Below are 216,763 nucleotides of genomic sequence, written 5' to 3' on the forward strand. Positions count from 1 at the left end.
GCCCCAGCAAGCTGCCCAGCCTCAAAGTCCTCTGGAGCAAACACCGTGCAGGAGATCCAACTTGTTTTCCTGGGTCAGGGATGCTACTGACAGAGCTTAAAGCAGCAACAAGCAAATTTGGTGCTTTTGCCGTCACAATCTTTCTGCTGCAAAAGTGGGGGGGAGGGGGGCGAGAACAGACATATGAAGCCGACAGGGACAGCAAAGCCCCGTGGGGGTTCACTGCCGTCGCTCAGCCAAACGCCAAAGCCACTCTCATCCGCGGAGGCACGGAGGCTCCCATTTCACAGATAAGAAATGGAGGCTGGGAGAGTGTGCTTTGTCCCCAACCAAGGCTGCACAAGCATCTGTGCCAAAAATTGGAGTCGAATCTGTGTTTTGCCGGATCCCATTCTGTCCTCTAGATCGGCCTCCTCGCGTTCCCTCTCTGAGGGCCTTGGGGAAGTGCCTCCCCAACCCCTCTGATTTATTTTCACAGTAATGTTGGGGCTTGAGAGATGCAGCCATAGCCCCAGGCCACCCAGTGAACTTGGGTGTTGAGTAGCTCCCCATCCAAAGCCATTGTGCTCGCCCGGCTCTTCCTGCAATCCCTAATGCTCCGTGGCCGTTCTGCCCCACTGCTGTCCCGGTCCTGGATTCCTGCTCCTCTTGTCCACGTTCTTGCCCCCGTAACATGCTGCATGCACTGCTCTCACATCTTTATGCAGCATCTATACACACACACACCTGCTCTGCCCTGGTCTTCTGCTGTGCCTGTTTCCAGTCCCTGAACAAATGCGCTAAGCCCCCATTTCGGCTGAGGACGGAGAGCCTTGCACATTAGTTCCTGCTTTCCCTTCCATTTCTCTCCTTCACTCTCATTTTTATTACTCCGCCGGGTCCCTCTACACGTCCCCCATCTGTCATTCTGTACAAAACTCTCTTCTCGTGGAAAACATTCCGACTGGGAGCTACCGGAAAAAATATTTTAAAACAATTGCAGGAGTGGGGGGAATTTAATGTTCAACAAAATGGCATAAATTCTGGGTTTGCGGCACTTTCTGCTCGCTCTTGCCCAAGAAGCTGGAATGGCAATCTAGGTAAAAGCAACAGACCCAGCACTCCATGCAGCCCTCCTGCCTTGGACTCTGTTATTCCTGACCTACAGCTGTGGTTTCCCCGGTCAGGATCAGGCCAAGAAGCCCATCTGGCTGAGCCTTTTGGATCATGCCCATGACCTCATCTATTGGTGTGGTCTCCGTTTGAGATCCCTTTTGCACCCTCTTGGCTGATACTCTCCAGCTCTCATCGTGACACCCCTAGGATTTTGAGTGACGAAGACCAAGACGTGCCTCCCAGCACGATGAAAACAATTTGGACAGATGCACACTGCATTCCAAGGCAGGAGGGGGCCGGAGAAGAAATAATATACAGTGGTACCTCGGGTTAAGTACTTAATTTGTTCCGGAGGTCCATTCTTAACCTGAAACTGTTCTTAACCTGAAGCACCACTTTAGCTAATGGGGCCTCCTGCTGCTGCCGCTCCGCTGGAGAACGATTTCTGGTCTCATCCTGAAGCAAAGTTCTTAACCCGAGGTGCTATTTCTGGGTTAGCAGAGTCTGTAACTGAAGCATATGTAACCTGAAGCGTATGTAACCTGAGGTACCACTGTATATCCAAATCACCAGCTCCAGGTTACATAAGAGGAGCCTACTGGATCAAGCCAATGGCCCATATAATCCAGCATATTGCTCTCACAGTGGCCATTTTGAGAGCCTGCCGTGTCCTGATGTAGCATCATTTTGGGGCAGGGTAGCCAGCATGATTTCCTCCAGGTGTTCCTGAACTACAGCCCTCAACATCCTTGGCCAGGGTAGCTGGGGCCGATTGGAGATAGGGTTGTCTGGAGAGCACCATGTTAGCTATCCCTGGTCTGGGGCATTGTGGGAAATTTAAATGGCAGCACTCCTTCTGGGGGGTGACGGGGGGGAGGGCGCACCATGTTAACAATCCAAAGTGACTCGCAGTGGAGCATTGTGAGAAGTCGAAAGGGAGGCACCCAGCAGTCCAGTGCTCATTGGGACAAACATTGGTTTACTGGGATCCCAGTGGCTGCCTGAGGATGCCCCATGCTGACATTCAGGGCCGGCCCACACATGAGGCAAAGGGAGGTGACTGCCTCAGGTGGCAGGATCTACAGGGGAAGCAGATCAGCCTCCAAGGAATGCAGCACCCTGTGGTGGCATCAAAGGCTGTGGCAAGGCTGTATCTGCCTCTACAGCAGAGTCTTGGTGAACAGGAGGCCCTGCTGGTCTCTTTCCACCCTTATTCCTCACTTCTCCTTCCCTGGCTTGGGAAGGGCGCACCATTTTGTAGCTTGCCTCGGGTGTCAAATGCCATGAGCCGGCCCTGCTGCTGCCAAGGCTGTCACTCGTGCCTCCACACATAGGCCAAGGATGAAGGCAGGTAATATGGTAAGGAGCACAGCAGTTCAGAAGCGGAGGAAGCTTCTCTGCCCAGGAAAGAGAAGTCTTGGGCTGCCGAGTGTGTGTGTGTGTGATGCTCAGACCGCTTTCATCACTCTTAAGAGTTTCTGTTTGCCTGCCTCGGTGTGCCCTTTCGCCTGCCTTTTCCCCGTTCCGGGTCACAGCGGTGAACTCTCTTAAGCTGGAGGCAGGCAAAGCTGTCTGGGAATCACATCGCTCCTAATGAGTCTCGCTGTGCTCATTAGCGGGCGAGTGTCTTCCCATCATCACAGTCCTGGGCTTCGCTGGGCAACTAATACGACCAGATGCCCGGCTCCACCACCGCAGAACGGCGAGTCCAATGCTGAGCAGCCGAGAAATGAAGGCTCTTGAAAAGTGGAGGAGGAGGGAGAAGAATTTGCCTTCTAGAAAAAGAAAAAAGAAAGTGCCCACCCACCTCTTTTCAGGCCCCGGCCCTGCCTGGGATTGCAGTGTTCTTCTCCCTGGCCTGAATTTACCTGCAGCGCTTTCTATCTTGCTGGATCACAGCCATCCTTCTACTTAACCTAACTCTGCCCCTCTCCAGAGATTGTTCTACAGAACAATGGACCCTTTTTTCTATCTGTCTCGTGCTTCCAGGTCATCTTTGTAGCTTTGTCTATTCTGGATCCTTGCTGCAGCTCAACCACTTTGATAGGTGTTTCTAGACAGTAGCTGTTTGAAGGCCCTTGCCGTTGTTCTCACATCCAAGCTCTCAGAGCATTAAGAAGCACATACATACCCTCCAGCATTCGTCAGATGAAAATAAGGACATGTCTCACTTCTCCCAACTGACCCTCCTTAGCCCCCCAATTTCGGTCCCCCCTCCCCACCCCACAGAGCATTTCCTGTCAGAAGAAGGACAAGTGCCACCACACCTATGGGACACAGCACACATGCCCTCCACTGTCCTGAATAAAACAAAACATGAATCCAGATTTTATCTTATTTTATTCTGTGGTAGATTTACAAGAAGAAAAACACACTCCCTTAAGGAGTCTCAAAGCGGCTAACAATCTCCTTTCCCTTCCTCCCCCATAACAAACACTCTGTGAGGTGAGTGGGGCTGAGAGACTTCAAAGAAGTGTGACTAGTCCACGGTCACCCAGCAGCTGCATGTGGAGGAGCAGGGAATCGAACCCTGTTCACCAGATTACGAGTCCACCGCTCTTAACCACTACACCACACTGGCTCTTTTGGAAAAGGAGAAAGATTAGATGCGGACGCACAAAGCATTTTTATTTTTAAATCAAGACTCCTTGCATCCTGCTCTGCCCCCCCCCTTTTTCCAACCCAGCCCTGCCCTCTGCCTTCCCCTCAGAGCCAGCACATCAGGCAGCAGCCTGTCCTCTTCCTCGCCTGCTCTCCAGCAGCCACTATGAGCTGCCCAAGGGAGGAGGCCGGCAGTGGCGGCCACAGAGAGGCCATGGAATTCTCCCTCACAGCCCCCACTGCCACAGCCACCATTGCTTGAGACAAGCGCTGGCTCTTCCTCCGCCCTGAGCTTGGCACTGGTGGGGGAAACAGGCACATTCCTGCATCAAATCAGAAACCGGGATGGCTTTCGTAATTCTGGGTCTATCCCTTGAAAATAGGGACAATTGGAGGTTAGGGAAGCGCCCCCTAATGGTTCCAGCCAGTGGCTTATTTAGTCCAGCATCCTGTTCTCACATTGGCCAGCCAGATGGTGACAATGATGATTCCTTAGAGCATTTGTACCCTGCTCTTCTGCCAAAAAGGGGACATGGGTGGTGCTGTGGGTTAAACCACAGAGCCTAGGGCTTGCCGATCAGAAGGTTGGCGGTTCAAATCCCCGCGATGGGGTGAGGTCCCATTGCTCGGTCCCTGCTCCTGCCAACCTAGCAGTTTGAAAACACGTCAAAGTGCAAGTAGATAAATAGGTACCACTTCGGTGGGAAGGTAAACGGCGTTTCCGTGCGCTGCTCTGGTTTGCCAGAAGCGGCTTAGTCATGCTGGCCACATGACCCAGAAGCTGTACGCCGGCTCCCTCGGCCAATAAAGCGAGATGAGTGCCGCAACCCTAGAGTCGTCCGCGACTGGACCCCTGGTCAGGGGTCCCTTTACCTTCTGCCAAAAGGCTGCCGGAGCAGCTCAAAGGCAATCAAAACAAGGCAGTCTCTACCAGCAGGATTACGGTCTGGAAAAACAACAGCACAGCACACAATGGGACAAGGAGGAAAGAAGCCAGGGTCCCAAAAGCAGGACCTGTGCACAACTGTTAAGAATCATAGAACTGTAGTGTTGGGACCATGGGGGTCATCTAGTCCAACCCCCTGCAATGCAGGAATCTTTGGCCCAACGTGGGGCTCAAACCCACGACCCTGAGATTAAGAGTCTCACACTCTTCCAACAGAGCTATATCCCTACTTGTGATTCTGTTCCACCGGTACTCAAAGACACTGTGCTCCTGCCAGTGGAGGTAGAACATGGATACCATCCCATTTTTAGCGCAAAGTTTAAGTAGCCCCTGCTTCTCAGTTTTGGTAAAAAACAAACAAACCTGCCCGCGCTCTTTTACCTGGCTTCTGTGGCACGAAATAAAAAGACCTACCTGTCCCTTGGCCCTTTTTATTAGCCTTCCACCTGCAATCGTTTGAGAAGGCCTCACAGCCCTCGTGCAGCTCTTCTGCAGCCTCTTCCGAATCAGGCCGCTGGGCCCATCTGTCCCCGAATCCCAAATGTCACGGCGACCGGCAGAACAAAGATGGATGGCGCCTGATCGTTGGGGCAGCAAACTCATCTCGGAATCAAATTGTTCCTAACGAGCCTCATTCTGCTCATTAGCAAGGTGAATGTCTTCCTGGCCTCTTGGTCGAGAGGGTTTCCTTGGGTGCCTAATCCAATCAGCCCCCAGCCACTGTCGGGGCAGGAGCAAAGCGACCGGTTAAGATGCCGCGCGGATAAGAAGACAGGGACATTTTACCACCTGAGGCAAAGGACAAGACGCACCCCCCCCTCCCCATGTAGAGAACCTGACTAGACTGAATAGTGGCTACGCTGACATACCCTCCAATATCCCTCAGATAAAAATAGGGACATTCTATTCTACAGCAGCATCACTAGGAAAAGAGGGCTTTTTTCTTTTGCACATTAAGATTTTTATTAAAGTTTTTCATGTTACAGACAACCCCCCAACCCACCTACGAAGCCCAGTTAGCTCCAGCTCTCACCCTTGATCCCCATAACCTCCTTGACCCTCCACACCTCTCAAACTCCTGCACCCTACAAGCTACACCCTTCCCCACCCAGAGTCTTCCTGCTGCCACCTTCTCTTCAGGCCTGTCCTGGCTCACTTTCTCCTTGTTTTCATTTGACATGGCTGGCAGGATGGATGGCTGGAGGCCCGCTGGGCCAGAGAGTTACAGCCTTCTATGGTGGGGACATGGATGGTGATGGTGGCGACCCCATTGCCTTGCTCCCACTTCCTCCTTCGCCTCTTTCTGCTGCTGCTGTTAAAGGTAAAGGTAAAGGTAAAGGACCCCTAGACAGTTAAGTCCAGTCAAAGGCGACTATGGGGCTGCGGGGCTCATCTTGCTTTCAGGCCGAGGGAGCCGGCATTTGTCCACAGACAGCTTTCCAGGTCATGTGGCCAGCATGACTAAACCGCATCTGGTGCAATGGGACTCCATGACGGAAACCAGAGCACACAGAAAGGCCGTTTACCTTACCGCTGCAGCAGTACCTACTTATCTACTCACACCGGTGTGCTTTCGAATGGCTACGTTGGCAGGAGCTGGGACAGAGCAATGGGAGCTCAACCCGTCGCACAGATTCGAACCGCCAACCTTCCAGTCGGCAAGCCCTAGAGGCTCAGTGGTTTAGACCACAGCACCACCCGTGTCCCTCCTTGACCCTGCACAACCCTGGACCACTGCACCATTGGGTATAGCAACATGCTGCTTTTTAGTGTTGTAGTCCAGGGAGAGTCCTGAGATTAGAACCAGGTGCTGCCCAGGGAGAATGGGCAGGACATGATGGGATTATGCCACGGAGGGACAGAGGGCTCCCCGGCCTCTTTAGGGTACAGACAACAAGAGGCCATAGCTGTGAACCAAGAGAGCTGCAAGGAACGAGATTCTTGGAAAAGCAAAAGCAGGCGGCGAGTGGGACATTTCTGCCGCTTCCTCTTCAGGAACATGTCTCTCGAGCAAACCTAGAATTAGGATGGTAATTGGTTTTCTGTGTTTTCATTGATTTGCACGCAGAGCTCCATCAGAGCGTAGGCTGCCTGGCCCAGCGACGCACAGACAAAAGGCAGGTCCCTGCCCCGAGGAATTGGCAGCCTAAATTTAGACAGTGGGGCAGGAGAGGCAAGGATAAGGAGAGGGCAAAGGCAGCCTTCCTTGCGTTTCCGCTTCTGCATCAGCTGGCGATGAGGGATGAGGCTTCATGGAAAAGTTGGGGCTGAACTTTGATAAAAGGAGAGTGACAGGGATGTCGATGGCACAGGGGGCTCGAGCCCCAGGTCTTGTGTGCAAGGCCTCCGATAAGCCCCTTCCTCCCCTGATGAAAAATAAATAAATCATAGAATCTTAGAACTGGAAGGTACCCAAGGGGCATCTAGTCCAACCCCCTGCAAAGTCCCTGATTAAAGCAGTAGTGGGGAATGGTCAGCCTCTGTGCCAGATGCGGCCTGCCAGACTTCCCCATGTGTCCCATGAGACTGTTTTCCCCACGCCCCAAACACCTGCCCCACACTGGACATCCTGTGCAATGCCTGGTGTGGAGCATATAGACATGCAGCCAGAATCTGCCCTTCAGAAAACAGGATAGAACTCTGTATCCCATCAACTGATGCAGGGAAGTTCAATCCTGCTTGGCAGCTTGACTGGGATAGCTCAGCCAGGAGAACACAAGCCTCCTAATCTCAGGGTCGAGGGTTCGAGCCCCACGTTGGGCAAAAGATTCCTGCGTTGCAAGGGGGGTTGGACTAGAGGACCTTTAGGGTCCCTCCCATCTCTACAATTTTATGATTCTCAGGTGAACCAGAAAAAAATAAAGTAGCAATACTTAGTTCCCTGGAGGCGGGGTGGGGGGGAGAGAAGAGAGAAAGAAGAGCAACTGAGGGCTGTATCACCCCGTGGAGAGGTCTGGGGTAGGTTGGGCCTTGCGAAAACAGGGTACAGTATCTGAACAAAGTGCAAGGTGATGAGAGAGAACAAGAGCTCCAGGAGAGCTTTGTTAGTAGGAAGGGAGCAAAACACGGGAGAGGAATCTGCTGTGGGTTATCTGGCATTATAAATTTGCAGCCTGCCCTGGGTATGAGCCGTTGAGTCTACTTTCTACCAGACCCTCTTTGGGTTCAGTATTTGGGAGGGAGTGTAGGGAGAAGGGGGGCGGCGTTCCTCTTGTGTTTTCAGCCACGTGTAATTATTCTTCAGGATCACGTCTCTCTCTCTCTGGCGACGATGATGATGATGTAGCCACATCCTCTTAAAATGCACTGCAGTTTTGCAATCTAATCTTGAATACATCCAAGAGAAAATTGAGCCTTGCTGTCAATCACTCCTTTCCCCGCTGCTGGAAGCTGAGCGCACTCCACTCCACCCCCCACCCCATCCCTCTTTCCTGAAAGCTGAAATGGTGCCTTTTGGTGGAGAGGGAGAAGGGAAGGACCGGGGTAGGCTGAATTGCAAAAACAAGATGTTGATATGGCAGAGAGGAAAGCTTCACCCGTTGGATGACAACCTGTCCTACAGCTGTCCAAAGCACAGGAAGCCCGACTGAAAAGTGGGAGGACATTTAGCAATGCTAACTGTGGGGCACAGCTCTCTCTCCTGCTTGCATCTGCAACTGAAGTTCCCTTTCTGCAACAAGCTGGCTTAGAAGGCTGCCTGGCAGTGCCGCCTCTGCCCCTTTTACAGAAACTCTGTTCTCTTTTCGCAGTCATGGGCACCAACTTTCATGGCGGCCATCAAATGGCAACAGCTCATAAGACTGTGCTGCATGCATTACACCCCACATTAACTTTTACCGCTCTCTCTCTGCAAACAGCTCCCTACTGGGCACTGGGGGCAGAGAAGGAGGGCACCCACCGTGCTAATCTTATGCCCTCCCCTCTTCAAATCAACTTGTCATTTTCGAGGATGGAACTTGGGAGTTGTAGTCAGAAGGAAGTCCCAGTGTATTCCGTAGGGCTCGCTCCCCGAAAAGTGGGGTTAGGATTGCAGCTGCTGGCACAAAACCCTCTTGCATCTCATGTCCTGGGATTAAGCGAGAAATGAAACTACTGCATGAGATAGTTGGGCAGTGATGACCGACAGCAAATGACTGAGGCATCTTTTAAGCTACACTGAGCGTGTTGGCAATCTTTGTCCCTTCTAGTAAAAAAATTGTCTTTAATGGCAAAGCAGGGTCAGCTAAGAGCTATGAAGTATCTTGGGGAAGTTGCAGCAAGCTTGTTTTCTCGTTGCTCCAGAGGGATTGATCCATTGGATTTAAATTACAAGAAAGGAGACTATGACCAAACATTAGGAAGAACTTTCTGATGTTAAGAGCTGTTTGACAGTGATATGGACTACTTTGGAAGGTGGCAAGCTCTCCTTCCTTGGAGGTTTTTAAACACAGGTTGCATAGCCACATGCCAGGGATTCTTTAGTTGTGATTCATGCATTGCAGAGGGTTGGACCAGATGACCCTGCAATTCTATAATACTTTGAACCGACATAAAAGTTGCATGGAGCCTTCGGCTCGAGGGATTTGTGCTATAAGGTGTGATTGCAAGTTCCAATTGCACCAACCTATTTTCCAAGACCTCACACAAGTTGGAGAGAGGGTTATGGCAGGAGAAAGAATATGCTGAGCACCATCTTACATCCATGGAGACCAGTGTTTGCCAACATTGGTTCTCCAGCTGTTTTCAGACTACAGTTCCCAACATCCCTGACCGCTGGTCTTGCTAGCTAGAGATGATGGGAGTTGTAGTCCAAAAACAGCTCAAGGCCCAAGGTTGGGAAACACTGATGTAGACAAAAACAGGAGCCTCCTCATTGCACAGCTTAACTCTGCTTTCCTCAATCTAGTGCAAGCTTCCTCAAACTCGGCCCTCCGGGTGTTTTTGGCCTACAACTCCCATCACCCCTAGCTAGCAGGACCAGTGGCCAGGGATGATGGGAACTGTAGTCTCAAAAATCTGGAGGGCTGAGTTTGAGGAAGCCTGGTCTAGTGCCTTCCAGACATTTTGGACTACAAATCCCATCATGCTTAGCCAGCATACATGCAGTTCAAAGTAGATGAAGGGCACTAGATTGGGGAGAGCTTGCTGAATGCACTTCCGAGTTTCTATTAAGTGACCAGCCCTAACAATTGCATTTCTACTATACTTCTCAGTAGATTGCATTACAGTTGGGATCAACACTCTTGGGAAGAGGTTTGCAATGTACTGTTTGCTCTGCCGTTAACCCAGGACTAGGTGGGGTCTGTTGCTTCAAACTGGATGGGGGACCATGTGTTGAGATTCCTGCATTGTAGGGGGTTAGACTAGATGACCCTGGGGTCCCTTCCAACTCTGTGAACACCATTTTTAGTCAATACAGCAACGGGGATTATACAAGGAGCTAGTTGAATTGGAGCATTAAAAATGTCAAGCCATTTCCTGCTCTGCCACCTTTGATAAGGCACATTGAGGTGGTTTGTGTGTGTGCAGATGTACGTAGCTGGGCCAACAGCGGCCTCTATGCCTAGTACAAGTTTTGAAGGTTGGACTTTTTATTATTGTTTTTATATGTGCCAGAAGCCGCCCAGGGTGGCTGGGGAAACCCAGCCAGGAGGGCGGGGTATAAATAATAAAATTAATTATTACAAAGACCAGCACAGTACCATGCGCCAGAACCGAAACAGACCAAAAGCTAGTTTGCCCCAGCAGGAAAACAGCCGCGGTTGTACAACCGCAGAAACCCGGCTGCAGGTCGGTTTCTTAACGCTGCAGCCACTGCACCATCCTGCTCGCCCTTTGCCCAGGGTGAACGTGTTGACTGCCGATTTTGCGTGATGTACAGCCTCCGCCTCTGACCTATATGCAGGCACAGGGGATGGTGGTGTTTTTACAAGGACTTAATTTCCAAGAGAGGCCTTTTATGGCTCCGGTTCTGGAAGAAGTGGTGAGAAGCTATGCCCGTCCGTGGCTTGGCTTGGTTTATATCCCCCATGGGTCCCATGGAGAACACTGGTGATAAAAGGGGGAGGGGGAACCCCGGCGCCGCACGCTCCAAACAGCCACCGTTGCAAGATTTTGTTATTTTTTATTTTGATGAAAGGAAGTGCCGGATAGGGGGACATTTAAACTGCGTGCTGCAGAGACAAGCATGATATACACTCACTCCTCTTTACAACCCCCCCCCCCCGCGTGTTAGCATGCAAATAATAGCGAGGAACAACTGAAACTCCAAGGCACATCTTGCCGCTTCCTGGTCTTGGAACTAGCACAGAGCTCGAGCAAGAAGGCTCTGCGCGTTTTGGTGCAGGACTGCAGCGGAGGCCAAGGAAGGCATGGAAAGGAAGAACCCCAAGGAACCCTGAGCAGGGGTTACGTTTCAAAGCAAGGAGCAGAACTCCCCTCCCTCCCCCAAAGTGGGAGAACTCCTCAACAATCGCTACAGGAACAAAGTGACTACTAATTATTTCGCCTTGCTCTTTGCAGTGTCAGGCAGAAATCCAGAGTCTGAGGCGGAAAGAGATAAAGAAACAGCAATGGCAGGTGCCCCCAAGACTCCAGGATGAGAGCTCTTGGAAGGAAGAAATGAGGGGAGCCCCTCTTTGCTGCCTGGGGATTTTAGAAAGTGGTTAAACTTAGCTTAATGTTATATTACATATATAATTTATACCATGCCCTTCCTCCCCAAGGGGCCCAGGACGTTCCTGTCCTGGGTGGGATCTTAAAAAAATTTCAGCCACACTCTTGTGCCGGTTTTCCCTCTCGGCAAGCCAAACAGTCTGTGGGGAACTAGGGGGCAAGTTCCGGCATGAAGGGGCCAGGTTTAGTTGTTTTTAAATTCTGCAGGGCACATCCTTCTGCAGTGGCTCTGAGTCTAACTCTTGCCAATTGACCGGAAGCAAAACCGCTTTCCGAAGGCGGCATGCGTCCCTCTGAACCGGAAGGGGCTAACACTTGCGAGGACAAGCAAGAGGTCGAAAAGCAGTCCGCTGGCAGAAAAGAACATCTCAACCTCAAGAAGGGGAGAACTGCAGACAAAGAGCAAGTAACCCAGAAAGGGGAGGGGGGGTTCATACACACTTCAGCATCACCATCGCCCCTTACATTTTTGGTCTCGATAGCTCCAACCTCCCTCCTTCCAAAAACAACAACTCAATGACTGCCCCAAACATATACACAAAAACAACCGTTGTACATTGTTAGCATCCCCACCATCCCATAGTTTCTGAAGAAGCTGGATCTTGAAAGTGACAAAAGAAAGGAGGGAGATCCATTTCACCCTAGGAGAAAAGAAAAGAGCTGAGGATGTTGTGAAAACTTATTACCGCGGGCTGAGCCACAGCATTGGCACAGTTCCACCCCACTTCGAGTGGCACCTCCCCTCTCCAATGGAACACAGCAACCAACTGCAGGCAAATAGGGCATTCTCCCTTTGGGGGCCACATGGGGCTCACACACACTTTCCTTTGTGGCATGCTTAGAAAGCACACAGGCCCAAGCGGTTTCCCTCTCGCCTTGCTCCTTCCCGAGGGAAAACCCGCTCTTTAGTGATGAATCAGAACAAACAGCAATCCAAGGGAAATCTGAACTCCCAATTGCTCTGACTGAGCACTAAAGAGCGGTTTTCCCCCAGGGGAAAAGAAGCAGGACTAAAAGAAGTGTGGGCTATACCCAGGGCTTCTTTTGTGATGGTGTTTCTTTTATGACCCGTACAAATTAGCGGCTTCTCTTTCTTGCTGTCCACAGTAGCCATTTTATGCTGGGACCTACAACATTTCTATCAAGGTAAAAATACTGGCACCTTTTTTTTCTTTTAACCCCCTCCCCATAAAAAATAAATTAGCTCTGGTCCTGTCACTCACACAAGGCTTGAGAATGAAAACAGTCAATGACAGCCATGTGTTGCTCTAGACCCCTCCCCCATCCCTACGGTGACTCCCATAATTTTGAGCAGTCCTTCATTACATCTCCGGTTCTCCTATTATTCTGGATCTGTTTCTTCAGCTGCATCCAGTCAGCTGCTTAAATATTTAAACCAGAGCTGGAGGGTAAGGAAAGGTACCCCAAGGAAGTGATATTTTAAGTAGCAACGTGGTAAGTGAGTGCACGTCTTTTAAGCTAAAGTCGCTGTTACGGATTGGGCTGCTTGCAGCATCCATCTTAGTACAGCTGCATATGAGGTGAAGGTTTCTGTATATTTTAACGGTTCTACAGAAATAAGGGGGGGGGATTTCTGGCAAGTGCCGCTAATCACGCAGGGATGAAGCAGTCCTCGTGTGAGACGAGCTGAGGTGAGCACCTCAGGAGGCAGATTTGGGGCAGTGGAAAGAACAGGGCACGATACACTAGATCTGTCTGCCCAAGCTATACTCAGGAGGACAGGCCTGAGCTCTTTTAACTACCTGAGACGAACAACAAGGTGTCTTCCCACTGCCAAGTACAGAACTAACTGGACTGGAAACTGAACTTTACTTCAGTGCTGACAATGGGATGGTTTCCTCTTATCACACCTCAGGGCAGGAGGGTGGCTTAGTGGGTCGAGGGTGGGGGTGTTGTGTGGCACACAAAGCTCCGACCCCTTGCTGCTGCCCCACCTCCCAGCAGCTGCTGCCCCATGTGGTTGCCTCACCCTAATGGTAGGGCTGGCCAACTGGTCTTTAAATTGGAGATTAGGGTATAAATGCAATTCCCAAACCAATACGCGAAGCGAATGTCTCCACATTTTTGACGCAGTTGACTTCAACGCTCCCCAAAGGCACACATGAAGAGTTAAGCCTACACAAAAATATGTATATCCAGAGGAATAATATTGAAAATGCATATGAATTTCATGTGGGCTTCTTTTTTTTTAAAAAAAGTGTTCTAGCAGAAATGGAAAAGGGGGAAATTCAAGACGGGTGGGGGGGCGGAGACGACGAGAAACCAAACTGGGTTGATTCAGCCATTCCTACGTCACCCTTGCCTGAAACCTGTGCCTGCCTGATCGCCAGCAGAAATTGTCGCAGTGAAAAAATTAAATATGAAAGAAAATTGGGCTACCTATAAAACTGTATTAAAGGAAGAAAACGGAGAATTGGAATTAAAGGATTACACAGAAATTAAAGCTCATATTAGTGATTGGTTCCAATATATTCAAATTAAGTATAGATTAGCGAAAGACAAAAAGTTAGGATTTTAAAAAGAAATATCAAAATTCGATAAATACTTAATACAAGAAAAATCAAAAAATATATCTAAATTGTATAATCTGATTTTAGAGTGGGAAACAAAGGATGAATTGGTTAAAGCATCAATGATTAAATGGGTGCAAGATATTGGGGAAAATATTATGTTTGAACAATGGGAAAAATTGTGGAAAGAAGATATGAAATTCACTATGTGTTATATACTGAAAGAAAATTACCTTAAAATGCAACATAGATGGTATTTAACACCTGAAAGAATAGCAAAAATGAATAAAAATTGTAGCGATGTCTGCTGGCGATGCAACACGGGAAAAGGTACTATGATACATATATGGTGGAATTGTTTAAACATCAAACAATTTTGGGAAATAATATATAATGAAATGAAAAAAATGTTTAGATACTCATTTAGGAAAACACCAGAAGGTTTTCTATTGGGAATAGTACCAGGAAGCCTAAAGGAAGAAGATAAGACCTTATATTTATACGCAACAGTAGCAGCCAAGGCTATTGATTGCGAAAAACTGGAGAAGTGGCATAATACCGACAAAAACAGAGTGGCTTGCCAAATTATTGGAGTATTACAATATATCCAAAACAATGGAAGAAATTGGAAGAATTTCAATAGAAAAGATAGATAGGGACTGGAAGGTGTTTAAAAGATACTTGCAAAATCATATCGAAAAATCAGAACTCCTATTAGAATAAACAAGTTCCGTTTCAAATACTGAAATATCAAATAAGATGGATAACAATGTGTAATAGAAAAAGAAGTATGAAATTAGGCTAAAGATGTGTGAAAGAAAGTAATAGAAGTGGAAAGAAATTGTAATTGAGTAGATTGGAAGTCAAACACAAAGGTGGGGTGAGGGGTGGTGGATGGTGATGGGAAAGGAACTATTTGTGGGATTGAGTGTAAGTATGTTTGAACACTTGTAAGGATTGTATGAAATGTATGTTTGTATGCTTGTATATGTGTATTAATGATGAACTATTTTAACAATAAAAACTTATAAAAAATAAAAAAAGAAACCTGTGCCTGCATTACCCTCCTGTGTCCACACGGGGGAGCACCTGCACAGCTGTTACTTACGGATGCCACGACAGATTGCCCTTGATAAATGACCAAGAGGCCGACTGCTGCAAATATTCTCAGGAGAACCCCAGATTTTGCGCTGCTTTCTAGATCCCCTATGGAATTCCGAACTGAGGAGTCATCAAAAACAGGCAAACACCTGCCCCTCCAGGACTTTGGATTAAAGGAAGGGAATGAACAGGAAAGGGGATGGCGCCAGACATCCTTTGCACTTCTGCTGACCTGTATCTTCTTTATTACATCACCAGGGGATGCGTATCTCCAACGGAGGAAGGCACAGACTCCAGGCTGCCTTTGTAGATTGGGGTACGCTGGCCGGAGTCTTCCCTGGAAAGACAAAGGTGGACAGTAGCATTCGGGTTTCATTTTCTCCATCACTTGATAAGAGTGCAAAACGTTTTCTTTCTTTCTTTTAAAAAAGAAATTAAGCTGCCATAGAGTGACACAAAAGTCCAGTGGAGGAGGTTCATTTTTCAGGCTCATTCTACACGTACAGGTTCGTCCATATGTGTATATTAATGGAACCAATTAATCGCAAGAGGCCCCAAGGAAGGAAGAATTAAACCACCACCGTTTGGGCTGCAGCTGGATTATCTGCACAGCCAGGAAGAGAGGAAGATGCTTGAGCTGTCCTTTCTCAACCCGAGGGCCACATTTCCTTCCTCCTTGGGGGGGCCGCACACCAGAGATGGGTGGGGCCAGAGGCAAAAGTAGGTGGAGCTACAAAAGTAAAAGCTACCTTTGCACAGCGTGTAAAGGTTTCATACACACAAACCCCTCTCTGTGCTCCATATAGAGGCAAGCAAGAGGCGTTATCAGAAATCAAGGACACATTCCACCCATGCACAAATACTTGGGGTGCAAGTATTTGAGGGAGCCTGGAGAGAAGGATCTGGCTAAGGAGATGGAAAACCCCAGGTACCAGAGAGAGAGAGATGGCTGGTTGGCTGCGACATTTGACCCTCTCAGCCTCATCTGTTCCCTGCTCCTGCTTTAACAGTGAAGTAACACCCCACCCAGGGACACGGGTGGCGCTGTGTGCCGATCAGAAGGTCGGTGGTTCGAATCCCCACGATGGGGTGAGCTCCCGTTGCTTGGTCCCTACTTCTGCCAACCTAGCAGTTCGAAAGCACGTCAAAGTACAAGTAGATAAATAGGTACCGCTCCGGCGGGAAGGTAAACAGCATTTCCGTGCACTGCTCTGGTTCGCCAGAAGCGGCTTAGTCATGCTGGCCACATGACCTGGAAGCTGTATGCCGGCTCCCTCGGCCAGTAAAGCGAGATGAGTGCCGCAACCCCAGAGTCGGTCACGACTGGACCTAATGGTCAGGGGTCCCTTTAACACCCACCCCCCCATTGCAGCAGGGTTACAGCAGACCATTAAGCTCCCCCAGGAATACAACCCCGCAAAGTACTCACAGGCCGGCTTTCTTCTTGGCAGCTGCCCGATGCCGGGGGATCAGGAAGGCGAAGACCAAGATCACCAGCAGTAGCAGCACTGCAGGCAATGCCACAGCCAGGGCCAGCATTGGGGTGCTAAGGGACAGCACGGACTCTGCAGGGAACAAGGCGGACACGACAAAGGCAAGCCAGGTCAGCACCTTCAGCGGAGGGTGCAAGAAGAGGCCTGCTGGATCAGGCCAGTGATTATTGGTAGTGAATCAGGTGCTCGTGGCAAAGTGGCAAGCAGGACTCGGGGCACAAGGGCTGCCCTCCTCTCCTGCTGTTGTCAGAGGCTGGCATTCAGAAGCACTGCTGCCTCTGACCAGCAGCCCTTTAGAAAAGGGGGACAGGGAAGCTTTGATCGTCTGGATGGGGGTGGACTCCAATTCCCATCAGCCCTAGCCAGCAAGGTCAACAGTCAGGGATGAGGGGATTTGTAGTAGTAGTAAGCATCATCACCAAGGTTGCTGTTTTTTTAGCAGGAACTCAGGGGAACTGAGTTCCTGTACCTTTTAAAAATTAAACAATGATTTTTTTTGTCTGGAGGTTGGAATGCCTACACCCAATGCCTGAGCAAAAAAAATCCATCATCACATAAAGTTGTGGCCCTTTCTAATCCTGATCATTGACTGCTTGAGTTTATTAATCACATGTTACATTTAGCCACTGCCTGGGGCAGGGTGTGTGGCACTGTGACTGGGCCCCCAACAACCAAACAAATTTCTTAGTTTTTTTCTGGGGGGAAACTCACCACCACCACCAACAACAATAATGTCCACCTGGACATTATTCTGCCCATGCCTTTGAACCTGCTTTTGCAGGTTGGTGACATGTGTGGACTCCTCTTAGAAACCACACTTTCTGTGTCTCTGTGTTGGGGAAACTAGCTACAGCTGCAAACATGGAGGCTCGGTTTATTTCTGTGGCTTAGCAGCTACCAGTGCTCCTGTCAGCAGACATGCCTTTGCCCATTCCTTGTGCATATTGTCTGGGATAAAGCCCCCTTGGACTGAGCGGGGTTTTCCTTCCCTACAGACGCATTCAGGACTGGGCTATGGTTGTATCAGTTCGTGATGCTACTGGATTAGTAAAGGGAGAATTCCTGCATTTCAGGGATTTCCATGCCCTTCCCGTTCTGCAATTCTATGATTCTTTGAGAAAGAGGACTTGGGGGGGGGGGTAAAGACTGGAGACGGTCCCTGACGAGGGAGGTGCCAGCTGCCTTCAGGAAGGAGGCACAGCCTAGGGTGGTAGGGTGCCTGGGTTTCACCCTCCGAAACGTGGGCTCAGGGAGGGCTCAGTGGGTGAAGGCGAAGGATTGTTCTTACCGAGGGTGAATCCGCGCTCGCTCCCCTCCACATACAGATGGATCGACTTGCTCTTGGTCAACTGGGGCAAAGTGGGGTGTTGCGCCCGGCAAGTGTAGGTCCCGGCTTGCTCCCGGTTCACCTTGGAAAGCGTCAAGTCGCTGGAGACCAGAACCCAGTCATCTCCCTGCAAGGGGGGGGGGGGGAGAAACCCTGTTAAAATTATGAGCACTTTTTAAAAGATCCAAGCCTCCAGCCATTTGCAAACTCAGCACTGAACTAGGCACAGCAAGAGAAGCGGATGCTAAACAGTGAAAACCTAAATCCTAGTCGAGTGCAATAGGTTTATAAAGTTATTCCATTTAAACAAAACAACAAAAAACAGAAAGATTAACTTGCCTATCAGTTATTGCAGTATCTTTACATTTGTTGACACACACCCTTTAACAACACTGGGAACACCTGAGTCAAATACTGCCTGCACTCGTCCCCCGCCCCCTCTTCCGCAATTAAATTTCCAGAAATTAGTGTGTCTTTTTTACTTTGAGGGTGTGTGTAATAGTTATAGGGGCTGGGGTATCCCTAAGGAGCCAGGCGCCCTAGTAGATGAGGGGCAGAGAATGACGACGTAGAAGTTTGGGTTGCAGCCAATGCTAGTCCTACTCAGAGTAGACCCACTGAAAACAATGGACGTGGTCCAGCCTGAGTAGGATTTAACTGAGACAGCCCTTTTGTCTTTCTAAGAAGGAGTTTATCCCTCCCCTCCAGCTCCCCTCAGCACAAAATGTCTGCTTACTGGACTCACCCCCCCCAAAAAAAAGTGAGGGGGAAATGTTGACCGTGCACATTTGGGGATCCATCTTCGAATCCCCAAATATGTACAACCCATACTTTTCTCCTCACCTTGTGATTTTTGGGGGGTGAGTCCTGTTAACGGAGAGCAGGACAGCCTGTTATGACGATGAGGTAAACACAGGCTTCCTGGATCTGTGTTTTACCTCACAACGCTAACATGGGCACAGGGCCAAGGGGGAGCTGAGATGACTACGAAGGAGCAAAATTCACAGGTGGAAAGCCACTGTGTTTGGACAAGAAGCCGGTTTCACCTTGAAATGCTCTCCCCTGCGTTCGCACAATGGCTTTAATAGCACTCTCCATCGTCATTGAACTATGTGCAAATAAGGCGAGGGCAGAAAAAGACAATGGACTTGGGTTTTTGACAAACATTGCCTCAGCAGCAGCAAATGACGGCAGGGGTGTGTGTGTGTGCAGATTCCAGGAAATGCCCTGTCTGTGAAGAAAAGGGGCAAACATTTGGCTCATGTGCTGGAGGGGTCCCTTCCTTCCCTGTGGGGCAAAGATCTCATTGGACTGCCTTGGAATGAAAGAGCAGGTAGGTTCTTCCAAGCACAGAAGGGTCAGGATATTGCAAGCCCACTTTTAGATTCCTTTCTCCAGGGTTGCTAAGTAGCCACACTGTTTACCTAGGACAAAACCCAACAGGGCTCATCAACCTGAACAAACTTTTATTATATATATATATGTATGTATTATATGTATGTATATTTTAAAACTATATTTTCCAATAGAAGGGGCAGGTGTGCCATTTCAGCTACCTCCCTCTTCAGGGCTAGTTCTAGTATAGCTCTGAGTCCTATTCAAGCATTTTAAGAGAACATGCGAGGGCTTAAACCCAGGAGGGGGACATGTGTCCTTGCACATGCTTCATGCATCCGTTTCTCCCTGTTCTTTCTGGACATGTCTGGCTGCATCCTTCCCACACCGTACTCTTAAAACACATGGATCCCTCCCAGAGAATCCTGGGAACCATAGTTCACTCAAGGTGCTGGGAACTGTAGCTCTGGGAAGGGAGGCAAACTACGCCTTCTCAGGATTCCTTGGGGGAAGCTACGTGCTTTAAAGGCCTGGGTGCGAAAGCAGCTTCTGACAGGCGCTTATGAGGCGCTTTCCAACTCAACAAAGGAAGGCTGAGGCATATGCGTGCAGCTGGCACTTGCCCCCCCCCCCAATAGAAATAGTAATTGCCAGCCTTTAAACTTTTTTAAAAAACGAAGTTTACAGCATTTACAAAACCTGAGATATGAGGCAAAATCTTCAGGCACTTTTCTCCCCTGGTTTTGGGTAAGAAACTAGCTTGCTCCCAACGTTTGGCCTCTGCTGGAAAAATCCCCCGTGAACGCCCATGGGTTGCGGGTGGAGTTGGTGCACCCACATGTGCCCAGGCACTCCCCTCCCCTACATTAAGCCCCCACCCTGCCCCAACCACATATTCTTGGCTAGGCCTCCTCTTGGATCCCAATAGGAGCAGCCAAGGGTTGAAGGGGCCACAGAGTTGTAGAGCCGAGGGTCATCTAGCCCGCCCACCCCAATGCAGGAATCTCAACGCACAGTCGCCCATCCAATCTGAAACCATACCGGAGCCTGCTTAGCTTAGCAAAGGTGCTGGCAGCTTCGCCACCGTGCCGCTCTCCACCTGGCAACCAGCCCTGTGCTATTTTTCTTACGCGTTGCAACACGTCTTTTACAACGCATAAGTAACTGGTCTGCGGGCCAGTGGGGCTTGGAAGAGATAAGATTCCCTGGCCCTGCTCTAAAGATCTAAAGGTCTTCTCACCTCTCGGGTCCATTCGTAGAGCGGGGGCTTTGAAGCACCTGCAGAGCACCGAAGGTGCAGGTCGCTGCCTTCAAGTATCGTGACAGAATCTCCAACTGTCCCACACCAGGTGTTTGTGCGAGCAAGGAGGATGCTGTGCAGATCTGGAGCAGGAGAGAGGTAATAATAATAATAGTAATAGTAATCATCACCATCTTCTTCTTCATCATCATCATCATCATTATAATGCCATCCCTGGGTTTTTGTCACCTAGATCCTATTGCTGCTGTGTAAACAAGTAACCTGCATTGATTGATTGGTTTAAACCGTTAAACATTTTTTAAAAGTTAATATATGTTGTGGTCTTTGAATGAAGGGTGGAACACAGATTTAACAAAATGAATAAACATTCAACAAAATAAATAACAAATATCAGGGCTAATATTGACACATTATTGATATTTTATCGTTGTTGTTGTTGATATTCCATAATCACAATTTCAAAGCATTTGCTATAAATATCTGCAGCCTGACCAGGTTCAAGCAACTTTTATATGAAGGCATAAACTTAGGAATTCCAAGCCTGGTTAACCATTTAAATCTTTTGTTTTTCCCTAGCAAAATAATATGAGCAGAAGGAGAGGCTTAAGCAAATGTGACTTTCTTTCATCGTCATCATCTCCCCTCTCTCTCCTTCCTTTCTTGATGTTTTTAGTTACTCCCTCACCCCTTCTTTACTGAGTTTTAGGTGCAAGTGATGTAAAATGAGAGTTTGTGCTGATTGAGCTTTGCTGATAGAATCTACGTAGAAAAACTCTGTATATGCCAATGTGGCATTAAACAAACAAACAAGCAAACACTACCAGGGCAGCAGCATACAACAAAATAAAAAGAGTACAAAGTAATCATGAAAGTGAGTAGCTAAATCAAAATGCTTTAAAACAGTTGCGTAAGATAGGTTTTAGGTCCACTTTAACTTCCTATGCCTCCTGCCCAGTTCAATCCTATGAATTTCCCTTTAACGAGGGTGCTGCTAATGAAGCCTTGCAGAACTACGTTTCCCAGGATTCCCTGGGAAGAAGGTGATGTTTGTTTGTTGTTGTTGTTTTAAAAAAGTCTGCTGCAGGGATACGCTCCAGAGAGATATTTCAGATTGTGAGAAACAACTTTTAAAAGCCTTCCCCATTCCATTAAGAGCTGCGACGGCCCATGCAGAAAATGCCTGAAGGTTTGATCTTCAGTATGTGCTGTCATTTGATGACAGGTCATGCGTGCCCGGAAATACAGAACGTGGGTAATGAGCCGCTGCCTTTACTGTTCCGTTGGGACCAAAGTTTGTAGAATTTGCAAACCCGCACACATATGCACCAGTCCGTGGTTAAATCAAGCAGGCACAGAGCACCAGCACAGACTCTCGCTGTGGCACAAGGGTATCGCAGTAAGCCAAAGTTCGGGAACCTGTGGCACTCCAGATGTTGTTGGGCTCATCTCCTCTCATCATCACTGACCACGCCGGATGGGGCTGATTTTATTCAAAGAGGATTTCCGTACCACTTAATCATCAAAAGCTCTTCAGTGGTTTGCATAAAAACACGAGGATTGCCAATAAAAACCAGATATTTAAAAACAAGCTGGCTTAATTCTTTTCTGTATTTAAGATCAGCAGTTTTAAAAATATGCACGGTGGAAAGAAAATCAGCGTATTAAAATACACGCCAAATCTACATGTCTGGATGCGCTCGATTCAGCAAAATGTTGGCAGGCGCCAAAAGCAGCCCAATGACGTCACCTGCCCAATATCAATGGCAGGGAGTCCCAAAGGGCAGGTGACGCCACACTGAGGGATCAGCTCCTTGCAAGTGCAGAACATCATGTGGTACTTGTAAATGTGTCAGTTCCACAGATCGAAGTAGTTGAGTGGGCATTACATCAGCGGCAAGTGATCTGATGGGGGATTGGAGTTCAACAATACTGGTCCAACTTGCACCAGCTACCAATTACTGTATTTTTTGCTCTATAAGACTCACTTTTTCCCTTCTAAAAAGTAAAGGGAAATGTGTGTGCATCTTATGGAGCGAATGCAGGCTGCGCAGCTATCCCAGAAGCCAGAACAGCAAGAGGGATTGCTGCTTTCACTGTGCAGCGATCCCTCTTGCTGTTCTGGCTTCTGAGATTCAGAATATATTTTTTCTTGTTTTCCTCCTCCAAAAACTAGGTGCATCTTGTGGTCTGGTGCATCTTATAGAGCGAAAAATACGGTAGTTTCCAGGCAAAATCAAAGTGCTGGTTCTGACCTATAAAGCCTTAAATGGCTCAGGACAGCAATACCCCAAGGACCACCGCTCTCCATATGAACCTACCTGGACCCCGAGATCATCCTCTGAGGCTCTTCTTCGTGTGCCTCCTCCTCGAGAAGTCCAGAGGGTGGCACCAAAAGAACGGGCCTTTTCTGCAGTAGCTCCCCATTTGTGGAATGCTCTCCCCACAGAGGCTGAGACGGGCGCCTTCATAATACCCTTTTAGGCGCCAGGCAAAAGCGTTCCTCTTCAACCAGGCCGTGGGCTGATTGACATCTAATGCCCCTTTAAAATGTGTTGTGTTGTTTTCATTGCCATTTTTAGGATGTATTTTGTGTTTTTTTATATTGTGGTTTTATGTTTTGAACTGCCCTGAGATCCACGGGTATAGGGCAATATACAAATTTAATAACTCATAATAAAAAAATAACAACAACATCTGTGATGTAAGCGATGAAGAAGAAGAAGAAGAAGAAGAAGAAGAAGAAGAAGAAGAAGAAGAAGAAATTTATGAAATATTTTATGGGCTCAGGATGCCGTCAAAAGAGGGCTGAGCCTTTCCTGTGTCCTAAGGAGAGAAGTATGGACGCAGGTGGTGCTGTGGGTTAAACTACAGAGCCTAGGACTTGCTGATCAGAAGGTCAGAAGGTCGGCGGTTCGAATCCCCGTGACGGAGTGAGCTCCCGTTGCTCAGTCCCTGCTCCTGCTAACCTAGCAGTTTAAAAGCACATCAAAGTGCAAGTAGATAAATAGGTACCACTCTGGCGGGAAGGTAAACAGCGTTTCCGTGTGCTGCTCTGGTTCGCCAGAAGCGGCTTAGTCATGCTGGCCACATGACCCGGAAGCTGTCTGCGGACAAATGCCAGCTCCCTCGGCCAATAAAGCAAGATGAGCGCCGCAACCCCAGAGTCAGTCACGACTGGACCTAACGGTCAGGGGTCCCTTTAAGGAGAGAAGTGCGGGTGGCGTTCATATTCTAAATGTGTGTTGACAAGTCGTATGTGCTCAGGATAAGTTAGAAAGCACTCTGTTGGTGCTCAGGAGTGCTCTTCTTTATTACTCTTCCTTAAAGTAAGGCCATGGCCGCAGCTGGGCTGTGTGTGGCTAAGGGAGCGAGGGCAGGGCTGGCACCAACAGTCCCTGCAGGAGGTTACACTCCTGCCAGTTACCTACAAATTGCCAAAGGCCAGTTGCAAAGGCAGCCCCGCTAATCCTCCCCACCTGCTATTTCTCCATCACCCACTAGGAGCCACAGGAAGGAAGGAACTTTCCCACGTACATTCCATCTGCAGGTCCAGCTCATTGGAGACAGAGGCATTGTTGGTGCCGTTGGAGCCGGCGCAGCGGTAAGGTCCAGCGTGCCAAGATTTCAGTCCACTGATGGCAAGTTGGAGGCGGTCGTCGTCGTAGCTGACGCTGACGTCGTAAAACCAGCAGCGCATCTCGCTGGCTTCGTCGAGGGAGATCCAGGAGTGGAGCCACTGCAACAGGGAGAGGAATGCCTCGCATTAGTCAACGCCCTTTGCAAGATGGCGCTACCCGAAATGCCAACTGGCGGTGGCACAGGTCCCCTTCTGAGCACCACGCCACTCAAGCCACACCGACATGGGCTTCAATGCACTCTGGGGCCATTCAGTGAACGTTAAGGCATTTTGGTTGGAGACCTGACCATTGTTAAGCGTTGCGTTTGGAGTCTAGGGTGGCACACGGCAATCGGAGCAGCTGCACCGCGGTTGAGCGAGGAAGCAAAGGGAGCCAAAAATAAGGTTCCTTTAGTTGGCCTTTAGTTGTCAGGAGCTTGTCCTACACTCGAGCAGGACCCTGGCAGAGACACATGCCCAACTGGCATGTTCTCTCCCTCCTGGTCGATCGTTCGGGAGCTTCAAAAGCTTTCTTCAGCCTGAACATCACAGCGACCGATGCCAACAGACATCGGCACACTTAGGGATCCGCAGAGTCTTTGCAGCTTCCGTAACAGACCTCAGCAACTCAGCATTTTGGCTAATCTACTTTATTTACATATAAACACACGGAGCACTGCAACATGGCTCCCTCTCTCTCTAGCATCAGACAGCAAAGAGAAAAAACAAAGGACTATAGTCCCACTTCACGGAACACAGTAACACAAACATCCTGTCTCCATCACTTCCCACTCTGTGGAGTCAAAACATACACCGTCATGTGATAGACAATAATCCCATGACTGCAATCACGGAGCAGGAATTCTAACAGTGTTCCTGCCATGTATGTTGAATCTGTGGCCTTCTAGATCATGTTAGACTCCAGCTCCCACCAGCCCCAGCCAGCATTGCCAACAGGCAGACAGGAAATAAGAGAGTTGTCATCCCACAGCATCTAGAGGACCAAAGGCTCCCAATCCCTGCTCTAACTGCTGCCATCTTGACTCCCAGCAGCTGCAGGGGCATGGTTCTACTTCCTGGAAACAGTGTCCCCTAGTGGCCACTTGGTGGCCTTTATTATTGTTTCCCCCAGACACTCCCTAATACTGAGCTGTGGCCTCCCAATTTCTCCCATCTCCTCCCAATCCTGCTTAGAGCAGCCTCCCATTCTCTCTCCAGTCAACAAAACACCTGTCATAAAATACCTCCTCCAGAACTCTTAATTCAAGTCTACATGTGAGCAGCTTGGGTTTAGCAAAGCCTTTCTTTAAAGACCTTTCCTCCTCATGAGCAGCATGTTCACACAACAAACCTGTTTCACTATAGGGGCTGCGAACCAAGAGACTTGACTGGGCTGGGTAGGGGAGAACCCGGTGCTATACCAGCTGCACTGGCTCCTGGTGGCGTACAGGATCAGGTTTAAGGTGCTGGTTTTAACCTTTAAAGCCTATACGGCCTAGGACCCTCATACCTACGGGACCGCCTCTCCTGGTATGTCCCACAGAGAAAATTACGGTCTTCAAATAAAAACATCTTGAAGGTCCCAGGCCACAGAGAGGTTAGGCTGGCCTCAACCAGAGCCAGGGCTTTTTCGGCTGTGGCTCCAATCTGGTGGAACGCTCTGTCACAAGAGACTAGGGCCCTGCGGGACTTGACATCTTTCCGCAGGGCCTGCAAGACAGAGCTGTTCCACCAGGCCTTTGGCCAGGGCACAGCCTGACTCCCTCCCTCAGCAATCTTCGCGGAGCTCTGGCCCAATGGTTGCCAGTGGCTTGATTTGAATTAATTTTATAATGAATGATTTTAGAGTGTTGTTTGTGTTGTACTTTTGTACTGTTTTATTGTTGTTAGCCGCCCTGAGCCCGGCTTCGGCTGGGGAGGGATATAAATAAAATTTTTTATTATTATTATTATTATTATTATTATTATTATTATTATTATTATTCAAAGAGGAGTATGGATTCTGGGACAAGTGATTACCAGCCACATTGCAAATGTACAATTCCTCAAGTTCTGTGAGGGATGTTGCTACAACGAAACTGGGTCCAGACCAATTCTGAAATATACTTGTCCATACTATCACATGGTTCTTATCCTACCAAATCCTTACTAGTAAGGCTGCACACACCACACAGTCAAACCACACCCCCTCAAAAAACAACCCCACCAAAATCCTGGGAACTGTAGTTTGCTAAGGGTGCAGGGAATTGCAGCACCACAAGGGGTAAACTATCATTCTTGGGAATATTTGCAGGGATGGGAAATGTGCTTCAAATGTATAGTGTGTGCTCAGCCTAAGTTACCAATCTCTGTCCTTAGTTTGTTCTTCCTGAGTCAGAGATGGGCAGCTATCAGAGGCTACATTACATTTGGGGCAATCCTTTGGGGTTGGGGGCAGAGTAGACATTGGCAGACGGTAGGGCTGGAGCCTAAGGTGGGCTGGAGCCCAATGTAGGTGACATCAGAGCAGAAGATAAGCGGGGCCATCCCTTTGTCTCGCTTCCTTTCTGTCACCCTTTTCTCTCTCTCTCTCTCTCTGCCATTCCCCACCCCCAATTTACATGCTACTCACCACATGAAGTTAGGCTGAGAGTTACCTGAAACTTGCCCACCTGAGGCCTAGCAAAAGGGTCCTGCCCACATAATAAACACCAAACTGTAGAATTGGAAGGGACCTCGAAGGTCTAATCCATCCCCCTGCATTGCAGGAATATTTTGCCCTGCATGGGGCTCAAACCCACAACTCAAAGATGAAGAGTCCCCTGCTCTACCGACTGAGCTATCTAGGATGTTGCCTTTTATACTGGTGTTGCCGCAGTTGTGCCCCAAAGAATCCTGGGAATTTTAGCATGGTGAAGTAGTACTGAGAATTATCTGGTCAGGATCATTATCCCTGCATTGCAGGGGGTTGGACTAGATGACCCATGGGACCCCTTCCAACTCTACGCTTCTAGGATAGCTAATACAACCCCACTCCCAGATTCCCTGAGAAAAAGGCCTGGCTGTTACGAAGTCCAAAAGTGGGGGTGTTGCAGAATGGAGTTCTGCTGATCAGGAGCCTGTCTGGTACATTCCAGTATTATAATTTCTTTTTCTCTATCTCTATCTCCAGCCACAAGTGAGTCAGCATTCGGCAGCCGCAGCACAGAGCATGCTCAGCCTCCCTTGCGCTGCCCTGGGATTTCCCCATCTCCTGCCCTAGGCTTTTTCAAAACAACAACGTTCTACGTCTGCAAACCTTTCAGCCACTCGTCCTACTTGCATCGCTCCTCCACTGTGCGTGGATGGGGCCCATTTTGGATGAAGAAAAGCAACAGCACGCACACCTGAACTTAGGAAATAACTTTGGATGCCCCTCTGGGTGCTGCCCGTTGTACTACAGTGTACCTCTGGTTGTGAATGGGATCCGTTCCGGAGGCCCGTTCACAACATGAATAGAACGCAACCCGCAGTGGCACGTCTGCGCATGCGCAGGTTGCGATTTGCCGCTTCTGCAAATGACGTCATTTTGCATGTCTGCGCATGCGTGAGCAGCAAAACCCGGAAGTAACCCTTTCCGGGACGCAACCTGAAAAAACGTACCATGAAGCAAACGTAACATGAGGCATGACTCTATTTGCAACCAAATGTTCCGTAAGCACAGCACAGCGCCCCCTATTGAGCAAGCTGCCCATCTCCCTCCTCGCTGCTTTGTCTTGCAATTACATTTGGAAGTTTATCCGCACCTTGCTGTATTTCTGGAAAGTGAATCCGCTCATCTCCTCTCCTTCACTGCCCAGGCACTCCAGAGTCACGTTCCCGCCCTCAAGGACAGGACCCTCCTGGTCGCTGCGAAGGACGATGGAGACCTCTGGAATTATAAAAGAGGGGATGGAGTGAGATAGAGGCCGCCATCCACTCTGAACCAACGGGTCCCCCAAGCTTGTTGGCTAGATCAACTCCGGTACCCACTTCTTATTTCTCATCTCCTACTTTTTTATTTTTCAAAAAAAGTATACAGCCCTACCCCATAGGTCTCAGGGTGGTTCACAACACAAAATTACAAAACAAAACAAAATACGTGTCAAAAATAAGAACAGAAACAAACCAACAGTCCTCTGTTCCACAGCACATTTAAAAGGGCATCAGATGTAAGTCAGCCACAGGCCGGGTTGAAGAGGAACATTTTTGCCTGGTGCCTAAATGTGTATAATGATGGCACCAGGCAAACCACCCCGGGGGAGAGCATTTCATAAACATGGAGCCACTGCACAAAAGGCCCCTTCTTGTGTTGACACTCTCCGGACCGTTCGTGGAGAAGGCACACAAAGAAGGGATTATGTTATGTACAGTGGTGCCTCGCAAGACGAAATTAATTTGTTCTGCAAGGCTCTTCGTATAGCGGTTTTTTCGTCTTGCGAAGCAAGCCCATTGACAGCTTAGCGGATTAGCGCTATTAGCGGTTTAGCGGCTTTTAGCAATCAGCTGTTAAGCGGCTTATCAGTGGATCAGCTGATAAGCGGCTTAGCGGCTTAGGAAAAGGGGGGGGAGGGAAAAAACCCCCGAAGGAACTCGCAAGACTTTTTCGTCTTGCGAAGCAAGCCCATAGGGAAATTTGTTTTGCGAAGCGCCTCCAAAACGGAAAACCCTTTCGTCTAGCGGGTTTGCCGTCTTGCGAGGCGTTCGTCTTGCGGGGCACCACTGTAATCCTTGTACATTTTGGGATGGCGAATCTAAGCCTAGGCTTCCCCCAAAGAATCCTGGGAACTGTAGTTGATTGTGGATCTGTGAGGGTCTCCTAAAGACTTTCAGTCCCTGCAACAAACTACAGTTCCCAAGTTCCTTTGAGGTGGGGTTGGGGGAACATAAGAGTGATTTAAATGTCTGGTGTGGACTTCCTTCTGTATCATCCTTCCTGCTCTCTTAAGGTAGGAAGGAGAGGCAGTTCCTTCTGTCCCACCTAGGGTCGAAGTGCATCTGGATACAAGGGGTGAGAGGGAGATTATGGAACTCCTTGCCCCATGAAGTTTGGTTGGCTCCTTTCTTGGTTTCCTTGTTTGTTGCAAAAGGCCATTTTTCATTCTATTTTTGTTCTACACTGAAAACCTTTTTGTGTCCTTCATTTTGGTTGGGGAGGGATTATGGGTTTGTTCTGTTCGTTATTATGTGTTTTCGTTTTGTATTTCTGTGCTTTGAACCACCCTGAGATCTTTGGCTGAAGGGTGGAGTACAAATTTAAAATCATCATCATCATCATCATCATGAAACTAACATTTAAATGTATTGAGCAGCCTCAATTGCTGATTTTCTGCTTGTTTTTCTGCTTAGGTTTTTAACTGTCTACACTTTGCCCCTAAGAAACTTCACGCTTGAGAGAGAAAGACATATACTGAAACTGAAACCATTAAATGTCTTAAGCAGCCTTGATTGGTGCTTTCACTTAGGAAGGAAAATGTTTATTTATATATATGCAAACATTTCTACATCTTTGTGTCCCTTTCGCCAAACCATATCTGTATTATTTATTTATTGCATTTCTTTCCCACCCACTTTCTCAAGGGAGCTCACAGTGGCATACATGTTTCTCCCCGTTCTCCTCTAATGTCCACAACAACCCTGTGAGGTAGGTTAGCCTGAGAGGCAGTGAGTGACTGACCCAAGGACGCCCAGTGAGCTTCATGGCCAGGTGGGCATATGAACACCTGGTCTCCCCCAGATCCTAGTTTGACACTCTAACCACTACACCACACTGCCTCCTAGTCTTACTGATTGCAGAGGCTCAACCTCAAAACTTGTCCCATAGGCCCTTGACACAACCCCGGGGGCAAAACAAGCATGCACAGAGCACCTTCTATTAAAAGATGTGGTCACAGCTTGTGGCTAAGAAGGCATTTTGAAAGCAAAAGATTGCAGGTAATCTCAAAAGTCGGGCAGAGAGAGAAGAAGACCCCTGTAGAAACTGTGGACAGTTGTTGCTGCTAGTCATCATGAATAATACTGAGACAGACAGACAGATGGCCTGACTCTGCAAACACTTCCTAGATCCGTTCTCCAAGAACCCAAAGCCAGCCCACACATGTCTACGAACACCCAGGCAAGCCTGAGCCCAAAAATCTCTTTCAGTAATATTTAGAATTTGCATCCAGTTGTCATCTTTACAACAATCCTGAAAGGAAGGTGACCCCCAAATTTCTAGAGGGGGTGGCTACAGTGGGTGGGACAGACTGGCTTGTCAAATGCAGTCAAAAGAGTTTATGGGTATGGGTATGTAAATAATAAAATAATAATACTTATTATTAAGATTCAAGTGGACCTTTCTGAGTCGTAACACAATCTGCATACACACCATACCTCTAAAACACACTCAAAGGACATTTCCCCTGCCCGCCACCACAACAGAATCCTGGGAATGGTAGTTTGCCCCTTACAGAACTACAATTCCCAGCACCCTTAACAAACGACGTTTCCCAGGGCTCTTCAGGGGGAATGGTGCTTTGAATGTGCTTTAAAGGTATGCTGTGTGTGTTAAGTCTCCTGGCCACTACACCGGAGATTTTCAAACTGTGTGTTGTGACGCATTAGTGTGTCGGCTGCAGTGTGTAGGTGACCATACAGCTGGCTCAACAAAACACTTCTTGTTCATCTTCTTGCCATCCTTTCATTAATTACAAACTCTGTTTTCGATGCCGATTCTGGGGTGGACTGGCTCTTCCCTTGCCTCACAAGATCTCCCAGCCCAACTGGTCTTACCACACAGAAGCAGAACTAAAGCTTCGTGAGAGTGGGAAAGAAGATTGCCAGCTCTTTCTCACAAGGCCTTCGGCAACAATGTGAAATGCAGAAATCGAGCCAGAAAAGCTTCCAGGCGCTTGCTATTTCCATGCTGGATTTGGTTACCCACCGGCAAATTCAGGTTGTACAACTTAAAATGAGATTAGTGCTCTTTTGCAACAAGTCCAGTTTCCCAAAACTGCAGTGTGGAATAACACTTGCAGAGTGAATGCTCAATTAACAGGAAGCAATCAAAAGGTTTTGCCTGCAAAATGTCAAGCTGCTACATATGGGTCCATCTCACTCAGTGCTGCCCACTCAGACTGGCAGCAGCTCTCTGGGGTCTGAGGCAGACATGTACATCCCATCAACTGCTCTCTGATCCTTTTAAATGGAGATTCCGGGGATTAACACCCCCCCACCTTCTGCATGCCAAGCACCCGCCCTACCACTGTGGCCTCTCAAAGCAAAGGGGCAGCAGGAGCACGGGGCAGTTTTAAAAGGTGGGCCAGCGAAGTGAATTCCGCACCGGCTCCTTGTTTTCCATTCAGTGTTGTGCCATTCGACTCACCTGCCTGGCTGGTGCGCAGGGTCACGGCCAGGCCAGCCGCCACCAGCCAGAAGAGCTTCTGTTGAAACTGCGCCATCATCGCCCCGCTGCCTGCTTGCCTTCTGTTTTGGGTAATGAGAAAGTTCCCTCCTCCGTTTCCTGGTTCGCCCTTAAAGAAAACAGAAGCGAGAAAGCCACCGCGTTTAGCAGCCTCGCACCCGCGCGTGGGAAACCGGCCGCGCTTAACAGAAGAAGGAAGTGGGGCGCTCTGGCTGCACCCCCGAAACAAACCGTCTCCCCAACCTCTGCTTCCCCTGCGCACCAACCTTTCTCTTCCTCTCTCTCTCTGTCTCTCTCCCCCCACGAGACCGAGAGGCGTCTCTGTACTTGTTTGCCCGCGCCAAAGGGGTGGGGAAAGAAGTTAATAACAAACTAAACCGGAGCGGCCAGTTGAGGAACTGAAGACGCAGCTCCGTCGACGCGCACGCAGAGAGATCCGTCGGGGTGTAAAGAAGTTCAAGCACGAAAGGCACAAAGAAAGTGCGACGGGAAAGGGGGCGGGGGGGGGGGGCAAGGGGCGGGGATGAGGTAGAGAAGGCAGCCGGGAAGTGAAAGGTAGCGGGGTAGGGCGCCCTGCGTCTCTCTCTGCCCCAGGACCGACTCACCCGCCGGCGCAACAGCGCTGGAGCTGGTCTGCTGGCGCGTCCCTAACCGAAGGCGCAATTCTAAATTCTAAGTTCTTGCAGACGCGGGGGAAGATAGTCGCGCCACCAGAGCGCAAAGGCGGCTGCGGTGGGTGAAAGTTCCCTCTCCTACTCTTGCGGCCAACCGCAACTTTCGCAGCCGGCCGACAGGAGAAGGAGCTGAATCTTAGGGGTGGGCATGATTGGTCTGAGAATTTGGGGAGCCCCACACGCGCGCAAACACACCAGGAGAGTCCGATGGTGCCACCCGTAACCGGATCAGGCGGCTGTTCTCCGCATGGGAAATTACGGAGTGGGGGTACGACTTGTTGTAACTGCAGGCTGTTAATTTTTTGGCCATCTATAATAATTCCCCTGGTGGGCTGGGCCTGTTGGAGATTGGGCGGGAGGACACGTTTCGGAACCGAACCCTCGTAACAAATTGCTTTGTTTGCCCGTTTAACTTTCGCAGACGCAGCGTTCGCATAGCAGAGCAAGCAGACAGGCCCGGAATGCCCTCCTCCAGGAAAGGACAGGGGGTCTGATTATGACAGCCCCTCTCAAGAAAACTGGGCAAAGAGCAGTGAGATTAACAGAGCAGAATAAATTTGCGTGGTGGGGGGCAAAATCTGTGATCGTATCTCAAGGCTTGAGATGCTGAGATCTTGGCAGGAGTCAGACCCCTGAAGCGATGTGAAGATCGGGTTTCTCCACCTGGGGAATTTCCACTTGGACCTTTGGCCTCGCTTGCCGCAGGGAAGCTGCTGAAGTTTTTGCGCAACCTGACTCTTCATGCACGCACATCACACAAAGGTTTTCCCCTCAAGTTGTTTCTTTGCTTTGGGGAACAAAGTCCGCAGCTGTGCAGAAATGAAAGTAAAACTGGCCCCAGCCTCGCACAACAAAAACTTTCAGAGTCGACATTTCCTTCCCAACCTTTACAGCAGCCGGACCACAAGGACTCTTAAGAATGACCTTGGTGCGATTTTTTTCCTCATACTGAACACTGGACGAGCCAAAACAGTCTTCAGGGGAAGGAACGCTTTTTCTTTTTCAAAAAAAGAATTCGGTACTGTACTCGGGAGCAGATGCCGTGTGTTTCACATGTTCATTTTACAGAAATGCGTTCCCCTCCATCATAAGCGCAACAAGGGAGTCGTGTTCTAGAAAGTAATGTAAGCCCATTGCGACCGAAAAGTCACAAATGGGCTGTGCTTCTGTATTAAACGGAGAGCTCCCCTGATTCTCAGCAGTGGTATTGCTGGTACAGTCTGGTCCCTAACGTCTCTATAGTTAAAGCCCTCTATAGGGGTGGGGAACATTTTGCAGCCCAAGGGCCATATTCTCTTCTGGGGAACCTTCTCAGGGCCACATGGCCACCGTGGGCAGGTCCAGAGACAAAAGAGCAGGTGCACATTTTTCCTTCGTACAGTAGACTTAATTTCTACACAAGCTCGCACACCTTTCTCCTTCAAGAGGCACTACCACAGTTCAAGGACACATTCCAGACAGACAAATAGACCCAAGGGGTGAAGCAGGCCAGAGAGGGGAGGGGTCTGGCGGGGAGAAGGGATGTGAGTCATGTGACCTGCAAAGAGTCCTGAGCAAGTCCGGACCAAGATATTTTGGCACCTGATGTGAACCACAAAATGTTTCCCCTCCTCCCCACAAGGGAAGGAGTGAAGATCTACGTCGGGAACAAGGGGGTAATGAAGATCTGCATTGAGACCTGCTGCCCCCGTGGATCCTGCCACCCGAGGCAGTTGCTTCACCTTGCCTCATAAGTGGGCCAGCCCTGGTCCCGAGGGCCAAACAGAGAGGCCTGGACCCTAGGCATGACGTTTTTCACCCCTGATCTAGACCTGCGTCACTGAATGGTTCAATTCAGACTCTTCAGTGCCCAAAGGGTTGTCCCATTGCGAGTCCTAGAGGAAAAGCAGCTTTCTGTGGTGGACAGAGGCATTATGGAAACAGGCAAAGCTGTGCTAGCTTAGGAACGTTAAGAAATGCAATTTATGTTTCAAAGATACAGGATTGCCCTGGTCCTGGACAGCCATGCTGGCTAGAACTGATGGGAGTTGGAGTCCTAACGGCACCCGAATGTCCACAGCTTCCCCCCACTCCTCGTTCAAGGACTGTTTTGTTCCCAGATGAGGTGATGGCTGCTGGCTGGAATGGGGATGGGTCTGTCTGTGGTTCTTACCAACAACAGTTACTTGGAGTTCCCATGTTCAGAGGCTGTGTACCACTTAATTAGCTTGCCCGGGTGCAAAAGGAGACAGGAGTTTGGCACCTTGAGTAGCTGCATAGTAGAGGAAACTTCAGGTTTAAGCATGCCCTTCCTTCTGAAATCCCCTCTTCATCAGAACTATTCAGGGCACAAGAACTCTCTCCCCTTTTGCACCCAGCTGCTCTAGGTGGGATGCAAACTTTGTCCAAACCAGGAATCCAAGTCACTTCACTCTGTGCCCCAATAGGTAAACCCTCACAGTTCCCCCCTGCATAGCACATTGTGGGTAAAATGGTTCTGGCATGTGTACATAGATACACAAATGAACCCCCACCTGTGTAAACCACCCATCCCTTCTTGGGAGGAGAAGGCTTGTACATAGGGAGCTGCATTATACCGAGTTACACCAGTATGGTATAATTCAGTGTTGTCTTGCTGATCAGAAGGTCAGCGGTTCGAATCCCCGCGATGGGGTGAGCTCCCGTTGCTCGGTCCCTGCTCCTGCCAACCTAGCAGTTCGAAAGCACGTCAAAGTGCAAGTAGATAAATAGGTACGGCTCCGGCGGGAAGGTAAACGGCGTTTCTGTGCGCTGCTCTGGTTTGCCAGAAGCGGCTTAGTCATGCTGGCCACATGACCTGGAAGCTGTACGCCAGCTCCCTTAGCCAATAAAGCAAGATGAGCGCCGCGACCCCAGAGTTGGTCACGACTGGACCTAATGGTCAGGGTTCCCTTTACCCTTTACCTTACACCAGTGGGGAGAACCTGCGGCCCTCTGGATATTGTTGGACTACAATTCCCCTTGGGTAGCATGGCCAACGGTCAGGGGGTGATGGGAGTTGTAGTCAGGCAACCTCAGGAGGGTTGTAGGTTCCTCATTCCTGATCTACACTGACTGGCTGGGATTTCAGGCAAGGATCTTTCCCAGTTCTACCTGGAGCTGTCAGAGATTGAACTGTGGAACCTGCCAGTGACAGATCTACAGCCCTTCTCCTAGTAGCTGCCAGAGTGACCAGATACAAAAGCGGACAAGGCTCCTGTAGCCGTAGCAGTTGTGCAGAAGGTTTGCCACCTGCCCACCCTGCTAACTAGTCACTCCCCTCTGTGGCTCTTGAAGGAGATTCATTTACCTGCAGCATGCCAGGCCAGGTGCAGACCAGGAAAGGGTCTCTGAGGCAGGAGGGAGATGGGTCTAGAGAGCAGAGAGTGTGGCAAAAGCAAGGAACCCAACAACCAAAAGGAACCAGTCTTGGCTGGAGCAGCCAGATCCGAAGAGAGATGGTGCTCCTGCGCCTGCAATAACTGCGTTGAATAGGGTGTCACTTGTCATGCAGAAGGGGCAAGTTGTTCATGTTAGAAGAGGGAATTTGAGCAGGTGTAGCTTGTCATGCAAGACAAGCTGGCGCTCTGTCATCTTTTGCATCTGGTACCCTACACTGAATACTAATAAGAGAAGACTGTTGCCATCAGGCCCTGGCTGTGGGCTTTCTGGAGTTCCCTGGTTGGCTACCGTGGGAAGGAGATTGCTGTGTTATATAGGGATAGTCAGTGTGGTACCCTCCAGATGTTGTCACCCTCCAGCACCCATCAGTCAACATGGCCAGTGGTCAGGGATGAGAATTAAAGTCCAGCAACATGTGGAGGGCATCAAATCAGCTACTCCTGCTGTATTAGATGTAATAGTGGGGGCCATTCACACCAAAAGATGAAAGCGCTATGGTACCACTTTACAAGGTCATGGTGTCCACCAAAGAATTTTGGGAGCTGTAGTCTGTTAAAGGTGTTGAGGGTTGTTAGGCCCCTGTTCCCCTCACAGATATATCATTCTCAGAGTTGTTTACAACTAATCCCTTTTCACAGAGAACTCTGGGAATTGTTGCTCTCTGAGGGGAATAGGGGTCTCCCTAACAGCTCTCTCCGCACCTTTAGCCAACCTGGAATTCTTCCAGACCCTCCAAGTGTCCTTATTTTCTAAGACTTACAGAAGCCGTCCCGGTTTCTGATTTCATTCCAGAAGGTCCTGCTTTCCCCTAGGATGTCCCTATTTTCATTGGAGAAATGTTGGAGCTTATGTTCTTCCCCCTACAATTCTTTGCTGGAAGCCATGACTATTTAAAGTGGTAGCATAGGGCTTTCAGTGTATGGAGTGAACATGGCCTTGGTCTTATCTAGAAGGGCTCATTTTCATGAGCAGCAAAATACAAGCAGGCTGGCATTTGAAAACCAAGCAGCCAGCTGGAAACCTTGTGCTCCTTTCACACAGGAGGCTACTGTAGATTCTCTGCTACTCATGCAAGCAAAGGAGACTATGCTGGCCAACATCGTAATTCAAGTAACAGAGAAGAGAACACCATGCAGTTGGCTAAACTTAAATAATTGCTGGCACACGTACGTAGACAAAGTTCCATGTTTTTTCAGTGCAGTCCTGTGCATGTCTACTCAGAAGTCAGCCTCACTGGGTTCAGTGAGACTTACTCCCAGGTAATGTGTGTATGGGGGTTGCACCCTTCAGGGTTAACTCAGGTAATTCACTCCTGAACTGGGTAAATATATGGCTGCTCACTCATTGGACATGAGACCAAACCTTTGCTTTTTACTTCACTCTTACAGTGTGGATATAAGTGGACTTAAAGTGAGTTAAGGTCTGTAGGTCACACAGTTAATGGTACATATATGACCCTAGTTTTAAGATGGATTGGATGCCAACCATTTTGGGCTAAGAGCAGTGTGAGAAATTTTGGGGTGTGGAGATACATGTATCTCCCCATACCTTCCAAGATTTCTCTAATGAAAATTGGGACATCCTATTTAACAACAACAACAACAACATTTATACCCCACCCATCTGCCCCAACCACTCTGGGTGGTTTCCAACATATATAAAAAACATAATAAAACATTAAACATTCAGAAACTTCCCTTTACAGGGCTGCCTTCATATGTCTTCTAAAAGGTGTATAGTTACTTATCTCCTTGGCTCGGGGTGTGTGTGTCGCATGACTCCATACCCTCCAACATTTCTCTGATGAAAATAGCATACCTGTCAACTTACAGATTTGAAAATAAGGGAACAGCAGCCCCGAAAATAAGTGATCAGCAGCCAAAATACGGGATCAACAATTACTTTGATAAAACACATATTTTGTTGCATGCAAATGGCTTTAGATACCTATTAGGTCCATAAATTACCATATAGCATATATTCAACACAAAAAAACAGCAACAATTTGTTGTTGACAAAGGACAGCTGGACATAGAAAGGGCCCCATTACCTTCAGTAGCTTATTTAAGGGACATCATCAATAAGGGACAGCAGCGGGACATGGCGCTGGGATAAGGGACTGTCCTGCCAAATAAGGGACGCTTGACAGCTATGGAAAATAGAGATGCCCTAAGGGAAAGCAGGACATTCTGAGATAAAATCAGAAAATGGGACGGCTTCTGTAAATCCAGGACTGTCCCTGTCCTAAGGGAAAGCAGGACATTCTGGGATAAAATCAGAAAATGAGACGACTTCTGTAACTCCAGGACTGTCCCTGGAAAATATGGACACTTGGGGGGGGGGTCTGTATGGCCCTCTCCCTGAGAGCATGAGAGTTTTGTTGCTGAGATTACCAGCCTACCACCACTGAAACTTCCTTCCATTTATTTCAAGTATTATAAAGTACAAGGTAACTTGCTTGTTGCTATAACCTTGAGAATAACCACGTGGGAACTGCATTTGTCCTAGCCAGGCTAGATAAGGCACAAATGTATTAAATTCTCCTTCGAAATAACAGTAAGAACTTTATACCATTATCTGTGCAAAGTCAACTAAGCCAAGAAAACTGTGGGAAGCTTTCCAGGACAGAGAGACAGAGACAGAGGAGGAAGAGATAACATGAGGCACTTACTCCAGCTGGACCCTTTGCCTAGAAAGCCTACCATTTATTTGTTTAGTTATTTGTTTAAGCTATTTTTATTCCCGCCCTGTGAAAACAAGAAAAGCTAATCAGAGCGGCCGACAAATCCGAAGGTTCCTGTGTCATCTGTCGGCGCAGCAACGGTGAATTAAATAAAATCACAAGCATTAGCAGGGATCAACCAACATGGACTAGCGGAAGCAGCCCTGTTAATGTATTGGGCCACTGGTTGGTGACGAGGGACTGTTTTGTATTTATATATCATTTCAATTATTTATAGCCCATTTCCCATTTCGAGCTAACATTCCCAAAGCGGCTCATGCTAAAAACACAGAACAATCACTGTAAGGCAACCTAATAAATAACATTATCATCATAAAAAAAAGAGCACAAGACAATCACCATAACAATAGATTTAGAAGCTTAAAAGAGAAATCATAAAAACGACAGAAGCAGCATAACAATGAGACACCCCAGATAAAACAGTGATTACAGGAATGCGATATGAATATCCCATCAGGTCCCTGCTCTGAAAATCCGTGTTCTGCCAATATGCCCAAATGGAAGCACCCTAACTTAGCAACTAAACCTTAAGAAAGTGGGTGTAAGGGTGGGTCTACTTGGGGAGGCCATTCTAGCAAATGGGGTGGGAGGTATTGCGGGGGCGGGGCGGAGACTCTTTTCTGAGGTATCTGTTCTGGGATGCTCACTCTTGGAGTCATTTTTCAAAACTGGGCTTGCAATATGACTTTTTGTTTATCTTGTTTATGAAAATATCACCCTCTCGTAAGACATCAGGGAGGTGTACTGCAAAGAGAAAACTTAAAAAGCAATACCAAAAGATCGTTAAAACGAAATAAAACTTTTGAACAACTGCATAGACCTGTGGGCATATTTTTTTTTTAAAAAAAGGCTTCAAGAGACACCTGAAAGTGAAAAGCAAGGATGCCTGCTGAATCTCTGCTAGAAAAGTATGGGAATGGACAAACTTAAATGTCCGACTTCTGGCTGAGGCAAGCTGGGCCTCTGCAAGATGGGGGTAGCCTTATTGCTATTGTTGTTTACATTTGTTGTTTTTGCAAAAAAGAAAATATCAAAGCAACTTAACAAGATAAAATATGATATTGTTGCTATGATGATGATTGCTAATACTTTTATGCCTTCTCACACACTCTTCACCAGGAGATCCTAGGGCAGGTTACAACAATTTGACAACAACAGTACAGTGATTAGAAAACAGAGCATTAAAAGGTTTAAAACATCCAACAATCAAGATACTAGGGTGGATCCAAATCTATATAGCTCAGATGTCAACAGCCAGGGCAAATATTTGCATATTTAGCATTCAACAAAAACTACAATGGTACCTCGGGTTACAGACGCTTCAGGTTACAGACCTGGCTAACCCAGAAATAGTACCTCAGGTTAAAAACTTTGCTTCAGGATGAGAACAGAAATTGTGCCGTGGTGGTGCAGTGGCAGCGGGAAGCCCCATTAGCTAAAGTGGTACTTCAGGTTAAGAACAGTTTCAGGTTAAGAACGGACCTCCAGAACGAATTAAGTTCTTAACCCGACGTACCACTGTACCTAACTAAGGTGGCAGATTCACCTTTGTGGGGAGGGAATTCTGCAGCTGAGGGGCTACCACAAAGAAAGCCCTCGCCTGGGCCTGCCACCCCCTGAACTTCTGAGGGCGGCAAAACTGCCCAGGGACCCTCACCCCTCACAATCTTAACACCCAAGAGTGTCTGTAGAGAAAGAGGCTGTTTTTCAGGTATTTGGTGCTGATGTCGGTTTTTTAAGGGCTTCAGACATGAATATGGGACCTTTATAGTAAAACAACAGTGGTCACAGCCCTGTGTGAGGTGTTTTCCTCTGCTCTGAGCTATTAGAGTCAACACGGCAAGAGGTGAGCCGCAACATGGTTTTGTGTCATGAGAATTCTTGTGTTTGTGCACACTATAAGGAAATAACCACTCAGGATATCCCCTGGCTACCCACAAACAGCAAGAAGGAAACTGACCGCTTAAGAGGGAAAGGAGAAGCTGGGTCCATCCATCACCACCTTCACATGGAGGGACTGGTTTGTTGCACCCCAAGTGGGCTGGGCAGCTGCTGGCTCCGTCCTTTCCTTAGAAAACTATGAGTCCCAATGACATCACAGAGCAGGGTGGGCGGGGCAAAGGCTGGGTGGGTTTGATGCTGAAGCGTTGGCTCAGGAAGTCTTTGGTGGCACGGGGACCCTCATACCCTCCAACATTCCTGCAATGAAAATAGGGACATCCTATTCCATAATAATGATAATCATAATAATTTTATTATTTATGGCCATCTGACTAGTTTGCCCCAGCCACTTTGGGTGATTTCCAACATATATAAAAACATTAAACATTTGCGGCTGCCTTCAGATGTCTTCTAAAAGTAGTGTAGTTACTTATTGCCTTGGCTCGGGAGTCACATAGCTCCATACCCGCCAACATTTCTCCGATGAAAATAGGGACGCCGTAAATAGGGACATTCTGGGATCAAATCGGAAACCGGGACGGCATGTAAATAAAACTCAAATACAGGTCCATTGGAGATGTCGCACGCTGCTCATGGAGTAATGTTTTAACGATAAAACCAGGTGTCCCGGAAGCTAATTACCTGGGCCTTTGTCCCAGAATTGGCACCCGATCCCCTGGTGATGTGCCAATTCACTTTCCCGGGCCTTGCACCTCGACATTTTTAGTTATTATAAAGCTTCGAGAGCCCCACTGTAAACACACAACTGGGAGGGTCTTGGCCCTTGTTGTGGAATAATAAGCAACAATTGGATGAGTGGCAGAGAGATTGCCAATGTTTGGTTTTTTTAAAAAGCTGCCCCTCTTCCTATGCCGTTAACCACAGCTTGTCGTGCATCAGTTAAGGGAGGAAAGGCAGTTCCTTATCTTTTCATGCCAGTTAAAGGCACAAGAGCAGAAGAAGCAAAGCAACAAATTAAAGCGCAACGGGAAGCGCAAAATGGCACCTTTAATTACTCGGCAGGAACCAGGAGCACAATTAGATCTGCCACCACATTTCAAAGCAAATCTGGAGAGTCCCATTGAAGCAAAACATCTGTGAGGATTTTGAGAGAAGTTAAAAGAATGCCATTAAGACAAACAACATTTTTTCAGGCGGCTGGCAGGGGAGGCTTCTACATCATTCTAGCTGGGAGAGCCTGGGACACATTTTTTATTATAATTTTTTTTTTAATGCACTGGTAATTATATAATAAGCAATTAACTTGCTTGTCTTGGTCGGAACATATGCCTTTGAAATATTTTGATAAATATTAGGCTATACGAGTAGAATTCAATGTTGCTCTCTTACAAATTCTCTGTCTCCAGATGCAATTCATCTTGCCAGATGGCAAGATCCTCCCTCTCATCCCCCCACACTCTGTTCAGGGAGTTTTTCCAAAAAAAAAAAAAACCACAACCCCACCCCCAGCCAACCTCAGGGGCGCAGGGAAGAAGAAGGGGAAAGATCCATCGTGCAAGAGAAGTCTTTGCACTGGGTTTCTTAGGTGAATCCGGCCCAAAAATATTTAGTGTTTGGAATTAGGTTTCAGTTCCCTACCCAGCTTCCATTTTCCTTGGAAGCACATGTCCATCAAGTGGGTAGGTTAAGAAGTTGCCTTGGGCTGAGTCAGACTGTTAAGTTGTGGGTGAACATATCAGACGACACAGTGATTCTTCAAATAGCTCTTGTTTATTCACAGGCCAGAACAGAACTGAACTGAAGGGTTCAGCCAGCCTGCTTATATAGAGCTCCACTACAACGCAACAGAAACAACTTTCTGTATCTATCCAATCACTGAACGTCACTTTCAATTCCTTATTTGCATATGTGGAACTGAGTGAAAACTATCTACAATATCCCCCTGCTGGCCCAGGGTGAGAACTTCAGTATATAACACAGACCATTGGTCCAGCTATCTCAGTACCGCCTACACTGACTGGCAGTGGCTGTTTGGGTTTCAGATGGGGTCATAGAATCATAGAATGGTATGGTTCTAGGCACAGTGCATCAACACATACGGGAGTCCAGCACGGAACCCACATGCAAAATGAAAATTGCCTGTACAATAATCTTATAAATTATGTGGCACTGTGGTCTAAACTACTGAGCCTCTTGGGCTTGCCGATCGGAAGGTTGGCGGTTCGAATCCCCGCAATGGAGTTAGCTCCCTTGCTCTGTCCCAGCTCCTGCCAACCTAGCAGTTCGAAAGCACGCCAGTGCAAGTAGATAAATAGGTACTGCAGCGGCAGGAAGGTAAACAGTGTTTCCATGCGCTCTGGTTTCTGTCATGGTGTTCTGTTGTGCCAGAAGCAGTTTAGTCATGCTGGCCACATGACCCGGAAAGCTGTCTGTGGACAAACGCTGGCTCCCTCGGCCTGAAAACGAGATGAGCTCCGCAACCCCATATTTGCCTTTGACTGGACATAACCGTTCAGGGGTCCTTTACCTTTTAACAATAATATACAACATTATTATACAGTAATAATGATAGGGGATCCATGTGTTGCCTTTTGGTTAGATCTGCTATTTTCTGTGCACGAAGCTGGGCAAAGGATTTTGAGTGCTCCAATACCTTAATTTGGATTGACCTGAGTTGTGCTTTCCACAAAGTTCGATGGCACGTAACAGAACCTGCACACCAATCTCTAGAAACAGAAGCACTTGTTTTCAGCCTTCCTAAATGCCTACCTTTGGAACATACAGAAGATCCCCACCGTCAGGGATGGAGGAAGGGCGGTGCGGTGAGGGTGGACCACTCCAGGTGTCTTCGCTAAGAGGGGGTGACATTTGGCATGCTGCCCGCCCTCGACTCCCAAGCCTACCCCGAGCTGTTGGGGGAAGTGGGGAGCTGCGCTGCTTTGCCGGTTGCATTCCCCCTTCCCCCTTCGTTTTGACAGCTTGGGGGAGGCTTGGGAGTTGTGGGTGGGCGGTGTGCCAAATGTCCGCCATTGGCGGCTCGTTCCACCCCTGGCTGCAGGGCACGCACGCCACTCCATGCACCCAAGTGGCTATCCCGCAGGGGCGCATCGGAAGATGGCTGACAATAACATCTCTCCGACCCACACAAGGTAATTAGGAGGCTGTGATGAGAGTAAATAGCCTCCCTGCCCCCCCAAGGGTGTGGGGGGGACTGCCCTTGCCTGCTGTGCCCTATACCACCCCCCGAATTTGTGGGGATGGGGGCACTAGGCAGAAAGCCCTCCTGTGGATCTTGGCGCTCCTGGATGCTGTCTCTGATCCATGCCCCTAGCTGCAGCAACTTCAAAAGAAACAATTAGGAGGAAGCAAATGCACATATTTCAAGGAAGAAGGGGGAGTAAAGACTGCTAACTGAAGAGATCTCTGATAAACAAGACGGGTCGGAGGAACAAGAATAAATCATGAGAAGACACACCGAGGCTCGGTATGGCAAAGGGACTGGATGGGGGAGGGGGAAAACCTTTCCTTTCTTTTATCTATGTGATTAACCAAGAATCCCCCCCCCCCACGTCACAAGTTAGTAATGCCGTGTAAATGACTTAAGCTGTGGATTTATGACTGTGTGGAGATAATTTTCTAACCAAAGCATGTTTCAAGAAGATCGTGGAAAGTATAAAAGCTTTGGAATGACGCAGTAAAAAATACCGTCGCCATGTTGGCAAGTTCTGTCGGAAGACTTAAGTCTGGGAGGAGGAACAGAGCTGTTTTTATATTGTGGGAGAGACTCCTCAGAGGGACTTAAGAGCGACAGTTTTGTGAGATTAATGATGGAAAGAGTGATGTTATTTATGAAAGCGATGATATATGGAAACCATCGTGATATGAGGACTGGACGAACGAAAAATTCACACAGGATTATAATTGGTGTTTATCTGCTTAAGGAGATTATCAGAAGAGATCATAAAGGAAAAAAAGAAAAAAATATACGAATAAGATGAGATGTGGAAACAGCAAGATAAGACTGGATAGAATTATGAACATTATTTGGACTGATTTGTGGATATTAACGCAGTAGCAAGAAGATGATCGGAATCCCCCTTCGGAACTTGAAATATGGGTCCCCTCAACAAAAATTTAAAATTCGGCTTTGTAATTCGGAATTTATGTGATGTGATTTGATTGGTCGGTTAATAAAAATTATTTTTTAAAAAAGTGGCTATCCCGCACCTGGGGGGGCACCATCTGTGCCTCCCGCCCCCCTCGGGAGTGCGTCCGCCCTGGGTAGCATGGGCATAAGCTCTGCCCCACTTTCTTGTTCTTTCTGTACATCTTCTCTGGAGTGGCCCCAGGAGCCAATCCCCAGTGGCTAACTCACCTCCTTTCACTCTGATTGGCTCTGATCAGATGATGAGAATACCACTTCTTCAGTGGCTAAAAATGCTCCCCTTTCATGATGATTGGGTGACTCTAGGGTGCTGGAGGCAGGGACCATGCTGCAGATGCTGGACCACTGTAGCTCTTGAGTGTGAGTCTGGGCTCATCACAGTCTTTTAGCCTAACCTACCGTGCAATATTGTTCTGAAAATGAAGCACATTAAAAACCCCAACCAGTTTAGTGTATGTTTGTAACAGTTCCATCATCCCATTGTTTTGGAAGAAGCTGGATCTTGTACGTCAGAATAAACCCATTTGCGGTGAAAGGTGAACGATAGTGCGTTTGACGCAACACTAGCCGTACGCAGAATATGGCTCTGCCATTAACATCAGTCCGTTGATTATAATGGATCTACTCTGAGTAGCGCTGAGTTGGATGCTACACGCTGTCAGCAGTGTGATATCTTAGCTGGTCCCTAACAGCCTCTTGGGCAACATCAGCAGGAAAAGGCTGGAGATGCAATTCAAATTGTTTGAAGATTAAACTTCCCTGAGTCCTTCGGAATCCCCTCCCACGCCTTCTGCCTGCTTCATAGCAGAAATGTGAGTGGCCCATAGAAAACAATGAAAAGAAATCCAGGATCTGAGCACAAGCTGTGTTCGAGCTTCCGAGTATTCTTTGCCTCTTCCAAAACAAAACAAAAGTAGAATAAACCGAAACACTTCAAAAAGACAGAATACAGAAATGTGAGCTTATGCTGGCAGGTAAGATTTAAAGAAAGTTCTTAAGCAATTATCATCATCATCATCATCATCATTATCATCATCATCATCATCATTATTATTATTATCTGCTGTTCACCATAAGGTCCTAGGGCAGGTTACAGCAATATAAAATGCAGCATTAAAAGAGGTGTTTTTTGTGTGTTTTTTAAATGACAGTCAGAACTAGAACAGATCCTAAAAATGTATAATCTTAAGTGTCAAAGGCCAGGAGAAAGGCCTGTATCTTCAGGATACATCAAAAGCTGTACAATGAAGGTGCTGATAGACTTATTAGTCACTTGCTATTCTAGTCCATTTTCCCCACGATGCTGGTTAAAAAAGAAACTTGAGGCCAATAGCCCCACATGATGTGCCCTTTGTCTCTGCAGTGATTTGAATTTGGGGTCTAGCACTGATTCTGCCTTAGGTGCTGCTTACATTGGCCAATGCAGAAACCCAATTCTTACACACTGTAGTTTCACAAGCATGTATTTTTAAAGCAACAAAACAAAGAGTCTTCTGGCACCTTAAAGACTGGGCTATTAGTAATAAAGTTGTTGTTGTTGTTGTATCTGTGGCGCAATGAATCAGTGTGTCTGGCTGCCAACCAGAAGGTTGGTACTGTAGTTTGAGCCTGCTCAGGGATGGCTGTGGGCAGGATTCCCTCACTGCAGGAGGTTGAACTAGATGACCCTCTGGGTCCCTTCCAATTCTATGATTTTCTGAGTGTGTAATAATAGTGGGGTCAAATGGCCATGCCGAGTGAACTGCAGCAGTTCTATTAAACCTTAAATATTTGCAAAATAAACACAGTGACCATTCACAACAGCAGTGCTTGGTTGTTCTTGATTTGCCGTGTTAATTAATCTCTAATGGGGTACAAAGCCATCGCCTCTATTCAAGCCCAAACAGATAGAATAAAACTCTGTGCTACATTCTAATTCGGCTATTTTGCACTGGAATGTTTCCCTTTAAAATTCCTCCGGCAGACAAGGGCAATGTTCTAGTCTGCTGCGGAATGTCCTCTTGGGAAACTGAAATGCTCCCCCACTGATCTCTAAATGTAGACATTCCTTGTATCATTTTTTGTGCCTGCCTATCCTCTTTTGCACAGAGAGACCAACATGTTTTGTCATGAGCGTTGCTGGCAGGTGACAGAGGAAGATGAGCAGCTGGACGAGTCCTTGGTGTCATGGCTTTAGTTGCTGGGTCTTGTAATCATGCTACCCAATATGGGGGGGGGGGGGCGGGCAAGGCTGGCTCCAGTTAGTTGAATCTTCCGTGATTGTGTTTCTGTTGTTGCTGATAAGTAGCTGTTTTTGATTAGGACAAAATCTGTAGACAAGGACAGATCTCCTAATCCCTCTCCAGTCTCCACCACAAGGCCTATAAGAGAGAATTATTGTTGGGGTTGGGCAATGATGTCCACTGGAGTGCGTTTAACTGGGATGTGGACTTAAGAACAAATGATGTTTTGTCACACCCCTACAAGGCCCCATCTGCACTTTACGTTTCAAGTACAGTGGTACCTCGGGTTAAATACTTAATTCGTTCTGGAGGTCCGTTCTTAACCTGAAACTGTTCTTAACCTGAGATACCATGTTAGCTAATGGGGCCTCCCGCTGCTGCCGCACTGCCACCGCACGATTTCTGTTCTTATCCTGAAGCAAAGTTCTTAACCTGAGCTATTATTTCTGGGTTAGCGGAGTCTGTAACCTGAAGCATCTATAACCTGAAGCGTATGTAACCCGAGGTACCACTGTAGTTTCATACCACTTTAAACTGTCACAGCTCCCCCCCACCCAAGAATCCTGGGAACCATAGTGTGTTTTTTAAGGGGGCTGAGAGTTAGGCTACTCCCCACCCCTCACAGACTACCATTCCCAGATTTCCCTGAAAAGAGGCACTGAATAATAGAGCTGGAAGTGACCACAAGCCCAGCACCCTGCAATGCAGAAATCTTTCACGCAATGTGGAACTCGAACCCAGGACCCTGAGATTAAGAGTCTCGTGTTCTACTGAGCTATCCCTCAAGGGGATTGTCAAACCACTCTGGAATTTATAAGGGGGATGGCAATACACCGGTCTCCTAACAACGCCCTTAACAAACTACAGTTCCCGAGATTAATTGGGGAACAGCTATGATTATTTATAGTAACATAATACTGCTTCGTCGGTATAGTGCATATGGGATCACAAAGCCCGTTCCTGGTCCTTTTCATGTTATGTTATAAAATAATACCCTTTTCTGATTATAGGGCAGCTGAGAATTGCTAGGAGGCCCTTTATCCCCGCGCAGAGCTATAGTACCCAGTTTCCTAGGAAGACGAATTGATTGTTAAACCGCTCCGATAGCTAGTAAATTAGCACATGCGAAGTGTATGCAAATTCCAGCCCCGGGCCTGTGTCCCTCCTCCCTCCCAGGCCTTGAAGGACCTAGGACAAGGTAAAGAAGGAGCTGCTTGGATCTTAACCTTACACCGAAAAGCGAAAAGCGCGCTGGAGAAAACTCCCCGGGCAGACCTGGGTCAGCGCGAACCAAAGCGCCTGCTCGGGGCCGGCACTGTCAGCTCTGAACTCGGCTTGTTAAGAGATCAAGGGCTTCGGCCGGCTCGCAGGCAAAGTGCCCGGGGAAGCGCGCAGGAGCTCCTTGGAGAGGCCGGGCGGGACAAGCGCAGACAAGACAGGATGAAAGCGCAGCAGCGGAGGGGGCTGGAGACGCGGTGCTGGTGTGAGCGCGCAAGGCGCGCGTCGGGGAGCCTTTTGCACGCGCCGCTGGCTGTTCCTTTGGCACGGAGGTGCAAAGCTCTCCTGGCTGGGCTGGGGCAAGTCGTAACTCTGGGCCCGCGCGCGTCACTGGGTAGCCAATTTTAAGGCGTCCCTTTTCCTGTTCCTGGCGGAAAGGAGCGCTTCTAAAGAATGCTTTGCTTCTGTGTCGCATGTTTCAATCCTTCAAAGCGCTTCACAGCTCTTGTATAAATCATTCACCTCGGCTTTTTCTTCATCTTTCATTAAAAAAACACAGAAACTCAAACGGATCCCTGGAAGACGGATGGGCTGGTGTCAATGGCAGATGGGTGCAAGTGAGAAACGAGAGTTCAAATGGAGGAGATGACGGAGCAAGGGTGTGTGTGTGTGTGTGTGTGTGTGTGTGTGTGGTGCCCGTCATTCCGCACCCCATATGCAATTCAAAATAAAAGCAATTCAAAACTGTAAAATGACTTTTTGTTTTTTGAAATGATGCAAAACTTAAAGGTATGTTGAAATTAATATAACTTCTTTCCGGATGTCTACTTTGATGCTTAAAAAATAATCAAACGTCAAGTTCTTTTTTTATATAACCCCCCCCCCCCGCAACTTATTTTTGTGTACATGCCTTTGCTTTCTGGGTGCCCTAAGCACGTGCTTCAACTACCTACTGAGTAGTCCTGCTGGTGCTGATGTAGTGAAGGCCACCGATGACTTGGAAGGTGCAAAAGGCAAATTCAAGATGCAGCATGCCTTCCTCCTCTAAAAAGGAATTATTTTCAGGCCCGAGTTTATCTGTGACGAGGAGGAAGAGCCAAATTTCACGGGGACTGTACTGCAAAAATTTTGCTCATTGCAAAAATGCTGCTATCGCTAAGAAGCAACCAGCTATATCACGGCCTCCTGCCCTCTCCCCGCCATCTGTTGTAATAAATGTCAGACATATCAATTAGGCACCCACAGCGTACATTTAAAGGACTCTTATACCGCTTTAAGAGTCATGGAGAGTGTTATGTACTGAGTTGAATAGGATCCAAACTGCAGCAGTCTGATTGGTCCTAGAACAATAGGATCCAAAAGGCAGCAGTCTGATTGGTCCTAGAACAATAGGATTCAGAATGCAACAGTCTGATTGGTCCTAGAACAATGCAGCAGTATGATTGGTTGGCAGGAACTACCCAATCATGCTCCAGATAGAAGTGACTCCACAACCTGATTGGCTTACAGTAGAATTCCGGAATTAGCCAATCATGTGCAGCCCATTGTGTAAATAATGTATATAAAGCAGATACTTTGAGGGGACTTTCATTCATTCCTCCTCACCACTATGAGCTGAATAAAGAGCATGAAATCACTTCGCGACTCTGAGTATATTTCAGAGAGAATCCTGGGCATTGTAGTTTAAGGATACTTGGAACTGTAGGTCTGTAAGCTCATCACCAGGCTTCCTCAACCTCGGCCCTCCAGATGTTTTGAGACTACAATTCCCATCACCCCTCATCACTGGTCCTGCTAGCTAGGGATCATGGGAGTTGTAGGCCAAAAACATCTGGAGGGCTGAGTTTGAGGAAGCCTGCTCAACACCCTTCACAAACTGCATCTCCCAGGATTCTTTTGGGGGAAGTCAGGATTGTTAAAGTGGTAGAAGAATGCTTTAAATGTATGGTGTAAATGTGGATTTATACCTAGCCAGACGGGTGGGGTATAAACAATAAATGTTGTATTTGCGCTAACCAAGGCAGCAGGGGAGAGAGCGCAACTCCATGGAAAATAGGGATGGAAAGTTGCTAAAAATAAGAGAAAAGACGAAATTCTCTTTCGATTGTATATGTTAAAAATGTTAAAACTTAATAAAACGTAATGGGGGAAAAATTGAAAGTATCGCTCGACGTGTCAGAGCATGTGGGTGCTGCCCTCCCAGATCAGGGAACAAGCTCTAGCTCAGGCTCTGTGACCCTAAATGATGTTGGAACTGCTGGTACCATCACCGCAGATCAGCATTGGCCATGCCAGCTGGTGGGAGAGGCTCCCTGTGCCTGATCTAGCTCCTCCCGGTCCATCACTGGATCACCTTCCCCACCATCTAGCAGCCGGCTGGAACTCTGCGCAGTCCTGCAAAACCTTCCCTCCGCCCAGAGGACTCGCTCCAGTGAGACGTTGCATGAGCCCTGACCGCAGCAGCCCAAGCGGAAAGCTCCCATAGGTGGATTGCATTCCGTTCCTCCGCTGGGGGCGGGCGGGGGGATAAAATAAAAATAAATCTGACTTCATTCAGTAGCAATCAGCAGCCCCACGTGACCCTCCAGGAAGATGACATCACCCTCATTCTAACCGCTCTCTCTCCCCACTTCCCTGTTATTTTAAAGGGGCAGCGGGAAATTGCGTCTGTTTACTTTAGGAGGTATTTTGCTGCTATTTCACGGGCTGGATTCAGTCACATAACGGCAAACTCCAGGCGAAGAACTACAGTGGATTTAGTGCTCCTGAGAAGCGAAGTCGCTTCCCTCCAACAGATCAGACTTTTTTTTGCGATAAGGGGTGCTATGAGAAAAATGCACTGGAAAACGATGTCCTATTATAATATATAGTCTCCCTGAATGAATGTTTCAATAAACGTCGTCGGGACAGCGGGTGGCATCCCACTACGCTTGCCTCAGAGTAGATCCATAATAATTAAGGTCCCATTTAAGGCACAACCCCCGCCCCAGGCCACGCACCTGCCTATTGCAAGCCCCAACGCGCTTACCACTGGTGCGCGCTGCCTCCCTTGAAGCGTAAAAGCAGCGCCATGCAGCCGCGCTTCCCCCCGCCCAAGGCTGGATTTCTCATGCAGCTGGCTTAATACACGAGCTCCCTCTCGTGGCTGCTGTCTGCCTGTTTTCTAACCCACCATGAGTCCCTTACTATCTCGATTTTTGCCCGCAAAACCCAGGCAGGAGAGCGTCTCACTGAGCACCCCCATTGCAAACCTCTAGCAAAAGAGACCAAAACCCTGTTCCCAGAGAGGGGCTCCTTTTCCTGTGCTTTTGACAAATATAACCGGCTGGGAGAGCAATAAACAGGTGATGGAGGCGATCTGTGGCTTTCTGTTGATCTCCAACTCCCATTTCCCTCTGCCAATATGGACACCACAACCACCAGTGGCAATTACTTTGTATAATAGAGGTGGCTTCACAGCAACTCTGGGGAGCTGAGAATGACAGGCCCCCGCCTCCCACCCCCTTTCCTTTCTACATTGCTTTCCTCCCTCTCATGCAGACGTTGCAACTACAACTCCCATCGCCCCTGGCTGTTGTCAATGCTAGTTGGGGCTGATGGAAGTTGTAGGTCTAATAACATCTGGAAGGCTGCAGGTTTCTCATCCTTCGAATTGTTGCTAGATGCAGCCTCGAGGACTCCCGAGTTTCATACCGTTAAAAAAGCTGGGCGCCACCCGCACTCTCTGCCGAGTGGTTCCCAGGTGGTTCCAGGGGTCTGTGCTCCTTCGGAGAACTGAAGATGCAGCGGAGGCTGTCGTAGTTTTAAGAAATATGATTTATTCACGTATTTTCACTTTCAGTCTGCATGGAGGGAGTCTAGAACTTACAGCATGGTCGTCTCAAGGGGAGCTTGCAATGCAGGGATCTTTTGCCCAATGTGGTCAACACCTCTGTGCCATTCCGTTGTCAGCTGGGCGGAGAAAACGCAGGATGGTTGGGATCAGGGATGGGGAAAACCTGTGGCCCCTCCAGATGTTAAGGGGTGTTAACGGAAAAATCCGAGGGCTCCCTTGGACAAAAAACAAAGACACCAACCAGGATAACTTGGAGCAAAACAGCAGCCTGTAGACTTGGCCTTTATTGATCTGTTGCAACAGGGTGCTCCTCTCACCTGCAGGAGAGAGGAGGGACCCAGAAAAATGGTGTGCAAGACCTTATAAAGAAATGGTGTGCAAGGCCTTATAAAGAAATTGCCACCCTGTAGATGAAGACCACCCCAAGAAACATCATACATACATCACAGAAGGGGTGTAACCTAAGACCACCCCTCAGATACATCACACCTACATCACAAAAAAGGAGGTCTAAAACAGAAAATTTGAATGTTGTTTTTCTCCTGTCCTTGTTTATATCCTGTCTGGCAGGTTACTTGATTGGATTGCCTGGGGAGCCTGGCCATTCTTTTGTAGTGATAAATACTTAGTTCCTGGGCCATGTCACAGGCTCACACCCTATTCAAACACAGACATACCCTATTTATGAAGGAAAAGACAATGGGGAGGCTTTTCCAGTTTGATCTTGCAGAGAAAACATTTGCTCAGTTTAGGAATCAAAATGGTTCCAGGTTGGCCTTCCTGTGCTGATCTATGTATGTGCTTGGTTGGTACACTTATGAACATTACCATATATCTAAGACCATAAAATTCCTATCACAGGGGAGGAAAGCAACGTTGAAAGGAAAGTATCCTTACAAATGAGGGTAGGCAGGCATCTCTATTACGCAAAGTGATTGCAGTAGTGATGAATAGAGCGAACAACCTTGGAGGTGGGGAAGGAAGGAGATGGTCCTTAGGGCCTGTGACCTCACTGGTATTCTTCGCAGTTGCAAAACATTAAACTTGGCAGGGGGTTGGACTCGATGGCCCTTGTGGTCTCTTCCAACTCGTATGATTCTATGATTCTAGTCCTGGCTGTCGCACGCTCCAGTTGTTGTGGGACTACAGCTCCCATCAGCCCCATCAGGCGGTTGGCCAAAGCTCACGGATGATGGGATTGTAGATAAAACCTGATGGGGCGGTTTGCAAAAAAGCAAAACCAATAAAATCACCACGCACAAACAAATGCAACCATAATTTAAAAACCGTACAGGTTTAAAACCACAATAAAATTAGACCAAAACAAATGAAAACTCGTGCAATTTTTCTAAGCATCCGGGCACGCTTTATTAAATAAGAATATTTTCGGCAGGCGCCGAAAAGTGTGCAGTAGAGGAGCCTGCCTGCTGTCAATGGGTCCAGGTGTATGGAGCCTTACCGCACATCTGGAGGCCTGGGTAAGGCTGCGCCAAGACAAGTAGGAAAGTTCACTTAGTCCTATGTAAGTAATCCTACATTGCGCATGGGCCATTGACTTTAATGGGGCTTTGCACCCGAGTGAGCACGTTCAGGGATGCGCTGCAAAATCCACATTTATTTATTTCTCCCTGTTTCCCCTTCCCCGCATCGAATGGGTTAATTCCTAAGCGCATGCGCAAGGCCTCCCCACGGAGCGACAGCTGCCTTTCTTGCGCAAGCGCGGCCACACGACTCGGAAAGCCGCCCAAGGCCGCGACCTGCCAGATGGGCATGCGCGGCGCGCTGGCCGCCGAGCCCCTTCTTCGTCACCCGCCCATGCGCAGAGCAGAATCGCAAATAGCTTCGCCTTCGCCGTCGAGGCCCTAACGGCGCACGCGCAAGGGGAGACGAGCGCTGAGCGGGCAGGCCCCGCCTGCTTTCCCTGTCTGCGCTTGCGCAGCGAGGGTCCTGTGGCTAGAGGGGACCGGGCTGCCCCTCCCCAAATCCGGAGGAACCGGTGAGTGTTGGGTGTGTGCGTGTGTGCGCGCGCCCGGTGCATTATGGGAAAGGGGCAGATTTTTTATTTGTTTGCCTGCCCTCCCCCCATGGTCCTTAATACCCCCCACCCCTCCAGTCGCAGTGCAGCATGGGATTGTGGGCTCCTCTTGTGGTCCATGGAGCCCCAGAGCATTATAGGGACTGAACTCAGCTCTGTTCCATACCTGGGGCGAGGGGCTGACCTCTGCTCTCCCAGAGCATTATGGGAGTAGTCCATACAGTGTCAGCCCCAGTGCATTGTGGGATGAAGTCTCCCCTTGAGCCCCCCACTCTTTCCCTCATCCTCCTATGCTCTCTGGGGTCTCTCTCCCTCCCCCACCCCCTGCAAATCCCCCAGGCCCCCCAGTGCCTCCATCCATGCCCTGCCAGGCATTTATAACTAGTTCTGCTCCTCTTCCAGGTTTGGGCTGCTGGCATTAAGGGGTGATGTCTGAAGTACCCAAGCATGTGGAAGCTGGGAGCTCAGAGGACATTGGCTTTGAGGAGGAGAAGGAGGAGGAGGGGACTTCGACCGGTGAGCAAAGTGTAGTGAGCCATGAGGGAGAAGGCCCGTTTGCTTTGAGGGGGTGGAAGGGTAGGGCATGGGGGTGCTTGAGTTTCCCTCCCTCCTGCCAGTAGGCCTGTGTGGTCAGGTAGAGGGAGCCTTGGTTTGTATGTAGGAGCCAGACCCACTGCGCTAGGGGGACTGGGAGCATAATAAAATTCTTCCAGGTGCCCTTTTCCTGTCAACTTGCAGATCTGCTGGCCCACCTAAGCAGAGTAACAATTGATTTACATCCAAGGGAAGCCCTGAGAGTAGTAAGTCTCCGTTCGCATGAGAGGGCTGGATGTTAGCATCCTGTAGAGCTAGGCTGCATAGGGTTTGGTGTTACCGTTAACTTTTCCACTGGCTGCAGTTGTTTCAGCAGGGCACTAGGGGGTGGTATCCTACAAGGAAGGGTGCAGGCAGCTGCAGAACTTTTACAAGAACATTTGTCCCACTCTCTAACCATGGCACTGCTGAGTACTAAGCATTGGTTTGTTTTCATAGTAGGCATGATCCACACCCCACCTGTTGTTAGTGGGCTATTCTTGGATTGGCTCCCGAGAGCTGAGTAGCACAGCTGTTTAAATAAACCCATTGAAGCTACTAGTATTTTGTTAGTAGTCTACTGGAGTGGTTTGTGTCTCTATTCTGGCTGTAGAGCAGAGGAGGTGCCTTCTTTTGCAGGCAGCATGGAAAGTGCAGAATAGTAGCTTCTTAGCAGACTGCGGGGCGTGGGGGGGGCTGTGGGGGGAAAGAAAAGCCTTCTACCAAGTGGGTTCGTGGAGAAGGGGCAGAGTATAAGGCTGTCAGAGGTAATATCAATCCCACTTGCAAGAAACCTTGGAAGGGGAGAGAGCTCTTGTGCTTGGATCCTTCTCCCTGGTTTCCCATAGCCATGTGGTAGGCCATTGTGAGAACAGGATATTGGGCTAGATGGGATCTCTGTATATTATATTCTCTCAGTCTATAGACCTCTTGGCCTTGAAATCCCAGTTCCCAATTGAAAGGTGACATTTGTGGAGCAGGAGTAGGCACTGAGGAGGAGATACTTGTCTTTATGGTGATCTCTTCTGCATGGCTGGCATGTGTTCATGGCAGTGCTCAGTTTGTGGCCAGCCTCTATAGCATACAGATGTATGATCTGCTTGGTTCATTGTGAGCTCTCTTTGACCAAAATCATCATTTTGATTCATTATTTAGGCATATTATATTACCATGGAGCTTAGGGTGGGCTAAAAAAAGAAATAAATATATGCAATAATCCAACAACAAACTTGCAAAAGAAGGTGTAAGTGAATGAAGCTTCACAGATGATGAGGGTTTTGAATTTGGGTCTCTCTCTCTCTTCCCCCCTTCTCCCAGTCTAAACACAGCAGTTGAGCCACACTGTCTGCTCATCCACCCTATGTCAGGGACCCAGTTCAGACACCTAGAACTTGTAAAAAGGCAGTTGCAGAATATACATTTTTCTCCTGGAAACTTGTGCAAGCCTGAGCATCATTCAGGAGCGGAAAACGCTTGTGAGACCTTTTGATGGGCTTTCATTTATGATGGCTAGCCTTTCAGTGGAATGAGGGTTCAGGCAAGGTTGTGTGTCTTTCTTAGTTCTGCACAAGCACATGGAAAGTGTGACAATGGGAACTAGATACAGATTTTAGTATTCTCAGTTTTGGCTTTATTCTTTCCATTTTTAAAAAGAAGAAGAGGAACAAATATCTAGTCCCTTAGGTTGAGAACATGGCCTTGGAAGTGTCTTTTGTCCTGGGGAGCCCTGCCTTAAAATCTCAGCTCACAAAATGGTCTCAGCCTCAGTTTGCCACCTGCAAAATAGACATGGGTGTAGCCAGAGTTGATTCAAGGGGTGTTGAGTATCTTGACTACTTACTTATTTTGGTCAATATCCTACTTCATTGTAAAGGTGGGTAATGTGTTACACAAAGGAGCTGCATTTTTAATAATATATTTTGAAGGTACAACATTTCAAATGAGACCTTTGGTGGATAAAGGTGCATTATATCTATATAAATAGGTGCATGAAACATATTTGAGGTTTCAAAAGAGTAGTTAATCATGAGGGATGTGGAGCTATGTGTGTGGAAAGGGGAGGGAAGGTGGAGATAGAAAACCATTAATGCATTGGGATATTTGGGATGAGTCCTTACTTTTGAATGCATCTGTATTCAAGCCTCCTCCTCTGATGAACTAGCCTAGAGCTGTCTGAGGTTCTGCCAGTTATGGACTGTGATTCTTCTAGGTGTCTCCACCATGCACGAGGAAGAGGATGAATCTGAAGCTACATCTGTATCTTCCGGAGACAGCAGCCCCCCTACCCCATCAGCCCAAAGCCTTCCAGGTACAAGGACATGAAAACGTCATATTACAAAGCAAACTTTCCCTGTGCTGTGTAGCAAAATGACTGAACTAGATTGTTAAAGGGGGGTTTTGTGTTGGAGCTGGGGCTCAATTTGAGTCTGGATTTAGCCACCTGTTCACAGTGCCAGGGATTCAGCTCATCAGCCTCATGCTAGTTCTTCCACCTAAACATTAGGAAGAACTTCCTGACAGTCAGAGCTGTTCGACAGTGGAATTTGCTGCCAAGGAGTGTGGTGGAGTCTCCTTCTTTGGAGGTCTTTAAGCAGAGGCTTGACAACCATATGTCAGGAGTGCTCTGATGGTGTTTCCTGCTTGGCAGGGGGTTGGACTCGATGGCCCTTGTGGTCTCTTCCAACTCTATGTTTCTATGATTCTAGTCATGAAGAAAGCACCTCTGAGCATTTCAGGAGTGCACTTCCAATACCGCTAACTGTAGCCCTTGCCATCCTTGCACATTTTAGAGGAGTTAGCAGAATTTCTGGATTACAGGGTGTGGCTTTCAGGCTGGCTTTGAGCCCCAGAACTTCCCCAGCTCCAGGATTTGACTTCCCCCACCCGCTTTGAACGACAGTAGCTGATATGCAAAAAAATAAAATAAATATTAGGCAGATGGGAAGAACTTGCTGTAACTCCCAAACCTGGAGGTGGTGTTGCTGTTTGTACCTCACTGCATTTCCCCCCTTCCTCTGCCTCTTTTATTAGGCCCCCGGAGCAAAGAGCCGCAGGCGACAGTTGGGGAGCCGGTGGACGATGGCGGAGAGGCTGGGCAGGATCAGCTGAGCTCTTCGCTGGCTCCCAGCCCTGAGTGGCATGAATGCCCCGAATGCGGCCGTGGCTTCGGCACTTCGCGCGCCCTGAAGGTGCACCGCAGCTACCACGAGGGGCGCAAGCGGCCACACAGCGGCTCCTCTTCCTCCAAACAGCCACCGCCTCTGATCCTGCCTAGTAACCCCAACAACCAGGAAGGGCGAGCAGCCCCCAACTCTGGCCGGGCCCGAGTTTTTCACTACATATGTGCCGAGTGCGGCCTGGGCTTTGCCTCCCCGGCCACCCTGGAGGGTCATCGCTGCGAACACGGCTGGTGCTGGAGCCCCCCGCCCGCTCCCCATAACAAGCTCACCCCCTCCCCCACCCAGAGGGAGGCCAATGGGGACCAGGACATAGATGGGGCCGACGGACCGTACCACTGCACCGAGTGCCCGGGGGAGTTTGGCTTGGTGTCAGAACTTCACGAGCACTACATGCTCCATGCCCGAGGAGAGCTGTAGAGCACATCTTTTCTACCCCTCCCCAATCCCACTCCCTAATCTAATCAGTGGCGCCTGCCGAGGGATCTGTCTGGCCAGGACTCTGGGAGAGAAGTGAAGCCTCCTTCATTTTTTTATTTTTTGAGGTCCTCTTTTAGTTTCATTCTATTTTTCTAAAATGAATTTAGCAGGAGGGGAGGAGAATTGGGAGGGTACGCGGTTGCTTCGGAGCAATCCCTCCTGCATGCCCTGCCTCCTCAGAGTAAGTGTAGCAAACGCAGGAGCCCCCTGCCCACCTGCAGGGAAGGGAGCTGTTGCCTTCTCCCTGCCCCCAGAGAGAGGAGCTATCTACGGGTCTGGCGCCTGCAGGTCCTAGCTAATTATTCCCCAAAGGGAGCCCATGTCAATGGGCTTTTTGCAATGGAAGCACTAAGCAGTATTGGGCGTGTTGCTCATTTTTAAACAATTGAACCAGGAGAGATTTTCTTCCAGGCCTATCTCAAGGTTGAGGGAGGAGGAAGGGGCTGGGTTAGAACGGCATGTCCTGTGCACAAGGGTCCTGCATCCCTGCTGCCCACCCTCTTACTGTGTAGACAGTCCCCTCCCCAATTTAGGTGCCCATCCTCTCGCTTGTCACCATCTTTGGCACCTGGGTGGTCCATGCTGAACCGAAGCTGTGTTCCGTCTGTCTCTGTGTGTGCGTGTGCGTGTGTTTGGCTTTTTAAAGAGAGCGGCTTCTAGAGACGGCATCCATTCAGCATCAATCATGAATATTAACAACCTCTCTTCGCAGTAGCTGGGAGAGTCAGTTTAATAAAAGTGATTCTGTATGTGTGACTTCTCACTGTGCCCATCTCTCTCTTCGTGAATGGGGGAAGCCCAATGGCACTGGATTTGGCTGCAGAGATGGATGAGGGGCTATTTCAGTTGCAGGGGAGCTCTTTGACCCTCCAGGTGTTGGCTGAATAGCAACTCTCATCAGCCCCAGCAAGCATAGCCAGGGACGAAGATAGTTGTAATCATCCCTTTCCATTGGCCATGCTGGCTGGGGCTGATGGGAATTGGAGTCCAACACTATTTAGAGGTCCCCAATCCCTGCTAGAGAAACAACTAGAGAACCATGCAGCCTTAACGTCCAGTTCCTGTTTGAAAGCTGCTTTTGGAGTAGCCAAAAGTACAGGGAGAAGACACAGAAGCGAAGGGAAGTTTACATGCCACCAGTAAAAATGCTACCATCCATGCATGGAATCTAAGCGACAGAACACAAAAAGGAAAAGAGATGGGACAGAAGAGGAACAATTTCAACTCGCACACCAGTTCTTAAGTTAAATAGCTGGATTTTGGAACAGAGGAGCCAAATGGAACTGGTCTCCCAGCAGAGCTGATGGAGGAGCCCTCATTCCCTTTATTCCATCTGCTGCAGCCTAATGGCATAGCTGCTGCCAGGTGACAGTTGAGGGAGAAGCTAAATAGATCTGTAGTATAGCTTAGGAGCTACCGTTCTGCCATATGTGTGGTGGTTTAGCTCTGTTAGGAAAGATGAACACGCTTGTCTCATGCGCTTGAAGCACATATTAGGAAATAGCTGTGTTGCTTTGGCATAGTTCCCAGGTAGCTCTTGATACAGAATGAACTCGCTCCTTTATTTTTAAGTTTTCAAAAAAGCACTGAAATTGTTGGGCAAACATTTCCTTCTGTCAGGATCTGTTAATTCAGACGCACATATTTGCAGCTCTGTTGGGTGGCATATCCCTTCACTACTGTGCATCCTTAAATACTATATCCTATATATGGTACTTCCTGTCAAGCAAGTGCCAGTATGTGGGATTTCACAAGTAAATTTGCATAGCTAGGGATGATGGGAGTTGTAGGCTTTCCTCCTCCCTGCTCTATAGCTATACCTTGAAAGTTTGCAAGGCTGTCTCAAGAGTGATTAGTTTCTCCAGATTACCCAGATTTTCATGAGACTTCCATCATTCCAGTTCCTTATTCTAGACAGCAACTTCAGTTTTCAGAATAGGTATGATAAACAAAATGCCACTTACAATATTAGTTTTTATTTTAAAAACATTGCTTTGGTGCTGCCTCCAATTGTTTTTAACGAACAAGCAAACAATGTGTTGTTAATTGTGAACCAAAACGGATTTAAATCTGCTCAGTTCTGCCTTCATGATAAAACATGTTCTGGTTTCACCCATTGCTGGGTAGAACAAGCAGCTAGCTGCAGGCTTACATGAAGAGCCACGTGGTTGACCACAGTGAGAACAGGATGCTGTGCTCCGATGGACCATTTGCCTGATCCAGCAGAGCTCCTCTGTTAGGAAGTGGACTCCTGGAAGCTCATGCCACAATAAAAAACACTTGTTGGTCTTTCAAGGCACCACAAGACTTGTTGATTTTGATGCCAACAGTCCTAACACATCTAACCCCTCTGGAAATTGTTTACCATGTAAGAAGGGGTATAATGATGAGGACGACTATTAAATACTTTTCTACTCCCTCCCGAAACGAGCAATCATGCAATTTGTGGAAAGTATGAGAACCCTCATCATGATCTCACGGTCCGCCCCCTGTGTGTGTGTGAATGAAAACAAGGAAAACGGGGGCTAAAATAAGAGAAAGTTGCATGGTAGAGCTGCCCTGGCTTTGGCACGGCAGTAGGAACAACCAGGCAGAATTTCAGCCGGTGAAGATTTCCTTCCTATCCGCAGCTTTTTGGCAAAGCTTCACCTGCTGAACATCTTCCCGTTATGCTTGCTATTAAAAGCGCAGAGCTGGCCACAGCTGATCAAGCCAGCGCATGCGCCCCGCCATCTCAGCCCTCCACTTCGCGGCTGGGATCGAAAGCAGGAAAGAGCATGCGCATAAGCCCCCTTTTTCAACAAAGCGACGAAATCTAGGGTCGTCACCATAGACTGTCTTAGACGAATCGGAGGCGACCTCATTGAGGTGGCTGCGCTTGCCCCATAACTCTATGGTAAAAGAGCCTTCCCACCTATCGTCAACGTCTTATTTGGACGCATCGCGCCCCTTACGTCGCACTAGGACTGCCTAAAATATTGCCTGAAAAAATAATCACGGAGTGTGCCCGTCTAGGGACCACAGAGGGGTAAACGCTTGAAGACTCCCCAGTCCCAGTCTATTCCTGTATCTATGCTACGAATAAAAAGCTGCGGCGGCAACGAGATAAAAGTATGCGCATGGATATTAGTCAGGCGGATGTGTAGACATCACTCTACAGGAAATTGGCGAGGAGGAGGAAGGTCCCCGGAAGCAGAAAAAAAAAAACAGTGTGGGGAAAAAAAACGTAGAGAAAGGTGACGGTTGAGATATGCATTTTTATTTTTTCGCGTTGACAGGGATTGACAGGGGAGCCGAGCGTGCCTTTTCGAGAAAGGCTTTTCGTTGTTTCTTAAGGGCCGGGAGTGGAGAGATGGCAGAGGGAAGTGCCTGAGGAGGAGCTGGAACAATCGAGGGACTGGCGAGAGGCGAAGGTGGGAGACCTGACCGCGGGCGGAGGGAGGAAGAGAGGCTGCTCTGGGCCGAGCCGCCGCGTAGGTGGGGAGGGGGCGCCGCTAGCCTAGAGGAGGGGCTCGGAGCCTATGGTTCCCACAGCAGGCCATTCGGGGACTCTAGCTCCCGGCGGCGGCAGCCAGCGGGACCCATGGCTGGGGATTGTGGGAGTTGTAGTCCCACGAGGGCTCTCCCCCTCCCGGCTTGGTGGAGGTGATATTGTGGGGCTAGAGGTGAGGTGGGCGGGAGGGAGAAGCCTCTTCTTAGGAAACGGTCAGCGAGGAGGAAATGTTGGGGGCGGGCCCAGATGTATAGCACTTTATTAGTTAAAACAACCTTTCAAGCCACGTTGGGTGGTGGTTGTGTTTATTAGCATGTTATATATTTTCACATTTTCGGTTCGTAAAGCACCATGTGATCCTTGGATGAAGTGTGTTATAGAAATATAATAAATAATACAATGGTGATGATGATTACCAAAAATCTGGTAAGCTGGTCCATAAAACAAGTGGTAATAGCCTCTTAGAATGTCCGCATATACTTTTGCTAGCACAACAGCGGTCTTAAAAAAGCAACAACTGTATGCTTGTGCATGTATTTTTCCTTGGAAGACAACACTTTGAGTAACGTTTGCACAGAAACAGCAACAACAAGAGTCCACCTGTCTTTGGTTTACAGGTGCCTCTACACTTGGTTGACCTGAAACAGTATGTTGAAAAAAGCTGCTTCGCTAACTGCTCTTTACATTTCCTGGAAGCAGAAGCTATGAGGAGCATCTCCTTTAAAAAGGAGTGCATCACACATGGGCATAACCTGAGTTGTGTATGAGGAAGGGAGCCAAGCGGGATTGGGGTTTTTGCTCACAACTTGGTTTCATTCTTACAGGTAGCAATGGCTGACTCTTCTGCAGTCGGTACGCCACTGTTGACTGAGCATCTTCTTACAAAGGTGTCGGACTGCAATGGGCTTGATGTTTCAATAGCCCAGGAGCATCCAACAATCTGTAAGCCAGAGCCGATCTGTGTAGAGGAGGTGAGCTCCACAATGCTGTCCCCTGTCTGCCCAGGCACAAATGACAGAGAAAAAGGACCCCCTAGCAATAGTACAATCTGTGAGTACTGTGGTTTTGTTCTTGCTTTTAGAATTTAAACGATTCTCCAGCTGGTGAAAGAGAGTTTCTAGCACCCTGTTATAAACAATTATTAAAAATTTGCATTAGAAGTCATAATCATCTTCCTTTTATCATGTTTCTCTGCCAGCATTCTGAAATATGAACAAGGATGTGACTGCATGGCATCACAAGACACAGGTTTTCTGCATGACACCATTTGCAGTGCAGACAGCCAGCTCTAGGTCTATGCATGCAACCCAATGTATTGCCCAGGTTCTGCAGTTTCCTAGCTTTCATTAAAAAACGAGGGGAAAGTTTCTAGCTCTCATGACTATAGAGGAAAATCTTAAAAACTGCTACTTAATTTAATGCTCACTTTCAGGTAAGTAACCACCGCCTTTAGGTGAGGAATGCCTGTCCACTTTTATTGCCTATGTCACTTGCATCCTGATAGTTTGCATGTGAGTCCCTTCTCCTAATCAACTTTTCATTCTCCCTTTATCCCTGCCGGGGAACAGTGAAAGCGTTCCACAGTGATTACTTGACTGGAGAAACACAACAGTGTGTGAAGGCAGCTGCTGCTTGGTATCTCCCCTCTCCCCACTTCTGCTATCAGATGTCACACTTCATCAACAGCTGATGAAGGAGAGTGTAGCTTATGCAGCCACCTCCTCAGTAGTTTGTGTACAATGCTGACTTAAGCCCACATAGCTTGCGTAGTCCAAAGGTTGTGAGAATGAATAGTGTCCTGCTGATGAAAAACTGATTGCCAGGAAGGCAGACTTTTCATGGCATTCTCTCCACCTGTTTCTCCTTCTCTTCAGGGAGGTTCTGCAAAGTAAGCTGCAGGTTCTGCCAGGCCCTGCTTGATTCCCTGTTTCTCTTCATCTCCAGACAGCCTGGGTGCCAATCAGTGTTTTCACTGCCTGATCACCTTCCCAGATGAGAAGTTCAAGGAGCGGCACATGAAGCGGGAACACCCGGAGGACTTCGTTCAGGCCAATCTGCGTGATGCTCTTTTTGTCTGCTTCATATGTAACAAGGCCTTTGAGAGTTCACGTGCGCTCATCTGCCACCAGCGGGGCCATGCGCCAGCCCCACCCTCCGACCCTACTGACTCCTTGCGCCCTACCTTTGACTGCCATGATTGTGGCCGCCGCTTCAGCCAGTTGGCCAACTACCAGCGTCACCGCCTGGGCCATGCCGCGGGCCACAGTTTGCCTCACCAGTGTCCGGACTGTGGCAAGAGCTTCCGACAGCTTTCAAACTTGCGTCGGCACCAGGCTTTCCACCAGCAGACCCAGGAGTTGCTGCCCTCCCTCCCCTATTCCTGCATGGACTGTGGGGAGAGCTTTAACCAGGAGGCTGGGCTGCATGAACACTACATCCGCCATGCCCGCGGGGAGCTCTAATATAAGCTGTAGCTTCGTATCTATTCCCTGGATCCAGATGGAGGCAGGAAGATGACAGGCATTGCAGTGTGAGATGCAGAGCCAGAATGAGACAAGGAACAGGATTAATGGGTCCTTTCTGGTTCAGAAACAGAAGGGGGAAGCCGCTATTTTCAGGAGGTGTCATATCTGGTTTTGCTCCAGTCAGGAAGAATAGTTGGTACAGGGATATATGCAAAGCTGTATTTTCCTTAGAGGAAGTGCTGTCTCCACAGAGTGAGGATAACTGAAGGACCGAGGATGGGAATAGTCTCTTTTAGGAGATGCTGACTTCCACCTAGTTCATGGCAAGATTTGCTACTGGTCAAAGGAGAGAGAAGCTTCCATCAGTATTTTGCCTTTTCTAGATGCTCGGCTGTCATGAAGGGCACACTTTTTGCACTCCCACCTCCCCAAGCTTGGAATTTCTGGGTAGCCTTGCAGAGAACCTGCTTGCTTCCTGCAGAAGGTTGGGAAGAGTTAAATGTTTGAGGGTGCAGAGTAGAAGTTAAGTCAGCTGATTAAACCCTACAAGTGCTTTTTTATAGGGAAAGGAGAATTCAAGTGAGATTATTCTCTTGCTTTTTAAACCTGAACTATACACAGCTTTGGATTTGAGCCAACCCCTTCAGCTGTGAGTATCCTGATTGGATTCTCTACTCAAGTGAGAGTGCGGCTGATTGGGAGGCAGAATACCAGTGCTTTTTTCCCTGGGGGTACTCTAGGGTACACAGTACCGGCACCTTTTCTTTTCCTAGAAGAAAAGCAGTGGTTAAAAACATGGCACTTACTGTAACATCTTCATGGTGAATACTGGCACCTTTTTTTTTTAAGAGGAAAAGCACTGCAGAAGACAATATAAATTACGTTCTCAATAGGCCAGCAGTGGAGAATCATTTTCCTGTTGATGGCTGCATTCCCTTGAGGGAGGGAGGCAGAGTCAAAAGTGGGCAGGGCCACCTCTCTTCTCTCCTTCCTTTCCCTTCCCCACCTAGCAGGCTGCTGGGGGAAGTACATATCTGTGCTTCCCAGAGATCTGAGCCAGTGTCTTGCAGAGTCTCTCTGCTACCTCCATCCATTTCAGCCTTCCTTCTGTATTTTCCCCCTTCCTGCCCTCTTTCCCCAGACATTAGGCTGCATGATACTCTGCTGAAGTCCACCGATTACCCACTCTGGCAGGAAGGTAAACGGCGTTTCTGTGCGCTGCTCAGGTTCACCAGGAGCAGCTTAGTCATGCAGGCTCATGACCCGGAAGCTGTACGCCGGTTCCCTTGGCCAGTAAAGCAAGATGAGCACCGCAACCCCAGAGTCATCTGTGACTGGACCAAATGGTCAGAGGTCCCTTTACCTTTTTCCCTTTCTCCATCCCCCTCCTTGTCCCTTGCTACAGACTCCGCTAACCCAGAAATAGTACCTCGGGTTAAGAACTTTGCTTCAGGATGAGAACAGAAATCGTGCTCCGGCAGCGCGGCGGCAGCAGCGGGAGGCCCAATTAGCTAAAGTGGTGCTTCAGGTTAAGAACAGTTTCAGGTTAAGAACGGACCTCCGGAACGAATTAAGTACTTAACCCGAGGTACCACTGTAGTTCTTACACTCCAGTTTGTTTGCTACTCAAGCATGGAACAGATTACGCTGGCTCTTCTGGCTAGTGCGATGTGTTAGAAATGTGACAGCCCTATGCTGTCCACTTGGTGGCACTGCCAGCTAGAAATTGAAAGCATAGTCTCCATTCCAAGGCACCTAACACTAACAAATAAATCTACTTTGTACTGAGTCACTATATATACTGAGTCATTGGTCTGCTTGGTCCAGTACCGTTTTTGCCAGCTGACATTTGAGAACACTCTCAAATCCCAGATCCTTTTAAACTGGTGATGTTGCAGATGGAACACGAGACCTTCCGTTCTCCCAAAACTGAGCTGTGAACACTGCTAAACCATGCTGGATCACATGGAATGGCTTTTGCTTGCCCAAATAGGCACTTGGGCCCCTCCTGCACTACAACCTGCTGTGTTATACGGCTTTAAATTGTCATGGCTTTCCCCCAAAGGATCCTGGGAACTGTTGTTTGTTATGGGTGCTGTGAGTTGTCAGGAGATCTCTAATCCTGTCACAGAGCTACATTTCCAGAGTTGACTAGGGAGAGGGATTGATTGTTAAACCACTCTGGGAACTGTAGCTTTGTGAAGGGAATCGGGGTCTCCTCACAGCTCTCAGAATCCTTAACCAAGTAGGATGTTTTGGAGAAGAGCTATGTCTGTTTATAGTAGTATAATACTGCTTATGGAGCCTCAAATTCAGCTCCTGGTCCTTTTTATTTTATAATTTCCCATTTCTTTCTTTCTTTCCCCACTATTGCAACTCTAGTAGTATTAGTAGTAGTTAAAGATGGCTCTTCCCATTAAAATGAATTGTGTGACTGTCTTGAGAGAGCTGTATCCCCATTTACAGCTTGTCATTGCCATTATTCATATATTCCTACAGGGCTATACAAGTACTCCTGTGCTAGAGGAGCACAGCAGAAAGCTCAGAATCTGAATTCACAAAATAAAACTGAAAAATGTTAACAATGATTTGCGTGCACATGTCTAATGTGGGATAATGAGTTGTTGCTCTTTACTCATTGATAACACAGACACTAGCCAATAGGTGCCTGCCATACTCGCTCAGCCACATTCCACCCAGCACACAATGGATATTTTAGTGGGAGGAGGAAAATTGCTTAGCAATGAAATGTGTCTTAAAAGCAGGGAAGTATGCTGTGCCCATAAATAGCAGGGCTACTAGAAGTGTCTGGGTGCATGTCCCAGGTTCTATCTTCATCCATCTTCAGGTAGGGCTTGGAGAAAGCCCTGTCTGAAATCCTGGAAAGCTGTTTCCCACCCATCTCGGCAAGACTTAACCGAGATGGACCATTGGTTCTGACTCTGTAGAAGGCAGCTTCCTATGCTCCCCATATTTGCCTGCGTGGGACTGTTTTGTTCTCCTTCTGCATGAGCGAACAAGCCAGGAAGTCACACACACACACACACACACACACACACACACACACACACACATACACTCCTTTCCAGATCAAAGCACACACAACCTGTTTTTTTAAAGTGCTTCCTTGATGGCACGCGTAGCTAATCACAAGTACTTAAATAGAACCTAGATCTTCTCTGGAAATAAATAATGATTTATGTTCACCAACAAGAAAATAATGTTTGGATTTGTGTTGTGTCACATTAGTGTTGTAGGAAAAGAAGAGTCTAGCATGCTTTGGGAGGGAGATGGATGGGTAGAAAGTCACCAGTATCCTGCTCCTATCTGAGCCAAGAGTTACAGTAAGTTTCCCCAAAGTCTTATGGCAATATTGTGAACTTTTAAATAATAGCGTCTTCTGGGATGTATAAATATAGCTACTGGTTTTTTTAAGTTAAGAGGGCAGGAACATTACTCAGGACAACAATGGATTTGTTCTGGAAGTAATCCAAAGATGACCCCGGGGGGGGTGTCCCTCTAAATTCTACAGTTCTATGATTTGCCAACTCAATACAGTGGTACCTCTAGTTGTGGACACGATCTATTTTGGGGTGCCATTCGCACCCTGAAAAGTCCGCAACTAGAGTGGAGTTTCTGTGCAAGCACAGAGTGCGATAGAGGGCTTCTGCGCATGTGTGCTAGGAGAAACCCGGAAGTATACACTTCTGGGTTTGCTGCGTTCACAAGCCGAAAAGCACAACATGAACCTAACGCAACATGAGGTATGACTGTACAGCGATGAAAATGTTGCCCGGGTTGGTCAGCAAGGCAGGGATGGGGAACCTGGGACTAGACTACACCTCCCATAATTACACACTAGTGGCCATGGCAGGTCAAAGATAGATACCACCCTGTATATAGTAGGTGCAGAACAGGGTTTCCTTAACTTGGGTCTCCAGCTATTTTTGGACTACAACTACATCCCTAGCTAGCAGGACCAGTGGTTAGGGATGATAGGAATTGCCGTCCAAAAACAGCTGGAGACCCAAGTTTGGGAAACCCTGGTGTAAAATTAATAACCAAGTAAAGATTTCAATCTCACCTCCATATAACATCAACATTTCCCACCGTTTCACAACTTTATTTATCATATAGGTAACAGCAAGCAATGCCACATAACAACAATTCTTGCATTGAGCTGAGCAGGTGCCGGGTGAGAGACTTGCGAATAAACAGCTGTTTGGGCTCCACCCCAGCATCAGCATCCTATTACTGAGCAAGCAATAAGGAATGGCAGGCCGTTCTGGCAGCATCTTGCAGCATGACTTAACAAATACATAACAAGCCATAGATAATGAGTGGCTGACTAATAACTCTTCCTAGTGCCCATCAACAACTTGTGTTTGCCTTTAAAAAAAACAACAGTTAGTTTGAACAACACAAAGCCTTTGAGGCTCCATTCCCAATACAGGCTCAGTGGCTCTTCTGTTCCTCGAAAGAACAAATGCTTCTGAAAAGGAAGAGCACATGTCAACCCCTCTAGGTGCATAGGTCAGGGTCCCAGAAGAAAAGAAAAGATGCACACCTAGTTTTGTGCAAACAAAGAGGTTTTGCACTTTCATTCTCCCTCCCACCTCCACTCCCTGTCTGCCATTCAAAGCCAAGCAAGGGTTGGGCTGTGATTTAAGGTATTTGTTTGTTTCTAAACCAAGGGTTTCTAAACCAAGGCCATGCAGTGCTCCTAAGGGAACTTGCTTTTTGCATGTTGAAAGTTACTCTCAATCAGAACAATTAGTCAAAAGTTGCTCTTCGGAGGGTTCTTGAATTCACAAGTAAGTTGTGGCTGATGGTGCCCACTGGGGATGAAAGGCAGCGAGACCAGCAGTAGATGGAGCCTGAGCCAATGAGCACCAAATAAAATTGTCTTCCTCCTCCTCCCTTTGTTGAGTTACGCAAAGCCAACACTGAAACTGAGGAGAAGGAAGCTGGCAGCCATGGACCGCTTGAAAAGGAGGTGGCAGGCAGGGTGGGTGCACTCAACGTTGGTGAGGCAGTGCTCCACTTGACCTGTGCCAGCCTCCGCTGTAATAAGATTATTGAAACAAGATCACACAATAAGCAACCAAAGACAAGGAAATACAAGGAGAGGTGGAAGGGAGGGAACAGGAACCCAGCTGGCTCTGCCCTGTGGCTGAGGCTAATCTGTGCAACATTTCTGCCTACTTGGTTTGAACTGGGCAGCAAGGAGCGTTTAGACAATCTTCCCCTCTTCCATTCATTACAGTCCTAAAACGAGAACCGGCACCCTTTCAGGGGGACATTTTCAAGGCGAGACCAGTGTGAGCCCAATGGATCGGTAAGCACTGCAAAAGGGCAATGAATGACTCTCACAGGCAATGCTTAACAATGCATGAGCTGAGTTCAAAAAGGATTTGTTTTGAACTGGCTCCGTTAAAAATAATAATCATGTAAGATGGTAAAGTTGTCCTTGTGCTAGGCTTGCCATATGTCAGGAACATTCCAGACATGTCCTGGTTTTCAGGTGTAAAAGTGGCAAAAATCTTGAATCTGCAAAATGTCAGGGAAAACCTGGATGTATGACAATGCAATGCAATAAACAGCAAAAACAGCTCAAAAAGCATAAAATTGCTATCTTCGGGGGAGGTTTCCCCAAAGAAGCTCAACAATTCTGGGGTCTCAACAACTTTGTGCACACTATACCACTGGGGGCTTACAGAACTGACTCTTCATCCCCTCCCAACAGAAGGCTGGTGTTGTCAAGAAATTAGCATAGCTGCCTCAGCAGATAGTTGCGGTGAATCGTGTGACACCCCTGTCTTCCCTGGCTAAAGTGATGCAACCCAGTGTGTCGCTTCTCATCTCAGCGACAAATAGACCCCCCCCCCCCCGATAGCCAAGTTCTGCCACAAGTCTTGGTCTCAGATGGTCATGATGGTATATAACCAAGGCAGTTGGACGCTTTACTTTTTAAAATCCATCATAATGCCACTCTCCTTGGAGAGCCTTGGTCTTGTTCCATCTCGTCCTCCTTATGCTCTACGTTGATAGGTTATATTGTTAAGGGTGGTGTGCAGCATCGCACCCTCTAAATCAGTTCCTACCCAGTTCTATTTCTCTGTGTAGGCCAGTAGCAGCACCGCCTCTGCATTCTCAGACAGTTCCACCACAGCTCGCCTCAACATCTGGTAGGTGGACTCAAAGGAGATTTCGGGCTCCACCTTGACACCCCGCCCCAAATAGGGCACATAGCTCCATGCCCAGCTGGTCAGGGAGGTCGGCTTGGTGATGAGGCTGAGCACGTACGCAGGGTCCAGTGGTTTAGCAAAGGGGCTTTGGATCACTGCCTGAAGCAGCCGGCGGGTTGTGCCAGTAGCCTGGGCAGTGTACTCTAAGGAGGCCTCATCCAGGCCAAACTCTATGCAGAAGCTGGCAATGGTGGTGGTGAGGCTGTCGACCACAGCTGGCTGGGGATGCTCCACACAGAAGAGGCAGCTCTGAAGGGCCTTCCCCCACACATCTTTCATCAACACTTTGGCCTTCCGCCTAACCACTCGGGACAGGACGGTTGGCAGGGCTTTCCTCAGAGCTTTCTTCTTCAAGTCCGGAGCGTTGCTGCTGAGGGCTCCCAGGAGGAGCGGCAAGTCGAAGGCATCTGGCTTGAGGCAGGAGACCAGGAAGACCTGTGGGGAGTCCACACCGTCCTTCTTCAGAGCTTCCTCGCAGCTCTTCCGCACCTGACTCTGCACTTCCTCTCTGGCGACGGGTTGGCTCCCAGGCCGGGTCTCCACATCCACATCTATCTTGCTCCTCACAAAGAAGAACTGCTTCCCTGCTGAGGTGATGGCTCTGGCCAGGCAGCTGTGGGTGTGCTTATAGCGCTCGGAGGCCACCAGCAGGAAGAAGTCGTAGCGGCTGAGATCCAGGTGGCTCACGTCTTCCTCTGTCAGCCCCACTCCTGGCAAGTCCCAAAGGTAAAGGTTGGGGACAGCTGGGAGCAGGTAGGGCACAGCTTTCTTTGTCATCTCGGTCACCCCAGTGGGGGCCGCATCTGGTTCCCCACAGCCCACCCCCCTCAGAACATTAACCAGCGAGGATTTCCCTGAGCCAACTTCACCTATCACGGCGACGTCCAGTCGTATTTGTGTGGGGTCCGTCAAAACGGATGAGATCACAGTTGGGACTTCTGACAAGGTGCCGTCCTGGCAGATCGCGTACAGCTCCTTGATCTTCTTCTGGCTCACTTTGTTCAAATCCTCCAGGCTTCCATCGTGAGTTCTAAAGAGGAGTGAGAACAGAATAATAAATATTCACAGTCCGGGGCTGCATTTCCTCAGGAGTTGCACGTTGGCAGTTGGCAAAGCCGAAGCCAGTGGTGTAGTGGTCTGGGGTTGGAGAGGATAGCCAACCCATTGGTATTTCTGCAGCAGGGTCCCAGCACTCCCTGTCTCCAGCTTCCTAGGGCCACCCAATGAGAAGGAAAGGGGAGCTTTTTAGCTACGGTATGCTCCGAAGTGAAGTACTTAGGAACACTGAAAAGGTAAGGTGCTCCCATTTCAAGAGAATGGGCTGCAAGTACAATGGGACTTCGAGGAAAACACAACTCCAAAAGAAGATATTGGAGGACTCCAAATCATTGCCCGTGTAAATACCAGATCTAGCTAAAAGGCAACACATGGGACTTCTGCATTGATTGTTGCAATGCATCCCTAATTATGATTATTATTGTAAAATAATTATAAGATGGTGGGTGTCATAGTCTTAGAAGAGAGCATGGCTGTGAGGGGCCATCTTCAAATATCTAATGGACTGTCACATAGAAGAAGATGGAGCAAGTTTGTTTTCTCCTGCTCTGGAGGGCAGGACTCGAACCAATGGATTCAAGTTCCACCAAAGAAGATTCCGACTAAACATGGGGAAAAACTCTGATAGTAAGAGCTGTTTGGCAGTGGAACAGACTCCCTTGGGAGATGGTAGGCTCCTTTCATTGGAGGTAAACAATGCAGTATTTGCAAAGCATAATCTAGTGCGGGTGTAGGGAACTTTCAGTACTCCAGAGGTTGCTGAACTACAGCTCCCATCATCCTTAGCAATTGGCCATTCCTACTAGGGCTGATGGGAATTGAAGTTCCCCACTCCTGGTCTTGTGTCACCCCATGCCACAGATTTGTCACTGACAGATTATGAGATACCGCCAAAACGAAATTTGAGAAGCTTTCCCCCGTCTTCAGAGATCACAGAACGGTATGAAAGGGAACCCCATTTCCAAGAATTTATGCTAGTCTATTTCACCTCTTGCTTTTTCATAACCCTGCCTTAGCTAAGCCAGCTGTCATGTTCTAGCATTCTGATGTTCCACTGGTCCTATGCGAGAAAAAAAGTTCATGACCCCAAAGCTTTAGCACACACTTCACCCAGGTTCCCTCCCCCCAGTAAATATTTTTTTTTGTGCTACTGAAAAAAGTTAGGGCTCGTGCAAGCGTGCAATCTTCTTCTTGTTTGAAGGCGGCACAGTTTTGGCTACATAGCCCTAACCACTCGCAGCTTGAACAAACACTTTTGCATTTCTACATTGTGAGCGGCTGAATGATCCCTCCCATGGTGCTACTGCACCAGAATTATCTGTTTTTAGGAGCGCCTGGATGAAAGGACAGGACAGCAACTCATTCAGAGATGCAATAGGCAACCTCCTTTGTAGACGAGTACTTTGGACTCACAGGAGTCTTCCATTACATAATTTATTTTTTATTTCTCAGGGCTTGCTAGGACCATTCTTATGGGACACAGCCTTTTAAAAGGTTTCTGCCTTTTAAAACCGGGGTGGATTTGATTTAAATCAAATCGATTTAAATCACAATCGAAATCACCATGCAGGAAGACTTGGTTCAAATCATTTTTTTCCTAGAAAGACTCATTCTTGCTGGTGTAATCTTAATATTTACAACCAGATGGAGGTTTCATTTTTGGAATAATAAATTTTCAGAGTCGTTTTTACAGTTATATCAAAAATTACTGATTTGGTTATACTATTAGAAATACACAGACAGATAATTATGAAATTATTCTGAGGTTCAATAAGTTAACTGTTTCTATTTGGACAACTTTTCTGCTGTGCTTTATCGGAAGGAGAAAAATAATCATTTCCTTGATAACAATTTATTTAACTAAAACAATAACATTACAGCATATGTATCCATGTTTGTTAACTGATGTGGTTAAACAATTAAAAAACAAACAAACTTAGACTGAGTTTTAGCACACATGAAAAACTTAAAACAAATCCTTATTTCCTGATGAATAGCCTTTGAACTATAATGTAACCCAAATGGAAAACTATCTTTAGAAAGATTTTTCCTCCAAAAGTATTTATTTTAAAAATCTGATTTAAATAAAAAAAGGGAGTTAAATAAAAAAAATCATTTTTTTTAAAAAAAAAACCCATACTTGGTTGTTCTTGCACTCTTTTTATTTTAGCTGTTTTTAAGGATATCTCTGTAAATTGCTTTGGAGCGTAGATACTGGAGGCAACTCACAAATAAATGAGTGAATCAAGAGAGGCACTTGCTTCCCGACTCACCTCTTCAAATTGAGCACCTCTCCTTCCAGGCTGTCTTCAAAGCGTGCAAACTCGTATCTGTCCGTCTCCAGCCCTGACACCAGGAATACCTTCTTGGGGTCCATCCCATGCTTGGTCAAAATACCTGCCAGTTCCTTCCGGATCAGCCCCAGCTGCTCGGCCGGATTGTACCTGGATCTGAGCCGCCGCTCGGCTGTGTGCAGGTCCAAGTCCACCTTGGTGCGTGCCAGGATGAGGCCTTTCCCCTTCTGCTTGATGGCCTTGAGGACTTGGAGGTGGCTGTCCCTCAAGCCTCCAGCCCCGACCACCACCACAAAGCAGCTGAATTTGCTCAGGTCACCCAAGCGTTTGAGGTAAGCGGTCGGCTTCTCTGATGCCTCGAAGCCTGGCAGGTCATGCAGGGTGAGGTCGGGGTAGACAGGGTGAGCGTGGACAACCGGCTGCTTCGTGGTCTCAGGGGCCTCTCGGAGATAAGCCCATGGATCCGTCACCCGGCGGGGCTTGTCCAGGAGAGCCCCGACCAGAGTGCTCACCCCTGAGCCACGCTCTCCCAGGATCCCGACCTGGATCTTGAGGGTGTTCACACAGTCTACCAGAGCCTGGATTTGGGAAGCGGCACCGCTGGCGTTCTGGGCCTCATACTGGGCCTTCAGGATCTTCAGGTGCGATTCGTCCAGGACGGAGGAACCGGCCATGGCTGGAGCTGCAAAGAGGATGTGGAAGGTTACAAGGGGTCAAAAAAAATATGGATGTACCATGCTATATTAGAAGCAAAAAAACTTATTTTGATGAATTGGAAGAGCCGCAAAAAGATTCAATTGAGCACATGGATTGATGATTAGCTACATACGAATGAATTGCATGTCGACGCAAATTAAGAATGGATAAATATGAAGAAATCTGGAAGGAATATTTAAGCGATAAGGCGGGCAGTGGTGGGAAGTAGGGGGAGGAGAGAGAGGTGGGAAAATATTGTTGAAAAGGTGTAGTCATAGGTATATCAGTGTAGTCAAATCTGAATTGTCAAATTGTGTTATTAGTGGTATTATGGTTTTTGTTGTATGTGTCTTTTGCGGTTGTTGTTTGTATTGAAAAAAATAAATTTTTTAAAAAAGAGGATGGAGGGGAAAAAAGAGAATGCTAACTGCAGTTCTCAGTGTGCTTTTTAGGGATGCATGGGCAGATGCTTATCTCTGCCTGCCTCCCTCCCTCTCCCTCTCACACACATATGTATTGACCATCCATACAGTGAGTTGAGGAAGTGGGGGGCCACCCATTTGTGATCTGTCTCAGAGCCACTTCCTTGGTTACCTTAATGGCCCATGTTTTGAGGGCCATAAAGTAGAGACATCACCTTGCCAACAAAGGTCCATATAGTTAAAGCTATGGTTTTCCCAGTAGTGATGTATGGAAGTCAGAGCTGGACCATAAAGAAGGCTGATCGCCAAAGAATTGATGCTTTTGAGTCCCGTGGACTGCAAGAAGATCAAACGTATCCATTCTGAAGGAAATCAGCCCTGAGTGCTCACTGGAAGGACAGATCGTGAAGCTGAGGCTCCAATACTTTGGCCACCTCATGAGAAGAGAAGACTCCCTGGAAAAGACCCTGATGTTGGGAAAGATGGAGGGCACAAGGAGAAGGGGACGACAGAGGACGAGATGGTTGGATAGTGTCTTCGAAGCTACAAACATGAGTCTGAACAAACTGCGGGAGGCAGTGGAAGACAGGAGTGCCTGGCGTGCTCTGGTCCATGGGGTCACGAAGAGTCAGACACGACTAAACAACAACAACAACCTCACCAGGAAGCTAGCCTGGGCTATTCCAGGAAACGAATGCCGTGCTGGATCCAGGAATTTAGAAGGGCACTCAGGCACATATCCTACCCTACACCCCCAAAGAAAAAAAATATAACAGTATGCTTATGTCTGTAGTATGGTTAGAATCCTCTTTGTAGAGTGCTCTCCCCAGGGAGACTCACCTGGCGCCTTTGTTCCATATCTTTAGGTGCCAAGCAAATAACGTTCCTGTATAAGGTAAAGGACCCCTGGATGGTTAAGTCCAGTCAAAGGCGGCTATGGGGTTGCGGCGCTCATCTCGCTTTTTAGGCCGAGGGAGCTGGCGTTTGTCCACAGACAGTTTTCTGGGTCATGTGGTCAGCATGACTAAACTGCTTCTGGCGCAACCCAACACCGTGATGGAAACCAGAGCGCACGGAAACGCAATTTACCTTCCTGCCACAGCGATACCTATTTATCTACTTGCACTGGTGTGCTTTCGAACTGCTAGGTTGACAAGAGGTGGGACAGAGCAACGGGAGCTCACGCCATCATGGGGATTTGAACCGCCAACCTTCTGATCGGCAATCCCTAGGCTCTGTGGTTTAGACCACAGCGCCACCCGTGACCCTGTACAACCAGGCCTTTGGCTAATTAAACCATCTATGGTCTTTAAAACTGTGAGGGGAATCTATTGTTTTTGCTTGTTGCTATGTTATGTATTTGTTGGTGTTTTCATATTGTAAGCTGTCCTGTAGTCCTCGGATGAAGGAGAGGAAGAAAGGCAAATTTATACAAGTGACGATAATAACATCATCAACAACAACAACAACAACAACAGAGAGTTGCTAGGCACTGTCTGCAGTTAAAAGCTCTGCCAGCAGGCTTACAATCTAATAGCAACCAGAGTCAAAAGGGAGGGAACAGGATAGTAAGGGATGCACCAGTCCTCAAACGACAGGGAAAAAGTGCCTAGAAAAAGAACCCAGTAAGTCAGCCTATATAAAGAAAGAAGACTTTGGCTCCAGCATCAGACCACTAAAATATGTCCCAGTCAGGAGTCCTGTTTCCAAAGCAAAGCTGCCTCTGCCCACTTTAAACAAACAAAGCCAGCCCACGAGCCCAACAGAGAAAAATCAAATATTTGGTTTCTTTTTTTCCTGTCAAAAACTAAGGGCTGCATCCAACCTCTACTCAGAGCAGTTCTGATGAAATCAATTGGCCTCAGTTAGCCAAATTAATTTCATCAGTTAGTCCCATTAATTTCAATGAGTCTACTTCTGAGCAAACCAGCACTGGATAGAACTCTAAAATTTGTTAAAGGAAAACTCCTTAGCCACTGGGGAAAACCTAGAGATTGTAAGAGAAGAACTAAGAACTACTCTCCTGGATCAGACCATGAAAGGCCTACCTAGTCCAGAAGCCTGTTCCCACATTGGCCAACCAGACACCAAAGGGAAGCCTGCAAGGGTGAAGTGAGAGCAATAAGCACAAGAATGGACCTTCTCAGTCATGGCTCCCCAGTTATGGAACGCTCCCCCCATCATTACCTATATTACCTATATTTAGGCAACAGGCCACAAACCTTTCTTTTCTGCCTTTTCGGCTTTGGAGAAAACTCTCAGTGGTCTCGATGGTTATATGCAACTTTCAGGATCAGCAGCAGAATATCAGTTCTATGAGGACAGTTATTATTATTATTAATGCTTTATTTAGTTATCAAACTTATCGGTCGCTTAAAAAACAACAAATGAAAAGCAACTCAAAAAGCGACTTATACATTAAACCAAAACAACCCCTAAAAGCCTGATTTCTTAACTACTGCAAACAGAGTGTTACGTCACTTGGCACCTGCAAGAGTGCCAGTTCTGCAGATCAAAGCATTTATGGGATGAGGTTGATCCTGCAGGTAAACTGGCCCCAAGCAGTTAAGGGGCTTTATATGCTAATAGTAGCATGTCAAAACTAACCAGTAGCAAACTGGCCGCCAGTGCAGATCTCAGAGCAGAGATGTTATAGGCTGACAGGTTCTCACTCCTGTTAGGAAATATGTCACAACTTTCTGAGTTGGTGGCCACATCACGCTCCGAGCTGTTGGTTCATAGCTCAGAAGCGCCTACACTGATTGGCAGCAGCTATCCAGAGGACATTCCCAGGCCTACCTGAAGATGTTGCCAGGCATTGAACCTGGAAATTTCTGCCTGTAAAGCAGATGCTCTACTAGCTGAGCTACAAGCCCTTCCCCGTGACAGCAAATGCAGTAAGAACAGGTGTGTTTTGCTGGAGGCAGATCTGGGGAACTGCTAGACTTTCCCAAACATGGGGGTCAGCCAATGGCTTCTTTGTCACAGAATCCTGGTTGTAACCCAAGACCTTGAGAGAGACGTTTAATACTCAAAACAAGCCTGCCGGCCTCCATCTTGATAGATGCAGGCCTTTCTGAGCACAACACACCGTCAATAATTGCCCTTGTTCGTTTAACTGCTCTCTTTCCGTTTGTTTTTGAACATCAAGCCTGATGAGGAAGAACGCCTAAGAGCTCAAAAGCTTGCTCACTATTTTGTGATCTTTTGCGGGGTTGGTCCTAATACAAATAAAGTAAAATCAACGTGAGGATTTTGGATCCTGGAGAAACGTGGCTAAGATTTTTTATATTTTAATTTATTTTTTAAACAACAGTTTTAATTAGGCGCTGTGTGCATAAATATGCTCTCTTTTGAGTGTCCCGGATCCCCACCCCCGACTCCGGTTCTTATCTTACAGGGTAGGGAGAATGCCAGCTACAAAAGCAAAAACACCAGCTAATCCATTTCCCCTTCTCCCTCCAACAAAAGGAACCCAGGAGTCCTGGATGGCTGCCAGCCAGCCAACCCCACCCGGCCGCCCCCCAAAATGAAAAGGTTTCGGGAAGGGAGGCGTCCCAGGCGCAAGACCTACCCGTCCGTCTCTGCCTCTCCGGGTCTTCCGTGCGCGGCGAGGCTTGGATGCTGCTGCGCCCCTGCGCCCTGGCTCCAGATGACGCGCAAAGCAAAAGCTGGGAAACAGAAACCTATTGGAAGGGGGCGGAGACCTCCCGATTGGCTGTGCTTGGCAGGCGGAAAGGCTGGTCTGACGTCTCTGGGATGCGCAGGGAAAACAGATCAGAGCGCATCGGCAGGCGAGTGGGATGAGGAACCAGCCATAGGGGGACAACGCCAGGAAGCCGAGCGAACGGTCCCGGGGCGCAGCCTTGTAGCGGGTAAGCAAACCCAGGCCGGCGGGTGTCTCCCCGTCTTCTTCAGCCTCCAAAAAACGAAGTATCAGACGGCGGGTAGTTCTGGCTGCCTGAAGATCTTCTCCCCGGCCTGATGGAAAAGGCAAAAATAATTTCCGGCCTCTTTCCGCATTAGTGCGCCGCTGTGTCTGCCAGATCGCTTAATCAACCTGTTTTCTTGCCTAAGAATCAGCAGCCCTCTTACGCCATAGGCTCAACCCTTACACCAAAACTAGGATAGGACAAGGGTCGCGTCTTTTGCTGGCGGGGGGTGACCGACTTCAGGGGCTGGTGATTTCAAGGCTGGATTACTGCAATGCTCTTTTTGTGGGGCTTCTCTTGCAACTTGATCTGGAAGCTGCAGAATGCTGCAGGAGTGAGGCCCTGTTAGCATATAGCACTCCTGCTCAGAGATCTGCACCGGCTGCCCGTTTGGGGTGAAAACGCCCCCCCCCCCGCCAGCATATAACAACTTGTTTGCGGGGGTTGTACTGCTTGCCGATCTGCTACCCAGGTTGAAGATTATACCAGCTCATACCATTCAGGACCAGGTTACCTGGGAGATACACCATGGCTGCGGTCCTCAGCTTGAGGCCTGGCTCATTCCATTTTGGTTGTTGTTTATGTGTGTGTGGACTTAAATTATATACAGCCTTGTGTTTAATCACAGCCTCTGAGTAATGTTGTTTTTCTCTCTCCTTCCATCTCTCCCCTTTCCTTACCTTTCCACAGCATCCCTCAAGAAGCCCTGTTTCCCTGCACCCAACATGGCTCTAAAGACCCCCCAGGGATCTGCGCTGAACTCCCCAGAGCAAGGGGATGTCTCCGTAGTCCTTGTGGGAAAATCCGGGGTAGGAAAATCGGCCCTCCTCAATGCCTTGCGTGGGATGACCGAAAATGATGTCGGATGTGCCCCGTTGGAGGCCCCGCCTAAATCCGGGGGGCCTGTCATGTACCCCGACCCATCCCACCCCAATTTACTGATATGGGAACTAGCTCTGGATTGTGAGGGACAGGCCGACCGGTGGCTGAAGGAGGCTGACGTTTTTGTCGTGGTGACAGATGGCAAGTTTGACGAGACTCATGCCCACCTGGCCGGGGAGGCCCGGGCGGCTGGCAAGAAGGTCTATTTTGCCCGCACCAAGGCCGATTTGGATCTTCATACCCTCAAGCGGTTGATGGGGGAGCGCTACAACCGACCCGAGGCCCTGCAGGCCCTGCGGGGTGTCTGTGCTGAGTCGCTGGGGGCCCATGGTCTCGGGGAGCCCTTTGTCTTCCTGATCTCTGCTTTTGAACCCTACGCCCTGGACTGCCCCCAGCTGCGAAAAGTGTTGCTGGAGGACGTCCACACATATGAGAGGTAAGTCAGGCAACCAGCTTAAGCGAACTGTAGGAACATAGAATCATTATCAATGAATGAACATGACTAAGATTCATAATGACGATAATAATATTGCGGAGCTAGAAAAGGGTTGCCGAAGCGATCAAGGGGATGAAGCCACTCCCCTATGAGTTTAGAAAAAAAGGTGATTAAAGAGAGAGGACATGATAGAGGTGAGTAAAATTAAGTGTGACACAGATAAAGTGGATAGTCATAATACAGTCGTATCTTGGTTGTCAAACGCCTTGGTACTTGGACGTTTTGGCTCCCGAACGCCGCAAGTGTTCCAGTTTCCGAGCGTTTTTTGGAAGCCGAACGTCTGTTTCGGCTGTTGGCATTGTTTCCGGGGCCAATCAGCCAATCGGATCCACCAGGGCTCTTAGGTTCTTAAGTTTAATGGAAGAAGACCTACAGAGACTTCATGAACAGAGTTTTGAGGCCAGGTGCCTGCGGGCATGGGCACATCGCTCATAAGGACAAGGGCCTCAGGCTGATGTTCTTGTAGCGTGACAAGGAATGTAAATTACAGCCGCAGGCCGATATTTATATCCTGGCAGCCTTTGCTTGAGTGTCATCAGGACTTTTGCTCAGAGCAAAGCAACCAGAGAAGTGGCCTAGTTGGTCTCTGTTTGTGCCTCCCCTGTGGAGAAAACAGTGTTTGTTTACAAGCAACAACCCCCACCGCCAAGATGCTCCTGTTACCCAGAGTTGTAATCAAACGAAGCTGCGCAAATCCGGTGTAGTGTAGTCTTGACTTCCAAAAAGGGTGGCAACCTTTTACAACTCCACCACATAGGAAAGAACGTTCCCTCTACCTCTTTGGACCTGTAAAATGGTAAAAGATTATTGGGAAATGATCCATAATGAATTGAAAAAAATGTTTCAAAGTATTCCCCCACCCCCAAACCAAAGTCCTTCCTGTCAGGGATAATTCAGACTGAAATTCCAAGGTGTCAAAAAAGGTTATTTATTGATGCAACAACTGCGGCCCATGTTTTGTTAGCTCCCAAATGGAAAATGAGCGAGGTCCCAGCCAAAGAAGAATGGCAACTTAAGTTGACAGAATATGCACAGCTTGCAGACTTAACATATAGAATAAGAGAACAAGAAGAACATACGTTTAGAGAAGATTGGAAAACGTTTTTTGAATATATGGGAAATAATTGTGTACAGCTGAAAATGCTGACAGCATTAAGATAAATTCAGCAGCGTAAATAAGTTTTGATGAATGCAATAATGGAATACTGAACATTATAGTTTTTGTAAAATATTCAGGGATTTATGATATGTAAAATGAACCAGGGAAAAAGGGAAGTCATTGATATCTTAAGGATGTAAAAATGAGTGTTTAAAATTGTAAAATGGAAAATTTAACAAAAATTATATACAAAAAACGAAAAGGGTGGCAACCTCTGAATGAGCTTAGTTGCTGTGGAATGCCTGCTGACCAATGAGAAATGGAAGGGGAAGGGGAAATGAAATGGAGCACTTCACAATACAACATTAATTTCATATGATATTAATTCTATTCATTGGATACTAATGATGTTAATATAATAGGAGATCAATTATAGTTAACAATATTAATCCTAGTTCTTCCTCCCTATCCCTTGCCGTGTCCTGTTTACCCCCACAGGGTCCTAAAGCCTACTCGCTTGGACTACGAGGTAATCAGCGAGCAGGAGATTGCAGAGATCCAGGAGGCCTATGAGCTGGGAGGTCTCTCGGAAGTGGTGACCCGCATTCAGTGTAGCCTGGAGACTCTCTGGAATGCCCAACTTGACATTGGCGTCACAGGGGAGTCGGGCGCTGGGAAATCCACCTTTGTCAACGCCTTGAGGGGTGTGGGCGATGAGGAGGAGGGAGCCGCGGAGACGGGGGTGACGGAGACCACAGCCCAGCCTACGCCATATCCTTACCCCGGCCACCCCAATGTCATCCTGTGGGATCTCCCTGGCATTGGCACGCCCAACTTCCAGGCCGAAAGCTACCTAGAAGCGGTGGAGTTTTCTCGCTACGACTTCTTCATCATCCTGGCCTCGGAGAGGTTTAAGGAGAACCACGTCCGTTTGGCCAAGGCCATTGTCAAAGAAGGCAAGCGGTTCTATTTTGTGCGCACCAAGCTGGACAACGACCTGGAGTCCATGAAGAGGCGGAAGAACCCTCCAACTGAAGAGGAAGTCCTGGAGGAGATCCGGACTGACTGCCGGGAGAAGCTCGCCAAGGCCGGGCTGGCAGACACCAAGGTTTTCTTGCTCAGCAGCTTTGAGATTGACAAGTTTGACTTCCAAGTCTTCGAGGAAACCCTGGAGCAAGAACTTCCGAGCCACAAGCGCCACGCCTTCCTGCTGTCGCTGCCCAATGTCTCCTCGGTCATCATTGACAAGAAGAGGCAGCTCCTTCACCAGGAGGTTTGGAAGGTAGCTCTGATCTCCAGCTTGGTGGCCGCCGTCCCTTTGCCGGGCCTGGCCTTCACCTGTGATGTCTCCATTTTGCTGAGGAAGCTGTCCACCTACCGGCAGGACTTTGGCCTCGACGCAGCGTCCTTGACCCGTCTGGCCGAGCGGTCGGGGAAACCGCTGGAGGTCCTGAGGGCCGAAGTCCACAGCACTCTAGGCCGGAGCATCAACAGGGATGTGGTCATTGGGTTGCTGGGGAAGGCCACCGGGACAGGCTTGGTGGTGGCCAATTTCTTCATCCACCGGATCCCGATTTACGGAGCCCTGGCTTCCGGCGGGATTTCCTTCCACACCACTTACTACATGTTGAGCCAGTGCTTGGAAGAGCTGGCCAATGACTCCCAAAGGGTCCTCATGAAGGCCTTTGAAAGCGAAGTCTGAGGCAGCTGGAGTAAGGCGGCAGTCCCTAGGCGCCTCTGTGACTCTTCCTCAGATGCCTTAGCACTGTTATGTTCCTGCTTTAGCTTCATCTACTTGTTGATGTTTATGGAGTCATGGGACCATGATCTTGTTTTGGAACCTGGTTTTGACGAATGGGAGTTGCATGAGGCCGCCATCCCCCATTGAATGAGAGCAAGATTTAGACGAGCAATTTCTCTGCAATGACCCAGAAGGCTCCACAGTTCCCTGTTACTCAGGGGTGGCCAACCCTTCCAAATGTTGCTGAACCCATCATGCATGTAAGCCAGGGTTTCCCAAACTTGGGCCTCCTGCTGTTTTTGGACGACAACACCCATCATCCCTTGCCAGCAGGACCAGTGGTCAGGCATAATGGGAATTGTAGTCCAACACTGCTGGAGACCCCGGTTTGGGAAACCCTGGTGTAAGCCATGCTGACTTGGGCTGATGGGAGCTGTAACCCAACAGATGGAAGGCAATTGGTTCCCCGTACTGTTTTATGATAATGTTACATGACTAACCTGTGGCCTTCTGGATGCTGCTGAACCACATCTCCCATCTTCCCTTTCTATTGGCCATGTTGACTTGGGGTGATGGAAGTTGTAGTCCTTTAACACTGTAGTCCGTCAACATCTGGAGGACCAAAGACTTGTCTGTTCTGTGCCGTTAAGCATTCAGTGGCAGGTTTAGTAACAGATGTGGTAGCTTCAGCTTTTGGAAACCGGAGCTCACTTTGCCTCAGATATATGACATAATTTGGAATGTTTCCTAGAGATATGTCCATGGACATGGTGGAGAAGGGTGTGTAGGAAATGAAACTAATGTATTATCAAACTTTCTACACCATCTCATGCAGCTGATGGAATCGGACTCTGGCCCTCACATGCTTTTTTCCTGGCCACAATAAAACGTGTTAAGTTCTGTGATGCTGCTATGTTTTTAGCTATTCTTACTTTTGTCTGTAAGCTGCCTTGAGTCCCCATCAGAGAAGAAGGTGGGGTGTAAATAAACATACAACAAAAAAGATACTTTTTGCAGGTTTCAAAAGCGGCAAATGTCACACTGCTAACCCTTTTGGGATTTTCCCATTCGGTTGTCCTTATAAATGCATATGATTGAAACAGGGGCAGAGGTTAAGCCTGGTGGAATTGGAGGGATGCGACCTGGCCCTTTAAGAACAAAGGGCTGGTGTCTATGTGCTTTACTTCCTTGGAAGCAGTGGAGTCAGAGCGCCACCTGGTGGAGGGGAGCTCCATGGCACTTGAGACAATTCGGTGTATTGCAGCAGCCCAGTCCACTTGCTGGCGGAATCGAAAGAGCGGCTTGATGCAAGTATGGAGCCCCATGAAGCCTGGTTGATTAGGGTGGCTGGCACACTGCCCTGCTCACCTCAAATCAGCACCCTGTTGGTCACCTCCTTACTTATTTTTATTTATTTATTTATTAAATTTGTTCACCCGTCAATCTCAGGGCAGTTCACAACACAGTCTATCAGGTGATGCTGGCTTCCAGCTGCCTCCTCTTTAGTTTTCAGGGGTTCCCTGGTGCAACTCAGCAGGGAGGTTGGTGTGGGTCAGACCTGGGATTAGTCGGCTCCACCTCAGCTGGATAGCTCAGTTGGTTCGAGCGTGGTGCCGATAACACCGAGGTTGCAGGTTCGATTCCCCGTAAGGGACAGCTGCATATTCGTGCATTGCGGGGGGATGGACTTCTGGGGTCCCATTGGGCTCTGATTCTATGAAAATAGGCTGTACACATATTTCTTATTAGGAACCTGCTATAGGCTCTGGCTTTGCCTCCTGTTGGGCTCCCTTCCTCCTGCCCTACCAATCCCAGTCACTACTGGATGGAGCAATCTGTCTCTCCTTCACCTGCTTGGCCACTTGATCTGCATGGAATTCCCGGTCACTTGCGGCGACCAGGCTAGCAGTGAATTATAAGGCTGGGCTAGAAGATCCTGGGAAGCGGAGCTTCCAGTGGCCTCTGTCTTAAGACCTTGCAAAGGAGCTACCCATTGGGGTAGGTAGTGGCCCATATGGTTGGAGTCTAGCTCTCATTATCCCTGACCACTTAACTGGGGTCACAAGTCTAACAATGAAGTCATCTTAGCTCGGTAGAGCACGCAACTCTTAATCTCAGGGCTGTGGGTTTGAGCCCCACGTTGGGTGAAAGATTCCTGTGTCGCAGTGGATTGGACTAGATCCTGTTGATATTTCCATTCCACCTTAAGGAGCAGACGTGTGGCATTGTTGCGTGTCACATGCCTGTAAACATTCCAGCACAGCTTTCTGGGAACTTCCGTTGTGTATAGCTTTTGCTTTTCCCATTCTCTCTGAGACGACGAGAGAGACGACATATTTCTTTGTCCTGATTTATGATTAATAAATCTATAGTTGTAGTATGCTTCCACAAGACTCACGCCTATTCTGTGTGTGCAGTTCGATCTGCTGATAGTGTGCCCTGGCTCAGAAGCCTGGGTCGCTGATTTACGTCGGAGCAGCAGGACGGCCTCTGCTCCAACGTAAATCAGCGACCCAGAGCATCTCCTGCTGGAAGGAGATGGCCCAGCCGGGGCTTGCCAGCTGGCCGACAGATCCTCGTCGTCCCTTCCAACTCTACCCTTATGATTCTATGATCTCGGTGGGTCCACAGACCGCTGGCTGCAAGTGATGGACATCATCAGAAAGCGGCTCCTTTTACAGTGTGCAAGGAGGTGAGGGAAAGGGAGGGCAAAATACTTACCTGGACCATGAGGGAAAATCCCATATGATCATTTCAGAATCCAATTCAAGGCATGGGCTGGAGGTTAGGGAAGAATGTTGTGCCTCTAACAGCAGTTTTCCCAGCGTGCCACTAGAGGGCAGGGCCATGCAGTTTCTGGAATAACACCTGCAAAATTTTTGCTTGCAATCCTTTTGCTGCATTGGAAGGAGAGGGAAAGGGGAGTGTGTGTTTGTACGTGAGAAAATGCATGTTGAGGAAATTGCCAAATCTGGCAGTTTCTAATTACGTAGCTCCACCTTCCCCATTTTCTCCCGTGGTGCAAAACTCATATTTCTCTGCTACCATTAATAAAGTTGTTAAGGCATTATCTGTCGTCCTCATGCTTATTTGTGAAGTCTCTTGAATATTTCATCTGGTTTCTTTGGAGCCGTTTAGGTGTGGAAAGCTTTTCTAAAACCCTCAGTTACAAATAGCCATTTATAACCAAGCAACACACTTTAGCCTGTGAATAAGTCCGTGAAAGTTAGTAGCTCACAGAGGAAGAAGAAGAGTTTGGATTTGATATCCCGCTTTATCACTACCCGAAGGAGTCTCAAAGCGGCTAACAGTCTCCTTTCCCTTCCTCCCCCACAACAAACACTCTGTGAGGTGAGTGAGGCTGAGAGACTTCAAAGAAGTGTGACTAGCCCAAGGTCACCTAGCAGCTGCATGTGGAGGAGCGGAGACACGAACCCGGTTCACCAGATAACGAGTCCACCGCTCTTAACCACTACACCACACTGGCTCTCCAGCAAAATATAATGCTTAGAATTGAGCCAATTTTCGGTGTGCTGATTTCAAGGAGGGGGAATAACATCCCCTGAGAATCACATCGGCCATAATTTGGGAGGGTTGCAGATCTGTGTGAAAATGTTCTATTCAAAATGGGGATAGAAAGCATGGCTCGCTCTACTGATCTGATTTGGTATTGCAAACCTTAACGGGTTACATGATTCCTGACTTGGCCTCTTAGCAAAGAAGAATTTTTCTTTTAAAAAATGTACACAAAGAAATTACTGAGAGAGGCAGCCAAACGAGTGAAAATGAAATAAATGCAGGACTTTTTTTTTTAGGGCGAGCATTCAAGGTTCCTGTAACACCCTATTCTGGCGTTGAAAACGCCCCTGGAAACTTGGCTAGGCTCCAGTTATTTACCTGCCTATGCTGAATCAGTGGCCTCAAAGAATCACCTACAATTTCCATAGTTCCCTTCGTGGAAGAATTCATGGTTAAACTGCTCGGGGAATGGGAAACAGGTATCTCCTGACAACTCTCGGCACTCATAACAAACTACAAGTCCCATGATTCTTTGGGGAAAGCCATGTCTGCTTAAAAGTGGTATGATAATGCTTTAACTGTAAGATGTGGATGTGGGCTGAGATTCAACTGTCAGCCCACTCCGCTTCTGTCTGAGGAATTCGCTGTTTTGTCCTTCACCTCAGATACCAAATAGTTCCGCGAAGGCCCTGTTCATCACAGATGAGCTAAACACACTACTTTTTGCTGTAATTTATTTGTAGATGACATAGGGCACACACGCCAAAAGTTATTACGAACTTCTTTTACAAATTGATTTATTGGTGTTACGTGATCTGCACTACCTGCACCAGGGGCCTCCCTCCCAGCTTACATTTTTTGGGGACTTTCACTTCTGCCTCTGCTTTAGTACGAGGCCCTAATTTTAGACACAATTAACCGCTAGAGCAAAAACTGTGATGGTGACACAAGCACTTATATGGCCACCTTGCCCCGATTTCCTCGCTCTGAGGACCCCATCGGTCCTACCTAGAGCAGGGGAGGAGCTGGAGGTGGAGGGCCTCACCTCTGGATTAAATTTTCTGTTTTTCAATTTCAAATACTCATTTTACATCCTTAAGCTATCAATGGCATCGCTTATTTTCTTTCCATGGTTCATTTTACATATCTTAAATCCTTGCATATTTTACAAACACTATACCAGTCAGTTTTCCATTATTGCATCCATCAAAACTTATTTACACTGTTTAATTTATCTTAATGCCACCAGCTTTTTCAGCTGTACCCAATTATTTTCCATATATTCAATAAATGTTTTCCAATCTTCTCTAAACGCATGTTCTTCTTGTTCTCTTATTCTATATGTTAAGTCTGCAAGTTGTGCATATTCTGTCAACTTAAGTAGCCATTCTTCTTTGGTTGGGACCTCGCTCGTTTTCCATTTTGGGGCTAACAAAACACAGGCCACAGCTGTTGCATACATAAATAACATTTTTTGACACCTGGGGATTTCAGACTGAATTATCCCCAAAGTACTTTTTTTTTGGAAAGTACTTTTAAACATTTTTTTCAATTCATCATAGATCATTTCCCAATACCCTTTTACATGTCCACCCCACCGCCTGAGGTCTTTGCCTCAGTCTGCCTAATGGAAGGGCTGGCCAACTTCTGTAATCCTGCAACACCACGAGGGCCACGCTGGGCCCCTGACCTGGGTTTACATTTTAAGGCTGCTAGAAAGAGAGTTGGATAATTAATGACTGTTGGTCTGTGGCTGCTAAACAGAAACTGTTCTGATGAGGTTTTTCAAGATTGCCCAGACTTCCCAATCCTCGTGTGTTGGCCAAGTGGCGGCACATGTCGCAACAATCCAGTTCCTCAGAAATGACATGTTCCAACTTGGTGCAGTGAACTCGGTCGTATTTGGATATGATAAACGTTCTCGATTCATGGAAGCGCGGGAGTGGCATTGATGACGGGGAGGAAGGGGTGTGGGCCATATGGCCAGGCTCCTGTGTGGATGGGAGGCAGAAGATAAGGCACAGAGATGCGTTTGGGATAAGCACTTAACAGCATATGAACCACAAGGTAATGAGACTGACCTGCAGGGAGATCCATTTGTGCCTCTGCAAAAATCAACCACAACTGGTAAGTGTGGGGGTGGAGCTGATCAGCGATTAAGTCATTTTCAGTAGCATTGGGTGGTATCCTGTTAAGTTTTACTCAAAGCAGACCACTGAAATTAATTTGCATGATTATATTAAGCCCGTTAATTTCAATGGGTCTGTTCTGGATGAAACTTAGAAGAAATCATCTTCTTCATTTAATTTAAACTGTAAGAGGGAATGGCAAATTGGCCAATTACAGTTTCCCGTTTCCCCACTCTTAAATTCAGTTGTCCGCATTTCTACAACAGTCTGCAATTAGAAAACTCAGCAGCATTTTAGTATGTTAGCTTCACTAAGAAGCACATTAGTGAATATACACTTTAGCATGTACATTTTTGCAGAATCGCATTGTAAAATTAAAATGTGGAAGGGTGGTTGGTTTTCGGAATGCATATTGTTTCACAGAGTGTGATTAGTTTTGCCTTCAGATGCAAACTGAATCCAATTTCTCCCTCTTCCCGAAGTCTTAAGTGAACAGGTACCTCCTGAGTCTGAAACGGACAGGTGTTGCTAGCTCAAAGTCTCTTATTTGAGATAGCAACTGCTGGGAACTTTCTCCATCCCAAGTTCTGTAAGGAGGGTGATGAAAATTAGCTGGGAAACTGGATTTCCATGTTAGGGTGCTGCTAGAGGGTGACCCTTTGGGTCATTTCCATGAACCCTCCCTGTTGTAAAATGTAAAAATTAGAAAGTTTTATTTTGCTTACAGAGTGTCTGGGGGCACTGCAGATAGGCAAGACCTCAGCAATCCAGCATCTTACAGTAATTTGCCCAGATGCATCTATGCATCTAAAAGGCCCTTTACAGTGGTAGTTCCTCAGTTGTGGAATGACCCCCCTAGTGCAGTGTACCTGTCTCCATTATTACCAACTTCCAGGAGGAATCTGAAAACAGTCCTGTTTACCCAGGCATTTGGTGGCTGAAGAATACTATTCCTGGCAACCTCGAGATCATTGATTGGAAGCATGTTTTTAATTGTAACTGCTTTGAGATGTTTTTAACTGCAATTACAGATAGGTAGCCGTGTTGGTCTGCCATAGTCATAACAAAAATTTTTTTTCCTTCCAGTAGCACCTTAAAGACCAACTAAGTTCTTGGTATGAGCTTTCGTGTGCATGCACACTTCTTCAGATACACTGAAACAGAAGATGCCAGATCCTTCTATATAGTAATACCCCTCCCCACCTTCTCACTATATAGAAGGATCTGGCATCTTCTCTTTCAGTGTATCTGAAGAAGTGTGCATGCACACGAAAGCTCATACCAAGAACTAACTTAGTTGGTCTTTAAGGTGCTACTGGGAGGAAAATTTTTTTTTGTTTTAACTGCAATTGTTTTTAGAATGTCATCAACTGTTCTAAAATGTTTTTTGCATTGTTTTTAAATTGTTTATCTGTTTGCCACCCTGGGCTCCTTGGATTGGAAGAGCAGGATATAATTGTAATCAATAAATCGGTGCTTGAATGCAAATTTGTACCATTCGCTTACAGACAGAGTCATCTGTGCATCTTTGCAGTGCTCTTCCTTCCCACAATAAAAGACCTAAAGCGCCAGTTTCCCCCTGTTCTTTCCAGTTCTTCCCTTCATCATCTCCTGTTCTGAAGGTTTCAAACACACCCTTCTATGTTTCTGAAGTCAGCTCCCTGACATGCCCTCACCTCTGAAGCAAGCCAGGTTTGCTCCTCCTCATCTGAACATCAAAGCTGCCATGAAGTTTCAGGTGTCCCTTGTGATCTTCATATTCTGCCTTGATGCAGGTAAGTCTCAGGTGCATCTGGCTGCATGTGCACATTGTGTGATGTGGGAACTGAGTGGGTTGATCTATTGAGAGCACCTCTTGGGCCAAGCCCTGCTAACTTCAGCCAAGCTTGCATAGAGGACAATTCAGGTGGATGGGGACTAAGATGTCTGAAAGATATGCAGCTATACAATATATTGCAATTAATTCTTTAGCCCTCTAGAAGTGGACTTTTGTGGTACTTAGATTACAGGGGAAGGGGCAGAATAGCTTCATCCCCCTTACCCTTTGTGTTGTCTCACTTAGGCTGAAATCCTATATACATTGAAATGAGAGTATGTCCCATTGAACTCCATAGGACTTCCTGTGTCACCAGCTATAGGAGGGGGTCATAAATATGGCTAAAACTTGTGGGCCGGAGAAAGGGGCTATTGGATTTTATTAAGGGCTCCTCTATTCCAGCTCTCCCCACCCCCCAGAAAATTTGAGCTTTCAACTTTAGTTTGCAAAAGCCACAGGAAATTTGTTCGACCACCATATAGCTAACTTTACAATGCAATCATATGCATGTTACTTTTTCTTTTCCAGAAGCAGCACTCACAGTGCTTACTCTCAGATGGTGCATAAGATTGAAGCCGTCATTGAGCTCAGATCCCACCAAGATCAGAGGGGCGGGGTTGAAACATTAGTTGAAGCAGAAGTGGTGGTTGGTTTGCATTGGACTGGTAGGGCAGAAGGCAAGGAGCCCAACAGTAGGTGGCGCTAGAGCCCAATACAGGAAGAGTCAGAGGCAATGACAGGCAGGGGCAACTAAGCCAGCTTTTGCCCATACCTTTCTTCTTCCTTAGAGGAATTTCTTAGAGGAATTTGAGACTAAGGAGGAAGAAACTGACAAGTAGTTCTTACCCAGAGCCCTGAAACTGTCCTCCCTTCCTCCTTACATCCCATTCCTCCAAATGCCACTTTTAACCCAATTCCACCTGCCTCTTCCCCAGTTCCTCCCTTCGCTTTCCCCCCTGTCCACAGAAGACTACAACTGTCACACACGCAGGGACCTTTCTTCCTCTCCAAGTCACTTAATACAGATATGGATCCCCCTACTTTTTCTTCCCGCCCCTCTTCCTTCCCCCACTTTTAGAACCTTGGGAGACAGCCCATGAAAACAGGGTGAAGACAGACTGGTGCAAATATAGTATAAAGAGAAATATATCTGTTCAGATGGCACAAGCTTATTCCGCGATGAAATCGGTTAACTATATGAACAAACTGCTACTAGCTGTTCTTATGACTTAGAATCTCAAAAGCTGGAAGTGGCCTCTCTGGGCCTCTGAGAGGGTCTCTGCATCCCCAGCGCAGGTTAAGGTAGCATGGAAAAAGCAGACATTATCTTTGTGTCTTTCTCCAGCTGACAGCTTGACATGCCAGAAGTGCTTGAGCAAGAACGGGAAGTGTGCAAAGAACGAAGTGGAGGTTTGTGAGCAGTCTCAAGACGCTTGCTTCATTGAGACCAAGGACTACGCTGGTTGTAAGTGCATACCCTCCAACATTCCTCCAATGAAAATAGGGATGTCCCCTTCCATAATAATAATAATAATAATAATAATAATAATAGTAATAATTTTATTATTTATACCCCACCCACCTGACTGGGTTGCTCCAGGTGCTCTGGGCAGATTTCAATATATAAACATAATAATAAAATGTTAAACATTACAAAAAAAACCTACCCTAGACAGGGCTGCCTTCTAAAGGTTGTATAGAAGAGTTTGGATTTGATATCCTGCTTTATCACTATCCTAAGGAGTCTCAAAGCGACTAACATTCTCCTTTCCCTTCCTCCCCCACAACAAACACTCTGTGAGGTGAGTGGGGCTGAGAGACTTCAGAGAAGTCTGACTGGCCCAAGGTCACCCAGCAGCTGCATGTGGAGGAGCGGGGAAGTGAACCTGGTTCCCCAGATTACGAGTCTACTGCTCTTAACCACTACACCACACTGGCTCTTGGCTTGGGGATTGCATAACCCCATATCCTCCACCATTCCTCCGATGAAAATAAGGACATCCTAAGAAAAAGAGGGACATTTGGGTACCAAATAGGAAACCGGGACGGCTTCTATAAATCTGGGACTGTCCCTGGAAAATAGGGACAGGTGGACACTGTTATTCAGACAGTGGCAGGAGATCAGAAGTGCATTAGCGACCATTTGATTGGGGCTCATGCCTCTCTATGGACATTCCTCAAAATTTAACAAGAGGCAGCAGCTGGCCAACGTCTGGTGAGGAAATGGGGTTGGGCAAGATGCTCTGCATTGCTCCAGGATCATTGATGGTTGGAAGCAGCAGGCCTCTGAGCATCTGTCATGGAAGGATATAGAGCAGCAGTAGGGAATCTCAGCCCCAGGGGGTGAATGTGACTCTCCTACTCTCTCTGTTTGGCTCTTGCAACTGTTCTCAGGCTACAGCCCTTCAAGATTATGCTTGAGTGTGTCTGCCTTGCTGGAATGTGTCCTTGGACCCTGATAATGCTTCCTTGGGTGAAGGACAACGAAGGGTGTGTGAATGCATGCAGAAACTTGCCTACTGTACAAAGGTGAAATTTGCCTTTGCTTCTGCACTCACTTTTGCCTCTCACCCGATCCACCGCTGGCATGTGACCTGTGGAAGGTTACCAAGAATGTGGTCCTCTGGCTGACACAGCTTAGTCCCATAATTCAAGCATTTCCCATAGTTTAAATACTTGCTATAACGTAAAAAATCTCTGTACAGTGGTACCTCTGGTTAAGAACTTAATTTGTTCTGGAGGTCCGTTCTTAACCTGAAACTGTTCTTAACCTGAGGTACCACTTTAGCTAATGGGGCCTCCCACTGCCTCACAATTTCTGTTCTCATCCTGAAGCAAAGTTCTTAACCCGAGGTACTATTTCTGAGTTAGTGGAGTCTGTAACCTGAAGTATCTGTAACCTGAAACATCTGTAACCTGAGGTACCACTGTACTTTAATTAAAGTACATCTCACCACAGAGGTGAAAACTGACCAGGGGACCTGTGCACCTGCCAGTCTGCTCACCAGCAGTGGGAAATTTCAAGGCCCCACTTCTTCTTCTTCTTTGAGTTTATTTACAAAATTATTTACACTGGACCTGGACCAGGCATAACATCCTTTGCAAATCTAATATGACACTTGCAATAGCACCCTATGCTGGAAATGGCTTAACTCTTTTGTTTGATCTTTTTTTTGCAGTGGATGCAGGAACGGTGAAACTGGGCTGTGGCGACTCAAATTTGTGCCGCCGCTATCATAAAGGGAACAGGGGATCTTTAAGCTGGTCAATGATTTGTTGCTCCTTTGATCTATGCCAGCCTCTGACACGTGATGGTATGTGGTACAGAAATGGTGCATGCCCATGTTGATGTGATCTGAATTTAGCCGTGAGGCTATGTTGGGGGCAGTGATAAACACTTTCATGAAAACATCACCTCAGTGCTTTGCCAGTGAATAATAATAATAATAATAATAATAATAATAATAATAATAAATAAGCCTATTCAACTAATTAGTCCCGCTAGTGAACGTCCATGCAAGAACTTCTGCTAGCAGAGTGGGGCTTCCCTCTCCTTTTCCTTGGTGTGCTGCCTGAAATTGGCTTGCAATCTGTGGGGGGCACAATAGTATTCAGGGGCAGGAGAGGGAATAATGTTCTGTCACAGTGTTTCTCAGCCTGTGGGTCCCCAGATGTTGTTGGACTACAACTCCCATCATTCCTAGCCAGCATGACCAGTGGTCAGGGAAGATGGGAGTTGTAGTCCAACAACATCTGGGGACCCACAGGCTGAGAAACACTGTGTCAGAGCAAGCTGGAATACTTGTGCTGATGGAACATTTTCCCTAATGAATTCCTAATAATAAAACTTCTTCTTCTTCTTCTTCTTCTTCTTCTTCTTCTTCTTCTTCTTCTTCTTCTTCTTCTTCTTCTTCTTCTTCTTCTTCTTCTTCAGCATGTTCTCCTCTTTGCACAAGTGTCTCAAAGTGACAGAGCAAAGCAAGCTATATAGAACATGAAAAACAAAACAATTGAAAGCCAAAACCTATTGCGTTGCATCCAAAGCCAGTCCTACTCTGAGTAGACATGCTGAAATCAACGGAGAACTTGCAACCCAACCCCTCCACCCCCCTAATGTAGGTCTGGCCACCACAGAACAGCTCCCCAAGGAAAAAGAAACCAATCACCAACTGCTGCAAAGAAAAAGGTTAACACTGAAAAGTTATCAGTGTTGGTGCCCGGCAAGCCTTCATGGAGATAGTATTCCACATACTACAGAAAAGGCCCATTTTCTCATCCTCATACATCATCTGCCAGAGGGAACACACAGAGAAGGGCCTCTAATTAGGGGATGTGACAGAGCCGGCCTGCCCATGAAGTAGGGTGAAGAGTCTGCCTCAGGTGGCAGAAGTGCAAGAGGCAGCATTCTGCCTGCCCCACCTCTTCTGCTGCCAAGAGGGAGGTGTTACAGCGTACAGTGTTGCTGCTTATCTTTCCCAGGTGGAATGCTTTGAGGAGCACCCTGGCTCCTGTTGAGTTTGGTGACAGCCAGGGTGTTCCTGCATGCCATGTTGCTGATCAGGTGACCCCTCCCTGGGGCGGGGAGAGCTGAATGGCAATGCTCTGAGGAGTGCTCTGGCTTTTGCCAAGTTTGCTGAGAGCTGGGAGAAGGCGGCAGAAATGGTGGGCATGTGGGTGAGGGGGGCAGTAGGTGGCAATTTCCATTTTGCCTCAGGTGGCAAAATGGACTGGAAACTGATGATCTCTGTCTCTTCCCCCTGCTGCTCACTGTTGCTTCCAACAGTTCACAGAAATGGATCAAAAAATGGTGTGCAGTGTCAAAGCTGCATCGGGAGCGCAGCTGAATGTGGCCACAATGCGCCCACAGAGCCATGCTATGGGAGTGAAGACCAGTGCGTGCAGATCTCCCAGCACCTCCTGCCAGGTATTGCCAAGTGGGTACCAAAGCATTCACAGCGCAAAGGGATAGGAGAGACTAAAGCATCGCTAAGGATGTGATGGTCACTAGCCAATAGGTGCAGGGAAACCTCTGCAACCGCAACCTGCTGCGTAATCACCACTGCAAATGATGCACATGGTGTTGGAAAAACATATTTCTGAGTTGCTCTCCTATGTTTTTAAGACTGTGTGTGTTTTGCAATAAAATGCAATTGCAGAGCTGTTCTTTCTAGGCTGGACAGGCAAAGCACTATGAAAACCTTTAGAGGCAACTGTTCCTTTAATTAAATGCTTTCTGTTTTTTTGTTCTCACCATTTTACTTCTTCCTGCTGGATTCATGATAAATTGCCCCTTCTTAGAGGGCTTCTGTTTCCTGCTTGGTGGGTCGGTAGTTTAATTACCAATTTCCTTGCATATTTTTATACTCCTTTTATAGTGAAAAAGAGCTATTTAGCATAAAAGAAAGGAAAGAAAAAAACAGGAAGCAAATAATCTGCTACTCTCCTCCGCTACAGTGGGGAACGGAAACTGACAAATATGGGGCAATTAAGGGGCAATGCACCACTATCCCATATCCATGCAATGAAATGAGTGGAGCCAGCTAACTGGAAACTTCAAATTACAAGAGACCTTTGCTGAAAGGGGCTTACTTTTGAGGAGGCATAGATGGATCTTGGCCATTGGCATTGCTGGATAATATAGAACTATATTAAGTTCTGTGTGAAATCTGTTTTAATTGCACTTCCAGCTAATTGCAAAAAAGGAACAGGGCCTCAGTGCTAAAGGGCAGTGGATACTGTGGAAGATGTTCCACAGAACAGCAAAATAACACCCACCATGCAAATTTAAACATACACAGTATATGGAGAAGCTGTAATATGTATTTAGTGAGATAATAAATGGAGTTAAAAGTGGAGTGTCCATTGGAATACAATGTACTAGCTGCATTTCTTAAATCCAAAAACGGCCCTGTTTTGTGTGGACATCACTTGATGATTGCTTCTCCAGGTGAAGAAACAGAACCCATCATAAAGGGATGTGGAGGCAGTTCCTTTAAGGACACATTGGTGGCGTACCAGATCGGGAGAGATTTTGCCTTTGTTGAGCAAAAGGTCTGCAGCAGTTCCAACTGCAACAACGGGAGCTTCCCAGGTAAATGACAATCGCCGTGCTCTGATAACCTTCTGTCAGGTAGGTACCGCCTGGGTGTAGGATCCTGCCTGTATGGCAAATAATAACAATCTAGGACACAGTCTGCAGGAAAGTCCCCCAGCACAAGCCCCATGGCAATGAACAGGAGAGCTGCAGGAAAGTCGTCGCGCCTCTTCCAAATTAATATTTTGAAAAATAGGAAATCCACAGAATGTTTAATTTAGGTAAAAATTGTACTCATTTTTCAGAAGATAGAGGTGCTGTCTTGTGCCCAAGATTGAGAGGGTCCAGCGCATGTCACACACTGGTGCGCATTGCATGCACTATTTCTGTAAGGGATGCTTTAGATGAGATTCCTGCATTGCAGGGGGTTGGACTAGATGACCCGTGGGGTCCTTTTCAACTTTACACTTCTGTGGCTTCATGTGTATGATGTTGCATCATCGGGGGGGGGGGGGAGAGTCTGAGTGTTGAGCCCAGCGCAGAGGAGAGGGCCAGCAGAACCCTGCTGGTGCAGCATTGCATAAAACCCATCATTTCTGTAAGTCGCCTTGAGGCATTTTGGAGAAAGGTGACTTAAGAAATTGAATAGATCATCATCACTAAAGTCCCCCCCCCACTTTTTTTACTCTACAGTCATAACTTCCGGACAGCCCAATGGGCTGCAATGCTATACTTGCCAGGAGTCTGGGCATGGGGAGTGCGCTCAGGACAGACTGCAAGTTTTAAATTGCACAGGAGTCATGGATCAGTGCGTACGTGTCATCGACAGAGGTAAGAAAGGGTGCGTATACAGAGGACTGGGAAGTATGCCTGTTGGCCTGATCAGATGCTAAAGAGGGCACAACTCCTTATCTCAAAGAGTTAGAGAGTAGCATGGATCAGAAAAACTGCTGCTAGGAATCCATCCTTTGGGACACACTGCTTGGGGGCCATGTGAAATTACCTTAAACAAGGAGAGTCTCCATACACAGAGGAGGTTATTTGTTACATCTTTGTTCTGGCTTTGATCCATCCCAATCAGTATCTACAGTGGTTCCTCAGTTTTTCATTGTCTTGGAAGCTGAACGTTTCAGTTTTGAACGCCGAAAACCCAGAAGTAAATGCTTCCGTTTTTGAACACTCCTCGGAAGTCGAATGGCTTCCGCTGAGTTTTTTTCTCCATTGAATTTGCAGAATGCCCTTTGCGCCTCGGTTTTCAAACGTTTCAGAAGTCAAACGGTCTTCCGGAATGGATTACGTTCGAAAACCGAGGTACCATTGTGCCAGGAGCAATTAATTCTGCAACACCTCTCCGTCAGGTAGGAAATAATTCCTGACAGAGAGGATGCAGTCAAGTGACCTGTTCTAAGGTGAGGTGCCCCATCGCTTCTCTGTGTGAGTCACTGTTCTTGGTGTCCCTTCTTTTATCGACATCTGAACTTGGTTATTCATGCAGAGACACAAGGAGCCGGGTTCCTTTGAGGACAGGAGATTCTTGCTTTTGTACCACCCACGCCATGGATTTAAAAGTGGTTTTAACAACCAACCCTTTTACTTGGGCCACTCTGGGAATTGTAGTCCTGTGAGGGTGGTAGGAGGGGGGTCTCCTAAAAATTCTCAGTACTGTACCCTTAACAAACTACAGTTCCCTGGATTCTCGGCGGGCGAGGGGAAACCTTGACAGTTAAAGTGTTATAAAAGTGTGGGTAAACAAACATTCTGGAGTCTTCCTTTTTGGGTGGATTAGGTGTGCCTCTCCAACATCAGACATGTAGAAAGCACCAAAGCAAAGGGTTTAGGTTGCCCTGATCCCAGATAAGCCTCCCACAGTGAAGCACGCAGATTCTGGTCAATTTCACGGCCTCTGAAGACATCCTTTTAATTTCACCTCCGTATTGATTTGTGCTCCTGATGCTATCAAGGCGTTTGCACACGCTATCCCGTTTTCAAAAGATTGAGCATTGCATCTGTTTTGGGGAAACCACACTGCTTCATTTCCAATGAGTGCCTACCTCCATAACTATTTATGCCACAAACGTTCTGGTTTATTTTTGTCCTGCTTTGGTTGAGTTTTAAAGCAAGGATGTGGCAGCATTGGGGAAGCATCACAGAGCAAATCCACCACAGATGCACCATCCTTGTGTTAAGAACATGTTGCAGAATACACCTGCAATAAAACATCCTTTTTTTGGAGGGCCCCTCAATTTCTCACTCATTCTTTACTTGTAGGAAATGTCTTAGTATAAGAGGACCATTTCGCCCTCTAGTGTCCATAGGTGGAATGTGATGCAGGTTTTACGCTGCTCTAAAAATCTCCAATTTAGGAGTGGGGAGCCACCAGGTACAGTCGTACCTTGGTTTTCAAACAGCTTAGTTCCTGAATGTTTTGGCTCCCGAACGTCGCAAACCCGGAAGTGACTGCTCCAGTTTGCGAACTATTTTTGGCAGTGAGTAGGGGTACTCTCCTTTTCCTACTCATATTGAAATACTTCTTATGTTATAGATGTAAGAATAATTTATTGTGATCTGATGTAACATATATTACTGTTTTTACTTTTTGGGTGAATTTTTGTTCATTTAAAAGAAAGAAAGAAAGAAAGAAAGAAAGAAAGAAAGAAAGAAAGACTGCCCCTCAATGAGGCCAAAGTTAGATTCACAAAATGTTTAGGGGTATGCGTCCCCCCTCACCCCCCAGAAAAAAACACTGGTTTATGGAAGCCGAGCATCCGTTGGGGCTCCCGAGGCTTCCGATTGGCTGCAGAAGATTCAGAAGCTGCACTTCAGTTTTCGAACGTTTTGGAATTCGAATGGACTTCTGGAACAGATTCCGTTCGACTTCCAAGGTACGACTGTATCTCTATTTGGCCTTCATAGAATCATAGAATTGTAGAGTTGGAAGGGACCACAAGGGTCATATAGTCCAACCCTGCCGCAATGCAGAAATCTTTCTCCTTGTGGGACTCAAACCCACGACCCTGAGGTAAAGAGTTCATGCTCTACAGAACTCTCCATAGGCCACGTCTCTCTCTTTTTTTGCCTGTCCTTGAACTTCGATAATGGAGAGGGTTGTTTAAGTATGGGTAGAAACTAGCCTACACTACAAGGTGAAGCTTCCATTAGTTGCCCTGCCCACTTTCCCCTCTGGCTCCACCCACTGCTGCCATGCGGCCCTCAGAAGATTGCCCAGAAGGGAATGTGGCCCTTGAAAAATCCAAAAAACCTGTCTTCCTTCTTTCCCAGAGAACAGAACTGTGACCCTTCAGAAAGGCTGTGCCACTGAGACCATGTGCAGCAGCTACGAGGATATCTATTCCAAACTGATGGAGCTGGATTCCTTTGTTGAGTGTTGCAAAACTTCCCTCTGCAACCAAGCCGGCGAGCTTTCTGGCCCACAGATGCTACTGATGGTGGCTGCTTCTGCCTGGTGGCTGGCATGGATGGCTTGACCACAATGGCAGCTGTCTGGGTAAGCCTTCAATAAAGGATCGGGCCAGTCTTTGAAGGTTGGTTGCATACATGGGAATAGGTGCTCGCCGGCTGCTGGGGCTCCTGTATCTGCCTGGAAGGAGGTGGCACTGAAGCACTGCTCCCCTACTGTCTATATGCCATGCCAAGACTGGATTACTGCAATGCGCAGCATGTGGGGCTTTCCTTGTGCTTGATCCGGAAGCTGCAGTTAGTGCAGAATGCTGCGGCAAAAGATTAAGACCCTGGTCAAAAGAGGACACCTTTGTCCAGAGGCCTGTAGTAGTTACCAATTTGCTGCTGGGCCACGTTCAAAGAGTTACTATTGGTATATAAAGCCCTTAACAACCTGGGACCAATTTACCTGCGAACAGTCTTACCCCACATATTGCATGCCTGCTTGACTGCTTCAATTACAGATGCCACAAAATATTTGTAAGAAATTGACCTTTTCTTGTGGCAGCATCCCTGCCTATTGACATCAGCCAGCAGCCTTCATTGTACTCTTTTCAGTGTCTGCTAAGAGCCTTTTTGCTTAAGCAAGCCTACCCAGATATGTAGAATGTCAAAGTGTGTTTTAATCTTTTTTTTAGCTCATTGTTGATTTTAATTTTTTTTGGAATATTTTAAATAGCTGTTTTTAATGATAATTTTGTTTTATTTTTTTCCAATTAAGTGGTATGAAAATTTTATGAACTAAATAAACAATAAACAAAACACCCAATGTCGTAATAGGGTGCTTTTGGAGGGGCGGTTCCCACACCTACTGTTCACATGCAATGCCCTTTCTTGGCTAGAGTGGGCATTTGATTTTTAAGAGTCTCATCTTCTCACTGCCTGCATGAGGGACATCCGTGCAGGCTCACAAACACAAGTCTCAAACGTGGTTATGTTAAGGGACACCTCAACAAAAACCAAAGCCTGTAGGTTGGGAAGACAAAATATTACATTTTCCAGGTTCACAATCATTCTCATGCTTTCTGATGGATTCTTCCACACTATATTTCTATTGGATGCTTCTGCACTATGGAAAGGATGGTTTGCTTAACTCTGGATTATTAGAAATCTGGAAAGCTGCTATTCCACAGGCCAAAAGCAGAACAGCAGTGATTGTGTCATCCACATCTAGAAGCACCCACTGTTCAATATTGCCAACAATTAAGAGATTTAGATCCTGATGAAAAAACCCTTCAAGTTGTCAGAGAGGGCCATTCTGAGTGCAGCATTGCTTGCCATCAAGTCCTGTTTTTAGAGAGGCTTCAACCATTCCCCCCCCCCCCCGAGAACTGAAGGCCACTTGAAATAAGGATCACTGGTGGCAGTGTGTACTTTTGCCTCTTATTAAATGGGTTGCGTTAGTTTTTAATTTTGCAGCTCCAAAACCCTGCAAAACCAGTTTCGCCGGAGTGACAGCGAGCCTAAGGAATTATGCATATATATTATGGCAAACGAAACCTGACGGAGACGCCAGCCCAAGAAATTAGTTCTGAAAGTGTTTGTGTGTATGAGGTAAGATATAAGTGTGTGTGTGTGTGTGTGTGCACGCACACACACATAGAGAGACAGGGGTGTGTGTAGAACACGGGAGGTTGCTTATACCAGGAGACAAACCATTGACTCATCTAACTCAGTGTTTTCTATGGCTCTGACTGGCAGCAGTTATCTAGGGCTTCAGGTAAGTGACTTTCCCAACTGCACCTGGAGATGCCAGGAATTGAATTTTGTATGCAAAGTGGATGCTCAGTCACTGAGCTGCAGTCCTTAAATTTCTTAAACATGTGCGTGTGTGTGCATGCACGCGTGCACACACACACACAGAGGTCTGCACCATCCCTACTAACATTTTGCAGTAGAAAATAATTACGACTTGTTTGTGTTATGTTAGCAAGCCAAGAGAAGGATGTGTTCCCATGGGATCCGATGCCAGCTTTTGCCAAAGACCTTCAGAAGCATTAATTTCAAAATAAGCTCACCTACAAACGCACACCTCCCTCCTGTTTAGCGTCTGCTTTGCATGCAGAAGGTCTCAGGTTCAGTCCTTGCCATTTCTCGGGAGGCCTGGGAGAGAATCTTGTCTGAAATCCCAGACAGCTGCTGCAGAATCATCAAGTTATAGAACTGCAGAGTTGGAAGGGACCACGAGGGCCATCTGGTCCAACCGCCTGCAATGCAGGAATCTTTTGCCCAACATGGGGCTTGAACCCACGACGCTGAGATTAAGAGTCTCATTCTCTACTGGCTGATCTATTCCAACATACTAAGCTAGATGGATCAGAAACTTGACTCAATATAAAGCAGCTTCCTATACAGTCATACCTCAGCTTACAGATGCTTCAGGTTGCGTTTTTTTGGGTTGCGGACCGCCGAAACCTGGAAGTACTGGAGTGGGTTACTTACGGGTTTCGGCGGTCGCACATGCGCAGAAGTGCTAAATTGCACTTTGCACATGTGCAGACGCGCCGAATTGCAACCCGCTCTTGTGCAAATGCACCACTGCGAGTTGCAAATGTGCATCCCGCACAGATCACGTTTGCAACCTGAGCGTCCACTGTATTCCTATTTTATTAAATGATGTCTCTCTCCCCCACTCCCACCAAAAGGGCATGTTTTTGGATTTTCAAAACCCAAAGCGCACAAGGACTCTCCTAAATCTCTGGCAGAGCTTTTTCACTGCCTTGTCTCTTGGGATCCTTTCTAGCTGGCCGGGAGAGAAGAATGATGGTGGGGAGAGAGACCCAAGGGCCAGAAAGAGAGACATGGCAGGTTGCATTCCACACACACCCTGGGCGTGAGGTTCTCCACCCCAGCAATAGGACATAAAGAGAGTTCTGCTGGATCAAACCAAAGGCCATAGCTGTCAACCGTCCCTTATTTGGCGGGAAACTCCTTTATCCCAGCTCCGTGTCCCGCTGCTGTCCCTTATTGATGATGTCCCTTAAATTTCCTGGGTTTCAAAGGAAGCAGCTCTTCTCCCTCTCTCCCTGCCGGCCAGGTAGGAGGGAGGCTCCAACTGTGTTGCTTGGTTGCCCGGCCCACCCCCCTCTGGCCTCCTCTCACCAGCCTCGGCCCCTGGGAGCCCCTCCCTGCCGGGACTGGCGGGAGCCTCGGGCCCTTCCGCTGCCATCCTCCTCACAGCCACCAAACTGAGCGTCTCTGCCTGGGATCTCCCCTCTGCCCGCCGCTGCCGCTCCCACTAGGTCGTACTGTGGCTGTGCCACCAAAGGACCCGGATGAGATGGGCAGCCTGGCGTGGCCTATGAATTGCTGAGGAGCCTTGAGAGGAGAGCGAGGGCAACCATAGAGAAAGCAGTTCAGAGAGAGGAGTAGGGGCGGAGGCGGAGGCAGAGGCGCGGGCAGGTGTTCCAAGGGCTAACCGTAGAGGGGGAGAGCGGAGGAAGGACCGCAAGTGCTTCTCCCATATATTTGTAGTGGTAGACTAGCATAGATGGTCTGATCTGCGGGTTAACTTCGGGCGCTATTTCCCCCCCTCTTCCTCCCGCCCCGCCTGATGGAACTGAGAGCTGCAGATGGAGCACGAGAGAAAAGATACAGAACTGCAGCAGCATCTTCGTAGCTTGGACTTTGTTTTGTGCAAAAAGTGGTTGCTGCTTGTAGTTATTTCGCAGTGTTTCATCAGCTGGTGTCTTGAGCAGCAATCTCTGGAAATGAAGGGCCAAAAGCCGACGCTGCTCTCCAAAATTATCTGGTCCCTTTTAACTTCGTATTTTGGCTGCTTGACTAAAATCCCTTATTTTGGCTGCCGATCCCTTATTTTCGAGGCTGCTGGTCCCTTATTTTCAAATCTGTAAGTTGACAGCTATGCCAAAGGCCCATCTAACCTCACAGCGGCCAACCAGATGCCTATGGGAAGCCGAGAAGCTGGGCCTGAGCACAAGTGCAATCTCCACACCCATGCATCTCAGAAGCTGGCGTTTAGAGGCTTACTGTGGGTGTAGAACAGTCACCTTGGCTAGCAGCCATTCTTAAAAGGGCGAGAGAAGTCGATTGGGAGGTCCTGCATAACAAACCCGCTTTGGGTTGTGCAAGAAGGAAAGTGATGGGAAGATGTGCTGGAAAGTGACTGACACTTCCTGTGATGCAAGGGCATCACACCTCCACGCAGAAAGGATGCTCGTTAAGGAGCCAACACAGTCTCCAACCTCCCTGCAAACAAATCAGGGTGGATGATCGACAAACAATTTCTCTGGAAGTACCTGGCATCTAACCACGGTGTAGTCTTTGCACAAGCAAGTCAGGAGGAGCCTTAATGCATCGTCTCCCACCCTCTGGAAGCTGCTCCTTCGCTTACGGATGTGAATTAAAACCATCAGGGCTGAGCTGCAGCCAAACAGCATGTTTCATAAAAAGGCCGAACCCTCCCGTGATGCAAGGTAATTAGGATAATAATGAGGCACAGCAACCTGCTGGCTTTGGGGAGGGCCCTCGTGGACTCTGGAAGATGAAAAATGACTGTGGGAACCATGCCGAGAGCTTGGAATCGGAGCGGTGTTTTCTGGCAAAGCAGAGCGGAGTTGGCTCTGGAACAGTCGCCGGCATCTGGTTATTTTTAGGGCGGTTTCAGCCCTTCCTCCTCAAAGGAGGAAGGAACGCAGGGAAGTGGGAAACTGAGTCACTCCTGAAGAGAAGAGGATGGTATCTCCAGCCAGAAAGCCTTGCATCTGAAAGCAGAGTCCAAGGTAAGAGACAGACCTTGGATAGGAAGGAACCTAGGGCGCTGCTTCCCCCAAAGAATTGTGGGAGCTGTAGTTTGTTAAGGGTTCTGAGAGCTGCTAGGAGGCCCTCTATTCCTCTTGCAGAGCTACAATTCCCAGAGTCCTCTGTGAAGATGGATTGTTAAACCACTCTGGGTATGGTCTCTTTGGGAGGGGAGCAGCTCTCAGTACCCTTAACTGACAACGGTTCCCAGAATGCTTTGAGGGAAGCCATGGTTATTTAAAGCTGTATCAAAGTGCTTTAAATGTATGGTGTGAATGTGGCTCTTGTTTGCCCTTGACAAGGAACTATTGACAAGTTTATGAGGACCCCCAACCCCAGTTCTGAGGAACAGACACAGAAAACTCTAAAGCATCAGGCTTCAAAGTCAAGATCCACCCATCAACCTGCAATATAGCAACTGCTTTAAATATTGTTATTCCATGTGCTGTTTTGGGCTTAACCGGTCACCTCCACCCCCCTTTCTCTCTGGGTGCTTCCAGATAGGTATCTATCATGGGTGCTCCTCATGTGTGCAACATTTTTTTAAAAACAGCATCTGCAGGACATTGTTGGCCATTTCATCTGAATTTACCCTTTCCAGGAGAAATCAAGCAAGGGACCCTTGAGACTGGCGTTTTACTGTGGATGCATTCTGCAACACAGTCTTGACACAATAATAGTGCATTTGTGGTGAATTTATTATTGCTGTCCAGAAGGGCTATGGCATAACAAAAAGCAGAAGGAAGGCAAACAAGAACATTTGTGGTGTAAAAAGTTATGGGATTTCACAAGGAAGTTGCGGGATAGGCATTGCTTAGAAAGGAAGCAATATGATCACCCCAAAACCTTGGGGGCACAACCAGTGTTGAAAGCACAATTGCGTATGACCACCCTGATAGCAGCACGAGCGCAAATTGTCGTACATGTGCATGGATATTCTGGGACCCTCAGTTAAAAACAAGCAAACTTTTGCAATATGTGAATGGCCCTTTTACTGTAAGTTGTCTTAAGCCATTTTTAATGTTGCATGTTAAATTATTGCAAATCACCACCATCCCCTGCCTGGAAGTGACCTCTGGGCTCATCCAGATTTCTGCTTGTTGTGTCGCATCCCCACCCCCCGGGAAAAACCACTCTTCACTGCTTGACATTTGCTCTGATTCTGAGCTTTCCCTGGAAAGCAGCAGGGCAAACAGAAAACTGCTCAGATCCATGACTATAAAACACAGGACAATTGGTGAACTACTTGGACCCAAGCTTTCGAGGCATGGGACAAGAAGGAGTGTGGATGCACCCTTAAGTCAGCTTCCTCTCTGTATTTCTCCATCTATTTTCATTCATTTATGCAGTTATATTTTTCTCCTGTCCTCCCTCTATGGAGCACAGAGTACTGTTCATGGTCTACCTCCTGTTTTATTATTTCAACAACCCTATGGGGTAGGTTGGATTGAAAGTGAGAATCTGGCCCAACATCACCAAATTTGCTTTCAGGATGAGCAGGAATTTGAACCTGGATTGCCCTGGGCCTCCCCAATCCTCCCCACTTTTCCTTTGTCCCATAGATGCTTTTATGATGTACAGTCGTAACTTGGTTTGTGAACGCCTTTCGAGTCAAACATTTTGGCTTCCAAATGCCGCAAACCCGGAAGTGAGTGTTCCAGTTTGTGAATGTTCTTTGGAACCTGAACATCCAACTTCCTGCAGCCAATTGGAGCTTCCTGCAGCCAATTGGAAGCCGCACCTTGGTTTCCAAACGTTTTGGAAGTCGAAAGGACTTCCAGAACAGATTCCATTCGACTTCTGAAGTACCACTGTATTGTGATGACCCATCTTCAATCTGATTGCAGTTCATTTGCCTGTGCAACCCCTCAACTGAATAATTATAATTATAATAATTTATTATTTCTACCCTGCTCATCTGGGGTTATAACAAATGTTATAAAGTTTTTTGGGGGGGTTGGGGAGAATTAGTGGGGAAATCCTCCAGGAAGAGTACAGTGGTACCTCAGGTTACAAAAACCTTGGGTTACAAACACTTCAGGATACAGACTCCGCTAACCCTGAAGTAGTACCTCAGGTTAAGAACTTTACCTTAGGATGAGAACAGAAATCGCGTGGTGGCGGTGCGGTGGCAGCTGGAGGCCCCATTAGCTAAAGTGGTACCTCAGGTTAAGAATGGTTTCAGGTTAAGAATGGACCTCCGGAACAAATTCAGTTTGTAACCTGAGGTACCACTGTATATCGAAAGCCTTGCCTTTTCTGGCTAAACTAGAGACACTGCAGCGTTGGAAATTGCAACCTGCTACGGCTGAAGATGGTCCTGCCAACAAACAGACCAGCCACTGGCGTGAAATCTGCAGAAATGAAGTAGAAATTAATCTCCCTGGATCCGAGGCTGGAACTAACCCAGTTGCGCCACTGCTTTCCAAGCCATTTATTTGGTTTTCCGCTTGCTTATTCCCCCCATCCCTCTCAACCTTCTGAGATGAGTTGAGAGAGGCAGCCGCTAAAAAAAAAAAAGGGAAATACAAAACGTGACGTTAAAAGCCCTTTTTCACACTCAAGGGGGTGGCTCAGGGGCCATGAGAGATGGCCTGGTTTTTCCATTATATAATCTTATTAAAGCTCCGGGAGCAAGTAATCCCGAGTGGCTGCACTGGACGTGGGTGGAAAGTTAAAGAAGCAAACAGCTTGCCCTCTTGCGGGCTGCGTCCTTTTGAGTTGTTGTGGGAGGGTTGGCAAAGTTCAGTGAAACCTGGCAGGGCTAAGAAGGAAGGCCTTATGGGTAGGAAGACTTCCAGAAGTCCTGCTCCCATCACGTTCCCAAGAAAGACACACCTTGGTGGCGCAGGTGGGACACTGCCAGACCTGGGATAGAGGGATTGCCTTTCCGTGGAAGCTGATCTACAGGAGTTTTGCATTTGGGATGGGGGCAGATGGGTGAAGAAGGCATTTGTGGTTCAGTTTAGGGCTATGAGCAGTGGGGCTGCCAGCAGGGCGAAGAGGATGCCCTCACCTCTCCTTCCACCCTGGCCCTGCGCTCCGTTGCAGAAGGGGCCCTGGCAGCAGGTCACGTAGCTGACGGGAAGCTTGGGCAGCAGTGTTCCATAGAAGACCATATCCTGGCAGAGCTGCTGGTTGGCGCAGCCAGCTCGGAGGGTGGCACCGCTGACGTAATCTGCGTTGGAAGAGAGGAGAGGAGGGAAGGGAGTTGCATATCTTCCCAGGACAAGGGATCAGATCATATGAGTAGGGATAGGAGTGTTGGTCAATTTCATTTCTCTCCATTATTCATTTCCCCAATCTTAAATTCAGTTCGTCACATTTCTGCTGCAAACACACACACACGGAAATTGACCAGCATTTCAGGGCAAATTTCTCCTAACAAAGACATTGTTCCAGGTACTTCTGACTAATGTGACACATTTTGGGCAAGCGATTCCCTACACTCGAATGCATTTTTGTACCCAGTGCATTTTATAGCTTCATTTTGATGCACACTCTCGCCTAATATCTGTATTCTTATGAACATTGCTTGATTGGAGAACTGCATTGAAAAATTCAGATAAGTGTGAATTTTGTAGGATCACTGTGTTTCGGTTTGCATATTGTTTCAGAAAGTGCAAATTTGATTGATTTGGCTTTAAATGCATCCTGAATCAAATTTCTCATCCGTCCTTCATCTGAATCCTAATCATGCATTCCTTGTGTTTGGGGCAAATCAACCTACTCATAGTTTCCTGTAACCAGAAGCTGGAAGGGCCAGGATGTGACAGGACTGTGAGGAAGAGCTGTACCTCATCTGCTTTGCATGCAGAAGGTCTCAGGTTCAATCTTTGACATCTTCAGGTAGAGCTGGGAATATCTCCTGGCTGCCTTATGGGCTCTCCTGGGCTCCGCACCTGCCTGGCATGATTCAGAATGGGCCCCTTTCCCCGCTGTGAAACTCTTTGACTCCCACATCCCGCACTGAATAAGGTTGATTTGTCTCCCCGATTGCTCCTGATGTAGATCTTCACTCACACTTCCTTCCCTAGGCAGGGGGTGGGGGGGTACCATTTTGTGGTTTGCTTCAGGTGCCAAAATGTCTTGTAGGATCATCAACATCATCATAGTTTATTATTTCTACCCTGCTCATCTGGCTGGGTTTCCCCAGCCGCTCTGGGTGGCTTCCGACAGAATATTAAAAACACGATAAAACATCAAACATTAAAAACTTTCCTAAACAGGGCTGCCTTCAGATGTCTTCTAAAAGTCAGATAGTTGTTTATTTTCTTGACATCTGATGGGAGGGCATTCCACAGGGCGGGTGCCACTACCGAGAAGGTCCTCTGTCTGGTTCTTTGTAAGCTCACATCTCGCAGTGAGGGAACCGCCAGAAGGCCCTCGGAGTTGGACCTCAGTGTCCAGGCTGAATGATGGGGGTGGAGACACTCCTTCAGGTATACTGGGCCGAGGCTGTTTATTATCATGTTGTGTATTAATTGGTGTGCATGTATGCTTTGTGTTCTTAAACCATTTGGGCTTTCCAGTGCTGCAAATAAGCCATCTGTAGGCCTTAAGAATGAGGACTGACCTTGGCTAGTACCATGATTGGTACATGTGAGTTGGACCTAAGAAGGTATTTTAGGATCACAACAAAGAGGAAACCAACCTGGCCCAATCCACTGGTGAGTGAAGGCACACCTGCTCTGGTGCTTGCTTTCCTTTACCCTCCCCATTCCCTTTTCCTTTCATATCATGCCTATCAGATTGTGTGCCTGTGGGCAGGGACAGCCCTATCTTTTAGTATAGGTACAACACTTAGAAAATGTTAGGCACTTTAGAATGGTAAGATAATAATCATTACTACCACCTAAGGAGGCACCGCCTACTCAAAAGCCTCCATCCATCTTTTGCCATAAATCTTGCACCATCTCTTACCTATGACATTCATGCAATGGTCCATGTTTCCCACGCAGTTCATGAGTTGCAGATTCCCTGCGCTGCATTCATCATTTCCTGTATCTAGGCAGCTGTAACACACCAGTCCATTGAGTTCCCTCACAGAAAACTCTGAAAGGTAGGAGACAAAAGTCTTTTTCAGTAAGGGCCAAATTAGGTGTGACAGTTACTATGATTCTGTTTGTTTGTTCTGCAAATAGCAGCTGTTAGGCGAGCTGAGCAGCTTCTGGACTGCAGGAATAAGGAGTTTAACTCTTTCTCTTCCAGCCCCAACACAAACCTCATCTCCCCAAAGCTGCTATTTTCATTTTTTGAGGCCAGAATGACATGTGGGACAAAATTTGGAATCAGAAATTCCTGGATTCCATTTCTGACACAGTCATACAGAGACAGTGAGAGTGGAGGAGCTTTGATGTAATGCAGGACTTTAAAAAAGATTGGACAAATTCATGGCTATTATTCAGGGATGACCATATACTATTTCCAGGATCAGAGATGCGGGGGGGGGGGGGGGGAGAGCGACAGCTATTGTGTTGGGTTATTGCCTGTGTGCTTACTTGTAGGAGGGTAGTTAACCCACATTTGGGGGAACTGCTTTGCCCCCCCAGTTTTCTGGCCCTTGTGGGATATAAATGTATTATTATTAAATATAATAATAAATATTGCCCAGTCTTGTTCACAGATATTTACTGCCTAATAATGCTGCTTTTTGTGGGTGGTATATTTTTATATGGGGGGGGGGGGACACATGTGAGCGAAAAGGACTTTAAAAATACATCTATGCAATCCAGAGATATTTTTAAAAACCGGAATTCTGAGTTTTTGCAATTTTCAAGTTTTGGTTATAAAGTCCTCAGTGGGGATGAAATTTTAAACACAAAGCACCCAAAGTTTTATTTTAATTTTGGCATGCACATTTGAGTCGAAATTGTCTCGGGACTCCTGCCGCTCCAATTTGGGTCATCCCAAGAAACCTGCAATCCACAGTTACCTTTGAAAGAGCTGTTGTTGCACCTGGAACCTTCACAGACACGAATGGCCACGTAGCTGATTTTGCCTCCTATGCTGTATGCCAAGAGTGTTTCCTCCTTGGGGTAATTCCCGCAGCCTTTGATGATGGGCTCCACCAGACCTGTTCCTGTAGAAACAGAGGAGGGTGTCAAAGATCCTTGCCAATGGCTGTTGGGGAATGTATTTGAGCGAAGGGCTGGACTATTCTGTATGCCAAGCACACTACAGAGGAGCTCAATGCGTTCGCAGCGAGTAGACAACCACGTAGGACTCCTTGATCTTCTCTTGCAGTACAATGTGCACTTACGTACAACCAGGCAGGGGATGCCTCCGTCTCTCAATGGCTCTGGCTCCACTTTCCATTGGTCTCCTCTCCCTCTGCTCCTCCAGTTCCAATGGGCACCAGGCACCACCAGCACACTTCCAGTTCTCAGGAGACACTGGAAAGGCCAGGCCATTGCCCCACATGAACTGACAGTGCGCTCTAGAATCCAACCTGAGATCTTTTGCAATGCACACACGGCTTCTGCCACAAAAACCAGCAGGGGTTCTTCAGCAGATACACCTCTGTTTTTATCAGGGGTGGCTAATCATTTTTAGGGTCAAGGGCTGGGGCCTGCTGCCCCCATGCCAAGGTGGGCAGGGGCAACATACCAAAGTGCAAAGTGAGTGTGGCTTTTCTTTTCTTTTACACTCTGGGAGTTGGGGAATTGCAAAATCCTTTCAGCATCCCAGAACCTCAGCCTAGGATCTACAGAAGTGATTGGTAAAACACGTACACGCACACAACTTTTAAACTTTTTTTAAAAGGGCAAATTCTGGGGTCCCCCCCCCCAAAGCCTTTTGGCATCACAGTGGGAGCAGTTTAGTAATTATTATTATTACGGTGGAACCTTGGTTCTCAAATGTAATCCGTTCCGGAAGTCCGTTCAACTCCTGAAACGTTTGAAAACCAAGGCACGGCTTCTGATTGGTGCAGGCGCCCTGGAAACAATAGCTGACAGCCGTATCGGACGTTTGACTTCTGAACAACGTTTGAAAACCGGAACACTTCTTCCGGGTTTTCAGCGTCTGGGAGCCGATTTGTTCGTCAACTTGTTTGAGAACCAAGGTTCCACTGTATTATTATTTTAAATGGATTTTTTCCCCCAGCAGGGCTTGAGGAGGTACAAAATGCCTTTTGACATCAAAGCGGGGGAACCATAGAAGCAGTTATAGCTTTGGGGCAACACTGCCGGGGGTGGTGGCGCCTGAATTTTGAAAGAAGTGACAAATTGGAAGGGCACAAAACACCTCTCAGATAGATTACCTGGCAGCCACTGGCGAGAGATTTCCACGCAGCGGTTCTCTTTACCTCTGCACTGGGCTGTGGGAATGCTGATCCCATTACACTCCTCCAAACTGCCGATGCAACTGTAACAGTCCACTCCGTTGCGTTCGGTGCTGTACGTGACTGTGGGAAGTCAAGAAAAAAGAAGGGTCACCAATTCGGAGGGCCACGAGCACTGCTTGTGGAAGGCTTCAGTAAATAGCACCTCAAAAATCCACATTCTAAGAGGCCATCTTGGTGGTTCCACCTCCCTCAGCAGCTTCAGTGGCAGCAGTAGTCCAGAAGGTGGTCAAGGAGCCCATGCCAATGTTTAAAGCCCTAAAAACAACGTAGGCTCCAAATATCTAAAAGGCCACTTCCTTTTGCACAGACCCTCTTGGTGGTTCCACCTCCCTCAGAAATTTGGGGTGAGTGTGACACGACAGAGGGCATTCTCTGCAGCAGTCCCTGAGTTGTGGAATTCCCTCACCAGAGAGGTGCGTCTGGCACCTTCATTATACATATTTTGGTCATTTGCAGAGGACACACCTGTTTGCATTGGCCTTTGACACTTGACAGATATATATATCCCTACTCTTGCGATTGTAATTTGTTTCAAACTGTTTTCAGTGTTGTTGTTTTAAATGGTTGTGAGCCATTTGGGGACTCCTGATCAAGGATGGGTAATAAACCAAAATAACAACAATAAATATTTGACATCACTGACTGTCCCATATAGAGAGCAGGAGATAGGCCACATTCACACCAAAAATTTAAAGCATGATGATACCAGTCAAGCCTTCCCCACAGAATTCTGGGAGCTGTAGTTTGTTAAGGGTGCCGAGAGTTGTTAGGAGACCCCTATTTCCCTCCCTGAGCTACAGTTCCCAGAGTTCCCTGCGAAGAGGGAATGATGGTAGCTCTGTGAGGGAAACAAGGGTCTCTTCTTGGCACTTTTAAATCACAGCTCCCAGAATTCTTTCAGGGGAAGCCATGACAGCGTAGAGCAGTATTATAGTGCTTTAAATGTATGGTGTGAATGTGACCATAGTTAGTGGCTCATGAAAGTAAGCAAGCCAGCTCTTTTCCCAGTGTGTCACACATGTCTCTGAGGAGCACAGAGGTCTGATTATTTTCACTTCAGGGTTGACCATACTCTGGGGACTCTTACCATTGTAGGGGACATCGTTGCAAAGGTCTTCGGAACAGCAGTAGATGCTTCGTGATATGAAGCCCCTGCGGGTGGAGAAGTAGGACTGGCAGTACTGGAATGTGGTGCACCCTCTCTTCAGGGTCTCACTTATGGGGCCTAGAGAAGGGAAGGCACAGCAAGATGGTAGCTAAGGTGCATGATGAGGCTTACAAACAAGTAACCCACTGATCACTAGGGAGGGGGGGGAGGAATTTGCTTCAGTTCATGTTTAAATGTGAGCTTATGAAATCCACACTTTAAAAAAAAGGAGACGAAACACAGCCATCCTTCAGAATTTGCAGTTATCCGAATTTTGCAATACCAATGAAACAATACTTATAAAAAGGCATATATTAGGTAGGGTTGCCATACGTCCATTTTCCTCCAGACACGTCCGGGATTGCAATGGCAAAATGACCATCTGGGGGGAATTTTCAAAAATAGGCAAAATGTCTGGGTTTTTTGAAAACAGAAGCAGGAAGTGTTGTTTTTGGGCGATTCCCCCAAACAACTTTTTGGGCAATTTCCCCCCCAAAACCCCTCAACAACTTTTTGTGTCCAAATTTTTGCTTTTTGAAATACAGTCGTACCTCGGTTCCTGAATACCTTGGGAGTCAAACGTTTCGGCTCCCGAACGATTGAAAACCAGAAGTGACTGTTCTGGTCTTCAAATGTTCTTTTGGAAGCTTAACATCTGATGGGACTTCCACGGCTTCCGATTGACTGCAGGAGCTTCCTGCAGCCAATCAGAAGCCGCACTTTGGAAGTCGAATGTTTCGGAAGTCAGACGGACTTCTGGAACGGATTCTGTTCGACTTCCGAGGTATGACTGCATGGCAACCCTATATTAGGGGTAGGTATGCATAGCAGTAAGTCGCAAAACAAGATGTGCCACCCAACCAACAATAGGCAAGGCCAGAGCCAATGGCAGGCAGAGCCAGCTGATTCTGGTTTTGAACCCATCCTCCTCCTCCCTGTTGAGTTCTGCAAAGAGAAAATTTCCAAAAGGTAGTGAATTAGGCCTCTAAGCTTCTCAGAACTGACCTCTGTTTTCCTGCCCGATGTTAACCTACAGCAGTGCCTTCTCCTACTTAGTCATATGCTTCCTTTAAACAAACACATAAACCTCTGAAGCAGCAAATTGAATGTTAAATGCCAGGCCAGGAAGCCCTTAAATGGGCAGCTAATGACCCTCCTTGCCTGGAGACAAAGCTAACCAGCCAAGGTCACACATGATTTTTTTTTTAAAGTGATAGAGATCTGAGATAAGACTATTCCAAATCGGGCCTGTAGAAATTGTGACGCACTGGGCAAAACATAGCCCAAACACAGGCTTGATGAACCCGTTCATTAAGGCGAGTGGGGCATCTAGAGGGAATGATGACCAACTTTTCCTGTTGGGACAGCAAAGGGCTACTACCCTTTCAGTGTGTCACTGTGCCTATGCAGCGGCTGGATTTATTTTGTATATTATTGCATTTATGCCTTCTTCAAAGAGCTCTAGGTGGTGCACATGGCTCCTCCCCTTCTCCACATTATCCTTACAACAGCCCTGTGTGAGGTACTTTAGTTAGGGTGAGATTTGGGGTGACTACTAGAACAAGGTCACCCAGTGAGCTTCACAGCTGAGTGGGGATTTGAACTCAGGTCTCGCAGGTCGTACTCCCACACTCTGACCACTACATTGCAGGCAGGTGGTGATGCACAACTCTCTGCAAAATTGTGGTTTTTTTTAAAGCATCACATTCTGCAGATCAGGGCTGTCTTAAGCATATGTGGCGCCGGGGTGCATGGCAGAGCTGGCCTGGCCAGCCGCCTCAGCAGCAACAGAGGAGCCCGAGGCGGCAGTGGCAGCGACTGAGTGAAGCTGGGCACCTTGTGTGTGCAGCGTGCGCTGGGCAGACCTCTTGATGGTCCACCAATCCCAGGCGTGCATGAGGGTGGAGCCAGCCGGCTGCCTCAGCACCTCGCTCACCCGCAGCAGAAGAGCTGCGGTTCTCCAACAGGCTCTGCTCCACTCGGCAGCGGCTGTCGGCTCTTCCCAATCCCTGGACTCCAAATCTTGGCCCTGGACTCTTGGCCTGGCACCCCTGAGAGCCCGGCGCCCGGGTGCCCTGCACCCCTAGCGCCTATGGGTAAGATGGCCCTGCTGCAGATCAAGGGACATGCGCAGGCCAGGTCAGTTGGCAACCTCTTCCCCAGGCCACGTACCGTAGGTAGCTCGGGTTTCCTCCATGCAAAGGGTCTCGTTGCTGCCACAGAGTTGCTGCTGGTTCGTGCAATTCTCACGTGTCCCCAGGCACTTGTGGCAAGACAGGCCACGAGCTTCAGGAAGCAAAGCTGAAATGACATTTTGCAAAGGAGTCTTTCCCCATTAGGACATATTTCCCCATCAGAGTGCTTGGATAAGATGTCCCTGTGGAACTGGGCACCCCTTAAAGCTGGCGATGGGGAACCTTCCTGGGGCAACATTGGAAGGGACCTCAGGGGCCATCTAGCCCCTGCAAAAGCAGGAATTGCAGCTGAAAAAATCCCTGATGGATGGGCACCTAACCTCTGTTGAAAGCCCTTCTTCAGATCAGCTACCAGCCAAGAGGTTGCCTTTCTTTGGGATACTTTGCCTTCGCTTTTAGAAAAGCAAAAATGAATATAAAAAACCCACATGCCAGTGGTGGGTGAGGCCAGAGGCAAAAGAGGGTGAAGCACTAAATGTAAAAAAAAAAATGCCTTTGTATAGAAGGTGGATTTGCACACACACAAACATACTCCCACCCGGCTCCCTCCAGCCGAGCAAGAAGCGTGATCAGAGTTCAAGGACAGATTCCAACCAGAAAAAACAATTTCACAGAGGGTGTGAAGCAGGGACAGTGAGGGTGTGGCTGGGGAGGGAGGGAGGTTTGGAGAGTGTTGTGAGGGCCAGACCGAAAGTGCTTCAAGTGCCACATTTGGGACCCAGGCCTCAGTTTCCCCACCTCTGCCTTAAATGTACAGGGGCCTTCTCGGGGTCTGGACATGCCTACCTTACAACACTTTTTTTTTTTTTTAAAGGAACAAGGATTTCCTCATCTCTCTGTGTTTTATTGAGGGTGAGGTTTGGGCTGTTTTTAAAATACTTTTTTTAAAAAAACAACCCCCACATTTGATTAACTTTTAAATTTTTATTTTAAAAAAGCATATGCTCCTCTTCATAGAAGAAGTTTCACAAAGGAGTTCGGAACAATACGCACCAGCAAATAAATCACAACTCAGTTTTAAAGCAGAAAGGGAAGGAAGCACTCCAAACAACACCAAAATGCTATTAAAACTAGTACCTAGTAGAATGATGGGACCGTAGCAAAAAAAACCAAGCAATACCTGTGGAATAGGCACGTTGAGCAACAATAAAAAGCAAGTTGTTCTTTAACAGCATGATCCTAGCTATGTCCACTCAGAATTAAATTGGCTTTGCTGCCTGGCATGCGGGGCTCGTATTACAGCCTAAAGCCCACTGAAAAAGTGTTGATGGACTTTGTGGAAACCAAGAACCCATGTATATTAAATAAGCACCAAGCTGACCAATAAGCCCATTTCAGCCCAGGGCAGTGGAGGAACGGAGGAGGAAGAGTTAATTATCTTTCACTTAAAGTTTTCCCACTGACTTGTGTGGGTAGGTTGGTGTTTCTGAGGTTGTACGGCGATGTGTTCATATGCAAGGCAGGATGCAGGCTGAGATTCCTGAGTTGCCTCCCTGAAACCATTCGGCAAGAGAAGCGATTGGAGCAGGTAAAGCTAGGGATCCTGGATTTTAATTCCATGGTGGTACCATCTGAAAGTTTGGTGTGTGTGTGTTTGTGGCAGGGGGGTGACTCTGTGGCAAGGCACCTGTAGGGAGTCCTGCAGGGGGTTTCTTTCCACCTGGTCTGTTTTTGTGTGTTTGTATGTGTTCTGCAACACGTCATTCGTGCAACAATAACAGTTGCATGAGTGGTGGATTTATCCTGTCCTCACATCATTCTGCTTTAGAAGTTGTCTAGTATTATTGCATTATTTCTATCTGGAGGGCTGCTCTTGCGGTGTAGAGCAACGAAAGTGGGATGGAGAAACAAATCAGAGCAATTACTGTACAATCGTACCTTGGAAGCTGAATGGAATCCATTCCAGAAGTCAGTTTGACTTCTGAAAAGTTTGGAAACCAAGGTGCACTTTCTGATTGCTCAGGCACACCGGAAGCAATAGTGGAAGCCACGCCAGACGTTCAGCTTCCAAAACAATGTTTGGAAACTGGAACACTCACTTTGGGAGCCAGAACATTCGACTCCCAAGGCATTCGGGAGCCAAGGTATGACTGTATAAAGAGTTTCAGGATAACAGAAGGATGTTCTGGAACATGTACTGGTTTGGAAGCCATGCTGCGTGTCTGCCCTGAAAACTCTGAAGGCACAACCTGTATTGAAAACTGCAAGGAAAACTACATTGTCGATACCTTCATGAGCACAAATAATTTTAAATGCACAATGAATAGGATATCTGGAATAGGCAGGGGTGAAAATTCAGAATTTTCACACACCTATTTTGAATGCTCTATGTCAAAAGAGAGAATGCAAATGAAGATGGGGGGCAGTGACCCTTTGCTAATTTTGGCAACCCTCGGCAAATGCCTGACCTTACCAAGCTCCGGAGCTGGCCCTATTCCCCACCTGCTTTTGAGGGAAAGAACTGTGGGTCAGAACCAATTTGGGTCCACTTTCCACCTAGAGGAAAGGAGCAGTAGAATCGAATGCTGTGAACAGGGTCAATGACTGGTGCTACTAAAAGCCAGGGATACACATTACTTTTTCCAGCTCAGAAAGGGACCAGTAGATGATAATTAGAAGATGAGCCTGTGGTTGGTCGGATTCCAGTGGGAATTCATGTGGGAGAGGAACTGTGTGGTTAAAATTGGAGGGATGGGAGCCACGGGTTGCCGTATTTCTATTTGAGAATTAGGCAAAGGAGTAAGTAAGGCGCTGATACAAAGAAGGTCCCTTACTAAGGGTGGAACCATTAATATTGGAATGGAAGAGGGAATTTTGTGGGGGACAGCTTTTCTCCACTCTGTAGCACTGTGAGAGGACAAGCTAATGCCCACTGAAATTCCATCTTCAGTGCAATTGTTTTAGGTGCAGGAGCCCTTGTCCCTGTTGCTCTGAAGCTGCACATACTTTTAAAGCATACCTGCCCCAAAGAATCCTAGAAACTGTAGTTTGTTAAGGGTGCTGAGAAGAGGTAAGCTACAGTTCCCAGGATTCTTGGAAGGGGAGGGGAGAATGCTTTAAATCCATGATGTGTACGCAGCCTCAGTTACTCTACCTGAGGGAGCCGGGAGTCAGAACGACTGCCTTCTCTCTTGGGTGTAAGGGGAAGAAAGGTTATTCGGAGCAGCAGGGAGTTCCCCTGGTGGCAACCCACCTGTGGCCAACAAGGCAATCAGGATGGTGAGCTCTATGGCCGCCTTCATTGTCTTCCCCCCCTTTTTAATCACTTCTCCAGTCTGTCCTGTTCTCCGGCTTGGCTTGGCGAGGTGTACACTCCCAGCTCTCTGTCCTGATTGCCTCTGGCTGGGAAAGGCAGCTTGGCCCTAAAACCTGCTCGGCAGGGGAGAGGACAGGGTGATGCAACCCATCCATTCATCAACAAGATGCTGCCCTGGGAACCTTGGCCAGTTCCCTCTGGACCAGATGAAATCAGCACTCTCGGGGATGGGACAGAATGGACGAGCCGAAGTGTGAAAAGGGGGAAGAGCAGATCTCAAGATGGGCTGCAGGGCTCCTAGGGAAGTGGTTCGGAAGAGATGGAAAGATGGAAGGTGCAGCCAGAACTCAGTGTTAGAGCATCTGCTTGGCATGGAGAAGGTCCCAGGTTTGATCCCCACCCACCATCTCCAGGGAACACCTGAAATCCTGGAGAGATGTTGAAAGCAGTGGAGGCTGGTCTACAGTGTCCCCTTAGCCAGCCCCGCATCTGCCTACATATCTACTTACAACCTGGCCAGAAGATGGCCCTGGCTGTCAGTTGCCTCCTCCTCCTCCTCTCCTCCTCCTCCTCCTCCTTCTTTAGTCTCCTTGTTGCCTTTGTTGGTAGGACTCAGCAGGGAGGAGGATGGCTCCAAAACTGGAGCCTGCCATTGGCTCTGGCTCCCCTTACTGTTTGGGCTCCCAATGGGCAACAGCCAACACTGGGTGCCACTCAGTGTAAACAGTGTAGACCAGGGTTTCCAAAACTTGGGTCTCCAGTTGTTTCTGGACTACAACCCCCATCATCCCTGACTACTGGACCTGCTAGCTAGGGATGATGGGAGTTGTAGTCCAAAAACAGCTGGAGACAAAAGTTTGGGAAACCCTGAACTAGATGGTCCAATAGCTAAGAGTATTCTGACTTTCCAGGTTGGCAGCAGTGCAAGGGGCTTCTAAGGCCAGTGTTTAAAAAAAGAAGGCTGGAATCATAGTTCGTGAGCATAGGAAATCTGTAGCCATTGCATAATGCAATGCACTCCAGTTGCAGAATGATTTGTTTCCCCGTTGCACAGTTGCAGAATTTCGGCTTCCTGGTGGCATGGATTGCAGTAGCAAATAATAACAACATAGCTCTTGGAAAACACCAGGCAGGTGGGTACAGCAATAGCAGCAAGAAGACTGAGTGGAAAATTTTGGTCACCGAAGGTTAGGGAGTGCAGCCTCAGTGTGGGAGCTGGCTGTTTTCCAATTGAAGCTTGTTAAAATTTATGAGGCATAACTTCAGAAATATACTCTGAAACACCTAAGGTAATGTCTCACTTCATCACCCACATGGCCTCCTCATAAATGGAGTGTTTTTCACCCCCTGGATGGCATTGCCCAATTTTGCTCAGGCTTCCGGGGAGGTGTGTTGTGTTGGGAGGCAGTTTTTTTTATTAAAAAAATTGCTACAAACAGTCATATTTGCTTTAATAGTTAATAACATACAGTCCAGTGGCCCATCTAGTCTAGCATCCTGTTCCCACAGTGGCTAAGCTATGAGCTTGTGAGCTCACAAGCAGGATCTGAATGCAACGACACTTTCCTTACTAGTGAATCCCAGCAACTTTTATTCAGGGGCATATTTTCATTTTCCATTGTTGTTGTGTGCTAGCCTTAATAAACAACCTCTTGTTCTGGGTCGACAAAGTGAGTAACCTTGCCATATCTATCTATATAATGAATTGTAAGGATGCCGTCACGCTGAGGACTGCATAGTTGCCGACTGGTGAATGAAGCAAGGACAGGTAGCAGCCCCTAGTATTAAATAAGAACTTAACAGGGAACTCTCCTTCCTTGGAAGAATTTAAGCAGAAATTGGATATCCATCTGTTGGGAGTTCAGGGGTGGGGAAACTTTTTCAACCTGGGGTCAGCCCTGGAGGTCTGGGAACCCTATGTTGTATCCTTGGTGTGAGAATAGGGTGTTACAAACATGCTTCTGTTTTTGTTTTGTGAAATGCCGTAGGGTGTGTGCTTGTGTGTACAGCAGTATTTCTTAAATGGGAGGCTGACCAACCCCAGAGGTGGAGCATGAGAGACCTTCATGGAAGGTCAGGTGTGAATAATTTTCAGTTGGCCCATCAGTGGCTGGGCAGCTGCAGTTTTCCTTACCTGGGCGGCTAGCTTGGGGGTGTGCTGGCCTTCTTGGCTTGGGAGCAGAAGGAGAAGGGCAAAAAAGCTTTCTTTGTTGCAGCCTCCAGTGCGGTCTGGCAGCATATCCATTTGCCCCCAGACTCCAGTACGACAGATCTGATACTTTCATCCCAGCGAAAACCCAATCCAGAGCACTCTTTGGAGGACAGCAGTGGGAAGGGGGTCCCCGGAAGCCTCAGTGCACTGTAATTCTCTGAACCCACTTTTTGACTCTCTTTCTATGGTTGGGTACCCAGAAATTAGACTGCGTTCAGAAGGAGCCAGCAAGTCAGGAGTACCAAAATCCTGAAGAGCAGCGGTGCATTGCATGGAACGTTAATGGGCTCAATGTGCCCCTTATGTTTCTGCCATATCTTGTCAGGGAGATTCACAATTGTAAGTTTCTCTTATGCTTTCATTCATGTACGTTTTACCTAATTCCATTCAGGTTTGCATTAATTCCTTTTTTTATTTCATCCAATTTTTCTTTAACATTTTCATTTGAAATATCTTTGTTTAAAGGGACATGCTACAATCAGCCAGGGAACATTAGCACTTTAAGCTCATTTACATCACAGCCTGTTTGGGTCTGAGTTGACTTCTATCGATGTCACCTTTGTGTTACTTTTGCACTGTCAAAATCTTTTGCCCTGACTACATATACAGATGAATGAATCTAAATCTTACGTTTCTGTTGATTTTCCAGGGATGAAAGGAGGCTGCTTGGGGAATATCTCTGGAGTCTGAAGTCCACAGAAATAACCCTTCTGTTTGCTATGCAGTTAAAAAACCCCCAAAGGTTGTGTTAAACTGGAATCTCCAAACAAGCCTCCTGTTTGTACTCTGGAAATCAATGGTGGTGAATTTCCCAAGAGAAACATACTGTATCTTGCACCTTGTCTTCTGCCAAACCCAGCCTCTTTGGCTTTTGGAGAGTGGCTTGCAGGAGTTCCCAGAAACCTCCAGCTGGCTTGAGGTTACAGGACGCATCTTCCGGTTAAACCTAGCCAGACGCGGCTGTTGCAAACACACTTTTCACTGGAAAGGGAAAACAGCCACTTGCCTAACCCATGAAGACGATGGGAGAACGGGAGATGTTCCGGCACAGGAGCCAGGCTGTGCTGGCGATAGCTACGGTCTTCTTCTCCATGTTGGCTGCAGGTAAGATCTATTCATTAAGTTGCTTAATGGTGGATTTTTGCTGTGGAATAAGGCAGAGCAAAGCAGGGCTTGAGGGGGGAAAGGCTTCTATTCTTTTCCTCCCCCCTCTCCCACAGAATATTTCTTGCAGGAACACAGAAAGAGTTTTTATACTGAGTCAGACAAATGGTCCATCTATCTCAGGATTGCCTACACTGACTAACACCAAAGGCTCTCCAAGGTTTCTGGCAGAGGGACATTCCTAGCCCTACCTGGAGAAGCCAAATAATTGAAACCAGGATATTCTGCCTCCATAGCAGATCCTCTTTGGCTGATCTGCCAGGCAACCCAACCCGCCCAGGACCAGTGCAAGCAATGAAAAATAATGCCATTGCCACTGTGTCCCTCCTGCATCTTGTACTGGGGGTGGAGGAAGGTTGTGTGGGGATTTTGATCTCCTCCACTCCGTTCTATAGGTGAACGGATGGAAGGAAAAACCTGTGCACCACCAGGCAGTACCTTTGTTTTACTATTTTCGGTGTTTGCTAAAAACATTTTTGTTCCGGCAAGTCTATCCAGGCATACAGAAGTTGATGTGTGTTTTAAGCTCTTTTAAAGCTCAACTGTTGATTTGAATTACATTTTGAATTTTCCAAACACCTCTTTTTTAACTTTAATTGATAATTTTAATGTTTGTTTCATTATTTGCAAACCGTGTAAAGGTTCTGCTTACAATCAAAAGGTATATAAATGTTGTAAAAATGAACAAACAGATGACTTGCGCTCGCTGTGATATCACGGTGGGTATATGCAATCCCACACTCATTACTATTGGCTCCTGCAAAAGTTTCGGGGCGAGGCAATTAGTAAGGGGGAGTCAGAGCCAATGGCCGGCAAAGCCAATCAATTTTAGTTTTGGCCCCACCCTCCTTCCTGCCAAATTCTACCTAAGTTAGTCATGCCCATTAATTTCAATGAGCTTACTCTGGGCTGACCCACAATTCCTCTTGTTCTGCAGCTTTCCCTCGAGGGGAACTGCTCTTTAGTGCAGAATAGAAGCAAATGTCAATGGATTTTCTCCAGACTGACATTTGCTCTGATTTAGCACTAGAGAGTGGGTTTTCCCTGGGAAAGGAGTGGGGCAAAGGGAAAACTGCTTAGACTCGTACTTTCCAGCATGGGACAAGGGTGGATAAGCCCTCTGAGTTGAACAAGCATTGGACACAACCCCCATAGGCCACTCCTACAATGTAAATTCAAAATAAAAACAACAGTAAACCATAAAATAAAGTTTTAAAATGCAAAAATAGATCTATTGCAGAACAGGACAGGATCATTATTTCAATAAACATTAGTAGGACGCCCCCTGGTTAATTTGGGTAGAAGTAATAAAAAATGAGGAAAGAGTGTGAGGAAATCTAACAAAGTTCTGATTTCTTCCCCATCATGGCTACTTTTAATGCTTTTTTTATATAAAAAAATGTCAAATGTAACCCCCCCTCCCATATCGTTTTTGTTAGCCCTAAGCACAAGCTTAGTCTGCCTGCTGAGTCATCCAGTGCTGAACACTGTTAAAACACTGGAATATAGAAAAGCAATTATAAATCTACAAGCAGTTTGAAAGCAACCAGCAACTGCTTCTCCCTCCCCAGAGAGGAAATAACATGGAAGTCTTGGGGTCACATCCTGTGTGCTGCCTTAGCAGTGGCAAAACCCCACCTTTCCTACCATCAGTGTTCATGGTTTTTGTTTGGCTAATCTATTGTTTTCACCCTTTCAGCCAACAGCCTGCGGTGCTATCAGTGTGTGGGGATGTTCCATGAATGCGTACAGTCCGAGCAGCTCTGTACGCCCAGGGATCGCTCCTGCTTCTCATCCACCATCAAGCTCTTCTGTAAGAGAACAAAAAAGCACGGGTCTCCTCCCAGACCTAGAGTTCTCAGAGTCCTCTGTGAAGAGGGATTGACTGTTAAACCACTCTGGGAATTGTAGTTCTAGGAGGGGAACCAATGGTCTTCCTAACAGCTCTTAGCACCCTTGACAAACTACAGTTCCCAGAATTCCTTGGGGGAGGACTGCTTAAGTGGTATAATAGTGCTTAAACTGTATAGTGCGAATGTGACCTACAGGCCCCATCATGCCTGGCCATTGGCCATGGTGTCTGGGACTGATGGGAGTTGGAGTCCAGGAAGTTATGGAGGGACATAGGTTCTCCATCTCTGGTGAAGACGTTGGGTTGCCCCCAAGATTGGGGGGGGGAGGCTGGCACATGAGTTGTACGTGTGATGTCACACATGTTGCACATGTGTTATGACGCATGTGCTTGACGCAGGAGGCTGAGTGCTCTGGAGGAGCAGACCTCTGTACCTATGACACACATTGTGTGCCACGCATGTGACGCATGCAGGGGCACCTTAAGACTGAGGGGGTTCGGCCCCCTTAAAACAAATTTTGAGGGGGCCAAGGTGCCTTTGGCCCCCTAGAGTCGGCACGCCTGGTGTGAAACGTTCTGGTAGAACAAATGAAAGAAGCAACTCTGCCTCATTTGAGCCCCAAACCGCTTTACTGATCATCTGCCTCCCAATTGTCTTCCAGATACAAACAACTATGCTGGAGTTTTTATGCTGCCAGGTGAGTCACACTGTTTGCTTGCTTGCTTGTTTACTTAATGAAAGACACCGAGGCTTAAACCTGAGTGTTGCCCTTTCCTGCCAGGATGTTTACACGACTGTTTAAAGTGGTATCATAGTGCTTCACATGTTATTGTGCAGATGGGATACCTAAGTAAACATCCTGACATGGCGAGGAGCAGATGCTTCAAGAACTTTCAGGTTATGGTGCCTTATTTCCTCCAGGGCTAATGGCTCTAAATGCACTGATGTGGCTGTTTCTCTCTGTATTTTCAATTCCCTGCATTTTATGTCCCCAGACCTGGAAATAGCCGAATACGTCATGAAAGGCTGCTCTGGGGAGGGCGTATCCAACCGCACAGCCAATGTGTACTCTGAAGATGACCGAGAGGTGCACAATACTTACTACTGTGACTCAGACCTCTGCAACATCCGTTTCACAGGCGGTGAGTGGGGAGAAGCAAAACCCTTTGGGGAGTTTTCTTGTGGGGGATAGCAGGTCCTGAACTCAGGACCGCAATACCTGGAGGACTGCCTCTCCCCATATAAACCAACCCAGACTCTGTGCTCATCACTCATGGCCCTTCTTCATGTGCCTCCTCCATGTGAGGTCAAATATTGAGTCACAACGTCTGGGGTCGTAACCTGAAACATCTGGATGTGTAGCCCCAAACATCTGGAGTCGAAACAACTCACATCCTCCTCAATGAGATCCACTGTTGTTATTGACCTGTAGACTGATGCAGTAGTGCTTGGATCTGAGAAAGTGAGGACAATTGAATAATAGAGAGGAGGGAAATTTGTTTAAAGCATTCTGTTTTCACTTATAAGTGCTAGGAGCCAGAATATCATGCAGAAAAGACCCAAAGCATCAGCTTAGGATGAGTAGGGCACAGATTTGAGTTTTATCTAGCTACAAATTTCTTTCCTGATGTACAGAGTTAATTGGCTACTGTTGGGTTATTCACAGTGGTTTCATGAGAGAGTGGTTTCACTTCGTTTGTATGAAGTGCAACAACTTGCTTCCTGTGCCCTCGCTAAAAAATACTTACATTAAAAGCAGTCAGCTGTTTAGGGAAGTTTTTAATGTTTGATGTTTTATTGTGTTTTTAATATTCTGTTGGAAGCAGCCCAGAGTGGCTGGGGAAACACAGCCAGATGGGTGGGGTATTAATAATAATGTTTTACTTTTATTTATTATTATTATTATTATTATTATTATTATTATTATTATTATTATGCTTTCATTTTGATTGGGTGTTTTACTTAAAGATATTGAAAACTGAGTTGCATTGTATGTTGGAATCGGATCTGGGATTACAAATACAACACAACACAATACAATACAAATTACACAGTACACTATCGCCCTTCTCTGCCTTTTCAGTTCCGGCCAGTTCTCCCCAGGTGCCCAATGGCATGGAGTGTTACAGCTGCTTTGATCGAGGCACTGGAGAGTGTGCTCCAGGGAATGCCACCCGGATCAAGTGTTTGGGGGACATGAACCAGTGCATGGATTTTACTGGTAAGATTGTGCGGGGCCTCTTTCGGAATATGTATATCAGAGGCTATTGAAAGGACAAAGTATGAATGGGAGGCTGTTGGGGGTGGGGAGAAAAAAAGCGAAAGTGAAAGTGGTTTGGGAAGAAGGAAGCCCTGCTTGCAATACATATTGAAAGTGCACCAAGTTGGTCAAATCCTGCTTACTCCCTACACCTTGTAGATCTTTGCACAATCCAAGGTGCTCTGTTGGCAGAAGTGTGCCCCCTCCTGCTATATAGTAAAAATGGGTGTATGTTTGTGTGTGTAGACTTTCAAAGTTTTGATATAGTGTTAAGGAATTAACCCCCCTCCTCAAAAAGGATGTTGCATTTGCTGGGAAGGAATTTATTAGCAATAGTGCTAGACCAGCAGGGGTTAAGGGATGTGCTTCGAGAACGTGGGGAGAATTTGTCATAGCGTGAGAGGATCATGAATATGCAAAGCAGGAGTCCCACAACCTTTTGGTACCTGGTGATGGGGGCACATTTGTAACTCCGAGGAACGGATGTGTACACCACAAAATACACATATTGCAGAAGCAAAATGGGTGACACTCAAGAGCAAGGGTCTAGGAATGGCAATTGGCTATGCTGTCACAGAAGGGATGTGGCTGGCAGACAGGTCTCTGGTTTCCACTAGCAGAGTTGCTCTGAACTTAAGAGCTAGGCAGGTGAGGAAGGTGTTTGGGAAGCAAAGGTAGAAGAAGCTGGGCTCTAGGAAATGAAGAGGCAGTGGACTGAGAAGGAAGCAGCAGTGCCTAATAATAGAGGGATGGAAGAATGAGTGGTTCAGAGGAAGGAGGGGAAGAGGCAAAGGCTGGAGGGAGGAGGGGAAGTGAGAACTGGGAGAGATGATGGGCACAAAAGGAAGAAACAAACCACACACAATGGCCAGGAGAGCATTTGTCAACCTGGTGTCCTCCTGATTATTTTTTTGGACTATAAACTCCCAGCAGGCTGGGGCTCTTGGGAGTTGTATGTAGGCCAAAGCATTTGGAGGTCACTTGGTTGGAGAAGGCAGGCCAAGAGCCTAAAGGAAAGCTGAAATTTGTAAATTGGCTTGCAGTAGGCAGGCAACGAAGCCATAGCCAGTTCTGAGACCCCCTGTTCTAAGATGTTTGCAGGCCGCAATGTGCTATTCTTATAAATGAATGTTGCTTCCCAGTGACCGACGGTGCCTGGAAAATGACCTACCGGACATGCGGCCTTGAGACACTGTGCCGCCGCCAGTACGTACTCCCAGAGCTCTCAGGAAGGCTGGACATCAGCTGCTGTTCCACCCCGCTGTGTAATGATGGCCGGCCGGGACAGAAGAGCATCTGTAGCCACTTTTCAGAGCAAGGTAACATTTGTGCCTTTGCTGGATATATTGCAGATATTAATAGTGTGCAGCTTGAAGCAACTGGATACATAAAAACCAACCCCTTTTGAAAATGAAGCATTGTCCAGACCCATTAGAGGTTATTCAAACCTTTCCTTGCAGAACTTTCTTCTAAACAGAACAGAAACACCAAACGATACATCCAAACAGTTCCATAAGGCGTATGTCTGTCTAAGGCATAGGCTCAGCATCTTCCAAACTATGACTAATTTCAACAGACCTAGAAGCAGAGGTCTGTCTCTCCCTGCAGCCTGCAGTTTGCTGGAGGCTGCTTACCTGGAAAGCTTCATTTGCACCCTTACTCTCGCAGAGTCTGAGAGCAAAATACTTCAGCCACCACCCTTCCAAGATGGCGAATTTGCAATTCAACACCTCTAGTGTGATCTTAGGTTAAACACTCACATGTTAGCTAGCAGAAAACAACAGTGGTTAATAATCCACCCATCAAGGCAGAAGAGAGACCTTTTTGCTCTTAATTTAGCTTAGCATACTTCAATGGAATCTTCCACTTAACTTTTTCACCAATACACACAGCCATTCCCATTTCAGTGTGAATTAAATCAATTATACTTAACAGGATAGTGACAGCAAACTGGCACAGTGAGGTATGGGCTAGAACAGGAGGCTTGCCCTTTACATCCATGCAGACTGGCCCTGTTGTCCTGAAATTGGCTTCTAGGATGGACTGGTGGTGGTGCTCAGACCTAGGTTTGGAGGGGTGGTCCTCAGGGACAGAGGACCTGTAACTTGGAAGGAACTTAAGGACACAGGAACCTCTAGATATTGTTGGACTCCTACCAACCCCCACCAGCGTGGGATGATGGGAAATGTAGTCCAACAACATCTGAATGGTCAATGGGTTCCGCTGATCTAAGTCAAAGCCCAGTTTCCTCTTTGTTTCCCAGGAGTCAAGCGGAAGCCTGAAAATGGCCTGGAATGCGCCAGCTGCTGTGACTCAGGACAAGGGGAATGTGCCACAGGGAACTGGACTCATGTCAAGTGCGTTGGGGACCAGAACATGTGTGTGAATGTCACAGGTGAGCTTTATGTGTGTGTAGGTACTAGGAAGCGGGTGGAATTGAGGTGATGCCATTAGAGATCTTATAGTTATGCAATAATAATACAGTGGTCCCTCGGGTTACATACGCTTCAGGTTACAGACTCTGCTAACCCAGAAATAGTACCTCGGGTTAAGAATTTTGCTTCAGGATGAGAACAGAAATTGTGCTCCGGTGGCATGGCGGCAGCAGGAGGCCCCGTTAGCTAAAGTGGTGCTTCAGGTTAAGAACAGTTTCAGGTGAAGAACGGACCTCCGGAACAAATTATGTACTTAACCCGAGGTACCACTGTAATAATAATCTGGGATGCACTGCAACAATCAGTGCAGGTTTCCTTTATGAGATTTTCATTAAAGTTTTTCATAATACATTAAAATAGTGGCTACAAAAAACTACAAATAGAATAAGTCAAATACAGAGTCCTCTCTTAAAAATAATTATTAGCCCTTACCACTTACAGAAGACAGTAGCTCATGACAGCTCTCACAGGAGATTTTTCCATTCTCCCCCTCTGCTTCTCGTCCTGGGAGACCAACCTTCACCTGTCTCTCACTCAGGATCCTCCATCGGTGACCTACCACCCCAATGAGTATGCAATCTCAGGACCTTAATAAGGGCCCCAGACATACAGCAGATTTCCATGCATTGCCTTTCTGATAGATCTACTATTTTTGGTGCACATAAATGGGCAAATGATTCAGAGGGCTGCTCTAATGTCTTCTTTCAGAGCAATCTTAAGTTGTGTTTTCCCTTTACGCAATGTAAATTCTCTTGAAACGGAAGCACCTTGTGTTTTCAATGTTCCTAAAAGGTCAGCTTTGGTGCACACAGTGGGTGCAGAGCTCCCCCTTTGTGCTGTTTGGGTGGCTGTAGTCTGCTGGAGGCAGGGACTCTGCTGCAGAAATAGCAACGGGTTTCCAACTTGCCGCAGGTCCTGGGCTGCTACACCACTGACAGATTCCAGCCAGATAAAACCACTAGAGGAGAGTTCGAGCAGGACCAGTGAGAGGTGTGGATTTTGCAAGTGGCATTGCCCTAGGACCACAATCAACCTGTGGGATTGAGGTTCTCCACCCCTGCAATAGAGGATCCTCGTATAACACCAATCCTGAAAGACCCACATTGGCTCCCAGTACGTTTCTGAGCACAACTCAAAGTGTTGGCACTGACCTTTAAAGCCCTAAATGACCTCGGCCGTGTATACCTGAAGGAGCGACTCCACCCCCATTGCTCAGCCCAGACACTGAGGTCCAGCTGCAAGGGCCTTATAATAATAATAATAATAATAATAATAATAATAATAATAATAATAATAATTTATTATTTATACCCCGCCCATCTGGCTGGGCCTCCCCAGCCACTCTGGGCGGCTTCCATAAAAACCAAAAATACAGTAAAATATCACACGTTAAAAACTTCCCTGAACAGGGCTGCCTTAAGATGTCTTCTGGTGGTTCCCTCACTGTGAGAAGTGAGGTCACAGGGAACCAGACAGAGGGCCTTCTCAGTAGTGGCACCCGCCCTGTGGAACGCCCTCCCATCAGATGTCAACGAAATAAACAACTATCTGACTTTTAGAAGACATCTGAAGGCAGTCCTGTTTAGGCAAGCTTTTAATGTTTGATGTTTTATTGTGTTTTTAATATTCTGTTGGGAGCTGCCCAGAGTGGCTGGGGAAACCCAGCCACATGGGCACGGTATAAATAATAATAATAATAATAATAATAATAATAATAATAATAATAATAACTACTACTACTACTACTACTACTACTACTACTACTACTACTACATGATTTTCTCCCCTACTTGTAAGCATTGATCTGCCAGTCCCTCTTGTGCCTCTATACTGGACGTCTCATCTGTGTTTGTTTCTAGAGGAAGGCCAGACGTTGCTGCGTGGCTGCAGCTTGGAGAAGCTTTGCTGGGAGAAGCCACAGCTGCTGGGCCTGAGCCGGAATGCCTCCATCCGATGCTGCTCTGGTTCCCTCTGCAACCGCAGCACGGAGCTGACCTCCGGGGCTATGCTGCTGCACTTGCTGCTGCCCGCTCTCTTGATGATGATGATGCGACTGCTCTGACGGACACCTAAGGATGCATGGACTCCACTGAAAGGGCCAAAGACAGGAGAAGGGCAGAAAGCACTTGACCAGCACTGCATGCGCAGTTGCATTCTTGCAGCCAATGCGCCATTTTTGTCACCTGCAACGTTGCTCTGGTCTGCCGTGCATCGCGGGTGCCTGCGCATTGCAGCATCTGCTCCAAGAATGTGGCAGTGTTGCATGCAAGGCTGGATTCCACAGCACCCTCTGCGACTTCTGCTTCCTACTTCCCAGACTGGAACTTTCAGGGAAGGGTCAGTTTCCTTGCGAGGGAAGAGAGGATCTGTTTACAAACGATGCCAGGATGGTGGCAATAGGTTGGCAGAGACACCCAGACTCGTAGTACCAGTCCTGAAATAATGTCAGTCTTCCCCAAAGCGACCACACACCCTCGCATGTGCTTCTCGTCTGCCAACCTCAGAAGCCTTGGCTTCCTTCTCTCTAGCTGCCCTGATTGAAACTAGAGAACTGTTTCCTTCATTCCAGGTGTGGTGGCAGGACACAAACAACAGTAACTTGGCATGGCTACTGTCCATGGAAGATCTTTAAGCAGTCACCTCCATTTCTCGCCTGCTGCACCAAAGCCTAAGAAGAGTGGAGTGGTTATTGAGCACCTATCCTGATTTGCTTGCGCAAAGCTTAATGCAGAAGTTAGACTATGGGTGTCATACTCCCTGGGGATCTGGGTGCCCGAGCACTCACAAAATTCCCCATGAAGGGGCTGGGTACCCACAAATTTCTGTGCCAGGGCCATGCACGCTGTGTGGCACCCGCTGCCCCAGGCACCCACGGTCCTGGGGCCAAGTTGGCACTCCTGATGAGTGTGTTCACATTAGCGCCTTAGAGTGCAGTGAAGTTGTCCCCCGCAGTGTATTCAGCTGTTCTCTCCCACCAGGCATTGTTCACATCAGCACACCTTCATTAATGTCAGATTTGTTTCTGTTTCTGTACACACCCGGGGGTATTGACAGGGCAAAGTTTGTCTTTACACTATGCAAAGGTGGTCCGACCTTGGCTAGAGATGAATAAGGACCAGCTTAAGGACTCCAGTCGGCGTGAAGCTCATTTGAGGAGTAACACATCACACAGTAGTGTTTTATTACAAGGTACAGGGTATGTATTTTGGACAAGGGAGTGTGAAATCCATTAAAAACCTGGCCCTGGAAATGCAGCAAGCACACGGTAAACTGGGGTGTCTTCGTTGAACATTTGTTCTGATTTGCTCGTGGGGAGGTTAGACAACAAACAGCAATCTATCCTGACTTGCTTGGCTATGTGTCTTCTCATTCATCTTTTCCTCATCCCACGCTTGAAGTTTGCTTTTCCTGTCATATTCCTAACCACAGAAAGTGTTTTCATTTTTAATTGGATCTCGCTGCCCCAGGACAGTGGTGTTTTAATACTCACACAAACCTAAATGTCCTGTCTGGAAAGCCTCCCACAAAATACCAACAGTCTGGGGGTGACCTTGTATCACCAAGCAGCATGCTTTCGCAGCCTCCTGCGCCTGGCTGTTGTGGGTGTTATTTCACTCACTGCTTTGGGGTTCCATGCCACTGCTGCTGCAATATTTTACCTGTGCAGCAGGATTCCATTGCACACCTGAGAGCAGCAGGGACTGATCGAGTAGCAGTGGAGGCTGCCCATAGCAGCAGCAGTGAAGAGGTCTTGGGATTAATAATAGGGGTTTAAGAGGGGAAACCGTCCACCTGGGTACTGGATTTCACCTTTGGGCAAACCGGGCTGGTGAAGCCTTTTGGCTCCCAAGCGTAGAATCTGATGGCTTCACAGTTTCACTTCAAACTGTTGTAAGCCAAAAATAGCTTATCTCCTGAGTTTATGCCAATAAAACTCGGAAACGGGAGGAGTTAGGAGTCCAATGTTGTTTATTGCAAAGCAATAGGTTACAGTCGAATTGTTCCACAAAACTGCAACCTTGCCCGGTGGTCCAGGCAGTGGTATTTATAAAATTTCAAACAAAGCATTTCAATTTCCACCAATCATATACATCATTACCTCATTTCATATTTAAAACACATGCGCAATAAGCACTGGCAATTTCTGCTGAATAAGTTCTGATTCCCACCGTGTTTTCTTACATTGTGTTAGTGTGCATGTTGGGAACCTGTGTTACGTGTAGCCATTTGCACCATGTAGCAACTTCTGTTCTAGCTTTGAGCTGTATCTTTGTGATTCACATATTAGCTGTATTTCTCCCCCAATGGGATGGCAACTTGCAAAACCAACAGTTTCATAAAGTAACAGGCTACCATAACTTCTCTATTAGAAGCGCACTCAAGGATTCACAGGGATACACATTATCACATTTATTGTGGCCCTCTGGGCCACTGCCACAAAATGACAAGGGAACTTTGACTCAACATTAGGAAGAAAATTATGACAGTATTATGTGACACTGGAACCAGTTGCCACCTTTAGTCTGCCAAAATACAGGACAGGACTGGGTGGGGGATTGCACACCCCACAAGTGTCCCAGACCGGGACATCCCACATTTTAATCATGAGCTCATGGCAGTTATTTTGGTTGCCATGATTTCACGTGATTTTGTGGTGCATTTCACCCCCCCAAGGCTTTTTTCTCAGGGCTGCAATTTCATGCAGTGCCCCCAAAATGCACATTTGTGAGCACCGTACGTGAAAAAGCACTTTTGGGGGGAACAAAATTGCGCATGATCATGACAACCAAAATGGCCGGCATGCTCTTGCCACAAAAAACAGCAAGATGGCATCCCGGATTTTGGCTTCAAAGCATTGGAGGGTATGGGGGGAAAAGGGAGAGAGAGAGAGAGAAAGAGGAAATACAGGAAAAAATGCTTCCTGTATTGAATCAATACAGGACATGGCATTTTACATTGAAATACGGGACAATCCTGTGTTATATGGGATGGGTGACAACTCTATGGTGCCAGTTACAGAAAGGTAGCCGTGTTGGTCTGCCATAGTCAAAACAAAAAAATTTTTTTCCTTCCAGTAGCACCTTAAAGACCAACTAAGTTAGTTCTTGGTATGAGCTTTCGTGTGCATGCACACTTCTTCAGATACACTGAAACAGAAGTTGCCAGATCCTTCTATATAGTGAGAAGGTGGGGAGGGGTATTACTCAGAAGGGTGGTGGGAATGGGTGATTGGCAGATAGCTGTGATGAGCCTGTTGACGACTCTTAACGACTGCAATAGGTCTTACAGGAAAAAGCAAGGGATGAGAAGGTGAACAAACAGGCGAAACCTTACGCCAAAGAATAAACGGACATAAATCAGACATCAAGAATCACTAGACAGAGAAACCAGTAGGAGAACACTTCAATCTCCCAGGACATTCTATACAAGATCTCAAAGTAGCTGTTTTACTACAAAGGAATTTCAGAAATAGACTGGAAAGAGAAGCTGCTGAATTGCAACTCATTACCAAACTTAAAACCATGGAGAGACCTGGTCTGAACAAACACATTGGATTCTTATCTCATTATACATGACAAAGCCATTTTTCACCTTCTCACCCCTTGCTTTTTCCTGTAAGACCTATTGCAGTCGTTAAGAGTCATCAACAGGCTCATCACAGCTATCTGCCAATCACCCGTTCCCACCACCCTTCTGAGTAATACCCCTCCCCACCTTCTCACTATATAGAAGGATCTGGCAACTTCTGTTTCAGTGTATCTGAAGAAGTGTGCATGCACACGAAAGCTCATACCAAGAACTAACTTAGTTGGTCTTTAAGGTGCTACTGGAAGGAAAAAATTTTTTTGTTTTAACTCTATGGTGGATTCTCCTTTATCAGAAGTCTTTAAGGTGGATGGCCACCTAGCAAGAATTCTGTAGTAGATTTCCTGCACCCGAAGAGGGTTGGTCTGGATGACCTTTGAGGCTTCCTCTTCCCAGCTCTATGATTCTGATTTGCATCATATATCCCCTTTGAAATTTGTTGCTTAAGGCTTCTGGGCATGGGCTACTCTGATGGAACTTCTCTGCCCCCTTGTGGTGGGTAAGGTAAGTTGCTACAAGAGGAGAACGAAGATTTTAAAATTCTGTCTCTCTTGCTATTGTCGCAGGACTAGCCTGCCATCTACACAACAGGAAGGATTCAGGTTTTACTTTTTTCTTATTTCTTTGGCTAAGGAAGGGAAATCCTGCTGAATCTGTAGGAAGAGCAATGCATAGGAATAGTTGTGAACTGTAGGGAGTGTGTGTGTGCTTGCGTCATATTTAAGGAGTCACAGGATTCAGCAAAGAATTACTCAGAACATCAGACTCTACTCCTAAGCCATAACCAGGGTGGGGAACTTCAGGCCTTGGCCCCAAATGCAGCCAAATGCCTCTCTGTCTGGCCATTGGGTCTCTCCCAGAGCCGGATTAAGACCTTTAGAGTCCCTAAGCACTTATACATGGTGCCTCCACGTATATCTAATTCAAAATATAAAACAACAATAAACCTTGAAATAAAATTTTATTTTTTCAAAATGAAACAAAACCTACAGCATGATGGAAAATAATGTTTGTTTTGGTATACTTCCATTTTCTTTATACTTGAATTTTTTCTCTCCTACTTTTTCTAATCGCAAAGTCTTTGGTCAGATCCTCAAAGCTAATCTTACAAAACACACCTGCTTCTATACTGAGTAGAGATAAGGCACCAAGCCTGCCTTGCGGCATAGTTCTTCTGTTGGGATTTTCTTTAAACATACTTCACCTGAGAAAATGAACAATTTGTGACCATTGATGTTAAAAATCTGGCAATGGAAAATTTCAGTGGTGCCCCCCCTTTCCTTGATGCCCTAAGCGCAGGCTTATTTTCCTTAATCATTAATCCAGCCCTGGTCTTCCCCGAGGCCACATCCCTCACTGGTTTAATTCACACCCTGCTTGAGTGCTTTTTTTAACCTGGTCAGAATATACCGTACTTTTCTGTGTATAAGACTATGTTTTTTAATTCCAAAATCATGTTCAAGATTAGGGGTCGTCTTATACATGGGTAAGTGCATTGTGGGGCTGTGGGATAGGTTGCTGCCACGAGTTGGAGATTGTTATTGGTGGCTGCTGCAAGGGCTGTTTTCTTTCTTTTTTTTAATATACATTTTTATTAGTTTTTACATATATTTTCCAAACAGAACATATAATCTCATCTTATACAACATTTTGGCTATATTAGCCTGAGACTTCCATCAACTGCGTCTAATGATTTTCAAACCTCTTACATTTATTATCCTAACTATTACTTTTAATAATCCATAACTTAAAAACCATTCTCACAAATCTTTTCTGCAATATTTTGTATAGTTCTCCTTACAAAACTTATTGTAGTCCTACAAGCGTAGTCAGCTAGTTAAATTGTCTTTCAAATAACTCGTATATTCACCCCAATCTTTCAAGAATTGTTAGTCCCACTGGTTTCAAATTCTTCCTGTCATCTTATCCAATTCTGCATAGTCCAATCCTCCCCTCCCTAAAAAAACAATTCTGTGCAATCCTCAACAAATCCCTCAACAATTCTGTGCAATCCTCCCTAAAAAAGCTCAACAACTTTGGGGGATCTCCCCCCCCGCATTCCCCCCCCCCAAATCGTGTTTGTGTGTTATACATGGGGGCGTGTTATACACAGAAAAGTATGGTATCCTTGAACTCTTGCTTGCTTGGATGCAGGATAGAGAGGGGTGTTAGAAAGAAAGTAGCCTAATGCAGGCACCCAAAGGCGACACTGCAGACACCCAAAGGTGTCATTGTCTCAGTGATCAAATGAGGGAAGAGTGCAAAGTTAAACTGCGGAACTCGCTCCCACAGGAGGGAGCTGTAGGGATACTTGGCTGGAAGGTAAAGGTACCCCGACTGTTAGGTCTAGTCATGGATGACTCTGAGGTTGTGCGCTCATCTCGCTCTATAGGCTGAGGCATTTGTCCGCAAGCAGCTTCTGGGTTATGTGGCCAGCATGACTAAGCCGCCTCTGGCAAACCAGAGCAGTGCACGGAAACGCCGTTTACCTTCCCGCTGGAGTGGTACCTATTTATCTACTTGCAGTTGACATGCTTTCGAACTGCTAGGTGGGCAGGAGCTGGGACCACACAATGGGAGCTCACCCCGTCATGGGGATTGGAACTGCTGATCTTTTGATCGGCAAGCCCTAGGCTCTGTGGTTTAGACCACAGCACCACCCGCGTCACATATAAAAAAATGCAGAGAAGGTTCGTAATTCATGTGAGATGAGAAAGGTGGATTGGGCTGAATTATATTCCTGCATGCCGGGAGTTTCTGCTGGAACTAATCTACTGTCTGAGCGCATGGGAGAAACTCACCTCCAACTCACAGTTTCCTGCCAAGCTCTGGTGAGCACAGACTACTCCAAATGCATGTGAAAGCAGGGCTGCATGTTCAAAAGCCTACCAAGGGTCTGTAAGTCTTTTTCTTCTGTTATGGGAGTCTGCTCTAACTTTTAAAAGCAGATTGCATGCCCCCGCGTTCCATTGAAGCCCCACGTAGAACATAGGAACCCCAAGAAATCAGATTCTTCCACCCACCTTACAGACTTGACCTTGATTTGCCCAGACTGGTATAGAATAATCTTTCTGGTTGGACTGGTCCACCCAGATTCTTGGTTATCTTCTGCACCGCTGCTTTATTGGGGAGGGGTGGCTTCATCTGGAGCTGTCAGAGACGAAAGGCTTATGTTTCATCATCTGAAAAAGAACTCAGACTTCTCTTGAGCCCTGATGGAACAGTCTGTTCATTGGGTCACGTTGCAGGGCAGTCTTCAAATTTGGGAGCACCAATATGCTGTCTTGTGCCCTTTGAAAGGGCTCATGCTTACCTTTCCTCTGCTTTTTCCAGGCACAGATTTAAAGCTCAGTGTCCAAGCACCCCCCTTTCTTTGCTCTGGAGCTTTCCCCACGAAAACCTGCTCTTTAAAGCTCAATCGGAGCAAATGGCAAAACCCAAATAAATGTTTGCATCAATTCAGCTTTAAAGAGCAGGTTTTTGTGGGGGAAAGCGGGTTCTCTTTAACAGAGAGCACGTGTTGCGGTGGGGTCTAACAGGCCACCCTCTGTTGCCCTAGGCAGTGATTGGATGTATGGGTTGCTGGGGTAAATTTGATGTTGCCAATTGTGGGGGAGGGACCAGAGGTTTTATATTGCGGGGCTCGTAGCTTGGAGCTTTTTCTTTCGCTGTGACCACCGGATCACCCGCCCACCCTCCCTATTTGCATTGCGGTTGCGTTGACCTTGCTATCCCTGTCATGGGGTCGTCTGCTGTTGGGGCAGGGGCCTGGTAGGAATTTTGTCCATCTGGCTGATTGGCTGGTGCCATTTGGTTTTTGCCTACTGCGTAGCAAATCATCACAACTTGTAAGGTTGCAGTTAGGCATTGGTTAAAAAATTGGTGGGTGGAGAGGTAAGGATTGGCTGTGCCTGCCCCTCCAATTCCCTGGAATGGGAATTGGGCTGCACAAGCCCCTGGGAGCATGTGGGGAGAAGTGAGGGCCTGGGGTTCAGCTCCGTCTTCTCCCCAATATTGTTTTCCCTTACTTTCTTTCGCTGGAATCCAGAAGTCAGTTCTGTCCCAGGTCGGGGGACAGATAGTCTTAACCAATGCCTAAGCAACCACTCACATCTGTGTATTTTAATAAAGTTGTGGCCAAAATTATGCCAAAAACTTTAAAGAAAAATTATGTGTGAATTGTGTTTTATTGGGGGTGACCTGGGGACCTTGAAACGCAAAGCTCTGTGGCGAAACCAAAAGGAAACAAATCAACAACGCCGCTTGGACATGGAAATATTAAAGCACAGAAAGAGTGGGGCAAAAGGTAAGTGGGGATAAGCTCTAAGACGATGTAACAAAACAAAACTGGGTAGACCAAGGCAGACGTTATGCCTTCAATAGAAAATCAGTCCCCACCCACTCAAGATTTCCACCCCGTCTGCTGGCTTCATCCAGCCTGATGAAGAAAGTTCAGGTGGTCTCAAAAATCTTGCTCAGTATTTTGTGATGTTTTGATTGGCCATAAAGGTATTTTTTATTAAATCAAAGGGCCAATCACTTTGGTGAATCAGATGCCTTTGGGATACCGGCAAGCGAAACTTGAGCACAACAGCATTCATACCCTCCAACACGACACAATCCAAATCTGGCATACCGTCTTCCAGGTCCAAAATCCTACATGTCACATGACCTGCACAAAATTGTGGACCCAGAAAAAGTTTTTTTGGGGGTGCGGTATGGTGCGCTAAAGCACATGTGCTGGGGTGCCATGTAAGATCGTTGTTATGTACTGAGTTGAATAGGATCCAAACTGTGGCAGTCTGATTGGTCCTAGAACAATAGGATTCAGAATGCAGCAGTCTGATTGGTCCTAGAACAATGCAGCAGTATGATTGGTTGGCAGGAACCACCCAATCATGCTCCAGATAGAAGTGAATCCACAACCTGATTGGCTTACAGTAGAATTCCGGAATTAGCCAATCATGTGCAGCCCATTGTGTAAATAATGTATATAAAGCAGATACTTTGAGGGGACATTCATTCATTCCTCCTCACCACTATGAGCTGAATAAAGAGCATGAAATCGCTTTGCGACTCTGAGTATATTTCAATCGTGGACCCCAAAAATGCTTTTTTCGGGGTGAGATCTTGGCTTGAAATCATGTGAGAGCAAGGCACCCTCAATGGCCATTGTACTCTTGCACAAAAATGGGATGTTCGGGTTTTTCTGGGGCAGTTGATGGTTTTGCAGCACTCTGCCCACCTGCAATTCCCAGGAACTGGTATTCAGAAAAATTACAGCCTCTGACCGCGAAGGCAGAGAATAGCCATTGTGGCTAGTAGCCACTGATAACATTATCCTCCTCATGTCAAACTTGCAGGAGTGCATTCCATTGTTTAGCTGTGCGCTCTCTAATCCAAGCTCTTTGCAGTGAGCTGGCATAAACAGTGCAGTGAAGAATGTGAGTCTCAGAAAGGAGTGGTGCCAGCTTTGGGGGACTCTGATTCAGCGCCTTGTCAGTGGATTAAAAGAGATTAATATGTTGGGTGGTGGGAACATGCTTTGGTTGTTTTGGCTCATGACTCCGTGCAGTGCATGGAATTTGTAAGATTTATTTTCCCAAGAGAAGAACTGGGTGTATGAAATGCAGTTTGGCAGTGACTGCCCATCTGTGTCTGCAGTGTTGAAAGTGAGAGGGGCCATGCTACAATCTCAGGGAAAACACAATGAAGATGACGTATAGATGGCATCAAACTCCAAAAAAACTTGCTAAAATGTACAAGAACAGATCACCTATATGTTGGAGATGTAATAAAGAAATTGGGTCTTATTTGCATATGTGGCGGAAATGTACAGATAATTGTGTTTTTTTGGAATAATATATATGAAGTACTTTATTTAAATTAACATTCAAAAAGAGGCCAGAAATATTTTTATTAAGCGTTTTGCCAAATCGGGAAATCGAAAAGAACATTGTTCATGTATGGAATAATGGTGGCCAGAATTTTAGTACTGTAGCAAGAAATTGGAAAAACACAACAATACCCAACACGGAAGATTGGCAGATCCTAATGGTAGAATATCTGCAGCTAGCGAAAGCGACAGGAGGAGTAAGAGGCCACTCAAAACAAAAAGTCTGTAAGGATTGGGGAATCTTTAAAGAATCTTTAGAAAACTATGGAATAAAAGGAAACATCTTGGCAGAATTAGACTGATCCCTGTATTGTATAAATATGAGGTCGTAGGGAGGTAAAAAGAAATTATATAAGAAATATGTAACTGTGCTGTATAAAGTAATGGATAGATAAAGTACAGTGAGATTAATTGGAAGTAAGTCAGTTTTAAATTTCTTCTCTATAAGTTTTATAATTGTGTTCAGTATCAGGTGTATATATGATGATAATTATATTAATCTTGTATCTTATAGTGTGGTGGTTTGTTTCATTTTTTGTTATTTTTTTGTTTGATTGTATGTTTGTTTACTTGTATGTACATCTGTTTTCCCATAAATGTATTTATTTTAAATTAATAAAGATTTTTTTTTTTAAAATGAAAATGAGAGGGGCCAAACAAACTCAAGCGGCTCAGAGAAATCACAAAACTACGACTATTGTAGCCCAATGGCTCCTGCTAAGGTCTGTACGCCAAGCTGCTTTTAGAGGCACATCTACAGAGGCCTGCTGAAAAAAGCAAGCAACCTTAACACGTTCTATGTCATACTCTCCAGCATTCCTCTGATATAAATTGGGACATCCACCTTTTGGTGCTGTGCTGTCGCAGGAACCCACTGATTTGTGCGAGAGTGTGGCACTGCTGCAAACACCAGCACTCATTTTGGAAAGTCTAAGAAGGAGGATTTCTTTCTACTCACTTGCAACAGCTTGTCTAATAAGGCAATAATGAAAAAGGCATTCCTTGGGTGTTACACAACAGCATTATGCAGTAAAGGACAAGCATTAAGCATGCATTCTGTTTTAATCTGTGACTTTTTGAAGGGAGGGAAGCAGATAGTAAATGTGACCTCCTTAGAGTGACGCATTATGGGGAAGAGGGTGGCTGTAAAGGATTTAAGAAGGGAGGTGCGATTTACAGAAATTACATTGGATGCTGGCATCTAAAAGGAGAGAAGCCTTCAGGGAAGTGAAGAGGAAAGATGGGAGGGGCAGCTTGACAACTTGAAAGGCTAAGATTGGTTTTGCCCAGGGCATCACAAAAGCGCACTGTTGCTCAACCCAGCTCTGTGCCCTCGGAGTAACACAACCCTGTCCCTCCCAGTCCCAGCTGTATAAACTCCCCAGAGGACAGGTGGCTTCTGGCTCAGGTTCCTGAAAGCTGAGGCGATTCCACTTTGCGGCACCATGTCTCTCTTGGCTCTTTCCTTCCTGTTGGCTCTGTTGGCTACAGGTAAGTCACGGTCCGGATTGATCTTTGCAGAGTGTCTCCCCTAGCGTTGAAGGGGTTACTACTGGCCCCTCAAAATTAAAGGACCCCAGTTTCCTCCAAGTGTGAATTCTCTGGGTGGTAAGTTGACTATTGCAGGACTCTGGCACCGTTAAGAGTTCGGTAGCATGCAATTTGATCATGCAAGTTTCTGTTACAGCTGCAGGTGGGTTCCAGATTTCCATCTCTGGTTTCTCAGAATGTGTGCCGGCCCTGTACTTGCCTACCGAGTGCCTGACCAGGGTCACCTATTTTTGGACTGGCTCCCCCTTTAGTGATTAGAAAGTGTTGAAGGTTTGTGGGGAGCTTCACCTGCTGATTTCATCTGTTGAACCTCCCCCTGAAGGTGTAGATGCAAGCCGGAGTCGTTTTCCTTGGCCAGTTGGCAACGCTAGTTGAGAAAGGTTGTACTTTGACCCTGTCCTTTTCATGCAAGCTTAGCGGGTGAAGGTAATAATCTGCTTGAAGGATTGTGGGAATGGAACAGAATGGGCGATAGCAGTGGTAATTCTCTGCTGTGGCTCAACACAGTTAGCCATAAGGAAGCTGTCTAAGGCAGCTGTCTAGGAGTGTGGAAGAGTCCATGCTCTCAGTTCCATTTCAGTATGGGCATAATGACCCACAGAAAAGGAAAGGGTTGCCATCTTTTAAATCTGGCTTTCTGCCATGCCTTATAGAATCATCAGGGACCTTGTGGGTCATTTGTTCCAACCCCCTGCAATGCAGAAATCTCCACATGCAGTCCCCCATCCAATCTGAAACCCTACTGGACCCTGCTTAGCTTTGCAAGGTGTAGTAACAGCCTGTCATGCAGACATTTACTAAGTGGAGCTTATTTCCTGGCATGGAGCCAAACAAGTAGGAAAGACTTCATTTGTTTAATTTATCAATGTCAGGCTACTGTTGAAAGGGACAGGAGCAGCACTGGTGAAAAATCTGGCAGCCCTCCCATGCAGGGGGTGTTTTAAGGACAATTACGATAATAGTTGTGAAACATTTTAAACACTCTGGTGCTGCAAAAAAAGAAAAAAAGAACATAACCATTCTTGTTTTATTTAAGTTACATTGGGGTCCCGTCTGCACTGTACATTCAAAGCAGTATCATGCCACATTAAACAGCCATTGCTTCGCCACAAAGAATCCTGGGAATTGTAGGGGTGACTCCTATTTCACTCACAGAAATACAATACTCAGAGTAGTTTAACAATCAGACCCTTTCTCCAGGAAACTCTGGAAATTGTAGTTCTGTGAGGGGAATAGGGGTCTCCTGGCAACTCTTGGCACCTGTAACAAACTGCAGTTCCCAGGATTCTTAGGTTTAGAGTTGTTCAGCATTTGTTTGCAAGAAACGATATCTCATTTCTAAGTGAATGGGGGGGGGGCACACCAACATTTTAAAAAATTGTGAAGATTCAAGAGAGAGGGTTGCCAACTAACCAGGGAGAATACACTGTGTCATGCTCCTGTGTCATTAACAGCTACGTGCTCAACAGAATCCAGCAGGTGCTTTTGAAGGCAAAGGGATAAAGCTTATCAGCTGCTATTGCCTGCAGACCAAGGAGCTATTAAAGGCACAGAAGGAGGGACTGGTAACTTTCCAACACTAGGGCCTTATTAATGTGTTCACCTTTAGCATATGGTGGGAGAAGTGTTGTAATGCAGGTTACCTTTGTGCATTGAACAGGGATGTTTGAAGGTGGATTTCCTGTATGCACGATGGATTGCACATTTATCAGGATGTGCAAAGGACTCCTTTAAGATGACCCATTTATTTTGCCTTCATCCTGATTTGCTTGCACAAAGCTTATGCAATGCTTTGACCATGGCCACATTTATACCACACATTTTAAAGCACTATGATGCTACTTTAAACAGTTGTGGATCCCCCAAAATAATTCAGGGAGTTGTAGCTTGTTAAGGGTGTTGTAAGGGGACCCCTATTTCCCTCCCTGAGCTACAGTTCCCAGCTTTCCCTGTGGAGTAGGATTGATTAAAAGTGGATTTGTTGTGCTAGGGTGACAGAACACTTTATTCCTCTTCAATTGCTCGGCTCTAAACATCAAACATAAAAAACTTCCCTGAACAGGGCTGCTCTCAGTGCTGGACCTCAGTGTCTGGGCTGAATGATGGGGGTGGAGACGCTCGTTCAAGTATACTGGGCCAAGGTTGTTTAGGGCTTTAAAGGTCAGCAACAACACTTTGCATTGTGCTTGGAAACATAGTGGAAGCCAATGTAGGTCTTTCAGGACTGGTGTTATGTGGTCTCGGCAGCCACTCCCAGTCACCAGTCTAGCTGCCACATTCTGGATTAGTTTTAGTTTCTCGGTCACCTTCAAAGGTAGCCCCACATAGAGAGCATTGCAGTAGTCCAAGGGAGCATGCACCATTCTGGCAAGACAGTCTGAGGGCAGATAGGGCCTCAGCCTGCGTACTAGATGGAGCTGGTAGACAGCTGCCCTGGTCACAGAATTGACCTGTGCCTCCATGGACAGCTGTGAGTCCAAAATGACTCCCAAGCTGTGCACCTGGTCTTTCAGGGGCATAGTTACCCCATGCGTTTGCATATCTCCTGCAAAATATTGGCAGTCTGTAGGCTCCCAAAGATTCCCCCACCAGATCTTCCTGCTTCATGGGCAAACGTCAAGAGCGCTACCAGCTGGGATGGAGGCATTTGGGGCATGGCTAGTGTGCAGGGTCCCCCTTCTTCCTCCCTGCATCCTGGGAAGGAACCTACCTTAACACAGGAGTCAGAGCATTGGCAGAGGCTCGCCAGGATTTCAAACAGGGTTCTCTGCCAGCCCTGCCTGGAGATACCAGGGATTGAACCTGCAACCTTGGTTCAATTGAACCTTGAGGAAGGGCCATAGCTCAGTGACAATTGCTTGACCACTGAGCTATGGCCCTTCCTCAAGGCGACAGACCAACAAGGGCTTATGCATAGACATTTCAGCCACAAATCAGCTCAATTCACATAGAAGTCAGTGGTGGTGCTGGTGGTGCTGGCTCCACTATTTTTATGACATGGAGGATATGGTGGCACCCTATCCTGTTCTTACCTCTCTGTGCATTTCCTGTTGTGTAAAGAGCAGACCTTCCCTTGCTTTCTATGTGCTCTTTTTCTAACCTCCATCCCGGTTCAGTTGCAGGGTAGAAGAATTTCTAAAACTAAGAACAGATAAGATCTGCTATACACATGCAGGTACAAAGATTGCCATGTTTCAGCCTCTGGCTTCATGGACTTTTCCACCGAAGCAAAACTTTTTGCTCCCAGCCTAAGTCACGCCTCACCTTAGCAGAGTTTAAATGGGGAGCAGAGTTAAGCTGTTGCAGCAAATGCAATGAAGACTCTCAAGTGTGGCTGATGGTCAGGCATCTGCTGAGGGTCCATGCCTCAGTAACGGGCCTCACTGGTGAGAGACCTCCTCTGTACTTCCTGCAGCAAGGAGGCCACATGGGTGGGTGTCAGAGGTGGTTTTAGGGTGTTATTACTTTTTTGGCCACACTGGGTGCTACAGGGAGTGCCACAACAATGCTGTAGAATGCGAGAGGCAGTGGGGTGGGCGCATGCTGAATTTTAGCACCACACAGGGCACTGCTGAAATTTGAGAGCCTGTGAAGTCCTCCACGGTGTGTCTTTTGCTGAAGAAGTCTCCAAAACTTGGAGCCAACACTGACCTTGCGGCTCCTTAAAGGCAACTGGATTTTGTGTGGCCTAAACTTCTGTGGGTCCAATACACCATATGTAGGTTGGGCCCTCCAGTCCACTTACGAAAGAGGGCACAGATTCGCATAAAATTTGTGCAGGATGCAAATTGGCGTCCTCTTATTCGGTTGGAGTGGAGGGCACCAAAACCAAATCAGTGGCCTTACAAGTAACAAAGTGTCTGACAGGCAGAATGTAATTGGGTGAAGCTTCCCACACAGTTTGTATTTCTGAACTAGAAAAGGCTGAACCTGTTGAATTTTGGCCTGCCACGCAGCTGCTAAAAGCACTAAGCTCCTTGCCATCCCTCAGGGCCAACCTGCATTTGCAGGTGTGAGAATAGGAGGAGCAGGAAACTTTGGGGGCAGTGCTACTTCTTGCAGGCCTCTTTGCTCCCATGTTGATATTAGAGCTGTGCAAGTTCTCCGGCCAAAGCTAGGATCCTGAATCAAATCGAGCTGATTCAGGTTGACCCAGAATTCAGTGGATTATCCCGGGTCTCGATCATCACCTTGTCATGGTGAGTGGGCTTGCACATTCCTATGGCCCATGTGAGCGAACCTGTCGGGAGTCTCATATTCCCAACAGAGTCACCCAAGGCGGTAAGGTCAAAAGGGAGGAGCTAGACAAAGAATGATCCAAGAAGTCCTCAACGGCAGAACAGGAGAAAGATAACAAGTGGCATGTTACAATGGCTGTGAAGGCGGATGAAGGCTACAGCAGATAAGAATACTGGTCATCGTGACACTCATATCATCAGAATAGAGCCTTACTGCTTGGCTTGATAGGAGAGGAAATTGGAAAGGCAAATCAAAATTATTTATGTATGCAACATATGGGGCTATCTGTTTAGCCCATTTTAGTGTTGGCTAAGTTCTAAAATCTTCCTGGATGTTTTAACTGTGTATGGACAAATGTACTTTTTTCTGACTGACGGTCGAATAAAAAGGTTGATAATTGATATGTATGCAACAACTGCGGCGAGAACTTTATTAGCCCAAAATTGGAAATTATAGGAGTTACCAACGTTGGAGGAGTGGCAGATGAAGATGATGGATTATGCGGAACTGGCAAAACTGATCCAAAACCAGGAAGAAACAAAATTCCAGAGATTGGAGTAAATTTATTGACTATATAAGTAATAACTGTAGAAGTTTGAAGACATTAGCAGGACTGAAATAAATCTTACGATGTGGATTTCTGGAAAGGACAGGAAACTGTGAGATCTGCCGTATTTTTTGCACCATAACACTCACTTTTTTCCTCCTAGAAAGTAAGGGGAAATGTCTGTGCGTGTTATGGAGCGAATGCCTGCGGGTGGCGGAGGGGATCTGCTGCAGTCGTGAGCAGAGGATCCATGGTTCCCCTTCCTTCCCTCCTCCGTGGCTCGCTTTGAAACAGCAAAGCGGGAGAAGAGCCGCGGAGTGGGGAGGAGAGAGGGACAGAGAGCCTGCTTCTTTAAAGGAGCAAAGCGGGAGGGGAGAGGAGCCTTCTCCCCTTATACCCCTCTTCTTCATTATTAGCAGCATCCTTCTCCACCCACCCCACGCGTGCTTCTTCTCCCCTTAAACCCCTCTTCTGCATTATTAGCAGCATCCTTCTCCACACACCCCACATGTGTTCCTTCTCCCCTTAAACTCCTCTCCTGCATTATTAGCAGCATCCTTCTCCACACACCCCACGCGTGTTCCTTGTCCCTTGAGTGCTTTTACTTCCTTCCCCAATTAAAACGTGGTTACAAAGCATGGATACACATGGATCCTCAGGATTTTTGCATTGGGCTACTCCAAACTCACTGTCAGATCACATGTCTGTGGCCACAGCATGAACCACAAAAATCATAAATCCACTGTTTCGTTTAGAATATTTTTTTTCTTGTTTTCCTCCTCTAAAAACTATGTGCGTGTTATGGTCTGGTGCGTGTTATAGAGCGAAAAATACGATAGATTGAAAAAGAAAGCCTGTGGCCGGGAGGGAGGGAAGTCATTGCTCAGCAGAGCGGTGGAAAAGGAGTTGAGTAGATGAATGTGGAAATTTATTGTTTGTTGTTTAAAGTGGAAATTTAATAAAAATGTATTTGAAAAAAGAAGAAGGAATAGAGCCTTACTGCAAAGACTGTGCGTTGGTCAGCGCACACTGATCCTCACACATAAAACAAATTCACGCACAGGCGTCTTCCAAAAACCCATCCTGGGTCAGAATGGGGCCAATCCCAAGCACCAGATCAGGCCCTGAATTAGATATGCAACCCAAGTTGATCTATACAAGGACTAATATTGACCAAATACAGCTTCTTTTCATCTTCAGATGCTGCAAAGGAACAGCACTGTAAAAGACGAAGAGAAGGTTGCATGGGACCTTCTGCCATCATGTCCTTTGAACTTTTCAATCCAGAATGAGTCGTCTAATCCTTGGTTCAGCCATGGGGGCTGGTGAGCCAGTCTGGTACAGGGCTTGGCCCAGTTTCCTGAACAGCAAAGGAATGGGTGTGTGCTTGCTTAATTAGTGTGATTAACCTCTCTGACAAGTCATCCATTCAGGCATATCCTATTTTTCAAAAAAGAATAAAAGGGAGGACACTTCTTTCTTCTGCCAAAGTTCACGATCCTTTAATAGCTGGATGAATGAGCAGAAATTCAGCACATAAAGCTTATCCTGGTGTGTGGAGCCGAGTGAGAGAGAGAGAGCGAGAGAGAGCATGAAAGAGAGAGAAGCCAAGTATTCTGTGGTGAGAAGGCTTGGTTTGGAACGTCAATTTCAGTTCTGGATACTGTGAAACAATGTGAAAGAGAATGCTTCTGAATATGTCAAAAGTGCATATTTCAAAGCCATCACATAATTGTGCCATATATATCTCCCATATGTATTTGATCTCAGAGCCGTCTTTCCCATTGGTGTTAGTGGTTTGTTGCACCAGGGCGCTGGCCTCTCAGGGTCGCTCTAGTGAGTGGAAGAGCTGCACAGCTTTGCCGGCAATCTCCCCTTTCCCTGCACGCCCACCAGCTGTGCCCCGCCAACTATATGGCTGGCGGGCGTGCAGCTTCCTTCCCAAGCCTTCACAGGAGGAGAGCGATCCCCACAGAGGCTTAGGAGGGAAGCTGCTTCCCTCCCAAGCCTCTGCATCTGCTAAAGGCAGCCCTGCTCCTGGTCGTTGTCCTCCTTCTGCTTCCTGCCAAAAGGCGGCATGCAGCCTTCCCGGGTGCCCAGACTCTGGAGAGCATGTCCACCAGCACGTTTTCCTGCTTGATAACCGCCACAGCCGGGGATCAGGGTGGTGGGGGAGGCAGAGGACATTTTCTACCGCCCTCTCCCTTGTTTTGGAGTTGCGGGGGGGGCGGGCGCCGGAGGGATCTTTGCACCACGGTGCCGGATATGCTTAAGACGACCCTGTTTGATCTAATATAATATCTCCCATATATTTTGGATCTAAGAAAGGAAAGGCTTTGGGATTTGTGAGGGTGTGATTTTCAGATGAACTTGAGCCCTCCCCGAGTTTCACTTCTGGTTTATGGTTTTTGGTTCAGGGGGAAGTTGGCACGTGATTGAATGGTTCTGCTGTCAGCCTCAGCCCTAATGGCTGCACTTTCCCCTCTCTGTTCTTCCACAGGTGATGCTATCTACTGCTTCAACTGCACCAGCACTGAAGGTTACAACTGCAGTACAACCCCACAAAAATGCACTGACACAGTCAACAGCTGCATCACCATTGCCCGGGATGAAGACACAGGTAGGGTGGTTGTGAGTTTGCGCCTTAACCTTTCTCTGCTGCCAGACTTCTGAGAGCTACAAACCATTAAAGTTTACATCTAGTCCCTCTGTTGTTTTAAGCATGCAGATGGGCTGATTCTCCTGTTTTTAAAATGTATCATGATCCTCACCCCAATTTCTCGAGTGGTGAGAAGTCCCAGTATTTATTGTCTAAAGTTAAACATTCTGAGATTCTGCTCTGCTCCAGCAATGTACCATTATGTGCAGGGTCTTTAGGAACATCTGTGGGGCTTTGAAGCAGGTGTGAAGAAATTTAGGCCCTCCAGCTGCTGCTGAACTACAATCCCCACCACCCCTGGTCATTGGCCATGCTTGCTGGGGCTGATGGGAGTTGTGGTTCAGAAACATCTGGAGGTCCAAAGATTCCTAACCCACCTTTTAAAGAAAGTTTTGGGTTGCATCCAGCTAAATTCTACTCAAAACACACCTACTGAAATTAACGGATCTGATTAAGCCATGTCCATTGATTTCAACGGCTCTACTTTGAGTAGGACTAGTATCAACTACCACGCACAACTATTTCCCCATGTCCAGTTGTTACAGTAAGGGGCTATATCCTTCTCTACCTCAGAGAAGGAGATGCACAGATAAGGGGATGGCTTCTCAGTCTAACAGACTTTTCCATTCTTAGGGTCCCAGGACATAGAGAACCCAACTTATGAAAAGAAATGCAACTCGGACGATCGCCTCTGTAACAAGTTCTATGGGCTGGTGGCGGGGGATTTTCGCATGCGCTGGAACTCCAGTTGCTGCCGGGCCGACCGCTGTAATGTCAACAAAGTAATTGGTAAGGAACTGGGGTTGTCTCGTGTAAAAGGAACTGGTCAGGACTTCTGTGTGGGGCTGGTTTAATCGGTATGCTCACTAAACCTTGGAGCAGAGTTCTAGTACAGTTGGAAAGCCTTCTAGGCTATGAATATCTTGAGTCCTTTTGTGTAGAATGTGGTCATGCTCAGGGTCCAGATGTAGGCGCACACCCTTGCAAAGAAAACCACAAGGAGGTTCTCTAAAACCATTCCAAAGATGTTTGTCCCACCTCAAAAAGGATATTGGACGAGGTTAAGAAAAGGTAAATGATAAAGGGGATGGAATGACTCCTCTGGGAAGAACGGTTGCAGCATTTGGGACTTTTCCATTTACAAATAGCATGGAGAAAGTTGATGGAGAAAAGATTTTATCTCTCTCACAGTTGGAGGCAGCAATGCTTCTGAGTACCAGTTGCTGGAAACCACAGGAGAAGAGAATGTTATTGTGCTCAAATCCATAGCTTGGCCACTGTGAGAACAGGATGCTGGACTCGATGGGCCACAGGCCCGATCCAACAGCCTCCTCTTATGTTCTTATGTTAACTTTAGAGATGTTGACCAAAATGGTGAAAGCATGGGCAAGGCAAAGGTCCCTTCCAATTGCTTTTTACTAAATAATTATTTTTCAAAAAATTTTTTTGAGGGAAATATGAAAGTATTTGCAATGCAGTATATACGTGTCCAAATCTGAAAGCCATGTGGATTGTGGACAGAACTAGGCATAATCTGGAATTCACTGGCTTTGAAGAGTTACTGGGCAAGAACACAGTTTTACATGTTAAGGCTGACAACATACTGACTGTGGCAACACTAATGCATGCACTGTAGGGCTCCCTGTCTTACGCTTTGTCTGCACCTTTTCATGAAGTGTGGCCTATATATGTGTAGAACCTAATTAAACCTAATGTTTCTGTGTGTGGAGAAGGGTGCCATGAACTCCATCCTTCCTCAACATGGCACCCTCCAGATGTTTTGGACCACAACTCCCATCGGCTGTATGAGCCTTAGCCAGCGCAACTGATGGGAATTGTAGTCCAAAACATCCTGAGCTTGAGGAAGGCTTCCCTCTACTTTATCATATGTAAGGAAACTAGATTTTAGAGATGTTGAACGTGGCAGGAGATCACATCCCTTTTCTCTCCTCCACCCACAGTACAAAAAGCGTCACAGCAGCCTAACGGCATTCGTTGCAATTCTTGCTTTGTCTTTGGCTCTGATATTTGTCTGAACAACACGGAGTTAGCCTGCACTGGGACTCTGACACAGTGCATGCACTTTGCTACCACTGCCAAAAACGGTAAGTGGGGAAGTAATACTGGAGGGGTAATCGGTATTGGGCTAGATCGGGGCAGCCAATGCGATGGCCTCCAAATGTCAGTAGTCTACAACTTCCATAATCTCTGACTGATGGCCACAATGGCAAGAGCTATTGGGAGTTGGAGTCCAACCTTGGGAGGGCACCCTATTGGCTACCCCAGTATCCCATGGTTAGATGACGACAGAAAGGTTAGCTCCATCCTAATTGCAGAGTAATTGGTTGGCAGGGTGACACAAGGCAGGGCAGTGTTGCTTACCTGGCTTCCCAATGCTGAGTGTTGCTGCTGGTTCCTGAGAGGGAGCTCAACGCAGGGTAGGTGTGTTGCTGCTGTCACTGTATCCGCACTGCGCTGAGCTCCTTGTGCCTCACATGAAGTTGCCCATCAACAAAATTAGCACCAGGACAGCAGACTGAGTGGAACCTAGAGGTCACCTGGGGACAGTTTACCCCACAACAGTGATATTGTATTTCTATTTCAGTTTGAGGCTGCGTACACACTTAGCTGTCTGTAGAGCAAAAATACAGTTTTTCTCAGTACAGGGTCATTCATGCTCATCCCCAAAATGCTGCTTTCAGTCTAGGTTGAGTGTAGATCCTGCTCTCCATGCAGGTGAGTGTGGTTACTTGGTATGTGTTCAAAAACTCTCCCCTTGCAATCTTTGCATACTCCCAACCACAGTGCCATTGGGCAGGTGTGGATACCCCTCCAATTTGCTGGGACCGCCTACGTCTGTTTTCAAACATACACGTCGTGGGGCAACAGAGTCAATTGCAGCAAGCTTTCATTTTTGGAATGAAACCAGTTTCTCAGGAAGCTCTTTTCAGGAGCAAGCAATATGCAACAACTCTAGATTGTGTTGACCAGGTTGGGGGGGGGAGAGAGAGAACTTGCTCCCCATTGATTCTAGAACAAAATGTTGCATGTACATAGCCATAGGAAAGATTTCTAAATAGGCATTACCTATAAATTAGCACATGGAAGTTCTATACAAATCTGCACCCTCCTTTTTGCTCGGGCAATTCCGTGACTCTACTTTTCTGTCCTTTGTTACAGAGGAATCCAAGCACCAACAGGTTGCCTTCACAGGATGCGCCACCAAGACCATGTGCGAAATGGGAGCCGAAGTGCTGTTTGTTGCTGGCCGCAATGTCAAAGTCAAGGTCAACCTGTGCAGCAGTGCACCAGGAGTCACCTCCCAATATAGTCTGGCGCTGTCTGTCCTGGCAGGGTTACTCTTTCTTGCCCGTTGGTCTTGATTCTTTTTATATCTTCCCTCCCACAACTTCTGTTGGTCCTCTCCTGTTTTTTCTTCTGCTCCTGTAAGTTTTCCTTCAGTTCTCCACCCCAGACATCCATTCCAGCCAGGAACGGGAGAGGAATTCAATCCATTTTGCATTTAGAGGTGAACCTACTTGATTTGCAAATTCCAAAACAATAAGCACACCAAAACACAGCCATTCTGCGAGCTTTTGCACTTCTCTGAATTTTGCAGTGAAGTTCTCCAGCCCAGTAATGTGTTAATACATGCGCTCAGGTAAAATGTGCATAAAATGCACCTATTCGTAAAAACATCAGTCAAAATGCATCACGTAAGGGAAAATTGCTTTGCAAAAATTTGTACGTTATGCAGAATTGCAGACAAACGGGGGTCTATTTGGATGAAATATGCAATAAAATGTAGCTGAATTTTCACAAGGCCTTTTTAAAAACAACAGCAATGAACTGATGTGAAGAACTGAACTTAAGGCTGGAAAAATGAGAAATGAAGAGAAACTGAAACCGACATATTTGCTCACCCCTACTTATATCTCCCCTCTTGGAATATTTCTGCATGTTGCCCTACATCTTTCACTGATGCTATGGACTGAGTACGGTCAGAAAGCTCTTCACAGCCCCACAACGTCTGCCAATGTTGACTTCAACCTAAGCCCACCACACCTTGAAGGAAGGAGCTTTGTATTGTATCCAGGCCTTCTCCACCTATCCCCTGTATGTAGGGTGTATTGCTAATGACTATTGGGGGGGGGAGACCTTAGTCCTACGGAAGGTCAACAAACTCATCTCATATATCAGAGCCATCACCAGTGTGATGAACAGAGCATAGGACATGGACCAAGGTTACCCATAGGCACCTGACTGGCCACTGTGAGAAAAGGACACTGGAGTAGATGACCCCTTGTCCTGACCCAGCAGGGGCTTTTCTTATAAGACCTGGGTTCAAATCCCTGCACAGCCATGGAACTCACAATGTGACTTTGGGCCAGTCACTTGCTCTCAGAGTTGCTATACCAATAACATGAAGGGGAAAAGGGCCTCTTGAGAAACCTTTGGAGGAAGGGTAGAATCTCTGGTTGGTTCAGTTAGGTATAGACTTTGGATTTAATGGAAATGTTTATCATTTCACTCACCACATTTTAAAGTCAGTCAATTCTACTTTGTTTGGGAACCCTGCTGCTCATTTTACTGCATGAGGCCCCGGGCTTCTTCCCCAAATGTCTTGCCCTGATGGCATCACTGGGTGGGGCAAATATTGAAAATCAATATGTGCAGCCAACGAAGTGCAAAACTATAAAAGTGGGTTAGATTCCACTTAGTACTAGATTCCCATGAGAAAAGTGGTGCATGCTCTGTGCCCCTCCTTCCCCCAGACAAAATGTTAGTAACAAGGAAATAAAAGAAATTGGCCAATCAGGTGGATATATATATATATATATATATATATATATATATATATATATCAGGCACACTTTTTACATCTGTTTGCTTCTTTTTCATAAACTCAGCTATCGGCAGAATATACACAAATATATATATATATTTGCATTTTTTTAAAAAAGCAATGACTAAAAAAAGGGATGGCTATACAGAAGGTAGATTTATTGCAGCACAAGGGTGTGATATGCAGGAATGAAGGAAAAGAATCCATATAACCCTCTTGCTACTGACAGCCCATCATTTGCTTAAAGATCACACTCAGTACTGCAGAAATGCTGTCCTCTTCTCTGTGTATGTCAAAGTTACATGTGTGTTAACTTTCAATTTTTTTAAGCAATAAAAGAAATACCAGCCAGATTCTGTTCTCTCAAAAATCTGTCAAATGTGCATTTTATGTATATGGTGGGGCACTGATCAGGGATGAGGAACCTATGACCCACCAGGTGTTGTTGGATAATACCTCATATTTGCCATACCAGGAGTGCCACCGATTCCTTACACCTGGTATTACACCGAGTGAAATCAGTCTGTAGGAAAGGAAAACCACCACTCACTAGAATGGCTTCTCAGCCTGTCATATGGTAAATTTATTGGCCTAAATTAATCTGTTTTGAAAGGCTGTGCATCTACTGGAAACATAGCAAACAATTTCCGCCCCAATAGCCTCTCAAACCTGCAGAGCCAGTGTGTATTTCCTGATACACCAGCCTCCCAAAAGCATTGCAGAATACAAATAAAACAAGAAAGCTCACATTCTGTGAGACAGTTTAATTCTGCACCAGTTGGAAGTTAATGCACCCCCCCCCACTTTGGATGAACGGTGTGTTAATTGGTTGTTGTGCTCTACAGAATCTCTTTTGACATTGCCATTGTATGGAAGGGTAGTTTCAATGTACAATTGCACAGCCTTCTCTGTTGTCCATTCAGACAAGCAAGAGTCATTCTGAGAGGTTAAGGACCCCTGGACAGTTAAGTCCAGTCAAAGGCGACTATGGGGTTGTGCTCATCTCACTTTCACGCCGAGGGAGCTGGTGTTAGTATAAGGGCATATTCCAGCCAGGCCATAACATTCAAGTTGGAGGTGAACCAAGGCCACTGAGGGGTGTGGCTAGGGAAAGTTCTAGGGAGAATCCCAAGGGCCAGGCAAAGAGGCCCAAAGGGCTGCATTTGGTCCCTGGGCCTGAGGCTCCTCTTGTGCAGTGATCTGGAAGCCTGTGGTCCTCCAGATGTTGTTGAACTCCAACTCCCAGCAGCCCCAGCCAGCATGGCCGGTTGTGAGGGATGATGGGAATTGTGCCACCCATGATGATGTTGGAACCACAGGTTGGCCACTGCTCCACTCGTTCTTACAGATCTGAATATGTTGTTCTGCTTTTCTGCGAATGGACTAAGGGCTGTTCCCTACTTCCTTTGGAGCTGCTGCTTCCCCGCCTCTCCTGTGGGGCAGCCATGATTGCCCAGTGTGGTGTAGTGGTTAAGAGCGGTAGACTCTTTTTTTTTATATAGATATTTATTGAAATTTTCCACATTAATACAAAAAATCAAAAAAAGAGAAAACAAAAAAAGTTAAAAAAAAACACATAGGGTTTACAATTCCATATTTTCAATACCATATTTCCCTGACTTCCCCACACCTCCCCTTCTTGTATTCCAATTCAAGTTGTTAGTTCAACAAGTTCCTATCCCCAATTTTTAACCTTTTTATATTTAATTCATTTTAAAAAAACCAATTTTAACTTATAGATATCAATATTTGTTCCTCAATGCTCAAATCTTTTTCTAAAGTCGACCCAAATTCCCTTCCACGAATTCCCCAATTTTCATACTAATAACCAAACAAAATAATAATAAAAAAGATTATAATTGTACACCCTTTGGATTCCCAGACCCCACCATCCCCTTTCCCGGTTTCGATCCCCAGCAGATGTCCATCAGTCTTAATCTACTATCAGCCTGGAGACCTCATGTCTGAGGCTCTTAATTCTCTCTCAGTTCCTCTCTGCCGGTTTTTTTGATAGTCCTTAGTATTAAACACCAGATCTCGGAGAAGCTCTGTCCCAATAAGGTCCATGTTTCTTCCAGCCAGACCTCCGAACTTAAAAGTAGGGCCCAAAAGTCCAATTGTCGCAAAAGCTCCAGCTTCCACTTTAATCAAATTTGTAATCCATAGGTCTTCAGATCTCCACATAAGGAGATCTCTCCATTCTTCAATCTCCAATTCAAACCAGATTTTCATCATCCAGTACTTATCTTCCTTTGTAATCATCATGTCAGGCCTCTGGTTCGATTTCTTATTTTCCTTTGTAAGCATCTTATCAGGCCTCTGGCTCTCCTTTGTCATTTGCGAAGTTACAGCTCCTCCTTCCTTCTCCTCAGGAACAACATATGTCTCCTTCTCCACACTTTCAAAATTCTCAAGTTTCTCTTTTTGTCCAGCTGCATGGGCTTCCTGAGTCAAATCCTTATCAAATTCAGTAATGTTATTTGCTGTTAAGTTCAGAGTTGCAGCATTTGTAGCCAAAACATCAATTTGGCCTTGTAACTTTCCCAAGAGAACAAAAACTCTGTCCAGCCCAGCCTGAATTTTCCCTCCTCCAGCCATTCTTGTAATGTCCCAAATCCCCCTCTAGAGGGATTTTGGTAACTTAATATTCTTTCCAGTTCAAATCCAAAAGTCAAGTTAGTTTGTGTCAGTTCTTCCTTGTTTTCAACAAGATATAACCAAATTGCAACAAATATATCCAGCAGAGACAGCAGAAACAAAGTTCTCTTTTTCCTTCTTCACAGCTAATTTTGACAGCTGTCAAACTCTTCTATATCTCCTCAACAGGCTCTCTCGCGAATCACTCCCGGGTCCGGGGGGTGGGGGTGGGACTTCAACTCTCAAAATTAGCTCTTATCCTCCAGTAAAATTTCTTATATTGCCAAATCGTGAAATTAATATCTTTTATCCAATAAAGAAGAAGTTCTCTCGACCTTAGTTAACTAGTCCTTGCTTTAAATTTTTTACAAGACGGGGAGGCGGACTTCCTGTTTGCGCCTTCCCCGATCGTGCCAAATTCAAAAGAAAAATTTCCTTAACAAGTCCAATTTCCGTACTACTCACGGGTTGTTACTTTTAGAGTCCAATTGTTCACAAGAAGAAGTCAGCGCTCTCCGACCATGGCACGCGGCTTCACTCCACAGGAGGAGCAGTCGACTCTCAGCACCGTGCCGCTCACCCCGTCCCCCGTTCCGAAGCCTTTAAAAAGGCTCCTTCGCAGGTCGGGGGGGGCGCAAATGGTGCCCGCCGAGTCACCAAGTTCACAGGCTTCAGCACCTGTGATTTCTGAGGGTCCCCACGTTGCCGCAGCGGCAAGACCCAACTCCTGTAGAGCCGATTCCCTCCGGAGCTCGGAGGGAATCCGCCATTAGCCGTTCGCGCTAACCCGGAAGAAGAGCAGTAGACTCTTAATCTGGTGAACTGGGTTCGCGTCCCCGCTCCTCCACATGCAGCTGCTGGGTGACCTTGGGCTAGTCACACTTCTTTGAAGTCTCTCAGCCCCACTCACCTCACAGAGTGTTTGTTGTGGGGGAGGAAGGGAAAGGAGATTGTTAGCCACTTTGAGACTCCTTAAGGGGAGTGAGAGGCAAGATATCAAGTCCAAACCCTTCTTCTTCTCTTCTTCTTCTCTGTTCACCTGCTGGAACGTGACATTTGGCTGACATTTGCGAAAACCGATTGCTGCCTATGTCATAATTAATAAAGTTCTTGGAGGGAAGCCATTTCCTGTCTGTTCCATTGGATTGGCTGGATTTTCTACAATGAAGCAGCAAATGGCCAACATTCTCTTGCATGGTGTTTCTTTGAGCTGTGGAGAAGGTGAGGCTGTTGTGGGGAAGGGTCAAAGCCAGGTGAAGCAACATAGAAATTTAAACAATTAACAGTGTGAAATTCAGAAAATTCATAACCGAAAAATTACACAGGAGTAAGGTGGGCCCTGAAAATACACCTCACAGTTGTCAAAGACACATTGAGACACCTCATGGGTCTCAAAGGCATAGAGAAGAGCATTGTCAACATTTGCCCAAAGCTGTACAGCAGAACCTTGGCTCCTGAATGCCTTGGGAGCTGAACGTTCCAGCTCCCGAACGATCGAAAACTGGAAGTGATTGTTCCGGTTTGGGGCCGTTCTTTGGAAGCTGAATGTCCGGTGTGGCTTCCGCGGCTTCCCATTGGCTGCAGGAAGGTCTGCGGCTAATTGGAAGCTGCACCTTGGTTCCTGAACCGTTTCAGGAATCAAATGGACTCCCAGAACGGATTAAGTTCGGGAACCAAGGTTGCACTGTATAGTGATTGATTTGTAAGCCTTAAAAAAAATCTTTAAAGATTTATGAACTGCCACCTCTAAGTGGTGTACAAATATAATTATAGCTAAAACAAAGCTGTGGTTGAGAGGGACAAGAAGTCGAGGCAACTACAGCTAAACAGCCCACTACCCAGCTGGATGTAAGACAAACCAGCGGCCATCTTGAAGTAAGAACAGCAACAGCAGAGCTCTTTTCAGTAGGAGCCATTTTCTCTTCCCAGAGGGTCCTTTGCCATATTATGTCATGCTCCTTAGGTGAAAGGTACACCACTTTTTCTGCAGAACCCCCCCTCAGAATGATGCTATGCCATGTGACATGGCCATTCCAATGGGCATGGCTGTTATTATTAGTATTTATTGAATTTATATATGACCCTATACCCGGTTGGACAGGTCAGATACCTCAGACAATTCCTCTCCCACCCCGCTTAAATTTATTACCTCACAAAAATTATACTCCACTTGTTTGTAATAGAAACGCAAAGTGGTTTACAAAGAGTATAAAACAACGAATTTATCAGAAATTGTCCCCACCTTCAATATGTGGGCCTTGCTTTTCAGATTTCAAATCCAAAAAGTTCGTTAAGTCTGTGGGTGGGGGAAGTTCCTTGGCACAGTGGTTAAGGACACAGTTTGCATGCAGGCAGTACCAGGTTCAGTTCCCAGCACCTCTAGGTAGGTCTGGGGAATATCTTTATCTGAAACCCTGGAAAGCTGTTGCCAAACAGTATTGACAGCGCTGAGTGAGATGGAGGAGCAGAGGTCTGACTCAGTATAGAGCAGCCTCCCAAGTCAAAAATTTATGCTGAGATCCTTCTGCTGATGCCAAAAGCCTGTTGACTGTGACTGAGGTGCATTAACTGTTGCTACAAGGCTCCCACACCCATTTTATCTTCTCTTGGCTTATTCAAAGGCAGCAGTCATTAAAAATTAAGATTTTAGGGACACGACAAGGCTGCCCAATTTCCCCATTGCTTTTTATTTCGGTCCTGGAGGTTTTGCTAAATATGATCAGAAGGGACCAACTGGTTAAAGGTTTACAGGTCGGAGCCAAACAGTACAAATTGAAAGCTTTTGCAGATGATTTAGTATTGACATTACAGGAGCCAGAATCTAGTACTAAAAGAGTATTGGAACTGATTCAAGAATTTGGTCAAGTGGCAGGATTTAAGTTGAACAAGTTAAAAACTAAGGTTCTCGAGAAAAATCTAACACCGATTGAGAAAGAGAGGTTTCAGAAGGAGACAGGCTTAACAGTGGTTAAGAAAGTAAAATACCTGGGGGTTAACATGACCGCTAAGAACTTAAATTTATTTAAAGATAATTATGAAAAATGTTGGTCAGAAGTGAAAAAGGATCTAGAAATATGGTCAAATTTGAAGCTTTCCTTGCTAGGCCGTATTGCTGCTATAAAGATGAATGTATTGCCAAGAATGTTGTTTTTGTTTCAATCATTGCAAATTTTGGACAAAATGGACTGTTTCAAGAAGTGGCAGAGAGATATTTCTAGATTTGTCGGGCAGGGCAAGAAGCCCAGAATAAAATTTAAAAGATTAACTGTTGCAAAGGAAAGAGGCGGATTTGCCCTGCCAGACCTCAAACTTTATTATGAATCAGCAGCATTTTGCTGGCTGAAAGAATGGCTGCTTCTTGAGAACACAGACATTTTGGATTTAGAAGGCTTCAATAACGTTTTTGGGTGGCATGCATATCTGTGGTATGACAAGGTTAAAGCACATAAAGCATTTAAAAACCATATTGCCAGGAAAGCATTGTTTAATGTCTGGATAAGATATAAAGATTTACTTGAAAATAAAACCCCAAGGTGGCTATCACCGATGGAAGCGAAGGCTCAGAAAAAGCTCAATATGGAGGCCAAATGGCCGAAATATTGGGAGATTTTAGAACAAGAAGGAGAAAAACTGAAATTGCAGAGTTTTGAGAAACTTAAAGATAAAGTGCGAGATTGGCTTCATTATTATCAAATAAGGGAGGCTTACAATTTGGACAAGAAAATTGGCTTCCAGGTGGAAAAATCAAAATTGGAAACAGAACTGTTAGATCCCAAAACTAAGATATTATCAAGAATGTATAACTTGCTGTTGAAATGGAATACTCAGGATGAAACGATAAAATCTGCTATGATAAAATGGGCACAAGATGTTGGACATAACATTATGTTTGCTGACTGGGAACAGTTGTGGACCACAGGTATGAAATTTATGGCATGTAATGCCTTAAGAGAGAATATTATGAAAATGATATACAGGTGGTACATGACACCAGTCAAGCTTGCAAAAATCTATCATTTGCCCGACAATAAATGTTGGAAATGTAAAGAAAATGAAGGTACATTCTTTCACCTCTGGTGGACGTGCCCAAGGATTAAGGCTTTCTGGGAGATGATTTATAATGAAATGAAAAAGGTATTTAAATATACCTTCCTGAAGAAACCAGAGGCCTTTCTCCTGGGCATGGTCGGCCAATTGGTGTTAAAGAAGGATAGAACTTTCTTTATGTATGCTACAACAGCAGCAAGAATACTCATTGCAAAGTATTGGAAGACACAAGATCTACCCACCCTGGAAGAATGGCAGACAAAGGTGATAGACTATATGGAATTGGCGGAAATGACTGGCAGAATCCGAGACCAGGGAGAAGAGTCGGTGGAAGAAGATTGGAAGAAATTCAAAGACTATTTACAGAAACATTGCAAAATTAATGAATGTTAAAATGATGTTGGAATGAAATTAAGTGGTTTTAGCAGCAATGTCAAAAAGGAGTATGTAAAAGTGGATTGTTAATAGGTGAAAATGTAAAGCTATAACATATTAAGATAAAGAATTAAGATAAAAACAAAGAGGGAAAGGATTTGCTGAAGTAACCATTTGAACTGGAATACAAAAAAGGGAGGTGTGAGGAGGTCAGGGAAATAAGTGAATGAAAGGCAAGATATGGAAAGATGGATTTACTTTTAACTGTTTTTATTTTTTCTGTATTTTGTACTTTTTGTTTCTTTTTTTATTTCTATTTCTTTCTTTCTTTTTACTTTTGTAACTCTTTTTGAAACTTTAATAAATATCATTTAAAAAAATAAAAATTAAGATTTTATGTCCCTCTACAGGCAGGTCAGAAGAATCTCAAAAGGTGCTCATAGCTTCCCTCTTCAAAAACAATCATGCTGTCTTAATTATAATACTCCTCAGTTGTTGCTATACAGATGATTGACAGGTGGGGACCCTGTATATTCTTATCTACGTCACTTGGAGGTATTTTAAGGGTTGGGAGTTGCTTATTAAGCCATTCTGTAACAAATGTTTTTATATCCATTTTTATCTCCGATCCTTCAAGCCTTTCCAGAGGTGCGTCAGCCACTGAGGATTGGCTCCAAGGGTCACTCTGGAGAAGGTATGTAGGAAGTATGAAGAAGTTGTTGTTCTGTGCACTCCAAAACTAAGTGTTTAATAACACCGACAATGCAAGGTGCTTCCGTTTGAAGACAATGACATGTACATTTTGTCACGTTCAATGGAATTTCAAGGAAAACGCAACTTAAGTCACTCTTGGAGCATATCAAATCATCTGCCCAGATAGCTGCACAGAAAAGAGAAGATCTAGCTGAAAGCTAACACATGGAGATCTGCATTGATTGTAATACATTCCTAATTATTATTATTCCATAAGATTATTATAGAATCTTAGAATAATAATAGTAATTAATTATTTTTACCCCGCCCATCTGGCTGGGTTTCCCTAGCCACTCTGGGTGCCTTCCAGCAAAATATTAAAATACAACATTTCATCAAATATTGAAAGTTTCCCTAAACAGGGCTACCTTCAGATGTCTTCTAAAAGTCAGATAGTTGTTTATTTCTTTGACATCTGGTGGGAGGGCGTTCCGCATGGTGGGCGCCACTACCGAGAAGGCCCTCTGCTTGGTTCCCTGTGGGCGTGGCTATGACTATCATGGAGGAACCCTGCATTTCTGAATTTGCCACTATGCTACCAGTTCTGAATGTGTATTCAGATCACCCTATATACTTAAGCTTTACAAAGAACTGTCACATGTGATATCTCTTGGATTTCATAGTCATCTTGCCCGCTATTTCCATTCTCTCTCTTTGTCTCTCTCTCTCTCTTTCTCCATCTCTCCATGTGTGTGTGTGTGGAATGAGTTCAAAGCAGAATTAAAGTGCTGGCTACACTTAAAACATCCTATAAATTATCCACTCATACCTTGGACAAGATCCTTTTGCAATGCTTACCTACAAAAGTAAGTTCCAATCAGCAAAATATCTTTCTAAGTGGCAGGTTATGTTCATTTTATTACTTCCTTAATCTGGGCTAGGGGATTAGCCTTTAAATCGTTCCTGCTACTTTCTCCTCCTGAGTGGAGTGGAGGCAGAGAAGAGGGAGAGGTTTAATTATGGGTTTTATCTCTTTTGTTGTGTTTGAAAAGGCCAAGCTAAACTTTTACTAAAAAACCGGAGGCATTTCTATAAAGTATTTTAGATAAAGAGATCCCAAAAAATCTAAGAGAGGTATTATTGTATGCACCCTCAGCAGCTCATATACTTGTGGCCAAGGGATGGAAAGATCACGAGGCTCCAAAAATAACAGATTGGCAAATCAAATTACAGGAATTGGTGGAGACGGCTCAACTGACTAGTAAACTCAGAGGAAACTCAAAGCAAAAATTTGTGGAAAAATGGGATGGTTATAGAATATATGTTCAGAAATACAATAATAGTTTTGACTCTGTGTTAGCATTCGAGTGATAAAGGAACTAAAAGGAGGTGGACAACAATTAAGGATTTATTATGTTTTTAGAATGTATTAGAAAATTTATATAGAAAGGTTTATTGTTTTGTGTACATTCGATTGCAAGATAAAATATATGCAAAGGGACTTGACAGGAAGTCAAAGTTGAAGAAAAGATTTTGGAAGATAAAAGGGGAAAAAATATTTACTTTCATTATTATCATTTTGTGTGCGGGTGTGTGTGTGTGTGTGTCTGCACATATGTGTGTTTTTGTATGGAATGTTTGGGAGGAAATAAGACAGTAAATAACAAATAACAAACTAAATATTGATGTATGTAATTTTTATTTCTTAATTATATTTAGTGGTAGTATGGCTGTATTTTTTTTTGTAACATAAAATCATTCAATAAAAATTATAAAATAAAAAAAAAATGAAAAGGCCAAGCAGCACTAAGAAAATAAAAAAGTGAGAGGAAATAAGTAGGTAATAACAACCGGGTCCCTGAGAGAAACTGACTATGGGCCCATTCAGACAGGTTGATTTAGTTACGATATTTATGGGATCTCAGAGCAGAAGACAATGAGCCTGTGCTAATTCTTAACATCGCTGACAGTTGCACACAATTTTAAAATAATGCCTCAGCTCCATCCAATTCATTTTAATCAAGCCCATTTCACAAGATCTCATTTTTAAATTAAAATGTGCTTAGTTTTTTCAGCACAACCATCCATAGAGAATTTGGGAATCATGATGCTGTTTTTCAGAACCCTCCCAAGACATTCACCAGAGGGTGCTGTAGCACCATATGAAACCAACTTGGTTTATTATTCTGGCTGGAAGTATTTTATGCATTTCAGCTTGTGTGCCTGGCAGCCTTGCTAGCAGTGATACCCAGCTAAAAACACAGCAGGCAGATAGAAATGTTTCTATCCTGACTCTGCAACCTCCCAAGTTGGAAAGAAAGGATGTAGGAGTTTTGGCTCTCACTTCCTGATCTTCTGAAACTCACTTTCCCCACCTCTGTTAGAGGAGTCCTGGCTCTGTTCTCTTGCTCCAGCACCCCCCCCCCGAGACCCTTCCTCCAAAAGAACCAAGGATCTCCAAATCTTTAGGGCAGGGGTGTCCACAAACTTTTTTCAAAGAGGGCCAGATCTGATGAAGTGAATATGCATGAGGGCTGACCATTTTACCTGACATTCTTTGAACCATTAAAATTAAATGCAAATTAACTATTTTATGCAAAGTTCATTGCGAACGGCATACTTTTCATTTCGTCACATGGATGACAAATCACTCTGCCTTTCATATCTGAAGGCTGGATGAAAAAAATATATCCAGGAAGCTGAAATATATGTCAGGAACACTGTAAAGTACATTACATATTATTGGTACAGTGGTACCTCAGGTTAAGTACTTAATTTGTTCTGGAGGTCTGTTCTTAACCTGAAATTGTTCTTAACCTGAAGCACCACTTTAGCTAATGGCGCCTCCCGCTGCTGCCGCGCCGCTGGAGCATGATTTCTGTTCTCATCCTGAAGCAAAGTTCTTAACCTGAAGCACTATTTCTGGGTTAGCAGAGTCTGTAACCTGAAGCGTATGTAGCCTGAAGCGTATGTAACCTGAGGTACCACTGTAATAAAGGTTGTCTGTCAACTTTTAAGTTCAAAAAATATTAACAGGAACATAACACCAGGTATACATGTCGTGTTCACACTATGTCATCAAGCAAGCCATTCCATTAGTCCTAGTTCCCTGTCCCACCTGCAAAATTACACATTCCCTTAAATATGCATGGTTCTAGTGTTCAAAATTTGTACTGTTGTACCTTTCACAACAGTCCTGTGAAGTAGGCTGGGACAAATCCTAACCTACTTCGCAGGTCTGTTGTGAAGGGTACTCTTGATAATTTTTGAACAATTGAAACATGCATGCATAAGAGAATATGCAATTTGTGCTGATGGTAGCAATCATTCCAGGGGATTATTCACAACTGCCTAATTTCTAACGAACCCTGCAAGTCAAATGAAAGCACCTTGTTGCTAAACAAAAAACAAACAACATGCTATTGATTCTAAAGTTGCTCTCTTGCATTTCCTCTCTACTTCACCAGCGATCCATAAAAAAGAGACATCCCAACTCAAAGGCGTATCTCAGGGTCCTTTCTTGTGTAAATGTGCCTGCAGGGTGAAAATCTGGGCAGAAGACGGAACTATCCCCACTCGCTTCAAACAGAGGCATCTTAACTTTTCTCGTCTCCAACATATTTTCTCAGGGTTCTTCCCCCCCCATAAGAAACGAACCAAGTGGATCGAGAAGAGAGAAGCCGCCCATTCCCCCGCTCCTCCCTCTCCCCACCCCTCCAATTCTTGTCTCCTGCTGCTGCCACCTGCAGCAAGGGATACCATCCAGGGGAGCGCTCGACTTGGCAGCCACAGGTGTGTGTTTCTTTTGGGTGGTGTCATTTCTCCTCTGCCACCCCGCGACTTTCTCGCGCACAGCCAACTTGGCTCAAAGGAGAGAAGATGGCATGATTGGTTGCTGATTACCCAGTGCTGGGAATTTTGCACACACGCTGGAGACAAAACTCAGGCTAGGGCAGGGCCGTCTTAAGCATATCTGGTGCCGTGGTGCAAAGATCCCTCCAGTGCCCCCCTTGTTTCCCAGAATTGTTGACGTTTTTTAAGGGGGGGAACCCCAAAGTTGTTTACCTTTTTTAGGAAAGGCTGCTACTGCCCTCACACTGCTGCCCTGTGCTTCGGAATCGCTTCCCGACGTGTTTAACAACCTGAGCCTTTGATAAGGCCTCAGGCACATTCTTCAGCAGAGTTTCCAGCACAGGAAAGAGACGAGAGGTTTGGGCTACATTGCAAAGAGTTTTATTACTAAGCTACGCAGACAAAAAACACATCCTCTCTCTATGAAAGCAGAGAGCAACTGAAACAAAGGAACAAAGGAAACAGGAAACCACTAACATCACATCCTGTCTCCCGTCTCCCGTGAGACTTCCAATAGTATGGAATATGTCTGGAATGTAAACAGAGTCCTGTGACTCTAAGCAGCTGCTCAGTGGCAAACAGAAACTAACAGGATCTTGGTGTGGTGCTGGGCAGCCGGGCGCGATGGGGGAGGCAGGTGGGGGTCTCGTCCGGGCAGGGACAGGCGAAGCGACCTGGGCCATCTGCGTCGCCGCAGCAGAGAAGCGCGCTCACTCAGTCGCAGTCTCGCCATCCTTACTTTGGGAGGAAGTGGGGGGGGGGGAGGAGAGAGCCTGACTGGGAAGGGATTGGGCAGGGGAAGGAAATGAGTTTCATGTGAAGGAGAAGGAGTGCAGAGGTGGTGTGGGCAGCGGGAGGAGGCAGGCTCCGAGCAAGGCGGTGGAGAAGCTAGGGAAGGAGAGAGGGGCGCTGGGGGCAGCAGTTGCAGCATGTAGCCTCGAGCACGGGGATCTTTCGAGGTAGAGCGGACAGGAGGAGCGGTGGTAGAGTCACGTTTATTATGCGCAGAACTTGGGATGCAAGCACACACTACACAGCTGAGGAGGTGGTGTGTCTCGGAGCCAGCGGAGAGAGCTCTGGATTGCGGGAAAGCACCCAGAGCCTCCTGCCTCCGATGGGCACTGGAGGTGTGCAGCCACCAAGCCCCCGCTCTGCCTCACTTACCTCCCTGCTCTCCCCTCCCCGGATTCTCCCCGGACTCTCCACCTGGTGCCCTACACTGCTTGGCGCCCTGTCTCGCCACGCCACTATGCCCAATGGTAAAGACGTCCCTGGCTTGCCTGCCTGCCTGCCTGCCCTTGGTCCTCACACCAGAATCAGCTCAGACAGGACACGCACGCATGGCAAGTGAAGCCTCCCCTCTTGCCAGCCTGCATGGGCCATTTTAAACTGGAACACGGGTTGCAGTTGGTCCGCGGGCCGGACTTTGGACATGCTTGATGGGAGGTGACTCTTGCTGGAGTCCCGTAGAAAGCATCGGCACACATCCAAAAGACATGTGCACGATATAAAGTGTAGTAGCAGAGCCAGCAAAAGCAAAATTGTGCAGGAATTGTGGCATCAAGTATTTTATTATTTACAGCAAAAGAAACAAAAGAAACATGGCATTTTGTGTGAGCTCCTTCTCACACATCCTCTCTAGCCCTTAGCTGGGCAGAGAGCAAAAACGGAAGTTTGTCGGCTTGACTTCCGCTCACACACACAGTGATAAGAAATGAAATCATTGGATCACGTGACCCTCTGCAATAGTGGCAGTGGAAAATACTAACAATGCTTGCACTAGGGCAGCTTCCAGGCAACTTGCTTGAGCATCCACTCTCATTTGGTTGCAGAATGTTTGCAGGGAGGTTAGACAACATTGGCTATTGACTGAGCATTTATTTTGATTTGTTTGTGGGGAAGTTAAAAAACATTGTGCAAAGCAATTGCTATGTCACACTTTGCAGTGCATTTCCTGTTTTGTTTTGTTCTTTGTAAGTGGGTTGGTTGTACATGAGCTCCAGATCAGCCTTAATTGTACAACCTGAATTTGGCAGTGTGTGATTCAATCCCAACTGAAAATAGTGACACTCTGGAAATACCCCAAGGGAAAGAACCCTCCACTCCAGCATGATTATTTGGCAGTCTTGGCAATGCCAACGCCAGCTTTTTAGAGAAGAAGACTCCAAGAATCTTGAAATCTTCATTTTCATGTCCTTCCTCCCTAATCTGCTCCAACTAAATGCAGTTTGGAACTGGCGTACTTTATGCCAACTTCTTATGAAGGCCTGCTTGAAACTGGTTCCTTATGTTTGGGATTCCCCACTTAATTGTATTTTGTAAATTATTCTTCACTAATAGATGCACTTCTATGCACACCTTCCTCTAATATAGAGCTGGCCCAGCCATGAGGGAAATAAATGATGCTTTATTTTCATATGCAACTGACTGTCACCAGTATGTTCCTGGCAGCTGTCCGCCACCCTGGGGCACCCTAGACTTGCTAACACAGCAGTCTTTTCTTTCAGCTGCACTTCGTGTTTGAGTGGAACTCTATGGTCTAGTTCTTAGTTCAAGTTAAAGTGATGGAGAACTAGGATTGTGGATTACAAACTCCCAACCTTGGTCTGGCTTGGGGGGTGACAGCAGTATCCTGGGCCTGATTACAAGCTGCCTAAGCTTTGTGAGTCACAAGAGCTCGTCTTGCTCAGCAGAGTATCATTAACTATCCTTGCTTGGCTAAGCCTAATTCTCAGAGTGGTTTAACTATCAACCCCTCTTCCCACAATTCATGGAAATGGTAGCTCTGGAATCCATTGGTGAACATACCAAGGGTACTCAACAAAATGTATGAGTTTGGACAGGTGGCGGGATTTAAGTTAAATGAAAATAAAATGAAATTTTTGGTAAAAAATATGACTGAAGAAAATATAAATGAATTACAACTAGCAACACAACTAACAATTGAAGAAAGGTGAAATATTTGGGTGTATGGCTAACTGTTAAAAACGTAAATATATTTAAGGATAATTATGAAACAAATTGGAAAGAGATAAAGAACTTGGAAATTTGGGGAAGAATAAATTTATCACTTGGGGGAAGAATTTCTGTTATAAAGATGAATGTATTGCCAAGAATACATTCAGTTTTGTTTCAGACAATACCTGTGTCCAGTGGGGATGGACACTTCAAACAATGGCTAAAAGATATAACTAAATTTATCTGGCAGGGGAAGAAACCAAGGATTAAATATAAATTATTAACAGATGATAAAGAAAGAGGGGGCTTCTCCTTGCCAGATTTAAAATTGTATTATGAGGTGTCTTGTCTCTGCTGGCTAAAGGAATGGATAATTCTAAAAAATACAGAGATATTAGACCTTGGGGGTCATGATAACAGATTCGGATGGCATGCATATTTGTGGTGTGAAAAGACCAAAGTACATACAGGTTTTTTGGGGGGGTCCTGACGCGCCGGCAACGCAGGGACCCTTAGAAACCACAGGCGTGGAAGCCTGTGGACTTGGTGACTCGGTGGGCACCTTTGCGCCCCCCCCGACCCGAGAAGGAGCCTTTTTAAAGGCTGCGGAACAGGGGACGGGGAGCGGCGCGGTGCTGAGAGTCCTCTGCTTCCCCTGCTGAGTGAAGCCGCATGCCATGGATGGAGAGCGCTGACTTCTTCCTTTAAATATCTGGACTAAAAGTAACAACCCGTGAGTAATATGGAAATTGGACTTAAAAGGGAATTTTTTTTTTTTTGGGATTTGGAACGAACAGGGTAGGCGCAAAGAGGTAGTCAGTCTCCCCGCCTTGTAAACATTTTAAAGCAAGGACTAGCTAACTAAGGTTGAGAGAATATTTTCTTTTTTATTGGATAAAAGTTATTAATTCCACGACTTGGCAGTTTAAGCTATTTGCTGGAGGATAAGAGCTGTTTTTAAGAGTTGAAGTGCAACCCCCCCGGGATCCGGGAGTGATCCGCGAGAGAGCCTGTTTAAGAGACATAGAAGATTTTGACAGCTGTCAAATTAGCTGTCAAAGTTGGGAAAGAAAGAGAACATTGTTTCTGTGGTCTCTGCTGGATATATTTGTTACAATTTGGTTATAAATTGCTGGAAACAAGGAAGAATTGATACAAACTAATTTGACTTTTGGTTTTTTTGAACTAAGCAACCAGAATCCCTCTAGAGGGGGTTCTGGGACACTACAATGGCTGCAAGTGGAAAAATACTGATGGAGCTAAATAGGACTTTTTTTCTCTTGGGAAAGCTACAAGAACAAAATGATGTTTTGGCTATAAGGGTCAAAACATTGAATGAAACAGTAAACAATTTTACTGAACTTAGTAGGGACTTGACTCAAGTCTTTGCAATTGAACAAAAGGCCCTTGCAGCGGAACAAAAAGTTTTGGTAGCCGAACAGGAAGAGAAACTTGAGAAACTTGAGAAAGTGGGAAAAGAAATATATGATGTGCTGGAGAGTAAGGAAGGAGGAGCAACAATGCCACAGATGAAGGAAAGCCAGAGGCCTGTCAAGAAGGATACAAAGGAAAATAAGAACTGGATGAGGAAAATTTGGTTTGAATTGGAGAATGAAGAATGGAGAGACCTCCCCAGGAGATCTGAAGACTCTTGGATTATAAATTTGATCAAGATGGAAGTTGGAGCTTTTGGGACATTTGGACTTAAAAGGAGTAAGAAACAAGATTTGAGCTCCACTTTTAAATATGGAGATCTGGCTGGAAGAAAAAGGGACATTACTGAGACAGAGCTTCTCCGAGTTTTGGTGTTTGATATAAAGGACTATCAAAAAAACCGGCAGAGAGGAATTGAGAGAGAACTACGAGCCTCGGACGTGAGATCTCCAGGCTGACTGCAGATAGACTGATAGATATTGGTGGGGGATCAAAACCGGGAAAAGGGGGGTGGGGATTGGGAACCCAAAGGGTGTATAATTATATTTTGATCTTTTTTATTCTATTCTGTTAGGGGTATTAAAAAGAGGAATTCGTGGAAGGGTATTGGGGTCGACCTTAGAAAAAGATTCAAAGAATGGGTACTGAGGTACAAAGATGGACGTTTATAAGTTAAAATTGGTTATATAAAATGAACTAAATATAACAATGAATTAAATATAATAAGGTTAACAATTGGGGATAAGAACTTGTTGAACTAATAATTGGAAATGGAATACAAGAGAGGGAGGTGTGGGGAAGTCATGGAAATATGTTATTGAAAATAAGGTTGTAAAAGGTGAATGTTTTTTTCTTTTTTTCTTTTTTAATCTTTTTTGTCTTTTTGGAAAATCTTAATAAACATTTTTGAAAAAAAACATACAGGTTTTTTGAATCATGTAATAAGAAAAGCAATCTATGGTGTATAGGAAAAATATAAAAAATTGTTGGAAAAGAAAACCCCATGGTGGCTTTCCCCAATGGAAGCGATATCCTTGAAAAAGGTTGATGCGAAAGCGGATTGGGTAATTTATAAAGAGTTGCTCATTGAGGGGGAACAACAATTAAAATTAAAAAAGATGGAAGATATAAGACAGTTAGTCACAGATTTGTTGCAGTATGATCAATTGAAGTGTTTAAAGCAGATAAGAAAAGAGGATTTAGTACAGAATATTCAAGGTTTGAAAAGGAATTATTGGGAAATAAGGAGAAGTTACTGTCTAGAATGTATAAATTGTTGCTAGAATGGCATACGAAGGATGAAGAAGTTAAATCAGTAATTGTTATGGCTTCGTCTCTCTTACAAACACGAAATTACTCTGGCTGTTAATTATTTCAAATTTATTGCTAAAACAACAAACTAGGACGGAGCTCCTCTACTCATCGTCCTCTCTAGAAGATGGAGTTGCCCGGACTAAGCTCCTCCCCCTTCCCCAGCACTGAAGCCCCCACCTTCTCTTCCAGTATCTTTCGCGCGTCTCGGCCACTTTTGAGATCCTATGAGATTTGGGAGAGAATGCTTCCTGTATGCCAATGTTTGACTCACTACTGGAGCTCTCACATATCAGCCTGTCACTCTGGCCTTGTCTTTTGTCTCAGAGCTCAGATTACAGCTGCTCTCCCCCTCCTCTCTGTCCTCCACTGTTAACTGTTCTCTCTCTATGCCTGGTTCTTCTTCTTCTGTCAGCATCTGAGCTTGGTTGACAGTAATGATAAAATGGGCACAAGATATAGGGCACAATATTTAACTTGAGTCATGGGGAAAACTATGGAAAGAAAACCTGAAATTTACAGTGTGATGTTTATTGAAGGAAAATTATATGAAAATGATGTATAGATGGTTGTTGTTGTTTAGTCGTTTAGTCGTGTCCAACTCTTCATGACCCCATGGACCAGAGCACGCCAGGCACTCCTGTCTTCCACTGCCTCCCGCAGTTTGGCCAAACTCATGCTTCTAGCTTCGAGAACACTGTCCAACCATCTCGTCCTCTGCCGTCCCCTTCTCCTTGTGCCCTCCATCTTTCCCAACATCAGGGTCTTTTCCATGGAGTCTTCTCTTCTCATGAGGTGGCCAAAGTACTGGAGTCTCAGCTTCAGGATCTGTCCTTCCAGTGAGCACTCAGGGCTGATTTCCTTAAGAATGGATAGGTTTGATCTTCTTGCAGTCCACGGGACTCTCAAGAGTCTCCTCCAGCACCATAAGTCAAAAGCATCAATTCTATTTGGTATTTAACACCAATAAAATTAGCAAAGATGTATAGAACTGCTTCTAATGTATGTTGGAAATGTAAAGAAAGAGAAGGCACATTCCAGCACATGTGGTGGACGTGTAAGGTAACAAAAGCATTCAGGTAAATGGTATATAATGAATTGAAGAAAATGTTTAATATAACATTTATGAAAAAACTAGGGGCTTTATTATTAGGTGCTTTAGGAGGCTTTTTTAAATAGGTGTTTATTGTGGTGGCGCAGAAAAGCCCAGCCCTGATCACATGATGCAGTGGACAATAGGAATGAATATTAACTTTGGGGGCGGGGCCCAGCATCCTCAAATATTTTATTGTGGGAGCCAAAGCCCCTTCCCCTGTAACCTTCACCCAACTCTTCTGCGCCTGCCTCCTCTGCCCACATATCACCCCCTTTGGGGCCCTGGGGGAAGTAACAATGGGCAGCAACATGGATGTGTTTGGTTGAGGATTAGAAGAAAATAATGGAGGATAAGGCCATCAATGGCTACTAACCAAGTTGGCCATGGTCTTCCTCTAGTGTTGGAGACAGTATTCCTCTGAATGTCAGTTGCTGGGAACCATAAGGGGTTAGAGTGGTGTTGCTGTCCAGTCCTGCTTCGAGGCTTTGCACAGGCACCTGGCTGGCCATTGCGACAACAGGGTTCTGGAACAGCTGGCCTGGTTCAGCAGGCTGATGTAAGCTGTTCCAGTTGAAGCTTGTGGGAAATATAACATTTGCCCAAATCTTGATTGCTCACCCAGTGTACCCGCTCAAGGCGAGTGGATTCACAATGTACTTGCTGAAGAAACATGGTTTCACAATTTCTTTCTAAAATCACCAAGCTGTTCATTTGGCTGAGTAAGGAAAGCCAAAGGAGAATGAAAATTGGGAAACTTTGGAGCCCTTTTGTAATCTATAGCAGGGGTGAGGAACCTCTGACCTGGGGGCCAAATGCACCTGCTGCCTGCCTCTCCACAGGGCCCAGGAGAAGGGTGTGTGAGAGGTGAGTGAGAAGGCAGACATTCCTTGCTACTCCTGCGGGTGATGTGCTCTGCCTTCTTAGGGGACTGCCACCCGCCCGTGAAGTGTGAGATATTTACCATGCAGCCAAATCAACAATACATGTTTGCTAGATAGGCACGACAGGAGCTGAAGCCCTCCGAGTTTCTTCCTGAATGTTTCCCAGAACGAACTCTGAGAGACACTCCCACTGTGCCCCGCTCTGGGGAGGGTGTAGTCACTTCCTCTCCCTCTTTCTCTGTCCCCATCCATCCATCCATCCATCCATCCATCCAGCAATGTAGAACCATCTGCTTGTCTGAGCTCTAAAGCTCAATCCCCATCATCATCTTGACCAAAGTATGTCTTTGTAACTGGATCACCATTTTAAGCCTGCCTGGACAAAGCTGCTGTATCTGTTACTCTTCAACCAGTATTCTGAGTGAGTGAATGTTATCTTTACCTTTTACAAGCAGTAATCTGTGTGATTATTAAGAGGAGAAAAGGGTAAAGACTTTTTCAGCTGCAAGGGGATGCACTTTGCTGAACTCACAAACATGAGGAAGGAAGGATAATATCTAATCAATACATCCTCTCCTAGCATCAATACACATCTTTACTTGAAGGGCAGCAGGTGATGGCATGATGTGATGTTGATGTCATGGCATCATATTGTGTGTGTGTGTGTGTGTGTGTGTGTGTGTGTGTGGTGGGCACCCACAATCTGGGGCCCAGGTTGGTGCCTCTGGTTACAGGTGTCTTCCCCTTCTGCTGCAACAGGCTCTTCCCCTTTGTCCTCCCACTGAAAAAACCCTAGGAGGGGCATAAAAAGGACAGAGGAAAGATTAGCTGCTCACAGTATCAGTCTTGGAAAAAGCCCTGGAGAGGAGGAGACATAGGCAGATATGGGGCGTCGGGGACTTTTCATCTTGGCAGTTGATTTCATGGAGGAAGACCCACAGGGAATGATCTGCTGTGCTCATTTGTCGGAGCCAGCCGTCACAAATGGCGCTGTTTAGCATAAAATAAAGACACAGAGAGCCAGCAATATTTTCATGGATGGAGGGCAGCTCATTCGAACTTCTTCTCTCCTCCCCGGTATCTTTTATCAGTGGCGTAGCGTGGGTTGTCAGCACCCGGGGCCAGGCAAGTAATTCGCGCCCCCTAACCCGTGGATTTGCGCCCCCTAACCCGTGGATTTGCGCCCCCTAACCCATGGATTTGCCCTAACCCCAGATGTTGCGCCCGGTGCGGCCGCCCCCCCCTGCACCCCCCACGCTACGCCACTGTCTTTTATTATCCTTTGTTCTCTCCTCTCTCCTGTCGCATGGCCGTTTGCCAATGTCTCACGTTACCTACATCCGGTCCTGGCTTTTTCCCACCCATCGCCATATAGGGTCATCACTGCCCAGAGGAAACACAACTCCATTTAAAGTCAATACATTCCAATACATTGTAAAGCTTGGAGTGCTGGTCACGAGGTCAGGGGGGCCCTGCAATATTAGAAGCCTCTACTATGGCTTTATGACTCCCACACTCATTAGGCCTGACACTGTTTGAAAATTGTGTTTTTCCTAAGAAAGAGTTTGAACACTACAATTTACTGACTATGACACAGACACATGTGGCAGTGGATTTGGAAGGTGAGAGATTTTTCTCTGTAGCTTATATGCATGCAGTGGAAAACAAGGAATGCTAGAGTCAAGGCAGATGTTACTTCCTTGTGGAGCCAGTAGAAACCTAAATTCCCCTTAAAAAGTGGAGGCAAAGCTTGCTGGCTCTCTTTAGCTGCTGGACCAAACTCATCTGCCTCAACATGCAGTGAGCTCTGGGTGGGCAAGTCTGAGCTGTTACATGACTGAAATGTGCCCCAGTATAGGACTGTGATTAATTAACCTCCGCCAGGAACTTCAAAACGACGCTTTAAAAAGTATCTGAACTTTCCAATTTCCAATTTTCTAAATCATTGTTAGAGAGAGAAAATATCTCTTGAGGCTGGAAGCCAGCAACAGACTTATTAACCACCTTGAATTTATCTATTCCTTTTCTTAAGCCATCCAAGTTGGTGGCCTTCATTGCCTCTCATGAGATGGGCTTTGTAGGAGGAACTGTCGTGTTGATGTACCTTAATGTACCTATTTCCCATATGCGGATGGTGCTAAGGTTTTCTAAACCCATCTCCCCATGTCTGTAGCGGCCTCTCTGACTTGTGAGTTATGTCTCAGTCAAGGAAAAGATTGCAAAAATGCCACCATACAGGAGTGTAATACAGCCATAAATTGGTTCTGCGTATCTGGCATTGGAGATGCCAAAATGGGTAAGTGAGAAGAACTTTCAGCCTTTTTGACCACCAAAACTTAAATTCCCAGACTCACTTTCTAAGGTCATATCTTAGCTATAAACCACAGGGTGTGGCTTTTCATAAAGCAGTGTTCTAGATCCTGTATTGCATGTAGGAACCAGAGGGAAATTCAAGTCAGTTCACATTTGAAGGTGAGCTTACCTACTTGGCTCTTTCCAAAACAATATGCAAAGCCAAACAAAGCCCTCCTTCCACATCCACACTTCTCCCAATTTTTGCAATCCAGTTGTGCAGTCGTGTAATTTATATTTTATTCTAGGTCTGTTCCCCTGCCAGATGAATCTAGAAATACCCTTTTGCCATTCCTTGAGGTGTCCTATCTTCCTATCACTTCCTATCCTATCAATTTGTAAGTATTCGCTTACAAATTTGGTGCTTGTAGGATTTTCTTTTCTTATATTACCCCATTGGCCAAAAATATGGTAGAATGCATCATTTTGATAAGCAATGACAGGATTATTATTTTTTAGCAGATGTAGCTATTTCTTTCCAATTGTCTCTCGCAGGTGCTTCTAGAAAATCCAAGTTTGAAATGGGAAGCTCTCCAAATTGACCCTAAGCAAATTATAAAAGGCTCCCATGCAGCACACCTTTGGGTGCCCTGCCTACCCCATCGCCTCCAACCGAGGTGCCAATTTTTGCTAACAGAGCAGTCTTTGTTGCCAGCTGAGAGAGAGCAATAAAAACTTTTAATGTAGGCAATGACATCAGTGAGAATACTATTGGCCCGGAGATGGAAAGAGGATAAAGTTCCAACCAAAGAAGACTGGATGATGAATATGATGGACTATGCCGAAATGGCAAAAGTGACGGGGAGAATGAGAGACCAGGACGAGAAGAAGTTTGAGAGAGAATGGGAAAAATTTATAAAGTATTTAAGAGAACATTGTAAACAACTAAAAACTTTGGCAGGATTAGAGTAATATTTGTAAAGTACAAAATATAATGGAGAAGTTAATAATAGATATAGTAAATTGGAAAAAAATAAAGATAAGCTGAAGAAAAGGATAGATATGGAAGCCAGAGAGGGGCGGGGGGAAGTCAAGGGATTCTGGGAATCCAAATGTGAAGGTGAATGATACGTTTAAATTGAAATGTGTTATGAAAAAATGAATTAAACAAATTTCAAAAGGAAAAAGGAAATGGTAACTCTGTGTCCTTGAACACAGCCAAGTGTCACCCAAACCTCTGCACCACTTTCCCCTGCGAAAAATCCTGTGGTTTAGTACTGAATTGGAACAAACAGCAATCAGGTTTTTCTGCAGATTTCCTGGGAGGAAAGCAGTGGGCACTGGCAGAGGAAGAGGCGTGAGGGGGGAGCGCACCGCTCCCAGCAGCACGAACCCGGCGGTGCACCATCGTGGCTGTCCCCCTGCACACGCTGGGTGCCACGCCCCCCAGGACGTGCCCCTACGGACGGTGCGCCATACCCCCGGGATGCTCGCCAGCCCTGCGCCTGCCTGCTCTCTGCCCCCTGGTGCCGGAGCATGAATCTCCGCCACTGGCAGTGGGGCAAGGCAAAACCAATCAGACCCGTGCCTGGAAAGGATGGTTCAAGTGGAAAACCACTTGGAACTCTGCTTTCCAGGCATGGGACAAGTGGAAGTGTGTGTGGGGGGGATCCAGAGGTTTCCAAAATTATGACTGCCTGTGGGTGCACCACAAGCTCTCCAAACTATCTGAAGACGTGTGCATGCACACGAAAGCTCACACCAATAACGAACTTAGTTGGTCTGTAAGGAAGGAAGGAATTCTTCTGGAAGGAATTTTTTTATTTTGTTTTTCCAAACCATGTGTGTGGATGGGAGGAGAAAAAGAGACCCCTTGCAGCTCTTTTCCTCTCTCCTCCTTCTCCTGGTCTCCTCCTTCTGACTTCTCCAGGAACACCACTAGGAGTGGCACAGAACCCCAGAATTCACAAGCCCCTTCCCTGCGATGTCTAGAATAAAATATTGTGGCCGCCCAGGCAAGACCTGTCCTGCATAACTGATCACATGATGCAGTGTAGAATAGCAATGCCCATTAACGTGGGGGGGGGCAGCCACCTCAAATATTTTATTGTGGGGGCCAAAGCCCACACAGCTCCTAGGAGTTAGCTCCTATGCCCCTACATCTCTGACAAATGTTCCCCCCAACAAATGTTGCATTTGGAAAAAACACACGATACAACACTCATTATTGGCCATATATATTTATTTTGGACATGATTCAATGACCTCATTTGAACATGAAAGTCAAATACAGCCTTTCCTTGAGGAGGAGCTTCTAGAATTCTGGAAATAAAGGCTGGGGCGCTTCAGGCTGAGACCTCCCCTGCTTCAAGCACAAGGCAGCCAATTTCCCTAAATTGTGGGTTCTTCTGGAAGTGGGTTCTTCTGGAAAAGATTTGCTTTCTCTCTCTCAGCTACAGTTCATAGACAGAGTGTTTTGCTACGGAGCACTTTGCTCTAGTGGTCAGGACGCTGTAATTTTGAAACGCAATGTCTGTTCCACTGATGAAGTTACACATATATGCTGTCGTACAGCCTCGGGCAGCAGCCTTTAGCTTGGTATTCCCTGTTGGAAAGAAACACACAGGTGCTTTTTGTGGGATATAAAGCTGCAAGTCAAGTCCAACATTCCGCGAGAGGACTAACTGCCTCTATGTGGCAGGCAGTTTTGTCAGTTGGTCGGTTGGTCGGTAACTGCTCGGATGCAGTCTTCTCATGATTCACTACTATCTAGTATATAGTTTATCTGTTATGTAACCTAAGCCTGCCTTCAGGAACAACTCTGTAAACCTGAATGAATCTGATAGTAAAGTAGTTTATGTTAATATGATTCAGATTCATGTTTGTTTTCTTTAAGAGGGACAGAAAGGGATTATCAACCAGGAAGGTATAATTATTGATACGACTCAAACGAGTTAGCAACCTGCTTGTTGCTGCATAAACTCAAACAGGGGATCGTTTAAACTCTGCTAAATTATATAAACCTTCCCACACTTTTGGAATCCAAAACTCTCTCCCTCAAAAAGAAGGGCATAATACTCGCTGTCGGGAGAAAAACCAGAAACGTGTGTGGGCAATCCAGTGAGGACAAAGCATTCAGGTAGGGTATAAAGTGGGGCTTGTGAGGGGTGCGGCCTAGGGAGAGGAGGTGTGGCTAAGTAGGATTCGAAGGGCCAGAGAGAGAGAGTCCTAGAGGGACGCCTTTGGTCCCTAGACATGAGGGGCCCTCCCCAATTAAGATCCAAATTTTAGGATGTATTTTTATTTAACAAAATCAATATACCACGTGACTGCAGTAAAAACCACTAGGGGTTTACAAGAAATATTAACATTAGCGATACAAGCAGTTAAAACTATTAAAATATTTAAAACTCATTAGAATGAACAGCAAAAGGGAATAGAGTGCATCCAATCTACATGCCTGGATAAAGTAAAGGTAAAGGGACCCCTGACAATCAGGTCCAGTCGTGACCGACTCTGGGGTTGCGGAGCTCATCTCGCTTTATTGGCCAAGGGAGCCGGCATACAGGTTCCAGGTCATGTGACCAGCATGACTAAGCCGCTTCTGGTGAACCACAGCAGCACACAGAAATGCCGTTTACCTTCCTGCTGGAGCGGTACCTATTTATCTACGGTACTTGCACTTTGATGTGCTTTCGAACTGCTAGGATGTCAGGAGCAGGGACCGAGCAACGGGAGCTCACCCTGTCGCAAGGATTCGGACCGCCGACCTTCTGATCGGCAAGTCCTAGGCTCTGTGGTTTAACCCACAGCGCCACTCACGTGCCACATGTCTGGATAGGCGTGTCTAAACAAAAATGTTTTAAGGAGTTGCTGGGAAAAAATGGAATAAACAGCTACAGGATTCCAGGCAGAAATTCATCAAGGTTTATCGACGATCTTGTAGTTTTCAGAACAGCACAATATGGAACACTAGTTTGATATACATCTGGCTGTCACCAGTATGTTCCTGGCAGCTGTCCACCACCATGGGGCACATCTACATTTGCTCATAGAGCAGTCTATTCTGCCTGCTGCACTTCAGGTTCCAGTGGAACTCTATGGTCCAGTTCTTAGTTCAAGCTAAAGCGATGGAGAACTAAGATTGTGGATTACAAACTCCCAGCTTGTTCTGGTATTGGGGGTGACAGCAACAGCCTGGGGCTGGTGTACAAGCTACCTAAGTTTTGTGAGTAACAAGAACTCGTCTTGCTCAGCAGAGTAGCATTAACCATCCTCCCTTGGCTAAGCCTAATTCCCAGAGTGGTTTAACAATCAACCCCTTTTCCAAGAAAATCATGAAATGGTAGCTCTGTGTCCTGAACGCACCTAGGGCTCATCCATTCTGCTGGATGTGTAAGTGGAAAACCAATCGGAATTGTGCTTTCTAGGCATGGAACAAGTGGAAGTGCAGGGAGGATCCACAGTTTCCAAAGCTATGACTCTCTCTAGGAGCACCACAAGTTCTCCAGACTCTGAGGGAGGGTGGATGAATCGGAAGAAAAAGAGATGTCCTGCAACTCTTCTCCTGCCTCTTTCTCCTGCTTTGTATCCGGCTTCCTGGTCTCCCCCTCCTGACTCCTCTCTTCCACCACCTCCAGGAGCTGCCTCACAGGTGGCACAGAAACCCACAAATCACTAGCCCCTCCCCTGGATGCTCCTCCACCCGCCTCCTCTGCTCACCCATCCCTCCTCCTTGAGCTCTTGACTATCCCAGACACACTGTGAGGGGAGCAGCGTCTCCTAATAACTTTCAGCACCCTTGCCAACATATTTTTTGGGTAAGCCTGACTGTTCAAGGTGGCGTGATACTGCTTTAAATGCCCTAGCTGCACTCACCGGATGCAGAGACTCACCAAGACTGATGCTACCCCCATAGTAGAAGCAGCGGTCCTCGTTATTTCTGCAGCTGACGGTTTTCTTGGACTGGCACTGATCGCTTGTGAAGGAGTAGCAACTTGGGCACTTCAGCCCATTGAGCTCCCTCTCCTCAGGGTCTGGCACTGTAAAGCAATCACCACCCCACCCCAACCTTGCAGTTAGTTTGCAGCTTCCAACCACATCTGGCTGTATGTGAGGGGTGGGAATTGTGCTCCCCCTTCCAAGAGGGATGTGTACCAGCTCCCAGCACTTCTCCAAGTATAGTGCTCCAGCCTTGCTCCATTCATCCAGGGCTACATTAAGGCATGGACTGGGGCCACATTCACAGCATACATTTCAAGCACAAGGATACTGCTTTAAGCAATTGGGCTTAGCACTGAGCACCATTGGAGGGCATTCTGAGAGACAAAATGGTATCTACAGAAACACACAAGATGGTGATGAAATACTACAAAATTGCCCTCTTTCTTAGAGAGGGGAAGAAAAAGAAAACTCATCTCATCTGGAAAAAGATGTGATTAGTTCTAGGTGAAATTACAATTTCACCTAGGAAAAAATGGTAGATCATGATGACTATGATGATAATGATAATGATAATGATGATAATAATAATAATAATAATAATAATAATAATAATAATAATAATAAATTTATACCCCACCCTCCCCGGCCAGAACCGGGCTTGGTGCGGCTAACACCAATAAAATTACAATATAAAGTAAAAGAAAAAGAAAAAACAGTTAATGAAAATACAGGTGAAACCTGTAAGATCCCTCTGTGGACCTTACCTGCAGAAGCACAGGCAGTTAAGAAAAAGAATATGAATGGGGAATGGGCCACATACCGATTATTAGTAGAAGGACAACAGGATGAACCTATACTGAAAAAATATGAAGAAATTAAAGGGCACCTAACAGACTGGCTGCAATATTTTAAATTCATCAAAGATTAACCATTGATAAAAAAGCGGGACTTGCAAAAGAAACATCGGAATTTGAAAAAGCATTGATACAAGGTAAAGGAAAATATATCTCCCGTGTATACGTCCCCCTATTGGATGGGAGGTAAACGAAGAACAAGTGAAAGCTGTAATGGTGAGATGGGCACAAGATTTGGGTTATAATATTTACATGGAACAATGGGAAAAATTATGGCGGTAAGACATAAAATTCATGGCCTGCTACCCTCACCGGTTCTGGAAGGCTCCTATAGAAGGGTCCCGTACACACAGAGACTTTGCACCTGCCCATTAGGGGAAATAGGAAGCCTCGAACATATATTTTTTAGATGTCCTTTTTATGTTGAGATTCGTAGAGACACCATTGATCCTTTGCTGAAGAGGCTCGCTGATCTTTCAGACAAGTCTAAACTTAATTGTCTCCTCTTAGGCAAAGATCATAAGACGACCTGGCTGGTAGCCAGATTCTGCACCCAGATTTGTAGGCGCAGATCATCCTCTAGAATAAAATAGCTTACTAGGGAAATGCTGAAGTTGCCCTTTGAGGCGCCTCAGGGTCAATTTTTTATGGTAGCCCAAATCTCAGTTGTACGGGTGTATGTATATATCTCAATTTTAACTCATGAGCTGCCATCTGCTCCAATTGTATATTTTATCTTTATGAACACTGTTTTTATTGTGTTATGTTATGTGAGCTGGTCTTTGACCGTAATAAATTATCTATCTATCAGTAGGTTAGGGAATTCCAAGGCCCAGCCAGCCACCACATCCAACAGGGTGGCTGCTGCACCACTAGGTGGTCAGTACACCAGCCAGACAGCCAAACTCTCCTTGGTGCCCCACACTAGGCCAACACGTTCAGTGCCGGAGACTGATGGTGATAATTAGAGCTATTTTGTGGGGGTTGATTTCTAAACTGTAGCTCTGTGAGGGGAATAGGGGTTTTCCTATCACCTCTCAGCACCCTTAACAAACTACCACTCCCATAATTCTTTGTTATAGTGCTGTAAATAACAGTATACACCAGGGTGGGGGGATTGCTAAAGGGAAGTACGTAGTGCTGCATGTGTGGTAATCCCCCTCCGCCTTTGACACTCGTTTCCAGCCTCCAAGGTGTGCTCTACTGTGTTGGTGGCAGCAGCAGAAGGCAAAGCATTCCTTGGACGCTGCCTCTATTGACCCTGTGGATCCTGCTCCCTCAAGAGGTCATCTCACCTTGCCTAATAATAATACTAATATTTATACCCTGCCCATCTGGCCGGGTTTCCCCAGCAACTCTGGGCGGCTTCCAACAAAATATTAAAATGCAACAATCTGTTAAACATTAAAAGCTTCCCTAAACAGAGCTGCCTTCAGATGTCTTCTAAAAGTCTGGTTGTTGTTTTTCTCTTTGACATCTGGTGGGAGGGCATTCCACAGGGCTGGCACCACCACTGAGAAGGCCCTCTGCCTGGTTCCCTGTAACTTGGCTTCTCACAGCGAGGGAACCACCAGAATGCCCCCGGCACTGGACCTCAGTGTCCGGGCAGAATGATGGGGGTGGAGACGCTCCTTCAGGTATACTGGACCGAGGCCGTCATGGGTGGGCTGGCTCTACATCCGGACTAACTGCTTGATTTCCTCTTCCTCCATAGGGCTAATAGCGGCTTAGGACAACATCTTCAAATTGGGAAAATGGAACAAGAGGTGAGGGAAGGATTTGTGTAGGTGGCACAGGAGCCCATGCTATCTAATATAGTTTTATTAGCATTTGCTTTAGAAGGATGCAAACCTGAAGAAATTAAATTCCTCACACAGAAACGGGAAAGGAGTCTGTCCTGCTAAAAATAGCTCTAAAAATGCATCAGAGAAAGAGGAGGAGTCTAGGTTTTGGAGGAAGGGTTAGAGCTCTGGGAAACCAATGAGACAGTGTGATGTAGTGGTTAGAGGGTTGGACTAGAATCTGGGAAACCAGGGCTTAAATCCATGCTCAAGCCATGACGCTTGCTGGGTGACCTTATGCCAGCTACCATCTCTCAGCCTGACCTGTTTCACAGGGTTTTTTGAGTTTAAAATGTTGAGCTCTTTGGAGAAATGGGTAAATATCAGAAGCTGCTGCAGGAGAGGGACTGTGAATAATATCAGGAGAGGGGTGTTTAAAACTGTCAAGCTGCCTGGTTATTTTTGCTAACAGGTGCTGCATACTGTTCAAGTGTTTGTGTTATATTTATAGTATTATTATTATTATTATTATTATTATTAATAATAATAATTTATTATTTGTACCAACAAAGATGAAAAATACACTAAAATGTCACATATTAAAAACTTCCCTGAACGGGGCTGCCTTCAGAGGTCTTCTGAATGTCAGGTAGTTGTTTATCGCATTGACATCGGATGGGAGGGCGTTCCACAGGGCGGGCGCCACTACCGAGAAGGCCCTCTGCCTGGTTCCCTGTAACTTGGCCTCTCGCAGTGAGGGAACCGCCAGAAGGCCCTCGGAGCTGGACCTCAGTGTCCGGGCAGAACGATGGGGGAGGAGACACTCCTCCTTATTTAAACATGGGTTTGGGTTTTTTATATTTGCTAATTTTTACTATGTTTTTATGTAATGCAGATATCCTCTTAGAATGCAGAGATCCCTTGGCAAAGGCTGGAGCCCACGTTGCGGATTTTTGTAGAAGGCCTGGCCAATCCAGAGGCATCATAGTGCCTCACCAGTCACACCTGAGGAGGCCTCAATATGTAGTTCAGCCCAGCCTAACTTCAAGCTTTGGCGTTCTCAGTTCAAATCCCAACCTGAGCTTCTGTCTTCACTTTGAAAAGGGCTGGAGGCAGGAGGGAGGGAGGTGTCCCCGCCTCTCTTCTTCTCCCCAAGGGGAAGGTGAGTTGCCCCTGCCCTGCCTGGAAACGGCTCCTGTCAGGGCTGGGTGGCAGTGATGTTGGTGGGGTCTGGGGAGGGGTCTTCCCAGCAGGGAGAGGGAAGCGAATGCACCTGGGGCAACCAGCCCATTTGAACCCCCCACTGCTGCTGCTACTTACGTTCAAGAGTTTCACTGTTGCACATATCTGTGTTGCAGCAGTAGGTCTTGATCAACATGTACATAGCTGATGTTACGGTGGCACTGGAATATTCTCTGTTGCAATACAGTGCATAGATACAGGACTTGAAAACAAATTTGCTCCCAATAATACCTATAGAAGAAAGAATTGGAAGAAAATAACTACACCTGGAGATATGGCTCGCCCACACAAGAGAAAATATTCCTCAGGGGCAGCCTCCAATGAAAGCATTGCAAGCTGCTGCCACCTTTGCAGCTGTGGTTTGTTCCTTGGAGGCCAGATCTGCCACCTCCTCGGCAGCCCCTCCAAATGCCGCCTCTGTAATGGCCTCTTGGCAATTAGGAGGTGCTGCTGGTCTCCTCCCAGCCTTGTTGCCAATGTACATCTTATTCCCACACAATTTCAGTTTAGATCCCCATTCCCACCCCCTTGTTCCTGATGTAGATCTTCAGTCCCCCCTTCTTCCCTGCCTGGCCGGTGGGCAGCATTTCATGGTTCGCCTGAGATGTCACAATATCTTGGGCTGTCCTGGCCTGGAGTGGAAAGATTTTTATCTATTTGTTGCACGTGAGGCAGGGATGGAGAACTTTCGAAAAGTCCTCATGAAAATTCACCAGCAGAGAATGCTGTTTCTATTCCAGTCGATACCGGTGATAGGCAAGACAGGACACCTCAAGGAATGGCAAAAAGGTATTTCTAGATTCATCTGGCAGGGGAACAGACCTAGAATAAAATATAAATTACACAACTGGACAACTGGATTGCAAAAATGGGAGAAGTGTGGATGTGGAAGGAAGGCTTTGTTTGGCTTTGCATATTGTTTTGGAAAGAGCCAAGTAGGTAAGCTCACCTTCAAATGTGAACTGACTTGAATTTCCCTCTGGTTCCTACATGCAATACAGGATCTAGAACACTGCAGTATGAACCACATCCTGTGGTTTATTACTAAGATATGGCCTTAGAAAGTGAGTCTGGGAATTCATGTTTTGGTGGTCAAAAAGGCTGAAAGTTCTTCTCACTTACCCATTTTGGCGTCTCCAATACCAGATATGCAGAACCGATTTATGGCCGTATCACACTCCTGAATGGTGGCGTTTTTGCAGTCTTTTCCTCGACTCAGACATAACTCACATGTCAGAGAGGCCGCTACAGACATGGGGAGATGGGTTTACAAAACCTTAGCACCATCCACATACGGGAAATGGGTACATTAAGGTACATCAACATGACAGTTCCTCCTACAAAGCCCATCTCATGAGAGGCAGTGAAGGCCACCAACTTGGATGGCGTAAGAAAAGGTATAGATAAATTCAAGGGGGTTAATAAGTCTGTTGCTGGCTTCCAGCCTCAAGGCTTCCAGCCTGTTGCTGGCTTCCAGGCTCTGGATGATGGGCACTGGAGTTTGTCAAAGATGCTCCACATGTGCACTAGCAGAACTTAAAAAGGAAAGGTATATTTATTTGAGAAGTGGTGAGGAGATAAAACCTCATGGAGGGGGGGAGGGCTAAGCTTTAATGTGAGTACAGTGGTGCCCCGCAAGACGAATGCCTCGCAAGACGGAAAACTCGTAGACGAAAGAGTTTTCCGTTTTGGAGGTGCTTCGCAAAACGAATTTCCTATGGGCTTGCTTCGCAAGACGAAAAAGTCTTGCGAGTTCCTGCGGTTTTTCCCCCTTCCCCCCCCTTTTCTAAGCCGCTAAGCCACTTATCCGCTAAGCCGATAAGCCGCTAAAAGCCGCTAAAAGCCGCTAATAGCGCTAATAGCGCTAATCCGCTAATCCGTCAATGGGCTTGCTTCGCAAGACGAAAAAACCGCTAGACGAAGAGACTCGCAGAATGGATTCTTTTCGTCTTGCGAGGCACCACTGTACCTGTAGGATGAGTTTCAACATATTGCCTATTGAATTGAAAATGAATTATGGGCAAGCAGCTCAGTGGAACTGGAATAACTACTTCAACTTTTCTTTAGTCTGTGTCAAGCCAACCTGAGGAGTTCAGTAATGAAATGGGAGTCAATATCCTTGGGGTGAATTTTGTATCACCAGGACACCCCTGAGTGGAGAAAAACCTCCAATTGTCGACATAACACTCTGCATATGTTTTTCTGGAATCTTTCTCTTTCTTACTCTCTTTTTCTCACTCTTATACAGACTCACCAATATGGACCTGAATCCGCCCTTCACTTATAACTGACTATACAGTACACTGAAAAGGGGAAGGGGTCGCAGTGAAGGGAAGAAATTGAGATTAATAGAGACAGCACTGATAGCAGCAAAGGAGGAGAGTAATCCTCGGATTAACAAAGTGAGTGATTTGAGGCAGTGGCAGAGGACAGAGGCGGGGCACCTACAGCAAAAATTTTGGGGATGTCAAGGACCCCAGGGCCCCCTAGAGTTGATGCCTCTGTCAGTGGAGCTAGCTGGATGGGGTCGTTGGAGGAACAAAAGGCTGATGATAGTCAGTCATTAACTCATTAAGAAGGCCATTAAGATAAACTCTTTGGGCTGGACAGAAAATGGGGAAAACACCTAGCTGAAGTGAGCGAGAGACAAAAGGACAGAGTTTCAGAGGGTAGGGGCAGAATTTGAGTGGATGATGAGGTAAACAAACTGGAAAAAAGTGGAAAAAACATACCCTTTGTTGTGGATGAAAGCTAGGTTTCTGGTTGATCCAGGAGTGGATAACTTCTTCCCAATGGAATTGGGGATACCACAACTCTCAGTATGTATTTGTTTAAATAAAAATAAATATTGAGAACAGACAATCTATGATTGAGGATCCCTTGTAGCTTGACCATATGCTTTATTCCTCTAGTTTTCAATGGAGTCACAAGTCCTGGTTCCTTCCTTCTCCTGCTTTAATGGCTGACCCCCCACTTAGTTCCTTCCTGGAATCATGATGAAGAGCACAGCAGCTGTGGTTCTGCTTACCTGGAGGAAGCAGGGCCAAGAGGAGGCAGGAGATCAGTGGTGTCTTCATCATTCTAGAGAGCTGAAGAGCCAGGAAGGAGTTCGAGAACAGCGCTGGGCCAAACAAGGAACTGATGCACGAAGAGGCTTAGTTGGGGGAATATATAGAAGATTGCAAGAAGAACTTTGCCAGCATCCAGGAACAATGGGTTCAGGACAGTGTCATAAATTGCTAGAATTCTAATTGTGCTATACCATAATGTAAAGCACAGTGTTGAAAACAAATTAAATATCTTCCCCCTTCCAATTTCGCTGAAGCCAGGAGAGCGAGAGGGGTCAGTGCACACCGATCCCTCTTGCTCTCCTGGCTTCGTTTCGCTGATTAGGGGCTGCACAGTTTCCCTCTCTGCGCAGCGCCCCTTCAGCGAAGCGGGAGGAGAAATGGAAGGGGCTCCGCTTCTCCTGCCGCTTCGCTGAAGGGGCGCTGTGCAGAGAGGGAGAGAACATTTTTTTTCCTTGTTCTCCTGCTCTAAAACTAGGTGCGTCTTATGGTCGGGCGCGTCTTATAGAGCGAAAAATACTGTATCTTCCCCCTTCCAAGTACTCCAATATCACGTCCCTCCTAATCTGTGCCAGCCTCAATTTCTAGATTCTATTATCTGAGACAGTCAGACAGACATGCAGGCAGGCAGGCAGCGAGAGAGAGAGAGAGAGAGAGAGAGAGAGAGAGAGAGAGAGAGAGAGAGAGATATTGCTTGTGCTTTTGTAATTCAAGAAAATCATCAATTTTTTTTTTAGAAAATAAACAGCTGCAGACCCAAGGTTGGGAAACACTGGCCTAGAGGATCACAGCTTCTCATTCCTGCTATAGGAGCTCTTTAAAATCTGCTCGGATTTTTATCATCCTGAAGAGGAGAAAAAACCCCATCAAACTTGGCTAGCTCATCAACATTTTTGCACCTGCAAAACATTGGTAGAGTTAAAACCACACACACACACACACACACACACACACACATGCCAATGATTGCAATAAAAACATCATGGCACCAGCTCTTCATTCAAGGTAGTCAGTTCCCCAAAGCCCATTGGAACAAGAAAGTCTTCACCTGCCATGAAACATGCAGTGCACTGCCATGTGTACTTTCTTTTTCGGATAACATTTTATTAATTTTCGAAAAATAACAAAATGAAAAAACCCCAGGAAAAAAAAAACATAACCAAATAAAACCATAATTTTTTGTCGATTTCCCTCCACTCCCCCTCTTGGTTCCAATACTGTATACTTGTTCATTCACGTCCATAAAATCTTATATACTTAACAATCCAATTTTAAAACCTTCTTCATCTTCTTACAAGTGACTTTTAGAAATTATGTGGCCCCCCAGGCTCATAGATCCGGCCCGCAAATGCTGCTACCTGCTCGGTCGGTCCCCGCCCACTGAGGATGCCTTGCCACACGGGGACTGACTTTTGCAATGCTGGCCCGGCTTCTGGGTTGGCGGTGACACTGGCACAGCTTCGAACTGGCTTCAGGAAGCTCCTGTTGCCAATCCAAAGCTGCGGATGGCTCTGGGCAGGTGGTGACACTGGCACAGCTTTGGATTGGCTGCAGGAACTTCCTGCAGCCAATCCGAAGCCTTGCTGCCCACATGCTGAAGAAAAACCAGCGCAGACATGGATGGAAAGGCCGGCTGTGGGCCTGGGCCATGCCATGGGCATCATGACGGGCGTGTCGCATGGCTTCAGCTGGAGCTTGGCGTGCCTGCTGGCCCTGCGCCTGGCGCCCCACTTGACCCGGCTGCTGGTGGCATGCTCTGTGGCCACGCTAGAGCAGCTGGAGGGCGAGCTGCGTGCCGCTTGCCCAGCGCTCTGTGTGTGCAGCTTGCCCACCGAGACAAGCTTCTGAGCGTGTGCAGAGTGCGTTCCTCTTCCAGGTCTGGAGGCAGCTGTGGGACTGGCTTGCAGGGTATTTAAATTTTTCAAAAGGTCTGAGGGACAGTGGACTGGCCCCCTGATGAAAACGTTTGCTGACCCCTGGGTTATACTAATGTAAAGATCTATACACAAAGTTTAAAAACTATACATTAAACAATTGCTGTTTTTTGTAATAATTTGTCCTGCACAGTTCAGTAGTTTATTTTGCCAATCTTCTTCTTCTTCTTCTTCTTCTTCTTCTTCTTCTTCTTCTTCTTCTTCTTCTTCTTCTTCTTCATCTTCTTTGGCCAGGGCTTCTTCCTTCCATCAGTCTTGGCCTGGCATCCAATCTAGCATGTTGGAACAAAGTCTTTCACTCAAACAATCCATCAAGTCCTGTACACCTCAATATAACTTCATTTTTTTAAAAAAAACAATCATTTCCCACATTTTCTTCAAATCTTTATATGTCTTTTCCCAGGCATTTTTGATAATTTTACATTGCCACCACATAAGGTAGCGTCTTAAATATTTTGACCTTCCTTTTTGTTTCTTCTCTAATGCAGTCAAAGCCTCTCAAATAATTTCACACGAGGTACCATCTTTATCAGTCAGGTCCTCCCATATCATTACACGTGCAATTTCATTTTTGTCTTTGACTATTCTTACTTGCCCTTGAATTTTCCTCAGACCTCGTTTGTCTACCAGTCCCACCTTGGTGGTTTGTGCATTCACCTCTTTTAATGGCGTCGCAGCCTCTAAAAGTATATAGTCATACCTAGGGATAAATACGCTTCAGGGTGAGTGCTTTCAGGTTGTGCTCCGCGGTGACCCAGGAGTAACAAAGTAATGGAGTGCATTATTTCCGGGTTTTGCCGCTCGCGCATGCGCAGATGGTCAAAATGACATCACGCGCATGCGCGAAAGTGGCGAAACGCGACCCGTGCACGTGCAGATACGCTGTTGTGTCTTACGTTCTGTTCAGGATGCAAACGGGGCTCCGGAACGGAGCCCATTCGCATCCCGAGGTTCCACTGTACTGGAGGAGAGACTGCTACAACTGAGGCCCTTCCCCACATAATGCACTGGATCTGAGAGGCAGGTAGAGGGCAGGGCCTCCCTGGGCAGGATGGAAGGGGGAGTGAAAAGATGTGGTTGTGGAACTTGCCATTCTTCTGATAGAAAATGCTGTGTGTGGGCATGGTGGTGGTGGGGAACAACAAAAATGGGGGACGACGACAAATGGGGGGAGTGTAAATTGTGGGGAGTGAGAAATGCGCCTGTTTTTATCTGAGGAATGTTGGAGGGTATGCAGTGGCTACTGAACATCAAGATGAAGCTGTTGGGAAGAGTCATTTGGAGTTTTGGAGTGAAGTGTCATCCATATGTCGAAGATACCCAATTCTAGAGTCCCCAATACACAAAACCCCAGATTGGTGCCTGGATGCCATGGTACAGGATAGCCAACAAACTGAGCTTGAACCATGAAAAACTGGAGGCCTTGTGAATGATTGATTTCTGGGTCTTGGAGTTAGGTCAAATGCTTGGCTGCGTGGACACAGTGGTTCATGTACTGGTAACTTCAAGACATTCAAGGTGCTTATGTTTATTTCCACAAATTCCCAAACAATGTGAGCCCAAGGTGCCTTGAGGAGTATGCAATCCCTTATGTGACACCTCAAGCATTGATATTCTTTGATTGGGGCAATTCTTGTAGCTCCCTGCACCCCTGAGGTTTAGTCAGCCTTCAATTCATAGGAAGCCGTTAGTGCAACAGGACAGAGAAAAGCTGTTATTCCTTTCTCATAACACTAGAATTTGTGGGCAGCCAATGGCAGTGAATGTTGGAAGATTTGAGAAAGATGGAAGAAAGTGCTGCTTGAAATAGCACATAGTTAAACTCTGAAATTTTCACTCAGGAAGTAAAGATGGGCAGCAACGTGGATGTGTTTGATTGAGGATTAGAAGCAAATAATGGAGGATAAGGCTATCAATGGCTACTAACCAAGTTGGCCATGTTCTTCCTCAAGTGTTGGAGACAGTATTCCTCTGAATGTCAGTTGCTGGGAACCATAAGGGGTTAGAGTGGTGTTGCTGTCCAGTCCTGCTTTGAGGCTTTGCACAGTCATCTTTCTGGCCATTGCGACAACAGGGTTCTGGAACAGCTGGACTGGTTGAGCAGGCTGATGTAAGCTCTAGCCAGTTGAAGTTTGTGGGAAATATAACATTTGCCCAAATCTTGATTGCTCACCCAGTGTACCCGCTCAAGGCGAGTGGATTCACAATGTACTTGCTGAAGAAACATGGTTTCACAATTTCTTTCTAAAATCACCAAGCTGTTCATTTGTCTGAGTAAGGAAAGCCAAAGGAGAATGAAAATTGGGAAACTTTGGAGCCCTTTTGTAATCTATAGCAGGGGTGAGGAACCTCTGACTTGGGGGCCAAATGCACCTGCTGCCTGCCTCTCCACAGGGCCCAGGAGAAGGGTGTGCAGTCGTCACATTGTTCCTCTGCTTGGGGTCACAAGGGGGATGTCCAAAATTGTTTGCATATATTGTGTGAAGACTAGCATTTCCATTTTGTGTAAGACAACCTAAAATGCCATGACGCCTCTTCCTCCCTCTGCTTCCTCTTCTGCCAACATGCCCCTGCTTACTTGTCCCCATGGAAACAGAGAGGTGGCGCTGAAGTCCTGGTGAAAGGTAGCGTGACTGGGCAAGGTGAGAGGTGAGTGAGAAGGCAGACATTCCTTGCTACTCCTGCGGGTGATGTGCTCTGCCTTCTGAGGGGACTGCCACCCACCCGTGAAGTGTGAGATATTTACCATGCAGCCAAATCAACAATACATGTTTGCTAGATAGGCACATGACAGGAGCTGAAGCCCTCCGAGTTTCTTCCTGAATGTTTCCCAGAACGAACTCTGAGAGACACTCCCACTGTGCCCCGCTCTGGGGAGGGTGTAGGCACTTCCTCTCCCTCTTTCTCTTTCCCCATCCATCCATCCATCCATCCATGTAGCAATGTAGAACCATCTGCTTGTCTGAGCTCTAAAGCTCAATCCCCATCATCATCTTGACCAAAGTATGTCTTTGTAACTGGATCACTATTTTAAGCCTGCCTGGACAAAGCTGCTGTATCTGTTACTCTTCAACAAGTATTCTGAGTGAGTGAATGTTATCTTTACCTTTTACAAGCAGTAATCTGCGTGATTATTAAGAGGAGAAAAGGGTAAAGACTTTTTCAGCTGCAAGGGGATGCACTTTGCTGAACTCACAAACATGAGGAAGGAAGGATAATATCTAATCAATACATCCTCTCCTAGCATCAATACACATCTTTACTTGAAGGGCAGCAGGTGATGGCATGATGTGATGTTGATGTCATGGCATCATATTGTGTGTGTGTGTGTGTGTGTGTGTGTGTGTGTGTGTGGTGGGCACCCACAATCTGGGGCCCAGGTTGGTGCCTCTGGTTACAGGTGTCTTCCCCTTCTGCTGCAACAGGCTCTTCCCCTTTGTCCTCCCACTGAAAAAACCCCAGGAGGGACATAAAAAGGACAGAGGAAAGATTAGCTGCTCACAGTCTCAGTCTTGGAAAAAGCCCTGGAGAGGAGGAGACATAGGCAGATATGGGGCGTCGGGGACTTTTCATCTTGGCAGTTGATTTCATGGAGGAAGACCCACAGGGAATGATCTGCTGTGCTCATTAGGCCTGACACTGTTTGAAAATTGTGTTTTTCCTAAGAAAGAGTTTGAACACTACAATTTACTGACTATGACACAGACACATGTGGCAGTGGATTTGGAAGGTGAGAGATTTTTCTCTGTAGCTTATATGCATGCAGTGGAAAACAAGGAATGCTAGAGTCAAGGCAGATGTTACTTCCTTGTGGAGCCAGCAGAAACCTAAATTCCCCTTAAAAAGTGGAGGCAAAGCTTGCTGGCTCTCTTTAGCTGCTGGACCAAACTCATCTGCCTCAACATGCAGTGAGCTCTGGGTGGGTGGGCAAGTCTGAGCTGTTACATGACTGAAATGTGCCCCAGTATAGGACTGTGATTGATTAACCTCCCCCAGGAACTTCAAAACGACGCTTTAAAAAGTATCTGAACTTTCCAATTTCCAATTTTCTAAATCATTGTTAGAGAGAGAAAATATCTCTTGAGGCTGGAAGCCAGCAACAGACTTATTAACCCCCTTGAATTTATCTATTTCTTTTCTTAAGCCATCATGTTGGTGGGCTTTGTAGGAGGAACTGTCGTGTTGATGTACCTTAATGTACCTATTTCCCATATGTGGATGGTGCTAAGGTTTTGTAAACCCATCTCCCCATGTCTGTAGCGGCCTCTCTGACTTGTGAGTTATGCCTCAGTCAAGGAAAAGATTGCAAAAATGCCACCATACAGGAGTGTAATACAGCCATAAATTGGTTCTGCGTATCTGGCATTGGAGATGCCAAAATGGGTAAGTGAGAAGAACTTAAGGCCTTTTTGACCACCAAAACTTAAATTCCCAGACTCACTTTCTAAGGCCATATCTTAGCTATAAACCACAGGGTGTGGCTTTTCATAAAGCATTGTTCTAGATCCTGTATTGCATGTAGGAACCAGAGGGAAATTCAAGTCAGTTCACATTTGAAGGTGAGCTTACCTACTTGGCTCTTTCCAAAACAATATGCAAAGCCAAACAAAGCCCTCCTTCCACATCCACACTTCTCCCAATTTTTGCAATCCAGTTGTGCAGTCGTGTAATTTATATTTTATTCTAGGTCTGTTCCCCTGCCAGATGAATCTAGAAATACCCTTTTGCCATTCCTTGAGGTGTCCTATCTTCCTATCACTTCCTATCCTATCAATTTGTAAGTATTCGCTTACAAGTTTGGTGCTTGTAGGATTTTCTTTTCTTATATTACCCCATTGGCCAAAAATATGGTAGAATGCATCATTTTGATAAGCAATGACAGGATTATTATTTTTTAGCAGATGTAGCTATTTCTTTCCAATTGTCTCTCGCAGGTGCTTCTAGAAAATCCAAGTTTGAAATGGGAAGCTCTCCAAACTGACCCTAAGCAAATTATAAAAGGCTCCCATGCAGCACACTTTGGGTGCCCTGCCTACCCCATCGCCTCCAACCGAGGTGCCAATTTTTGCTAACAGAGCAGTCTTTGTTGCCAGCTGAGAGAGAGCAGAAAAAAACTTTTTATGTAGGCAATGACAGCAGCAAGAATACTGTTGGCCCGGAGATGGAAAGAGGATAAAGTTCCAACCAAAGATGATTGGATGATGATGATGGACTATGCCGAAATGGCAAAAGTGACCGGGAGAATGAGAGCCCAGGACGAGAAGAAGTTTGAGAGAGAATGGGAAAAATAGATATAATAAATTGGAAAAAATAAAGATAAGCTGAAGAAAAGGATAGATATGGAAGCCAGAGAGGGGTGGGGGGAAGTCAAGGGACTCTGGAAATCCAAATGTGAAGGTAAATGATATGTTTAAATTGAAATGTGTTATGAAAAATTGAATTAAAAAAATTTCAAAAGAAAAAAGGAAATGGTAGCTCTGTGTCCTGAACACAGCCAGGGGTCACCCAAATCTCTGCACCGCTTTCCCCTGTGAAAAATCCTGTGGTTTAGTGCTTAATTGGAACAATCAGCAATCAGGTTTTTCTGCAGATTTCCTGGAAGGAAAGCAGTGGGCACTGGCAGAGGAAGAGGCGTGAGGGAGGAGCGCACCGCTCCCAGCAGTGCGAACCCGGCGGTGCACCATCGTGGCTGTCCCCCTGCACACGCTGGGTGCCACGCCCCCAAGACGTGCCCCTACGGGCGGTGCGCCATACCCCCGGGATGCGCACCAGCCCCACCCCTGCCTGCTCTCTACCCCCCCCCGGTGCCAGAGCATGAAGCTCCACCACTGGCAGTGGGGCAAGTCAAAACCAATCAGACCTGTGCCTGGAAAGGATGGTGCAAGTGGACAACCACCTGGAACTGTGCTTTCCAGGCATGGGACAAATGGAAGTGGAGGGGGGGATCCAGAGGTTTCCAAAGATGTGACTGCCTGTGGGTGCACCACAAACTCTCCAAACTATCTGAAGAAGTGTACATGCACACGAAAGCTCATACCCCTTGCTGCTCTTCTACTGTCTCCTCCTTCTCCTGGTCTCCTCCTTCAGACTTCTCCAGGAACACCACCAGGAGAAACCTCACGGGTGGCACAGAACCCCAGAATTCACTAGCCCCTTCCCTGTGATGCCTAGAATAAAATATTGTGGCGGCTCAGGCAAGCCCTGCCCTGCATAACTGATCACATGATGCAGTGCACAATTGCAATGTCCATTAACTTGGGGGGGCAGCCACCTCAAATATTTTATTGTGGGGGCCAAAGCCCACACAGCTCCTAGGAGTTAGCTCCTATGCCCCTTCCCCATATCCTCCACCCAACTCCTCTGCGCCTGCCTCCTCTGGCCACACATCACCCCCTTTGGGGTCCATCCCTGATACTCTTTGAGGGTAATTGAGGGGGGGTCTCCTAATAACTTTCAGCCCCCTTAATAATCTACATTTCCCACCATTTTTGATGATGTTGCTGTTAATGCTGCACCCCGTTAAACAAGACTCACCAGTACTGATGCGGACTCCATAGTAGAAGCAGCGATCCTCCTTATTTTTATAGTTGAGCCACACAACTATCTGACATGAGGGAGAAGCAACTTGGGCCTTTGAGCCCATTGGGCATCCTCTGCTCATACTCAGGCAATGTCAAACAACCCTTGTCGTTAGTCTGCTCAGTGTATTTCTTTTGCAGATGCAATCCACATCTCGTTGTAGGTGACGGGCGGGAATTGTATCAGCTTCCAGCATTTCTCCAAGTGCAGTGCTTCAGCCTTGCTCCATTCACTCAGGGCTACATTCCAAGATACAAAATGGTAGCCACCCCCCACGCGCGCGCGCACACACACACACACAAAATGGTGGACAATGTTCTACAAAACAGTCCTCTTTCTTAGGGAGATGTAATGATCTCAGGCAGGCAAACAAGCTCCGATAAGAATTAATGAGCCTCTTGGAAGACTTATGGTAAGTTTATTAACAATTAACACACAGAGAGTGGCATGAGCCTGCCATTCTCAGCTAAGAATTGCCGAGTGTGTGTCCCTGCCGTGTACGCAACATGAATGTCCGGCCCTTCCCCTCTTGTCCTTCCGTTGCATCTTAACCCTTTCTTCTCTCCTGCTTCATGGAGAAAGTGGGCAGACTTCACCCCCACTCTCTAAAGAAGAGTACTCTGAATGCTGCTTTCCTCCAGGTTGCCTAGCAACTCCCCCCATGGTGGTCTCCCCCTTCATTCCCAGACTGTGAGCTTCCTGGGTCTGCTGCTCTAAAATGTCTTGAACCTCTGAAGGGTGTGGGGCTCAACTCACCCACTCTGGCTCTGCCTGTGACTGCGTTCTCTCAGTCTCAGAGTCAGACCTTTCCCAGTCGTCTGACTCTGCTACATCCCTGACAAATGTTCCCCCCAACAAATGTTACATTTGTAAAAAAACACACAATACAACACTCATTATTTGGCATATATATTTATATTGGACATGATTCAATGACCTCATTTGAACATGAAAGTCAAATACAACCTGTCGTTGAAGAGGAGCTTCTAGACTTCTGGCAATGAAGGCTGGGAGGCTTCACAAGGCAGCCAATTTCCCTAAATTGTGGGTTGTTCTGGGAGCTGGAGATTTGCACTCTCTCTCAGTTACAGCTCATGGGCAGAGTGATTTTTTTTGAAGCACTCTGCTCTAGTGGTCCCGGCTCCGATATTTTCATTCACAAGCTTTGACACTCCATCAATGAAGTGACACATACTTGCCGTCGCACAGCCTTGGGCAGCAGCCTTTAGCGTAAAAGTCCCTGTCGAAAAAAACCACACAAACATGCCTGTGGGCAATCCAGTCAGGCCAAACCAGATAGGTATGAAATGGGGCTTGTGAGGGGAGTGGCCTAGAGAGAGGAGGTGTGGCTAAGGAGAATCCCAAAGGCCAGAGAGAGAGAGAGAGGGTCTTAGAGGGATGCCTGTGGCCCCTGGGCCTGAGGGTCTCCATCCTGGCCCCTCAAAAATTAAGGTGCAATTGTTGAGATGTGTTTGTATTTAAAAATATCTATTTACCACTTGATTGCAGTAAAAACCTCTAGGGGTTTACAAGAAATATTAACATTAGGTATAAAAGCATTTAAAACCATTAAAATATTTAAAACTCATTAGAATGAATAGCAAAAGGGAATGGAATGCATCCTGATCTACATGTCTGGATAGGTGTGTCTAAACAAAAATGTTTTATGGAGTTGCTAGGAAAAAATGGAATAAACAGCTACAGGGTTCCAGGCAGCAATTCATCAAGGTTTATCAATGATCTTGTAGTTTTCAGAACAGCACAATATGGCACACTTTTTCGATATGCATCTGGCTGTCACCAGTATATTCCTGGCATCTATCTGTCACCCTGGGGCACATCTAGACTTGCTAACAGAGCAGTCATTTCTGCCGGCTCCACTTCAGGTTCCAGTGGAACTCTATGGTTCAGTTCTTAGTTCAAGTTCAAGTGATGGAGAATTAGGATTGTTCCAACTTGGTCCAGCTTTGGGGGGTGACAGCAGCAGCCTGGGCCTGACTACAAGCTACCTAAGTTTTGTGAGTCACAAGAACTTGTCTTGCTCAGCAGAGTAGCATTAACCATCCTCCCTTGGCTAAGCCTAATTCCCAGAGTGGTTTAACAATCAACCCCTTTTCCAAGAAAATCATGGAAATGGTAGCTCTGTGTCCTGAAGATACCCAGGGCTCATCCATTCTTCTATTTGCTCTGCTGCTTTACCCTGGGTAAAACCCAATGGTTCGGTGCAGAATTGGAACAATAAGCAACTGGTTTTTCGCCTGCAGATTTCCTGGGAGGAAAGCAGTGGGGCAAGGCAAAACCAATCAGACCCATGCCTAGAAAGGATGTTGCACGTGGAAAACAATCAGGAACTCTGCTTTCTAGGCATGGGAAAAGTGGAAGTGCAGGGAGGATCCCAAGTTTCCAAAGCTATGACTCTCTCTGGGTCTCCAGAGCTCTCCAGACTCTGAGGGAGGGTGGATGGATGGGAAGAAAAAGGGACATCCTGCAACTCTTCTCCTGCCTCTTTCTCCTGCTTTGTATCTGGCTTCCTGGTCTCCTCCTCCTGGCTCCTGAGTGTTCAAGGTGGCGTGATACTGCTTTAAATGCATAGGGCAGATGGGGCCCTAGCTGCACTCACTGATTGCAGAGACTCACCAACACCGATGCTACCCCCAAAGTAGAAGCAGTGGTCCTCGTCATTTCTGCAGCTGACGGTTTTCTGAGCTCGGCACTGATCTGCTCCAAAGTAGGCGCAACTTGGACACTTCAGCCCATTGTCCTCCCTCTTCTCAGGCTCAGGCACTGTAAAGCAATCACCACCCCACCCCAACCTTGCAGTTAGTTTGCAGCTTCAAACCACATCTGGCTGTATGTGAGGGGTGGGAATTGTGCTCCCCCTTCCAAGAGGGATGTGTACCAGCTCCCAGCACTTCTCCAAGTACAGTGCTGCAGCCTTGCTCCATTCCTTCTCGGCTATATTAAGGCATGGTGCAAGAGATTTCTGACTGGAGCCGCATTCACAGCATACATTTCAAGCACAAGTATACTAATTGGGCTTAGCACTGAGCACCACTGGAGGGCATTCTGAGAGACAAAATGGTAGCCACAGATACACACAAGATGGTGATGAAATTATACAAAATGGCCCCCTTTCTTAGAGAGAGGAAGAAAAAGAAAACTCTGAGTAGTTTCCTCCTTAAAAAAATCTCTTCTGGAAAAATATGTGCTTAGTTCTAGGTGAAATTATGATTTCACCTAAGAAAAAATGGTAGCTAAGAAGAGCTATTTTGTGGCGGTTGATTGCTAAACCGTAGCTCTGTGAGGGGGTTTGGGTTTTTCCTACCAACTCTCAGCACCCTTAACAAACCTACCACTCCCATAATTCTTTGTAGTGCTGTATACAACAGTATACACCAGGGTGGGGGGATTGCTAAAGGCAAGTACGTAGTCCTGTGTGTGTGGTTATCCCCCCCCCCCGCTTTGACACTCATTTCCAGCCTCCAAGGTGGGCACTACTGTGTTGGTGGCAGCGGCAGCAGCAGAAGGCAAAGCATTCCTTGGAGGCTGGCTCTGTGGATCCTGCTGCCTGAGGAGGTCATCTCACCTTACCTCATGGGTGGGGTGGCTCTGCAACCAGACTAACTGCTTGCTTTCCCCTTCCTCTATAGGGCTAATAGCAGCTTAGGACAACATCTTCAAATTGGGAAAATGGAACAAAAGGTGAAGGAAGGATTTGTGTAGGTGGCACAGGAGCCCATGGTATCTAATATTGGTTTATTAGCATTTGCTTTAGAAGGATGCAAACCTGAAGAAATTAAATTCCTCACACAGAAATAGGAAAGGAGTCTGTCCTGCTAAAAATAGCTCTAAAAATGCATCAGAGAAAGAGGAGGAGTCTAGGTTTTGGAGGAAGGGTTAGAGCTCTGGGAAACCAATGAGACAGTGTGGTGTAGTGGTTAGAGGGTTGGACTAGAATCTGGGAAACCAGGGTTTAAATCCATGCTCAAGCCATGATGCTTGCTGGGTGACCTTATGCCAGCCATGATCTCTCAGCCTGGCCTATTTCACAGGGTGTTTTGAGTCTAAAATGGTGAGCTCTTTGGAGAAAAGGGTAAATATCAGAAGCTGCTGCAGGAGAGGGACCGTGAATAATATCTGGCGAGGTTGGCCTGGCCAATCCAGAGGCATCATACTGCCTCACCAGTCACACTTCAGGAGGCCTCAATATGTAGTTCAGCCCAGCCTAACTTCAAGCTTTGGGATTCTCAGTTCAAATCCCAACCCGAGCTTCTGTCTCTAATTTGGAAAAGGACTGGAGGAAAGAGGGAGGCAGACTCTGCTGAGAGGCCTGCCCTTCACCTCCATGGTGTCCCTGCCTCTTCTTCTCTCCTCAAGGGGAAGGTGAGTTGCCCCTGCCCTGCCTGGAAACGGCTCCTGTCAGGGCTGGGTGGCAGTGATGTTGGTGGGGTCTGGGGAGGGGTCTTCCCAGCAGGGAGAGGGAAGCGAGTGCACCCGGGGCAACCAGCCCACTTGAACCCCCCACTGCTGCTGCTACTTACTTTCGAGAAGTTCACTGTTGCACATATCTGTGTTGCAGCAGGAGGTCTTGGTCAACATGTACATATCTGATGTTACAGTGGCACTGGAATAGCCTGCATGGCAAAACTCTCCATTGACGCAGGACTTGAAAACAAATTTGCTCACAGAACCAGCTATAGAAGAAAGAATTGGAAGGAAATAACAAGACCTGGAGATACGGCTTGCCCACACAAGAGGAAAGAATTCACAGGGGCAGCCTCCAATGAAAGCATTGCAGGCTGCTGCCACCTTTGCAGCTGTGGTTCGTGCTTTGGAGGCCAGGCCTCCCTGGCAGCCCCTCCAAATGGCACCTCTTGGCAATTGGGAGATGCTTCTGGTCTCCTCCCAGCCTTGTTGCCAACGTACATCTTATTCCCACACAATTCCAGTGTAGATCCCCATTCCCATGCCCTTGTTCCTGATGTAGATCTTCAGTCCCCCCTTCTTCCCTGCCTGGCCGCTGGGCAGCATTTCATGGTTCGCCTGAGGTGTCACAATATCTTGGGCTGGCCTGGCCTGGAGTGGAAAGAGAGGCCTCCAGTTTTATCTATTTGTTGAATGTGAGGTAGGGATGGAGAACTTTTGAAAAGTCCTCATGAAAATTCACCAGCATAGAATGCTGTTTCTATTCGAGTCGATAACGGTGACAGACAAGACAGGACACCTCAAGGAATGGCAAAAAGGTATTTCTAGATTCGTCTGGCAGGGGAACAGACCTAGAATAAAATATAAATTACGTGACTGCAGAACTGGATTGCAAAAATGGGAGAAGTGAAGATGTGGAAGGAGGGCTTTGTTTGGCTTTGCATATTGTTTTGGAAAGAGCCAAGCAGGTAAGCTCACATTCAAATGTGAACTGACTTGAATTTCCCTCTGGTTCCTACATGCAATACAGGATCTAGAATACTGCATTATGAAAAGCCACATCCTGTGGTTTATAACTAAGATATGACCTTAGAAAGTGAGTCTGGGAATTTAAGTTTTGGTGGTCAAAAAGACTGAAAGTTCTTCTCACTTACCCATTTTGGCGTCTCCAATGCCAGATATGCAGAACTGATTTATGTCTGTATTACACTCCTGAATGGTGGCATTTTCACAGTCTTTTCCTTGACTCCAACATAACTCACATTTCAGAGATGCCACTGCAGACATGGGGAGATGGGTTTAGGAAACCTTAGTACCATCCACATAGGGGAAATGGGTACATTAAGGTACATCAACATGTTAGTTCCTCCTACAAAGTTCATCTCATGAGAGGCAGTGATGGCCACCAACTTGGATGGCTTAAGAAAAGGAATAGATAAATTCAAGGGGGTTAATAAGTCTGTTGCTGGCTTCCAGCCTCAAGAGATATTTTCTCTCTCTAACACTGTAGGCACTATGCTTCTGTATACCAGTTTCCGGAGAGTGCACAAAGGGAGCTGTTGCAATTAGATCCTGCTTGCGAACTTCCCATAGGCATCTGGTTCACCATGGTGACAACAAGATAGTGGACCAAACGGACCATTTTTCACTTATGTAGTGCTGTCTGTATATATTTCCTCTGTAGTTCTTAAGCTGTGTGTGAATGGGGGCTGAGTCTTGGAGAGATCAGAGAATGATTGTCCTAGGTGGCTCCTGCAGTCTGAGAGAGAGGACCTGTAGGGCAGGTGTGAGGAAACCTTTGACACTCCACAAGTAGCTGAACTACAACTCCCATCAGCTCCAGAAAGCATGACCAATGGCTCTGGATGATGGGCACTGGAGTTTGTCAAAGATGCTCCACATGTGCACTAGCAGAACTTAAAAAGGAAAGGTATATTTATTTGAGAAGTGGTGAGGAGATAAAACCTCATGGAGGGGGGGGGCTAAGCTTTAATGTGAGTACCTGTAGGATGAGTTTCAACATATTGCCTATTGAATTGAAAATGAATTATGGGCAAGCAGCTCAGTGGAACTGCAATAACTACTTCAACTTTTCTTTAGTCTGTGTCAAGCCAACCTGAGGAGTTCAGTAATGAAATGGGAGTCAATATCCTTGGGGTGCATTTTGTATCACCAGGACACCCCTGAGTGGAGAAAAACCTCCTATTGTTGACATAACACTCTGCATATGTTTTTCTGGAATCTTTCTCTTTCTTACTCTCTGTTTCTCACTCTTATACAGACTCACCAATATGGACCTGAATCTGCCCTTCACTTATAACTAATTACGCACTGGAAAGTGGAAGGGATGGCGGTGAAGGGAAGAAATTGAGGTTAATAGACACAGCACTGATAGCAGCAAAGGATGAGAGTACTCCTGTGATTAATAAGGTGAGTGGTGTGAGGCAGTGGCAGAGGACAGAGGTGGGGCACCTACAGAAAATATTTTGGGGGTGTCAAGGAACCCCAGGGCTCCCTAGAGTTGGAGCCTCTGTCAGTGGAGCTAGCTGGATGGGGTCATTGGAGGAATAAAAGGCTGATGATAGTCAGTCATTAACTCATTAAGAAGGAAGTTAAGAGAAACTCTTTGGGCTGGACAGAAAATGGGGAAAACACCTAGCTGAAGTGAGCGAGAGACAAAAGTTTCAGAAGGTAGGGGCAGAATTTGAGTGGATGATGAGGTAAACAAACTGGAAAAAGTGGAAAAAAATACCCTTTGTTGTGGATGAAAGCTAGGTTTCTGGTTTATCCAGGAGTGGATAACTTCTTCCCAATGGAACTGGGGATACCACAACTCTCAGTATGTATTTGTTTAAATAAAAATAAATATTGAGAACAAACAATCTATGATTGAGGATCCCTTGTAGCTTGACCATATGCTTTATTCCTCTCCCTTTCAAAGGAACCACAAGTCCTTGTTCCATCCTTCTCCTGCTTTAATGGCTGAGCCCCACTTAGTTCCTTCCTGGAAACATGATGAACAGCCCAGCAGCTGTGGTTCTGCTCACCTGGAGGAAGCAGGGCCAAGAGGAGGCAGGAGATCAGTAGTGTCTTCATCATTCTATAAAGCTGAAGAGCCAGGAAGGAGTTCGAGAACAGCACTGGGCTGAGCTAGGAACTGATGCACGAAGAGGCTTAGTTGGGGGAATATATAGAAGATTGCAAGAAGCACTTTGCCAGCATCCAGGAACAATGGGTTCAGGACAGTGTCATAAATTGCTAGAATTCTAATTGTGCTATACCCTAATATAAAGCACAGTGTTGAAAACAAATTAAATATCTTCCCCCTTCCAATTTCGCTGAAGCCAGGAGAGTGAGAGGTGTCAGTGCATACCGATCTCTCTTGCTCTCCTGGCTGCTCTTCGCTGGAGAGGTGCTGCGCAGCTTTCCCTCTCTGCGCAGCGCCCCTTCATCGAAGCTGGAGGAGAAATGGAAGGGCCTCCGCTTCTCCTGCCGCTTCGCTGAAGGGGCGCTGCACAGAGAGGAAGATAATATTTTTTCTTGTTCTCCTGCTCTAAAACTAGGTGCGTCTTATGCGTCTTATAGAGCGAAAAATACGGTATCTTCCCCCTTCCAAGTACTCCACGTCCCTCCTAATCTGTGCCAGCCTCAATTTCACGTCCCTATTAATCTAGATTCTATTATCTGAGACAGTCAGACAGACATGCAGGCAAGGAGCCAGAGAGAGAGAGAGAGAGAGAGAGAGAGAGAGAGAGAGAGAGAGAGAGAGACTGCTTGTGCTTTTGTAATTCAAGAAAATCTTCAATAAAAATTATTTTTTAAAAAACAAACAGCTGCAGACCCAAGGTTGGGAAACACTGGCCTAGAGGATCACAGCTTCTCATTCCTGCTATAGGAGCTCTTTAAAATCTGCTCGGATTTTTATCATCCTGAAGAGGAGCAAAAAGCCCATCAGACTTGGCCAGCTCATCAACATTTTTGCACCTGCGAAACATTGGTAGAGTTAAAACGACACACACACACACATGCCAATGATTGCAATAAAAACATCATGGCACCAGCTCTTCATTTAAGGTAGTCATTTCCCAAAAGCCCATTGGAACAAGAAAGTCTTCACCTGCCATGAAACATGCAGTGCACTGCCATTGTACTTTCTTGGCGAGAGCCAGTGTGGTGTAGTGGTTAAGAGCGGTAGTCTCGTAATCTGGGGGGAAACGGGTTCGCGACTCCGCTCCTCCACATGCAGCTGCTGGGTGACCTTGGGCTAGTCACACTTCTGTGAAGTCTCTCAGCCCCACTCACCTCACAGAGTGTTTGTTGTGGGGGAGGAAGGGAAAGGAGAATGTTAGCCGCTTTGAGACTCCTTAAAGGGAGTGAAAGGCGGGATATCAAGTCCAAACTCTTCTTCTTCTTCTTCTTCTTCTTTTTTGGATAACATTTTATTAATTTTCCAAAAATAACAAAATGAAAAACCCCTGGAAAAACCCCCCCATAACCAAATAAAAACATAATTTTTCGTCGATTTCCCTCCACCCCCCCTCTTGGTTTCATTACTGTATACTTGTTCATTCACGTCCATAAAATCTTATATACTTAACAATCCAATTTTAAAACCTTCTTCATCTTCTTACAAGTGACTTTTAGAAGTTATACCAGGGGTCGGCAAACTATGGCCTGGGGGCTGGATGCGGCACCCCAGGCTCATAGATCCGGCCCGCAAACCCTGCCACCCGCTCGGTCGGTCCCCGTCCACTGAGGATGCCTTGCCACATGGGGACTTACTTTCACAATGCTGGCACGGCTTCTGGGTGGGCGGTGACACTGGCGCAGCTTCGAACTGGCTTCAGGAAGCTCCTGTTGACAATCCAAAGCTGCGGATGGTTCTGTTGGGATTCGCAGGAAACTGAGTAAGTCTGAAGGCTTCAACAGGCTGATGCAATACTCTGTGAAGTGCTGGGTCAGAGTGACTCAGCAGGAATGTGATTAATGTGATTGGCTATCACCTGTTTTAAAAAGGAAAGCCTGCTCAACAGAGTGTGGTGGTTGTGCTGTGGTGTGGTGATGCTGTGGTGGAGAGTATTTGTTTGCCTTAAGGAGCAGGTACTCTGTATGGACTGTTTTTGTAAATACTTGTATATAGCTCACATTTAAAAGACTGCACTGAAAAGAAACCTGGGACTCTGAGCGTTTTGCTAAAAAGCGCCGCGAGGAATTCGCGACAGGGTTATGGGCCCAGCACGCTTCCGCTGCGCAAGAGTACAGTTATCTAGCCGTGGGTGCTGGAGGTGATCTGCAGGGATGGAGCAGTCCAGAACTGGCATGTTGCTGGAGAAGCTGACAGCCACAAACTACAGCATCTGGTCGGTCTGCATGCAACACTTCCTCAAGCGTGAGGGCCTGTGGAAGGTGGTGGAAACTCCACCGCAGTCCCTGAGGAGGATGAGGACGACGATGAAAAGCTGGCACTAGCAGAGGCCCAGCTAGAAAAGCATGAGAAAGCTTTGGCTACGATCATTCTTGGAGTGGACGACAGCCAGCTAGTCTATGTAGCTGATAAGGTCACGGCAAGTGAGGCGTGGAATGCGCTCAAGGCTGTCCATGTGCGAGAGACAGCTGGCTCACTGATAACACTGACCAGGAGACTGTACCGGTGTCGGAAGAAACCGGGGGACTCCCTGGTAAACCACCTAAAATTCCTAACAGGCTGTTTCCAGGAGCTAGCCTTAAGAGGGAGGCCTGTGGGGGAAGAGGACAAAGTCTTTATAGTCCTGAGTTCCCTTGATGACAGCTATGATATGCTGGTCAACTCCCTCGAGTCGGTAGAGACTGATAAGCTGACTCTGGAATACGTTACCGGACGGTTGTATGCAGAGGAGGACAGGCGTGCAGAGCGAAAGATGACCTCAGCCCAGCCGTTGGAGCATCCCAGAGGGAACAACAGCCAGGAAGAGCAGAGGTGTTGGGAGCCAGAGAAACAGCCAGGAGGAGCTGCTGCCGACCAGCCGGTGGTCAACAAAGTAAAAAGGTGTTTTGCTGCAAGTCCAGTGGACATCTGCTGCGGGACTGCCCGAGAAAACAACAAAAACAGCAGAAGCACAGGAGGCAGCAGAGAGAGTCTACCGCTTGGGTGTCTGCAGATGGTCAAGAAAAGGAAGAGCTGTGGGTTCTGGACAGTGGAGCTTCTCAAACCTTTTGTAAAAGAAAAGGATTGCTAACTGACGCTAGGGCTTCAAACAAAAAACATGTAAGTCTTGCTACGGGCCAGAAAGCTAATGTGGTTTGTGAGGGGGAGGTTGTGTTCCCACAGCTGGGACACACATTCAGGAATGTGTTGTGTGTGCCTAGTTTGCAAAACAATCTCCTGAGTATTCCCGACTTGGCAAAAGCAGGCTTTGAAGTAAACTTTGTGGGAGATCAGTGCCAGATAAAGCAAAATGGGGCAGTGTTGGCAAATGCTAACCTTAGAACTAATATGTATGTACTGCAGTGTGAGTCTAAGGTTGTGAATGTGCAAAATGTCCCAACCCATGATATGTGTATTCATCTCCTGCACAGGCGTCTGGCTCATGCTAGCTTTAAGGTGCTGAACAAAACATTGGAGTTGTGTGGGGGGATGAAAAACATAAAAAGTTGTGATAATTACTTAGACTGTAATATCTGCAAGGACGTTAAAAGCAGGGCTTGCCCAGTAGCAAGAGCAAGCCAGAGAGAAACCAAAAAACCACTGGAGTTGATTCATGCTGATGTAACTGGTCCTTTTCCACCAAGTGTCTCCCATGACAAGTACTGTTTGATCCTAGTGGATGACTATTCTAGATTTGGCTGGGTCTATCCATTAAAGCAAAAGTCTGACGTTGCCCAAACTTTGAAGTTCTGGGTAAGAAGGGTAGAAAGGCAACTTGGCGAAAAGGTGTGCTCTTTTCAGACAGACAGGGGAGGAGAGTTTATGGCAAGCTCCCTAAGAAACTGGTTGCGTTCCCAAGGGATTAAACATAGGCTTACCAATGTAGTGACGCCTCAGGAGAACGGAGTAGCAGAGCGTAGGGAAGGTGTCTTGCAGACACAAATGAAAGCATTGTTAGCAGATGCAAATCTTCCAATTAAATACTGGGCTGAGAGTATTAAGACCGCGAATTATATTGGGAATCGCTTGTGGTCAAGGGTACTAGATGACATACCCTATAAAATTCTCTATAACAAAAGTCCCAGTTTGCAACATTTGAGAATCATTGGGACAAAGGCGTGGGTTGACATACCTGTAAAGAACCGAGGAAAAGGTGGGAAAAGGGCACAGCAGTTGCTATTTCTTGGGTATGAAAGTGGTACGAAAGCCTACAGGTTTGAAGATGATAAAAATCTTTTGAGTTATAGTCGATCAGGCAGCTTTAATGAGCAAAGAAATTGGCCCAAGATACATGCAAACCTGCTGCCAGAAAAAGTTTTACTGCCGAGCGTACCTGATATTTCCCCCCCCCCTTTTTAAAGGAATATTTATTAAATTTTCCAATTTTTTAAACAAACAAACAAACAGAAACATTAAACACAGGCATAAAATTCATAAACCATACTTTTAAATAACAAATTTCTCAGACCTCCTCATACTTCTTCTTCTTGTATCCCAATTAAGATTATTTGTTCAGCAAATCCTTCATTTAAAGCATTACAGCTTATAACATTACCTTATTTTTCAAACCCTTTCTTTTCCCCATCTATGTTCTTATATATTATTGCAGCTAGAAACCTCTCACTTTCAATCCAACACCATCTAACTTTCTTAAATTTTACAATGTTTCTGTAAATAGTCCTTAATTTTTTTCCAATCTTCTTCAGCCGACTCTTCTCCCTGGTCACGGATTCTGCTCGTCAATTCTGCCAGTCCCATACAGTCGATCATTTTCATCTGCCATTCTTCCAGAGTGGGTAGATCTTGTGTCTTCCAATACTTTGCGATGAGTATCCTTGCTGCTGTTGTAGCATACATAAAAAAAGTTCTGTCCTTCTTTGGCACCACTTGGCCGACCATGCCCAAGAGAAAGGCCTCTGGTTTCTTCAAGAAGGTATATTTAAATACCTTTTTCAATTCATTATATATCATTTCCCAGAAAGCCTTAATCTTTGGGCACTTCCACCAAAGGTGAAAGAATGTACCTTCAGTCTCTTTACATTTCCAACATTTATTATCGGGCAAATGATAGATTTTTGCAAGCTTGACTGGGGTCATGTACCACCTGTATATCATTTTCATAATATTCTCTCTTAAGGCATTGCATGCCGTGAATTTAATCCCGGTGGTCCACAACTGTTCCCAGTCAGCAAACATAATATTATGTCCAACGTCTTGTGCCCATTTAATCATTACAGATTTAACCGTCTCATCCTGAGTATTCCATTTCAGCAGCAAGTTATACATTTTTGACAAGGTCTTAGTTTTGGATTCTAGCAATTCTGTTTCCAATTTTGATTTTTCCACCTGGAAACCAACTTTCTTGTCCAAATTATAAACCTCCATTATTTGGTAATAATGAAGCCAATCTCGCACTTTATCTTTCAGTTTATCAAAACTCTGCAATTTCAATCTGTCCCCTTCTAGTTCCAAGATTTCCCAATATTTTGGCCATTTAGCCTCCATGTTAAGTTTTCTCTGAGCCTTAGCCTCCATTGGTGACAACCACCTTGGAGTTTTATTTTCCAGTAAATCTTTATATCTAGTCCAAACATTAAACAGTGCTCTCCTGACAATATGATTTTTAAAAGCTTTGTGTGCTTTCACCTTGTTGTACCACAAATATGCATGCCACCCAAAAACATTGTTGAAACCTTCAAGATCCAGAATGTCTGTGTTCTCAAGAAGCAGCCAGTCTTTCAACCAGCAAAATGCTGCTGATTCATAGTAAAGTTTCAGGTCTGGCAGGGCAAATCCACCTCTTTCCTTTGCATCAGTTAATATCTTAAATTTTATTCTAGGCTTCTTGCCCTGCCAGACAAATTTAGAAATGTCTTTCTGCCACTTCTTGAAACAATCCATTTTGTCCAAAATTTGCAAAGTTTGAAACAAAAACAACATCTTAGGCAATACATTCATCTTTATAGCTGCAATTCGACCCAACAAGGAAAGCTTCAAATTTGACCAAATTTCTAAATCTTTTTTCACTTCAGCCCAACATTTTTCATAATTGTCTTTGAACAAATTCCCATTTTTAGCTGTCATATTAATCCCCAAATATTTCACTTTCTTAACCACAGTCAGGCCTGTTTCATTTTGGAAATTTCCACGAAAGAGTCTCCAATTTCCAAACGTCTTTGATACTGTAAATTAAGAATTTTATCTCTTTCTTCTTTTGATCTTAACGAGATCAGGCAGTCCCTTGCTTTATTCTTTCTTTGCTTCCTACCAATCCTGAAAGCACTCACTATTTTAATTTCTTCCTTTCCCAAATCCTTTTGCCAAAATTCAGTAAATTCTTTCATAAGAAAGTCCACCAAATTGTCTTGTTCCTCTTCTGGTACCGCCCGAAGTCTCAAATTCTTCTCTTTCCCTTGAAGTTCCCACATAGATAGGGTCAAGTCATGGTCCTCAAGCTTCTTATATACCGGTGGAAACCTCTCCTGATTGGCAGTTGCAATTTCTTTTGCTTCTTCGGCTAATTTCCTGGTGGAGGTCGATTCCTCTATAAGTTTCTCAATAGATTGTGTATTTGAATTCACCTTCTTCCCCAATTCATTTATACTTGTAGTATTCAAATCAATTTTTGCTGAGGCCTCCGCTACTTGCTTATTTGTCTCTGCAACTTGTTTAGCTAGGAATTCCAATGATGTATTAATTTTACTTAATGCCTGGGCGATTGGATCTTGAGATGACATAACTTTTGGTCTTTGTTGTGGAACTATAACTCCTGCCGAACCCGCTGGACCAGATGTTGAGGCCCTTCTCTGCTGATATTGTTTCCCAGATCTAAGCTTTTTTTCTTCCGTTTGTTCTATTTTTCCCTTCTCATCTGCCATATCACTCCCATACAACAGTCCAAGGTCAGTCTCACGCTTGGTTACTTTGTTTTGAAAGGGGATTTCCAGGCCCTGTTATTCTGTAGCACTAAGCTTATTGCAACAAATCTCCTCTAGGGGGACACAGTTTCAATTTCAATTTCAGTGGTAACAAATATAGTCCTAGTAACTCCTCTTTGTTCTTTAGTCAAGCACACTTTCCACCAAAAATAGCTTTTTCTGTCCAAAATCTCTTTATAAGCAATTATTCCCTTCACAGAGTATCAACGTTCTTAACACTTAGCACTTTTGACAACTGTCAAAAGCAGTCCGTTCCAGGTTTTAGAGGCAGCCGATGGAAATGCCTCTCATTGTCTTTGCAGGAGAGATAGTGATCAAATTTCTCCCCTCTGCCCCTGCTAGAAAAAGGGGAATCCTTTTTCTTTAGTGCTGAATTAGAGTCTTTCAGTACGTCTTTCAAGGTTTCTACTTTATATTCTCTTTGCTTTGTCTTGTCTACAAATCGGGAGAAGCAGACTTCCTGTTGGTACTTCCCCTTTTCAGTGCCGAATTGTTTAAAAAAATTGTATAAATTTATCTTCTTACCCCTACTCACGGGTAGTTGTTTTCAGTCCGAATTTCCAGAAAGGCATCGACGCTCTCCGACAATGGCTTGCGGCTTCGCCCCGTGAAGACGGTACGATGGTGCGCGACTCTCAGCTCCGCGCCACTCACCCCCGCTCCGTTCAGAAGCCTTTAAAAAGGCTCCCTTGCAGTCGGGGGGGGGCGCAAATGGAGCCCACTGAGCCTCCGCGTTCGCAGGCTTCACCGCCTGCGATTTCTTCGGGTCTCCGCTTCGCCGCAGCGGCCAGACCCACGCTCCACGGGGCCGGTTCCCTCTGGAGCTCAGAGGGGACCCGCCATTAATCGCGGCGCCGAGCGGAAGTCTGCCAAGCGTACCTGATAAGGCAGTTGAAACAAAGCTAAGAATTGGCAGCTCTCCCAGAGAAACTGAAAGGGAGGAGGTAAAGGTTGAGCATTTTTCTCCAGCTGCTAGCATGGAGCAGGGGAGAGAAGAACGTGCAACAGGGACAGGAGCAGGTAGATCTACAGAGTCAACCCACCCCAAAAGCAGTCCTGAAGGTAGCCCAGGGGGTGAGATTAATGAACCAAGGAGGTCTACAAGAAGTAATAAAGGTCAACCTCCAGACTGTTATGGGTTCCCAGCCACTATAAACCAGGTTTGTGTAACTGAGCCAGAAAACTTTGAAGAAGTGCAAGAGTTACCTACTCTAAAAGAGGCGTGGTTAAAGGCAATGCAGGCAGAGTATAACTCTCTGCTAAACAACAATGTGTTTGTACCTACAGAATTGCCTGAAGGTAAAAAGCCCATAAGCTGTAAGTGGGTTTTTAAAGTGAAAAAGCTGGCTGATGGTACTTGTCAGAGGAAAGCCAGGTTGGTTGCAAGGGGCTTTACACAAAGAAAAATGATACATTATGATGAAGTGTTTGCCCCAACAGCAAAGGCTGAAACAGTAAAATCAGTTTTAGCAATGGCAAGTCTGAGAGGGTTAAAAGTTAATCATTTTGATGTTGCCTCAGCATATTTAAATGCTCCTATTGACGCAGAGGTGTATTTACAACATATACCAGGTTATGAGCTGGAAAAAGACAGCATGATGTTAAAGCTGCAAAGGGCACTATACGGTTTGCACCAAAGTGCACGTCTATGGCATCAATGCATAGATACAACTTTGAAAAAGATGGGATTCAAACAAAGCCTGGCTGATTCCTGTTTATATTCAGCAATGGTGCAAGGAAGTGTTTGTTATTTACTTTTGTATGTTGACGATATCTGTCTAATAACACCTGCACAAAAGCAAGTGTCTTGGTTTATAAACAGCCTAGTTAACAAATACAAACTGAAGTATTTGGGAGAGATTCAGAATTACTTAGGAGTAGAGGTTCAGAGAAATGAAGAGGGTGTCTACTCTCTGAGTCAGAAGGGAAAAATTGAAAAGTTACTGAAGACATATGGAATGGAGAGGGCAAATGAGGTTGACACTCCCATAACTACCCAGTACAAAAATGAACCAGAAGGACAAAAATGTGAGAATGCAACAGCATTTCATTCTCTGTTGGGTTCTCTGTTATTTTTAAGTTGTTGGACAAGACCCGACATAACATTGGCAGTGCACATGTTAAGCCAAAGAAGTGCAGACCCGGCTCAGAGAGATTGGGTAGCACTTAAAAGAATCCTAAGGTATCTGAAAGGCACAAAAGATTACAAACTGGTGCTGGATACAAGATATGATCAGCAAGTGTATGCATACGCTGATGCCAGCTGGGGGGGACAGAGAAAATGGAAAGTCTACCACTGGCTATGCCATATATATTGGAAATGCCCTGGTTCAGTGGAAATCCCAGAAACAAACATTTGTTGCCACAAGTACTTGTGAAGCAGAGTACTCAGCCATAAGCGAATGTGTGTCACAAATAGAGTGGTTTGCTTGTCTAACAAAAGAGCTTAGAATACCTTCTGAAATGCCAATCACTGTGCTAAATGACAACATGGCTGCACAACAGCTTGCTAACCAACAGAACTTTAAGAGCAAGAGTAAACATATTGCTATAAGATACGGAAATGTGAAAAATGCTTTGGAAAGAAATGTGTTAAAGGTACAGCACTGTAACACAAAATGTAATGTGGCGGATTTGTATACAAAATGTTTGGATGCTCCTAAATTTCAAGACTTAAGAGAATTATTAGGTCTCAAGCCTTTGACTTAAGGAGGAGTGTTGGGATTCGCAGGATACTGAGTAAGTCTGAAGGCTTCAACAGGCTGATGCAATACTCTGTGAAGTGCTAGGTCAGAGTGACTCAGCAGGAATATGATTAATGTGATTGGCTATCACCTGTTTTAAAAAGGAAAGCCTGCTCAACAGAGTGTGGTGGTTGTGCTGTGGTGTGGTGATGCTGTGGTGGAGAGTATTCGTTTGCCTTAAGGAGCAGGTACTCTGTATGGACTGTTTTTGTAAATACTTGTATATAGCTCACATTAAAAAGACTGCACTGAAAAGAAACCTGGGACTCTGAGCGTTTTGCTAAAAAGCGCCGCGAGGAATTTGCGACAGGTTCTGGGCAGGTGGCGATGCTGGCGCAGCTTCGGATTGGCTGCAGGAAGTTTCTGCAGCCAATCCGAAGCCTTGCTGCTCACATGCTGAAGTAAACCCAGCACGGCCACGGATGGAGAGGCTGGCTGTGGTCGTGGGCCATGCCATGGGCATCATGGCTTCAGCTGGAGCTTGGCGTGCCTGCTGGCCCTGCGCCTGGCACCCCACTTGGCCCTGCTACTGGTGGTGTGCTCGGTGGCCATGCTAGAACAGCTAGAGGGTGAGCTGTCTGGTGCCTGCCCAGTGCTCTGTGTGCGCGGCTTACCCGCCGAGACGTGCTCCTGAGTGTGTGCACAGTGCGTTCCTCTTCTACGTCCGGAGGCAGCTGTGGGACTGGCTTGCAGGGTATTTTTATTTTTCAAAATATAGTCCAGCCTCCCACAAGGTCTGAGGGACAGTGGGCTGGCCCCCTGATGAAAAAGTTTGCTGACCCATGAGTTATACCAATGTAAAGATCTATACACAAAGCTTAAAAACTATGCATTAAACAATTGCCGTTTTTTGTAATAATTTGTCCTGCACAGTTCAGTAGTTTATTTTGCCAATCTTCTTCTTTTTCTTCTTTATCTTCTTTGGCCAGGGCTTCTTCCTTCCATCAGTCTTGGCCTGGCATCCAATCTAGCATGTTGGAACAAAGTCTTTCACTCAAAGAATCCATTAAGTCCTGTACACCTCAATATAACTTCATTTTTTAAAAAAACAACAATCATTTCCCACATTTTCTTCAAATCTTTACATGTCTTTTCCCAGGCATTTTTGATAATTTTACATTGCCACCACATAAGGTAGCCTCTTAAATATTTTGCCCTTCCTTTTTGTTTCTTCTCTAATGCAGTCAAAGCCTCTCAAATAATTTCACACGAGGTACCATCTTTATCAGTCAGGTCCTCCCATATCATTACACGTGCAATTTCATTTTTGTCTTTGACTATTCTTACTTGCCCTTGAATTTTCCTCAGACCTCGTTTGTCTACCAGTCCCACCTTGGTGGTTTGTGCATTCACCTCTTTTAATGGCGTCGCAGCCTCTAAAAGTATATAGTCATACCTAGGGATAAATACGCTTCAGGGTGAGTGCTTTCAGGTTGTGCTCCGCGGCGACCAAGGAGTAACAAAGTAATGGAGTGCATTACTTCCGGGTTTTGCCGCTCGCGCATGCGCAGATGGTCAAAATGACATCGCACGCATGCGCGAAAGTGGCGAAACGCGACCCGCGCACGTGCAGATACGATGTTGTGTCTTACGTTCTGTTCAGGATGCAAACGGGGCTCCGGAATGGAGTCCATTCGCATCCTGAGGTACCACTGTACTGGTATTTTAAATTTTTTAGAGGCTGCACTGTTAACATCTTCTTTTATCTGCTCAAATTCTATTTTAATATCTAAAAGTGAATCTAACAATTCATATTTTAAATTATCTTGCCTTGTGGCCTGACTAGTTAGTTTTAGCACTGAACTTTTTCCTTTTGCCGTTTCCAGTTTAGATTGACCGGGGGGGGGGCAATTCTCTCTCCTTTTCCCAGCTTCCTCTATAGAGTTTAATTCCAAAACACAGACTTCTTTCCCACCACAGCATGTATTCTTTTTAGCTTTATCAGTACTTTTATCAAGGTCATAGACTCAGTAGAGCAGGCACCCCCAGCCTGCGGCCCTCCAGATGTTTTGGCCTACAACTCCCATGATCCCAAGCTAGCAGGATCAATGGTCAGGGCTGATGGGAATTGTAGTCCAAAACATCTGGAGGGCCAAAGGTTGGGGATGCCTGCAGTAGAGGAAGCCTATTTTTCAAACCTATTCCCTCTCCCACAAATATCAATTTTTAACAATTATATATTCAAATCTTTGGATCCATTCATGTAAAAAAAAATAAGATCCAACATAAAATATTTATATAGATTTCAATTACTAAAAATGTTCCTTTTTACAACCATAAGTAAAAAGTTTAAGACCATGGTGTTGGGGCTCTCTGATGCTCCCAGGAGTCTGGCACATCCTTCCATTTTCTGTCTCTCAATGCCGCATTGTAGCACCTTTTAAAATCTCCCAATATTGGCAGTCAGTAAAGAGAATCCAATATAATAAATCAAAGTTACTAAATTTATTTTAGTCGGTGTTCACAGTAAATAATCTTGTCCTCTTCTTTTTATCTTGACCTTTAGCCAGCAAATGCCTTTTTAGTAAAGTACATATTTATAAATCATTCCATCAATTGGCATTGTATTATTTCTCAGTCCTCCATTTTAAATCCAGTTCAGTTTCAGATAGAGTTCAAATTCTTTTTAAAGGTCTTAAGAATGGTATAAGCAATGGAGAGGCAGGCAGTGGCTGCATTTGGCCCACAAGTCAGAGGTTCCCCACCCCTGGTATAGATTACAAAAGGGCTCCAAAGTTTCCCAGTTTTTTCTCTCCTTTGGCTTCTCTGACTCAGCCAAATGAACAGCTTGGTGATTTTAGAAAGAAACTGTGAAACCATGTTTCTTCAGCAAGCACATTGTGAATCCACTCGTCTTCAGCAGGTACACTGGGTGAGCACCACTTTGAGGCAATCGCGTTTCACCACTTTGAGGCAATCAAGATTTGGGCTAATGTTAGATTCCCCACAAGCTTCAACTGGAACAGCTTGCATCCGCCTGCTGAACCAGTCCAGCTGTGCCAGAACCCTGTTGTCGCAATGGCCAGCAAGATGCCTGTGCAAAGCCTCAAAGCAGGACTGGACAGCAACACCAGTTGTCCCCATCCCGTCCCCCCGCTTGTGATTCCCACCAACTGACATTCACAGGAATACTGTCTCCAACACTTGAGGAAGAACATGGCCAACTTGGTTAGTAGCAATTGATAGACTTCTCCTCCACTATTTTCTTCTAATCCTCAACCAAACACATCCCAGTTGCTGCCCATCTTTACTTCCTGAGTGCAAATTCCAGAGTTTAACTACCGTATTTTTTGCTCCATAAGGCGCACCTGATCATAAGGTGCACCTAGTTTCTAGAGGGGGAATTCAAGAAAAAAAATATTATTTAAAGGGAGCGCTGAGCAGAGCCTGTATGCATCCCAGGCTCTCCTCAGTGCTTCCTTTCACAAGCTGTGTGGAGTGTGTGTGTGGCTCTTGGGGGCTTTTCCCCGAGGAGGGAGAAAGGCAGCCCATCTCCCTCCTTGGGGAAAAGCCCCCAAGAGCCACACACACACTCCACCCGGCTCTGTAAAGGGAGTGCGGCTATCCCTGGCTTTTGCCGCCACCTCCCACAAAAGCTAGGGATAGCCGCGTGAAGCCTCCGCGGGGCAGTGGGATGAAGGCTCCCCGCTGCCCTGTGGAGACTTTGCGCCGCTAAGGCGGAAGCTAAAACAGCTAGAGGGGGTGCTGCACAGCACTCTCTCTAGCTGTTCTGGCTTCTGGGGTAGCCCCCGAAGCCTCCGCAGGGCAGCGGGGAGCCTTCATCCCGCTGCCCTGCGGAGGCTTCGGGGGCAACACCAGAGCTGCTCAGGAGCTTATAGGGGCTGGCGGGAGAAACTTTTGCGGGCTTTTTTACGAGGTGGGAGAAGGGACTGACGCAGCCAGTCAGTCCCTTCTCCCTCCTTGGGGAAAAGCCCCCAAGAACGGTGCACTCTTTAAAGGGTGCACGGCTTCTACTGGCTTTTCTATGAGGTGGGGGAATTCCTCCACCTCCCGCAAAAGCCCGCAGAAGCCGTGCG

General features: G+C 46.4%; 9 protein-coding genes and 1 long non-coding RNA gene across 20 annotated transcripts; 7 read left to right on the forward strand and 3 right to left on the reverse strand.

Annotated features, from left to right (window-relative positions):
• Nucleotides 1-10,427: 10,427 nt before the first annotated feature.
• On the reverse strand, nucleotides 10,428-40,254 carry LOC128418361 (basal cell adhesion molecule-like). 4 transcript variants are annotated; one of them, XM_053397958.1, is made up of 9 exons: nucleotides 40,136-40,254; nucleotides 31,321-31,468; nucleotides 27,725-27,849; nucleotides 23,879-24,080; nucleotides 20,324-20,466; nucleotides 17,710-17,875; nucleotides 16,358-16,493; nucleotides 15,161-15,265; nucleotides 11,831-11,937 (listed from the first exon to the last, which is right to left on the reverse strand). In XM_053397958.1, exons 2-8 carry the CDS (start codon nucleotides 31,397-31,399, stop codon nucleotides 15,175-15,177), a joined length of 942 nt encoding a protein of 313 aa, XP_053253933.1. In that variant the 5' UTR covers nucleotides 31,400-31,468; nucleotides 40,136-40,254; the 3' UTR covers nucleotides 11,831-11,937; nucleotides 15,161-15,174. The 4 variants fall into 4 exon arrangements, with proteins under 4 accessions (XP_053253932.1, XP_053253933.1, XP_053253936.1 ...); XM_053397961.1 differs by lacking the exon at nucleotides 40,136-40,254 and adding an exon at nucleotides 31,738-31,817; XM_053397960.1 differs by lacking the exon at nucleotides 40,136-40,254 and adding an exon at nucleotides 31,626-31,681.
• On the forward strand, nucleotides 31,887-33,231 carry LOC128418363 (uncharacterized). Its single transcript, XR_008331694.1, has 2 exons — nucleotides 31,887-32,091; nucleotides 32,455-33,231. It is a non-coding gene; the product is annotated as an uncharacterized LOC128418363 (long non-coding RNA).
• Nucleotides 40,255-53,338: 13,084 nt separating the features above from the next.
• Nucleotides 53,339-58,530, forward strand: LOC128418364 (zinc finger protein 428-like). 2 transcript variants are annotated; one of them, XM_053397965.1, is made up of 4 exons: nucleotides 53,339-53,513; nucleotides 53,955-54,068; nucleotides 56,335-56,433; nucleotides 57,156-58,530. In XM_053397965.1, exons 2-4 carry the CDS (start codon nucleotides 53,981-53,983, stop codon nucleotides 57,719-57,721), a joined length of 753 nt encoding a protein of 250 aa, XP_053253940.1. In that variant the 5' UTR covers nucleotides 53,339-53,513; nucleotides 53,955-53,980; the 3' UTR covers nucleotides 57,722-58,530. The 2 variants fall into 2 exon arrangements, with proteins under 2 accessions (XP_053253940.1, XP_053253941.1); XM_053397966.1 differs by lacking the exon at nucleotides 53,955-54,068 and having other exon boundaries at nucleotides 53,340-53,513.
• A 2,439-nt stretch (nucleotides 58,531-60,969) lies between these two features.
• LOC128418365 (zinc finger protein 576-like) lies at nucleotides 60,970-65,536 on the forward strand. 3 transcript variants are annotated; one of them, XM_053397969.1, is made up of 3 exons: nucleotides 60,970-61,017; nucleotides 62,099-62,324; nucleotides 63,219-65,536. In XM_053397969.1, the coding sequence occupies exons 2-3, from the start codon at nucleotides 62,105-62,107 to the stop codon at nucleotides 63,734-63,736; spliced, it is 738 nt and encodes a 245-aa protein (XP_053253944.1). In that variant the 5' UTR covers nucleotides 60,970-61,017; nucleotides 62,099-62,104; the 3' UTR covers nucleotides 63,737-65,536. The 3 variants fall into 3 exon arrangements, with proteins under 3 accessions (XP_053253944.1, XP_053253942.1, XP_053253943.1); XM_053397967.1 differs by lacking the exon at nucleotides 60,970-61,017 and adding an exon at nucleotides 61,045-61,194; XM_053397968.1 differs by lacking the exon at nucleotides 60,970-61,017 and adding an exon at nucleotides 61,045-61,188.
• Nucleotides 65,537-67,830: 2,294 nt separating this feature from the next.
• Nucleotides 67,831-78,156, reverse strand: LOC128418367 (interferon-inducible GTPase 5-like). 4 transcript variants are annotated; one of them, XM_053397970.1, is made up of 4 exons: nucleotides 78,030-78,150; nucleotides 76,504-76,554; nucleotides 73,317-74,019; nucleotides 67,831-71,017 (listed from the first exon to the last, which is right to left on the reverse strand). In XM_053397970.1, the coding sequence occupies exons 2-4, from the start codon at nucleotides 76,526-76,528 to the stop codon at nucleotides 69,850-69,852; spliced, it is 1,896 nt and encodes a 631-aa protein (XP_053253945.1). In that variant the 5' UTR covers nucleotides 76,529-76,554; nucleotides 78,030-78,150; the 3' UTR covers nucleotides 67,831-69,849. The 4 variants fall into 4 exon arrangements, with proteins under 4 accessions (XP_053253945.1, XP_053253947.1, XP_053253946.1 ...); XM_053397972.1 differs by lacking the exon at nucleotides 76,504-76,554 and adding an exon at nucleotides 77,547-77,676 and having other exon boundaries at nucleotides 78,030-78,149; XM_053397971.1 differs by lacking the exon at nucleotides 76,504-76,554 and having other exon boundaries at nucleotides 78,030-78,156.
• A 48-nt stretch (nucleotides 78,157-78,204) lies between these two features.
• Nucleotides 78,205-83,610, forward strand: LOC128418368 (interferon-inducible GTPase 5-like). Its single transcript, XM_053397975.1, has 3 exons — nucleotides 78,205-78,330; nucleotides 79,078-79,705; nucleotides 81,363-83,610. Exons 2-3 carry the CDS (start codon nucleotides 79,113-79,115, stop codon nucleotides 82,564-82,566), a joined length of 1,797 nt encoding a protein of 598 aa, XP_053253950.1. The 5' UTR covers nucleotides 78,205-78,330; nucleotides 79,078-79,112; the 3' UTR covers nucleotides 82,567-83,610.
• A 6,286-nt stretch (nucleotides 83,611-89,896) lies between these two features.
• Nucleotides 89,897-100,258, forward strand: LOC128418369 (urokinase plasminogen activator surface receptor-like). Of its 2 annotated transcripts, XM_053397976.1 has the most exons (7): nucleotides 89,897-90,028; nucleotides 91,415-91,534; nucleotides 93,249-93,383; nucleotides 94,853-94,993; nucleotides 96,017-96,160; nucleotides 96,797-96,934; nucleotides 99,383-100,258. In XM_053397976.1, the coding sequence occupies exons 1-7, from the start codon at nucleotides 89,920-89,922 to the stop codon at nucleotides 99,586-99,588; spliced, it is 993 nt and encodes a 330-aa protein (XP_053253951.1). In that variant the 5' UTR covers nucleotides 89,897-89,919; the 3' UTR covers nucleotides 99,589-100,258. The 2 variants fall into 2 exon arrangements, with proteins under 2 accessions (XP_053253951.1, XP_053253952.1); XM_053397977.1 differs by lacking the exon at nucleotides 94,853-94,993.
• Nucleotides 100,259-106,727: 6,469 nt separating this feature from the next.
• On the reverse strand, nucleotides 106,728-118,255 carry LOC128419044 (urokinase plasminogen activator surface receptor-like). The gene is made up of 7 exons (XM_053399291.1): nucleotides 118,207-118,255; nucleotides 114,991-115,119; nucleotides 112,759-112,896; nucleotides 111,588-111,731; nucleotides 110,259-110,405; nucleotides 109,247-109,378; nucleotides 106,728-107,501 (listed from the first exon to the last, which is right to left on the reverse strand). The coding sequence occupies exons 1-7, from the start codon at nucleotides 118,253-118,255 to the stop codon at nucleotides 107,284-107,286; spliced, it is 957 nt and encodes a 318-aa protein (XP_053255266.1). The 3' UTR covers nucleotides 106,728-107,283.
• A 2,880-nt stretch (nucleotides 118,256-121,135) lies between these two features.
• Nucleotides 121,136-131,463, forward strand: LOC128418370 (urokinase plasminogen activator surface receptor-like). The gene is made up of 8 exons (XM_053397978.1): nucleotides 121,136-121,585; nucleotides 123,345-123,458; nucleotides 124,160-124,195; nucleotides 124,494-124,640; nucleotides 125,582-125,719; nucleotides 126,901-127,077; nucleotides 128,022-128,153; nucleotides 130,053-131,463. Exons 1-8 carry the CDS (start codon nucleotides 121,495-121,497, stop codon nucleotides 130,253-130,255), a joined length of 1,038 nt encoding a protein of 345 aa, XP_053253953.1. The 5' UTR covers nucleotides 121,136-121,494; the 3' UTR covers nucleotides 130,256-131,463.
• A 9,412-nt stretch (nucleotides 131,464-140,875) lies between these two features.
• On the forward strand, nucleotides 140,876-153,502 carry LOC128418371 (phospholipase A2 inhibitor gamma subunit B-like). The gene is made up of 5 exons (XM_053397979.1): nucleotides 140,876-141,166; nucleotides 148,513-148,632; nucleotides 149,305-149,460; nucleotides 150,633-150,776; nucleotides 151,852-153,502. The coding sequence occupies exons 1-5, from the start codon at nucleotides 141,121-141,123 to the stop codon at nucleotides 152,052-152,054; spliced, it is 669 nt and encodes a 222-aa protein (XP_053253954.1). The 5' UTR covers nucleotides 140,876-141,120; the 3' UTR covers nucleotides 152,055-153,502.
• Nucleotides 153,503-216,763: the final 63,261 nt, after the last annotated feature.

Source organism: Podarcis raffonei, chromosome 8 (genome assembly GCF_027172205.1).
Source record: "Podarcis raffonei isolate rPodRaf1 chromosome 8, rPodRaf1.pri, whole genome shotgun sequence".
In the NCBI taxonomy this organism is placed as follows: Eukaryota; Metazoa; Chordata; class Lepidosauria; order Squamata; family Lacertidae; genus Podarcis; species Podarcis raffonei.

Coding starts and splice junctions, on each gene's coding strand:
- LOC128418367 (XM_053397970.1), bottom strand. CDS start 76,528: ATGTGGGAACAGGCTTCTGGACTAG. Junction 74,020..76,503: donor GGAACAGGCTTCTGGACTAG/GTAGGCCTTTCA, acceptor TCCTCTTTGCAG/CTCCAGCCATGGCCGGTTCC. Junction 71,018..73,316: donor GAGGTGCTCAATTTGAAGAG/GTGAGTCGGGAA, acceptor ACTCCTCTTTAG/AACTCACGATGGAAGCCTGG.
- LOC128418371 (XM_053397979.1), top strand. CDS start 141,121: ATGTCTCTCTTGGCTCTTTCCTTCCTGTTGGCTCTGTTGGCTACAG. Junction 141,167..148,512: donor GTTGGCTCTGTTGGCTACAG/GTAAGTCACGGT, acceptor GTTCTTCCACAG/GTGATGCTATCTACTGCTTC. Junction 150,777..151,851: donor TGCTACCACTGCCAAAAACG/GTAAGTGGGGAA, acceptor CCTTTGTTACAG/AGGAATCCAAGCACCAACAG.
- LOC128418361 (XM_053397957.1), bottom strand. CDS start 31,399: ATGATGGCGCAGTTTCAACAGAAGCTCTTCTGGCTGGTGGCGGCTGGC. Junction 17,876..20,323: donor TCTACGAATGGACCCGAGAG/GTGAGAAGACCT, acceptor CCCCCCTTGCAG/GGAGATGACTGGGTTCTGGT. Junction 15,266..16,357: donor GCCAAGAAGAAAGCCGGCCT/GTGAGTACTTTG, acceptor TTGTCTTTCCAG/GGAAGACTCCGGCCAGCGTA.
- LOC128418370 (XM_053397978.1), top strand. CDS start 121,495: ATGAAGACGATGGGAGAACGGGAGATGTTCCGGCACAGGAGCCAGGCT. Junction 124,641..125,581: donor CAACATCCGTTTCACAGGCG/GTGAGTGGGGAG, acceptor CTGCCTTTTCAG/TTCCGGCCAGTTCTCCCCAG. Junction 125,720..126,900: donor CCAGTGCATGGATTTTACTG/GTAAGATTGTGC, acceptor GTTGCTTCCCAG/TGACCGACGGTGCCTGGAAA.
- LOC128418364 (XM_053397965.1), top strand. CDS start 53,981: ATGTCTGAAGTACCCAAGCATGTGGAAGCTGGGAGCTCAGAGGACATT. Junction 54,069..56,334: donor GGAGGAGGGGACTTCGACCG/GTGAGCAAAGTG, acceptor TGATTCTTCTAG/GTGTCTCCACCATGCACGAG. Junction 56,434..57,155: donor ATCAGCCCAAAGCCTTCCAG/GTACAAGGACAT, acceptor CTCTTTTATTAG/GCCCCCGGAGCAAAGAGCCG.
- LOC128418368 (XM_053397975.1), top strand. CDS start 79,113: ATGGCTCTAAAGACCCCCCAGGGATCTGCGCTGAACTCCCCAGAGCAA. Junction 79,706..81,362: donor GACGTCCACACATATGAGAG/GTAAGTCAGGCA, acceptor TTACCCCCACAG/GGTCCTAAAGCCTACTCGCT.
- LOC128419044 (XM_053399291.1), bottom strand. CDS start 118,255: ATGAAGGCGGCCATAGAGCTCACCATCCTGATTGCCTTGTTGGCCACA. Junction 111,732..112,758: donor CAACGATGTCCCCTACAATG/GTAAGAGTCCCC, acceptor GACTTCCCACAG/TCACGTACAGCACCGAACGC. Junction 109,379..110,258: donor CAACAACAGCTCTTTCAAAG/GTAACTGTGGAT, acceptor CCTACCTTTCAG/AGTTTTCTGTGAGGGAACTC.
- LOC128418365 (XM_053397969.1), top strand. CDS start 62,105: ATGGCTGACTCTTCTGCAGTCGGTACGCCACTGTTGACTGAGCATCTT. Junction 62,325..63,218: donor CCCTAGCAATAGTACAATCT/GTGAGTACTGTG, acceptor CTTCATCTCCAG/ACAGCCTGGGTGCCAATCAG.
- LOC128418369 (XM_053397976.1), top strand. CDS start 89,920: ATGCCCTCACCTCTGAAGCAAGCCAGGTTTGCTCCTCCTCATCTGAAC. Junction 90,029..91,414: donor CATATTCTGCCTTGATGCAG/GTAAGTCTCAGG, acceptor GTCTTTCTCCAG/CTGACAGCTTGACATGCCAG. Junction 96,161..96,796: donor CAACAACGGGAGCTTCCCAG/GTAAATGACAAT, acceptor TTTACTCTACAG/TCATAACTTCCGGACAGCCC.